The sequence below is a fragment of the Pseudophryne corroboree genome, chromosome 5 (assembly GCF_028390025.1).
Source record: "Pseudophryne corroboree isolate aPseCor3 chromosome 5, aPseCor3.hap2, whole genome shotgun sequence".
In the NCBI taxonomy this organism is placed as follows: domain Eukaryota; kingdom Metazoa; phylum Chordata; class Amphibia; order Anura; family Myobatrachidae; genus Pseudophryne; species Pseudophryne corroboree.
This window is the reverse complement of record NC_086448.1, coordinates 86,277,432-86,513,483: the sequence shown is the minus strand read 5'-3', so window position 1 is coordinate 86,513,483 and position 236,052 is coordinate 86,277,432. Positions and strand designations below refer to the sequence as shown.

General features: G+C 48.1%; 1 protein-coding gene across 1 annotated transcript; it reads right to left on the bottom strand.

Moving 5' to 3' along the window:
* Positions 1-53,526: 53,526 nt before the first annotated feature.
* Positions 53,527-185,270, bottom strand: LOC134927251 (ATP-dependent translocase ABCB1-like). The gene is made up of 29 exons (XM_063921448.1): positions 185,184-185,270; positions 184,781-184,892; positions 177,907-177,973; positions 176,045-176,186; positions 165,642-165,702; positions 160,759-160,950; positions 158,245-158,416; positions 149,204-149,328; positions 147,321-147,492; positions 147,092-147,205; positions 145,546-145,656; positions 143,158-143,283; positions 139,706-139,909; positions 137,937-138,107; positions 117,540-117,701; positions 116,030-116,200; positions 114,639-114,785; positions 108,508-108,609; positions 106,566-106,643; positions 102,188-102,271; positions 98,677-98,880; positions 97,224-97,324; positions 82,564-82,704; positions 81,963-82,119; positions 68,681-68,878; positions 60,550-60,756; positions 59,409-59,555; positions 55,710-58,686; positions 53,527-55,603 (listed from the first exon to the last, which is right to left on the bottom strand). Exons 2-28 carry the CDS (start codon positions 184,846-184,848, stop codon positions 58,486-58,488), a joined length of 3,825 nt encoding a protein of 1,274 aa, XP_063777518.1. The 5' UTR covers positions 184,849-184,892; positions 185,184-185,270; the 3' UTR covers positions 53,527-55,603; positions 55,710-58,485.
* Positions 185,271-236,052: the final 50,782 nt, after the last annotated feature.

Below are 236,052 nucleotides of genomic sequence, written 5' to 3'. Positions count from 1 at the left end.
AAATAGCTTTGACTCTAGGACCCAGTATACTCATGTCTCTTTGGGCATGTTATATAATTATATATCTATCACTTAAGACAGCATCATTAATATATATATATATATATATATATATATATATATATCTATACATATATATATATATAAGCACAATGAAGCGGCACTCCTGGACTTAATTCAAATAAACGGGTCCAGTCTCCCGATTTTGATGTGCAACGTTTCGGTTTTAATCACAAACCTTCGTCAGGCATATACATACAACAGAACATGTCTTACCTATATAACAAATGAAATCACCAGGTGCAGTGCAGTGCAGTCCAGGAAGCCCCAGAGTTAGACTTCCAGCTGATGTCATGCAGCATGGACTAATTACGTAACAAGAGAGTGTTAACCCTTCACCACACTACAGACATGGAAATGAATGAATGACGTTTAATATTCAAACGATACTTAGTAAATACAATGATCATCCACAGGATAAAATGCAACAAGTTATATCAAAGATTACATATGAGTATAGCAATCAGGGCGATTATACATCACCACATCACAATTGACTTAAATGGTTAACCAGGGGGAATCAATTAGACCAATTAATGAAAACAACATGTAGAGATAAAGAAAAACATCACAGAAAACTGCTGTAAGAAAGTGTTTCATTTAACCCCTTAGGTGTTACAGTGTTGAGCCTGTCAATCCACTGTGCTTCCCTTTGTAGCAAGAGCCTAGATCTGTCACCACGTCTCCAGCTTCCCGGGACCATGTCTATCATTTTGTATTTCAATGAAGACAAAGTGTGTCCTCGTAACTTAAAATGTTTAGAAACAGGTTGTGCGGCTGGTTTGCCTTCAAGCGCGGATTTAATAGCGCTCCTGTGTTGGGCCATGCGTACTTTAAACATGCATGTGGTCTTCCCTATGTAGTATAATCCACAGGGGCAAATGATACAATACACCACATAGCGTGAGGTACATGTGAAACAATGTTGTAGTTTGATTCGTTTGCCAGAGTGCGGATGTACTATAGTGTCTCCTGTTTCTAGGTATGTGCAAGTGGTACACCCTAAACATTTATAATTACCCGTTTTTTTGGTAAGAAAATGTTGGGGTGCCCGGGAGTCAAAATCAGAAATGTCACTGTGCACAATCATGTCACGAATGCTACGTCCTCGTTTATAACAAGGCATTATCCGTTTCTTGGACAAAGATGGTAGGTCAGGGTCAGTTTGAACAATAGGCCAAATACCCTTCGCCTTTGACATTAATCTAGTACTGGCAGTTGTATACTGATTCACATAAATCATGGTATTTGTTATGCGGCTCTGACTAGAAATGTCTGGTTCTTTAACCTTCGGTGCTGCGAGCGCCTTTTTTCTAGCACTGGTCAGTGCATTGTTGGAATATCCCCTTTCTAGGAACTTAGTGGTCATAATATCAAGCTGTTTACATTCATCATCAAAATTACTACAGATGCGATGTACTCTCAAGAACTGAGAGTACGGTAGACCCTTTTTAAGTGGAGCAGGATGATGGCTTGAAGCTAATAATAAATTGTTACAGTCAGTAGGCTTAGTGTAAAGAGAGGTACTTAACACCTCACCATCTCGACTCACAAGTACATCAAGAAAATGTATATCTTTCTCCTGAATATCAAAAGTGAATTTGATATTGTTTACCAGGTAGCAAGATACTTAGACCATTACCTGCAACCAGTGATTCAGAATGAGCAGACATATTTGAAGGACACGTCAACTTTTCTGTGTAAACTGCGTAATCTTGACCCTATTACTTCAGAGACATGGTTGTGTACAGCTGACGTTGTAAGTTTATACACTAACATTCCACACAGCCGAGGTATTACAGCTGTTGAGAGCTTGATTAGCAACAATACACTGTACAATGGTCCAGATAAATCTCTGTTTGTGAAATTACTACAATTGGTTCTCACACGTAACTACTTCCTATTCAACAAGGAATATTACTTACAAACTCTTGGCTGTGCCATGGGGTCTCCGGTCGCACCAGCCTATGCCAATGCCTTTATGTTCAAAGTTGAACATGATCTGTTCTTTGGTAAACCTGAATATGCAAGCAAAATCATTTTCTACACCAGGTACATAGATGACGTGTTCCTCCTTTGGCGAGGCACGAGGTGTGAGTTTTTGAGCATGATGGCTGACATTAATACCCAAGATAACAATATCAAATTCACTTTTGATATTCAGGAGAAAGATATATATTTTCTTGATGTACTTGTGAGTCGAGATGGTGAGGTGTTAAGTACCTCTCTTTACACTAAGCCTACTGACTGTAACAATTTATTATTAGCTTCAAGCCATCATCCTGCTCCACTTAAAAAGGGTCTACCGTACTCTCAGTTCTTGAGAGTACATCGCATCTGTAGTAATTTTGATGATGAATGTAAACAGCTTGATATTATGACCACTAAGTTCCTAGAAAGGGGATATTCCAACAATGCACTGACCAGTGCTAGAAAAAAGGCGCTCGCAGCGCCGAAGGTTAAAGAACCAGACATTTCTAGTCAGAGCCGCATAACAAATACTATGATTTATGTGAATCAGTATGCCAAAGTATGCCAACTGCCAGTACTAGATTAATGTCAAAGGCGAAGGGTATTTGGCCTATTGTTCAAACTGACCCTGACCTACCATCTTTGTCCAAGAAACAGATAATGCCTTGTTATAAACGAGGACGTAGCATTCGTGACATGATTGTGCACAGTGACATTTCTGATTTTGACTCCCAGGCACCCCAACATTTTCTTACCAAAAAAACGGGTAATTATAAATGTTTAGGGTGTACCACTTGCACATACCTAGAAACAGGAGACAATATAGTACATCCGCACTCTGGCAAACGAATCAAACTACAACATTGTTTCACATGTACCTCACGCTATGTGGTGTATTGTATCATTTGCCCCTGTGGATTATACTACATAGGGAAGACCACATGCATGTTTAAAGTACGCATGGCCCAACACAGGAGCGATATTAAATCCGCGCTTGAAGGCAAACCAGCCGAACAACCTGTTTCTAAACATTTTAAGTTACGAGGACACACTTTGTCTTCATTGAAATACAAAATGATAGACATGGTCCCGGAAAGCAGGAGACGTGGTGACAGATCTAGGCTCTTGCTACAAAGGGAAGCACAGTGGATTGACAGGCTCAACACTGTAACACCTAAGGGGTTAAATGAAACACTTTCTTACAGCAGTTTTCTGTGATGTTTTTCTTTATCTCTACATGTTGTTTTCATTAATTGGTCTAATTGATTACCCCTGGTTAACCATTTAAGTCAATTGTGATGTGGTGATGTATAATCGCCCTGATTGCTATACTCATATGTAATCTTTGATATAACTTGTTGCATTTTATCCTGTGGATGATCATTGTATTTACTAAGTATCGTTTGAATATTAAACGTCATTCATTCATTTCCATGTCTGTAGTGTGGTGAAGGGTTAACACTCTCTTGTTACGTAATTAGTCCATGCTGCATGACATCAGCTGGAAGTCTCCTCTGGGGCTTCCTGGACTGCACTGCACTGCACCTGGTGATTTCATTTGTTATATAGGTAAGACATGTTCTGTTGTATGTATATGCCTGACGCAGGTTTGTGATTAAAACCGAAACGTTGCACATCAAAATCGGGAGACTGGACCCGTTTATTTGAATTAAGTCCTGGAGTGCCGCTTCATTGTGCTTATATCTTTAACCTGCAAAGTTGATTTAGAGGGCACCGGGCAAGCTGACTGTGATGTTTATTTCATGAGTGCCGAATACAAATACTATTTACATATATATATATATATATATATATCTATATCTATATGCATACTAGGGTCTCAATCTCTGCTGATAAGGTACCTGTCCATGCTGCCACAGCGCTATAAACCCATGCCGACACAATCGCCGGTCTGGGTAGTATACTAGAACGTGCACGCTATCTGCAGGATCCCTGAGAATAGCTAGTGCTACCGTCTGTGCAAACAGGACACCCTAGGGGAAGATTCTCAACACATCCTGGCCCTAGTGGGGAAAGGATACAGCCTGAGAATTTATTTATTTTTATTTTTTGTTGGAAGCTGCAGTCTCTTGTCTGGAGATTCCCGCTCTTTTTCCTCATGAGAGGAGGGGAATTTACCTCAGTTTTCTTCCCCTTAACATGTGTACCCTTGTGTCAGGGACAAATGAGTCATCAGTGATATGCAAATCATCTTTTATTACAGTAATCATATATTGAATACCTTTCAGCCATCTTGGCTGTAACATTGCATTATCGTAGTCGACACTGGAGTTAAACTCCGTGTCGATACCAGTGTTTATTATTTTGGATAGTGAGCATTGAGAGACTCTGAAGGTCTCTGTGACATAGGGGCAGACATGGGTAGATTTCCTGTCTGTTCCCTATCCTTTTGTGCAATAAATTCACCTTAGCACTTACACATATCCAAACAGGTGTCGGCGTTGTCGACTGATAATACCTTTTTGATTACCTTATAATATTCACTATAGATGGGTAAGAGACTAAGTACGCACTTGGCGTATGAGATACCGTAAGGGTACGCACTTAGCGTAACAGACGCTTAGCCGAGGGCGAGACGCACGAGCGGCACGTTCGCTCACGGCCTAATGCGTAGAGTCAAGCACGCTATAGGCTGCCGACTACCGTAATGATACGCTACCAGCGTAGCGGACGCTCGAGACCACGAGGAGATCACGAGCGGCGCAGACGCTCACAAGATGACAATCAGTAAACCTTGAATGTAACACACAGGAAGGATACTCTTATACTGTAAACCTTGTACTGAAACACTGTAGCGATATAACGCTGCTTAACCTTGTTAATACTAAAGCTGTTTGAGCGATCGAGATGCTCCTATTACCCCCTGCAATGTAATGAACACAAGATACCGTGCTAAGGATCCAACACCTTTACTAACAAGCTTTTAGTTATATCGAAAAAGGTAAAACAGTTCACAAGTCATACACTACAAACTAACATATAATTCTAACAGAATATCTAGACAGAAATATACACAATAGAGAACGATCGCAACTACAAATACATAGACTAAGTGTGAATGGCTAACATTATATGGATAACAAAGTGGCAACAGAGAAACATACCATACGGGGAACACTCGCAGGTGCAACCGGAATCCAGTCCTCCAATTATCAGCGATAACTGTTGAAGAGAGAGTACTGGCCGGTCTGGGGACAGTGACCCTTATATACACAACATACAGTGTACTTCAAAGGGCCCTACAACCTTATTGTTCATTGGACACAGGAATGTCTCTCTGCACTATAACAAAAAGTCATAGGTAGATTTGAACAGGTGGGCTGCGACTATTTCAAACAGCTCAGGTGGGAGGGAATCTCCGGATTCCCGCCGCATGGATAATGAACTGCAAATATAGGATATGTCCAGAAATTACTAATGGCCATAACTATACGCAGGAGCGTTTAATCTATACCTAACCAACACCGGATTGTTGCTATTAAAATACTCTTCGGTTAGGTACCAGACACCACTGTTTAACCTTAGACAGACCCTTTGTATCACGAAAAGAGGGATTCCCATGTCCATGAGCAAGTCACTTTAACCAAACTTACAGTTATTACTAAGGGGAACATTACCAATAAAACCTGCTATATGGATTTATTAATGAGCGATTGAGTCGCTCGCTAGACGCACACAAACTCTACCGTAAGTGCACATACCATGCGCTCGAGCGCACGCCCGTTCAGGCGCCGTCACGTATCTGCGAGTATGTGCACGCACGCCAGTGAAAGTGCATGTGCAGCAGGCAAGCGCATGAGGTGCATATATGGCAACGTGCAGTGTGATATTTTTCTGACTTTGACAGTCCACCCTTTGGCAGTCACCAATAACTGCCACTTCCTAAAACAGTTCAAAAAGAGAAAAATATATGTCATATGTAAATACATTTCTATGATTGGGTAAAGGAGAAGAGAAGAAGGTAGGAAAAGGGTATGACCTAGTGAGATAGTAGAAGCATGTGTGTATGAATCCATGTTTGAGGGGTCATGTATCATCGTGCCGTACGTGTTCTAAATCAAGCTTCGAGGTATTGCGAAGTATACATTTGAATTCCTTCTTATCCCGTATTAAGGGTCTGTGGATGGGCTGTCAAACTTTACCGAGCTCTTTTCGGCCTTTGGTTGCAACAAAATGGGGGAGCACATTTTAGTTGATGATACATGAAAGGGGGGATATGTGAGTGCTGATATCTGTGCCTGTATTCCCTATCGACTATGTGTGTCATTACCTGAGGGTTGTAGAAATGAAGATAAAGAGCAATTATGGTAAATGCAGTCATAAACTATGTGAGTTTAATATACATTTGTTGATTGAAGTCTTGTCTGGTGTCTTGTCTTGATGTACATGTTGACTGTAGTCTCTTTGGGCTTTTTACCTTGGAGGAAAACAAAAGAGAAACGGGTGAAAGAAACGGACCGTGGAATCACATTTTCATCACAACATTGGGGGTAATTTCAAGTTGATCGCAGCAGGATTTTTGATAGCAACTGGGCAAAACCATGTGCACTGCAGGGGAGGCAGATATAACATGTGCAGAAAGATTTAGATTTGGGTGGGTTATTTTATTTCTGTGCAGGGTAAATACTGGCTGCTTTATTTTTACACTGCAAATTAGATTGCAGATTGAGCACACCACACCCAAATCTAACTCTCTCTGCACATGTTATATCTGCCTCCCCTGCAGTGCACATGGTTTTGCCCAGTTGCTATCAAAAATCCTGCTGCGATCAACTTGGAATTACCCCCATTGTCTCTATCGTTGGGTCATAAATCAAATTAGTTGTTGTTATTACAGTATCTTCACTTCTTAAACTCATCACTCGGGCGCTACGTTTACACTTCGTTAAAACCCGAACGCATCTAAATATCAGACCGACCAATATGATGACACCCAGAATACACAAAAGAAATTTGCCTACATCCATGATAATACCTTGGGCCCATTCTCCTAAACCAGAGAACCAATTTCGTGGGTTCAACCATGACACCCAACTGGTCAGCTCATTACCCACAGCAGCAAGGGTGAGATTGTGTTTCCTTCGAAACTCCCATTTTAATTGCAAAATGTCATCCATCTTTTGGTCTATGACCTCGGCTGGGTCCTCCGTGCTGTTTGTAATATACGTGCAGCACTTTATTCCATATTGAGTAGCCAAGGTAACACAATACCCGCCGGTCACAGCTGTGAGATAATTGAGAATCATCCTATGCTGAACCAGTTCTGTTTTGTAGGCTTGTAACTCTCTCCCAGTATACCTGAACGTGTCGTCATACATTTCAGTGATATTGTCTAATAAATTTGCAAGCGCAGATATATATCTATAATTTAACACTCCTCTGGCGGTACGAGGGATATCTAACGCAAGTAGGATTTGAATCCCGGTGGATTCATGGATCAGGTCAGAGGCCGGATGCTCTGTTTTCTCTATTAGTTGCCTTTTAACGACGTGCTCGTAATGAGTGTGAGTATAAGGAGCTTGGGCACCACGGTGAATATCTTTCATTTTAGTGTGGGATACAGTCATTACCTCAGGCAGTACTTTTCCAATATAACATAACCCTTCTGAGTTTGGGGCAAGCCACTTATACGCCTTCCTCCCGCATATGAAATATGCATCATCAGGGAGAACATATGGGACGGCGTATGACATAACCATATTACAAATTTTCCATGTGAACTCTCCTATCCCTAATTCTCCCATCTGTTTAGTACACGTATCAGTTTGTACGATCTGTGCACAGTATCCTGGTGATACTTCTCCAACTCGCATGGTCCTACTTCCTAGGGTGTACCTATACCGAAAGAATTTCCTATGGTCGGCTATCTGGCGTATAAGTTCTGTATCTATGGACAATCTGTCGGCTCTATGTGAGAATGTCATGGTTTGATTACTCCATGACACTTCCCAATTTCCCGGATTGGAAATGTTAAAGCATACTAGGGATCTATCCACATGATATTGGTGGAGCTTCAAACTAGGAGGATTGGAGATATTAAACCTCCTGTCCACCGGCCTCCCACCACTTAGCTCAAGTACCTCTCCTACAGTTAAAGGGAATGGTACTAGTCCTGATTTGCTATGGCCTTAAGGCACTTGAGAGCATACCCAACAATCTGTCTGGTTTAACACTTTACCCACTAAGGAGTGATAGTCACTCAATGGATGCCGGTCCATATGGATATTAAAACTGGATTGGCATTTCTTGATGCACCCATCCTCAACTATACTGTCACAGTGTCTACAGATGCTGTTCTCTTCAGCTAACAATCTTTCACAATTCCTTCTATTGTCAATGCTATCAGATCGTTTTCTGATACTCGCCTTTGCTCGTTGATTATGTTGTTCTTGGAAATTTACGCCTTCATCCTGGCCATCAGAACCCATTCCAGATCCTTTCTCGACTTCCATGGTACTCTCACCGAAACAGACTGCTCTGGTCAACATCATGGTCAACAGGAAAATCCGTATCACAGTCTCTTGGGGCAAGTCCATCTTAGCGGAGTAAAAGGAAAAAAAATAAGAAGGAGGAAGGGAAATAGGAGGGAGGTGGGAACTGGAGAAAATAACAAATGGGAAAAAGAAGTCTGGCTCGACAAGCTTCTGGTCTTATTATTCTCAACGCTCAGGTGTCGTCTCACTCTTCCCTGAACAGACACTCTAGTGATACAACCTCTACCGTCTGTTCTTTGTCACGGGACCTCTCTGGATCCGCAACCTTTTTACAATGAGACGTATGGACCCAAGTCTCTCTCTCGGCAACCTTCAAAGCAGTTGTGCTGGTCAATAAGACTTGATATGGTCCTTCCCATCTGTCAATAAGGCAACCTGAGCGTAGAAAATTCCGTATCATTACATAATCCCCAGGTTCAATGTCATGACAATTACTGTCTGGCAAATCAGGAATCACCAACTTTAGATTATCATTCTGATTCCTTAATTGCTTACTCATCTTCACCAAGTACTTTACGGTTACTTCATTGTTACATTTCAAATCATCCTGGGGGTTAATCATAACATGGGGTTGTCGACCAAACAGAATTTCAAAAGGAGACAGATTAAGAGGGGACCTGGGAGTGGTTCTGATGCTGTATAATACAATTGGCAAAGCTTCAGGCCACAACAATCCTGTTTCAGTCATTACCTTGCTCAATTTATTTTTAATAGTGCTGTTCACTCTTTCCACCTTCGAACTCGCCTGGGGGCGATACGGAGTGTGCAGCTTACTATTAATTCCCATCAATTTACACATTGTTGAAAGACTTCACCTGTAAAGTGGGTACCCCTATCACTTTCAATTATTCTAGGGATACCGTACCTACACACAAATTCCTGCACAATTTTCTTTGCAGTAAATACAGCGGTATTTGTGGCCGCGGGAAATGCTTCGACCCAATTTGAGAACACATCAATACAGACCTAAACATACTTTAAATTTCTACAAGGTGGCAATTGTATGAAATCAATTTGGATTACCTGGAAAGGGCCATCTGTTGGAGGGATATGAGATGGCTCTGTCGGTATTGCCTTTCCGATATTCTTCCTCAAGCAGGTAAGACATGTCATTGCTCTCTTACCCGCATGGGAGGAAAATCCTGGGGCGCACCAATAAGCTCTTACTAGCTTGCACATCCCTTCTTTGCCCAGATGAGTCAGCCCGTGTGCTGCTTCCGCTAGACTTGGAAGGTATGCTCTTGGTGCCACTGGTTTACCTTGTCCATCTGTCCAGAGTCCTGAGGACTCCTGGCCATATCCTTTTGACCTCCAAACTGCCTTTTCCTGCGGGGAACACAAGTTTTGCATTTCACACAATTTCTGTGTGTTTACAGTATTAAATACCATCAGTTGTGTGGTGTCAGTCTATCTGGGGGTACCGGCTGCTGATTTAGCAGCTTCGTCTGCTCGGCTGTTACCAAGTGATACCGGGTCTTGGCTATATGTGTGAGCTTTACACTTGATAACAGCCACTCTGTTGGGTTCCTGTATCGCTGTTAGAAGTCTTTTGATGTGGGCTGCATGCGCTACGGGTGTGCCAGCTGCCGTCATGAAATTTCTGAGGCGCCATAGGGCTCCGAAATCATGGACTACTCCGAATGCGTACCTAGAATCTGTGTAGATATTGGCTGACTTGCCCTTAGCCAATTCACATGCTCTGGTTAGGGCAACCAGTTCAGCAACTTGTGCTGAGTGTGGTGGGCCTAGCGGTTCTGCTTCTATGGTGCCTTGGTCATCTACGACTGCGTATCCAGTACACAAGTCTCCCGAGTCCGTCTGTCTGTGACAACTACCGTCAGTGTAGAAGGTAAAATCTACATCTTCCAGTGGGTTGTCACTGATGACAGGCCTTGCCATGAAATTTTGAGTCAAATATTCCATACAATCATGCGTGTCATCCCCTGTATTAAATCCTCCTTCCCCATCACTCTCATCCTCCACCCTTTGTGCCTGTCCAGGCACACCTGGGAGATACGTTGCAGGATTTAATGCACTGCATCTCTTTATGGTAATGTTTACGGGGGCCATTAATGCCAATTCCCATCTTGTAAACCGCGCTGATGAGACGTGCCTGGTTTGGGCAGAATTCAGCAAGGCTGACACTGCATGTGGCGTATGAATTGTGAGGTTGTGTCCTAGCACTACATCTTCGCTTTTTGTAACTAGCAATGCTATCGCTGCAACACTTCGCAAGCATGTGGGGAGGGATCGCGCTACAGTATCTAGATGAGCACTGTAGTAAGCTACCGGCCTGCTGGCATCACCATGCTTCTGGGTCAAGACACCTGCTGCGCAACCAGCACTCTCTGTTCCGTACAGCTCAAAGGGTTTCCCATAGTCAGGCATACCTAATGCCGGTGCCTGCGTTAGGCACTGTTTAAGTCTTTCAAATGCCATCTCAGATTCGTCTGTGTGCAAAATCCGATCAGGTTTACTTGATGAGACCATGTCCTGCAAAGGTATGGCTAGTATGGAAAAACCTGGGATCCAGTTACGGCAATACCCACACATTCCTAAAAACGTTCTAATCTGTTGCTGAGTTTGTGGCAGGGTCATGTCACGAATTGCTTGAATTCTATCAGCGGTAAGGTGTCTCAGTCCTTGTGTCAAACAGTGTCCCAAATATTTCACCCGGTCCTGGAATAATTGTAACTTGTCTTTGGAAACTTTGTGTCCTGTGTCTGAAAGATGAAACAGGAGCTGTTTCGTATCTTTCAGGGACGCTTCCAGTGAATCTGAACACAGTAGTAAATCATCCACATACTGTATCAGTATTGATCCACTCTCTGGTTGGAAAGACTGTAAACAATCATGCAAGGCCTGTGAGAAAATACTTGGACTGTCTATGAAACCTTGTGGTAATCGAGTCCATGTGTATTGGACTCCTCTGTATGTGAATGCGAATAAGTATTGACTGTCAGGATGCAGAGGTACCGAGAAGAAGGCAGAGCAAAGGTCAATCACAGTGAAAAATTTGGCAGTGGGAGGGATTTGCATAAGGATAACAGCTGGATTTGGCACTACGGGGAATTGACTCTCAACTATTTTGTTGACCCCTCTTAGATCCTGCACTAATCTGTAACCCCTCCCCCCACTCTTTTTAACAGGGAAGATGGGGCTATTGGCAGTGCTGGACGTCCTTACCAGAATGCCCTGTTGTAGCAAGCGCTCTATTACAGGGTAAACTCCTAACTCCACCTCTGGCTTCAGAGGGTACTGTGGGATTTTTGGAGCTATCCTACCATCTTTTACTTGCACAACTACTGGGGCTACATTTGCCATCAATCCAGTGTCTTGTCCGTCCTTGGTCCAAAGTGACTCCGGTATCTGGGAAATCATTTCTTCTACCTTGGCCGGACACCTATTTGCAACAACAGTGTGTGACATTAATCTTGTTGGGGAGTCTAACATATCTTGCGCTTCCTGAGCGTGGTTTTCGGGTATGTCCAAGAACACACCTTCAGGAGTACAATATATGACGCATCCCATTTTGCACAGTAAATCTCTCCCTAAGAGATTAGTCGGAGCCGATACAGCCAGCAGAAAAGAATGCTTGGTATGCAAAGGCCCTATCGTAACCTCGGTTGGTTTGCTTAAAGGGTATTGTCGTACTACTCCTGTTACTCCCATGGCTGGAATTGTTTTACCAGTGGTTCTTATGCCCATGGTCGAATTTATCACTGACTTGGCCGCCCCCGTATCTACAAGGAAATTTAGAGATTTACCAGCTACATCAATTGTGACCTCGGGTTCACTCCCAAGACTCGCAATCAATTTCACTGGCTGCAGATTACAGGTGTGACCACACCCCTATGGTGTGTGGTGTCCTCCCTGCATTGCAGTTGCAGCTATCACCTGTGAAGGGGGTAAATGGGTATTATCAGAGACTTGCCAGTCTCTTTTTGGGGGATACCTTCTTGTTTCCCCTGCGTGTGGCTCATAACTCCGTCTCTGCGGTACTTGATCCCAATTCCGTATGTCATGTCGTTGTCTAGGGTTTTTATGTGCATTATGTGAGTTATTTGTACAATTACGTGCAAAATGTCCTTCCCTGTTACAATTGTAACATTTTACCACATGCGGCTTACCACCAGGGGTCTGTGATCGAGACTGAGGTGGCCTTGTTGTAAGGGCTTGGATACTTATTGCCATCAGTCTATCACTTTGTGACTCCCTTTGTGATGTTCCTGTCGTGCCCAACAGCAGTCTCTCTTAAGGCGGCCACCGACATACCTCTCCAGTTAGGTTGAGTGGTTTGTACTCTACTCCTTAATACCTCCTTTAAACCGTCCATCAAGACGGACACCGCTACCTCTCTATGGTGTACATTTGCCTCAATGTCCACGATCCCAGTATATTTAGCCATTTCCTCCAGCGCCCTGTGGAAATAGTCAGGGGCAGTTTCCCCTTCCATTTGTTTAATGGAAAATATTTTGTTCCATTTTACTACAGCTGGGAAGTATACTCCCAACTGCAGATTGATTCTGGTTACATTTTCTTGATTATATTCATCTGTATTGTACCTCCTCATCTAGTTTACAGTCAGCTATAAACTTGACAGGATCAATACTAGAGGGCAGGCATGCCCGCAGTAGTGTCCGCCAATCTTTGTTGTTAGGCTCAGTGGAGTTACCTAGGTCCTTAATGAACCTCTGACATGCGGCTAAATTTTTCCTGGGATCAGGAAATTCAGACAAAATTGTTCTTAATTCTGCTCGGGACCAGGGACAGTGCATGGCAATATTCCTAATGGGTGTGGCTCCATTTGTGTCAGTCTTACCATTGGGGACCGCTATTACTCTAACAGGGTTAAGATTAATTACCTCACTCTGGTTTGATTCTACAGCGTGTGGTGCAATAGTTTCAGCATATTGTACAGTGCCGTACTTACCTGTAGACACAACCTCACCTGTCCCTGAGCTATGGGCTTTTGATGCCACTCTTACTGGTTGGGCGGTGCCCACTGGAGTTTCGCTTATGGTGGCCGCTAGAGAGAGAGCTGAAATCGTAGTGGGCTCATCTTCTTAGTCGTATTCCTGGGGGAAGTTTAAAATAGGATACAACTTGCATGGGTTAGCGTTAGTATCAACATTTGCATTTACTTTTATCTTAATCTTATCACTAATACATTGATTAAGTGCACCCTTATCGTACACCCGCATGTCATTCTCTGCAGCCACTTTGTCCCCTACTATATATGGTGGTGGTGCCGTTGCTATTAGAATTCTACCAGGATTGGAATTTGCTTTCTGAGCTAATTCCTGTTGTATTTCACTTTCCTGTTGCCATATCTGTAAACAATCATAATGTCTAATCCTCTGCTTTGCAGATTTTATTAGACCTATCCTTTTTCTTAGATTCTGCAATACGTCAGGCTTCAGACTGCCTACCCGGGGAAACTGTTCCCCATCATCCTCTGTCATTCGTTCCCATTCTTTGCATAATACCTGTGTGTGTGATCCGTATTTTTCACACATTATATACCATGCGGACCCTTTGGGCCAGCAACCACCAACGTGAACCCTTGTTGGACGTCCCTTCTTTGAACAACTGGCCCCCATCGTTTGCAGATATTGCTGTCTTAGCTAATTCTTACAAACAGACCAAATTGCCCGCGGTAAGGCGACGGTGAAAGTTCAACTAGTGCCTTCACTCACTTTCGTCCTGTAACCTCTATTTACTGGGGCGCGTTGGGAGTATGCTACCCTCCCCAGCAAATATTGGTTGTTAGAGATTTCCTGAGTGAACAGCGAAACTCCCTTAAAATAACAAACACCTACACAAATCACGTTAGAATGTACAAATAGCGTTTATGACCCCACAGTAAATTGTTAATGGGTATCAAGGTAACAAACTAATGCACACAATTACGTGTGGTACAGTCGCACTGCGCATAAGTAGCTTAATATTTATACGCTTTACGACCAACGGAATCGGTTGTTTAGGCTGCGAAACCTTCAACCGGAGCTTTAACTTGACTATATGGGTGCTACGCCAAACCCCACGGGGCTGCGCTTAAATACCTCACAGTCCTTTTGTCTGCGGAAACTACTTGCTCCTTTACCTTATACAATGTTAACGCGAGTGAGCCAGTCCCACGCCACCAAGTGTCCACTCACCTGATGTGGTCTCCGACGGGATCCCGATTTGTGGGTTCACAAAAATAATACCTTAAGTTCCACACTCACTCCTATTCAATCATATACACACTGATCTTTCTGTACAGAAATTCCTTTTTATACAGGCAGGAGTCCAATCCCTGGGTTTTGCAATATAAAAAGGTTTTCTTTTAACTAATACTTTTTGGAAAAACTGAACAAACTTGTGCTATTATCAGGTGGCTATACTATACCGCCCACCCTAAACAAGGTTATTGTGTAATTCGAGTCTCAGTGGGCGTATCCGTACGCTCCGTTGCGTAAAACACGCCGCGTGCGTATGCCTTTGCGTCACGTGCGTGATTTCGCACGTTGTCCGAGACACGTGTGCACAAAGTGCTGATACACCCACAGCGACACAATTAACACGCCTTTATCAATGTAAACGATATTCAGCTATAATCGCTTACCGTACACCACACAGTATTTGCTATGCTGTGTGCGTGTCCTTTACAATTATTCCCTTAAAAATTATCCTTTTTAATCTCAACTAAATAGCACCAGGTTTCTTCAGCACGTGTCTAATAATCAATTCTAATGGCAACAAGAAAGTGAGCTGCAACAATGTGGATGTGTGCGTGCATGCGTGTGTGCGTATGCAAAAGCAGAAATAAACAGTTTTAAAAGATAATAGCGTATTGTTCTTACCTCCGGTTCCGGATTCCACCCCAGCACTCCTTCAGCGTAGCGTAACAGACGCTTATCTAGTCAGCACCACTGTATCCCTCACCACCAATACGGATACGAAAGGATACTGCGTTCCCGCCCTTTGCTGACAGATAAAGTCTGTGTTCGCTAGTGCGGATGGATGTGTGAAGGACGGGCGAGCCCTCAATTGATAATACCTTTTTGATTACCTTATAATATTCACTATAGATGGGTAAGAGACTAAGTACGCACTTGGCGTATGAGATACCGTAAGGGTACGCACTTAGCGTAACAGACGCTTAGCCGAGGGCGAGACGCACGAGCGGCACGCTCGCTCACGGCCCAATGCGTAGAGTCAAGCATGCTATAGGCTGCCGACTACCGTAATGATACGCTACCAGCGTAGCGGACGCTCAAGACCACGAGGAGATCACGAGCGGCGCAGACGCTCACAAGATGACAATCAGTAAACCTTGAATGTAACACACAGAAAGGATACTCTTATAATGTAAACCTTGTACTGAAACACTGTAGCGATATAACGCTGCTTAACCTTGTTAATACTAAAGCTGTTTGAGGGATCAAGACGCTCCTATTACCCACTGCAATGTAATGAACACAAGATACCGTGCTAAGGATCCAACACCTTTCCTAACAAGCTTTTAGTTATATCGAAAAAGGTAAAACAGTTCACAAGTCATACACTACAAACTAACATATAATTCTAACAGAATATCTAGACAGAAATATACACAATAGAGAACGATCGCAACTACAAATACATAGACTAAGTGTGAATGGCTAACATTATACGGGTATCAAAGTGGCAACAGAGAAACATACCATACGGGGAACACTCGCAGGCGCAACCGGAATCCAGTCCTCCAATTATCAGTGATAACTGTTGAAGAGAGAGTACTGGCCGGTCTGGGGACAGTGACCCTTATATACACAACATACAGTGTACTTCAAAGGGCCCTACAACCTTATTGTTCATTAGACACAGGAATGTCTCTCTGCACTATAACAAAAGGTCATAGGTGGATTTGAACAGGTGGGCTGCGACTATTTCAAACAGCTCAGGTGGGAGGGAATCTCTGTATTCCCGCCGCATGGATAATGAACTGCAAATATAGGATATGTCCAGAAATTACTAATGGCCATAACTATACACAGGAGCGTTTAATCTATACCTAACCAACACCGGATTGTTGCTATTAAAATACTCTTCGGTTAGGTACCAGACACCACTGTTTAACCTTAGACAGACCCTTTGTATCACGAAAAGAGGGATTCCCATGTCCATGAGCAAGTCACTTTAACCAAACTTACAGTTATTACTAAGGGGAACATTACCAATAAAACCTGCTATATGGATTTATTAATGAGCGATTGAGTCGCTCGCTAGACGCACACAAACTCTACTGTAAGTGCACATACCATGCGCTCGAGCGCACGCCCGTTCAGGCGCCGTCACGCATCTGCGAGTATGTGCACGCACGCCAGTGAAAGTGCATGTGCAGCGGGCAAGCGCATGAGGTGCATATATGGCAACGTGCAGTGTGATATTTTTCTGACTTTGACACGACGGAGACACCCTCTCACACACATACGCTCTATCACCTCCTTAGGGGAGCCTTTTACCTTAGACATGTCGACACACGCGTACCGACACACCACCCACACAGGGCATGCTCTATTTGAAGACAGTTCCCCCACAAGGCCCTTTGGAGAGACAGAGATAGAGTATGCCAGCACACACCCCAGCGCTATATAACCCAGGGATTACACTACAACTCAGTGTTTACCCAGTAGCTGCTGTATATACAAATTTTGCACCTAAATTTATGTCCCCCCCCCCCCCTCTTTTCACCCTTTGTGTACCAGGATACTGCAGGGGAGAGCCTGGGGAGCTTCCTTCCAGAGGAGCGGTGAAGAGAAAATGGCGCTGGTGTGCTGAGGAAGAAGGCCCCGCGCCCTCAGCGGCGGGCTTCTGTCCCGCTTTCTGTGTAAAAAAATGGCGGGGTTTTTTACAAATATACAGTGCCTTACTGTATATATGTATTTTTATGCCAAAAGGTACTTCAATTGCTGCCCAGGGCGCCCCTCCCCAGCGCCCTGCACCCTACAGTGACCGGAGTGTGTAAGTGTGCTGGGAGCAATGGCGCACAGCTGCGGTGCTGTGCGCTACCTTAAATGAAGACAGGAGTCTTCTGCCGCCGATTTCGCCGTCTTCAAGCTTCTGTTCTTCTGGCTCTGCGAGGGGGACGGCGGTGCGGTTCCGGGAACGGACGATCGAGGACAGGTGCCTGTGTTCGAACCCTCTGGAGCTAATAGTGTCCAGTAGCCTAAGAAGCGCAACTTAGCTGCAGGCAGGTAGGTTTGCTTCTCTCCCCTCAGTCCCACGTAGCAGTGAGTCTGTTGCCAGCAGAAGCTCACTGAAAATAAAAAACCTAACAAATACTTTCTTTTACTAGCAGGCTCAGGAGAGCCCTCTAGGAGCACCCAGCTCTGGCCAGGCACAGATTCTAACTGAGGTCTGGAGGAGGGGCATAGAGGGAGGAGCCAGTGCACACCAGATAGTACCTAATCTTTCTTTAGAGTGCCCAGTCTCCTGCGGAGCCCGCTATTCCCCATGGTCCTTACGGAGTTCCCAGCATCCACTAGGACGTCAGAGAAATGAACATATCTAGAATCCCAAAATGGAAACCTATTGATGTGTTTTGTAGTAACACACAAGATGGCAGACTGAAGTATAAAGCTTGCTGTGGTGTATTAGAGGGGCCGTTCCATAGGCAACACCCGCATACACTATAATTGGCATTAGCATCTGTGCAGTGCAGAATTAGGCAGGATTTCTTCCTATAGAGCAACCCCAGTGTGCAGTTCATTATAGATGTCAGGTTGTCTATATGTAAAACCAAATGAAGCTCATGCCATATATCCTAGTATTTATAGTTGGATATGATGTCAGAACAGAGCTGGATCATCCAACCTAGGCTCCTGTCTAAGGCCCAACCAGCACTGAGGGGCCTGGATTACTCTAATCCATTTGTGTTCCTTTTTTTAACAAATACAGTGGAAACGGGCCCCCTATACGAGTATATTACTCAGGGCCTCAAAGGGTCTTAATCAGGCTCTGCATAAGATTTTGCTTTAATACATTAGGTGTAAGTGCAAGTTAAACCGTTAGTGCAAACAAGGATCATTTTCTATTAGTGTTCACAGCCAGAAGTAGTTATCCCACGTTCCACACGGGAGAGATCAGATTGCAGTAAGACATTCTTGCCAACTTTTTGGCTGCCCCTCTGAGAAGTGGCAGACAGGGCTGTGCAACGAGGGCGGGTCGCTGCATAAAAGGGTAATGCGCAAATCTCGTAAAAGGCCATCCAGATCACCCACTTTACTCGGGAATCTGGTATATGCAGCGCAACTCCAGGAGACTTGAATGCCCTTCTAGGTGGATGGGAGCGCCACTCAACATTCAGGAGCCTCCTGGCCGCTTCAGGAGAGTAGGCTAGTATGCAATATGATGTGGGGGGTCCGAAAAGCTGGAGTTGTGTGGAGACAGGATAGTGTCACCAGTACGGATATGAATAGATGATGATTTACACACTGTTTGTATTTGCAATGGATATGGAAAACCATAATGGCCCCAGGTCAGGACCATTGTGGGACACCACTAGTAACATCTAGGTGGCTGAAGTTGGAGCCAGAGGGCTATATTCAATAACTGTCGGAAGCTGGCGTCTTGTCGCAAAGATGGTAGCTTCCGACAGAAATAGGTCGGAAGGGGTTCCGACCTATTCAATAGGGGCTGATTTTTTCCGACAAGTCAGGAATTCCCGACTTGTCGGAAAACACGTGGATCAGCGGAATAGACTCCGATCCACCTGCTTCTGTCAGAAACGGGCCAAATCCGAAAGGTTTTGGTCCCTTTTCCGACAAACTCAATCCGACTTGAAAACAAGTCGGATTGAGGTTAAGAGAGGAGCGGTGCTGCGGGCAGTGGGGAGCTGAGATCGGTGGCCGGTGGGGGGAGCTGGCTGTGGGGGGACATGTCTGCGGTGGCGGGGGGAGGCGCTGCAGGGAGAGAGGTGCCTGGCCATCCCTGGCCAGCGCACCTCTCTTCCTGCAGCGCCTTTCCCGCCACCGCAGACATGTTACCCCACTGCCAGCACCTCCTGCAGGCCGCAGATCAATGCTCCCCCCACCGCCGCAGCACCTCTCTTCCTGCTGCCAGCGGCCCCACACATGTCCCCCGCAGCCAGCCCCTCCCGCTCATGGCCGCAGCTCTCTGCTCTCCTGGCCGCTGCTTTCAGTGCATCCGCAGCTGCTGACAGCAGCTGCCTGACAGGTCGGATTTGGCCATCCATTGAATAGGGGTTGTCGGATCCATTCCGACAACTGCATGTCGAAATGGATCTGACTCCTATTGAATATACCCCAGAGGCTGACACAGACTCTTCCTCTGACACAGACTCTTCCTCTGACACAGACTCTTCCTCTGACACAGACTCTTCCTGATAAATAGAGTGAGACTAGTTTAGCTCCAGTGTCCCAGCACCTGAGCATCAATATTTCATTTGACACTGTTTATTTATTTATTTATTTATTAGCAGTTTCTTATACAGCGCAGCATATTCCGTTGACCACATTATACTGTAAAAGATTTTCCAAATCAAAGAATAAAGCACCATTCAGCTGATTGTGTTTCCTTCTACACTGAATTCCATTAGGTGTGAATAGGAAGACTGCTTCAGACAGACGACTCCCACAACGGACGTTCCAACCAAAGAAGAGGCTGCAGAACATGAATACCAATAAAACAACACCATCCGTGGTCTCCACAGCATGGATTTAGAAGGAGCATAAGAGTTATTACAGGGAATCTTATTATACTTAGAATAAGATTCCCCTCCCTCTATTTCCTTTCTTAGGGGCAGATATGATTAAGGGCAGATGCTGCCAGGGCCCATTACTGCTGTTTCCACACATAAACTATAGAAGGAGGATTCTGCAGACAGAATGGAGGAGTAAGATGCAGTATTTGAATTGAATCTGGTCCTTGACTCTTGCCTGCCGTAATGTGCAAAATGAGGACTCTTGCCTGCCGTAATGTGTAAAATGGGGACATTTTTGGTAGAGATGAGCGGGTTCGGTTTCTTTGAATCCGAACCCGCACAAACTTCACTTTTTTTTTTCACGGGTCCGAGCGACTCGGATCTTCCCGCCTTGCTCGGTTAACCCGAGCGCGCCCGAACGTCATCATGACGCTGTCGGATTCTCGCGAGACTCGGATTCTATATAAGGAGCCGCGCGTCGCCGCCATTTTCACACGTGCATTGAGATTGATAGGGAGAGGACGTGGCTGGCGTCCTCTCCATTTAGATTAGATTTAGAAGAGAGAGAGAGAGAGAGAGATTGCTGTGATACTGTAGATTAGAAGAGAGTGCAGACAGAGTTTAGTGACTGACGACCACAGTGACCAGTGACCACCAGAGACAGTGCAGTTGTTTGTTTTATTTAATATATCCGTTCTCTGCCTGAAAAAAACGATACACAGTCACACAGTGACTCAGTCTGTGTGCACTGCTCAGCCCAGTGTGCTGCACATCAATGTATTGTATATAAAGCTTATAATTGTGGGGGAGACTGGGGAGCACTGCAGGTTGTTATAGCAGGAGCCAGGAGTACATGATAAATAATATTATATTAAAATTAAACAGTGCACACTTTTGCTGCAGGAGTGCCACTGCCAGTGTGACTAGTGGTGACCAGTGCCTGACCACCAGTATATTAGTAGTATTGTATACTATCTCTTTATCAACCAGTCTATATTAGCAGCAGACACAGTACAGTGCGGTAGTTCACGGCTGTGGCTACCTCTGTGTCGGCACTCGGCAGGCAGTCCGTCCATCAATTGTATTATAATATATACCACCTAACCGTGGTTTTTTTTTCATTCTTTATACCGTCGTCATACTAGTTGTTGTTACGAGTATACTACTATCTCTTTATCAACCAGTGTACAGTGCGGTAGTTCACGGCTGTGGCTACCTCTGTGTCGGCACTCGGCAGGCAGTCCGTCCAACCATAATTGTATTATATACCACCTAACCGTGGTTTTTTTTTCATTCTTTATACCGTCGTCATACTAGTTGTTACGAGTATACTACTATCTCTTTATCAACCAGTGTACAGTGCGGTAGTTCACGGCTGTGGCTACCTCTGTGTCGGCACTCGGCAGGCAGTCCGTCCAACCATAATTGTATTATAATATATACCACCTAACCGTGGTTTTTTTTTCATTCTTTATACCGTCGTCATACTAGTTGTTACGAGTATACTACTATCTCTTTATCAACCAGTGTACAGTGCGGTAGTTCACGGCTGTGGCTACCTCTGTGTCGGCACTCGGCAGGCAGTCCGTCCAACCATAATTGTATTATAATATATACCACCTAACCGTGGTTTTTTTTTCATTCTTTATACCGTCGTCATACTAGTTGTTACGAGTATACTACTATCTCTTTATCAACCAGTGTACAGTGCGGTAGTTCACGGCTGTGGCTACCTCTGTGTCGGCACTCGGCAGGCAGTCCGTCCATCCATAATTGTATTATAATATATACCACCTAACCGTGGTTTTTTTTTCATTCTTTATACCGTCGTCATACTAGTTGTTACGAGTATACTACTATCTCTTTATCAACCAGTGTACAGTGCGGTAGTTCACGGCTGTGGCTACCTCTGTGTCGGCACTCGGCAGGCAGTCCGTCCAACCATAATTGTATTATATACCACCTAACCGTGGTTTTTTTTTCATTCTTTATACCGTCGTCATACTAGTTGTTACGAGTATACTACTATCTCTTTATCAACCAGTGTACAGTGCGGTAGTTCACGGCTGTGGCTACCTCTGTGTCGGCACTCGGCAGGCAGTCCGTCCAACCATAATTGTATTATAATATATACCACCTAACCGTGTTTTTTTTTTCATTCTTTATACCGTCGTCATACTAGTTGTTACGAGTATACTACTATCTCTTTATCAACCAGTGTACAGTGCGGTAGTTCACGGCTGTGGCTACCTCTGTGTCGGCACTCGGCAGGCAGTCCGTCCAACCATAATTGTATTATAATATATACCACCTAACCGTGGTTTTTTTTTCATTCTTTATACCGTCGTCATACTAGTTGTTACGAGTATACTACTATCTCTTTATCAACCAGTGTACAGTGCGGTAGTTCACGGCTGTGGCTACCTCTGTGTCGGCACTCGGCAGGCAGTCCGTCCATCCATAATTGTATTATATACCACCTAACCGTGGTTTTTTTATACCACCTAACCGTGGCAGTCCGTCCATAATTGTATACTAGTATCCAATCCATCCATCTCCATTGTTTACCTGAGGTGCCTTTTAGTTCTGCCTATAAAATATGGAGAACAAAAAAGTTGAGGTTCCAAAATTAGGGAAAGATCAAGATCCACTTCCACCTCGTGCTGAAGCTGCTGCCACTAGTCATGGCCGAGACGATGAAATGCCAGCAACGTCGTCTGCCAAGGCCGATGCCCAATGTCATAGTACAGAGCATGTCAAATCCAAAACACCAAATATCAGAAAAAAAAGGACTCCAAAACCTAAAATAAAATTGTCGGAGGAGAAGCGTAAACTTGCCAATATGCCATTTACCACACGGAGTGGCAAGGAACGGCTGAGGCCCTGGCCTATGTTCATGGCTAGTGGTTCAGCTTCACATGAGGATGGAAGCACTCAGCCTCTCGCTAGAAAACTGAAAAGACTCAAGCTGGCAAAAGCACCGCAAAGAACTGTGCGTTCTTTGAAATCCCAAATCCACAAGGAGAGTCCAATTGTGTCGTTTGCGATGCCTGACCTTCCCAACACTGGACGTGAAGAGCATGCGCCTTCCACTATTTGCATGCCCCCTGCAAGTGCTGGAAGGAGCACCCGCAGTCCAGTTCCTGATAGTCAGATTGAAGATGTCAGTGTTGAAGTACACCAGGATGAGGAGGATATGGGTGTTGCTGGCGCTGGGGAGGAAATTGACCAGGAGGATTCTGATGGTGAGGTGGTTTGTTTAAGTCAGGCACCCGGGGAGACACCTGTTGTCCGTGGGAGGAATATGGCCGTTGACATGCCAGGTGAAAATACCAAAAAAATCAGCTCTTCGGTGTGGAGGTATTTCACCAGAAATGCGGACAACAGGTGTCAAGCCGTGTGTTCCCTTTGTCAAGCTGTAATAAGTAGGGGTAAGGACGTTAACCACCTCGGAACATCCTCCCTTATACGTCACCTGCAGCGCATTCATAATAAGTCAGTGACAAGTTCAAAAACTTTGGGTGACAGCGGAAGCAGTCCACTGACCAGTAAATCCCTTCCTCTTGTAACCAAGCTCACGCAAACCACCCCACCAACTCCCTCAGTGTCAATTTCCTCCTTCCCCAGGAATGCCAATAGTCCTGCAGGCCATGTCACTGGCAAGTCTGACGAGTCCTCTCCTGCCTGGGATTCCTCCGATGCATCCTTGCGTGTAACGCCTACTGCTGCTGGCGCTGCTGTTGTTGCCGCTGGGAGTCGATGGTCATCCCAGAGGGGAAGTCGTAAGCCCACTTGTACTACTTCCAGTAAGCAATTGACTGTTCAACAGTCCTTTGCGAGGAAGATGAAATATCACAGCAGTCATCCTACTGCAAAGCGGATAACTGAGTCCTTGACAACTATGTTGGTGTTAGACGTGCGTCCGGTATCCGCCGTTAGTTCACAGGGAACTAGACAATTTATTGAGGCAGTGTGCCCCCGTTACCAAATACCATCTAGGTTCCACTTCTCTAGGCAGGCGATACCGAGAATGTACACGGACGTCAGAAAAAGACTCACCAGTGTCCTAAAAAATGCAGTTGTACCCAATGTCCACTTAACCACGGACATGTGGACAAGTGGAGCAGGGCAGGGTCAGGACTATATGACTGTGACAGCCCACTGGGTAGATGTATGGACTCCCGCCGCAAGAACAGCAGCGGCGGCACCAGTAGCAGCATCTCGCAAACGCCAACTCTTTCCTAGGCAGGCTACGCTTTGTATCACCGCTTTCCAGAATACGCACACAGCTGAAAACCTCTTACGGCAACTGAGGAAGATCATCGCGGAATGGCTTACCCCAATTGGACTCTCCTGTGGATTTGTGGCATCGGACAACGCCAGCAATATTGTGTGTGCATTAAATATGGGCAAATTCCAGCACGTCCCATGTTTTGCACATACCTTGAATTTGGTGGTGCAGAATTTTTTAAAAAACGACAGGGGCGTGCAAGAGATGCTGTCGGTGGCCAGAAAAATTGCGGGACACTTTCGGCGTACAGGCACCACGTACAGAAGACTGGAGCACCACCAAAAACTACTGAACCTGCCCTGCCATCATCTGAAGCAAGAAGTGGTAACGAGGTGGAATTCAACCCTCTATATGCTTCAGAGGTTGGAGGAGCAGCAAAAGGCCATTCAAGCCTATACAATTGAGCACGATATAGGAGATGGAATGCACCTGTCTCAAGTGCAGTGGAGAATGATTTCAACGTTGTGCAAGGTTCTGATGCCCTTTGAACTTGCCACACGTGAAGTCAGTTCAGACACTGCCAGCCTGAGTCAGGTCATTCCCCTCATCAGGCTTTTGCAGAAGAAGCTGGAGGCATTGAAGAAGGAGCTAACACGGAGCGATTCCGCTAGGCATGTGGGACTTGTGGATGCAGCCCTTAATTCGCTTAACAAGGATTCACGGGTGGTCAATCTGTTGAAATCAGAGCACTACATTTTGGCCACCGTGCTCGATCCTAGATTTAAAGCCTACCTTGGATCTCTCTTTCCGGCAGACACAGGTCTGCTGGGGTTGAAAGACCTGCTGGTGACAAAATTGTCAAGTCAAGCGGAACGCGACCTGTCAACATCTCCTCCTTCACATTCTCCCGCAACTGGGGGTGCGAGGAAAAGGCTCAGAATTCCGAGCCCACCCGCTGGCGGTGATGCAGGGCAGTCTGGAGCGACTGCTGATGCTGACATCTGGTCCGGACTGAAGGACCTGACAACGATTACGGACATGTCGTCTACTGTCACTGCATATGATTCTCTCAACATTGATAGAATGGTGGAGGATTATATGAGTGACCGCATCCAAGTAGGCACGTCACACAGTCCGTACTTATACTGGCAGGAAAAAGAGGCAATTTGGAGGCCCTTGCACAAACTGGCTTTATTCTACCTAAGTTGCCCTCCCACAAGTGTGTACTCCGAAAGAGTGTTTAGTGCCGCCGCTCACCTTGTCAGCAATCGGCGTACGAGGTTACATCCAGAAAATGTGGAGAAGATGATGTTCATTAAAATGAATTATAATCAATTCCTCCGCGGAGACATTGACCAGCAGCAATTGCCTCCACAAAGTACACAGGGAGCTGAGATGGTGGATTCCAGTGGGGACGAATTGATAATCTGTGAGGAGGGGGATGTACACGGTGATATATCGGAGGGTGAAGATGAGGTGGACATCTTGCCTCTGTAGAGCCAGTTTGTGCAAGGAGAGATTAATTGCTTCTTTTTTGGGGGGGGTCCAAACCAACCCGTCATATCAGTCACAGTCGTGTGGCAGACCCTGTCACTGAAATGATGGGTTGGTTAAAGTGTGCATGTCCTGTTTTGTTTATACAACATAAGGGTGGGTGGGAGGGCCCAAGGATAATTCCATCTTGCACCTCTTTTTTCTTTTCTTTTTCTTTGCATCATGTGCTGATTGGGGAGGGTTTTTTGGAAGGGACATCCTGCATGACACTGCAGTGCCACTCCTAGATGGGCCCGGTGTTTGTGTCGGCCACTAGGGTCGCTAATCTTACTCACACAGCTACCTCATTGCGCCTCTTTTTTTCTTTGCGTCATGTGCTGTTTGGGGAGGGTTTTTTGGAAGGGACATCCTGCGTGACACTGCAGTGCCACTCCTAGATGTGCCCGGTGTTTGTGTCGGCCACTAGGGTCGCTAATCTTACTCACACAGCTACCTCATTGCGCCTCTTTTTTTCTTTGCGTCATGTACTGTTTGGGGAGGGTTTTTTGGAAGGGACATCCTGCGTGACACTGCAGTGCCACTCCTAGATGTGCCCGGTGTTTGTGTCGGCCACTAGGGTCGCTAATCTTACTCACACAGTCAGCTACCTCATTGCGCCTCTTTTTTTCTTTGCGTCATGTGCTGTTTGGGGAGGGTTTTTTGGAAGGGCCATCCTGCGTGACACTGCAGTGCCACTCCTAGATGGGCCCGGTGTTTGTGTCGGCCACTAGGGTCGCTAATCTTACTCACACAGCTACCTCATTGCGCCTCTTTTTTTCTTTGCGTCATGTGCTGTTTGGGGAGGGTTTTTTGGAAGGAACATCCTGCGTGACACTGCAGTGCCACTCCTAGATGGGCCCGGTGTTTGTGTCGGCCACTAGGGTCGCTTATCTTACTCACACAGCGACCTCGGTGCAAATTTTAGGACTAAAAATAATATTGTGAGGTGTGAGGTATTCAGAATAGACTGAAAATGAGTGTAAATTATGGTTTTTGAGGTTAATAATACTTTGGGATCAAAATGACCCCCAAATTCTATGATTTAAGCTGTTTTTTAGTGTTTTTGGAAAAAAACACCCGAATCCAAAACACACCCGAATCCGACAAAAATAATTCGGTGAGGTTTTGCCAAAACGCGTTCGAACCCAAAACACGGCCGCGGAACCGAACCCAAAACCAAAACACAAAACCCGAAAAATTTCAGGCGCTCATCTCTAATTTTTGGGAGCGCGCATGATACCGGCTCTTTGGCTTGACTTCAGATATTTTTCGGCTCTTTGCCTCTGACTGGTTGGCCACCCCTGCTGTAGGTCATAATGTATCAAGCGGTGTGTGGCATAATATGGTGCAGGGGGCATTACTGTGTGGGGCTTAATATGGTGGAATTAAAAAATTTTTCCTGTGGTGGTCATAATCTGTTGGTGCAGGGTCAAAAACTGGGGTGTAAAGTATTCATTTCAGGTGAGGCCACACCCATTGCAGTGAGGCTACACCCATTCTAATGAGGCCATGCCCCCTTGCAGCGCGCACATTTGATATTTTTGTATCTATGTGGGGGGGGGGCATTTTTTTTATGTGTGTGTGTGTGGGGGGGGGGCACTGAGAGCCAAATTGGCTAGAAACAGCCCTGCTCAGTTGGCTTGGAGACATTGGGTCCTATTGTAGCATACTGCTTATACATTACTAGGTGCTTCATCGCGCCCTACGGGCGCTCTTCACACCGTCGCAAGGGGCTACGCCCCCTTAACCCTTGCATGCCTTTCTGGGGTTTAATATTTGTATTATATGGAGTATTACCTGCATTCCTTTGTTAGTGGTTAAATATTGCACAATGAAAGGGCGTGCGATGGTGAAGGAGGCGCAGCCCCTTGCGATGGCGTGAACAGCACCTGCAGGGCACGATGTACAGAATGTAGCGGGTGCGGGGGGGACTGCGGATGGTGTCTGTAGATGCTGCGGGTGGAGGGGAGGCAGAAGTGGGGGTGGGGCCCGGATGGGGAAGGTTCGGGAGGTGCTGCGCGTGGGGGAGGGGCAGAGGAGTGGGGGATGCAGATGGGGGAGGGGTCCGGAGGCACCGCAGGTGGGGGAGGGGCAGGGGTGCCACGGGTGGGAGAGGGGCAGGTGTGGGGATGTTGTGGATGGGTGAAGGGTTCCGGAGGTGCTGTGGGATGGGAAGGGACGGGTGTGTTTCGGGGGTTGGGTAGGGGACCGCAGGCACCATGGGTAGGGTAGGGGCAGGTACGGGTGTTGCGGCGGATGGGAAAGGAGGTCCGGAGGTGCTGCAGGTGGTGGAGGGGCAGGTGCAGGGGTGCCATTGGTGGGGGAGGGGTGGGTGAGGGGGGGACCGCTGATGGAGGAGGGTGTCTGCAGATGCTGCGGGTGGAGGGGGGCAGGTGTGGGGGGAGATGTATAAGGGGGGTGAATGGTGGAAGGGGCCTGGAGGTGCTGTGGGTGGTGAAGGGGTGGAGGAGTGGGAGCCACGGGTGGTGTAGGGGGTCTGGAGGCACAGCATGTGGGGGAGGGGTGGAGTGCCGCATGTGGTGGAGGGGAAGGTGTGGAGGTGTGGTGCATTGGGGAGAGGTCTGGAGGCGCTGCGGGTACTGTACATGCCATAAAAGGTAGTTGGAGGGTATGCAGTAACAGGGCCAGGACAGGGGTGACAGGGTCAGTACAGGGTTGACGGGGCCAGGACAGGGGTGACGGTGCCAGGATAGGGGTGACGGGGCCAGGACAGGGGTGACGGGGCCAGGACAGGGGTGACGGGGCCAGGACAGGGGTGACAGGGCCAGGACAGAAATGATAGGGACAGGATAGGGGTGACAGGGCCAGGGTAGGGGCGGCAGGACCAGAACAGGGGTGACGGGGCCAGTATAGGGTTCACAGGGCAAGCACAGGGGTGACAGGGCCAGGATAGGGGTAACAGGGCCAGCATAAGGGTGACAGGGACAGGATAAGGGTGAAAGGGCCAGAATAAGGGTGGCAGGGCAAGGCCAGGGACATGACAGAACACAGGGCACGGGAGAGATTGGTATTAGGGACAAAACAGTGGTGACAGACAGATGTGTCTTACCGGAGTCACTGCTGCTGGCTGCTGCTGTTCCATTCCAACCTGTTGGGATCTGCTGCTGCTGGAGACTTGGCATGGCTGACTCTCTCAGGCTGGAGTCCTGCTTTCTCTGCCAGTCCGCATCCCTCCCCCCCCCCTCCTCAGTCACACACCGCAGACCTCGCGCAGCTGGCGGGCACTGTGGTAAGGTGAGACTGGAAATGACTGGTTAGCCCCCAGGAGATGCTGCGGCTGGAGGGAGGAGGGGGTCATAGCATGCACGTGGCGCGGACCTCACGGCTTCCGGGCACTGTGGTAAGGGGAGACTGGGAGTGACTGGTTAGCTCCCAGGAGACGCTGCGGCTGGAGGGAGGAGTGGGTCAGAGCCTGCAAGCAGCTCGGATTTCTGCAGCGCTACCCGCCAGCTAAAGTGTGTGAATGAGCTGGGCGCACTCCACTGCGGGTGGCAGCGCTACAGCTAGCGGTGGGGTTGCCGGGGCTGGAGATAACAGAGGCAGTATGGAACCTGCACAGCGGCAGGTGCCTCACTAAACTGCAGCTAAGAAGCGTGGAGTGTGTCAGAAAGTGACGCTCCTCCGCACCAGAGAGACCCTGCTGAGTATGCCGATGTGGGGGGTCAAGCACACAGTGAGCCGGTGCCCGTCTGTCTGTATGACATATCCCTCACACACCCCCATACCTCCCAAATGTCCCGATTTTCGCGGGACAGTCCCATTTTTTGGGGTCTGTCCCGCTGTCCCACCCGCGGGTCGCAGTGTCCTGCGGTGGGGGGGGGGCAGTTGGAAAGCTCCTGTACTCGCTGTTCTGCTTAGCAGAGCAGCGGTGAATAGTGGAGACAGAGGGAGAGGGGGCATCAGGGGGTACGGATTAATGGGGGGGTTCCAGCAGCAGAGCCGGATTAAGGGGGGGGGGGGGCGGGGGATACGTACCGTTGGCCCCACAGTTTTAGAGGCCCCCCCGGCTGGAGTAGCTCTGTCCCAGCTCAGAAGCTCCCCCCCCCCCCCCCCGTCCTGCCAGCAACAGTGGCAGCATTGTGCTACAGTCAGCACACGCTGCTGCATATTGGCAGGTCTGTGGTGTTACAGGGAGGCAGCAGTCTCCCTGCTTTCTTCTCCCTGTGCGGGTGTGTAGGGGGAAGCGACCACCTCCTCTGGATTTAGCCCTAGCTGAGGGGCCAAAATCCCATAAAAAAAATAAAAACAAAAATCGGAATTTGCATAAGGGGGCGTGGCCGCGCGGTCCGCGATTAGGCCACGCCCTCAACCCCCAGCAGGCACAGCAATGAGATAGGGCTCCCCTGTATCAAGTGCCCTGGGCCCCCCGGACTCATAATCAGCCCCTGGGTGCATGCCAGCAGCTCACAGAGCGCTGGGCATGCCCCCTCACTGACGAAAACGGGGACCCTCCCGTGAAGCCACGCCCCCTTTTCGCCGAGTGTTTCCCTCCTTCTGCCTGGAGAAAGCTCCTGCAGAAAGCTGGGAGGTATGCAGCCCTGTCTGTGACATGCCCAATGTCCATGCTATCTGCTTCTGCTCCTAGTCTCCTGTAGATTTGGCCAGATCTCTGTGACTCATTTGAATAACTCCGCCCACTGTTGTGACTCCGCCCAGCGTTAGCAAATGAATCACAAGGTCACAGAATAGGGCTATTATATAGGAGATGTGTCTCGTTAACACAGAGCGGCAGCTTTTCCTGGTCTGCATTCCCTGACCCCACTTCTGCTACTTCCCATGTTCTCTTTCCTCACCCACCATGCACTCTGTATGGGCACCACTCAGGAGAGAATCACTGGGCTGGGTGGAGCGAAAGATTTTGAATTGGCCTGGGGCTGGGACATAAAATGCGGATCAGATGAGGCTGCAGCTGCTTATCTCCAGCTGCATCATTCAGGTCAGCGACCTCCCCTGTGGTGGGGGGAGTGATATAGTATGAGGAGGGCAGTGACCTAGTGCGAGGCTATATTGTAGTGATATAGTGTGGGGATTTAATGTGGGAATATAGCATTGTGTTGTAGTGTGGGGAGGTAGCTCAGTGATCTAGTGCAGGGATGTAGTGTGGGTAGGTAGCATATATATATATATAGGGCCTGATCCAGAGGTATACACTGTGGTTGCATTGGATGCAAGTGGTCGTTTTCAGTCTACGAATGCATCTGAGTCACACTGTGCATGCCTCTTGATAATAACCGCAAAAAGACGCAGATTGAAATGGCAAGCAATTGAGGGAGGGGGCCTCAAACTGATATCTTTGCTTAGGGCCCCATGGGGTCTAAATCTGTCTCTGCCTGTAGGTGTCCTGAGGCACCCCAGGGTGCCACAGCACAGTTTGAGAACCACTGGTCTAGTGTGTATTGCACCTGGCCTGTGGATTACAGCTCCCAGCTCAAGTCTGCAACAAATGCAACAATGTAATCTTAATGACAAACTGCAGCGATTAACCCTTTCTGTGACTGCTGCACAGGGATCACACAACCTTAATTCATAGGGCTGAATTCAATTAGGGGAGAGGTTCACATTCCGCGAAGAAGTTCAAGTATATACCACACTTACGGTACCATTAGATTCGCAGATATTTTCTTGCAATACACAATATACATAGAAACATAAAATTTTACTGCAGGCATTAGAGTTAGTTTAGGGGTCTGGTCAGGGTCAGAGCCAGCAACAGAAATCTTGGGGCCCAGCACACTGATATCTCTGGGGCCCCCTCAGCCGCCTTTAACTGGCAGAGGGGATCTTTAATAAAAATGGAGTCTTTGACTGTCAGTGAGTCCGGCAGGTGGTTTTCCTGCTGGGCTACCCGGCTCTTCGGTGGCAGTGTCAGGGACATACAGAGAAGCGCCAGCACAGCGACATGCATAATGATGGCAATACAGCACAGACCACAGGGACTGGACAAAGTGATGGGGTAAAAGGAGGGGGGAGGGTTTAGGGAGGTTGTTAATCGTATTCCTACTTAAATTGAGCAGTTGGAGCATACACATTAAATAGCAATATTGGCTCTGTTCCTTGGGGACCCTTGAACCTCGGGGCCCTGCACAAGTGTCCTCTTTGTCCCCCCATGTCGCCGGGCCTGATCACTATATATATGACAGCAAAGTGCAGCACACAACTTGAGAAGCTCATATACCGCTTATTAAGTCTTTAAATGCACCATGGAAATGTGCCCCAGGTTTATGGCCAGTGCAGATTATTCATATAAATATGGCCACCTGTGTCTGTATACCACTATCAGCGACACGGCTGTGACCCTTCAATAACACAATTATAAGATGAACCATCTCTGTATGGTGGTCATTCCGAGTTGTTCGCTCGGTAAATTTAATCGCATCGCAGCGATTTTCCGCTTAGTGCGCATGCGCAATGTCCGCACTGCGACTGCGCCAAGTAAATTTGCTAAGAAGTTAGGATTTTTACTCACGGCTTTTTCTTCGCTCAGGCGATCGTAGTGTGATTGACAGGAAGTGGGTGTTTCTGGGCGGAAACAGGCCGTTTTATGGGCGTGTGGGAAAAAACGCTACCGTTTCTGGGAAAAACGCGGGAGTGGCTGGAGAAACGGAGGAGTGTCTGGGCGAACGCTGGGTGTGTTTGTGACGTCAAACCAGGAACGACAAGCACTGAACTGATCGCAGATGCCGAGTAAGTGTCGAGCTACTCAGAAACTGCACAGAGATGTCTTATCGCAATATTGCGAATCTTTCGTTCGCAATTTTAAGAAGTTAAGATTCACTCCCAGTAGGCAGCGGCTTAGCGTGTGCAATGCTGCTAAAATTGGCTTGCGAGCGAACAACTCGGAATGACCACCTATGTCTTCTTAGCCACCTCTCTGTCATTGGGGGTAATTCTGAGTTGATCGCTGCAGGAACTTTGGCCCTCATTCCGAGTTGATCGCTCGCAAGGCGAATTTAGCAGAGTTGCTCACGCTAAGCCTCCGCCTACTGGGAGTGTATCTTAGCTTCTTAAAATTGCGAACGATGTATTCGCAATATTGCGATTACTAACTACTTAGCAGTTTCTGAGTAGCTGCAGACTTACTCGGCATCTGCGATCAGTTCAGTGCTTGTCATTCCTGGTTTGACGTCACAAACACACCCAGCGTTCGCTCAGACACTCCCCCGTTTCTCCAACCACTCCTGCGTTTTTTCCGGAAACGGTAGCGTTTTCATCCACACGCCCATAAAACGCCGTGTTTCCGCCCAGAAACACCCATTTCCTGTCAATCACACTACGATCGCCGGAGCGAAGGAAAAGCCGTGAGTAAAAATACTATCTTCATAGCAAATTTACTTGGCGCAGTCGCAGTGCGAACATTGCGCATGCGTACTAAGCAGAAATCCGCTGCGATGCGATGAAATTTACCGAGCGAACAACTCGGAATGAGGGCCTTTGTTAGCAGTTGGGCAAAACTATGTGCACTGCAGGGGAGGCAGATATAACATGTGCAGAGAGAGTTAGATTTGGGTGGGGTGTGTTCAATCTGCAATCTAAATTGCAGTGTAAAAATAAATCAGCCAGTATTTACCCTGCACAGAAACAAAAATAAACCACCCAATTCTAACTCTCTCTGCACATGTTATATCTGCCTCCCATGCAGTGCACATGGTTTTGCCTAACTGCTAACAAGTTCCTGCTGCGATCAACTCAGAATTACCCCCATTGTCCAGAAATGCCCAATACACTCTCCTCAGATTTCTTAGACCATGGGGTTTATTTACTAACTAGGGGCGCTCTTCACACCGTCGTAAGGGGCTACGCCCCTGTAATCTCGACAGAGAAGTGAAGGTGAGGGTTGGACAGGCGGCTGGCTTTGTGTCGTGTGTGTGTGGTAGAGTGGCTTGCAGGTGTGTACTGATGCAGTAGTTGTGTTGTGGTGAAGGGAATGATTGTTTTAGGGGTGGGATGGTGTTTAAGATGTTGCGTGTGGAGTGTGTTTGGTGTTAAAGCTGTGGTGTGCCTAGGCTGGTTGTGTGCAGGTGTGTAGTAAAATGTGGTGTTGAAGATGGTGTGTACTGTAAGTGGGTTGTCAGAGGGTCTTTAGGAAATGGTACAGGGTAAGGGAAGTGGTGTGTGATGATTGGCAAAGGTTTTGTGGAAGGTAGGTTGTCAGAGGGTGCATTGTGTGGCAGAGGTGGTCGATAGGTGAAGGTTGGTGGGGTATGAGTAGGGCCATGGTGTGTATGTATTGGTGCTTGGTTGGTGATGTTATGGAGTGGGTATGGTGTTGACGGTGTTGTGGATGGTGTACAGGTGATTTGCAGGGGTAGCGGGATAGTGGTAGGTGAGGGAAAGATGGTGTGGATGTGTGGGTGAGGGTAGGGGTGTATGTGTTGTGGTGTGTGTAGATGTTGTGTCGTAGAGGTGAGTGGTTATGGGTGTTTGAGGTTTAAATGTGTTGTGTGTGATTTCTTTGAAGGGTATTGTAAGGTGTACAATTATCAGTGAGTGAGCGTTGTGTGGAGATAGTGAAAGTTGTGTTGTTGCAAATGGGTTGGTGGAGGGGTGGTGTAATTGTGAAGGGTGGTAGGGGAATAAGGTGTTAGTGTGTTTTAGGGGTGGGGTTGTAAGGTGGTGTTGGAGAGGCATGGGCATGGTTGTAGGGGGAGTGGTTTAGTGAGGAGGAGTTGTGTTAAAGTGTGGATGTCAGATGGGAATGTAGGTTGTGACACGTAGTGTGGAAAGATGGTGGGGAAGGTTGTGCGTGTGTTGGGTTTAAGAAGGGGATATGTGGATGTGATTGTAGTGTTTAAGTCTAAAAAGCCTTATGTAGATGTGGTAAGCGGTGGTGGGTGTCCTGTGTGGAGGATGAGAATGTTAAAGAGGAAATGGTGGTAGAGTGAGTGAGTTAATGTGAGGGGGCATGTGTAAAGTTTGGTGTATGGTGTCCTTTAGATGGGGGACTTGGGTATGGTAGAGGGTGTGCATAGGTGGGGGTGTTGGCTAAAGGTAGGTGTATTAGGGGTAGGGAGATAGTAGTTATATGATTAGTTTAGTGGTGTGTTGTGCTAGGGAGTGTGGAGGGTGTTAGGGTGGGTGAAGGGGATTGCTTGGAGTGAGGCAGTAATTGTGTGTGTAGTGTGTATAGGGAAGTGTGCAGGATCGTCGATGGTTAATGTATAGTTGGTGTGGGGTATGGGGGAGGGATGGCTGAGCAGGCCAGACGTAGTAAGGTTGGTGGTGTTGTGCATGTTTTGGGCAGGGGGATGGGTGAATGTGTCCAATACGGAACTGGCATCCCCCGTGATCGTAAGGGCGGTAGTCAGTACATGTCCGCAGCACGGCCATCGGCAGTTTGGTGGGTTTGGATGACAGGGGTGTTGGTACTCCTGTCCCCAGTAGGATATATATATTAGGGTTGTGATTATGTGCCTGGCTGTCTAACGCAGTTAGGTGGATTAGGGGTAGGGGCATAGTTGTTATGCGTGTCGGTGGTAGGTGGGTTGTGATAGGGTGTGTGCAGGGTGAAGAAAGTTGTGTTGATGTTGGAGTGGTGGTAGGACGTGTCAAGTAGATGTTGTGGAGGGGGGTTGAAAATGTGTATGTTGTCAATGTGTTAGTTTGTAGGGTAGAGGTGTAGTGTTGTGGGGTTTGTGTGATTGTGATGGGTAGAGATAATCTGTGTTGAGGGTGAGAGAGTGGACGTGGTATGTGTTGTATTTAATGGATGGTGCATGGTGGAGGGGGTGAAGGATAAATGTTTGTTTTGTTTGTGCGTTGCGAAAGAGGTACATAGATTGTGCATCGTGTTCTGAAAAATGTGGGATTGGGGTGGTGAGTAGACTGTGTTTGGAGGGTGGATGTGGTGAGGGAAGTGTATGAGTTGGTGTAGGGGTGAGGGATTATGAGGTGTTGTAGTTGTCTGTGTGTGTTTGTGACAGATGTTGTTGTAAGGTGGCATACGTGTGGGTTTTCTGTATAGTGTATTGTGTTTAATATATAGTGTTGTGTGGTGTGTGGATGGGAGTTTGTGGTGGGGAGCAGGAATTGGCATGTGGGTGGGTGTTTGTGATAGTAGAAATGCTGTGGGCTAATAGGTGGGGTGATGGTGTGTGAGAATCCATGGGGTGTATAGAGAGGGAGATGGGTGTGTATTTGGGGTAGTGTGGTGTTGTGCAGCCTTGTGGCGGGTCTGTAAGGGAATGGGGTTGTTGGAGTCTGATGTTGGAGTGGTAAGTTGGCGTGTGTGTGGGGTTAACAAAAAGAGTAGGGTAGTGATGTATGTTGGGTGTGGAATAGAGTGGGGGTGAGTGTTTGGCTCTGTATGTATTGGTGTAGGGGTGAGGGCTGGGTAAGGGTATAGGAGTTGTATGTGTGTGCTGTAGGTAGGGCAGTGTGTGTGTGTGTGTGTGTGTGTGTGTGTGTGTGTGTGTGTGTGTGTGTGTGTGTGTGTGTGTGAGGGGGTGGAAAATGAATTGGCATGTTATTGCTTGTGTGTGGGACATTGTGGGCAGATTGTTGTGTGAATGGGTTGAGAGAATGCATGGGCTGTATAGAGAGGGAGGTGGGTGTGTAGTAGGGGTAGTGTGGTGGTGTGCAGGATTGTGGAGGGTCTGGAAGGTAATGTGGGTGTTGCAGTGTAATTGTAGAGGGGTAAATGTGTGTGGGTAAGTAAAAAATGTTGCGTAGTGATGTATGGTGTTTGCCTAGTACACCCACCATGGCGGCACAGACAGGGGCAACATAGAGGTCTGCAAACCCCCCACCCCCCACCCCCCCACCATGTGTTGGATTGCAGGTGTGCTACAGACACACAGTGATGGAAATACGGGGTCCACAGTGGAGGTTGTAGGCCTGGCCACTACCCCAGCACAAAGTGTATGATACAGGGGACAGCGTCCCACACTGTACTGGGAGCCACCATCACCACAATGGCGTTAGCCTGTGCACGTGCACAGTAGGGTCACCCGCAGCTGCCTGGGTGGGGGTGACAGGTCTGTTGGCACTCCTGTCCCCAGCGGCAGGTGTTAAAAAAAAGGGTCTCCCATTGCAGCAGTATCCTGCGGCACTCCCACCCTGGTAAGAGGGGAAAAGGCACACAATAATAGATGGCCAACCCTTCGCCCATAATATGGGCCATCCCGCTCCCCCAATATCAGTCATCTCCCCCCCCTGTATAAGGCATCCCCCGCCCCCCCCCTTCCACCACAATATCAGCCATCAAGTTCTCTCCCCCCAATATCAGCCTTCCTCCCAAGGTGGGGAATGGGGGGGGGGGGGAGGGGGGGGGGGCTGCAGGTGGATGGGGAAGGTGTTGGCTGCAGGGGGGGGGGGGGATGATGGAGTGGCAAGAGGACTGGCGACCGCAGGCAGACAGGTTCGGGTGACGGGGCTGGTGAAGGGTAGAGGGAGCTGGCGTGGTAGTGATGGAGGCTGGCGGTCTGGTGCTGGCCACCTCCGTCAGACAGGGTGTGCAGCGAGAGGGGGGGGGAGCTTTCTGTGCGGCCCTGTCGGGGCCCTCAGACAGGGTGTGCAGCGGTAGTGGGGAGGGGGGGGAGTGGTCTGTGCGGCCCTGTCGGGGGCGTCGGACAGGGTGTGCAGCGGTAGAGGGGAGGGGGGAGCGGTCTGTGTGGGCCTGTCGGGGCCCTCAAACAGGGTGTGCAGCGGTAGGGTGGCCTCAGGGTGGTAGTGGGGAGGGGGGAGAGCGGTCTGTGTGGGCCTGTCGGGGGCCCTCAGACAGGTTGTGCTGCAGTAGTGGGGAGGGGGGGAGCGGTCTGTGTGGGCCTGTCGGGGGCCCTCAGACAGGGTGTGCAGCGGTAGTGGGGAGGGGGGAGCGGTCTGCGCGGGCCTGTGGGGTGCCTCAGACAGGGTGTGCAGCGGTAGTGGGAAGGGGGGGAGCGATCTGTGGGGGGCCTTAGACAGGGTGTACAGCGGTAGTGGGGAGGGGGGAGTGGTCTGTGCGGGCCTGTCGGGGGCCCTCAGAAAGGGTGTGCAGCGGTAGTGGGGAGGGGGGGAGCGGTCTGCGTGGGCCTGTGGGGGGCCTCAGACAGGGTGTGCAGCGGTAGTGGGGAGAGGGGAGAGCGGTCTGTGCAGCCCTGTCGGGGGCCCTCAGACAGGGTGTGCAGCGGTAGTGGGGAGGGAGGGGGAGCGGTCTGTGTGGGCCTGTCGGGGGCCTCAGGGTGTGCAGCGGTAGTGAAGAGGGGGGGAGTGGTGTGGGCGGGCCTGTGGGGGGCCTCAGACAGGGTGTACAGCGGTAGTGGGAAGGGGGGGAGCGATCTGCGCAGGCCTGTGGGGGGCCTCAGACAGTGTGTGCAGCGGTAGTGGGGAGGGGGGGGAGTGGTCTGTGCGGCCCTCTCGGGGGCCTTAGGGTGTGCAGCGGTAGTGGGGAGGGGGGGAGCGGTCTGTGCGGCCCTGTCGGGGGCTCTCAGACAGGGTGTGCAGCGGTAGTGGGGAGGGAGGGGGGAGCGGTCTGTGTGGGCCTGTCGGGGGCCTCAGGGTGTGCAGCGGTAATGGGGAGGGGGGAGCGGTCTGCGCGGGCCTGTGAGGGGCCTCAGACAGGGTGTACAGCGGTAGTGGGGAGGGAGGGGGGAGCGGTCTGTGTGGGCCTGTCGGGGGCCTCAGGGTGTGCAGCGGTAGTGGGGAGGGGGGAGCGGTCTGCGCGGGCCTGTGAGGGGCTTCAAACAGGGTGTACAGCAGTAGTGGGGAGGGGGGGTTCGGTGTTTGCGGGCCTGGCGGTGGCTGGAAGACAGGTGCGGCTGACGGGCCTGTAGTGAAGGAGGCTGGCGGTGTGGTGCGGGCCGCCTCGGTCTGACAGGGTGTGCCGCGGTTGTGGGGAGGGGGGAGCGGTGCGTGCGGCCGTGTCGGGCGCCGGAAGACAGGTGCGGGTGACGTTCCTGGTGAAGGGTAGAGGGAGCTGGCGTGTCAGTGAGGGAGGCTGGCGGTCTGGTGTGGTCCGCCTCCGTGAGACAGAGTGGGGAGCGCTGTGTGCCGCCGGGGTGTGAAGGGCGTTTAGCCGTGACTGTGTGTCCGCGGCGTGCCTGCACTCTTACAGATTGTAGAGGGAGTTAGCGGCGGCCTGGGTTGCGCCTGTGTGTCCTGCCGTGGTGGAGAAGGTGGGTGGTGGTGGTGGGTGTTTGCAGGGGAGGGGTGGTGGGGGTGTCCATGCTTACCTGGCTGTGTGCTGGCAGGGAATGGTGTGTGCAATCTGTGGCTGGTGGTGCCTTCTGCTAGTGGTGTGTGCTGTGCTGACACTGGGACAGGGCAGGAGCTGCTAAGTCCGCCCAGGTCTGTGACTCCACCCAGCGTTAGAAATGCAGCCACAGAGTCACAGGGCTAATATATAGGAGATATTCGTGTTTTGTCCGTTTTGAAGGGTGTTTGAACTCGAATGGTATCGGGTGCATTTTACTGCAACTTTTTGAATCCTGATACGATCATTCACTAAGCTGCCGAGTTTTGCACAATCGTTTTTTCCCATGATGATGTGATTCGTAATATCAGGCAGTGTTTTATGGGAGTGATGAGTAAAACACTGCCTGAAAAAACACAAGGAAACCCGGACGGATCTGTGAGATCCATGCAGGGCTTCATTGTGTACCTTAAAAAGTTAATTAAAGTCTTTAAAATTCTGAAAAAAATTGCGTGGGGTCCCCCCTCCTAAGCACAACCAGCCTCGGGCTCTTTGAGCCGGTCCTGGTTGAAAAAATATGGGGGGGAGAAAATGACAGGGGTTCCCCCATATTTATTCAACCAGCACCGGGCTCTGCGCCTGGTTCCAAAAATACGGGGGACAAAAAGCATAGGGGTCCCCCGTATTTATGAAACCAGCACCGGGCTCCACTAGCTGGGGAGATAATGCCAAAGCCGGGGGACACTTTGATATCGGTCCCTGCGGCCGTGCCATTAAAACCCCAACTAGTCACCCCTGGCTGGGGTACCCTGGAGGAGTGGGGACCCCTTTAATCAAGGGGCCCCCCCCCCACCAGCCACTTAAGGGCCAGGGGTGAAGCCCGAGGCTGTCCCCCCCCATCCAAGGGCGGCGCATGGGGGGCTGATAGCCAAGTGTGAAAGTGTGAATATTGTTTTTAGTAGCAGTACTACAAGTCCCAGCAAGCCTCCCCGCAAGCCGGTACTTGGAGAACCATAAGTACCAGCATGCGGTGGAAAACCGGGCCCGCTGGTACCTATAGTACTACTACTAAAAAGTACCCCAATAAAAACAGAACACACACACCGTGACAGTACAACTTTATCACATACATGCACACCAACATACACACATACTTACCTATGTTCCCACGAGGCTCGGTCCTCTTCACCATGTAGAATCCTCGGGGTACCTGTGTAAAAAATTATACTCACATAATCCAGTGAAGAATCCGGCCTTTGAATAATCCACGTACTTGGCAAAAAAATAAAAAGCAAACCCGACCACGCACTGAAAGGGGTCCCATGTTTACACATGGGACCCCTTTCCCCGACTGCCAGGACCCCTCCTGACTCCTGTCAAAGAGGGTCCCTTCAGCCAATCAGGGAGCGCCACGTCGTGGCACCCTCCTGATTGGCTGTGTGCTCCTGTAGTGTCTGTCAGGCAGCACACGGCAGTGCTACAATGTAGCGCCTATGCGCTCCATTGTAGCCAATGGTGGGAACTTTGCGGTCAGCGGTGAGGTTACTTTTGGTCAAAGGGGTCCCCAGTCCTCCAGGGTAACCCGGCCAGGGGTGACTAGTTGGGGTTTTAATGGCACGGCCGCAGGGACCGATATCAAAGTGTCCCCCGGCTGTGGCATTATCTCCCCAGCTTTTGGAGCCCGGTGCTGGTTTCAGAAATACGGGGGACTCCTACGCTTTTTGTCCCCCGTATTTTTGGAACCAGGACCAGGCGCAGAGCCCGGTGCTGGTTGATTAAATATGGGGGAACCCCTGTCATTTTTTCCCACATATTTTTTCAACCAGGACCGGCTCAAAGAGTCCGAGGCTGGTTATGCTTAGGAGGGGGGACCCCACGCAATTTTTTTTCCTGATTTTACACTAAACAGACCCTTTCCCATAGATAACCATGCACAGATCTCACTGATCCGTGCATAGTTATCCAAACTCGACTGGAAAAAGCAGGTCTATTTTTTTGCTGCTTTTTTTAACGAATCGAAAAAAAACAGACCCGCACTTGAGCACTCAGAAACTAACACCCAAATACGAATGAATAGTGAATGCCCGTATTCTATGAAATAACAGCCGCGTTTGACCGATGGTCTATTCATTCGTATTTCGGTACGTTGTCATTCAAACCATTACGAATAGACCAGACACTGCCAAGATTGGTGCTTAGTGAATTCCCGGATTGGGACTTAGAAAAAAAAACACAAATCGACCAAACTCAGATTTTTAGTAAATACTGGCCCATGTGTCTCCAGTGTGCCTCACTCGCAGTTGAGGCCGCGACTCTTTGGGGCCAGTTCAATTGTTGGTTGCCCCAGCAGCCACTAGATGGCGCCCAACAGAGCAATTCATTTGTTGCTTTGCATGCAGCCAGGGGGTACACATTTCAGCTTGTAGCCTTCCGAAGTGCGAGCTGAAATATGTGAAAACTACGTGGTTTGGACGCTCAAATGGGAGTTTGAGTGCCCTAACCCGGACTTTAGATGGGTTTCGCCTCTTTGCGTGGCTAAGCCCGGTACTAATGGGTGTGTGCGCCCAACAGGGAGAAAAGAATGGCAGTTTAATAGCTTTGGTTTGAGCTTATTACGTTTGGGTGCCCAAAAAACAATTGAATCAGCCCCTATGTGTACGGTCTCTGTATGCGTGCGCTGTCTGACTTAGACCCATGCACAGAGCAAAAAAAAAATCCCTCAATTGCGCCTGACATCGGCAGTACATCGTCAGACATCGGCCCACCTATGGTCTCTTCTGAATACTGAGTCAACTTACTCCCATCCTCTTATGTTATTATTCCCTTGTAGAATAATAAGTGACTTCAAGGACCTTTCACCCAACAGTACCAGAGACAATTCTCAACATGGCGAAAGAGGGCTCTCCAGGCTGTATTGCATCATCTCTGACTGTCATTGGTTCATAGCAAAATGTTATTGATTTGTCATTATTGCTTTTTATATTACATGTTGAGTCTCCCTTATCCAAAATGCTTGGGACCAGAGGTATTTTGGATATCGGATTTTTCCGTATTTTGGAATAATTGCATACCATAATGAGATATCATGGCAATGGGACCTAAATCTAAGCACAGAATGCATTTATGTTTCATATACACCTTATACACACAGCCTGAAGGTAATTTTAGCCAATATTTTTTATAACTTTGTGCATTAAACAAAGTGTGTCTACATTGACACAATTCATTAATCTTTCTTATACACCTTATATACACAGTCTGAAGGTCATTTAATACAATATTTTTAATAACTGTGTGTATTAAACAAAGTTTGTGTACATTGAGCCATCAGAAAACAAAAGTTTCACTATCTCACTCTCGCTCAAAAAAGTCCGTATTTCGGAATATTCCGTATTTCGGATATTTGGATATGGGATACTCAACCTGTATTGCACAATATACATGCAGCAACATTATTTACTGGATCCATGTAAACACATAAAGCATCTTTTTAAAACTGTTTGTGCATGTTCTGTTTTTATTGCTTTGTGATTTAACAAAATAACACCTTGAAAATTTGCACCTTGAAATACCTTTTTGGTGTTGAAGGGGGACAAATTACAAAGTGCACAACCTGATTTAATGCTGGCAGGGGAGCGCAGTCTAGGTCAAATCTAAAATGCAATATATAAACAGAGTTGCCCAGTAGAAGTTTATTTGGAACGGGGACTTAAGCCCGGCATAACAGTTTGTTTCTTCTCTTAGGGCCTAATTCAGACTGGATCGCTGCTCGACTAGATCACTGCAGCGGCAGCGATCGCAGTCTAAATCCCTTTGGGGAATGCGCACGTGCACCCCAGGAGGCCCAGTGATATGTTAAAAGCATCTGAGGGCTGTGATCACCTCTGCCTGATTAACAGGCCGAGGCGGTTGCGGGGCGGGAGGAGGCGTGTCAACGGCGTTAGAAATTAGAATGCCTTTGGTGGGGTGCGGACAATGCAGGCGTGTCCGGCCCGTTGTGGGGGCGAGCCGCTCCGGCGGCGTGACTTCATACGCTGCCACTACGACCCAGGACGTGGCAGCGCAGCTAGGCTGTGCAGGCAGGGAGCTACTCAGCGGCTGCAAATGCATCACCGCCATGTCATGCTTTCTTACCCGTGCGAGGGGGGAGGGCCTGACATACGGGGCGGACTAGCCCTGTACTGGGCATCCCCCCACATGTCTGAGTAACTGATCGTAGATGTGTTAAATTTAGCACATCTACAATCAGATCTGAATCACCCCCTTAATACCAAGACTTTACACTTCACATACACTTAGGGGTAAATTTACTAAGGTGGGAGCTTTTTAGAACTGGTGATGTTGCTTATAGCAACCAATCAGATTCTACTTAACATTTATCTAGCTGCTTCTAGAAGATAATAGATAGAATCTGATTGGTTGCTATGGGCAACATCACCCGTTCTAAAAATAAAACTCCCACCTTAGTAAATTTACCCCTTAAGAGTAGGACCACTTGGTAAGTTGTGACTAGCAAACATTGCAAAAAATGTTTATTTACATTCTCCATCTCTCACCACTAGCCATGGAAATGGGTGTCTTTCATTAGGTCGACATGAGCTAGGTCAACATGCATTAGGTCAACATCATCACTAGGCCGACATGGAAAAAAGGTTGACAAGTTTTTTTTACTTTTTTGGGGTTTTCTTCAAAAAGTGACGGGGAACCCCAATTAGTGCACCGTGTCCTCTCGCATTCGAGCAAGGTTACCATTCTCAATTGTAGTCCACGTGGATCGTTAAGTATGAAAAAGGTCAAAAATTAAGACTTGTGAAAAACTCGTGTCGACCTTTTTCCTTGTCGACCTAGAACATGTCGACATAATGACCATGTTGACCTAATGCATGTCGACCAAGCATGGTTGACCCAATGTATGTCGACCTAACTCACCCAATGACTGCCATCCATGGAAATGTAATTTATGGAAAGGCCGCCAACTAATGCAACTAAGATGTAATTGTGAGACTCTTCCATATACAATCTATGTAATTGCTGACCCCAGCTGTCAGATAAAGCAGATTATGCTGATTATTACTGACATGCCTGACATTATACATCTCCCCCATTTCAGGGGTGTTACTAGTGTCATCACAGCTGTAGCTGGCTCCAGTATATTCTATACATGATCTATTTATTTAATAATGGATCACATAGTGATGGATTACACACCTTCTCCATACACTTAATGACCCTGTATATACAGTATGACACTGAGCACCACTCTCTGCTGTAGATTTAGGAGAAGTTTTACCTCAGGGTTACACATTTCTCTGTAAAATTAACTTTAATTGAAGTGAACCTCTGAGCATTATATCATACCTCCCAACTGTCCCGATTTTCGCGGGACAGTCCCGCGAAGCCACGCCTCTTTTCTTAGGTCACGCCCCCTTTTCGGGAGGGCGCGCGGCTCCGCCGCGCCACTGTCCCTCCTTACAGAATGGAAAAGTTGGGAGGTATGATTATATTACTGCTCTGTTACAGCTGGATACTATTCCCCCCCCAGCAGATTATTTGATCAGTCTAACATGTAGGCTATGAACAGTGCAGGTATTTCCCCACTCAGACATAACTTATTTGCAACATGGAGATTTCCAGAACATTCTGCAAGAGAGATCATCCCAGCATAGAGAGACAGCACAGTCACACATTAGCAACAGCGCCACCTGCAGTCCCTCCAGTATAACTTCTCTGCAAAGAAGCTAATTTTACCAAGAAATGCTGCTGTATGCTACCATACCCTCCCACTGTACCTTTTTGGCCGGTACAATACTGTTTTTTTATGGTCTGTACTGGCCAAAAAGGGCTTTGTACCAATTTTTGACTCACTAAATTTCCATTGAAAGTATAGGAAAGGGTGGTCACACCCCCTTTACCCATGGCCATGCCCCCTTTCCTAATTTGTACCAGTTTTGAGTGTCAAATGTTAGAGGGTATGTGCTACATACATCCAGTGCCGAAACGAAAAGTCTTGGTGCCCCTGGCAAAATGTGTTACTTGCCACCCAGAGACGCAAACGCTGAATTTTTATGGTGGGGAGGCTTCCATGTATTTATGTATATATACCCCGAGAGAAGAAAGAAGCTGTAGGAAGCTCTGATATTGTGTGAAGTTCTCTTTTAATAATAATACAAATGATTTTTTATTTTGTGTTGCTTTTAGGCCTAAACTGTAGTTGGGTGTTGGTATATATTATATGGTTTTTGATAAGGAACCCATAGAACATACTTCTGATTAGACACATCTCTTTTTATCTGGGTAATTAATAGAGAATAAAAACATTGATACCCAGCAAGATCCTCTAACCTCTGCCAAACAAACTGTCACAATTAAGCAGACATACATTTAGGAAGATTTTCATTTAACCACAGTCGCCCCAAAAACACCACCGACACGCCCTCGTTTCCCTTGATGATGTCCCGAAAATGCTCAGTCGCTGAATGTGACCTGAATTAGGACCCAAGTTAACCTTTTTTTCGCTGGTCAACTTAACGCAAATATCGCAACATATTTTCATCATGCGCGCTCCTCCAACCCTTGTTAATCAAATAGATAATGCTTAACATGGCACCTGTTTGGTAATTCTACAGTGCATGCCTTGGGGTACCCACATGAGTTGTATGTATTTACACAAACTTTGTTTCATGCACAAAACTCAAATATTGTATAACATTACCTTCAGGCTGTGTGTAGAAACATAAATGTACTAGTTATCAGCCCATCAAAATGACGGAACAACATAACAGTAATGTCAACGACGGTGGCTGTGCACTCCCGAACAGAGCAACACTTGAATTGCTCCATCAGGCGCCATCTAGTGGCCGCCAGCGCATAAATCATTTGAATTCCCCCACAGAGGTGAGGATCAGCATTAGCCTTTTATTATAATGGATTCTGTGTTTAGACTTCGGTCCCATTCCTAAGATATCTCATTGTGGAATGCAGTTATTCAAAAATACAGAAAAATCTGATATTAAAAATACCTCTGGTCCCAAGCATTTCAGATAGGGGAAACACAACCTATATTATGCCTTCAACTCTCATACTGTACTAGCTTGCCATATGCTTCCAATATGGAGTTTTTTTTGCCTGTTTCCCTCTATGTCTTTGTCATACTTGCCTACTCTCCCGGAATGGCCGGGAGGCTCCCGAAAATCGGGTGACCCTCCCGGCCCCACGGAAGAGCAGGCAAGTCTCCCGATTTGCGTGTCCCCCCTGCCTGTCCACCCACTTAGAGTGTAAAGTGGGCGGTCCGGGCAGTCGATGATGCGATTCTTGCAGAATCGCGTCATCATAGCCACGCCCCCTGCAGTGTAATGCCGGTGATCGCGGCATTACAGAGCGGGGGGCGTGGCTTAAAACGGTTGTCATTGTGGCTCCGCCCCCATCCCGTCCTTGCTCCGCCCCCGTCCCGCCTCCGGTCCACCCCCTCCTCTTCATCACAGCCTCCCCTGCCCGCCCTCTGAGCCGACCTGGCTGCTCTCTCCCGCAGAGAGCAGCCAGAATGTCGGTAACTATGGTCTTTGTACGTGCACAACCCCCATTGCTTTGCTGTCTAGGTTCATTTGTTTATTATGTCCTCTCTTTTATTGCTGGTGTTTACTGACTGTATATCTTGATACACTTTATATGTTAATGGACTGTGGAATGGCATACCTCCCAACATGACCCTCTCCAGGAAGGAGACAGAATGTTCTGCTCCTAGACTTCCCTCTTAATGTATGATTGCCATCACCTGTGCTGACACACCTTTCTTATCCATTAACCTGGTCAGCACAGGTGCTCGCAATCATAAATTAAGAGGTAAGTCCTGGAGCAGAGCATTCTGTCCCTCCTGGAGAGGGTTATGTTGGGAGGTATGGAATGGGGTTGTAGTTGGCATCCCAACAATTACACTGCCGGTGGTCAGAAGGCCGGTGCCGGAACCCAGACATCTGTCAGAATTCCGATATTGGAATGCCAACAGTCAAAATGCAGAATGTAAGTATGCGGGGGGGGTTAGGGTTAAGCACTAGGGGGAGGGCTAGGGTTAGGCTGCAGGAGAGAAGGTTAGCGTTAGGCAGTAGCAGAAGGCTTAGGGTTAGTCTGCAGGATGAGAAGGTTAAGGTGCATATGTGGAGATGTGTCCGGTACCCCGGGACACATCCCATCAGCAGCAGGGAGTGTGTGCGTGGCAGCGCTGGGGCAGCTTGTCTGCCCCCAGCGCTTGTCTGTGGGCAGGAGTGGCGGGTGTCCTATGCAGGGATTACTCTTTTCCCTGCACCGGACCGGAGGCTGCGGAGGACTTTAAATGTTGGCGCCCTCCGGGAGCCAATCGCGGCTCCCGGAGCGGCGACCAATCAGAGAGGGGCGCGGCGAGCCAATCGGCGCTCGCCGCGTCATGGGCCCCGCCCCCGGCATCTGACGTCAGACGCCGGGCGGGAGCTGAAGACCCGAAGCGCGCTGAAGAGCGCGGCAAAAGCGGCCGGGACCCGGAGAGAGAAGACCGCGCGGGTGAGCGGAGAAGACGACGTGAGGAGAAGACGGCCGTGGAAAGAGGAGCTCCGGCAGCCGCTGAAGAGGCCAGAAGACGTCGGCCGGCAGGAGGAAGATAACCAGCGGCGGCTGGAAGCTGAGGAGCGGAGGCGGCGCCGCTGGCCAGGACGGGTCAGCGGCAGAAGAGGGCGCTGGAGATCCCTGGGGCAGGTGAGGCCTCAGTGAGGCAACTTTCACCCCCTCCCTTTTCCTCCCTAGACCACCAGGGACGGGCATTAGGCCCGAGGGCACAATTCAGGCACTAGGCCTGTTGCGCAGATAGGAGTTTGGGGGTCACCATCTGAGTCGGTGGTTTGGGCGTTAGGCCCAAGCCACCTAAGCGGCACAGTAGGCGGGCATTAGGCCCGAGGGGCAATCCAGGCAATAGGCCTGTGGGGCATTAGAGGGCATTAGGCCCTAGTGTATTCTGGCCAATTAGGTAAACATAAGGTGACCCTGGGACTAGGCCCAGGTCAACCAACGGGTGACAAGTTAGGCGGTCGCTAGGCCCGTGGGTGAAGTCAGGCCTCCGGCCTGTGTGCAGTCAGGGGGCGCTAGGCCCAGTGAATAAGTGTTCCCCCCGAGGTAAATAAAGGTGGCACTGGGAACTAGGTCCAGGCCACCCTGAGGTAATTAGGTAGACAGGCTCGCTTGGCCTGAGGCCCACATAAGGGAAGGTACAGGAGGTGGGTAGGCTGTGTGGCGCCCACCCCCCAGAGTGCAGGTAGGGATCTAAAGGAATCGCACCGTTTGATGTACTCTGATATGTGTGTTGTTACCGTGCAGGGCAAAGTGTTGTTTAGAGTTTGTGCATAGTTTGTGTTGCACCACCCACACTTGAGCCAGTTTGAGGGCTTTGTTTATGTAGTTAGTGTAGCGGATGCACACTAGGTTAGAGTGAGGCCCTGCACGGCTGTTTCTCTCTTTGCCTCCTTACAGGGACCTATAAGTGGAGAAGATCGGAGTACAAGACGTAGGACGGTGAGTAACATCGGTCTGTGTGTTCCTTCTGTGTGTGTCCCTATCTGTCTCCCTTCCTTCAGGGCGAACGGTGAGCCTTGCACGCCGGTGCAAGGTCGAATTTCCACCTGGTGCGAGAGTGCCAATAGATGAAATTCGGGCTCTGAGGCGGACGCCTGGGATGACCCTCACCTAGCCCGAAAGCACTATTTTTCTCTGGGTCGGAGGGCGTTTCGGTCCACACTGAGGAGGACGGCACTCAGCAATCTCCTTCCTCCTAGGTCGTCGTGTCCGGGTCCGTTGGAAGATTTGCCAGGTCCGTTGAAGGTTCCGGTACTTGAAGGTGAGAGGGAGCGGTGCCTGGTGAGTACCGAAAATACACCTGCACGGCAGCAGACACCACCACACGCACCGCAGCCGCACATCTTACATTTCGGCGTAGTGGGCAGGATAAAGGATCAAGGATACCGGATCACGGACACGATGTGGAACGCCACTAAGAAGACCTCCCTGTGGACGGCTCCGGGACAGACTCGCCCCCGGACGTGTGCGGACCAGAGCGACTGGGTGACGGTGTCTGGGGCAGACCTCCTGAAGATGGTGCAGCGGTCGGTCCGGCGTGAAAAGGAGGAGCGCCGGGAGAAGGGGCGCAAGAAGGCCGCTGTGACGCCCTGCAAGAAATGTCGGCAAACAGGGCACTTTGCCGACGAGTGTACTTGGCGAGAGACGTCCCCAAAGAAGGTGGTCCAGGAAGCGGACCGAAGACGTCAGAAGGGCCAAGCGAAGAAGGAGTCCTGGTGTTTGCTCTGCGGAAACTACGGGCATGAGCATAACAGTTGTTCCTGGGATGAAGAGTTGAGCCAAGACAAGGTTGATTCCTGGTGTGAAAGCTGTGGAGATCCCCGACATCGGCTCCTGTAATGTCCATGGACTGAATACAGGACGGACTACGAGGCCACGGTGAAGCAGCTGACGAAATCTCGTCAGCAGCTTTGGGACCGGGTGGCTGCAGAGCCTGTGTGTGGGCTCTGCGAGGCGAGAGGACATGCGCTTCCCGAATGTCCGTGGAATGAAGACCGGATGATTGCGGATGGTCGTGCCCAGAGATGGGAGGAGGAAACCAGGGAAATGGAGCGGAAGACCCTGCTTGAAGTTAGTTTGCAGGTGCCCATTTCCTCTGAGCCGGAAATAACGGGTGAAGATTCCTCAGCGAAGGAGGTGGACAAGGAACTCGTCTTGGAGAAGGTGGCAGTGGCCCTCCCTTGTTGGAAGTGTCGGCGACCAGGACATGCAGCCAGTGAGTGCCCCTGGGAAGATGCCGCGGACCTACTTTGTCCCAAGAAAGTGACCCCAGTAAGGCAGAATCCTTTCCCGCATAAGGCGGAGGTGGACGACTGGGAGGTGAAGAGACCACGCTGTGAAGAAAAGCGTGAAGACCCAGTGACGGAGACGTCCGGAATCTCCCCGCGATGGAACCGTCCACGACCAGGACGTGCGGAACAGGCGTGTCCTGGGTACCTAGAGATGCCAGCGGAAGCGAAGGAGTACGCTGAGGAAGTAACGATGCCAGCGGAAGCGAAGGAGTACGCTGAGGAAGCAGAGGTACCGGCGGAAGAGACTAAGTACGCTGAGGAGGAAAATTATACCCCAGTCCAGATATCGGAGGAGGACTCGGACTACGGTGAGCTGTCCGCCGACGAATCCCTCCAAGAACAGATGGAGGACGACTCTGGCATCGGAAGCGCCGACGAGAGTGACTGGCAGGATCGGGTGGAGTCGTGCTCCCAGTTGAATGCCCTCCGTGAAGAGGAGGAGATAGTCCTGGAGCAAGAATACCTGTCGGGAGTGCCGAAATGGACGTACGTACGGGGAGAGGATCGTGATGCCGTGGGAGGACCCGTTCCAGAGGAAGACATGGGACCTTTGGAGATGCCCCACGAGGAGATGCGACAGATGGTGGTTGTTGCCCGGGAGGAAACGGATGCCCCGGAGGATTCCACTGTTGGGTGGTGGTCGGTACCACACCCTGAAGACAGGGACGATGCCACAGACGATCTGAAAGGCCAGGAGTGGGTGACTGTTGTCCCCGTGGAGGAAGAGTCCCCTTGGTGGCCAACGTCGAGCGACCGTGAGGAGATGCCACTCCCCCAGAGGATCCGCCGATGGAGGTCAGGAGGTAAGAAGAGGAACCCGGAGCTGGAGGTGGAAGGATGTGGGGTCACAGCCCGTCCGGGCTGGGCCCTCGAACACAACCTCGCCGGAGGGACCTCGGAATTCCCTGACCCGCGGACAAGGGACATCGTGAGGAACTTTGTAGGGACTACAAAGGAAAAAGGGGGGGGAAATGTGGAGATGTGTCCGGTACCCCGGGACACATCCCATCAGCAGCACGCAGGGGATCTGTGTCCCCTGCGGGAGTGTGTGCGTGGCAGCGCTGGGGCAGCTTGTCTACCCCCAGCGCTTGTCTGTGGGCAGTAGCGGCGGGTGTCTGGTGCAGGGATTACCCTTTTCCCTGCACCGGACCGGAGGCTGCGGAGGACTTTAAATGTTGGCGCCCTCTGGGAGCCAATCGCGGCTCCCGGAGCGGCGGCCAATCAGAGAGGCTCGCCGCGTCATAGGCCCCGCCCCCGGCATCTGACGAGCGGGTGAGCGGAGAAGACGACGCGAGGAGGAGAAGACGGCCGTGGAAAGAGGAGCTCCGGCGGCCGCTGAAGAGGCCAGAAGACGTCGGCCAGCAGGAGTAAGATGTCCAGCGGTGGCTGGACGCTGAGGAGCGGAGGCGGCGCCGCTGGCCAGGACGGGTCAGCGGCAGAAGAGGGCGCTGGAGATCCCTGGGGCAGGTGAGGCCTCAGTGAGGCAACTTTAACCCCCTCCCTTTTCCTCCCTAGACCACCAGGGGCGGGCATTAGGCCCGGGGGAACAATTCAGGCACTAGGCCTGTTGCGCAGATAGGAGTTTGGGGGTCACCATCTGAGTCGGTGGTTTGGGCGTTAGGCCCAAGCCACCTAAGCGGCACAGTAGGCGGGCATTAGGCCCGAGGGGCAATCCAGGCAATAGGCCTGTGGGGCATTAGAGGGCATTAGGACCTAGTGTATTCTGGCCAATTAGGTAAACATAAGGTGACCCTGGGCACTAGGCCCAGGTCACCAAACGGGTGACAAGTTAGGCGGGCGCTAGGCCCGTGGGTGAAGTCAGGCCTCCGGCCTGTGTGCAGTCAGGGGGCGCTAAGCCCAGTGAATAAGTGTTCCCCCCGAGGTAAATAAAGGTGGCACTGGGCACTAGGTCCAGGCCACCCTGAGGTGATTAGGTAGACAGGCTCGCTTGGCCTGAGGCCCACATAAGGGAAGGTACAGGAGGTGGGTAGGCTGTGTGGCGCCCACCCCCCAGAGTGCAGGTAGGGATCTAAAGAATTCGCACTGTTTGATGTACTCTGATATGTGTGTTGTTACCGTGCAGGGCAAAGTGTTGTTTAGAGTTTGTGCATAGTTTGTGTTGCACCACCCACACTTGAGCCAGTTTGAGGGCTTTGTTTATGTAGTTAGTGTAGCGGATGCACACTAGGTTAGAGTGAGGCCCTGCACGGCTGTTTCTCTCTTTGCCTCCTTACAGGGACCTGTAAGTGGAGAAGATCGGAGTACAAGACGTAGGACGGTGAGTAACATCGGTCTGTGTGTTCCTTCTGTGTGTGTCCCTATCTGTCTCCCTTCCTTCAGGGCGAACGGTGAGCCTTGCACGCCGGTGCAAGCTAGAATTTCCACCTGGTACGAGAGTGCCAATAGGTGAAATTCGGGCTCTGAGGCGGACGCCTGGGATGACCCTCACCTAGCCCGAAAGCACTATTTTTCTCTAGGTCGGAGGGCGTTTCGGTCCACAGTTAGGAGGACGGCACTCAGCAATCTCCTTCCTCCTAGGCCGTCGTGTCCGGGTCCGACGGAAGATTTGCCAGGTCCGTTGAAGGTTCCGGTACCTGAAGGTGAGAGGGAGCGGCGCCTGGTGAGTACCGAAAATACACCTGCACGGCAGCAGGCACCACCACACGCACCGCAGCCGCACCTCTTACGCAATACGCATACACACGGTGCGATGTAACCTTATGATTTTGACTATATAGTCAAAGTCGTAAGGAAAGTTAGTGCAAATCGCACTGTGTGTACACAGCTCGTGATACCGATGCACACTTCCAGTATTGCAGGGAGAGATAGACTGGGCAGACAAGTCAGTCTTGGCTATATTGTGTACAATCTAGTACATAGTATAGTCAAAATTGGCACTTAGGGGGTAATTCCAAGTTGATCACAGCAGGAATTTTTTTAGCAGTTGGGCAAATCCATGTGCACTGCAGGGAGGCAGATATAACATGTGCAGAGAGAGATAGATTTGGGTGTGGTGTGTTCAATCTGCAATCTAAATTGCAGTGTAAAAATAAAGCAGCCAGTATTTACCCTGCATAGAAACAAAATAACCCACCCAAATCTAACTCTCTCTACACATGTTATATCTGCCCCCCTGCACTGCACTGCACTGCACATGGTTTTGCCCAACTGCTAAAAAATTCCTGCTGCGATCAACTTGGAATTACCCCCTTAGTCAAAATCTCACATAGTCAAAATCTCAAGTAAAGTCAATATCGGTGGTTCAGCGCTCCGGGGAGTTCAGGGGAAATCGCAAAGTTAAAATCGAAGATAGATAAAATCTCACCGTCTGTATGCACATTTAGAGTGTCAGGACTCTGGCTGTCAAGATGCCACTGACGGTATTCTTACCATCAGCATTCAGACTATCTGGATCTCATACCCAATGTATAGTTATAAAAGAAGGTAATAAATTAAATGCTACATACTGTATGAGGACTAGAAATAAAGAGTTGAACTGGAAATCATTCGTACAAATTTGTAAAAAAAAAATTTTATTTTACTTTGAGAATTTTACCAGGAATAAATACATTGAGCGTAACCTGTCAATTATGTTCTGTAAATAAACAGCCGCAACCCTGTTACAGAGAAACTACATTAAGCATGACAATCACAAACACGTTTACAGTGGCAAATGATGGAAGCTTTGAAAGGTGTCAGACAGGCGTCAGATTTAAATGTCCCAGGTAAGTTGCTCCACATATGGGGACCCATTAGGGGAAGACAGAGCATCTCAGCTGCACACTGAATTTAGGAAACATTAGCAGGTATCTGGAAGTAGATCTTATGTGGTAAATGTTTATAGTTACAGGGGTAAGACCAAAATGTATCTGATGGAGAAACAGACAAAGGGAACAAATCTAGAATCCCAAAATGGAAACCTATTGATGTGTTTTGTAGTAACACACAAGATGGCAGACTGAAGTATAAAGCTTGCTGTGGTGTATTAGAGGGGCCGTACCATAAGCAACACCCGCATAGACTATAATTACATTAGCATCTGTGCAGTGCAGAATTAGGCCGGATTTCTTCCTATAGAGCAACCCCAGTGTGCAGTTCATTATAGATGTCAGGTTGTCTATATGTAAACCAAATGAAGCTCATGCCATATATCCTAGTATTTATATTTGGATATGATGTGAGAACAGAGCTGGATCATCCAACCTAGGCTCCTGCCTAAGGCCCAACCAGCACTGAGGGGCCTGGATTACTGTAATCCATTTGTGTTCTTTTCTTTACCAAATACAGTGTAAACGGGCCCCCTATATGAGTATATTACTCAGGGCCTCAAAGGGTCTTAATCAGGCTCTGCATCAGATTTTGCTTTAATACATTAGGTGTAAGTGCAAGTTAAATCGTTTGTGCGAACTAACAAGGATCATTTTCTATTAGTGTTCACAGCCAGAAGTAGTTATCCCACGGGGTTCACTACGGGTGGCCGGCGGTCGGGCTCCCGGCGACCAGCATACCGGCTTCGGGAGCCCGACCGCCGGCTTACCGACAGTGTGGCGAGCGCAAATGAGCCCCTTGCGGGCTCGCTGCGCTCGCCACGCTACGGGCACGGTGGCGCGCTACGCGCACCACACTATTTTATTCTCCCTCTATGGGGGTCGTGGACCCCCACGAGGGAAAATAAGTGTCTGTATGCCGGCGGTCGGGCTCCCGGCGCCGGTATACTGAGCGCCGGGAGCCCGAACGCCGGCATATAGAAGACCACCCATCCCACGTTCCACACGGGAGAGATCAGATTGCAGTAAGACATTCTTGCCAACTTTTTGGCTGCCTCTCTGAGAAGTGGCAGACAGGGCTGCGCAACGAGGGCGGGTCACTGCATAAACGGGTAATGCGCAAATCACGTAAAAGGCCACCCAGACCACCCACTTTACTCGGGAATCTGGTATTGCCAGCAAAACTCCAGGAGACTTGAATGCCCTTCTAGGTAGCTGGGAGCGCCACCCAACATTCAGGGGCCTCCTGGCCGCTTCAGGAGAGTAGGCTAGTATGCAATATGATGTGGGGGTCCGAAAAGCTGGAGTTGTGTGGAGACAGGATAGTGTCACCAGTGCGGATATGAATAGATAATGATTTACACACTGTTGGTATTTGCAATGAATATGGAAAACCATGATGGCCCCAGGTCAGGACCATTGTGGGACACCACTAGTAACATCTAGGTGGCTGAAGTTGGAGCCAGAGGGCTATATTCAATAACTGTTGGAAGCTGCCGTCTTGTCAGAAAGACGGCAGCTTCCGACAGAAATAGGTCGGAAGGGGTTCCGACATATTTAATAGGGGCTGATTTTATCCGACAAGTCGGGAATTCCCGGCTTGTCGGAAAACACGTGGATCGGCGGAATAGACTCCGATCCACGTGCTTCTGTCAGAAACGGGGCCAAATCCGAAAGGTTTTGGTCCCTTTTCCGACAAACTCAATCTGACTTGAAAACAAGTCGGATTGAGGTGAGAAGCGGTGCTGCGGGCGGTGTGTGTGTGGGGGAGGGGGTTTGAGATCGGTGGCCGGTGGGGGGAGCTGGCTGCGGGGGGACATGTCTGCGGTGGTGGGGGGAGGTTCTGCAGGGAGAGAGGTGCTTGGCCATCCCCAGCCAGCGCACCTCTCTTCCTGCAGCGCCTCCCCCCGCCGCCGCAGACATGTTACCTGCGCTGCCAGCACCTCCCACGGGGCCGCAGAACAATGCTCCCCCGCCGCCGCAGCACCTTTCTTCCTGCTGCCAGCGGCTCCACACATGTCCGCCGCAGCCAGCCCCTCCGCATACGGCTGCCGCTCTCTGCTCCATTCAGCTGATTGTGTTTCCTTCTACACTGAATTCCATTAGGTGTGAATAGGAAGACTGCTTCAGACAGACGACTCCCACAACTGACGTTCCAACCAAGGAAAAACCAAAGAAGAGGCTGCAGAACATGAATACCAATAAAACAACACCATCCGTGGTCTCCACAGCATGGATTTAGAAGGAGCATAAGAGTTATTACAGGGAATCTTATTATACTTAGAATAGATTTCCCTCCCTCCATTTCCTTTCTTAGGGGCAGATATGATTAAGCGCAGATGCTGCCAGGGCACATTCCTGCTGTTTCCACACATAAACTATAGAAGGAGGATTCTGCAGACAGAATGGAGGCGCAAGCAGATTCTGAATACAGTAAGATGCAGTATTTGAATTGAATCTGGTCCTTAGACCCATCTTTCCCAAATACTGAATATCCATGAGTGGTAACAAATTAATCCCCAATGTTAGGACTCAGCCATGCTCTGTAAGAATTACAGCTTCTTATGTCTTAGGCAATAAAGGTCTGATTCAGAGATGTACACAAACCTGATGTATTTGCAGATAATCGTCCGACTACGCACACATCTAGGTCGCAGTGCGCATGTGTCGCGGTGGTCGTGCGATGGAGGATGCAGTGAGGATTTATTTGCTAAGTGATTGACAGTCTGGAACTATTTGGGGGCAATTATGGGGATTGGTGGCAAATAATGCAGGCGTGTCGCGTGTCGGGGCATATATCAGCCTGTTTATGTGATCATGTACGCAATAACAGTGGCTCAAGTGTCTCACTTCCAGCGGCCACGCTGTGTGACCATAGGGCTACTCAGAAGCCAGATAATCCACTAATCTGCCACCAATGTCTTAGTACGCTGGTCTTAATATAAATCCAGGTGGCTGTGTCATTTGCATATTATCACACAGCAGCTGTGGCGGTGACACTAGCATACACTGAATCGGGCCCTAAGCACTAAGCTCGGACTTCATCCCGATTAGGCCATAGGCAATGTATGTTTACACTTTAAAGCCAATGTAAAAATTGAAGAGGTCACTGTGACAATTGCTATAGAGACAGTAATACAAATGTAAATGATTGCCACATCTGCACCACTTAATTGGTAATTGAGAGACTTATTTTTGTCATATTGCCATTAATATAGAGCAGGGCTGGCCAAACCAGTCCTCGAGATCTACCAACAGTACACATTTTCCAGACCACCTAGCTGGTGCACAGGTGTAGTCATTACTAATTCAGATGTGCTGCATTCATTCCTAACTGACAATTCTACAGATCTCCAGGAGGCCTGGAAAACATGACCTGTTGGTAGATCTCGAGGACCGGTTTGGCCAGCCCTGATATAGAGTGTAAAACAAATCCTTTGCATCAGGTGTACACAGTTACAGATGTCAGATACAGATAACACAATAAAATGAAACAACAGAGCTGGCAGCATTTCTCTACATCAGATTCTACACGAGTATACTGGCAGTGAAAGAGTGTACAAGACTTTTGCTCAGAGGTCTGACAGAAGGGAGGGTGAGAGACATTGTGGTTGGTGCTGAAATGTGTTCTCTTAAGGTGGGTACACACTTACAGATATATCTGCAGATCAATTGATCTGCAGATATATCTATGGACGCCGGATCGAGCAGTGTGTTCAGCATACACACACTGCTCGATCCGTCGGGGACTGACGTCATGAACTGGGCGGGCGTGTACACACGCCCGCCTAGTTCACCTGTCAATCACCGCCGGACGCCGCAGCATGTGTACGGGCGGTCGGCCGACCGCCCCGTACACACACAGTGGCGCGCCAATATATCGGTAGCTATATTGGCCGTCGGCTATGCTGCGTGTCCGACGCGATACGTCTGTGCAGAGCCGGCCCTCACCAATATGATGCCCTAGGCAAGATTTTGGCTGGTGCCCCCTAGCACCGCCGCTAGTTCTGCAAGAGATGCCTGGCGTGAGTCAGCTGGCAGCTCTGCTAACGTTGGGCGCCTTTTGTTTATGAAAATGCATCTTATTTGCATTACTATGTGGCTAGGATGCACAAGCAGCTTCTGCTGATTAAAATGATATGCAGCATGCATATATTCTGTGTGCCACTGCGGCTGTATCTGCATACGAAATGCTACATTACAGTGATATCCAGGATTACACACAGAATATAGGCATGCCGCATATCATTTTAATCAGCAGAAGCTGCTGGTGCCCCAAAGCATACCAAATGCCCTAGGCATTTGCCTAGTTTGCCTATGCCTAAGGCCGGCTCTGCGTCTGTGAACGACGGAGTTCACAGACGTATAGGCCGTACACACTGGCCGACGGTCCCTCGATATATCGGCCGTTCAAGAGAACGGACAATATATCGACCAGTGTGTACGGGCCTTTACAGCTAGGCCTCAAGGCAGAGATACCACCTCCTACTTGTTGACTATTCCCATAATCACACAAATCCCTTCAGCTCTGCTGTAACCTGCACCAGGACTGACACAGGTGTCTTCCCCCCTCTCCGTATCCCTCTTAACCATGTATGTGGAACACACGCAACATTTCCATAACGCGCTTCCCTTAGGAGTGTTGTATTTCGAGCATTCTCAGGACATCCAAATCCGTAAACAACCTTTTCCTCTGTCTCCACCTCATGTGGATCCGAGCTGTATTGTTACTAGTGAGTGATAGACCCCTTTCTGCTGCAGCAGCTGTTGATGTGTCCCCTGTTCCACGACTCTCCCATTCTGGATCACAGCTATTTTATCTGCATTCTGAATGGTAGAGAGCCGGTGGGCAATCACAATACACGTGCGGCCCTCCCGCGCTTTGTCCAGAGCTTCTTGTACAACCTGTAGGGAAAGGCAAAATCAATTATAAACTGGTCAGGTAAGATAGAGTGACCATACAGCTAACTGGTATCCCAGAAATGGATCTACTATACAGGTTTAAAACTGGTGTTACTGCTGAATGTGAACTGTAGTGTGTAATCAAGTGTCCGACATGTGCTCAGGCCATGGCTGCAATCAACAGGACGACAGTGATCTCACTGCTGTTGGAGTTGGAGAGCACTACTGCGCATAGTCCTTACTTAGGTTCTTACAGGGAGGCTTCAAATCCCTAACCAAGATGGCTGCCAACCCTATTACTGCGCACCACCTTGTCACTATATTAAAGTGCCACAGTGGGAGATGGACATCTTCCACTTATCTCCAGAGAGACTAGCGATTACCACTGTTCCACACCGCAGGAGAGCTGCTATTACTGCTAGAGAACCTGGTACCACTTACATCCTGCACTGTTACCCAGATACAGTCACCGGCTTGTGACCTGTGTGCTACGCTGGGCTATTCGTTGTCTCTGCTGATGTGTACATTCACTCTGCTATAAAACCACCACACATATAATCCAACAACCTCTTGGAATCATGAAGGCCTAAGTAGCAGCAGTGGGTACCTGTTATATCGTCCACTGCTGTTGAAACAACCTCCGTAAAAACAAAATGTGATCTATAATATCAATAGTCATAGACAACTATTGCACAATCCAATAAGCCTATGGAGTTCTATCTCACCTTTTCGCTCTCTGTATCCAGAGCTGATGTGGCCTCATCCAGAAGCAGGATTTTGGGTTGACGCACAAGAGCTCGGGCTATGGCGATCCGCTGCTTCTGACCCCCGGAGAGCTGGGTGCCCTTATCTCCAACGCAGGTATTGTATTTCTGTCACAGCCGAGAAAAGGGGGTGGGTGGGAGAGAACAGTAATTAGGTGCATAAATACATACACTACATTTAATTATTCAATATCGCTATTAATGATGGACAAAGTAGCCCTGAATTATGAAAAGGGATCATGTCTCATGATCTGTTGTTTCTGAATTAGAATAAAAATATTAATTGTGAATAATATACAGACTTGACTATAAATCTGCATTCATCTGTTTGTTGAAGTACGAAGCACCAGTAATTTTATTCACTATGGGCCGACGAGAGTCAAGTTGAATGCAAGCTGTCAGTTACACCCCTGCACTGAATGTAGAGTGTTGTATTCATCTCTGCGGTCACACCACCCCTATTAGTACTCTTCATTTCATAGTTATCATCGTTATCAGCATGTGCACCACCCCTATCAGTACTCTTCATTTCACAGTTATCATCGTTATCAGTATGTGCACCACCCCTATCAGTACTCTTCATTTAATAGTTATCATCGTTATCAGTATGTGCACCACCCCTATCAGTACTCTTCATTTCATAGTTATCATCGTTATCAGTATGTGCACCAGCCCTATACTAGGTGCAACAAAATCTGTCTGGAAAACCGGCATAATGACATGTACACAGAAATCTGCATAGCCCGCAGGTCCACCAGCACACCTTTTATTACACAATACTTGTCTACCATGCACAATACATCCGCAAATCAGACTTACATTCCGCTGTGCTTCAGCCCTTGAGATAGATGCATCAAACCTTGTATCGAGATAAAGCCCCAACTAAACAACTTCTGTCATTGTGTAAATACAGCATGTTAAATGACAATTTGATTGGTTGCTACTTTACCTCTCTCCACTTTACCTCCCCCCCTCCTCCATGTCTTATATACTGTACCGAGATCACCCCTTCCAGGTATCTAGCATGCAATCAATACCGAGGACATACTCATATTCTACCAGCACCATGATGAGACATTACAGGGACACAGCAGAGACTTACATCCGGGAGTGTTTCAATGAAGCTCTGGATATTGGCTGCAATGGCTGCTCTTTCAATCTCTTCTTGTGGCACCGTCCTGCTGTTATCTCCATAGGCAATGTTCTCCGCTATGCTGCAGTCAAACAACATGGGCTCCTGGGACACGATGCCCATCTGGGCTCGGAGCCACTGGATGTTCACGCTCCTCACATCACAGCCATCTACACTCTAGGAGACAGATACACAGGTGACTGTAACGCAGAGCCTGTAACTTATACCGGGTGTAAATATAGACTATATGGATCCTGCATGTTGCTCACCCTACATCCATCAGACCTACTGGCAGTGTGTCTGTCTGTGTGCAAATATGTCCCCTAACAATAAACACTGAATGTTGGCATGCTTACCAGTACAGTAATAATCAATGAAAATGGTTTAAGTAGATCTGTTTTATGACTTATGGAAGGCAGGAGCTGAGAATCCGCCCCCGAGGAACAAACTAAAATAAGATTTTACTCACCGGTAAATCTATTTCTCGTAGTCCGTAGTGGATGCTGGGAACTCCGTAAGGACCATGGGGAATAGCGGCTCCGCAGGAGACTGGGCACAAAAGTAAAGCTTTAGGACTACCTGGTGTGCACTGGCTCCTCCCCCTATGACCCTCCTCCAAGCCTCAGTTAGGATACTGTGCCCGGACGAGCATACACAATAAGGAAGGATTTATGAATCCCGGGTAAGACTCATACCAGCCACACCAATCACACCGTACAACCTGTGATCTGAACCCAGTTAACAGCATGATAACAGAGGAGCCTCTGGATAGATGGCTCACAACAACAATAACCCGATTTAGTTAGGCAATAACTATATACAAGTATTGCAGACAATCCGCACTTGGGATGGGCGCCCAGCATCCACTACGGACTACGAGAAATAGATTTACCGGTGAGTAAAATCTTATTTTCTCTGACGTCCTAGTGGATGCTGGGAACTCCGTAAGGACCATGGGGATTATACCAAAGCTCCCAAACGGGCGGGAGAGTGCGGATGACTCTGCAGCACCGAATGAGAGAACTCCAGGTCCTCCTCAGCCAGGGTATCAAATTTGTAGAATTTTGCAAACGTGTTTTGCCCCTGACCAAGTAGCTGCTCGGCAAAGTTGTAAAGCCGAGACCCCTCGGGCAGCCGCCCAAGATGAGCCCACCTTCCTTGTGGAATGGGCTTTTACAGATTTTGGCTGTGGCAGGCCTGCCACAGAATGCGCCAGCTGAATAGTGCTACACATCCAGCGCGCAATAGACTGCTTAGAAGCAGGAACACCCAGCTTGTTGGGTGCATACAGGATAAACAGCGAGTCAGATTTTCTGACTCCAGCCGTCCTGGAAACATATATTTTCAGGGCCCTGACTATGTCCAACAACTTGGAGTCCTCCAAGTCACTAGTAGCCGCAGGTACCACAATAGGTTGGTTCAGATGAAACACTGAAACCACCTTAGGGAGAAAATGAGGACGAGTTCTCAATTCCGCCCTGTCTGAATGGAAGATCAGATAAGGGCTTTTTCAGGATAAAGCCGCCAATTCTGACACGCGCCTGGCCGAGGCCAGGGCCAACAGCATGTCCACTTTCCATGTGAGATATTTTAACTCCACAGATTCAAGTGGTTCAAACCATTGTGACTTTAGGAACCCCAAAACTACATTGAGATCCCAAGGTGCCACTGGAGGCACAAAAAGGAGGCTGTATATGCAGTACCCCTTTTACAAACGTCTGAACTTCAGGAACTGAAGCTAGTTTTTTCTGGAAGAAAATTGACAGGGCCGTAAATTTGAACCTTAATGGACCCCAATTTTAGGCCCATAGACACTCCTGTTTGCAGGAAATGCAGGAATCGACCTAGTTGAAATTCCTCCATCGGGCCCTTACTGGCCCCGCACCACGCAACATATTTTCGCCAAATGCGGTGATAATGTTTTGCGGTTTCATCCTTCCTGGCTTTGATCAGGGTAGGGATGACTTCATCCGGAATGCCTTTTTCCTTCAGGATCCGGCGTTCAACCGCCCTGCCGTCAAACGCAGCCGCGGTAAGTCTTGGAATAGACAGGGTCCTTGCTGGAGCAGGTCCCTTCTTAGAGGTAGAGTCCTTCTTGGCCAATCCGGAGCCACGAGTATAGTTCTCCCTCCGTCTTATAATTCTCAGTACTTTTGGTAAGAGAGGAAGAGGAGGGAACACATACACTGACTGGTACACCCACGGGGTTACCAGAGCGTCCACAGCTATTGCCTGAGGGTCCCTGACATGGCGCAATACCTGTCCAATTTTTTTTTTTTTTAGGCGGGACGCCATCATGTCCACCTTTGGTTTTTCCCAACGGTTTACAATTATGTGGAAGACTTCTGCTGAGGAAGTCTGTTTCCCAGTTGTTCACTCCCGGAATGAACACTGCTGACAATGCTATCACATGATTTTCCGCCCAGCGAAAAATCCTTGCAGCTTCTGCCATTGCCCTCCTGCTTCTTGTGCCGCCCTGTCTATCTACGTGGGCGACTGCCGTGATGTTGTCCGACTGGATCAGCACCGGCTGACCTTAAAGCAGAGGTCTTGCTTGGCTTAGGGCATTGTAAATGGCCCTTAGTTCCAAGATATTTATGTGAAGTGATGTCTCCAGGCTTGACCACAAGCCCTGGAAATTTCTTCCCTGTGTGACTGCTCCCCAGCCTCGCAGGCTGGCATCCGTGGTCACCAGGACCCAGTCCTGAATGCCGAATCTGCGCCCTCTAGAAGATGAGCACTCTGCAACCACCACAGAAGAGACACCCTTGTCTTTGGTGACAGGGTTATCCGCTGATGCATCTGAAGATGCGATCCGGACCATTTTTCCAGCAGGTCCCACTGGAAAGTTCTTGCGTGGAATCTGCCGAGTGGAATTGCTTCGTAGGAAGCCACCATTTTTCCCAGGACCCTTGTGCACTGATGCACTGACACTTGGCCTGGTTTTAGGAGGTTTCTGACTAGTTCGGATAACTCCCTGGCGTTCTCCTCCTGGAGAAACACCTTTTTCTGGACTGTGTCCAGGATCATCCTTAGGAATAGAAGACGTGTCGTCGGGATCAGCTGCGAATTTGGAATATTAAGAATCCAACCGTACTGCCGCAACACTACTTGAGATAGTGCTACCCCGACTACCAACTGTTCCCTGGATCTTGCCCTTATCCGGAGATCGTCCAAGTAAGGGATAACTAAAACTCCCTTCCTTCGAAGGAGTATCATCATTTCGGCCATTACTTTGGTAAAGACCCGGGGTGCCGTGGACAAACCAAACGGCAGCGTCTGAAACTGATAGTGACAGTCCTGTACCACAAACCTGAGGTACCCTTGGTGAGAAGGGTAAATTGGGACATGGAGATAAGCATCCTTGATGTCCAGAGACACCATATAATCCCCTTCTTCCAGGTTTGCAATCACCGCTCTGAGTGATTCCATCTTGAATTTGAACCTTTGTATGTAAGTGTTCAAGGATTTCAGATTTAAATTAGGTCTCACCGAGCCGTCCGGCTTCGGTACCACAAACAGCGTGGAATAATACCCCTTTCCCTGTTGTAGGAGGGGTACCTTGATTATCACCTGCTGGGAATACAGCTTGTGAATGGCTTCCCATACCGCCTCCCTGTCGGAGGGAGATGTCGGTAAAGCAGACTTTAGGAAACGGCGAAGGGGAGAAGTCTCGAATTCCAATTTGTACCCCTGAGATACCACCTGAAGGATCCAGGGGTCCACCTGTGAGTGAGTCCACTGCACGCTGAAATTTTTGAGACGGGCCCCCCCCGTGCCTGAGTCCGCTTGTAAAGCCCCAGCGTCATGCTGAGGACTTGGCAGAAAACGGGAGAGGGCTTCTGTTCCTGGGAACTGGCTGTTTGCTGCAGCCTTTTTCCTCTCCCTCTGCCACGGGGCAGAAATGAGGAGCCTTTTGCCCGCTTGCCCTTATGGGGCCCAAAGGACTGCGCCTGATAATACGGCGTCTTCTTATGTTGAGAGGCTACCTGGGGTAAAAATGTGGATTTCCCAGCCGTTGCCGTGGCCACCAGGTCTGTTAGACCTACCCCAAATAACTCCTCCCTTTTATAAGGAGATACTTCTATATGCCTTTTCGAATCAACATCACCTGACCACTGTCTTGTCCATAACCCTCTACTGGCAGAAATGGACAGCGCACTTACTCTTGATGCCAGTCGGCAAATATCCCTCTGTGCATCACGCATATATAGAAATGCATCTTTTAAATGCTCTATAGTCAGTAATATACTGTCCCTATCTAGGGTATCAATATTGTCAGTCAGGGAATCCGACCAAGCCACCCCAGCACTGCACATCCAGGCTGAGGCGATTGCTGGTCGCAGTATCACACCCGTGTGAGTGTATATACATTTTTCTGCTTTCTGTCAGCAGGTTCCTTAAGGGCGGCCGTATCCGGGGATGGTAGTGCCACCTGTTTAGACAAGCGTGTGAGCGCTTTATTCACCCTAGGGGGTGTTTCCCAATGTGCCCTATCCTCTGGCGGGAAGGGGTATGATGCTAGTAACTTTTTAGGAATTAACAGTTTTTATCGGGGGAAACCCACGCATCATCACACACTTTAATTCCTCAGATGCAGGAAAAACTACAGGCAGTTTTTTCTCACCCAACATAATACCCTTTTTAGTGGTACTGGTATTATCAGAAATGTGTAAAAACATTTTCCATAGCCTCAATCATGTAACGTGTGGCCCTACTGGAAGTCACATTTGTCTCGTAATCGTCGACACTGGAGTCAGTATCCGTGTCGGCGTCTGTATCTGCCATCTGCGGTAACGGGCGTTTTAAAGCCCCTGATGGCTTTTGAGACCCCTGGACAGGCACAGGCTGAGTCGCCGGCTGTCTCATGTCATCAATCTTTTGTAAAGAGCTGACACTGTCACATAATTCCTTCCATAAGCTCAGCCACTCAGGTGTCGACTCCCTAGGGGGTGACATCTCTGTTACAGGCAATCTCTCCGCCTCCACATCATTTTTCTCCTCATACATGTCGACACAACGTACCGACACACAGCACACACACAGGGAATGCTCTGATAGAGGACAGGACACCACTAGCCCTTTGGGGAGACAGAGGGAGAGTATGCCAGCACACACCAGAGCGCTATATATACAGGGATAACCTTATATAAGTGTTTTTCCCCCTTATAGCTGCTGTATTGTTATACTGCGCCTAATTAGTGCCCCCCTCTCTTTTTTAACCCCTTTCTGTAGTCTAGTAACTGCAGGGGAGAGCCAGGGAGCTTCCCTCCAACGGAGCTGTGAGAGAAAATGGCGCCAGTGTGCTGAGGAGATAGGCTCCGCCCCTTTTTCGCGGACTTTTCTCCTGCTTTTTTATGGATTCTGGCAGGGGTTAAAATTCATCCATATAGCCCTGGGGGCAATATGTGATGTATTTTTCGCCAGCCAAGGTGTTTTTATTGCTGCTCAGGGCGCCCCCCCCTAGCGCCCTGCACCCTCAGTGACCGAAGTGTGAAGTGTGCTGAGGAGCAATGGTGCACAGCTGCAGTGCTGTGCGCTACCTTGGTGAAGACAGGATGTCTTCTGCCGCCGATTTTCCGGACCCCTCGATGCAGTGAGCCTGTTGCCAGCAGGTCTCACTGAAAATAAAAAACCTAAAACTAAACTTTCACTAAGAAGCTCAGGAGAGCCCCTAGTGTGCACCCTTCTCGGTCGGGCACAAAAATCTAACTGAGGCTTGGAGGAGGGTCATAGGGGGAGGAGCCAGTGCACACCAGGTAGTCCTAAAGCTTTACTTTTGTGCCCAATCTCCTGCGGAGCCGCTATTCCCCATGGTCCTTACTGAGTTCCCAGCATCCACTAGGACGTCAGAGAAATAAAAATATACAGGAATTGATGACAAAAGTTGTGAGGCACCATGAGCATGCCAAGACACAATGTCCTATAATATGTAGAGGTACATAACAGGTGGCCCACCAGCTATTGGAGGACAACATGTCTCAGCATACCCTGTCTGCTATATTTTGTCTAGAATTAAAATGAATAAATAAAAACATATAAAGGCTAATTTATCAATGAGTTTTATCATACACAATGAGTTATAAAACTTGTTGCGTAAGATAAATGGTGCTCCAGCCAATCAGCTCCCAATTGTAATTTTTCAAACACATGACAGGTAGGAGCTGATTGGCTGGAGCACCATTTATCATATGCAACAAGCTTTAAAACTCATTGCATTTGATAAAAAAGCTCCTTAATTTTTAAAAGGTATCACTTTACAGAGAGGCCTTGATGCGGCTTTGGGGCTTATTCACGCATTTGCGCAAATATGTGTAACGAAGATCTCTGAATTCTATTATTATGTGGAATTTATATCTGGTTACGGTTATCATTCAGGGTGCTGGGGGAAACCAAATGCCTTTTTTTTCTTGCTTCATAATAACCTCAATATTGGAGTTTTTATTTGGTGTCTGTCTTATAGGACATATTTACCATTTTTCATAAGTCAACTATTGTTTCCGCTACTCACAGCGATGCAAAATGTTATTCTTGCCAGAACTGAGCATCCGATACGATGCTGTCCCAGCGAGGATATAAAGTATAGTGAGTGCTCAACAAACATATAAAGAACTTATTTCCCAGATACTTTGGGGACTATTTACTAAGCCTTGGATGGAGAAAAAGTGAACGGAGATAAAGTACCAGCCAATCAGCTTCAAACTGCCATGTCACAAGCTGGGTTTGAAAAATGACAGTTATGAGCTGATTGTCTGGTACTTTATCTCCATCTAAGGCTTAGTAAATAGACCCCTTAGTGGGTGTAATAGCAGCACTGCAAGTAAATGAAATGTTGGATAAAGATCAAAAAAAGAAAAAAGGAACCACCCTGCACTGAGGCCCTCTCATTCTTTACCGTAATTCTCATGCCTGTCCACTCACTGTCTTCCCAACATGTCCCTGTCATGTCCTATGAATCAGTGTTATAGGCATTTGCTGAAACTGCATCCTTTATCATATTCTGCATGACTGGAGAAGTTTTAGTCCATTTTGTGAATCATGGTAATGGGCCTATATTTATCTGGAGCCGGAGCTCCATCCGCCCCATTGTTAATCTGGCCCTGGAACCAGCACAGGCCCTGGCAGCTCTCCCCTTCATCTCGGTTGGGGTGAGGTGGTGCAGCTTCGTCAGCTCCTAGGATTGGGCGTGTCTCCCCAACATAATAGTGGCAGAGGAGATGCAGCTAACAGTCAGGGCCATGGAGACTGCCACGGAAGGGTGCTGGGCCATGTCCACTCCGGGGAAAAAATGTCTGCTGACGGCACACACTGCAAAGGGGGACATTTGTCTCTCTCAGCCGCTGGCCAGGGCCCAATTAATTAGTACACCCCCCTTCCCCCCGGTAGTCCCGCTGACAGCACAATCTTCTTCGTAACCTCTCTAGTCAGACTGCCAACCCTACACAGTCTACACAAAAATTATGTGGAACTCAAACAATGCTCCCTCTGACCCTAAACCAACATTACTGTGTGACTGGGTCAGCGGGTCGCATAACTCCAGCAAGCACTTTTTTTCCTCGTTGCTTTGTAGCTTCACCTATTGTGGCGGCACCTAACCTCATGCTATCAGACTACTAGTGTCCTATACATTGTAAGCATGTGAGCAGGGCCCTCTGACCTCTTTTATCTGCTTGGTGATACTCAGTCTTGATTTATGACTGAGATTGTCCCCAGTTGTAAAGTACTGTATTGATATGAATAAATCTAAAGATAATGTTACGTCTACCAAAACACAGGGCTGCCCTTATATAAAGTTATTTTTAATATTTAATGAAGATAACCTTGTATATCTGTACTAAAAGGATGACATTTGAACTAAGATGGGAGATTACATTTTGAGCAATGGCTGCAAAGTGCTCCTGGAACGGTTGGGCAAAGGCACGTGTCAGACACCACCGACGCCCACTTCCCTTTGACATCATAGGAGTGCGCAGGATAATTAGCGATTCACTGTACTACATCTAATGTGCGTAGCTGAGCACCGTGACGCAGAATGTATTCTCCACACTAGAGTCCGGTGTGTGAATACAGCTGTAGAAGGAAAGACTGGTACATAAGTTACCACTTGTCCGTCATGTGGGTCGTAGAATCTCTCCAGGAGCTGGACAGTAGTACTTTTCCCACATCCGCTGCTGCCCACTAGTGCCAGGGTTTCACCTTTCCCCACGCTGATGTCCAGTCCCTGCAGCACTGACGCCTCTGGTCTGGTCGGGTAATGAAAGTGAACTCCTCTGAACATGACGTTGCCTTCACATTTTTCCTGAAATAGATAAACGTGATTTATCAAAACAAGGGATGCTTCGATGAAAGCTTATTACTTGGTAAAGATTAGATATTGTTCTTAATCTTATTGCATTGTTATTTGTCCATTAAGTGCACTGTTTCTGTGGATTATAATGGCTCTTGACCTCAGGGTTGTGGGGCAGCAATGCTGACCTCTATACAGGAGCGGTTCTTGGTGAGGGCAAGCAGTGCCTTCGCCCAGGGCGCTGCGGCCTGGAGGCGTGGCCGCAGTCACCCCCGCCTACCCGCACCCCGCTCCCCGGCTGCAGCAGACGCCGTGGGCTGTGTGGGCATCCGCTGCAGCCGGCTCCAGGGACAGACACTAGAGATCAGTATTGACCTCTAGTGTCTGTGCGGCGCTGCTATGGGAGAGACGTCATGACGTCTCTCCCATAGAGAGGAGCTGGCGGCCAGACGGGGCAGCAGCAGCAACAGCGGTCGGGAAGAAGGAGCGGGGATGTGGTAAGTATTGTTTTTTTTATTTTTGTGAGTGTGTGTTTGTAAGCGGCGACAGGGGGCACAGCGACAGGGGGCAAAGAAACGGGGGGGCACAACTACTGGGGGCAAAGAAAGAGGTGGCACAACTATTGGGGGCAAAGAAACTGGGCACAACTACTGGGGGCAAAGCAACAGGGGGCACAACTACTGGGGGCACAGCAACGGGGCACAACTACTGGGGGCATAGCTATAGGGGGCACAACTACTGGGGCAAATCTACAGGGGGCATATCTACTGTGGGCACAGCTACAGGGTGCATATCTACAGGGTGCATAGCTACTGGGGGCACAGCTACAGGGGCATGTATACAGGGTGCATAGCTACAGGGGGCACAGCTACAGGGTGCATATCTACAGGGTGCATAGCTACTGGGGGCACAGCTACAGGGGCATGTATACAGGGTGCATAGCTACAGGGGGCACAGCTACAGGGTGCATATGTATCTACAGGGTGCATAGCTACTGGGGGCATAGCTACTGGGGGCACAGCTACAGGGGGCATATCTACAGGGTGCATAGCTACAGAAGGCATATCTACTGGGGGCACAGCTACAGGGGCATGTATACAGGGTGCATAGCTACAGGGGGCACAGCTACAGGGGTCATATCTACTGGGGGCAAATCAACTGGTGGGCACAACTACTTGGGGCAAATCTGGGGGCACAGCTACTGGGAGCATAACTGTAGCCACGCCCCTCTCCTATGAAGCCAGCCCCCATATTTTTTTTGCATGCACTAACTGTTTTGCCGCGAGGGAGGGGGCAGTGGAAACTTTCACACTGGGCGCCACAAGGTGTAGAACCGGCCATGCCCCTGTACCAACCATGAGTTGCATGGTTGGTATAGTGGTTAGCAGTACTGCCTCACAGCCCCGAGGTCATGAGCTCAGTTTCAGACCAGGAACTATCTGTGTGGAGTGTGTATGTTCTCCCTATGTTTGTGTATATTTGTTGTGGGTACTCAGACTTCCTCTCACACTACAAAAACACAGTAGTAGGTTTTCTCTGATGTCCTAGTGGATGCTGGGGACTCCGTAAGGACCATGGGGAATAGCGGCTCCGCAGGAGACTGGGCACAAAAAGAAAGCTTTAGGACTTTTTATAGGTGCTATCCCTGTGATATATAGCGCTCTGGTGTGTGCTGGCATACTCTCCCTCTGTCTCCCCAAAGGGCTTTGTGGGGTCCTGTCCTCTATCAGAGCATTCCCTGTGTGTGTGCTGTGTGTCGGTACGGCTGTGTCAACATGTATGTGGAGGATAATGATGTGGAGGCGGAGCGAATGCCTGTAAATATGTTGTCACCCCCTGCGGGGTCGACACCGGTGGGGTTGAACTTATGGAAGGATTACGTGAAAGTGTCAACTCCTTACATAAAAGGTCGACGACACAGAACAGCCGGCTACTCAGCTTGTGCCTGTTCCAGCGTCTCAAATGTCATGGGGGGCTCTAAAAACGCCCGCTACCTCAGATAGCAGACACAGATGTCGACACGGATACCGACTCCAGTGTTGACGACGATCAGACTAGTGTACCCTCCAAATAGGTCCACCAGCTACATGATTGAGGCAATGAGAAATGTATTACACATTTATGATTATACCCCAGGTACCACATAAAAGGGTATTGTGTTTGGTGAGAGAAAACTATTAGTAGTTTTTCCTGCATCTGAGAAATTAAATGAGGTGTGTGAGGAAGTGTGGTCTTCCCCCGGTAAGAAATTGATCATTTCTAAACGGTTATTGGCAGCGTACCCTTTCCCGCCAGAGGATAGGTCGCGTGGTGAAACACCCCATAGGGTAGATACAGCGTTTACACGCTTATCAGAAAAGGTGGCACTATCGTCTCCGGATACGGCCGCCCTGAAGAAACCTGCTGATAGAAAGCAGGAGGTTACCCTATAAGATATAGTCACACACTAGGGCATTATATTGCGACCAGCCGTTGCTTCGGCATGGATGTGCAGTGCTCCCGCTGCGTGGTCAGATTCCCTGTCGGAAAATAACTATGGATAGGGACAATATTTTGCTGACAATAGAGCATATAAAAGACGTGGTCTTATACATGCGTGATGCACAGAGGGATATTTGCCGGCTGGCATCAAAAATAAGCGCTAGGTCCATTGCCGCCAGACGTGGGTTATGGACTCGGCAATGGTCAGGCGATGCAGACGCGAATCGGCACATGTAAGTTTGCCCTATAAGGGGGTAAAACTGTTTGGGGATGGTTTTTTCAGACCTCGTTTCCACAGCTACTGCTGGGAAATCGACTTTTTTGCCACAGGTTACCCCACAACAAAAGAAAGCACCGTATCATCAAGTACAGTCCTTTTGGCCCCAGAAAAGCAAGAGGGCTAGAGGCTCATCCTTTTTGCCGAGAGGCAAAGGTAGAGGAAAAAGCTGCAGCACACAGCTAGTTCCCAAGAGCAGAAGTCCTCCCTGCGTCCGGTGAGCCCACAGCATGACGCTGGGGCTGCTCAGGCGGAACCGGGTACGGTGGGGGCCCGTCTCAGAAATTTCAGCGCCCAGTGGGTTCTCTCACATGGATCCCTGGGTCCTTCAAGTGGTATCTCAGGGGTACAGGCTGGAGTTTGAGACGTTCGTCCCCCCGCCGTTTTCCTAAAATCTGCCTTACCGGCACCTCCCTCTGCCAGGGAGGCGGTGTTGATGGCTATTCAACACTATAATCACAACAAGTGATTGTCAAGGTGCCCCTCCTTCAGCAAGGAAGGGGTTACTATTCCACAATGGTTGTGGTACCGAAACGGAACGGTTCGGTGAGACCCATCTTAAAATTAAAATACTTTAATTTTTATATCAGGAGATTCAAGCTCAAGATGGAATCGCTCATTACGAGCCTGGACGAGGGGGATTACAGGGTCTCCCTGGACATCAAGGATGCGTACCTGCATGTCCCCATTTACCCTCCTCACCAGGAGTACCTCAGAGGTGTGGTACAGGTCTGTCACTATCAGTTCCAGATGCTGCCATTGGAGTTGTCCACGGCACCGAAGGTCTTTACCAAGGTAATGACCGAAATGATGATACTCCTTCGCAAGAAGGAAGTTTTTATTATCCCGTACTTGGATGATCTCCTGATAAAGGCGAGGTCCAAAGAACAGTTGGTAGTGGGGGTAGCACTCTCTCGGGAAGTGCTACAACAGCACGGCTGGATTCTCAATATTCCAAAGTCACAGCTGGTCCCGACGACACGTCTTCTGTTCCTGGGAATGATTCTGGACACAGACCAGAAAAGAGTGTTTCTTCCAGTGGAAAAAACCGAGGAGTTGTCATCTCTAGTCAGAGACATCCTAACCAGGACAGGTGTCGGTACATCAATGCACACGAGTCCTGGGAAAAATGGTAGCTTCGTACGAAGCATAATTCCATTCGGAAGGTTCCACGCAAGGACGTTCCAGTGGGACCTGTGGGACAAATGGTCCGGGTCCCATCTATAGATACAACAGCGGATAACCCTGTCAGCAAGAACCAGGGTGTCGCTGCTGTGGTGGCTGCAGAGGGCTCATCTACTAGAGGGCCGCAGATTCGGAATACAGGACTGGGTCCTGGTGACCACGGATGCCAGCCTTCGGGGCTGGGGTGCAGTCACACAGGGAAGAAATTTCCAAGGAAATTTCGCTTCACATAAATATTCTGGAGCTAAGGGCCATTTACAATGCCCTAAGTCAAGCAAGGCCCCTGTTTCAGAACCAGCCGGTACTGATCCAATCAGAATCACGGCGGTCGCCCATGTAAACAGACAGGGCGGCACAAGAAGCAGGATGGCGATGGCAGAAGCCACAAGGATTCTCCGATGACTTCATCCAGAAGTTTTCCAAAGGCGGGTAAACCGTTGGGTATGTCCACGGGTGGACATGATGGTGTCCCGCCTCAACAAAAAGATGAAAAGATTTTGCGCCAGGTCAAGGGACCCTCAGGCGATCGCTGTGGACGCTCTAGTGACACCGTGGGTGTACCAGTCGGTTTATGTGTTTCCTCCTCTGCCTCTCATTCTCAAGGTACTGAGAATCATGTGAAAGCGAGGAGTGGAAACTATACTCGTGGTTCCGGATTGGCCACGAAGAGCTTGGTATCCGGAACGTTAAGAGTTGCTTGCAGAGGACCCTTGGCCTCTGCCGCTCAGACAAGACCTGCTGCAGCAGGGATCCTGTCTGTTCCAAGACTTACCGCGGCTACGTTTGACGGCATGGCGGTTGAACACCGGATCCTAATGGGCATTCCGGAGGAAGTCATCCCTACCCGGCTCAAAGCCAGGAAGGATGTCACCACAAAACGTTATCACCGCATTGGGCGAAAATATGTTGCGTGGTGTGAGGCCAAGAAGGCCCCGATGGAGGAATTTCAGCTGGGTCGATTCCTACAATTCCTGCAAGCAGGAGTGACGTTGGACCTCAATTTGGGGTCCATCAAAGTCCAGATTTCGGCTCTGTCGATTTTCTTCCAGAAAGAACGGGCTTCACTGCCTGTAGTTTAGAATTTTGTCGCAGGAATTCTGTATATTCAGCCTCCTTTTGTGCCCCAGTGGCACTTTGGGATCTCAATGTGATTTTGGAATTCCTAAAATCACATTGGTTTGAGCCACTTAAGACTGTGGATTTAAAATATCTCACGTGGAAAGTAGTCATGCTGTTGGCCCTGGCTTCAGCCAGGCGAGTTTCAGAATTGGCAGCTTTGTTTTGGAAAAAAAGCTCTTATCTGATTTTCCATATGGATAGGGCAGATTTGAGGACTCTTCCTCAGTTTCTCCCGAAGGTGGTATCAGTTTTTCACTTGAACCAACCTGTTGTGGTGCCTGCGGCTACTAGGGACTTGGAGGATTCCAAGTTGCTGGACGTAGTCAGGGCCCTGAAAATTTACGTTTCCAGGACGGCTGGAGTCAGAAAGACTGACTCGCTGTTTATCCTGTATGCACCCAACAAGCTGGGTGCTCCTGCTTCTAAGCAGTCTATTTGCGCACTGGATTTGTAGCACTATTCAGATGGCGCATTCTGCGGTGGGATTACCGCAGCCTAAATCTGTTAAAGCCCATCCCACGAGGAAGGTGGGCTCATCTTGGGCGGCTGCCCGAGGGGTCTCGGCTTTACAACTTTGCTGAGCTGCTACTTGGTCAGGGGCAAACACGTTTGCAAAATTCTACAAAATTGATACCCTGGCTGAGGAGGACCTGGAGGTCTCTCATTCGGTTTTGCAGAGTCATCCGCACTCTCCCGCCCGTTTGGGAGCTTTGGTATAATCCCCATGGTCCTTACGGAGTCCCCAGCATCCACTAGGACGTCAGAGAAAATAAGAATTTACTCACCGGTAATTCTATTTCTCGTAGTCCGTAGTGGATGCTGGGCGCCCATCCCAAGTGCGGATTGTCTGCAATACTTGTACATAGTTATTGTTACAAAAATCGGGTTATTATTGTTGTGAGCCATCTTTTCAGAGGCTCCGCTGTTATCATGCTGTTAACTGGGTTCAGATCACAGGTTGTACAGTGTGATTGGTGTGGCTGGTATGAGTCTTACCCGGGATTCAAAATCCTTCCTTATTGTGTCAGCTCTTCCGGGCACAGTATCCTAACTGAGGCTTGGAGGAGGGTCATAGGGGGAGGAGCCAGTGCACACCAGGTAGTCCTAAAGCTTTCTTTAGATGTGCCCAGTCTCCTGCGGAGCCGCTATTCCCCATGGTCCTTACGGAGTCCCCAGCATCCACTACGGACTACGAGAAATAGAATTACCGGTGAGTAAACTCTTATTATTTGGCTTCTGGAAGTAAATTTACACTAGTGTTATTATTACCATACTTGCCTACTCTCCCTGATCGTCTGGGAGGCTACCGAAAATCATGTGGCGCTCCCATCCCCCCGGAAAAGGTAGGCAAGCCTCCCGGAGTCCACCGCAGCCCCCCCCCCCCCCCCCCCCCCTCACAACGCTTGTGAAAGTGGGTGGTCTATGAAGGCCGGTGACGCGATTTGCAGCAAATCGTGTCATTGTATCCTTACCCCCTGCATTGTAATGCCGGTAATGTGGGCATTGCATAGTCGGGGATGTGGCAGCGATCGCGTCTTCACGCCCGCTGACCGCATCCTTTTCAGAGCCCCACCACTTTTTATAGCCCCACCTTTTTATAGCCTCTACCTGTTCAGCTGACCTGGCTGCTCTGTCCCGGAGGGAGCAGTCTGAAAGCCGGAAAGCCTGGTTATTACATGTCATGTGATTGGGAAAATAGACTGCATTCTCCACTCAGGCAGGGATTTATGTGAATAACAGAAATATTCTCTGGAATGATGGATTTTCGCTGAGTGATAATAGTTTGATTCTGCTTTTTCTACTTCCCAGAATACCCTAAGCTAAATGAAACTGCTGGTAAAGACATTGGGGGTCATTCCGACCTGATCGTAGCTGTGCTAAATTTAGCATAGCTACGATCACTGACACAGACATGCGGGGGGACGCCCAGCTCAGGGCTAGTCCACCCCGCATGTCTGGCCCGGCCCCACCGCACAAGTACAAAAGCATTGCCCTGTGACGATTCTTTTGTACTTGAAGAGTAACTCCCGGCCAGCGCAGCTCCTGCAGCTGGCCGGGAGTTACTTGTCGCTGCCAGGGTCGCAGCTGCTGCCCCCCCCAGACCCCCCCATGGTCCGGCCATGCCTGCATTGGCCGGACCGCGCCCCTAAAACGGCAGCCAAACGCTACTGTGCCGCCCCCTCCTGCCCAATGACCGCCTCTGCCTGTCAATCTAACTTAATTAACTTCTACGAGGAAATGAGCGACAAACTTGACCAGGGAAAAGCAGTGGATGTGGTCTATTTAGATTTTGCAAAAGCCTTCGATACAGTGCCTCACAGGAGACTGATCATCAAATTAAAGGAGCTTGGCCTAGGAAAAACTGTTTGTACATGGATAAGTAACTGGCTGGACAACGGGGTACAGCGAGTAGTGGTCAACGGGAAGTCTTCAAGCTGGACACCAGTAGTCAGCGGAATACCACAGGGGTCCGTACTTGTGCCACTACTGTTCAACATATTTATTAATGACCTAGAAATAGGCCTGGAAAGCACAGTGTCAATCTTTGCAGATGATACTAAATTGTGTAGTGTAATTAATTCAGAAATAGATGTGGAGTCTCTGCAGAATTACTTATCTAAACATGAAATCTGGGCGTCTAAATGGAGAATGAGGTTCAATATAGAAAAATGCAAGGTTATGCATTTCGAGACTAAAAACAAACTTGCATCCTATATATTAAACAGGTAAAGTCTAGGGGTAACAGTTTTGGAAAAAGATTTTATTAATAAGCTTAATATCCATATACAATGTGAAAGCGCAGTAAAGAAGGCAAGTAAGGTGCTAGCGTGCATAAAACGGGGAATTGAGACAAGGGACGAGGATGTAATTCTGCCGCTGTACAAATCATTAGTACGTCTGCACCTGGAATAATGGGGGTCATTCCGTGTTGTACGCTCGCTAGCTGCTTTCAGCAGCATTGCACACGCTAGGCCGCCGCCCTCTGGGAGTGTATCTTAGCTTAGCAGAATAGCGAACGAAAGATTAGCAGAATTGCGAATAAATAATTCTTAGCAGTTTCTCAGTAGCTCGAGACTTACTCCTACACTGCGATCAGCTCAGCCCGTTTCGTTCCTGGTTTGACGTCACAAACACGCCCTGCGTTCGGCCAGCCACTCCCCCGTTTCTCCAGACACTCCCGCGTTTTATCCTGGCACGCCTGCGTTTTTCCGCACACTCCCTGAAAACGGTCAGTTTCCGCCCAGAAACACCCACTTCCTGTCAATCACACTCCGATCCCTTCAACGATGAAAATTCTTCGTTCGGACGTGAGTAAATCTACTAAGTTTTGTGTTAAAATACTTAGCACATGCGCACTGCGTACCATGCGCATGCGCATTTTTGCCTTAATCGCTCCGTTGCAAAAATCGTCAACGAGCGAACAACTCGGAATGACCCCCATTGTGTTCAGTTTTGGGCACCACAGTATAAAAAAGATATCAGTGAACTCGAAAGGGTTCAAAGGCGAGCTACTAAATTGATTAAAGGGCTAGAGGGACTGGATTACGAGGAAAGGCTTACTAGCTTGAATATGTATACACTGGAAAAAAGGCGTCTAAGGGGAGACATTATTAATATCTTCAAATATGTAAAGGGGCATTACAAAGAGTTATCAGAGGAATTATTTATTAAAAGAACTGTGTTTAGGACACGCGGGCACTCGCTGAGGCTGGAAGAAAAAAAATTCCATACGCAATGGAGGAAAGGGTTCTTTACTGTTAGGGCAATAACTAAGGATTTGGAATTCCTTGCCAAGGAAAGTGGTAAATGCATTTAAAAAAGGATTAGATGAATTTCTGATTGAAAAGGATATCCAAGGTTACAACATTTAAAATATTGACGTTGTTAATCCGGGTGTAACATGATTTATAGTTGTTAACTAGTCATAAAATAGGGCCGGCTCTACCATTAGGCAGCTTTAGACGGCTGCGTAGGGGCGCCGTACCCTGGAGGGCACCACTGAATTCATGTAGCAAAACACTGAAGTATGGGGGTCATTCTGACCCGTTCGCTTGCTGCTTTTTATCGCAGCCGAGCGAACGGGTACCCACTGTGCATGCGCCGGCGCTGTAGTGCGCTGGCGCATGCCAGATGGCTGAAGGCCGTAGCAGGCAGAGGCGGTGGCTGGACGGAAGGGGGCGGAATGACAGCGTTTGCCCGCCATTTCGTGGGTGTGGTCCGGCCAACGCAGGCATGGCCACCCCATGCGGAGAGTGGCCCGCAGCGGCTGCCTGACATTATACGCAGCCACTGCGGGCCGGGGAGCGACGAGTAGCTCCCGGCCAGCACGCTAAAGCTGCGCTGATCGGGAGCTACTCTGGAAGTGCAAAGGCATCGCTGCTGTGCGATGCCTTTGCACTTCTGCCGAGCGGGGGTGAGGGGGCGTCACTGACATGCGGGGGTGCTGGGCGTTCCCCCGCATGTCAGTGTGAATGATCGTAGCTACGATCATCTCGGAATGAGGGCCTATGTCGCTGTATGCATCCTCCTCCTATTACACTGCGCTGGCTGCTGCTGCGGGTCTAATCAGGTTCAGTGGCCGCTATCAGGCTGTACCACATAGTGCCTCAGCGCTTCCTCTGTGCTGACACGTGTAACATCAAGCCATGTGAAGGCACATAGGAGGCGGATGTAACTATGGCTCCATAGGGGCGCCCCCACGGCTGCTCCTCATAGCCATGATCAGGGGCGTTGAGTGTCACGCCGGGGCCCCTTGTAAAGCGGGGCCTGTCTTAAAAAAGGGGATGTTCTTCTGACGCCCATTACTATATTTTTTATATAAAAATATGCAGTGCACTCCACAGAGGGGAACGATTATAGCACATGGGGGGGGAGCACCCGTTTCCTTCCATACTTGCCCAGGAAGCAGCTCCCTCCTCTCTGACCAGCACCATCTTCCCAGTTATATTTGGGAACATGACGCTGGCCACTAGAGAGCAAAGACTCCGGCACAGTACCAGAATCCTTGCTTTCTATGTGCAGCACCATCTTCCCAAAGAGATTGCCAGGAAGATGACACCTCCTGTGCCAGCAACATTATAGGTGTATTGGGGGGGGGGGGAGATCGGACCTGGGCCCCTCCAGCAGCCTGGGACTGGGTAATTTGTACCCGCTCAACCCCCTCTCTGCGCCACTGGCCCTGATGCACCTCCTTCAGGCCCATGGATCCCAGCTCTCCAGCAAAAAGCAGCTCCTGACTACATGTCTGCACCCAGCAGTTTCGCTGTAATGCTGCTGCCACCTGTAAGAGGAACCATGCCATTTACAAGGGAAAACAAGGAAACAGCTTTCAGGTAAGTGACCCATGGGGATTTCTACATTTAGATATCTCCATCAGACCCTATATGCAGATGCAGTGTCTACTGAGTGTTGTCCCTTTTCTCTGTATATGTATAATGATGCAATTCACCCCAGACCACCTAGTGGCCACCTGCATATCCCCTCTGAGAGGGTGTGGGGTTTGCAGGTTAGGGGCGCTAGGCTGAAGCTTTGCCTAGGGTGCAGCGAGACCTTGCACTGGTCATAAAACATTCTTCAGTAGGTACAGTAAAATCAACTCAACTTGATACAGATTACAGGTTGAACACGATGGGCATTTTGCCTATTTTCAGCCTAATGACTATGTTACTATGGGGTGGTCTTCAGTTTGCCGGCTGTCGGGATCCCGGCGTACAGTATACCAGCTCCGGAATCCCGACAGCCGGCATACCGACCCCCATTAGCCAGTTCTCCTGCAAGCTATTGAGCCTGCAGTAATGAATTTATCAGCTTGTGCACACAGTGCCTGATGCAGATGCGGGTGGAGGAGCAGCACAGTGCACAACGCACCGATGCGCATGTGCAGGACCCGGACTGCGCATGTCAAAAACTACACGTGATTAGTAGATCGGCTGCAGACTGCCAGTGGTGGGATCCGGTCTCTAGGTCGACACTATCTAGGTCGACCACTATTGGTCGACAGTAACTAGGTCGACAGGGTTTCTAGGTCGACAGGGTCTCCAGGTCGATCTGTTCTAGATCGAAAGGTCAAAAGGTCGACATGAGTTTTTCACTATATTTTTCTTTTTTTTAACCTTTTCATACTTAACGATCCACGTGGACTACGATTGGAACGGTAATCTGTGCCGAGCGAAGCGAGCCATGCGAGTGGACACGGTGCACTAATTGGGGTTCCCGGTCACTCGACGAAGAAAACGACACAAAACCCCCTCATGTCGACCTTTTGACATGTCGACCTAGACCCTGTCGACCTAAAGACCCTGTCGATCTAGAGACCCTGTTGACCTAGTTGTCGACCTAGACACTGTCAACCTACTTACTATCTACCTTCCATACCACACCCGCCAGTGATTGACTGCTGCAGTTTGGGGGTTGGGAGGCAGCAAAGGCTGACGTTTCCCAAAACGGAGCCGCGTCGCCTCCATTTTGATAGGAGTAACGAGGCCAGGTTCTCCATCAGAAGCCGGTGATGTCCTGGCCTCTTTATTGGATCTGTGGCGGCCAGCTTATGCGACCCCTTGGGCCATGTGACAGGTGATCCGATGCTGCATCCTAGGATGCACCCCGGATCACTAATGCTAGCAGGAGGCGTCTCCTGCTGCATTACCATCATTGCCGTTCTTAGTGGCAGGCGAGGCGTGCAACTGCACGGGCACCCGCCGCAGCACTTTCCCCCTGTCCCTACTGCCCCCCCCCCCCCTCCTCCCTGACATGGTACTCCGTTCACAACGCGTCATTTCTCAAAACTCCGTCCCCCAGAGCGAAGTAATATGACAGGGAGGAGAGGAGAGCGGGGGAGCGAGCGGGCGGCTTCAGGAGCTGGCAGGCGGGCAGGTGAGCGGGAGCTGTACACACACGCACCACTGGCAACTAGCATTACACACCCCCTAGCAACTAGCATTACCCCTGGCAACTAGCATTACACACCCTTGGTAACTAGCATTACCCCTAGTAACTAGCAATACCCCTGGTAACTAGCATTACACACACCCTAGCAACTAGCATTACCCCTGGCAACTAGCATTACACACCCCTGGCAACTAGCATTACACACCCCAGGCAACTAGCATTACACCTGGCAACTAGCATTACCCTCGACAACTAGCATTACACACCCCTGGCAACTAGCATAACACACCCCTGGCAACTAGCATTACACACCCCTGGCAACTGGCATAACACACCCCTGGCAACTAGCATTACCACTGGCAACTAGAATTACACACCCCTGGCAACTAGCATTACATACCCCTGGCAACTAGCATTACCCCTAGTAACTAGCAATACCCCTGGTAACTAGCATTACATACCCCTGGCACTGAATATTAGCCCTGGCAACGAGCATTAGCCCTGGCAACGAGCATGACACCGGTCCCAGAGCATGAAACCCCTGACAACGAGCATGGATACTAGAGCATGAAACCCCTGGCAACAAGCAAGACACCCAGCCCATGAAACCCCTGGCAACGAACGAGCATGACACCCAGCGCATGAAACTTCTGGCAACCAGCATGCCACCTAGCGCGTGTTCCTTGGCAACAAGCAGGTAATGTAAAAGTAATTTGAAGCTTTACTGTAGGGTATAATGTATCATGGGCATTGCGGTATGTGGCATAACATGGTGCAGGGGGTATAATATTGTGCAAGGGGCATAACTGTGGGGCTTAATATGGTGGAATTTATTTTTTTCCCTGTGGTGGCAGAGGTCTGTTGGTGCAGGGTCAAAAGCTGGGTTGTAAGGTAGTCTTTTCTTGCACAGATTTTTGTTTTTTATATCTATGGGGGGAGGGCACATTTTTTATGTCAATGGGGGGCGCATTTTTGAAATCTCACACTGGGAGCCAGATTGTCTAGGAACAGCCCTGATTACCATACAGCTTCCATGTAAGCAGCAGGGCTAGCTCCTCCGTTCATATCACATCAGGCCCATAGTAATTAATAGAAATAAGATTCTGTTGTCTGTACTTAGGAAAATGTCCTTTCCGGGTTACTTACAGGTTTATTCCCATCGGTGCTGTAACTGTCTATAAGGGGCTTCTTATCCAGCAGGTGGAATATATGAGCCGCTGACAATTTAGCCTTAGCGTAGTCTGGAGCAAAGGAACTGGTCTGACCCAAAGCCATTGCCCCAAATACAATGGCCGCAAACACCCTGAAATACAACAACTTGTCAAAATCAATGGTGATGTTGATTCAGTAAGTTTATTGGCCACAAAGCAGTCTCATTTCTATACTATTCTATTCTAGTACATTATACTACACAGGTATCGCAGTGCCATTTATACTGAATTCAAAACTATTGTCGCAGCCATTACTGCAAAAATATGCTATCCACCCACCGGCTGCAGCTGTAATCTGCTGTTGTGCGCACAAATCACGCTCCTAAAATGTGTGCTGACTAGTGCCACCCCATTGGGGTGCATCTCAGGTGCCTGATGTTTTACTTGCGTCCACCTTTGAATTAGGCTAATACTGTACGGACATTTTTTTGTTGTGCATTAACCCCACGATGTAATAACTCCCCATACATATAAACGAGCATTGAATGAGGCACTGTTACTCAGTGCCTCATTCAAGAAAAGGCAACAATACTTACAGAAACACGTTATCAAAAGTCATGTGACCCTCTGCCACTAGATACGCCCCAAACCGGAAATTTCCAGCATATGCAAAAAACATGATTGCCTGAGACAGCCCATAGGTGAAGCCCTGCATGTGTGCGTTCCTTATAGAATTCCTGAAACACAAGATAAGGTGATTAGTATACACTCACATACAGTAAATAACAATTATACACACAGATAAGTCTGTGGACATAAGAGGAAGAGCTAAAAGACACACACACACATGAAGCCTGATGTCTGGGAATTGTTTAGAAAATCATACAATGCATACAGTGTTTTCTCTTACGTCCTAGAGGATGCTGGGGACTCCGTAAGGACCATGGGGTATAGACGGGCTCCGCAGGAGACATGGGCACTCTAAGACTTTAGATGGGTGTGCACTGGCTCCTCCCTCTATGCCCCTCCTCCAGACCTCAGTTAGATCCTGTGCCCAGAGGAGACTGGATGCACTGCAGGGGAGCTCTACTGAGTTTCTCTGAAAAGACTTTTGTTAGGTTTTTTATTTTCAGGGAGCACTGCTGGCAACAGGCTCCCTGCTTCGTGGGACTGAGGGGAGAGAAGCAGACCTACTTTCCTGGACTGCTCTGCTCTGCTTCTTAGGCTACTGGACACCATTAGCTCCAGAGGGTCGGAACACAGGTGTCGTCCTTGCTGTTCGTCCCAAAGCCGCGCTGCCGTCCTCCTCACAGAGCCGGAAGATAGAAGCCGGGTAAGTATAGGAAGCAAGAAGACTTCAAAGGCGGCAGAAGACTTCGGTTCTTCATGAGGTACCGCGCAGCGGTCGCGCTGCGCGCCATTGCTCCCACATCACACACAGGCACAGCAAGGGTGCAGGGTGCTAATTTGTGTATAAAAGCGCTATACAGGTTGGGACTTCGTTTCAGTATCTAGTGGCGCTGGGTGTGTGCTGGCATACTCTCTCTCTGTGTCTCCAAAGGGCCTTATTGTGGGTCTGTCCCCATATTCAAATATCCCAGTGTGTGTTGGGGTGTCAGTACGTGTGTGTCGACATGTCTGAAGCGGAAGGCTCGTCTAGGGAGGATGCAGAGCAGATGGTGGTGGTGTCTCCGTCGGCACAGCCGACACCTGATTGGTTGGACATGTGGAATGTGTTAAATGCTAATGTGACTTTATTACATAAGAGATTGGACAAAGCAGAGTCCAAGGACAAAGCAGGGAGTCAATCCATGGCTGTTACTGTGTCACAAGACCCTTCAGGGTCCCATAAACGTCCCTTTTCCCAGGTAGCAGACACTGATACCGACATGGATTCTGACTCCAGTGTCGACTATGATGATGCAAGGTTGCACCCAAGAGTGGCCAAGAGTATTCAATATATGATTATTGCAATAAAAGATGTTTTGCATATCACAGAGGACCCCTCTGTCCCTGACACGAGGGTCTGCATGTTTAAGGAAAAGAAACCTGAGGTAACGTTTCCCCCATCTCATGAGCTGAACGCTTTATTTGAAAAGGCTTGGGAAACTCCAGACAAGAGGCTGCAGGTTCCCAAGAGAATTATTATGGCGTATCCTTTCCCATCAAAGGACAGGTTACGGTGGGAATCCTCGCCCACGGTGGACAAGGCCTTGACGCGCTTGTCCAAAAAGGGGGCACTACCGTCCCCGGACACGGCGGCCTTAAAGGATCCTGCGGATCGCAGGCAGGAAACTACCTTAAAATAAATTTATGCGACTACGGGAGCCCTGCAGTAGTGTCGGCATGGGTGGGTAGCGCAATTGCAGCGTGGGCAGATAACTTGTCATCTGACATTGACACCCTAGATAAAGATAGTATTTTGTTGACCTTAGGTCACATCAAGGATGCAGCCTTGTATATGAGAGAGCTGCGAGAGATATTGGGCTGTTGGGTTCAAGAGCCAATGCCATGGCAGTTTCTGCTAAAAGGACCCTGTGGACCCATCAATGGAGAGGTGATGCTGATTCAAAGAGACATATGGAGGCTTTACCTTACAAAGGTGAAGTTTTATTTGGGGAGGGCCTCGCGGACCTGGTTTCCACAGCTACTGCGGGTAAGTCTTCTTTTTTGCCTTACGTTTCCCCAAAGCAAAAGAAAACACCTCAATACCAGATGCAGTCCTTTCGGTCGCATAAGTTCAGAAAGGGTCGTGGCTCCTCCTTCTTTACCAGAGGTAGAGGTAGAGGGAAAAGAACACCAGCTACGGCTAGTTCCAGGAACAAAAATCCTCCCCGGCCTCTACAAAATCCACCGCATGACGCTGGGGCTCCGCTACGGGTATCCGCACCGGTGGGGGCACATCTTCGACTCTTTAGCCAAGTCTGGGTTCAGTCGGATTTGGATCCTTGGGTGGTCGAAATTGTATCCCAAGGCTACAAACTGGAGTTCGAAGACGTGCCTCCACACCGATTTTTCAAATCGGCCTTGCCAGCTTCTCCCCCAGAGAGGAAAATAGTTTCAGCTGCCATACAAAAGCTGTGTCAACAGCAGGTGATTATCAAGGTTCCCCTAGTGCAACAGGGGAAAGGGTTTTATTCAACCCTGTTTGTGGTCCTGAAGCCAGATGGCTCGGTCAGACCAATTCTGAATCTAAAATCCCTAAACCTATATTTGAAAAGGTTCAAATTCAAGATGAAATCTCTCCGGGAGGTGATCTCCAGCCTGGAAGGGGGGGATTTTATGATGTCACTAGACATAAAGGATGCATACCTTCATATCCCCATATATCTGCCTCATCAGGCTTACCTGAGATTCGCTGTACAGGATTGTCATTACCAGTTTCAGACGTTGCCGTTTGGGCTTTCCACGGCCCCGAGAATTTTCACCAAGGTAATGACGGAAATGATGGTGCTCCTGCGCAAGCAGGGGGTCACAATTATCCCATACTTGGACTATCTCCTGATAAAGGCATGGTCAAGAGATCAATTACTAAAAAGCGTGTCTCTCTCCCTGAGAGGACTACAACATCACGGCTGGATTCTAAATCTACCAAAGTCGCAGTTGGTTCCGACAACTCGGCTGTTATTTTTGGGCATGGTTCTGGACACGGAAAAAAAGAGGGTTTTTCTCCCAATGGAAAAAGCCCAGGTACTCCAGAACATGGTCAAGGACCTGCTGAAACCAAAAAGAGTGTCAGTTCATCAATGCACTCGAGTATTGGGAAAGATGGTGGCGGCCTACGAGGCCATTCCGTTCGGCAGGTTCCATGCAAGAACTTTTCAGTGGGACCTTCTGGACAAGTGGGTCAGGGTCTCATCTACAAATGCATCAGAAGATAAGCCTGTCCCCCAGGGCCAGGGTCTCTCTCCTGTGGTGGCTCCAGAGCGCTCACCTTCTAGAGGGTCGCAGGTTCGGCATTCAAGATTGGTTTCTTGTGACCAAGGACGCGAGCCTCCGAGGATGGGGAGCAGTCACACAAGGAAAAAATTTTCAGGGAATATGGTCAAGCCAGGAGGCTTGTCTACACATCAATGTACTGGAATTAATGGCCATATACAACGGCCTGCAACAGGCGGAGAAGCTTCTTCGCAACCTACCCGTTCTGATCCAGTCAGACAATGTCACAGCCGTGGCGCATGTAAACTGCCAGGGCGGGACAAAGAGCAGAGCAGCAATGGCGGAAGCCTCCAGGATTCTTCGCTGGGCGGAATATCATGTAAGCGCTCTGTCAGCGGTCTTCATTCCGGGAGTAGACAACTGGGAAGCAGACTTCCTCAGCAGACACAATCTCCATCCAGGAGAGTGAGGACTTCATCAAGAGGTCTTTGCAGAGGTAACAAGTCGTTGGGGACTTCCTCAAATAGACATGATGGCGTCATGCCTCAACAGAAAGCTTCGGACGTATTGTTCCAGGTCAAGGGACCCTCAGGCAGTGGCGGTGGACGCCCTGGTGACACCGTGGGTGTTTCAGTCGGTCTATATGTTCCCTCCACTTCCACTTATCTCAAAAATATTGAGAATCATAAGACGAACAAGAGTGCAGACAATACTCATTGTTCCAGATTGGTCTCGAAGGGCCTGGTATTCAGATCTTCAGGAAATGATCACAGAAGATCCGTGGCCTCTTCCTCCCAGGGAGGACCTGTTGCAACAGGGGCCCTGTGTGTTCCAAGACTTACCGCGGTTACGTTTGACGGCATGGCGGTTGAACACCAAATCCTAGCTAGGAAAGGTATTCCGGGGGAAGTCATCCCAACTCTAATCAAAGCTAGGAAGGAGGTAACGGCGAAGCATTATCACCGTATCTGGAGGAAATATGTATCTTGGTGTGAAGCCAAGAATGCTCCTACGGAAGATTTTCAGCTGGGTCGTTTTCTCCATTTTCTACAGACAGGAGTGGATATGGGCCTAAAGTTAGGCTCCATTAAGGTGCAGATTTCGGCCTTATCTATATTCTTTCAGAAGGAATTGGCTTCTCTCCCAGAAGTCCAGACTTTTGTAAAGGGAGTGCTGCACATCCAACCTCCTTTTGTGCCCCCAGTGGCGCCATGGGACCTTAACGTGGTGTAAAAGTTCCTTAAATCACACTGGTTTGAACCTCTTCAAACAGTTGAATTAAAATTTCTCACTTGGAAAGTGGTCATGTTGTTGGCCTTGGTATCTGTGAGGCGGGTGTCCGATTTGGCGGCTTTGTCTCACAAGAGCCCCTATCTGATTTTCCATGTGGATCGAGCAGAGTTGAGGACTCGTCCTCAATTTCTGCCTAAAGTGGTTTCGTCGTTTCATATGAACCAACCTATTGTGGTGCCTGTGGCTAGGGGTGACTTAGAGGATTCTAAGTCCCTTGATGTAGTCAGGGCCTTAAAAATTTATGTAGCCAGGATGGCTCGGGTTAGGAAAACAGAGGCACTGTTTGTCCTGTATGCAGCCAACAAGGTTGGTGCTCCTGCTTCTAAGCAGTCTATTGCTCGCTGGATCTTTAACACGATTCAGCAGGCTCATTCTACTGCTGGATTGCCGTTACCAAATTCGGTAAAGGCCCATTCCACTAGGAAGGTGGGCTCTTCTTGGGCGGCTGCCCGAGGCATCTCAGCATTGCAGCTTTGCCGAGCAGCTACTTGGACGGGTTAAAGCACTTTTGCAAAATTCTACAAGTTTGATACCCTGGCTGATGAGGACCTCATGTTTGCTCAATCGGTGCTGCAGAGTTATCCGCACTTTCCCGCCCATTTGGGAGCTTTGGTATAATCCCCATGGTCCTTACGGAGTCCCCAGCATCCTCTAGGACGTAAGAAAAAAATAAGAATTTACTTACCGATAATTCTATTTCTCGTAGTCCGTAGTGGATGCTGGGAACTCCGAAAGGACCATGGGGAATAGCGGCTCCGCAGGAGACTGGGCACAAAAGTAAAAGCTTTAGGACTACCTGGTGTGCACTGGCTCCTCCCCCTATGACCCTCCTCCAAGCCTCAGTTAGGATACTGTGCCCGGACGAGCGTACACAATAAGGAAGGATTTTGAATCCCGGGTAAGACTCATACCAGCCACACCAATCACACCGTACAACCTGTGATCTGAACCCAGTTAACAGCATGATAACAGAGGAGCCTCTGAAAAGATGGCTCACAACAATAATAACCCGATTTTTGTAACAATAACTATGTACAAGTATTGCAGACAATCCGCACTTGGGATGGGCGCCCAGCATCCACTACGGACTACGAGAAATAGAATTATCGGTAAGTAAATTCTTATTTTCTCTGACGTCCTAGTGGATGCTGGGAACTCCGAAAGGACCATGGGGATTATACCAAAGCTCCCAAACGGGCGGGAGAGTGCGGATGACTCTGCAGCACCGAATGAGAGAACTCCAGGTCCTCCTCAGCCAGGGTATCAAATTTGTAGAATTTAGCAAACGTGTTTGCCCCTGACCAAGTAGCTGCTCGGCAAAGTTGTAAAGCCGAGACCCCTCTGGCAGCCGCCCAAGATGAGCCCACTTTCCTTGTGGAATGGGCTTTTACAGATTTTGGCTGTGGCAGGCCTGCCACAGAATGTGCAAGCTGAATTGTACTACAAATCCAACGAGCAATAGTCTGCTTAGAAGCAGGAGCACCCAGCTTGTTGGGTGCATACAGGATAAACAGCGAGTCAGATTTTCTGACTCCAGCCGTCCTAGAAACATATATTTTCAGGGCCCTGACTACGTCCAGCAACTTGGAGTCCTCCAAGTCCCTAGTAGCCGCAGGTACCACAATAGGCTGGTTTAAGTGAAACGCTGAAACCACCTTAGGGAGAAATTGAGGACGAGTCCTCAATTCTGCCCTGTCCGTATGAAAAATTAGGTAAGGGCTTTTATAGGATAAAGCCGCCAATTCTGAGACACGCCTGGCTGAAGCCAGGGCTAACAGCATTACCACTTTCCATGTGAGATATTTTAAGTCCACAGTGGTGAGTGGTTCAAACCAATGTGATTTTAGGAACCCCAAAACTACATTGAGATCCCAAGGTGCCACTGGAGGCACAAAAGGAGGCTGTATATGCAGTACCCCCTTGACAAACGTCTGAACTTCAGGAACTGAAGCTAGTTCTTTCTGGAAGAAAATCGACAGGGCCGAAATTTGAACCTTAATGGACCCTAATTTTAGGCCCATAGACAGTCCTGTTTGCAGGAAATGCAGGAAACGACCCAGTTAAAATTCCTCTGTAGGGGCCTTCCTGTCCTCACACCACGCAACATATTTACGCCAAATACGGTGATAATGTTGCACGGTTACATCCTTCCTGGCTTTGATCAGGGTAGGGATGACTTCATCCGGAATGCCTTTTTCCTTCAGGATCCGGCGTTCAACCGCCATTCCGTCAAACGCAGCCGCGGTAAGTCTTGGAACAGACAGGGTCCCTGCTGGAGCAGGTCCTTTCTTAGAGGTAGAGGCCACGGGTCCTCCGTGAGCATCTCTTGAAGTTCCGGGTACCAAGTCCTTCTTGGCCAATCCGGAGCCACGAGTATAGTCCTTACTCCTCTCCTTCTTATGATTCTCAGTACCTTGGGTATGAGAGGCAGAGGAGGGAACACATACACTGACTGGTACACCCACGGTGTTACCAGAGCGTCCACAGCTATTGCCTGAGGGTCCCTTGACCTGGCGCAATATCTGTCTAGTTTTTTGTTGAGGCGGGACGCCATTATGTCCACCTTTGGTTTTTCCCAACGGTTCACAATCATGTGGAAGACTTCTGGGTGAAGTCCCCACTCCCCCGGGTGGAGGTCGTGTCCGCTGAGGAAGTCTGCTTCCCAGTTGTCCACTCCCGGAATGAACACTGCTGACAGTGCTATCACATGATTTTCCGCCCAGCGAAGAATCCTTGCAACTTCTGCCATTGCCCTCCTGCTTCTTGTGCCACCCTGTCTGTTTACGTGGGCGACTGCCGTGATGTTGTCCGACTGGATCAACACCGGCTGACCCTGAAGCAGAGGCCTTGCTTGACTTAGGGCATTGTAAATGGCCCTTAGTTCCAGGATATTTATGTGAAATGACGTTTCCATGCTTGACCACAAGCCCTGGAAATTTTTTCCCTGTGTGACTGCTCCCCAGCCTCTCAGGCTGGCATCCGTGGTCACCAGGACCCAGTCCTGAATGCCGAATCTGCGGCCCTCTAGAAGATGAGCACTCTGCAACCACCACAGGAGAGACACCCTTGTCCTTGGAGACAGGGTTATCCGCTGATGCATCTGAAGATGCGATCCGGACCATTAGTCCAGCAGATCCCACTGAAAAGTTCTTGCGTGGAATCTGCCGAATGGAATCGCTTCGTAAGAAGCCACCATTTTTCCCAGGACCCTTGTGCATTGATGCACTGACACTTGGCCTGGTTTTAGGAGGTTCCTGACTAGCTCGGATAACTCCCTGGCTTTCTCCTCCGGGAGAAACACCTTTTTCTGGACTGTGTCCAGAATCATCCCTAGGAACAGCAGACGTGTCGTCGGAATCAGCTGCGATTTTGGAATATTTAGAATCCACCCGTGCTGTCGTAGTACTACTTGAGATAGTGCTACTCCGACCTCTAACTGTTCCCTGGACCTTGCCCTTATCAGGAGATCGTCCAAGTAAGGGATAATTAAGACGCCTTTTCTTCGAAGAAGAATCATCATTTCGGCCATTACCTTGGTAAAGACCCGGGGTGCCGTGGACAATCCAAACGGCAGCGTCTGAAACTGATAGTGACAGTTCTGTACCACAAACCTGAGGTACCCTTGGTGAGAAGGGCAAATTGGGACATGGAGGTAAGCATCCTTGATGTCCAGAGACACCATATAGTCCCCTTCTTCCAGGTTCGCTATCACTGCTCTGAGTGACTCCATCTTGAATTTGAACCTTTGTATGTAAGTGTTCAAGGATTTCAGATTTAAAATAGGTCTCACCGAGCCGTCCGACTTCGGTACCACAAACAGCGTGGAATAATACCCCTTTCCCTGTTGTAGGAGGGGTACCTTGATTATCACCTGCTGGGAATACAGCTTGTGAATGGCTTCCAATACCGCCTCCCTGTCGGAGGGAGACGTTGGTAAAGCAGACTTCAGGAACCAGCGAGGGGGAGACGTCTCGAATTCCAATTTGTACCCCTGAGATACTACCTGCAGGATCCAGGGGTCCACTTGCGAGTGAGCCCACTGCGCGCTGAAATTCTTGAGACGACCCCCCACCGTACCTGAGTCCGCTTGTAAGGCCCCAGCGTCATGCTGAGGACTTGTCAGAAGCGGGGGAGGGCTTCTGTTCCTGGGAAGAGGATGCCTGCTGCAGTCTTTTTCCCCTTCCTCTGCCCCGGGGCAGATATGAGTGGCCTTTTGCCCGCTTGCCCTTATGGGGACGAAAGGACTGAGCCTGAAAAGACGGTGTCTTTTTCTGCTGAGAGGTGACCTGGGGTAAAAAGGTGTATTTCCCAGCCGTTGCCGTGGCCACCAGGTCCGATAGACCGACCCCAAATAACTCCTCCCCTTTATACGGCAATACTTCCATATGCCGTTTGGAATCCGCATCACCTGACCACTGTCGCGTCCATAACCCTCTTCTGGCAGAAATGGACAGCGCACTTACTCTTGATGCCAGAGTGCAAATATCCCTCTGTGCATCTCGCATATATAGAAATGCATCCTTTAAATGCTCTATAGTCAATAATATTTTCAGTCAGGGAATCCGACCAAGCCACCCCAGCACTGCACATCCAGGCTGAGGCGATTGCTGGTCTCAGTATAACACCAGTATGTGTGTATATACTTTTTAGGATATTTTCCAGCTTCCTATCAGCTGGCTCCTTGAGGGCGGCCGTATCCGGAGACGGTAACGCCACTTGTTTTGATAAGCGTGTGAGCGCCTTATCTACCCTAGGGGGTGTTTCCCAACGCGCCCTAACCTCTGGCGGGAAAGGGTATAATGCCAATAATTTTTTAGAAATTAGCAGTTTTTTATCGGGGGAAACCCACGCTTCATCACACACCTCATTTAATTTATCTGATTCAGGAAAAACTACGGGTAGTTTTTTTCACACCCCACATAATACCCTTTTTTGTGGTACTTGTAGTATCAGAAATGTTCAAAACCTCCTTCATTGCCGTGATCATGTAACGTGTGGCCCTACTGGAAAATACATTTGTTTCCTCACCGTCGACACTGGAGTCAGTGTCCGTGTCTGGGTCTGTGTCGACCATCTGAGGTAACAGGCGCTTTAGAGCCCCTGACGGTGTTTGAGACGTCTGGACAAGTATTAACTGTTTTTCCGGCTGTCTCATGTCGTCAACAGTCTTTTGTAAAGTGCTGACGCTATCACGTAATTCCTTCCATAAGACCATCCAGTCAGGTGTCGACTCCCTAGGGGGTGACATCACTATTACAGGCAATTGCTCCGCCTCCATACCATTTTCCTCCTCATACATGTCGACACAACGTACCGACACACAGCACACACACAGGGAATGCTCTGATAGAGGACAGGACCCCACTAGCCCTTTGGGGAGACAGAGGGAGAGTTTGCCAGCACACACCAGAGCGCTATATATATACAGGGATAACCTTATATAAGTGTTTTTCCCTTATATAGCTGCTGTATTTATTAATCTGCCAAATTAGTGCCCCCCCTCTCTTGTTTTACCCTGTTTCTGTAGTGCAGGACTGCAGGGGAGAGTCAGGGAGACGTCCTTCCAGCGGAGCTGTGAGGGAAAATGGCGCTTGTGTGCTGAGGAGATAGGCTCCGCCCCCTTCTCGGCGGCCTTTCTCCCGCTTTTTTAAGGAAAAACTGGCAGGGGTTAAATGCATCCATATAGCCCAGGAGCTATATGTGATGTATTTTTAGCCATCTAAGGTGTTTTTATTGCGTCTCAGGGCGCCCCCCCCCAGCGCCCTGCACCCTCAGTGACCGGAGTGTGAAGTGTGCTGAGAGCAATGGCGCACAGCTGCGGTGCTGTGCGCTACCTTATTGAAGACAGGACGTCTTCTGCCGCCGATTTCCTCGGTGCAGTGAGCCTGTTGCCAGCAGGACTCACTGAAAATAAAAAACCTAATTTAAACTTTTACTCTAAGCAGCTCAGGAGAGCCACCTAGTATGCACCCTTCTCGTTCGGGCACAAAAATCTAACTGAGGCTTGGAGGAGGGTCATAGGGGGAGGAGCCAGTGCACACCAGGTATTCCTAAAGCTTTTACTTTTGTGCCCAGTCTCCTGCGGAGCCGCTATTCCCCATGGTCCTTTCGGAGTTCCCAGCATCCACTAGGACGTCAGAGAAATAAGATTTTAAACCTACCAGTAAATCTTTTTCTCCTAGTCCGTAGAGGATGCTGGGCGCCCGTCCCATTGCGAACAAATTCTGCAAGGCTTGTATATAGTTTTTGCTTACATAAGGGTTATGTTACAGTTGAGATCAGTCTCTGGCTGATGCTGTTTTGTTCATGCTGTTAACTGGTTTGGTATATACCAGGTTGTACAGTGTGTATGGTGTGGGCTGGTGTGTATCTCAGCCTTAGATTAACAGAAATCCTTTCCTCATACTGTCTGTCTCCTCTGGGCACAGTTCTATAACTGAGGTCTGGAGGAGGGGCATATAGGGAGGAGCCAGTTCACACCCATCTAAAGTCTTAGAGTGCCCATGTCTCCTGCGGAGCCCGTCTATACCCCTATGGTCCTTACGGAGTCCCCAGCATCCTCTACGGACTAGGAGAAAAAGATTTACCGGTAGGTTTAAAATCTTATTTTCTGAGTGTAACTGCTCCCATGCTGACACAGAAGTGACTTGGGATAGCTGTGTTCAGCATTAATGGGGAATCCTGCATTCAGCGATAGTAGGGAGTGCTGTGTTCAATGGGACTAATTCAGGGGCTGATTCAGACATGATCACTGCTGTGCGTTTTCGCACAGCGGGCGATCAGGTTTGAACTGCACATGCGTATGCACCGCAATGCCCAGGAGCGCCGGGGAGTGCCAGGGAGCGCTGGCCAGCGACGGGATGGTGTGGGAAAAGCGATCGCATGGCCGATTGCAAGGCGACTGACAGGAAGAGGCCGTTTGTGGGTGGCAACTGACCGTTTTATAGGAGTGCCCGGAAAAAAGCAGGAGGGACCAGGCGTTTGGAGGGACTGTTTCTGACGGCCCCGATCATTGCACTGGAAGAGTAAATCCTGTGAGCTCTCCTGCACATATGATCGCACCACTGCACAGCGATATTCCCCTCCACCTGTAGGCGGCAACTACCTGATCGCAGGGATGCAAAAAACGCACCCTAGCAATCAGGTCTGAATTAGGCCCTGAATTAGGCCCTCAGATCTGATCGCAGCAGCAAATTTGTTAGCTAATGGATAAAACCAAGGGGGTAATTCAGACTGGATTGCTGCTACAGCATCTCACTGGCTGCGATCGGTTCTCTGCCTGATTGACAGGCAGAGGCGGGGTGGGAGGGGGCGTGCCAATGGTGTTAGAATGCCGTTGGCGGGGCGCGGTCCGGACAACGGAGGCAGGGGAGTAGGGCCTGATATGCGGGGCGGGCTAGCCCTGTGCATGTCAGTGTGACTGATCGTAGATGTGCTAAATTTAGCACATCTACGATCAGCTCTAAATAACCCCCTATGTGCACTGCAGGGGGAGCAGATATAACATGTGCAGAGAGAGTTAGATTTGGGTGGGGTATGTTCAAACTGAAATCTAAATTGCAGTGTAACAATAAAAAGCAGCCAGTATTTACCCTGCACAGAAATAATGGGGGTCGTTCCGAGTTGATCACACATAGCAACTTTTTGCTGCCCGTGCGATCAACTAGACGCCGCCTATGGGGGACTGTATTTCTGCATAGCAGGGCTGCGAACGCTTGTGCAGCCCTGATATGCAAAAAAAGTTTCCTGTAAAAGAAGACCAGGGTAAGAGTTACTTACCCTGTGCGATCGATCCAGCGATGCAGGTCCCGGAATTGATGTCAGACATCCGCCCTCCAAACGCCTGGACACGTCTGCGTTAGACTCACCACTCCCCGAAAACGATGAGTTGCTGCCCGGATTCGCATTCCTCCTGTCAATCTTCTTGTGGTCGCCGCTGCGACCGCATTCTTTGCTAGCGGCGTTGCTGCGGTCGCCGGCCGTTGCCGGGTAATGGCGCACCTGCTCAATGTGGCCGCCGCGCATGTGCAGTTCTGACCGTATCGCACGGCTGTGAAGAAGCGCAGTGTGCGATCAGGTCAGCATGACCCCCAATATAACCCACCCAAATCTAACTCTCTGCAAATGTTATATCTGCCCCCCCCTGCAGTGCACATGGTTTTTCCCATCAGCTAACAATTTTGCTGCTGTGATCAGATCTGAATTACCCCCTTGTGAATGGGGAGTGCCGCATTCAACATCAATGGGGAGTGCTGCGTCCAGCATCAATGGGGAGTGCTGCGTTTAGCATCAATGGGGAGTGCCGCGTTCAGCATCAATGGGGAGTGCCGCGTCCAACATCAATGGGGAGTGCCGCGTCCAACATCAATGGGGAGTGCCGCGTTCAGCATCAATGGGGAGTGCCGTGTCCAGCATCAACGGGGAGTGCTACGTTCAGCATCAATGGGGAGTGCTGCGTTCAGCATCAATGGGGAGTGCTGCGTTCAGCATCAATGGGGAGTGCTGCGTTCAGCATCAATGGGGAGTGCTGCGTTCAGCATCAATGGGGAGTGCTGCGTTCAGCATCAATGGGGAGTGCTGCATTCAGCATCAATGGGGAGTGCTGCATTCAGCATCAATGGGGAGTGCAGCATTCAGCATCAATGGGGAGTGCAGCATTCAGCATCAATGGGGAGTGCAGCGTTCAGCATCAATGGGGAGTGCAGCGTTCAGCATCAATGGGGAGTGCAGCGTTCAGCATCAATGGGGAGTGCCGCGTCCAGCATCAATGGGGAGTGCCGCGTCCAGCATCAATGGGGAGTGCCGCGTCCAGCATCAATGGGGAGTGCCGCGTCCAGCATCAATGGGGAGTGCCGCGTCCAGCATCAATGGGGAGTGCCGCGTCCAGCATCAATGGGGAGTGCCGCGTCCAGTATCAATGAGGAGTGCCGCGTTCAGCATCAATGGGGAGTGCCGCGTTCAGCATCAATGGGGAGTGCCGCGTCCAGTATCAATGAGGAGTGCCGCGTTCAGCATCAATGGGGTGTGCTGCGTTCAGCATCAATGGGGAGTGCTGCGTTCAGCATCAATGGGGAGTGCTGCGTTCAGCATCAATGGGGAGTGGTGCATTCAGTAAATGGAGAAAGCTGTGTCGTAGATATTTCCTGCGTTAATAGCAGAATCCTAGCACACTGTCATGTACGGGGGCTTGGAATTTTTCTACTTATCAAACTTAAATCTTTGCCAAGATTGCCAAAACAGCAGTTATTTGCAAGCGCAAAAACAATGATATCATTATTGTGAATCACAGTGAGAAGGAATGTTAATTAAGGGGTGCTTTTTGGGGGTCATTCAGATCTGATCGCTGCTGTGCGTTTTGCACAGCGGGCGATCAGGTACTAACAGCACAGGCGTATGCAGCAATGCGCACTCACATCGGATAACAACAAAGGGCATCGCCAGCCAGCAACAGGATGGTGTGAAAATTTGAATTGCACAGGCATTTGCAAGGTAATTGACAGGAGGAAGCTGTTTGTGGGTGGTAACTGACCGTTTACTGGGAGTGTTCGGAAAAACGCAGGCGTTTTCAGGGAGGGTGTGTGTGTGTGTGTGACTTCACAAAGTGAATTTTAGCAGCTCGGCGTACACATAGGATCGCACACTTGCACGGCGAATTTGGGGGCGGCGACTATCTGATCGCAGGACAGCAAAATTAGCAGCCCAGCCATCAGATCTGAATGACCCCCTTTGTACAGGTTGCTTCCATGTAATAGGGAAAAAGTTCTACACTTGATTTGGGGCAATATTTATTACCCTGTGATGTTCAGGCTGTGTGGGAGGTTTTGCGAGTCTGCGCGTATTTCTGAAGTGACAATGATTTCCACTTTAAATACTTGCAGAACTTTCCTCACAGCCTCTACATCGCAGGCTATTACATATTCCCCTTGGTGCTCAGCTGCAAGTCATCCCTTGGGTTTAGTAAAGCGACATGGAGCTCAGTAACAAACTTTCGTCAAAGGTACCAAGTTTTAAAGGGGGTCTGAGTGTAAGCTGCGTATTCTGTTATTGTATAACCTTATGTTATCCCTACTTTCCCTATTAGTACCTGTAGGGTCCCTCCAGGGTCTTTTCATAAATGGTCTCAAATTTCTTCTCCCGGGTTAAAGAAACAACTGTACGAATATTTTCAACAGCGTCAATGGCAACCTACAAATTAATGCAAATTTGAGAAAATATAAATGAATCAGGATGTACAGGGGTCTGACAGGATGTACAGGGGTCTGACAGGATGTACAGGGGTCTGACAGGATATACAGGAGTGTGACAGGATGTACAGGGGTCTGACAGAATGTACAGGGGTCTGACAGGATATACAGGAGTGTGACAGGATGTACAGGGGTCTGACAGGATGTACAGGGGTCTGACAGGATGTACAGGGGTCTGACAGGATATACAGGAGTGTGACAGGATGTACAGGGGTCTGACAGGATGTACAGGGGTCTAACAGGATATACAGGAGTGTGACAGGATGTACAGGGGTCTGACAGGATGTACAGGGGTCTAACAGGATATACAGGAGTGTGACAGGATGTACAGTGGTCTGACATGATGTACAGGAGTCCGACAGGATGTCACCTGCCAATCCGGGGCATCCCTGTCACCGGATTGGCATGATGGCTGCAGGGGGTGAATATCTAAACTCAGTCACTATAGAAATAACTGGAAGATATGACTAGTAATAGTCATCTGGGAGTTCTGCGTGAACCTATAAAATTATCCCATGGGGGTAGCTTGTGAGAAATGAATGGGAAAGGAGGTATCTTAGCTATAAAGATAAGAGAAGTTTTCGCAGCCTGACTTTAGGACTAGTAGGTAAAATAATATCTGTGATAGGAGTTGGGAAGAGGGTAGAAGTAAAGGATAAAGTGTGGAGTACTTTTATTGTTTGAGAGGGCGGAGAAAATGTCAACTTTTGATCTTCTTATTCTCTCACAATATTGTGTGCTATGAAAGCACCTGCAGCAGCAGCACAATGCATACCTCCCAAATGTCTCGATTTTCGCGGGACAGTCCCGTCTTTTGGGGTCTGTCCTGCTGTCCCTCCCACGGGCCACAGTGTCCCGCTGTGGGGAGCAGTTGGGAGGCTCCCTATCACTCGCTGCTCTGCTCAGTTCAGATCAGCGGTGAATAGACGCTATGTGCATGCGGACAGCGTCTATTCCAGTGAGGCAGAGGGACTGGGGGCATGGCCAGCAACTCACAGAGCGCTGGCGATGTCGCCACTGTGACAGAAATGGGAAGCGTGGCTCGCGATCGCGTCATTCACATGAAGCCACACCCTCTTTTTCTTAGGCCACGTCCCATTTCCGCTCCACGCAGCATCGCCGCGCATGAAGTCCCGGGTCACAGCCTCCAGATGTTGAGAGGCATGACAATGCACGAGAGGACAGAGACAGGGGCACACAACATGAGTGGGAGGCCTGCTTCCCGGCCTTATGGAAGCCAAAGTCATATTCCCGGCACTGGTAATCGGCAATGTGAGAATGCAGTGTACTCACTTTCCCCGCTACTTCCAAATCAGCTTTGTCTTTCTTTGCATGCCCAATGAATACTTTCATTCTGATAATGGTAGAAATGACCAGGACTGGTACGATTACCAGCATCAGAAGGGTCAGCTGCCAGCCATAGATAAGAGATATAATAATGGCAGTGCCCATGTTTGCAGTGTTCTGGGCAAGCAGTGACAGCCTGGCTCCTGTTGCCTACAAAAGATAACAGAGATCAGTTCATTTGGTTTTTAGACTATACATACATACATACATACATACATACATACGAGTACATACATACATACAGAGCTGGATTAAGACCATGGGGGGCCCGAGGCACCTAAGATAGTGAGGCCCCTAATAAAGAGAAGGCAGATGAATATATATATATGTTTATATATATAATGAAAGAAGAAAACATAATTCTCATGGGAACTTAAACCACCTCAGAAGATCAAAAACATTTATATTAAAAATTGTTTATTCATAAAATTAGCAATAAATCTTCATCACTGTTGTAAATATTTGTGTCACAAATGAATACAAATTCCTTACTTAAGATCATATACATCAAATAAACAAGAACATGTTGTTTTGACAATGAGTTGGAGAATTGTATTCTGATGATATCTGCTGTTGTATAAAATGTCAGATCTTCAATTAAATTATTCAGATGTATGATCTAATCCACATGTTTGAAAAAACCCAACGCGTTTCGTCCGCTAGGACTTCATCAGGGGTTATAATCAGATATCAATATTTATGAACTTCAATATCATATCCGGATTATTAAGCCGTTGAATTAAGCAAGATATCGGTTTAGTTTCACCAACTGATATCAATGAATAGTATAAAATGTAGTGCTGTGAATAATTCCTTTTGGGTGTATCATTAATCACTTCACAACAATAAGTGAAAGTGATGGATAGAGTTATTCAAGGACAGGTTTACAACTTCCTTCACAATGCCTCAGGATTCACCTGATAGCTGTGAGGTGAATCCTGAGGCATTGTGAAGGAAGTTGTAAACCTGTCCTTGAATAACTCTATCCATCACTTTCACTTATTGTTGTGAAGTGATTAATGATACACCCAAAAGGAATTGTTCACAGCACTACATTTTATACTATTCATTGATATCAGTTGGTGAAACTAAACCGATATCTTGCTTAATTCATCGGTTTAATAATCCGGATATGATATTGAAATTCATAAATATTGATATCTGATTATAACCCCTGATGAAGTCCTAGTGGACGAATCGCGTTGGGTTTCTTCAAACATGTGGATTAGATCATACATCTGAATAATTTAATTGAAGATCTGACATTTTATACAACAGCAGATATCATCAGAATACAATTCTCCAACTTATTGTCAAAACAACATGTTCTTGTTTATTTGATGTATATGATCTTAAGTAAGGAATTTGTATTCATTTGTGACACAAATATTTACAACAGTGATGAAGATTTATTGCTAATTTTATGAATAAACAATTTTTAATATAAATGTTTTTGATCCTCTGAGGTGGTTTAAGCTCCCATGAGAATTATGTTTTCTTCTTTCATTCTATTTTCATACCTATTCTGACAGGAGGTATTTCTCAGTGGTCCGAGCTCTTCTTAAATTAGCACACTAAAGGGACTTAATTATTTCTATAGTTTATATATATATATATATATATATATATATATATGTGTGTGTGTGTGTGTCTGTGTGTGTGTGTGTATATATATATATATATATATATGTATATATATGTGTGTGTGTGTGTGTGTGTGTATATATATATATATATATGTATATATATGTGTGTGTGTGTGTGTATGTATATATATATATATATATATATATGTATGCAGCAGCTTAATAAGACTTGCCTCCCCAAGCAGCACACGGCAGACCTCTTGCCCTGCACTCCCATCCCCACTGCAGCAGCGGCCACACAGACAGTACAGCTGAGCTGAGCGACGTCTCAGCTGTCCAATAATATATGAATGCAGCAGCCTGCCGCTCAGTCATTGGCTGGGCACGCAGGCTGCTTTATTCATATATTATTGGACAGCTGAGCCGTCCTGTCTGTGCGGCCGCTGCTGCAGTGAGGACGGGAGCCTGGGAGCACAGCACCGCAGATCGGATCGGAAGAGAGATCCGATCTGTGGTGTGGCAGGGGGCCCTTTTGGAAAGGGGGGCCCGGGGTACGTACCCCCCCCCCCTTAATCCGGCTCTGCATACATACATACATACATACATACATACATACATACATACATATATAAACAAACCCTATATGAACACGTATACCATACAGTCCACGCTTCATACGGTAGTTAGTTCCCAACTGTCTCTGTGAAAATGGAGCATGGCCTTGCAATATGGGACAGCAACTAGCTAAGGACTGTGATTAGGGCAGATCGATGTGAACTAGACAGAGTTAAACACTGAAATGTCATAATTTTCCACAATGGTGTTGGTAAATACACCCGTTTTCAGATGTATCTTTTGCAACAAGGATCACGCTGGAGCTAGTGCGTACTGATATCATAAAATGGTGTACAGATACAGTGGCGCACCCAGGGGGGGTTTCCGAGCACCCAGAAACCCCCCTCCACCAAAATATTTTTTTTTTTTTTTTTTAGTTGCATGAGTATTGTTAATGGTTGTCTAGCGTCCTCTGCAGCCTGCTGTCTTCCTGATGGCACTTGTAAGTGCTTAATAAAAGTTTACTTTATTTTAATTATAGTACATATATATCCATGTGCATACATATATACACATGTATGTACATATATATATATATATATATATAAACACACATATGATATATACATGGGTATATATATACGTGTACAATATGTATGTAAATATATATATATATATATATATATATATATGTATGCCTGTTTAATATGCTATGTGTATATGTATGTATATATATATATATATATATATATATATATATATATATATGTATGCCTGTTTAATATGCTATGTGTATATGTATGTATATATATATATATATATATATATATATATATGTGTGTAGATATATATATATATATGCGTAGATATATATATATATATATATATATATATGTGTGTGTAGATATACATATACACACACACACACACACACACACACACACACACAGACACACTAGTTTTGCGGACCCAGCACATACTGGGTCACCTCAGTCCCCACCCCCGTGCTTGGCTCCACCCAATTCTGGAAACCCTCCCATGCAAATCCTGCATTTGCCACTGAGATAGGGGGCTGCAGAACTGTGTACAGCACTGCATAGGAGTGAATATTGAATTTAGTTCTGTGCGGGAGCAAGTGTGGCCGATATATGTCCACTGCCTGTCAAATCATAATGTAGAAGAGACTGGCACAGATATGGCTGTGTGCACTCACCATAAAGTACATATTCCAGTGGCTACTTTGCCTTGAGATAGCATTGGGTTCACTGTACAGCATTTACCATGTTAGATATACCATGCACAAGTACTGTACTTACCCCTTGGACCTGGGAAGCGTCAGTTGCCAGTCTTGTGGTTAAAGCCCCAGTGCTGTTCCTACTGTCATCAAACCAGCCCATTTCCTGCAATGTGACACACCATTACTCAAACAGGGAATCAGCCTCTTACAAGTTATTGGTTTATTCCCTATATATATGCTATTTGCGTTACATGGGTCTGATTCAGATTTGGGAGTAGAGTAACGCTGGATACACACCTGATCGACACGTCGGTGGACCCGCTGTTGCGCAGTCTGAACGGCCGATACAGGTAAGCATACACACTTACCAATCGGTCACTCGACGTGTCAAGTCAGGAAACCCAGCTGGGCGGGTTTGAATTTGCCCGTCCAGCTGTGACGTCGGCTCCTACTGCAAGTAAACGGGAAGTCGGCGGAGCACCCATAAACACAGCCAGATGCAACAATATAACTTCAGAGGTATTGGCCACCAGCTGTGCTACATAGCCATTGTGATGTCTGTGAATTACGTCGATCATAGACATATCGGGGACACACACCCGCCGACAGGCTTGCGATATATCGGCCGTCCGATCGAACAAAGGGGGTAATTCTGAGTTGATCGCAGCAGGAACTTTGTTAGCAGTTGGGCAAAACCATGTGCACTGCAGGGGGGGCAGATGTAACATGTGCAGAGAGAGATAGATTTGGGTGTGGTGAGTTCAATCGGCAATCTAAATTGCAGTGTAAAAATAAAGCAGCCAGTATTTACCCTGCACAGAAACAAAATAACCCACCCAAATCTAACTCTCTCTGCAAATGTTATACCTGCCTCCCCTGCAGTGCACATGGGGGGTCATTCCGAGTTGTTCGCTCGTTGCCGATTTTCGCTATACTGCGATTAGTCGCTTACTGCGCATGCGCTTAGTTATTTTACACAAAAGTTAGGTATTTTACTCACGGCCTAACGAGGATTTTTCATCGTCCTGGTGATCGTAGTGTGATTGACAGGAAGTGGGTGTTTCTGGGTGGAAACTGGCCGTTTTCTGGAAGTGTGCGAAAAAACGCTGGCGTTTCTGGGAAAAACGCGGGAGTGTCTGGGCGAACGCTGGGTGTATTTGTGATGTCAAACCAGGAACGAAACTGACTGAACTGATCGCAGTGGCAGAGTAAGTCCCGAGCTACTCAGAAACTGCTAAGAAATTTCTATTCGCAATTCTGCCAATCTTTCATTCGCAATTCTGCTAAGCTAAGATACACTCCCAGAGGGCGGCGGCTTAGCGTGTGCAATGCTGCTAGAAGCAGCTAGCGAGCGAACAACTCGGAATGAGGGCCATGGTTTTGCCCAAATGCTAAAAAATTTCCTGCTGCGATCAACTTGGAGTTACCCCCATAAGCTGAAATGTAATTTGCATTGTAAACATAAAGCAGTCCAGCATTTATGGACTACATGCAAAATTAGCCAGCAAAAAATAAAATAAAATTATATATATCTTTGCAGTGCACCCCTTGCATTGCAACATGGTTTGTCCAGGTGATCAGTACTTGACCTTTCTTACTTTATTGCCAAATCAGAATCAGGCCCCATATGTCAAAAGCAATTTGCAAACCAGTGAAAACTGAACAAGTAAATAAAGCTTCGGAAGAATTATCAATGAAAAGTTCTAAAATGCTCATTTAATTGTAGAGCCTTATCCGGGTTTGTTAACAAACCAGAAAAGTTATAAATTGGGCAAAACCATGTGCACTGCAGGTGGGGCAGATGTAACATGTGCCGAGAGAGTTAGATTTGGGTGGGGTGTGTTCAAACTGAAATCTAAATTGCAGTGTAAAAATTTAGCAGCTAGTATTTACCCTGCACAGAAACAATATAACCCATCTAAATCTCTCTGCACATGTTACATCTGCCCCACCTGCAGAGCAACATGGGTTTGCACAATTGCTAACTTTTTTGGTTTACTAACAAACCTGAATACCCCCCGTAATCTGGTCTATTTTGCATATAATTTCCAACACATCAGGTGTGAGCTACATTCTGCCAGCCATTTTCATTTGCCAGAGGAGATTATGTAGAATTGTAATGAATGATATTAAGGCAGAAGTTGGTGACGCTGAATCATGCAAAAGGTAAGTGTGACAGCAGAGGGGACACAAGTGAGTGGTATGGAAAATGACTCTGGTTCCATCCCATGGTCAGGGATTGATGGCAAGCGCCTAAGGATGACAATCAATATCTGTGAGTGATAGAGAATGAGTTCACATCTCGGCAATAAGATAAGTTTCGGAGCAATTTAGGAAGAGTCTCTTGCCCGGATAGTGACACTGATAAGATCCCCACCTGTAAAAAGTAAACTGGTATAACTAATGCACAACAGAGAGACTGTGCTACTGCCAGAATAAGCTCCAGCGCTACTGTCAGCTCTCATCCATTACATTTTACAATATTACTGGGTAGTGACAAAGAGGTGGCTAAGTGGACAAAGGCAGAGGGCACGTATTATAAGTGGCGGATTCAGGGGGGATAGGGAAGGAGGCACCCAAGCAAGTGCCTCCTCCCCCCCCCCACCACCACCACCAATCCCCCCATAATTATCTGGCTGTTTTTTCCAGCTGGAGGATGGGGATCAGAGGCAGTGGGCAGGTGGCCAGGCCTAAGCACCAGACTCCGGTGGCAGCAGCCAGTCCCCAGCTGTCGCTACCAGCAGCTGCTGCCACCTGCACCTCCTGCCTGCCCCCGGCCACGGCCTGTACTTGCCGCTTCTGCCATGCACTGAGTACTGGGACCCAGAGGGCGGCAGCCCGAACACCTGTAGCGGAGACATCATCCAGGACAGTGTCCTGGGCACTGCAGGGTGGTTCATGGTGCATGGCTCGATGTCACCCACTGCCTCCCCAGTTAACCACTGCTCCATGTCACCCTCTACCTCTCTCTGTCACCCACTGCCTCCTTGTCACCTACTGCCTTCCCAGTCACCCACTATCTCCTTGTCACCCTCTTCCTCTCTCTGTTAATCCCGCACGCTCTCTGCCACCCACTGCCTCCATGTCACCCATTGTCTCACTGTCACCCACTACCTCTCCAGTCACCACTATTTCCCTGTCAGCATCTATCTGTCACCCAGTCTCTCTCTGTCACTTGCTGCCTGCATGTCTCCCCCTTGCCTTCCCTGTCACCCACTATCCTTGTCACCCCCTACCTTTCCCCATCCCCATTTCCTGTCATTTGCTGCCTCTTCCCCTCTGTGTCACCTCTCATTCTTGTCACCAACTGCCTCTCACCATCATCCTTTACATCACCATCTGCCTCCTCCTGGTGTCACACACTACCTCTCCCAGTCACCCATTCCCTGGCATTATCCACTGCCTCCCCCTGTCACCAATTCCATGGCATTACCCACTGCCTCTCCCTTGTCACCCATTCCTTGGCATCATCCACTGCATTCCCCTGTCACCCATTCCCTGGCATCACCCACTGCCTCTAACTGTCACCCTCTGCCTCTCCCACTATCTCTCCCCATTACCCACTGCCTCATCTTCTGCCTCTCAACAGCATCACTATCTCCTCATCATCCTCTCTCCTGTCATCCGCTACATATCCAAGGCAACCCTTTGAGGCCACGTCCTTGTTGTGAGGCAACACCCACATTCCCAGGGGCACGAGCAAATAACACCTCCCATCCTTCCCATGTCATTGTGCCCCCCGTCATTTAGTTCTGGATGCACCCCTACGCAGTGTCAGACTGGGGCATGAACGACCCACCGGGGGAATGCAATGATAGAGGCCCATACTTAGGGGTGTGGTCAGCCTACAAAAGGGGTGTGGCCAGCCTCCACAGAGGCTTGAAATACACAATAGTTTAGTGCAGTGTAATGCAACATATCTACCATGTATAATACAAGTGCACAGTCTGGAACCTGATCCCTAGAGGAATGAGTGGGCCCTCAGGCAGTGGGGCCTACCAGTGGTTTCCCTGGTACCCCTGTGGGCCAGTCCGACACTGCCCCTACTTACTATGGGTGTGTTATGGGAGTGTCACGCCGCTGAGTGATTGCATACACAGGTATATAATTGTTCATATTGGAGGCCATATTTAGATGGATAATTTGCACCTGCAATTAAGGCTGATGTGAGTTTTGATGGAGCGTCCGATGATGCATCTAAAAACGCACCCATGATTGTTTTAGCTCCTGTATTCACTAAAGTGGGCGTCTCAGTCCTTGCACATTCAGAAGCACGCTTGTACACAGGAAAGGGATGTAGCGACAGTTGCATATTTGTGCAGAAGCAATGTTGGCCCAGTTGGACAGACGCTTGTACACCAGTGAAGGGCAAGTAGCAGCATTTGTATATAGGAGCAGAAGCAATACAGGCAAATGATGTAGACAGTAATTACATTGCAGAAATCTGAGTGACAAACCTGTCTCAAAATTGCTTTGAAAGTCAGAAGTCTTATTCTCTTTGTTAGGATCTCCCCAGCTTTTCCAAAGGTGTATCCCTGGCAGACGGTGAAGACAAATATCAACACATCAGTCATATTCCAATGTTTTCAAGACATATGGTAGTAGTAGTAGTAATACTACTACTACTACTACTACTACTGCTGCAGCTGCTACTACTACCACTACTACTACTACTACCACTACTACTACTACTACTACTACTACTACTACTACCACTACCACTACCACTACTACTACCACTACTACTACTACCACCACCACTACCACTACTACTACTACCACTACTACCACCACTACCACTACTACCACCACCACTACCACTACTACTACCACTACCACTACTACTACCACTACTACTACCACTACTACCACTACTACTACTACCACTACTACTACTACCACCACCACTACCACTACTACCACTACTACCACCACTACCACTACTACTACCACTACCACTACAACTACCACTACTACTACTACTACTACTACTACTACTACTACTACCACCACCACTACCACTACTACACTACCACTACTACCACTACTACTACTACCACTACTACTACTACCACCACTACTACTACTACCACTACTACCACCACTACCACTACTACTACCACCACTACCACCACTACCACTACTACTACCACTACCACTACTACTACTACCACTACTACTACCACTACTACCACTACTACCACTACCACTACTACTACTACCACTACTACTACCACTACTAGTACTACTACCACTACCACTACTACTACTACCACTACCACTACCACTACCACTACTACTACTACCACTACTGCAGCTGCTGCTACTACTACTACTACCACTACCACTACCACTACTACTACCACCACCACTACTACTACTACTACTACTACTACCACCACTACTACTACTACTACTACTACTACTACCACCACTACTACTACCACTACCACTACTACTACTACCACTACTACTGCAGCTGCTACTACCACCACCACCACCACCACCACCACCACCACCACCACCACCACTACTACTACTACTACTGCTGCAGCTGCTACTACTACTACCACTACCACTACCACTACTACTACTACCACTACTACCATACCTCCCAACTTTCTTTATTGCAGAAGAGGGACAGACATGAAAGGGCGTGACCTTGGAAAAGGGGGTGTGGCTTCACAGCAATGCCACCATTTAGGCCACGCCTCTCTTGTCCGTCGCTGAATGGGGCATGCTCAGCGCTCTGTAAGCTACTGGCATGCCCCCTCTCCCTCTGTCACTCGTGAATAGACGCTGTGCGCATGCGAGTGCAGGAGCCTCCCAACTGCCATCCCTCCACTGCGGGACGCTGCGGCCCGCGGGTGGGACAGCGGGACAGTCCCAAAAAAATGTGGAGATTACAGTCTATTGGGTCGATGTATCATGCAGTGAAAACAGTGGAGTAGTTGCACATAGCATCCAATCAGCTTTGAGGAAGCATTTATCAAGTTCACTCTATAACATGGTAGGTAGATGCTGATTGGTTGCCACCTGTATGCACACATATACACACTAGTTCATTTTTTGTCAGAAGTCAGTTAATCAGCAGATATATTTTGGGGTGTCTGAGGAAACTGGAGTATCTAGAGGAAACACTGTCCACCCTGTCTGCCCAACCCATGATAATGATTCGCACAGACAACCCACCAGCTTACCATTATCACACCCCAATCTCATGGACTTTGCCTTTTCTGCCGATTGAAAATTGGGACAGTTTTACCAATAAATGGGACAGTTGAGAACTTTGGTATTCTTATTAAAACTGGGAAAGTAGTATTGAGGACAAGTGTTTTCCTTAAATAACTGAATAAAAGGTAAATACATTAAAATAAACCATTTTTATTAGACACTCACCTGAAGGGAAAAGGTAATAAAAGACAATACTCCAAGTCCCAAAAAGAGCAAAGAAAACATGTTACTTCTGGACCTGATCTCATCGGCCTGCCCTGCAAATACCTGGGGGATAAGAGATAGCACATTGCTGTTACTAAGGGTAGAACTAGAAGGCATTTTTATATGACGCTTAAACTGGGATCAATGCAGCGGTGCTGTCACTGTCTGCAGGTAGTAGCCGTGATTAGCATCGCACGATGGGCGCATTCATTTGTTGTTACATCTGTAACATAGGACAGTGGTTCTCAAACATTCTTGAATCATGAAGTACTAAAATATAAGCAGTTTTATAACGGCAACCCTAGGATAAATGTTTATTATTGATCTATTTGGAAGAAAAATATTACATTAAGTAGATTCTGCCTCCTGTCATTCGAAGGGGCAGTTATGTGGTGGTGCACAGTTGTGCTTCTTTTTGTCCGCATGTTTTATGATTGGCAGTCACCAAACCTGGTTTTGCCTATCACTTTGACCATAAATAATTTGATTTGTTTCTAATCTTGACCACCAACCCAAGGCACCCCTGCAAGAGCCTCGCGGCACCCTGGCACACAGTTTGAGAACCACTGATATAGAGGTCATTTAGGATGAGCATCAAATGCAAAATGCCTGGACTCTCCATAGGTGCACCAGGGAGGCCCACGCAGCTAAATGAAAGGACACCACAGCTGTCTTTATTATATATGACAATTTTGTACATGATCATTTTTGGGGGGATGAGACCCAAAGACTGGCAGCTTTTGTATTATGCAAATTTCAAGTCAAGTCATTCAGCGGAATGAAAGGGTTCGTGGGCTGTGGAGATAAAGGCCATAGACAGCCTTTTCATCATTTTATCTCGTTTCAGTGATCTTGCACTGTAAAATCTCCTATCTGTACTGCTGCGCAACACTAGGTGCACTGATGTGCCAACTGTATTTTCCAAAGAGCGCTCTCACACTGCTCAACCCGCCTCACTGCTGGTTCATGGTCCAGCACCTCCACATGCCGCCATATCGCTCCATAAGCTCATCGGGTGAAATCTAGGCATGCTTGCGTATATCAAAGTGCTTGGTGGGTCCAAGACTTGGTAAATGACTGCATAGAAACAAAAGCAGGGGCTAGTTTAAAGGGAACTAGAATTAAAATATCACTCTTATTTATTTCCCCCCCCCCAACACACAATGACTGAAGTTGCCAGTTGCACGATGTGGAAAAGGCAGTCTCGCCCATAACAGCCAATCACATTATGTCATTTTTCTAGTGCATCTTAGAATGCAAAAGCAAAATTCTGATTGGCTTCCATCAGTTCTGCACACATTTCTATAGGTCGCCACTGTATTTATGTGCTGTTTGTACGAGACATGAACATTGGGGGTCATTCCGAGTTGTTCGCTCTTTATTTTTTTGTTGCAACGGAGCGATTAGTCGCTAATGCGCATGCGCAATGTCCGCAGTGCGACTGCGCCAAGTAAATTTGCTATGCAGTTAGGTGTCACGATCTAAGTAATTCCTTATCAGTATTTACCTTCCAAATGCCTCCTGAGACTGTCCCAGTGTTCCAAGCCTGGATTCCATCTGCACTGTCTGTGTGCAGCACGCTGCATCTCATTGTCTCAAATCTCTTTACTGTGATTCTGGCAGCTTCATGGTTAAAGCTCACATTCAAGTTACAAACAATCTTTCCCTCCAAAAGCTACCATGGGTGCAGCCATGTTTTCCTAATCACATGTTACCTTTCAGCCTATCAGCTGAACTCTGCTCTCAGCCTGATTACACAGCAGCTGCACTCTGGTCTCTGGTTAATCAGCCAGCCAATCCCTGCTTCCCAGCAGGTAAAAATATCCTGTTCCTGGGGTGGAAAGATGTCAGTGCTTCAATTGTCTTCAGTGATTCCAGTGTGCAGTTCTCCCATGGACTTTCTCTGCAGTACAGCCTGACTCCCTGGTGATTACACTCTGCAGTGTAACCCGACACTCCAGTGATTAACCCTCTACAGTCTACCCTGATTCACCTGTGTCTGAACTCCGGCTTTCCAGCAGCCATTCTCCAGCATCACTTCATGCTTCACCTGTGCTTCTAAGTACAATAGTGCAGTTCTATCTGCGAACCCCAGCTTCACTCAAAGCTTACCAACGATCCCAAAGTAACCATCGGTGTTCCGTCATCGATCCCAAGTATTTCTCTGAACTGTGTTTCCTATTACCAGTACCAAGTCATCAGTATTCCTCTGAACTGTGTTTAATAAAACCTTTGAACTTTCCCTTGTTGTCGTGGTCACGCCTTCGGGCATTTGTTCTAAAGGTTCCCTGCATATCCAAGAACCCTGTACTGCCTCCCAGGTACACATATACCTCAGCCCCTACAACTGAGGCTTCCCCCTGGTCAGCACCAGCCCTCAGTTGTGACAGTAAGCACTGACCTAATGGATCCGGCCGGAGACCAGGTCCAAGCGACCAGGCCGATGCAAGAACTTGCAGCCTGCCTTGAACGTCAGGAGACTGCACAGGGCCATGTGATCCGCTGTCTCCAGGACCTCTCCTCTCGGCTGGATGGAATACAAGTAACCCTCTGTGGTTCAGGGGCGTCCAGTGTGCCGACTGCAGTACCTTTGGTGGTATCCCCACCCACCATTCCCGTTTCTGCTCCTTGTCTCCATTTACCGACACCTGCCAAGTTTGATTGTTCCCCAAAAGCCTGTCGGGGTTTCCTAAATCAGTGTGAGATATGTTTTGAGTTACAGCCTGGCAGTTTCCCAAATGACCGCACCAAGGTTGCTTACATCATCTCCCTCCTCAGTGGCTCCGCCCTCGATTGGGTATCACCTCTATGGGAGAAATCTGATGCCCTGCTCTCTTCATATGCAGATTTCGTGGCAACCTTCAGGCGCATCTTTGATGAACCAGGTCGTGTGACCTCTGCCTCCTCTGATATCCTCCGGCTACGTCAGGGGACACGAACAGTCGGTAAATATCTGGTACAGTACCAGATCCTAGCGTCCGAACTTTCTTGGAATGATGATGCTCTTTACTCAGCCCAAGGAAGGGCGTCTGTGTCTACAGCCCAAGGAGGGGCGTCTGTGTCTACAGCCCTAGGAGGGGTATCCAATGTTCAAGCTCTAGTAGGGGCATATGAGTCTTCTCAAAAAGGAGTTTCTGATCTGTCAACCCCAGGAGGGGTGCTGGAGAAAACAACCCTGAGAGAGGTGTCTGATTCATCAACCCCAGGAGGGGTCACCAAAGTATCAGTCCCAAGGGAAGTATCCAGAGCCAAGTTCCCAGATGGAAATTTTTGTGCTACAGATGCAGTTATGAACTCCTGTTTGCCGTCTTCAGAGAGCACCACCCTGTTGGCATCCAGCATGGACCAGGTCCAGGATGGTCTAACTGAACACTCGGATACCACTCATTCCGGTTCTAACCGGATTCTGACTCCTTCAGTTCCAGCTGATTCAACTGTCTTTAGACTCAATCCGGTTCCATCCGTCTGTCTGAAGATTCCTTCGGTTCCAGCCGATTCCGATATCTCTGGACCCAATCCGGTTCCATCCGTAGGTCTAAAGACTCCTTCAGTTCCAGCTGATTCAACCGTCAATCCGAAGACTCCTCCGGTCCCAGCCGGTTCAAGCTTTTCTGGACCCAATCCGGTCCCATCCGTCTGTCCGGATCAGCCTCCTTCAGTTCCAGCCGATTCCAATACCTTCGGATCTAATCCGGTCCTATCAGTCGGTCTAAAGTCTCCGCCGGTCTCAACCGGTTCAAGTTTGTCTGGACTTAATTTGGTCTCGTCCATAGGTCCGGTACAGTCTCCTCTGGTCCCAGCCAGCTCAAGTTCATCAGGATTCAATCTAGAGCCTTCCATTTGTTCAGATAAAGAACTTATAAAGAAGTGTCCTGGGGCCACTCCTAAAGGAGGGGGTGCTGTCACGATCTAAGTAATTCCTTATCAGTATTTACCTTCCAAATGCCTCCTGAGACTGTCCCAGTGTTCCAAGCCTGGATTCCATCTGCACTCTCTGTGTGCAGCACGCTGCATCTCATTGTCTCAAATCTCTTTACTGTGATTCTGGCAGCTTCATGGTTAAAGCTCACATTCAAGTTACAAACAATCTTTCCCTCCAAAAGCTACCATGGGCGCAGCCATGTTTTCCTAATCACATGTTACCTTTCAGCCTATCAGCTGCACTCTGCTCTCAGCCTGATTACACAGCAGCTGCACTCTGGTCTCTGGTTAATCAGCCAGCCAATCCCTGCTTCCCAGCAGGTATAAATATCCTGTTCCTGGGGTGGAAAGATGTCAGTGCTTCAATTGTCTTCAGTGATTCCAGTGTGCAGTTCTCCCATGGACTTTCTCTGCAGTACAGCCTGACTCCCTGGTGATTACACTCTGCAGTGTAACCCGACACTCCAGTGATTAACCCTCTACAGCAGTGATTTTCAAACCTTTTTTTACTCGCGGCACACCGAACAATATTTTAAAATTGCCAAGGCACACCATCTGTTCCCCACAGAAAAAAAACCAAAATACACACACTGGCCCTCACAGTAATAAAAAATCTACACATACATTGGCCTACACAGAAAAAACAATCACATTGTTTCCCACATAAATCATGTTGCTCTTTACATAAATCCTATTGCTCCACACATAAATCAATCACATTGCTCCCCACATAAATTCTATTGCTCCCCACATGAATTATTCACATTTTTGCCCCCATAAATCCTTATTCTCCCCACATAAATCCTATTGTTCCCCACAGGAGAAATAACATAACAAATATTAGCCCCTAACGGTCAGCTGTCCTCCTCCCTTTCCCTCAGTGGCGGGGGTTGTTCATAGTGGATTGCTGCGAATACTGAACAGTGGGCGGGCAGGTGTGGATGTGGGTGGGCAAGGAAAGCTGTGGATGCAGGCGGGAACTGGAAGATGTGTATGCAGGCGTGTGGGCTGGCTGGGTGGTGAGTTGCGGTGGCCGTGACCTATGATATCACACCGCCGCGTCATCAAGGCACAGGTCACAGCCGGAGCATGAATGATCCTCCAAGAAGAGCCCGGGAAAACCGTTCACTCTGAAGGTGCAGGAAGCTGCTCTGGCTCCGCGGCACACCTTGCAACTGGTCGCGGCACACTAGTGTGCCACGGCACACTGGTTGAAAAAGCCTGCTCTACAGTCTACCCTGATTCACCTGTGTCTGAACTCCGGCTTTCCAGCAGCCATTCTCCAGCGATCCCCAGCATCACTTCATGCTTCACCTGTGCTTCTAAGTACAATAGTGCATTTCTATCTGCGAACCCCAGCTTCACTCAAAGCTTACCAACGATCCCAAAGTAACCATCGGTGTTCCGTCATCGTTTCCAAGTCACCATCGGTGTTCCGTCATCGATCCCAAGTATTTCTCTTAACTGTGTTTCCTATTACCAGTACCAAGTCATCAGTATTCCTCTGAACTGTGTTTAATAAAACCTTTGAACTTTCCCTTGTTGTCGTGGTCACGCCTTCGGGCATTTGTTCTAAAGGTTCCCTGCATGTCCAAGAACCCTCCCAGGTACACATATACCTCCGCCCCTACAACTGAGGCTTCCCCCTGGTCAGCACCAGCCCTCAGTTGTGACATTAGGTATTTTACTCACGGCATTACGAGGTTTTTTCTTCGTTCTGGTGATCGTAATGTGATTGACAGGAAGTGGGTGTTTCTGGGCGGAAACTGGCCGTTTTATGGGTGTGTGCGAAAAAACGCTACCGTTTCTGGGGAAAACGCGGGAGTGGCTGGAGAAACGGAGGAGTGTCTGGGCGAACGCTGGGTGTGTTTGTGACGTCAAACCAGGAACGAAACTGACTGAACTGATCGCAGTTGCCGAGTAAGTGTGGAGCTACTCAGAAACTGCTAAGAAGTGTCTATTCGCAATTTTGCTAATCTTTCGTTCGCAATTTTGATAAGCTAAGATTCACTCCCAGTAGGCGGCGGCTTAGCGTCTGCAAAGCTGCTAAAAGCAGCTTGCGAGCGAACAACTCGGAATGAGGGCCATTATCAGTTATTATAACATGGTTATTATAGCAATAAACTATTCTGCAATAAGACATGTCTAGTAATAATAGCTTGAAGCCATACTCCGATAATCCTGGAAAATATAATGGAAAAGGCGGGTCTGGTGCCACCGTTGATTATTGCGCAGATGAGTCCCACCACAAAGTACGGCCACTCGGATTTATTCAGCTTCAGGACCTTGAAAAATGAAACTGGAGGAGGCTCTTCATTCTGTGAAACATGAAAAGTAAGAATTATACTAGAAGTTTCAGTAAAGGGGGACGTAGTCTGGGCTATGCATGGATATTGAAAGTAAGGAATGGTCCTGTATATACAGTGAAGGGCAACAAAAAAAACATAAGACACAGAACCCTGGCAATAAAAAATCTATAACAACAATTTACTAAAGTACCATGGTCCAGGGTCCTACAGCAAAGAAGCAATTACATATTTTAATTGATATACAGAAACTCGTAGAGTATGCAGTATAGTTAGTATCTGAGGCATTAATATTAACTACACTTCTTTGCTGCTGATAAAATAAAAAGTTTCAGTCGGTTCTCTCCTCATAAAGTATGGCGCTGCCCTGCCGGTAGTGATGACACGATTATCTACCCGGATGGGTCCAATGTGTAAAGTTGGAAGGAGAATTGAACACCAGGAAGTCGGTTTGTGGTGTACAGTGTATGAGTTTGTTTTGTTTTCCTGCACATTGTTTAGTCCATTACCATATATATTTCATTTATTACCACTCTAACTAATTGTCATTTATTGTCAAATGCATTTTAATGGCTTTAGTATGAAATACCTACAATCAAAATCCTGACGGTCAAAATCCCAACAACAATTGACCGACGGTCAAAATCCCGACAAGGTCAAATATACAGACAAGGTCAAAATACCAACATGTAAAATACAGACAAGGTCAAAATACCGACATTTAAAATGCCAACTGGACAAAAAGTCGACACAAGTTTTTCCTTGTTTTTTGGTGTGTATGTCAACATAAGTCGACATGAACACTGTGTAAGTGTACCACGTCCCCTCGCATGGCTCGCGCTTCGGGCACGGTGCCTCGCTGCGCTTGCTCACTATTATATTCCCCTCCAGGTCCACTGGGATGGAAAAGTATGAACAAGTCAGTTTCAATTAAAAAAAATCATGAAAAACTCATGTAGAGTTTTTGATCTGTCAACATTTTAAATGATGGTATTTTGACCTTGTCGGTATTTTATATGCCGGGATTTTACCTTGTCGAGATTTTGACTGTCGGGATTTTGATTGTAGGCAAATTGTCTGTCATTATTTATTATACACTGATTTAAAGTCTATCTGATGCACGGGGCTCATTGGATGATCAGCCATTAGGGAATTTATTCGGTTTGGGACAAGCGATCCATGTAACTGTTATGCCTCTAGCTTCACGGTGTCATTGTTATCCAACGCACAATCATATACTTGACCACATTACTCACCACATCTTTATTCTTCTCATCCTCTTCCTTGTCTTGTCTTGCTGATGATTTCTTGAAGCTGTGTCGGCTTGACTGTCTCCGCACTAACTTGGCCCCTGTGTTCTTCATATCTGATAAGGTTTCATTTGCCTGACTTTTTCGGTCTTCGTTGTCACCCTGACCCTCCACAGTCTGCAGAGATAAGTGACAGGTTACTAGGCAAATCATCAAGCAGAGTATCATTATACATGCTAGACTTTCCCATGATGTTTTACTCCACTATTAAACTTCAAGATGACCACCGGAGACCGCACCTACACTACCAATAAGGGATGTAGTTATTAGGTCGGCAATTCCAATGTTGACATTCATTGGGGTAAATTTACTAAGATGGGAGTTCTATTTAAGATGGGATGTTGTCCATAGCAACCAATCAGATTCTACTTCTCATTTACCTAGCATCTTCAAGAATATAAATCCTGGAATCTGATTGGTTGCTATGGGCAACATCTCATCTTAAATAGAACTCCAATCTTAGTAAATTTACCCCACAATGTCAACACCTCAATGTTGACATTTGTTATGTTGACTTTGTTAAAATGTAGGCAGGCAATGTGTCAACGTTCTCATGTGAAATGCCGACATTGTCATAATGTCGACATCAGGGTTAACCTGTGGGATGGGAGGGTAGGGATAGGCAATAGGGGTAGGTTAGGTTTAGGCTACAGAGGGTGAAGCTAGGGTTAGACACTAGAGGGGGGATTAAGGGTAAGGATTAGGGTTTGGGACATTGTACTTACTGAACTGCTGGGGCATCAGAGAACTCTTAAGGAAATGATAGACATATGACCACTGCGACTCGGAAGCCAATGCTGGAGACTCCGCTGCCGCAGGGACCAGGTGTGTGAACAATATGTCGTCATTCTATTATGTTGACATTTCATTAATGTCTACAGTGTCTACATGATGAATGTCGACATAACATACCTAACACTACCAATAATGAATAACCATGATGAGTGCTTTCACCCATAAAGGAAGATGAAACAGGGGTTGAACTGATCCCTTCTGTAAAGCAGAGCAATAATGGCGGGGAGTAAGGAGGTGCCTGATATACGTTTTGGGCTGTAATATGGTGAATACTTGAATTGGACATTATTAGTATAATAGGCTGGATAGCTGGAGTTGTATTGTATGCCGGTTGTTCATACAGTATAGTATACATGGGTTTTATTACAGATAATTATTACTATTATGTTTTATTTATATGGCGCCACACATAGTCTGCAGCGCCTTACAAAGTACATAAATAGGAAGAGTGTAAACAAGACAAGAAAAACACATAAGAGACTTACAGTACAAAATATTGGGGAATATGGGATACAAGCTACATAAACATTATACCCACAAAAGCATCTCAACATACAGTACAAATTAATTATTGTCATAATGAATGTCTTCAAAATTCACTTGAGCATTATAAAAGCAAACGATGCGTTACAAATAAATGGGACATGGAATAAATATTTACCTGCATGGTGACCAGTTTGTAGTAGATCCCTTTCCTTTTCATGAGTTCGCTGTGACTTCCCTGCTCAGCAATTACTCCATTGTCGAATCCAGCAATACTGTCCACATTTCTGATTGTAGACAAACGATGGGCGACGATGATGGTGGTCCGGCCCTCTCTGGCCTAGACATAAAAGAGAAACAATAGTCCATGGTCATCATCATTATCAGTGCTCCTTGCACGAACCATGTCTTTGGTGCAAGGGATCCATATTGGAAACTGGGTTATAATACAGGGAGTTCAGAAAGTCCATCCGCAGTGACTGAGTGTTAACCAAGTCTTCTCGCAGAGTAATGTGACAACATAATTGTTTTTAAATTTTTCATTTACATGATATAAAACAGAAATTGTTAGGTAACTTATCTACATTAAGTGTTGTCCCTCTCTGGCCTCCCACAGATGCAGAGGAGATCTACAGCCAGAGACAGCGCTCACTACAGAGGGATTTTCCAATCTCCCTATGTTAATTGCAAAACCAGGAGTGGCAGAATTGTACTTAGTACTTCCACCAAGACTTTCATTTCATTCATAGGTTTGCTTCCAGAGTCACTGTCCCCATAATAATTTGAATACACAGACATAAGCCACCGTTATAATTTTCTTCCCTGATCCTTTAAAACAGGTGGGATCAAGGAAGTACTTGATGATGATGATGATGATGATGATGACGACGACTGTTGCATCTTTACTGTGGACATATCTGTAGTGTTCACTGAATCTTATGAATTAAGCAATTCCATAATGTGTGGTTAGAGTCCCCCATGTGTTCAGTACTGGTGCTCAAAGCAAAAAGGTTTTAATGATTTTCAGAAGCTGTTATGGTAATGTGAGGTATAATGCATTTCATTTGTGACTTGCCCAGTGTATCTTAGATATTTTCATGGCTCAGGTAGAGTAGTGCTGGAGGCAGTGGCGGATCCAGGGAGGGGGGGGGGGGGGGGCACGCGGGCCTGTGCCCCCCCTGTCATGTCTGGCACTTAAAATAAGAATTTACTCACCGGTAATTCTATTTCTCGTAGTCCGTAGTGGATGCTGGGAACTCCGTAAGGACCATGGGGAATAGCGGGCTCCAAGGAGGCTGGGCACTCTAGAAAGATTTATGACTACCTGGTGTGCACTGGCTCCTCCCACCATGACCCTCCTCCAAGCCTCAGTTAGGACACTGTGCCCGGACGAGCTGACATAATAAGGAAGGATTTAGAATCCCGGGTAAGACTCTTACCAGCCACACCAATCACACCGTACAACTCGTGATACTATATCCAGTTTGACAGTATGAAAGACAACTGAGCCTCTCAACAGATGGCTCAACAATAACCCTTTAGTTAACAATAACTATTTACAAGTATTGCAGACAATCCGCACTTGGGATGGGCGCCCAGCATCCACTACGGACTACGAGAAATAGAATTACCGGTGAGTAAATTCTTATTTTCTCTGACGTCCTAGTGGATGCTGGGAACTCCGTAAGGACCATGGGGATTATACCAAAGCTCCCAAACGGGCGGGAGAGTGCGGATGACTCTGTAGCACCGAATGAGAGAACTCCAGGTCCTCCTCAGCCAGGGTATCAAATTTGTAGAATTTTGCAAACGTGTTTGCCCCTGACCAAGTAGCTGCTCGGCAAAGTTGTAAAGCCGAGACCCCTCGGGCAGCCGCCCAAGAAGAGCCCACCTTCCTTGTGGAATGGGCATTTACAGATTTTGGCTGTGGTATGCCTGCCACAGAATGTGCAAGCTGAATTGTACTACAAATCCAGCGAGCAATAGACTGCTTAGAAGCAGGAGCACCCAGCTTGTTGGGTGCATACAGGATAAACAGCGAGTCAGATTTTCTGACTCCAGCCGTCCTGGAAACATATATTTTCAGGGCCCTGACAACGTCTAGCAACTTGGAGTCCTCCAATTCACTAGTAGCCGCCGGCACCACAATAGGCTGGTTCAGGTGAAACGCTGACACCACCTTAGGGAGAAATTGGGGACGAGTCCTCAACTCTGCCCTATCCATATGGAAAATCAGATAAGGGCTTTTACATGATAAAGCCGCCAATTCTGACACTCGCCTGGCTGAAGCCAAGGCTAATAACATGACCACTTTCCACGTGAGATATTTCAGATCCACGGTTTTTAGTGGCTCAAACCAATGTGATTTTAAGAAACTCAACATCACGTTGAGATCCCAAGGTGCCACAGGAGGCACAAACGGGGGCTGAATATGCAGCACTCCTTTCACAAATGTCTGAACTTCAGGTACTGAAGCTAGTTCTTTTTGAAAGAAAATCGACAGAGCCGAGATCTGTACTTTAATGGAGCCTAGTTTTAGGCCCATATCCACTCCTGCTTGCAGGAAATGCAGAAATCGACCTAGTTGAAATTCCTCTGTTGGGGCCTTATTGGCCTCGCACCATGCAACATATTTCCGCCATATGCGGTGATAATGCGTTGCCGTAACATCTTTCCTGGCCTTAATAAGCGTAGGAATGACTTCTTCCGGAATACCCTTTTCCTTTAGGATCCGGTGTTCAACCGCCATGCCGTCAAACGCAGCCGCGGTAAGTCTTGGAACAGACAGGGCCCCTGCTGTATCAGGTCCTGTCTGAGCGGTAGAGGCCACGGGTCCTCTGAGAGCATCTCTTGAAGTTCCGGGTACCACGCTCGTCTTGGCCAATCCGGAACCACGAGAATTGCGTTTACTCCTTGCTTTCTTATTATTCTCAATACCTTTGGTATGAGAGGCAGAGGAGGGAACACATAAACCGACTGGTACACCCACGGTGTCACTAGAGCGTCCACAGCTATCGCCTGAAGGTCCCTTGACCTGGCGCAATATCTTTTTAACTTTTTGTTGAGACGGGACGCCATCATGTCCACCTGTGGTTTTTCCCAACGGTTTACCAGCATCTGGAAGACTTCTGGGTGAAGACCCCACTCTCCCGGGTGGAGGTCGTGTCTGCTGAGGAAGTCTGCTTCCCAGTTGTCCACTCCCGGAATGAACACTGCTGACAGTGCTAGTACATGATTCTCCGCCCATCGGAGAATTCTTGTGGCTTCTGCCATCGCCATCCTGCTTCTTGTGCCGCCCTGTCGATTTACATGGGCGACTGCCGTGATGTTGTCTGACTGGATCAGCACCGGCTGATGTAGGAGCAGGGATCTTGCTTGACTTAGGGCATTGTAGTGGAGACAGGGTTATTAAGCGATGCATCTGAAGATGCGATCCGGACCACTGGTCCAACAGGTCCCACTGAAAGATTCTGGCATGGAACCTGCCGAAGGGAATTGCTTCGTAAGAAGCCACCATCTTTCCCAGGACCCGTGTGCAGCGATGCACTGATACCTGTTTTAGTTTCAGGAGGTCTCTGACTAGAGATGACAACTCCCTGGCTTTCTCCTCCGGGAGAAACACTTTCTTCTGGACTGTATCCAGAATCATACCCAGGAACAGTAGCCGTGTCGTCGGAACCAGCTGTGACTTTGGGATATTCAGAATCCAGCCGTGCTGGTGCAGCACCTCCTGAGATAGTGCTACTCCCACCAACAACTGTTCCTTGGACCTCGCTTTTATTAGGAGATCGTCCAAGTACGGGATAATTAAAACTCCCTTTTTTCGAAGGAGTATCATCATTTCCGCCATAACCTTGGTAAATACCCTCGGTGCCGTGGACAGGCCAAACGGCAGCGTCTGGAATTGGTAATGGCAATCCTGTACCACAAATCTGAGGTACTCCTGGTGAGGATGGTAAATGGGGACATGCAAGTAAGCATCCTTGATGTCTAGGGATACCATGTAATCCCCCTCGTCCAGGCTTGCAATAACCGCCCTGAGCGATTCCATCTTGAACTTGAATTTTTTTATGTACGTGTTCAAGGATTTTAAATTTAAAATGGGTCTCACCGAACCGTCCGGTTTCGGTACCACAATAGTGTGGAATAATAACCCCGGCCTTGTTGAAGTAGGGGTACCGTGATTATCACCTGCTGGGAATACAGCTTGTGAATTGCCGCTAGCACCGCCTCCCTGTCTGAGGGAGCAATCGGCAAGGCAGATTTTAGGAACCGGTGGGGTGGGGACGCCTCGAATTCCAGTTTGTACCCCTGAGATACTATTTGCAGGATCCAGGGATCCACCTGTGAGCGAGCCCACTGATCGCTGAAATTCTTGAGGCGACCCCCCACCGTACCTGGCTCCGCCTGTGGAGCCCCACCGTCATGCGGCGGACTTGGAAGAAGAAGCGGGGGAGGACTTTTGCTCCTGGGAACCTGCTGTTTGTTGCAGCCTTTTTCCCCTACCTCTGCCTCTACAGAAAGGACCCGCCTTTTCCACGCCTGTTTTTCTGGGTCCGAAAGGACTGAACCTGATAAAACGGCGCCTTCTTAGGCTGTGAGGGGACATGGGGTAAAAATGCTGACTTCCCAGACGTTGCTGTGGAAACGAGGTCCGAGAGACCATCCCCAAATAATTCCTCACCCTTATATGGCAACACTTCCATGTGCTTTTTAGAATCTGCATCTCCTGTCCACTGGCGAGTCCATAAGCCTCTCCTAGCAGAATGGACAATGCACTTACTTTAGATGCCAGTCGGCAGATTTCCCTCTGTGCATCTCTCATATATAAGACTGAGTCTTTTATATGGTCTATGGTTAACAGGATCGTGTCTCTGTCTAATGTGTCAATATTTTCTGACAGTTTATCTGACCACGCAGCGGCAGCACTGCACATCCAAGCTGACGCAATAGCTGGCCTAAGTATAATGCCTGAGTGTGTATATACAGACTTCAGGATCGCCTCCTGCTTTCTATCAGCAGGTTCCTTGAGGGCGGCCGTATCCGGAGACGGTAGTGCCACCTTTTTAGACAAACGTGTGAGCGCTTTATCCACCCTGGGGGGTGTCTCCCAACGTGACCTATCCTCTGGCGGGAAAGGGAACGCCATTAGTACCTTCTTAGGAATTACCAATTTTTTATCAGGGAGAGCCCACGCTTCTTCACACACTTCATTTAATTCATCTGATGGGGGAAAAACTACGGGTAGTTTTTTCTCTCCAAACATAATACCCTTTTTAGTGGTACCTGTAGTTATATCAGAAATGTGTAACACCTCTTTCATTGCCTCAATCATGCAGTGAATGGCCTTAGTGGGCATCAGGTTAGACTCATCGTCGTCGACACTGGTGTCAGTATCAGTGTCGACATCTGGGTCTGCTTGCGGTAGCGGGCGTTTTAGAGCCCCTGACGACCCATGCGACGCCTGGGCAGGCACGAGCTGAGAAGTCGGCTGTCCCACATTTGGCATGTCGTCAATTTTCTTATGTAAGGAGTCTATACGTGCACTCATTACTTTCCATAAGCTCATCCACTCAGGTGTCTGCCCCGCAGGGGGTGACATCCCTTCTAAAGGCATCTGCTCCGCCTCCACATCATTATCCTCATCAAACATGTCGACACAGCCGTACCGACACACCGCACACACACAAGGAATGCTCCGAATGAGGACAGGACCCACAAAAGCCCTTTGGGGGGACAGAGTGAGAGTATGCCAGCACACACCAGAGCGCTATATAATGCAGGGACTAACTGAGTTATGTCCCCTATAGCTGCTTTTTCTATATATTATATACTGCGCCTAAATTTAGTGCCCCCCCTCTCTGTTTTTACCCTGTTCTGTAGTGTAGACTGCAGGGGAGAGCCAGGGAGCTTCCTTCCAGCGGATCTGGGAAGGAGAAATGGCGCCAGTGTGCTGTGAGAGATAGCTCCGCCCCTTTTCCGCGGACTATTCTCCCGCTTTTTTCCATATTCTGGCAGGGGTATTTTCCACATATATAGCCTCTGGGACTATATATTGTGGAATTTTTGCCAGCCAAGGTGTTATTATTGCTTCTCAGGGCGCCCCCCCCCCCCCCAGTGCCCTGCACCCTCAGTGACCGGAGTATGAAGTGTGTATGAGGAGCAATGGCGCACAGCTGCAGTGCTGTGCGCTACCTTGGTGAAGACTGATGTCTTCTGCCGCCGTTTTTCCGGACCTCTTCTTGCTTCTGGCTCTGTAAGGGGGATGGCGGCGCGGCTCCGGGACCGAACACCAAGGACTGGGCCTGCGGTCGATCCCTCTGGAGCTAATGGTGTCCAGTAGCCTAAGAAGCCCAATCCGGCTGCAAGCAGGCGAGTTCGCTTCTTCTCCCCTTAGTCCCTCGCTGCAGTGAGCCTGTTGCTAATGGTGTCCAGTAGCCTAAGAAGCCCAATCCGGCTGCAAGCAGGCGAGTTCGCTTCTTCTCCCCTTAGTCCCTCGCTGCAGTGAGCCTGTTGCCAGCAGGTCTCACTGAAAATAAAAAACCTAAATCTATACTTTCTTTCTAAGGGCTCAGGAGAGCCCCTAGTGTGCATCCAACCTCGGCCGGGCACAAAATCTAACTGAGGCTTGGAGGAGGGTCATGGTGGGAGGAGCCAGTGCACACCAGGTAGTCATAAATCTTTCTAGAGTGCCCAGCCTCCTTCGGAGCCCGCTATTCCCCATGGTCCTTACGGAGTTCCCAGCATCCACTAGGACGTCAGAGAAAAAAAAAAAAAAAGCAGTCCCTTGAAAAAAGAAGCGGCGGCGCAGTTCACTGGCTCCCACCGCGATGAAGGGCCCAGTGGCAGCGGCAGCAGTAATGAGTCAGAGTGACTCATTACAGTACGCTGCAGGCAGCCGGCTGTAGTAAAGCCGGAAGTCTCTGAGGAGAAAGGAGGCTTTCCCCTTCTCTCTCCTCCCCTCCTCCACGGTTCAGCCACAAGCGCCATGCGACTGACCGGCAGCCGCTGGTGTTTGGCGGGCCGCACATGAATCAGGCAGGCGACTCGGCAGCACCCGGACTTGGTGACGCAGCAGCAGCCCTCATGGGCACAAGGTCAGTGAGAGTGCTTCAGGACAGGTAAGTGGGCAGCAGTGCCAGCACTGACTATCTTCTCTGGTGCAGCCACATAAATAGATTCATATATGTATGTGTATATGTATATATATATATATATATATATATATATATATATATATACACACACACACACACACACACACACACACACACACACAGTTTGTGTGTGTGTGTATATATTAGTGATGAGCGGGTTCGGAAACCGGACCCCCCCGAACTTCACCCATTTTACACGGGTCCGAGGCATACTCGGATTCTCCCGTATGGCTCGGTTAACCCGAGCGCGCCCGAACGTCATCATCCCGCTGTCGGATTCTCGCGAGATTCGGATTCTATATAAGCAGCCGCGCGTCGCCGCCATTTTCACTCGTGCATTGGAAATGTTAGGGAGAGGACGTGGCTGGCGTCCTCTCCGTTATTGTTGAACTTGATTGTGCACTATTGCTTAATTGTGGGGAGGACTGGGGAGCAGCTGTATAATATAGGAGGAGTACAGTGCAGAGTTTTGCTGATCAGTGACCACCAGTTACCCGTTCTCTGCCTGAAAAAAACGCTCCATATCTGTGCTCAGTGTGCTGCATATATCTGTGCTCACACTGCTTAATTGTGGGGACTGGGGAGCAGCTGTATTATATAGCAGGAGTACAGTGCAGAGTTTTGCTGACAGTGACCACCAGTATACGTTGTCTGCCTGAAAAACACTCCATATCTGTGCTCAGTGTGCTGCTTTATTGTGGGGACTGATGACCACCAGTATAATATTATATAGGAGGAGTACAGTGCAGAGTTTTGCTGACCAGTGACCACCAGTATATAATATATAGCATTACGGTACAGTAGGCCACTGCTGTACCTACCTCTGTGTCGTCATTAAGTATACTATTCATCTAGATTCTATACCTGTGGTGCATTTCAGTTGTGCAGTTTGCTGACACAGTGACCACCAGTATATATAGCAGTACGGTACGGAAGGCCACTGCTGTACCTACCTTTGTGTCGTCATTAAGTATACTATCCATCTACATTCTATACCTGTGGTGCATTTTAGTTTTGCAGTTTGCTGACACAGTGACCACCAGTATACTATATATAGCAGTACGATACGGAAGGCCACTGCTGTACCTACCTCTGTGTCGTCATTAAGTATACTATCCATCTACATTCTATACCTGTGGTGCATTTTAGTTTTGCAGATTGCCGACAGTGACCACCAGTATATATAGCAGTACGGTACGGAAGGCCACTGCTCTACCTACCTCTGTGTCGTCAAGTATACTATCCATCCATACCTGTGGTGCATTTTAGTTGTGCGCAGTATATATAGTAGTAGGCCATTGCTATTGATAGTTACTGGCATATAATTCCACACATTAAAAAATGGAGAAAAAAAATGTGGAGGTTAAAATAGGGAAAGATCAAGATCCACTTCCACCTCGTGCTGAAGCTGCTGCCACTAGTCATGGCCGAGACGATGAAATGCCATCAACGTCGTCTGCCAAGGCCGATGCCCAATGTCATAGTAGAGAGCATGTAAAATCCAAAAAACAAAAGTTCAGTAAAATGACCCAAAAATCAAAATTAAAAGCGTCTGAGGAGAAGCGTAAACTTGCCAATATGCCATTTACGACACGGAGTGGCAAGGAACGGCTGAGGCCCTGGCCTATGTTCATGGCTAGTGGTTCAGCTTCACATGAGGATGGAAGCACTCATCCTCTCGCTAGAAAAATGAAAAGACTTAAGATGGCAAAAGCACAGCAAAGAACTGTGCGTTCTTCTAAAATCACAAATCCCCAAGGAGAGTCCAATTGTGTCGGTTGCGATGCCTGACCTTCCCAACACTGGACGGGAAGAGCTTGCGCCTTCCACCATTTGCACGCCCCCTGCAAGTGCTGGAAGGAGCACCCGCAGTCCAGTTCCTGATAGTCAAATTGAAGATGTCACTGTTGAAGTACACCAGGATGAGGATATGGGTGTTGCTGGCGCTGGGGAGGAAATTGACAAGGAGGATTCTGATGGTGAGGTGGTTTGTTTAAGTCAGGCACCCGGGGAGACACCTGTTGTCCGTGGGACGAATATGGCCATTAACATGCCTGGTCAAAATACAAAAAAAATCAGCTCTTCGGTGTGGAATTATTTCAACACAAATGCGGACAACAGGTGTCAAGCCGTGTGTTGCCTTTGTCAAGCTGTAATAAGTAGGGGTAAGGACGTTAACCACCTCGGAACATCCTCCCTTATACGTCACCTGCAGCGCATTCATCATAAGTCAGTGACAAGTTCAAAAACTTTGGGTGACAGCGGAAGCAGTCCACTGACCACTAAATCCCTTCCTCTTGTAACCAAGCTCCTACAAACCATACCACCAACTCTCTCAGTGTCAATTTCCTCCTTACCCAGGAAAGCCAATAGTCCTGCAGGCCATGTCACTGGCAAGTCTGACGAGTCCTCTCCTGCCTGGGATTAATCCGATGCATCCTTGAGTGTAACACCTACTGCTGCTGGCGCTGCTGTTGTAGCTGCTGGGAGTCGATCGTCATCCCAGAGGGGAAGTCGGAAGACCACTTGTACTACTTCCAGTAAGCAATTGACTGTCCAACAGTCCTTTGCGAGGAAGATGAAATATCACAGCAGTCATCCTGCTGAAAAGCAGATAACTCAGGCCTTGGCAGCCCGGGCGGTGAGAAACGTGGTTCCGGTATCCACCGTTAATTCAGAGCCAACTAGAGACTTGATTGAGGTACTGTGTCCCCGGTACCAAATACCATCTAGGTTCCATTTCTCTAGGCAGGCGATACCGAAAATGTACACAGACCCCAGAAAAAGACTCACCAGTGTCCTAAAAAATGCAGTTGTACCCAATGTCCACTTAACCACGGACATGTGGACAAGTGGAGCAGGGCAGACTCAGGACTATATGACTGTGACAGCCCACTGGGTAGATGTATTGCCTCCCGCAGCAAGAACAGCAGCGGCGGCACCAGTAGCAGCATCTCGCAAACGCCAACTCGTTCCTAGGCAGGCTACGCTTTGTATCACCGCTTTCCAGAAGAGGCACACAGCTTACAACCTCTTACGGAAACTGAGGAACATCATCGCAGAATGGCTTACCCCAATTGGACTCTCCTGGGGATTTGTGACATCGGACAACGCCAGCAATATTGTGAGTGCATTACATCTGGGCAAATTCCAGCACGTCCCATGTTTTGCACATACATTGAATTTGGTGGTGCAGAATTATTTAAAAAACGACAGGGGCGTGCAAGAGATGCTGTCGGTGGCCCGAAGAATTGCGGGCCACTTTCAGCATTCAGCCACCGCGTACAGAAGACTGGAGCACCACCAAACATTCCTGAACCTGCCCTGCCATCATCTGAAGCAAGAGGTGGTAACGAGGTGGAATTCAACCCTCTATATGCTTCAGAGGATGGAGGAGCAGCAAAAGGCCATTCAAGCCTATACATCTGCCCACGATATAGGCAAAGGAGGGGGAATGCACCTGACTCAAGCGCAGTGGAGAATGATTTCAACGTTGTGCAAGGTTCTGCAACCCTTTGAACTTGCCACACGTGAAGTCAGTTCAGACACTGCCAGCCTGAGTCAGGTCATTCCCCTCATCAGGCTTTTGCAGAAGAAGCTGGAGACATTGAAGGAGGAGCTAAAACAGAGCGATTCCGCTAGGCATGTGGGACTTGTGGATGGAGCCCTTAATTCGCTTAACCAGGATTCATGGGTGGTCAATCTGTTGAAATCAGAGCACTACATTTTGGCCACCGTGCTCGATCCTAGATTTAAAACCTACGTTGTATCTCTCTTTCCGGCAGACACAAGTCTGCAGAGGTTCAAAGACCTGCTGGTGAGAAAATTGTCAAGTCAAGCGGAACGTGACCCGTCAACATCTCCTCCTTCACATTCTCCCGCAACTGGGGGTGCGAGGAAAAGGCTAAGAATTCCGAGCCCACCCGCTGGCGGTGATGCAGGGCAGTCTGGAGCGAGTGCTGACATCTGGTCCGGACTGAAGGACCTGCCAACGATTACTGACATGTCGTCTACTGTCACTTCATATGATTCTCTCACCATTGAAAGATTGGTGGAGGATTATATGAGTGACCGCATCCAAGTAGGCACGTCAGACAGTCCGTACGTATACTGGCAGGAAAAAGAGGCAATTTGGAGGCCCTTGCACAAACTGGCTTTATTCTACCTAAGTTGCCCTCCCTCCAGTGTGTACTCCGAAAGAGTGTTTAGTGCAGCCGCTCACCTTGTCAGCAATCGGCGTACGAGGTTACTTCCAGAAAATGTGGAGAAGATGATGTTCATCAAAATTAATTATAATCAATTCCTCCGTGGAGACAATCACCAGCAGCAATTGCCTCCAGAAAGTACACAGGGACCTGAGATGGTGGATTCCAGTGGGGACGAATTAATAATCTGTGAGGAGGGGGATGTACACAGTGAAAGGGGTGAGGAATCGGAGGATGATGATGAGGTGGACATATTGCCTCTGTAGAGCCAGTTTGTGCAAGGAGAGATTGATTGCTTCTTTTTTTGGTGGGGGCCCAAACCAACCAGTCATTTCAGTCACAGTCGTGTGGCAGACCCTGTCGCTGAAATGATGGGTTCGTTAAAGTGTGCATGTCCTGTTTATACAACATAAGGGTGGGTGGGAGGGCCCAAGGACAATTCCATCTTGCACCTCTTTTTTCTTTAATTTTTCTTTGCATCATGTCACGTGCTGTTTGGGGACTATTTTTTTGAAGTGCCATCCTGCCTGACACTGCAGTGCCACTCCTAGATGGGCCAGGTGTTTGTGTCGGCCACTTGTGTCGCTTAGCTTAGTCACACAGCGACCTTGGTGCGCCTCTTTTTTTTCTTTGCATCATGTGCTGTTTGGGGACAATTTTTTTTGAAGTGCCATCCTGCCTGACACTGCAGTGCCACTCCTAGATGGGCCAGGTGTTTGTGTCGGCCACTTGTGTCGCTTAGCTTAGCCATCCAGCGACCTCGGTGCAAATTTTAGGACTAAAAATAATATTGTGAGGTGTAAGGTGTTCAGAATAGACTGGAAATGAGTGGAAATTATGGTTATTGAGGTTAATAATACTATGGGATCAAAATGACCCCCAAATTCTATGATTTAAGCTGTTTTTTAGGGTTTTTTGAAAAAAACACCCGAATCCAAAACACACCCGAATCCGACCAAAAAATTTTCGGTGAGGTTTTGCCAAAACGCGTCAGAATCCAAAACACGGCCGCGGAACCAAATCCAAATCCAAAACACAAAACCCGAAAAATGTCCGGTGCACATCACTAGTATATATATATATATATATATATATATATATATACATACACATACTGTATATACATACTGTATATACACACATACTGTTTGTGTGTGTGTGTGTGTATATATATATATATGCACTTGTGCTTTATTGATTTTTAGATAGGATATATTAGGCTGTTTGCTGGGTTCAGTAGCCCCTGCCTCCCCCCCCCCCCTCTCTCTCTCTCTCTTCCCCCCCCCCCCCTCTCGCTTTCTCGTTCCCTCTCCTCTCAGTTATTGTGTTAAGCTTCCATGTTTTCTTCTGTCTGTTTCCCCAGCGATACTTTCCCTTCATGTCTCTGTAAACTTCACTACAAATGTCTCACTACTCCCTCCTACTCCTACAGAGACCTTAGGTACCCATTGCCTCTCCCTGTCCCCCTCTCCTTGTTACCCACTACCACCTCCCAGTGGGGGCAGTGGCGCACCCAGGGGGGGTTTCCGAGTACCTAGAAACCCCCCTTCACTAAAAAAAAAAATATATATTTTTTTTTTTTTTAGCTGCATGAGTACTATTAATGGCTGTCTAGCGTCCTCTGCAGCCTGCTGTCTTCCTGGTGGCACTTGTAAGTGAAATAAAAGTTTACTTTATTTTAATTTATAGTACATATATATCCACGTGCATACATATATACACATGTATATACATACATACATACACACACGATATATATACATGTGTATATATATATATATATATATGTGTACTGTATGTGTGTGTACATATATATATGTACATACATATATATATATATATATATATATATATATATGTGTATGCATGTTTAATATGCTATATGTGTATATGTATGTATGTATGTATATATATATGTGTGTAGATATATTATTATTATTATTATTATTATTATTATTATTATTATTATTATCCTTTATTTATATGGCGCCACAAGGGTTCCGCAGTGCCCAATTACAGAGTACATAAACAAATAATCAAACAGGAAAACAGCAACTTACAGTTGACGACAATATAGGACAAGTACAGGGTAAATAACATAGCTACATCAGCAGTTGACACTGGAATAAGCATCAGGTGGCAGAAGACTGCTGGATTTGGTGCAGCTGAAGATTATTAAAGTAAGAAAAGGGTAAGCACATGAGGAAAGAGGGCCCTACTCGTGAGAGCTTACATTCTGTGTGTGTGTGTGTGTGTGTGTGTGTGCGCGTGTGTGTGTGTGTCTGCACACACACACACACACACACACTAGTTTTACGGACCCAGCATATACTGGGTCACCTCAGTCCGCACCCCGTGATTGGCTCCGCCCAGTTCTGGAAACCCCCCCATGCAAATCCTGCGTTTGCCACTGGGAGATGTACTAAGCCTGAAAAGTGATAAATATCACTGTGATAAAGCACCAGCCAATCTGCTCCTAACTGCCATGTCACAGGCTGTGTTTGAAAAATTACAGTTAGGAGCCGATTGGCTGGTGCTTTATCACAGTGATATTTATCACTTTTCAAGCTTAGTACATCTGGCCCCCTGGCATCACCCACTTTTTCCTCGTCACCCTTTCCTCTGTGTTACCCACACTGCCTCTCATTGTCACCCTCTCTCTGTCACCCACTGCCTCTCCGTCTCCCACTATGTCTCCTTCACCCACTGCCTAACCCTCTTCTTCTCCCCTGCGTCACTATAAACCCATCACCCTCTCTCTCCTGAGTCCTGTTACCCTCTGCCTCTCCAAAGTGTCACCCTCTTCCCATCTTATGAATATGACATTCCCTTTGAGGCCATGACCCTTGTTGCTAGGTCATGCCCTTGTTGTGAGGCCACGCGCACCTTCATGGGACCGCACGCCGAAGGCGTGCATAAGGTGCCCCCCCTGTCATTTTTTCCTGGATCCGCCCCTGGCTGGAGGGATGGTGCAACGAGAAGCAATGATGAGGATAACGGGCCTAATTCAGACCTGATCGCAGCAGCAAAATTGTTCCCTAATGGGTAAAACCGTGTTAACTGCAGATGGGGCAGATGTAACATGTGCAGAAAGATTAAGATCTGGGTGGGGTATGTTCAAACTGAAATGTAAATTGCAGTGTAAAAATAAAGCAGCCAGTATTTACCCTGCACAGAAACAATATACCCCACCCAAATCTAACTCTCTCTGCACGTTATATCTGCCCCACTTGCAGTGCACATGGTTTTGCCCAGAGAACAATTTTGCTGCTGCTATCAGGTCTGAATTAGGCCCAACGGTTGGAAACACTGGCAAGCTGCTGCTGATAGGCTGATTCCTTCTGGAGCCCTCCCACTAATAGTACTTCATTAATTAGCTGTTATAAGAAGTATCAGGCCACACATTACTAACATTTCCATTTGGACTGCGGCAGCAAAGAAGATTCTAATTTGATTTCAATGGGAAAACTTTACATTCTTGATTAACATTGGGGCACTAATAACACACACTCCTACATCTATATGTCTGAATACACTTGGTGGAACACCAGGGTATTTACCCTACAATAATGCAGATTTTTAGAAACCATTACTTTTAATATTTTCTGCATTTATCTCAAGCATCTATTGTCTAATCATCTATTGAGTCAGTCAAGCAGCTGCACAGTAAGAGCTAGAAGGAGGCTCTTCACCTTACAGCTCTCATTGGCTGCCCGAGATGCAGCCTTTCTCAGACTGAACAGTGTAGATGCACAGGACTGTTCCCAGAGTCCTCTCCATGTCTGGAGCTGCTGAGCTCCCCCGTCACACAACACTTCATGAAAGGAAAACAGGGTGAAAAGAGCGACAGAGATGAGAGAGACAGGAAGGACTACGGTATCCGAGATGAGATAGAGGGGAGGTGGAGAGGGGAAATGGATGAAAAATAGAGACAGACACAGGCGCAGACGGAAAGGAGGGACAGAGATGAGAGAGACTGAAAAGGTGGACAGAGATGGGAAGACTGGAAAAGACACCTGTCAGCACCTTGAGTCAGCGATCTCCCCCTGCTCAACCCCTTGTGACCACCCCCTTCACAAGTGAATTCTGCCCCAGATAGGGACAGGAGGGACAGAGATCTGAGAGTGGGTGATGAGGTGGAGAGGAACAGAGATGAAAGAGAGAGAAACAGATGGGGTAGGATTACAGAGATGAAAGAGAGAGACAGGCAGATAAGGAAAGGTGAGAAAGGAGCAACAGAGATGAGAGACAGATAGGAGGGGCAAAGATGGAAAGGAGGGGTAAGGCACAATAGCTAGTGGCCCAGTGGATAAAGGGTCCAAAAGGAGGATTTTGGTACTTACTGATAAATCCTTTTTTCGGAAGCCATAGGGGACAAAAGCAAAACTTCAGGACCGTGGGGTGATGATGGTGGGTTACAGGGAGCTGGCACTTTAAATAATCCAAGAAGTGAAACAGGCTCCTCCCCCTCTATCCACCACCATCCCTCAGTTATGAATTAGCCAAGAGGAGACGGGAACAAGAGAACAGAACTATACGAGGGAAGAGAGCACATAACAATCAAACAGAACAGAACAACAATGAAGGCAAGAGAACAGCGACGGGCAGGCGGCCAGTGTCCCTTATGGCTTCTGAATAAGGGAATTATCAGTAAGTACCAAAATCCTCCTTTTTCTGTTAGCCACTAGCACTGTTAGCCACTGGCACAACTTCAAGACCGGGGGGACGTCCCACATTTTTCCCCCTGGGTGGGAGATCACTGAGGAACTTGCAAAACAAGATGGCAAACCGTGAATATGAAGCCGCAAAAGGATCAAACTTGTAGAACTTGGCAAATGTACGAATACTGGACCAAGTGGCTTATCTACAGAGTTGAGACGTGGTAGCCCCCCTACTAGCGGTCCAGGAAGACCTACCTGAACATGTAGAGTGGGCCGCAATGGATAATGGAGGTCACCTAGATGGGTGTAGATAAGCTTGATGAAGTCAACTTAATTCACCGGGCCAAGGTCTGCTTAGTAGCAGACCACCCTCGCCGCGGAAGATCATAAGCACGAATAAAGCATCAGTCTTTCGTAACGGTGCTGTCCGGTTCACATAAATCTTCAATGTTCTCACTACATCCAGAGAAGAAGGTGTCCCTGAGTCCTCCTGTAAGGACGGTACCACAATCGGCTGATTGATATGAATAGCCGACATGACCTTGGGAAGAAAGGAAGCATGTGTTCTCAACTCAGCCCTATCGGGATGAAAAATCAAGTAGGGAGGCATACAAGATAAGGCACTTAATTCAGGTACCCTCTGGGCTGAATCTATGGCTAATAGAAAATCAGTCTTCCAAGTAAGAGCGTTAATAGCTGTGCCTTCCAAGGGTTCAAAACAGGGTGACTGCAGATAATCCAGCACCAGATTCAAGTCCCAAGGTGCTGTAGGGGGAGCAAATGGGGGTTGTACCGAAGGACCCCTTGTAGGAAAGTTAGCACATCTGGTAGGAGGGCCAGGCGTCTCTGAAAGAAAATCGATAAGGCAGATACCTGAACTTTCAGGGATCCTAGACGAAGTCCGGAATCTAAACCTGCCTGAAGAAAGAGCAAGAGCAGAAATAATGTGATCGAAGAGCATCTACAGCTTCCACCTGAGGATCCAGTGTTCTGATTTAGTGGCCCAATGCTCCACTGCCTTGTTCACCCAGGAACTCACCAAGGTTGGTCAAAGTGAGACACCTGTGGCCAAACAGCTGGACTTCAACATGGTGTCCAGCTTCCGGTCAGACGGGTCTTTCAATGAAGTTGCTCCCAGAACAGGTAATGCAGTCTTTTTGGACAACCTAGATAGAGTGGAGTCCACTCTAGGTAACATCTCCCATTTGTCAGTCATAGCTGATGGAAATGGATAAATACTTAGAAAACTTTTAGGCATCTGAAACCCCTTGTTCGGGTGTTTCCAAGCCTCCGTCAGCTGATCATCCAGTTTCTAGGAAAAAGGATAAGTGATCGATGAAAGCTGCTTTCTACCTAACAAAGCAGTATATGGTGAATCCGGTGTCGTAGTCTCGGAAGTGTTCAAAACTTATGTTACAGCTAAAATAAGAGGTTCAACCCCCTGAGAAGGTTCCTGTGGAACTTCTTCGTCTGGGTCAGTAATTTCGCCCAACTCACAATCGTCCTCTTCGGCTTCGTCCTCAGAGTGAAGACCTGCCACCCAGGGTGGTTCTGTAGCAATAAAAAGTACATAATTTTGAGGAATCTCTTTAACCGTCTTTCGTAAAACAGACACCTCATTATGTAATTGTGAGATGGTTCCTGTGAGCGCTACCACCCAGGGGGGAAAATTAGCATCTTGGGACGGATTAACTAACATAACCTCTGAAACACATGCTGCACATAGGGAGGAATGGTCTGTGTGAGCGGAGTGGAGACACAAAATTCACACCAGCACTCTCAATAATACTCAATGATAGAGAGAGAGAGAGAGAGAGAGAGAGAGAGAGAGAGAGAGAGAGAGAGAGAGAGAGAGAGAGAGAGAGAGAGAGAGAGAGAGAGAGAGAGAGAGAGATTGTGGTGGTGGTGGTGGGGTAGATGAAGGTATAATATTTGTACTACTCTCCTATTCTAACTTCCTCTGCCACCAGCCTGTATTTTATGTGCAGGCTTTCAGGTTTCTGGCAGTCTGTAGCAATGTGCGCCTGTCTCTGCTAACAGTGCTGATTCCTGAGGAGAGAAGAAATATTGGGGGTAATTCCAAGTTGATCGCAGCAGGAATTCTGTTAGCAATTGGGCAAAACCATGTGCACTGCAGGGGAGGCAGATATAACATGTGCAGAGAGAGATAGATTTGGGTGTTGTGTGTTCAATCTGCAATTTAATTTGCAGTGTGAAAATAAAGCAGCCAGTATTTACCCTGCACAGAAATAAAATAACCCACCCAAATCTAACTCTCTCTGCAAATGTTATATCTGCCACACCTGCAGTGCACATGGTTTTGCCCAACTGCTAAAAAATTTCCTGCTGCGATTAACTTGGAATTACCCCCATTGTTGCTATTCATGAACTGCCTAGCTGAGGAAGGCGCCTTTTTCTGTGATTGACAGTTTGAAAACCTGCCAACTCAGTCACCTATGCACAAGCACCCATCTCAACCAGGTCCCTAAGCGCCATTTTGAGTGGGTGCCTTACACAATTAAAATCAGCCTTTGGCTGCACCCAACTCACAGGGTGCTCCAGATGCTGTCTGACTTCTAGTTAAATGCCCTGCGCCTTAGCCCTCAGATCCGCTGCTTACTGCGGATCCGCTCCACTAACCTCCGCTGTAAACTCCCTCTGTCCTGCACTGAGTGAGCTATGCTGTCGCGCTGTGTACTGTGGAGACCACGCCGCGGTCATTCGCGCAAAGTGCCCCACACAAGGAGACTCACTCACCCACACTGCCACGCTGTGTACTGTCAGCACAGCAGTGTAGTGGAGGCCGCGCCTTTGCCACGACCAGTCATAGCTAGCGGGGAGAGGAGAGGAGGGAATGTGGGGGACGCTGCTGCGCTGGACGCAGGCGCCGCACAGTGCCTCACACAAGTAGGCTCAGTCACCCAACCGGAGCCTCAGGATGCAGCTGTCTCAGGATGAACAGTGCTTCTCAGGTTAAGCGCTGTTCTCCTTGCTGTCTCAGGAGGAACAGTGCTTCTCAGGTTAAGTGCTGTTCTCCTTGTGCAGCTTGACGCTACTAGTTTGTAACCCGGACCCCACTTCTCTCATATAAGTGGCAAAGGGTTCCTGAGGCTGAGGGAAATAAGGGGGTCATTCCGAGCTGATCGTAGCTGTGCTAAATTTAGCACAGCTACGATCTTCTTCCCTGACATGCGGGGGGACGCCCAGCATAGGGCTATTCCGCCCCGCACGTCAGTGCCGATGAAGTGCAAAGGTATTGCACAGCGGCGATGCCTTTGCACTTCAAAGTAGCTCCCGGCCAGTGCAGCTTTAGCGTGCTGGCCAGGAGCTACTTATCGCTCCCCGACCTGCAGCGGCTGCGCGTGACATAACGCTGCCTCTGCGGATCGCCCCCTCCCCCCCCCCCCCCCCTGTTTCGGTCTGGCCACGCCTGCGTTGGCCTGACCAAACCCACGAAATGGCGGCCAAACGCTGCCGTTCCGCCCCCTCCCGCCCAGCGATCGCCTCGGCCTGTCAATCAGGCAGAGGCGATCGCATCCCTGCTACAGCCTTCAGCCGTCTGGCATGCGCTGGCGCATGCGCAGCAGGGACCCGTTCGCTCTGCTGCGTTAAAATGCAGCGAGCGAACGGGTCAGAATGATTCCCAAAGTCCCATGAATAAAAAAGCTAAATAAATGAAATAAATGAAAGTAAATACAGACTGAGCTAGAGCTCAGTCAGCAATGATCGGCTCCCTCTGCACAAGTTCAAAACTGAGAGATGATGGAGGATAGAGGGGGAAGAGCCTGTTTCACTTCTTGGATTATTTAAAGTGCCAGCTCCCTGTAATGCACCACCCTCACCCCACTGTCTTAAAGTTGTGCCAGTGTCCCCTAGTAGCTGACAGAAATTTTTTATTATATCTATATGTGTCGTACGCTTGTTCTACGCTAAAAAATAGATAAACAATAAAAATTGTAAGGTATAGAGGAGCAAAATGTATATTTTGGTTATTGTGGCAGTAGAATGTCATGTTTTAATTGACCTTTTTTTGCACTTAAAATGTCTTGTAAAGCTACCTGCTGTTTTCCACTAAAAAGACTTTATGAGAAGTTACTTTATATTATGTATTATGCTGCTTTCACATCGCAAATGCCGGATCCTACCCGGTAAGAAAATCGTGTACTTACTGGGTGGGATCCGGCATTTGCGCTCCGTTGCTGGCTTTCCGACCCGGCAATATACCGGGTCGGTTGCCATAGCAGCGGAGGGCGCAGCAGCAGCAGGGGCGGGGGTGGAGGCGGCGCCGGGAGATGAGCTCATCTCCTGCGCCGCCTCTGCCTATACTGTGAATGGGAGCCGTGTCGCATCGGAACGGCTCCCATTCACACTGCGCCTGACCCGGTAATCAACCCGGTAATAACCCTTCTTTTTTACCGGGTTGAATTACCGGGTCAGACGACCCGCTAATTCACCAAAGGACCTTTCACATCCCACACGGACCCGTTTCGACACGGCAATATGCCGTGACGATACCGGGTTTTTAGTGCGATGTGAAAGGGGTATTAGTTACCTTATCCAGGGCTGCCTGGACAACCGCTTCACTCTCAGAGTCCAGCGCAGAAGTGGCCTCATCAAGGAGGAGAATTTTGGGGTCGCGAACCAGTGCCCGTGCGATAGCGATCCTCTGCTTCTGGCCTCCACTCAGCTGCGCTCCTCTCTCTCCCACCAGGGTGTCAAATTTCTGGAATGACATACAGTATATTTAAATACTGTAGCAAATGCTAACATTCTCAAGACATGATTCTCTTTTGTGTATAAGAATTACATTATAATGTGTACTAATAGGGTAATGGGGCTTTTGCATGTACTGTTATGTTAACCCTGCTAAACTACTGTATATCTCTGTGCTATCACTGGAAATATGTGATTTATATGCATTTGTATGTCCATTGTATGCCTGGCATAGAAATACAGCTGTTTTGAGTTGGGCATAGCTTGTGATAAATCTAATTCAACATACACAGGGAAGTATTACATTTTCGAGAAATAATTTTACGTTTGTACATTCAGGCACGCTGCGCACTAAAGGGCCCCATACACTACTGCGACATGTCAGACTCTCATGTCGCAGGCGATCACCCTTAAACCTCCCGGCAGGCTCCCGGGCGGCAGGATCGCATAAGATACATCGTATGCGGTCCTTTTACTTACGATGTATCTTATGCGATCCCAGCCATGCCTGCGGGGTCCGACATATCACGAGTGCAGCACAGTCAGGGGATCCGATCCGATGCTCACAGGACCGCGCATCGGATCGGACACACATCCGATATGCCCGATTTCATCCAATATATCGGCCCGGATGGCTGAAATCGGATGAAATCAGGCATTATCGTTGTAGTGTATGGGACCCTTAAGATAAGTCAGCATCACAAATTGTAGCAATTACAGTTTTGATGGTGATGTAACACAGGAGCAGCACTTGCCATAGCCAAGCAGGCTTTTTGCCTGAGGGCGCTGCCGCCGCTGCTGCTGCCTGACCCTCCCACATGCTGCCGCGCTCACCACAATGCCGCACACCGCATAATTGACCTCTAGTGTCTGTGGGAGAGACGTCCTGACGTCTCTCCCATAGATCCGCGGAGCGGCGGCCGGAGACGGAGAACAGCAGCGGCGGCCGGGAAGCAGGAGCGGGGCTGGTGAGGTTTTTTGTTTTTTTTTTATAAGCGGCGCTACTAGGGGCATAACTACAGAGGCACATCTACAGGGGGCACAGCTACAGGGGGCACCAACTACTGAGGGCACAGCTACAGGGGGCAAAACTACAGGGGTCACAACTCTACTGGGGGCACAACTACAGGGGGCACAGCTACAGGGGGCACAGCTACAGGGGGCACAGCTACTGAGGGCAAAACTACAGGGGTCACAACTCTACTGGGGGCACAACTACAGGGGGCACAACTACAGGGGGCACAGATACTGAGGGCACTGCTACAGTGGACAAAACTACAGGGGGCACAACTACTGAGGCACAGCTACAGGGGGCACAACTCTACGGGGGATACAACACTACTGAGGGCACAGCTACAGGGGGCACAACTACAGGGGGTATAACTGTGGCCATGCCCCTTCCCTATATTTTGCTGCGCACCTACAGCATGCACTGTCCCTGTTTTGCCTGTCGGGAAGGGGACGCCAAAGGAAACTTTCGCCATGTGCGCCACAAGGTCTAGAACCGGTCCTGATCAAACGTTAACATTTGATATGTAATATGTAATGGGAGAAAACTACAATAATTACAGTGATTTATTTAGAAATTATATTCCTGATTTTACTAACGTCTGGAAACTCCATGATGAAGCTGTAGGCATTAGACTTCTTGGTGGCCTGTTCTAGTTCCTGCATTGAGACATCTTCTCGGCCAAAACGGATATTCTCAGCGATCGTGGTATCAAAGAGAACCGGTTCCTGACTTACCACACCGATCACTTCTCTTAGATATCGGACATTGAGGCTACGGATGTCTTGTCCATCAATTGTGATCTATAAAATCAGGATTAATAAACAGTTGTTCAGGGCTGGTGGTAGCTCTGTGTGTGCCCTAGGTGGCATCTCTCCTTCCCTATCACAAAGTAAGCTCCCCTTCTGCTCTCTGAAGTGGGTCCCATCCTACCATGGTCATTGCTGTAACACACCTGATTCATCTTACGGAATTTGCTCCTCAGCCTGAAGGGGGGAGAGGGGGGGGGGCTGTCACATGACAGACCAGTGCTACACTACCAGATTACCACTTTAGTCACGGAGCGTCAGCTGACCACTTCACAGGTAAGGAACTGCTGGCTGCTACTTCTCTAAACTTCTCTAAGTCATTAAGCAATACATGGAAAGTGGGCAATATTCATATCCCTTGATATATATACAGTACTAGTCATTCGCCAGGTTGCTGGCTATTATGACCAGCATTGCCCCATATCCCGCCACCTTGTTGTCTCTCCTCCCTCTTTCTTATGCACTGTGCAATATATATTCGTAAAGGCATAAAAGTCCTGCATTGTAGGCATAGGAAATGAGGGGTCTATTTACTAAGCTTTGGATGGAGATAAAGTGGACGGAGATACAGTACCAGCCAATCAGCTCCTAACTGTCATGTTACAGGCTGTGCTGAAAAAATGATAGGTTCTGATTGGCTGGTACTTTATCTCCGTCCACTTTATCTCCATCCAAGGCTTAGTAAATACACCACTGGGTCTTTATGTCAGACTGCTCTCTGATAGATTCAACTGTATTTTTCTTTTGTTAACAGAGATTTTTGATCATTCAACATTTTAAACATTTTGACTAATTTTCACAGTTATTAGAGGCATTGTACATAAACCAACATCTGGAGCACAGCCAGTGGCGCATGCAGGGGGGGGGGGGGGGGGGGTTCTTTTATAGAGAGACAGCTGTCTCCATCTCATCACCGTCCATGATCAACAGACCTTCCTGCATACAGAATGTCCGGGGGAAGCTGCTGCGCCAATCTACTCTAAGCCCCATAGGTGCAGGGAGTGCAGCTGCTATGGGGCCCAGAGCTGAGAGAGGCCACCTTCCCTGTCACAGTTACATGTGTTATATACAAGCGCGTAGCTACCATTGGTGCAGGGAGTGCAGCTGCTATGGGGCCCAGAGCTGAGAGGGTCCACTTTCCCTGTCACAGTTACATGTGTTATATACAAGGGCGTAGCTACCATAGGTGCAGGGAGTGCAGCTGCTATGGGGCCCAGAGCTGAGAGAGGCCACCTTCCCTGTCACAGTTACATGTGTTATATACAGGGGTGTAGCTACCATTGGTGCAGGGAGTGCAGCTGCTATGGGGCCCAGAGCTGAGAGGGGCCACCTTCCCTGTCACAGTTACATGTGTTATATACAAGGGCGTAGCCAGAGGCAGAACTCTGGGAGGCAACGGAGTCATCTGCCGCCGGGCTCCTGCTCTGAAGGGGGGCACCTCTCCTCCTATTCTGTGACACCATTGAATTAAGTTAATTGATAGCTGTCGCTGTCTTTTCAGTGGCCGACTTCCTCACTGGTCCCCGCACCTTACAAATCACACCCTCTTTATTATACTGTAGATAAACATTGTACAAGTATCACACCCAGGATTAGAAACCACAACCTATTACAATGGAAACAGACACCTTACTGATGAAGCTGTTTGCTCCTGTATAGGAAATATGAGAATTTTAACTATATGAAGATACTTCTCTGACAATTACACGTAACTTCATATAGTTAGAATTCTCATGCTTCCTCTACAGGAGCAAATAACGCCATCAGTAAAGTGTCTGCTGCTAATTTAACAGGTCATGGGTTCTAATCCTGGGTATGACTGCTAAGAAATGTGTCATTTAAAATAAAAGACAATTAAATGTATAAATACAGTATATACATTTTTTTCAGAACACTCCATACACACACACACACACACACACACACACACACACACACACACACACACACACACACACACACATATATATACACACACACACACACACACACACACACACACACACACACATACATAAATATATTTATCTTAATATAGGAAATAGGGGGGCACCAATATTTATCTTGCCTCCGGGCCACTTTGACAAACTTACGCCACTGGGCGTAGCTACCATTGGTGCAGGGAGTGCAGCTGCTATGGGGCCCAGAGCTGAGATTGGCCACCTTCCCTGTCACAGTTACATGTGTTATATACATTTTCACCATGGGGTAGTACATGGGGGCCTAAAAAACTTTTGCCTTGGGGCCTGCAATATATCTAGGTATGCATCTGGATGCAAAGCAATCTTCCAGCAGGTTATGGATCAATGGTTCGACAGTCAGAAGGTTGACAATGTCTAGGTCAACACCAAATGATCACCATGCACATGGTCTACATGGTCAAAAGGTCGACAGGTCAACATGACAATAGTCGACACATGGAAAGTTTGACATGAGTTTTTAATATTTTTTGGGTGTCAAAATGTCCTTTTCAGCACATGGATCCCCAATTATTGCACCGCGTCACCAATAGTAGTGCACGTGAATGGTAAAGTATGAAAAAGTCCTGAAAAGAAAAGAAAATCCCAAAAAACTCAAGTCAACCTTTCATGTGTTCATCATTGACATGAAGACCTTTTGACCAGTTGACTATATGCATGTCGACCATTTGGTGTCAACCTTATCACTGTCAACCTATCATCCATATACCCTTCCAGCAGCAGGCATGCTCAGGAATCTGCAGTGCTGGCTCCGCAGCCCCCTCCAATCCCCAGCAGCCACCTCTGATTCCCCGCAGCCCCCTCCTGTCTCCCTGAGCACAGCATGTGTGCTGTTAGTGTCCACTGCAGCTCAGGAGACTGTGCCGGCCCTGCAGTTCCCTCTGATCCCTGGCAGCCACCTCTCGTCCCCCACAGACTCCTCCTCTTACCCTAGGCACAGCATGGGGATCGCAGCTATGGCTGCGGGAAGACATCTTCCTGCATCACGACCTCACACAGTGTATTCAGACAGCAGACCCCAGCTCCAGAGGCATCAGGGAGTCCGGAGTGTGGTGAACTGCAGGGTGGAGGCATGTACATGGGGGCAGTACATAGTAGAGAGTGGTGGTACCTGTACCCAGCATGCAACTCAACTCAATCCCGAATCCGGGGATTGAAAAAATGATTGATCTCTCTACATGGAAATACAATAGAATATTTGGCAGAACCTATCATCCCTACAGAACAAAGCCACTAGACCTCCCTTCCCAAGTCCCCCCTTACCAAGCCAGCTTCCGGATCATAGAACCTCTGAATGAGCTGGACTGCTGTACTCTTACCACAACCACTGCTCCCTACTAGAGCCACCGATTGACCACTATGAATCTTCAGGTCCAAACCTTTCAAGACCTGTAAAAAATGAACCAATGGTGATTTGTGCTGCAACTAGCAATGAGGATGAGTAAACCTCCACATTTGCTAAAATCAAGGTTATTTACATACAGAGGAAATCTAGAAGTGGCGATATGGAGAATGATTTGGTAGAATTTGATGTGACAGTTTATACCGCCGTACATTGCCTGCATTGGGGATGATACCCTGCACTGACTGCATCTTTACTAATCCCCACTGCTCACTCTCAAACTATGGGGGATACTCAGGCCGCATCACTAAGCCCACAATAACCCTGTCCTCTACGGTACCTGCGCGGCCACTGAATGTGTTCGGGTCACAGCGGGTGTGAACCAGGGACGTGCGGTGGAGTAAATGGCTCAGGAGGCACTGGCTAGCACCAGAGCCAGATTTACACACAATATATGAGCACAAGGGTTCATGTGAGCATTATACACAGGTGCAGCAGTATAAACTCCGGGAAATTTGGTGAGTTTTGATCAGAGATGAGCGGAAAAGACTTTTTACTGCAGAGTTTTGGCTATAAAAATGATTAGAATAACACAAAGCAGATATTTCAAACAAATTCTTTGTATTTTTCATATACTTTATACAGCCAACACTCTAGCGTAAACGTTAGGATGAAAAGAAAGGCTCTGCCTCAGCTGCCTCACCCCACCGCACGTTACTGGCTGGTGTGAACGTGTCACGATCTAGGTAATTCCTTATCAGTATTTACCTTCCAAATGCCTCCTGAGACTGTCCCAGTGTTCCAAGCCTGGATTCCATCTGCACTGTCTGTGTGCAGCACGCTGCATCTCATTGTCTCAAATCTCTTTACTGTGATTCTGGCAGCTTCATGGTTAAAGCTCACATTCAAGTTACAAACAATCTTTCCCTCCAAAAGCTACCATGGGCGCAGCCATGTTTTCCTAATCACGTTACCTTTCAGCCTATCAGCTGCACTCTGCTCTCAGCCTGATTACACAGCAGCTGCACTCTGGTCTCTGGTTAATCAGCCAGCCAATCCCTGCTTCCCAGCAGGTATAAATATCCTGTTCCTGGGGTGGAAAGATGTCAGTGCTTCAATTGTCTTCAGTGATTCCAGTGTGCAGTTCTCCCATGGACTTTCTCTGCAGTACAGCCTGACTCCCTGGTGATTATACTCTGCAGTGTAACCCGACACTCCAGTGATTAACCCTCTACAGTCTACCCTGATTCACCTGTGTCTGAACTCCGGCTTCCCAGCAGCCATTCCCCAGCATCACTTCATGCTTCACCTGTGCTTCTAAGTACAATAGTGCATTTCTATCTGCGAACCCCAGCTTCACTCAAAGCTTACCAACGATCCCAAAGTAACCATCGGTGTTCCGTCATCGATTCCAAGTCACCATCGGTGTTCCGTCATCGATCCCAAGTATTTCTCTGAACTGTGTTTCCTATTACCAGTACCAAGTCATCAGTATTCCTCTGAACTGTGTTTAATAAAACCTTTGAACTTTCCCTTGTTGTTGTGGTCACGCCTTCGGGCATTTGTTCTAAAGGTTCCCTGCATGTCCAAGAACCCTGTACTGCCTCCCAGGTACACATATACCTCAGCCCCTACAACTGAGGCTTCCCACTGGTCAGCACCAGCCCTCAGTTGTGACAGAACGCCTCTGCCTGATGGTTTTTGGGGTGGCTGCGTGATATCACACGCAGCCACTCCAATGGGAAAAATGGCGGCTGACCGCCTGCATACACAGCCTAGCTGCGGCTGCAAGGTGTCGTCCACAATTGCTGCGACCACAATGTAAATTTCAGTCGCAGCTGGTGGCCGCCATTTAGCATACTGGGCAGCTTTGCCCTGCGATGGGCGGCCCCCAGCATGTGAAAGAATGTATTGCAAATTCTGTAGGTAATCCCGATGGTTTATGTACATCTCCAGTGGTGGGGCGCAATTAGAAGCTTTAGTAAATCCTATCTCAGTAGGACCTCCGGTTATTTAGAGGTGAGCGTATGCAGAGATCAATCTGACCTCAGACAGATCTCATGCAGAGCGGATGGAGCCTAGTGCGAACGCACGCTTATGATAATGATGATGACTACGGTACTTCCACCAGCAGATGGATGTAGATGCGTGGTCACGTAGACGCAGCTAAAGTGGCCGTAACTCAGAATCAGGCTCTTTGCAGTTTCAGTACTGTTGAATCACTGACGTTTTTGCTGTTGTATTCTTGTAACAGCCTACAATAATTATTTATTAATGATGTCAGTAGTACGATGTATGCAATGTCTAACCTGGATATCCGGTCTGGATGGGTAAGTAAACTTTACATTTCTGAATTCTATGTCTCCTTTTATCTTCTCAGGTTTAAATCCTGCTGTAGAAAAACTGTCAATTTTGGGCTCCTAAAGGAAATGAAATGCTTGGTTAGTCATCAACTGAAGATGGTTATTTTATGCGACTTAAGGGGGGTACTAACGGGAGCGATATTCTAAGCAATCTGACTAGATTGCTTAGAATTTAAGCATTATCGCTCCGTGTGTACCCCCTACATTGATAGCAATGCGCAGCCCCGCGCATCGCTATCGCTGGTGCTAGATTTGCCTGCCATGCAGGCCAATCTAGCAGGTCGGTCACTTCACCCACTGGGTGAAATGAGCACCCCCCCGTCTCCCCCTGCACGCTCAGCACACATCTCTCCCACATCGGCCCGTCTATATGGGCCCTTACAGTATATAGGGCCTAATTCAAGGTTGATTGCAAAACAACATTTTCCTCTAATGTGCAAAACCATGTGCACTGCAGGGGGGCAGATATAACATTTGCAGAGAGAGAGAGATTTGGGTGTGGCGAGTTCAATCTGCAATCTAAATTGCAGTGTAAAAATAAAGCAGCCAGTATTTACCCTGCACAGAAACACTATAACCCACCCAAATCTAACTCTCTCTGCACATGTGATATCTGCCCCCCCTGCAGTGCACATGGTTTTGCCCATTAGAGGAAATTTTTGTTTCTGCAGCGGGGTACACTGTGTTCCACAGGGAAAACATCGAGTGTAGAGTGGATCTTGATCCAGAGAGGCACCAACAGGGTAAAGCTTTAGGCTGTCCCAGGATGCATTGTGGGGCCTCCTCTATAACCCCGCTTCCAGGCACTGTGAACTCAGTTTCGAGTTGGTGCCTGTAGAAGCAGGTCACTAACAGGAGGGCTGTGCTGGGCAGCCCTGAAGAAAAGCTTTTCAAAGAAGATTTCAAGGGACACAGCACTGATAAGTCAGGGTGACATTCAGCGCTGTGTCTCCGTCACCTCCCAAGCGTCATTGCATACTCCCGCGGCCTGTTCCCGGGGACTTGCGATAGAGACGCTACGGCTCTAGGCACATGGTTGATGATGCTCTCCTGGTTCACATGGTTGATATTGGGAGGAGGTAAGAGGGTCCCCCAGGCGGGACCCGCCATTAAATCACGTTCCGATCGCATGTCTAGGGTGACGGACTGCAACACTGGCATGGACACTGTCACCGAGCAGGGACCCCACTATATCCGCCAGGGCATAGGAGTACAGGTCGGGTGTACTAACGCCCCTGTTAATAAGTCTCTGTAGTATCGGCGGTGAGGCCCAGCATAGGGGAGGCGGCGCTTGATCTGTAGCTCCTCCCCGGCCCATTAGAGGAAAATTTTGTTTGCATTCAACCTTGAATTAGGCCCTTAATGTACTAGTTAAACTGACAAGGTGTTGCCTGGAATATATTCTGTATAATGACTTCCTCCCACCCTGATATAAACAATAGCGCTTCTTCATAACTGGGCAGAACCACCAGGCACCAGGTACATTACTTACAGTATCAATAATGCTGAATATTGTTGCCGCTGCACCTCTCGCAGTGGCGAAGGCTTCTATACTGGGAGCAGCATGGCCGAAGCTGAAGGAAGCAACAGTGACGGCAAAAAATACCTGACGGCAAAGAGACACAAGTCATCAACACAACAGAAACCAAACAGGGAGCCATACCCTTCAAATAGAGAAATGTCCATACAGATATATCGTTACCAAGAAACTCTGCGCTTACTGTTAGAATGTCTCCAACTGAATAGTTTTCATCGATGACAAGGGTGGTCCCATACCAGAAGGCCAGGGCGTACGCAGAGTATATTGTTAGGAAGGAAAACCCAATTGAAACATTTGTTGTGATCACCTTTTTGATTCCTATTTTCTTTGCATCTTCTAAGTTCCTTTCATACCTGTGGAGATGGGTTGGTCTTTAAAAAGATTGAACAAATAAACAGATTCAAACTCCCGATTCCAAAATCTCTGGCACTTGGCTCACTCCAGGCTAGAGAATATTCAGCATTAGGTTTTGGATGGGGGAGTCTCTGGATTTCAGGCTACTTGTAATGAAGGATTACAGAATTGTCCAAATTTATGGGGGGGTACACACAGGAGATGTGCTGAGCGATCTAGCACAGAACACTCAGCACACATCTGTCCTCCCGCTCAGCACACATCTGTCCTCCCGCTCAGCACACATCCCAGCTCAGCACACATCTGTCCTCCCGCTCAGCGCACATCTGTCCTCCAGCTCAGCGCACATCTGTCCTCCCGCTCAGCACACATCTGTCCTCCCGCTCAGCACACATCTGTCCTCCCGCTCAGCACACATCTGTCCTCCCGCTCAGCACACATCTGTCCTCCCGCTCAGCACACATCTGTCCTCCCGCTCAGCACACACCTGTCCTCCCGCTCAGCACACATCTGTCCTCCCGCTCAGCACACACCTGTCCTCCCGCTCAGCACACATCTGTCCTCCCGCTCAGCACACATCCCAGCTCAGCACACATCTGTCCTCCCGCTCAGCGCACATCTGTCCTCCAGCTCAGCACACATCTGTCCTCCCGCTCAGCGCACATCTGTCCTCCCGCTCAGCGCACATCTGTCCTCCCGCTCAGCGCACATCTGTCCTCCCGCTCAGCGCACATCTGTCCTCCCGCTCAGCGCACATCTGTCCTCCCGCTCAGCGCACATCTGTCCTCCCGCTCAGCGCACATCTGTCCTCCCGCTCAGCACACATCTGTCCTCCCGCTCAGCACACATCTGTCCTCCCGCTCAGCACACATCTGTCCTCCCGCTCAGCACACATCTGTCCTCCCGCTCAGCACACAACGCAATGTGTACTGAGAGAGCGGGGAATGGGGGATGCTCACTTCATCTAGCGGTGAAGTGAGTGATCTAACTAGATTTGGCATGCATGCATGCCAAATCTAGAGCCGGCGATAGCGATGCGCGGGACCGCGCATCGCTGTCGCCGGCACCCTACACACGGAGCGATGTGTGCTTAATTTCTAAGCAATCTGTTCAGATTGCTTGGAAATTAAGTAAAAATCGCTAAGTGTGCACCGCCCTTAAGGTTAAGGATTACAGAGATCTGGAATGAAACCTGGAGTAAAACCTGCTCACCAACAGAAATGTTGTTAATTAGGGAACTCAGGCAAAATCCTGATTGAAACTCTGTAATCCTCTAACAACCACTGTATATCCTTCTACAGCCACTGTACAGCCTTCTACTACAGCAACTCGATATCCTTCTATACTATACACATTCTGTAGCCTTCCGAAAAGGGATGCGGTCATGTGACCGCCGCTCAGGATCCCGGCGGTCGCCAGCCTTCTGTTAGATGTTATGCGGGATCAACAGTGACTTAATCCTATGCAGGAAAAGATGTGTGCACGAAATAGCGCCTTTACGTGTTGTGTTCAGTACAGATGTGCCCAGCTACACAACACTAGGATCTGGGACAGTGACTATATCGATCCCGGAATGCAAGTGCCGACATGCTGACAAGGATTGCCATGGTAACTGTAAACATGTTGGTAAAGCAGCATGTTTAAAGCACCTTATGATTTACTTAAAAGGACGTTTTATCATCAGAAAATCATTAATAATTTCATGTTCACCTTTCTATTTCTTTATTTTGCCCCCCAAAGGCTATGACAGTCCGAATCGCTGCGAGGACCTCCTCGGCCACCGATCCAGCTTTGGCATAAGCTTCTAGCTCCTGGCTGGTGAATGCTGCCAATATCTGTGGATATAAATGCGCACAATCTAGAATCTGTATCTCATTTAACCCAATACAAGACCGGATATCACATCACAGTTTAGGGGGGATATGTAATAGGGTCCGAGTTTGCCGGAAGTGTGGGATGGCGGCCGATCTTGGACATTTTTTAAAGCGGCAAACATTTACAAGGCAAAACCATGCCTTGTACCCTGTTACATGCCCCTGTATATCTATTTCTCCAACCAAGATAAAATTGGCGAGCTATGTCAGCTAAATTACACTTATTTTGTTCTATTATGAAACTTTTGGCTCATGTAGAGTTGCACTCAGCCGTATGCAGGAAAAGATGCGTCCGTGAAATAGCGCCTTTACGTGTTGTGTTCAGTAGAGATGTTCCCAGCTATACAACACTAGGATTTGGGCCAGGTGTATGCCAGAAGTAGCAGTGTGCGCATTTTTGCCCCAGGACCAGGGGAGCTGAGAGAAGGTTGGAAGAATGGCATGTCCAGGACTCTCTAGGGGTCTTACTATCAACTGTAAAGTCATTGTGGAATCAGCCAATCCAAAGCTTCTAGCTAGGTGCAATCACTGCATCCCATTGCTGTAGCCCTCCAGCACCTGCCATATACACTGCTTCTATCTTCCCGCTTATAGTACTTCACGGTATGCAGTTCAGTTGTCGGCAGTCGGGATCCCGACGGTCAGGATACCGACGCTAGGATCCCGACCACTGACCATGCTATTCCCACTCGTGGGTGTCCACGACATTCCGTTATTAGCGTTGCCGCTATTTTAAAATTTCATGTTTGCCGTTTCCATTTTGAAAAAAGCAGAAGATGTAGAACGTGGTAACTAAGGATGTTGGCTGTCGGTATTTATTTGCATTTCATATGGACAGTGCAACTAGAGGGTAATTCAGATCTGATCGTAGATGTGCTAAATTTACTCTGACATGTGGGGGGACGCCCAGCACAGGGCTAGTCCTCCCTGCATGTCAGGCCCTACCACCCCCTAAACACAGGTGCAAAACCATCGCACGGCGGCGATGCTTCTGCACCTGGCGAGTAGCCCCCTGCCTGCGCAGCTTCTGCGCGCTGGCAGGCCGTTACTCGCCGCATCCTGGGTCACAGCAGCTGCGTGTGACATCACGCAGATGCTGCAGCCCACCCCCCCAACGGTCCGGACACGTCTGCGTTGATCAGACCGCGCCCCGCCAACAGCGTTCTAACATCGTTGGCACGCCCCCTCCTGCCCCGCAACCGCCTCTGCCTGTCAATCAGGCTGGGGCGATCACAGCCCTGAGATGCTGATAACAGTGCGGCCACTGTGCACACGCACTCCATCAAGGGCTTCAGACTGCGATCACTGCCGCTACAGCGATCCAGTATGAACAGGGCCCTATGTGACCAGGTGACATCATCTGGTGGGTCCCTAACACTAAGGTCCAGGGCACAGAACCCCCCAGGCCAGCACAAGCCAACTACCCCAAGGAATCACAATAGTGAGAGGCCCAAGTGTTATAAAGTGTTACATTGGTCAGGTTTGTAGGCTTGCCTTAATATCCCTTCAATCCAGGACATCTATGATTTACACAGGATCTGTGGCTGGCTACATTCAAGACTGCATTTCACCTGGTTTTAATCAGAACCTAAATCATAGGTGTCCCGGATTAAAGGGATATTCTGTCAAGCCTAGATATATAGGGGTATATGCAATTGCGGTCGAATTCCCGAAATTGTCGAAAAACGGGACTTTTTCGCAAAAAAATAATAATTCGACAATGCAATTCAGTACTTTCCGTCAAAAAAACGGACTTTTAAAATTCGACTTTTTGAAATTCGACATTTGTCAAATTCGACATTTCTGCAATGGTACAAATGCGGCAATTCGACAAAAGTATATTCAATTGAAGTTTGGAAATTCGACAACAGTGCTTTTAGACAGTAAATTCGTCATTTTCAATCCGCCACACTTTGGTGGGTGAATCTAATAAAAAAAATTTAAAACATGTTTTTTTTTTGTGTTTTTTTTATTGGTAATACAGCGATCCAGTATGAACAGGGCCCTATGTGACCAGGTGACATCATCTGGTGGGTCCCTAACACTAAGGTCCAGGGCACAGGACCCCCCAGGCCAGCACAAGCCAACTAGCCCAAGGAATCACAATAGTGAGAGGCCTAAGTGTTATAAAGTGTTACATTGGTAAATCATAGGTGTCCCGGATTAAAGGGATATTCTGTCAAGACTGGTTATATAGATGTCTACAACAAAGAGAGGGAACTTGTAATTTATGTGCAAATCCCAGCATACCTTGTAGTCCAGTGGACTGGAATCTGTAGTTCAGCAACTATTGAATGTTCATACGTATGTTGCCAAACCTGATCTAGAAATTCACTACACATTTTTTGGATTACTGTATACTCCCTGACAATGGGGGAGATGTATCAACCATGGGAGAGAGATACAGGTATCCCAAATCCAAAATGCTTGGGACCAGAAGTGTTTTGGATATCGGATTTATCCGTAATTTGGAAAATAATTGCATACCATAATGAGATATCGTAGCGATGGGACCCAAGTATAAGCACAGAATGCATTTATGTTTCATATATAACTTATACACACAGCATGAAGATAATTTTAGCTAATATTTTTAATAACTTTGGGCATTAAAATAGGATTTTAATTACCTACTGGTAAATCCTTTTCTCGTAGTCCATAGAGGATGCTGGGGTCCACATTAGTACCATGGGGTATAGACGGGTCCACTATGAGCCATGGGCACTGTAAGAATTTGATAGTGTGGGCTGGCTCCTCCCTCTATGCCCCTCCTACCAGACGCAGTCTAGAAACTGTGCCCGAAGAGATGGACATACTTCGAGAGAAGAAAATACACAGATAGTGGTGAGATTCACACCAGCTCACACATAACAAGGCAAACCAAACTAACGAGCTTGAACAATGCAGCAACAGCTGAACAACAATACTTAACCAAGTAACAAGTCAGTACTTAACCAAGCAACAAGGCAGTACTGAACCAAGGAAACACTGCAGGACAACGAAGCGCTGGGCGGGCGCCCAGCATCCTCTACAGACTACGAGAAAAGGATTTACCGGTAGTTAATTAAAAACCTATTTTCTCTTACGTCCTAGAGGATGCTGGGGTACAAATTAGTACCATGGGGATGTACCAAAGCTCCCAGTATGGGAGGGAGAGCGCGGAGGCTCCTGCAGAACTGATTGACCAAACTTTAGGTCCTCAGAGGCCAAAGTATCAAACTTGTAGAACTTAGCAAACGTGTTTGACCCACACCAAGTAGCCGCTCGGCAAAGCTGTAAAGCCGAGACACCCCAGGCAGCCGCCCAGGAAGAGTAGAGTGGGCCTTAACAGATCTAGGACACGGCAATCCTGCCGTAGAATAAGCATGCTTGATAGTGAACCTGATCCAGCGAGAAATCGTCTGTTTAGAAGCGGGACACCCAATCTTGTTGGGATCATAAAGGACAAACAGAGTCCGACTTTCTGTAACGTGAAGTCCTCTTCACATAAATCTTCAAAGCCCTCACAACATCCAAGGACTTTGAGGCAATTGAGGAGTCAGTAGCCACTAGCACCAAAATAGGTTGGTTGATATGAAAAGCCGACACAACCTTTGGAAGAAACTGCTGACGCGTCCTGAGCTCAGCTCTATCTTCATGGAAAATCAAGTAGGGGCTCTTGCAGGACAATGCCCCCAATTCAGACACACGCCTAGCCGAAGCTAATGCCAACAGTGAGACCACCTTCCAAGTGAGAAACTTGACCTCAACCTCCTGAAGAGGATCAAACCAATCCGATTGCAGGAACTGCAACACCACGTTAAGATCCCAAGGTGCCGTAGGAGGCACAAAGGGAGGCTGGATGTGCAACACCCCTTTCAAGAAAAACTGAACCTCAGGGAGGGAAGCCAATTGTTTCTGGAAGAAAATGGACAAGGACGAAATTTGGACTTTAATGGAGCCCAAACGTAGGCCCACATCCACACCTGCCTGCAGGAAGAGGAGAAACCGCCCAAGTTGAAACTCCACCGTAGGAAACTTCTTGGATTCACAACAAGACACATACTTTTTCCAAATGCAAAGGTAATATTTAGATGTTACTCCTTTCCTAGCCTGTAGCAGGGTAGGAATAACCTTGGTCGGAATGCCTTTCCGAGCTAAGATCTGGCGTTCAACCTCCATGCCGTCAAACGTAGCCATGGTAAGTTTTGATAAGCGAACGGCCCCTGTTGCAGAAGGTCCTCTCGAAGAGAAAGAGGCCTCGGATCTTCCAGCAGTAACTCCAGAAGATCCGCATACCAAGCTCGTCTTGGCCAGTCTGGAGCAATGAGGATCGCCTGAACTCTTGTTCTTTTTATAAGTTTTAGAATCCTTGGGATGAGTGGAAGAGGAGGAAACACATACACCGACTGGAAGATCCATGGAGTTACCAGTGCGTCCACCGCCTGTGGGTCTCTCGACCTGGAACAGTACCTGAGAAGCTTCTTGTTGAGGTGGGAGGCCATTATGTCTATTTGAGGTACTCCACAAAGACTTGTCACCTCTGCGAATACCTCAGGGTGGAGTCCCCACTCTCCTGGATGGAGGTCGTGTATGTTGAGGAAGTCCGCTTCCCAGTTGCCCACTCCAGGAATGAAGATTGCAGATAACGCCATCGTGTGCTTTTCTGCCCAGAGGAGAATCTTTGTTACCTCTGCCATTGCAGCTCTGCTCTTCGTTCCACCTTGTCGGTTTATGTAGGCCACCATCGTTACATTGTCCGACTGCAATTGAATGGCCTGATCTTGCAGAAGATGTGCCGCTTGTAGAAGGCCATTGTACATGGCTCTTAGTTCCAGAATGTTTAACGGAAGGATGGATTCCAGACTTGACCACCTGCCTTGGAAGTTTTCCCCTTGGGTGACCGTGCCCCAACCTCTGATACTTGCATCCATGATTAGAAGGATCCAGTTCTGAATCCCGAACCTGCGGCCCTCGAGAAGGTGAGGCATTTGCAGCCACCATAGTAGCGAAATCCTACCTTTCTTGACAGACGTATCCTCTGGTGCATGTGCAGGTGAAATCCCGACCACTTGTCCAGGAGATCCAGTTGGAATGACCGTGCATGAAATCTTCCGTACTGTAGAGCCTTGTAGGAGGCAACCATCTTTCCCAGAAGGCGAATGCACTGATGAACCGATATTCGGGCAGGCTTCAAGACATCTTGGACCATTGATTGTATCACCAACGCTTTCTCCACCGGTAGAAAAACCCTCTGCACTTCCGTGTCGAGGATCATCCCTAGGAAAGACAATCTCCTTGTCGGCTCCAAATGTGACTTCAGAAGATTTAGGATCCATCCATGATCCCTGAGCAGTCGAGTTGTGAGAACAATGGACTGCAACAACTTCTCCCTGTATGATGCTTATATCAGCAGGTCATCCAGATATGGAATTATGTTCACTCTCTTCTTGCGTAGCAGGAGCATCATCTCTGCCATTACCTTGGTGAACACCCTCGGTGCCGTGGGTAGGCCGAATGGCAGCGCCTGGAACTGATAGTGACAGTCCAACAGTGCAAATCTGAGATAAGCCTGTTTCGGCGGCCAAATTGGAATGTGAAGGTGCGCATCCTTGATATCTAAGGATACCAGGAATTCTCCCTCCTCCAGACCTGAGATCACCGCTCTCAGAGATTCCATCTTGAACTTGAATTCCCTCAAATATGGATTTAACGACTTGAGGTTCAATATTGGCCTGACCGAACCGTCCGGTTTCGGCACCACAAATAGGTTTGAGTAGTAACCCTGGTTTACCAGATGAGGTGGAACTGGAAAAATTACATTTGCCTTTTCCAATTTTTTAATGGTTTCCTGCAGGATAGCCCTTTCTGTCAGCAAAGCTGATAAGCCTGATTTGAAGAATTTGTGAGGTGGCAGTTCATGAAACTCCAGTCTGTACCCCTGGGATACAATATTTTGCAACCAGGGGTTCCGGCCTGAGGACACCCATACCTGACTGAAATTCTGTAGACAAGCTCCCTTTGCCCGATCTCCAGGCTGGGAGGTCCACCGTCATGCTGAGGATTTTGAAGATACAGAACCAGGCTTCTGTTCCTGGGAACCTGTTGGTGCAGGTTCTCTGGATTTTCCCCGACCACCTCTGAAGAAGGTGGAAGAGGCTTTGGACTTCTTAACCTTTGCGGTCCGAAAGGACTGCATTGTAGACGTAGGAAAAGATTATCTCGTTGGCGGAGTGGCTGAGGGAAGAAAGGTTGACTTACCCGCGGTTGCCGTGGAAATCCACGCATCCAATGCTTCCCCAAACAGAGACTGACCTGTGAAGGGTAGGTTCTCCACACTCTTCTTGGATTCCGCATCAGCAGACCATTGGCGCAGCCAGAGTCCCCTGCGTGCCGAGACAGCCATGGAAGACGTCCGTGCATTCAGATGACCAAGATCCTTCATGGCCTCCACCATGAAACCTGCAGAATCCTGTATGTGACGTAAAAACATTTCAATGTCACTTCTGTCCATAGTATCTAAATCCTCTAGTAATGTGCCTGACCACTTTACTATGGCTTTAGAAATCCATGCACAAACGGTAGTGGGCCTTAGCGCCACGTCTGAAGCAGTGTATATGGATTTGAGCGTAGTCTCAATCTTGCGGTCTGCCAGCTGTTTCAAAGCGGTAGATGCAGGAACAGGTAAACCCACCTTTTTAGACAATCTAGATACAGAAGCGTCTACTATAGGGGGTTTTCCCACTTTTTCCTATCCTCTTCAGGGAAAGGAAAAGCCACGAGAACCCTCTTTGGGATCTGGCATTTTTTCTCCGGGTTTTTCCAGGATTTCTCAAATAATGCGTTCAATTCCGTAAACGCAGGGAAGGTAAGGGAGGCTTTCTTATTGTCAGTAAAGTAAGCCTCCTTGACCTGTTCAGGTACCTTGTCAGAAATGTGTAAAACATCCCGATTGGCCTCAATCATGAGCTGCACCCCCTTAGCAAGGGATGCCTCCCCTCTCAGTATATCCCCTTCACCATCTCCCATGTCAGAGTCGGTATTCGTGTCCATCTGCATTACCTGGGTAAGAGACGGGTACATTTTTGTGGGCATATACAAGGGGATTTTGATGAGGTAGTGGGAGTAGAATACGACAAAACCTCTACAGAAATTTTGAAAACCTGTGTTTCAGTCTCATAATGAGCTATCCTAGATTAAATCTGGGATATCATTCCCTTAATGGAAGTCATCCACAGGGGTTCGGATTCGGAAGGTTGAGACATTATATTGCATTCCTGAGTACATGGAATGGATTCCTCTGGAGAAGATACATATTCTGCAGCACAAGACACAGAGTCCCTGGACATGGCAATGTGAGCTATAAAACACACACACACACACACACACACACACACACACACACACGAAAATGTCAGTCACAGTTTCCCCCAGCGCCCCCGTAGGCAGCTATATAATAACAGCCTGGCGCTGCCTGAGTAACCTTAATAGACTACACAGGAATTTAGTGAACAAACACCCCACCCCCTTCTGTAACCCGCTTGTACCGCATAGGATAGCTGGAGTTATATGGAGGGTCAGCACTCCCACTCAGCGTCTCTGATCTGTGATCTGCAGGGAGGAAAATTGCGCTTGTGAGTGCTGGGTCCGCTCTGAGGAGAAGCTCCACCCCCTTGTAATGGCGCGTCTTCCCGCACTTCTAAGGATTATACTGGCCTGAGGAATTGGTGACTAGCAGTAGCACAGAGTCCCTGATAGTCTTAGTGACCAGTTTTAGGGTATTGTCGCTGGCCCAGGGCGCCCCTCACAGCGCCGCACTACAGTACCGCTGAGCCCTCATGGAGCGCAGCTTCAGTGCTGCGCTCCCACCCTGATGCCGCCATTTTCACTGGCTCCCCGTTTGTTGGGGCGCCGGATTCCTACTCATCACCGACAGCCTCTGGCTCTGTTAGGGGTTGGCGGCAGTGCTACGGGAGCGAGCGGTCGCCTCGGGTACTTGCAATCGACACCCTCAGGAGCTCAGTGTCCTGTCAGTGGAGATAGTGGCCATTAACCTCAAGGGTTGGATACTACTCCCCCCCTAAGTCCCACGAGGCAGGGAGGCTGTTGCCAGCAGCCTCCCTGTGTCTAACATCTTAAAATAAGATAATAAAACCAGAAAAGCTCTAGGAGCTCCCCTAGCTGTGACCGGCTCCACCGGGCACATTTTCTAAACTGAGTCTGGTAGGAGGGGCATAGAGGGAGGAGCCAGCCCACACTATCAAATTCTTAAAGTGCCCATGGTTCCTAGAGGACCCGTCTATACACCATAGTACTAATGTGGACTCCAGCATCCTCTAGAACATGGGTCTTCAACCTGTGGCCCTCCAGCTGCTGTTAAACTACATGTCCCAGCATGCCCTGCCACAGTTTTGCTATTAAGGTATGCTAAAACTGAGGCAGGGCATGCTGGGATGTGTAGTTCCACAGCAGCTGGAGGGCCGCAGGTTGAAGACCCATGCTCTAGAATGTAAGAGAAACAAAGTTTGTGTACATACACACAATTAATTTATATTCCATATACGGCTTATACACACAGCCTGAAGGTCATTTAATACAATATTTTTAATATTTTTGTGTATTAAACACAGTTTGTGTACATTGAGCCATCAGAAAACAAAGGTTTCACTACCTCAGTCTCACTCAAGAATATCCGTATTTCGGAATATTCCATATTTCGGAAATATTTGGATATGGGATAATCAACCTGTAAAGAGGAGATAAAGTACCAACCAATCAGCTTCTGTCATTTTTCAAACACAACCTGCAAAATGGCAGTTAGACACTGATTGGTTAGCACTTTATCTCCCTATCTTTCTCTAAGGTTTGATAAATCTCCCCCAATATGTGCTCACATACCTTTGACCAGAGAGCAGCAGCGAGCCCCATGATTGGGCTGATTGCCAAAATAACAAGAGTCAGCTTCCAGCCCTTAACAAACGCAACGATAAAACCGGCCAGGAAAGTAGCTGAATACTGAAACAGCATAGCCATCTTGTCACCGATGCCCTCATTAATCTTGGAGATGTCTCTAAATATAAGAATATAGTGTTTACATTTAAAATAAATAAATTAAACAAATTATTCCAAACCAAGTTATCTGTTCATAATCAAATGTATGACCTATGTTTGATGCACAGTGAGATTTGTCTGCATGAAGGTTAAAAACCAGAATGTAGTATTAATATTAACCTACAGCAGAGGTTCTCAAACTCGGTCCTCAGGACCCCACACAGTGCATGTTTTGCAGGTCTCCTCACAGAATCGCACGTGAAATAATTAGCTCCACCTGTGGACCTGTTAAAATGTGGCAGTGAGTAATTAATACACATGTGCACTTGCTGGGTTACCTGCAAAACATGCACTGTGTGGGGTCCTGAGGACCGAGTTTGAGAACCTATGACCTACAGCATCGTTGATCACAAACTGGATAGCTCTTGGTGACTTTGAAATCACTATGATTCTGTGGTGTAAATCATACTTGCCTACCTGACCCTCTCCATGAGGGAGAAAATGCTCTGTTCCTGGACTTTCCTGGTAATGTATGATTGCCATCACCTGTGGTGAGCTAGTTAATTGATAAGAAAGGTGTTTCACCACAGGTGATGGCAATCATACATTACCAGGAAAGTCCAGGAACAGAGCAGTTTAGAACATAGAAACATAGACTTTAACGGCAGATAAGAACCACTTGGTTGGCAACTCTAGTCTCCCCATAGAAGGACACTCAAACACCCCCACTACTCCCAAAATATGTGCCTCCATGAAGAGGGAGCAGCCAGGTAGATGGGTGCTGGGCATGTCTTAAGGCAATGCCTCTGGCATCCCACAAGCTGGAAAAGGGTAACACTGAGGTAGGGGCAGTGACACGCTGCCCACTCTGCCTTGTGCTCTGCTTGGCTGCACACCTTTCCCTATAGCCAAGTTGGATCCTCCAGCATTTGGCACAGAAGGTCTGTGTTTAGTGGCAATCACCTCTTTCATTGCATACACATAGATTATATATGTTCTGTGGCTGCCTGCATTCATTCTGCACCTGGATTTATTTATCCACTGATCTTGTGTAATTCACGTTTTAGTGATGAAGTGATGAAGTGGCCACCCTGGCAGTAGAGGCTGAGAGGCAACTTTGTCATAATATGACTCAATATGAAATAACAGGGCCCTCTGTCACCAAAGATAAATGGAGCTCTTAAGGGCCCTACACATTTAAAGATCCACCGCCGAGCTGCCCGACGGGCGACCCGGCGGCGGGGGGGCAGTGACGGGGGGAGTGAAGTTTCTTCACTCCCCCCGTCACCCGGCTCCATAGAAGTGCAGGCAAATATGGACGAGATCGTCCATATTGGCCTGCATGCACAGCCGACGGGGCACCAACGATGAACGAGCGCGGGGCCGCGCATCGTTCATCGCTGGAGTCTCCACACTGAAAGATATGAACGGTATCTCGTTCATTAATGAACGAAATCGTTCATATCTTTCAGTTACATCGCCAAGTGTGTAAGGCCTATATGTGTATCCAGGCTTGGCAGTGGCGGTAATCTAACACTGTTTAATTAACTGTTTTAATACTCTCTGCACTGATTCTTTCCTATTTTTAAGTAGAGGCTGTGGTGTTAGTGATGGCATGGCAATTACTATACCAAAAGGAAAACCATAAAGTGGAAGATGTAGCAGAGACTGCATATAAGATGTGGCAGAGACTGCATATAAGATGTGGCAGAGACTGCATATAAGATGTGGCAGAGACTGCATATAAGATGTGGCAGAGACTGCATATAAGATGTGGCAGTGACTGTATATAAGATGTGGCAGAGACTGCATATAAGATGTGGCAGAGACTGTATATAAGATGTGGCAGAGACTGCATATAAGATGTGGCAGAGACTGTATATAAGATGTGGCAGAGACTGCATATAAGATGTGGCAGAGACTGCATATAAGATGTGGCAGAGACTGTATATAAGATGTGGCAGAGACTGCATATAAGATGTGGCAGAGACTGTATATAAGATGTGGCAGAGACTGCATATAAGATGTGGCAGAGACTGCATATAAGATGTGGCAGAGACTGCATATAAGATGTGGCAGAGACTGCATATAAGATGTAGCAGAGACTGTATATAAGATGTGGCAGAGACTGCATATAAGATGTGTCAGAGGCTGCATATAAGATGTGGCAGAGACTGCATATAAGATGTGCCAGAGACTGCATATAAGATGTGCCAGAGACTGCATATAAGATGTGGCAGAGACTGCATATAAGATGTGGCAGAGACTGCATATAAGATGTGGCAGAGACTGCATATAACCGGGTGCGAACATTGTTAAGCGGAGAAACCCCAAATGAGTTTGTAAAAGATGTGCACTCACTCCGTCAGCCTCGTATTCAGTTCTCCTGAATCATTGACATCAAACCAACTAATTTCCTGCCTCAGCACCGCATGGAAAAAATTCTGTCTGATCTTCTTAATCTGCCGGCCAGCGGCCAAAGTCCACAGTGATATCTGAACGTAGGCACAAAGCAATGAGACACATCCCAGGCCAGTGTAGTAATAGGAAAACCTGAGGAAAGAGAATAACATTGCATGGCTCGTTTAAATCTGAGTTTTATAGTGGCTCTCAGGAACACATATAAGTTCTCTATGCACTCTCAATACTGTAAGAAATCCTATGTCTCCTTGTGGTTGCGAAGGGCAGCTCTCTTCTGTTCTTAAGAACTACTGTGTCATATTAAATGTAATGACACAATATTATATATGGCACCGCTCATCTCCATAAACAGAACCCTGGACCTCTATGCATGCCCTGAACATTTCCTGCTTAGACTACTGTAACCTCCTCCTCTTTCTTACCTCTCTCCACTTCAGTCTTATGGTGTGTACACACGGTGAGATTTTTTCTTACGATTTTGACTATAAATCAAAATCGTAAGAAAAGTTAGTGCAGATCGCAAGGTGAAAGTCACCTTGCGATCCCAATTCAAAGCTGATGCATGGTCCCGCGCGGTCGGCTTCGCAAGAATAGATAGACTGTGCAGGCAAGTACATTTTTACTATCTCTATAGAAAAGATAGTCAAAATTGACACTTAGCCAAAATCGCACTTAGTGGTCATTCCGAGTTGTTCGCTCGCTGCCGTTTTTAGCAGAATAGCGATCAGGCTAAAAATGGGCGATTCTGCGCATGCGTATGGGCCGCAGGGCGCACGCGCTAAGTATTTTCACACAAAACTATGCAATTTTACACAGGTCCGAGCGATGCTTTTTAGTCGCTCTGCTGATCGGTGAGTGACTGACAGGAAGTGGGTGTTTCTGGGCGGAAACTGAGCGTTTTCCGGGAGTGTGCTAAAAAACGCAGGCGTGTCAGGCTAAAACGCAGGGGTGGCTGGAGAAACGGGGGAGTGGCTGGCCAAATGCAGGGCGTGTTTGTGACGTCAAACCAGGAACTAAACGGACTGAGGTGATCGCAATCTAGGAGTAGGTCTGGAGCTACTCAGAAACTGCAGGGAAACATATAATAGCAGAACCATACCTCCCAACATGACCTTCTCCAGGAGGGACAGAATGCTCTGCTCCTGGACTTCCCTCTTAATTTCTGATTGCCGGCACCTGTGCTGAAACACCTTTCTTATTCATTAACTTGTGCAAAACAGGTGCCGGCAATCAAAATTAAGAAAAAAGTCCAGAAGCAGAGCATTTTGTCCCTCCTGGAGAGGGTCATGTTGGGAGGTATGCAGAACTGCTAGTCTTTCGTTCGCAATTCTGCTAAGCTAAGATACACTCCCAGAGGGCGGCGGCCTAGCGTGTGCAATGCTGCTAAAAGCAGCTAGCGAGCGAACAACTCGGAATGAGGGCCATAGTCAGTATCGCAAGCACAGTCATTATGTGCTTGCGATGCCGACCTAGCCCCTATCGCATAGTGAGAATCGGGCATAACCGAATCTCACCGTGTGTATGGGCCATAAGTTTTAGTGCTGATGCGCCCCATATTTTCCTCTTCTGGCATAGACCGAATCGGGAAGTGGTCACCATACCGCTAATCCGGATCCCGGATGTCAAAATGCTGATGTCGGAATCCCGACTAGCACGGAAATACCGACGCCGGAATCCCGGCGCCACAGGCTTTCCCCCCTTTATGGGTGTCCACGACACCCATAGAGGGAAATTAAATCCTGTGGCAAGGGCAGCGAGCCACCGTGCCCAGAGTGTGGCAAGTGCAGCGAGCCCGCAAGGGGCTTACTAGTGCCCAACCCACTGCCGACATACCCATGGTCGGGATCCCGCTGTCGGTATACTGATGACTGGGATTCCGACTGCCGGGATTACATAGTGATCCCACAGCATCTGCCTACCCAGAGGTGTCACTAGGGTTGGTGTCACCCGGTGTGGTAACTCATAGCGTTGCCCCCCCATGGACCATACCGTGTGTGCTCACAAAGTAAGATGCAATCCATCTTATGTGAATGCCTCTGCCTGATTTGACAAGCAGAGGAGTTCATGGGGCGGCGACGTGGCGTTGTGGGGTTATCGACACAGCATTGCAGGGGAATGCCGCCATAAATGGAGATGGGTTCGGGGCAGCCATGTGACGTCACATGCGGACGCTGCAATAAAACTGCAACTGAAGATTAATAAGGCACCTAGGCCAGTATACAATTACGGGTGTAGTATGGCTGACCGGCGGTCTCCTGACCGCCGGTCAGCTTACCGACGCCGGGATCCCGGCAGCATACCGACGCCGGGATCCCGGCGGGGAGGGGCGAGTGCAGCAAGCCCCTTGCGGGCTCGCTGCGCTCACCACGCTGCGCTCACCACGCTGCGGGCTTGGTGGCGACCTGCGGTCGCCACGGGTTCTATTCCCACTCTATGGGTGTCGTGGACACCCACGAGTGGAAATAGTCCCTGTTGGTCGGCATGCTGACCATCGGGATACTGAGCCTGTGGGATGGTGGAGGAGGTCATGTGACTGTCGGTCAGCAGACCGCTGGTCAATGAATACCACCCTACAATTACACGTGGAGATACATCGGGAGAGAAAAACTCTGATGCTTCTTTGATATTTTTTTGGGGCTATCCAATTAGGTCACCTGAAGTACAAAAAGTTCAGTGAAACCTGTGTGTTTTCAACAGCCCTGTTTTTGGACAAAAACTGGGCTGTTTTCAGGGATTTTGCTTTGCCTGCCTGAGGCAGGTGAAACAAATCCCCTATAAGCTGCGGCTCGTGACGGCTTATTGGGGTTAATTGAGTAGCCCCCAGCGATGCAAATACCCACAGTCAATGATTGCAGGTACTTGAATACCAGCCTTACTTGCATTCCCCCAATTAAGTTTTATATACGCTGCGGACGTGGATGGGATGTGGGTGCGGGGGTGCAGCTCTTTTTGGTGTCACCCCATTGAAGGGTGACACCTGGGTGCAGGCCGCACACCCTGCACCCTCCTCATGATACCACTGTGCCTACCGCCTTTGCAATCTACATCAATGTCCCCCAATCCCACTCAAAACCATAACCCATTCTGGGTATAAAAAATAGATTTTCAAAGGGGAATAAAACAATTGTTTGTATTTCATAGAATTCCGTTTCAGTTTATATTTGTGTCTGGATTTATTTGTATTTTACATAGTAAATGTGAGTTTTGCATTTAGTTATAACACTGGCCAGACACTATCGTATCTTATGTAGATGACACTTCATTACAGTACTTTATTGTGTACAAATTGGGTAATGTGGTTACATTTACTACTAACACTGTCCTCCTCATCTCTACACTTTTCTTACGCTTGGTGTAAACCAAGAGCGTATAATACTGTTTCAGGGCTGGACCCATCTTGGGCAGGGCCGGCGACAGGGGGGGTTAAGGGGCCAACTGTACCGGGCCCCAAGGAACAGAGGTGCCCCAAAGATATGCCTGTTATTGCCCAGCAGGGATGTGAGCCATCTTGTACAAATAGGGCAGCGAGCTGTAGCTGGTGTGTGCGTAGCCTCAGTGTGACAGAAGCCTCTCACACACAGTGACTGTGCGGAATCCGCAGTGTGCACCCGCTCTTCCGGGTCCGGCTCTGTTGGCAGCAGTTAGAGACCAGGATTTCCGTGACCTGCTCCGGCCTCTTCTGGTGGGGTGTGACGGTTGCATGGTTCCTGCTGTGTGATGTTCGGGTCTGGGTACTGGGGACTGCAGTGCAGGTGATTCTCTCCCCGAGGTAAGAGTGGATTGGTGAGAGGGCACAGGCTTTGGAATGGGGTGAGGGAGTTGAGAATGCAGTATGGAGTCACTGGGGAAAGACAGACTGTGGGGTGTGTGAGAGGAAGGAGAGAGGGTGACACACAGACTGTGGTGTAGGAAGGAGAGATATAAATATTGATATATTTGTATGAATAAATATATATATTAACAGTTTCTTATATAGTGCAGAAAATTCTGTTTCGTATATATATATATATATATATATACAGTGTATATATATATATATATATATATATATATATATATATAAAATCTGAGGGGGCCCCAGAGATATCACTGTATGGGGCCCCAACATTTCTGTCGCCGGCCCTGGTCATAGATTCAGAATTACATATTTTTATCAGAAGCATTTTACATAAAATGCGTCCAATGCTACATAAGGACCATTCTATTAACACAAACATTACATCTATTGTGATTTAATGGTGCCTCTTCTGTCAAACCATTCCATGAGATAGGAGAGATCAGTGGCCCTCATTCCCAGTTGATCGCTAGCTGCCGTCGTTCGCAGTACAGCGATCAGGCTAAAAATTGGCCGCAGTACGCACGCGCGAAGTACTTTCACACAAAACTATGCAGTTTTACACAAGGTCGAGCGACGCTTTTCTGTCGCTCTGTTGATCGGTGAGTGACTGACAGGAAGTGGGTGTTTCTGGGTGGTAACTGGCCGTTTTCAGGGAGTGTGCTAAAAAACGCAGGCGTGACAGGTAAAAACGCAGGCATGCCTGGGGAAACGGGGAAGTGGCTGGCCGAACGCAGGGCGTGTTTGTGACGTCAAAACAGGAACTAAACTGTCTGCAGTGATCGCAAGGTAGGAGTTGGTTTGGAGCTGCTCAGAAACTGCTTGAAATTTTTTTCGAGCAGTTCTGCTAACCTTTCAATCGCACTTCTGCTAAGCTAAGATACATCCCCAGAGGGCGGCGGCCTAGCGTTTGCACTGCTGCTAAAAGCAGCTAGTGAGCAATCAACTCGGAATGAGGGCCAGTGTCAGGTATCTAAATGTTACTTACGTTGTCATTTGCTCCTGCAGTGGGTCTGTTGCATTGGCTTTTGCTTCGGTTGATGTTTCGTCTGAGAAGAGATACTGAGTATAAGAGCCCAGAGATAGCTTATGTTCATCTTTATTCTAATGATGCTCACGCATGCTGCAACCTGGTCACTGGGCTTCACTCCAGAATGACCCCAGTTACAGTTGGTCTGGAGTGCAGCACAAAGCATCTGTGACAATATTTCTGGTTTGAAAGATAATTCCATTTACAAGGCAATGGACTGGCATTGTTCAGAGTGGACTGTTTTTCCTTTGTAATGAATCTTATCACATTTGAATTATGTATACGTTTTATTTAGGACCTCACAGCACTATAGTCTCTTAGTCTAGGCTGATAGTGAAAAATAAAGGGGAAAATTGGCGTGGGGTAATCACTATTTTCACTAACCAGCACTAGTGTAGGTTGAACCAGCTAGGACTGGTGGCACTATAGCAGAGAGATACTCAGTATATACTGTAGTCTCTCTATCATAAGGCCTGATTCAGGGGTGGACGCTGCTGTAACCACTTTTGCATCTGTTGCTGTATTCAGGTCTGTGATTTTTTTTTGCGAATGTTAGTATCAGCCCTTCCCCTTGTGTACAAGCATACATTTTCCTGGTGTACAAGCGTGTGTTTCCCTGGTGTACAAGTGTGTGTTTGCCTGGTGTACAACCATGCATTTCCCTGGTGTACAAGCGTGGGTTTCCCTGGTGTGCAAGCGTGCGTTTCCCTGGTGTACAAGTGTTTGTTTACCTGGTGTACAAGACTGTGTTTCCCTGGTGTACAAGCCTGTGTTGCCCTGTTGTACAATTGTGCGTTTCTCTGGTGTACAAGCCTGTGTTTCCCTGGTGTACAAGCGTGCGTTTCCCTTGTGTACAAGCCTGTGTTTCCCTGGTGTACAAGCCTGTGTTTCCCTGATTTACAATTGTGCATTTCCCTGGTGTGCAAGCATGCATTTCTCTGGAGTACAAGCATGCACTTCCCTGGTATACAAGAGTGCACTTACTTGGTGTACAATGATGCACTTCTCTGGTGTACAAGCGTGCATTTCTCTGGAGTACAAGCGTGCACTTCCCTGGTGTACAAGGATGCACTTCTCTAGTGTACAAGCTTGCATTTCCCTGATGTACAAGCTAGCACTTTCCTGGTGTACAAGCGTACGAATCCATGGTGTACAAGTGAGCACTTCCCCGATGTACAAACGTGCGTTTCCCTGGTGTACAAACGTGCACATCCATGGTGTACAAGTGAGCACTTCCCTGATGTACAAACGTGCGTTTCCCTGGTGTACAAACGTGCATTTGACTGTGGAAGGACTGAGGCGCCCACTTTGAGTGTCTATACAGGCTGTAATATCGCTTGACGCTTCTTTAGATACCATAAGTTGCACTGACAAAATTTGCACCAGCCCTATAGGAGGTGCAGATTCTCTATCTGACTATGGCCTCCTATGTCTGTGGCTGTGCATAGCTACTTACCCTGACACACCTGCAACACTCCCATAACACATCCATGATTCTGACCATTTTTGCATGCATTACTAGCCACCTCCCAGCCACTGCGCATGTATACACTATTTTTAATACAGTAACACTATTTTTGATATCCAATGGTGGGAACTTTGTGGTCTGCGGTAGACCGCGAGGTTAAGTGGGGCCAACCACAAGAGTGACCCCACTTAACCTTGCGGTCTACCGCAGACTGCAAAGTTCACACCATTGGATATAATGTAGCGCCGCTGTGCTACATTGTATCCACAGTGCGCCACCTGTCTGACAGTGCAGGAGCGCACAGCCAATCAGGAGAGTGCCATGATGTGGCGCTCCCTGATTGGCTGAAGGGACCCTCTTTGACAGGAGTCACGGGGGGTCCCGACATTCAGGGAAAGAGGTTCAATGTGTAAACATGGGACCCCTTTCAGTGCGTGGTCCGGGTATTTTGTTTTTTTGTTTTACCAAGTACGTGGATTATAACTTTTAAGAAGAGGACCGATCTACCCCGAATTCTTTGTAAGTATAATTTTATTTACAGGTACCCCGGGATTCTACTGGACAAGAGGACCGAGTGCTTCGAGTCAACATAGGTAAGTATGTATGTGTGTAAATGTGCATGTATGTTTATTAACATTTTACTTTCACGGTATCTTTGTTTTGTTTTTATTTGGGTATTTTTTTTTGCAGTAGAACTACAGGTACCAGCGGGCCCGTTTCCCCCCGCATGCTGGTACTTGTGGTTCTCCAAGTACCAGCTTGAGGGGTAGGCTTGCTGGGACTTGTAGTTCTGCTACAAAAAACAATATTATTTTTTTACACAAAAGGCTATCAGCCTCCCATCCACCGCCCATGGATGGGGGGGACAGCCTCGGGCTTCACCCCTGGTCCTTGGGTGGCTGTAGGGGGGGACCCCTTGATTTAAGGGGTCCCCACTCCTCCGGGGTACCCCGGCCAGGGGTGACTAGTTGGGGATTTAGTGCCAGGGCCACAGGGACTGACACAAAAGTGTCCCCCGGCTTTGGCATTATCTCTCTGACTAGTGGAGCCCGGTGCTGGTGTTAAAAATACGGGGGACTCCTACGTTTTTTGTCCCCCGTGTTTTTTACACCAGGACCAGGCGCAGAGCCCGGTGCTGGTTGTTTAAATATGGGGGAACCACAGTCATTTTTCTCTAACGTCCTAGTGGATGCTGGGGACTCCGTCAGGACCATGGGGATTAGCGGCTCCGCAAGAGACAGGGCACAAAAATAAAGCTTTAGGATCAGGTGGTGTGCACTGGCTCCTCCCCCTATGACCCTCCTCCAAGCCTCAGTTAGGTTTTTGTGCCCGTCCGAGCAGGGTGCAATCTAGGTGGCTCTCCTAAAGAGCTGCTTAGAAAAAGTTTTTAGGTTTTTTATTTTCAGTGAGTCCTGCTGGCAACAGGCTCACTGCATCGAGGGACTTAGGGGAGAGAAGTCAACTCACCTGCGTGCAGGATGGATTGGCTTCTTAGGCTACTGGACACCATTAGCTCCAGAGGGATCGAACACAGGCCCAGCCATGGAGTCCGGTCCCGGAGCCGCGCCGCCGACCCCCCTTGCAGATGCCGAAGATGGAAGAGGTCCAGAAGCAGGCGGCAGAAGACTTTTCAGTCTTCCTGAGGTAGCGCACAGCACTGCAGCTGTGCGCCATTGTTGTCAGCACACTTCACACAGCGGTCACGGAGGGTGCAGGGCGCTGGGGGGGCGCCCTGGGCAGCAATGTATAATACCTTTTTATGGCTAAAAAATACATCACATATAGCCCTTGAGGCTATATGGATGTATTTAACCCCTGCCAGATCTCACAAACTCCGGAGAAGAGCCCGCCGAAATAGGGGGCGGGGCTTATTATCCTCAGCACACAGCGCCATTTTCCTGCTCAGCTCCGCTGTGAGGAAGGCTCCCAGGACTCTCCCCTGCACTGCACTACAGAAACAGGGTAAAACAGAGAGGGGGCACTTTTTTTGGCGATATTACTATATTTAAGCTGCTATAAGGATACAACACTTATATAGGGTTGTTCCCATATATATTATAGCGCTTGGGTGTGTGCTGGCAAACTCTCCCTCTGTCTCCCCAAAGGGCTAGTGGGGTCCTGTCTTCAATAGAGCATTCCCTGTGTGTCTGCTGTGTGTCGGTACGTGTGTGTCGACATGTATGAGGACGATGTTGGTGTGGAGGCAGAGCAATTGCCGGTAATGGTGATGTCACCCCCCAGGGAGTCGACACCGGAATGGATGGCTTTGTTTATGGAATTACGTGATAATGTCAGCACATTACAAAAATCAGTTGACGACATGAGACGGCCGGAAAACCAGTTAGTACCTGCCCAGGCGTCTCAGACACCGTCAGGGGCTGTAAAACGCCCTTTACCTCAGTCGGTCGACACAGACCCAGACACGGACACTGAATCTAGTGTCGACGGTGAAGAAACAAACGTATTTTCCAGTAGGGCCACACGTTATATGATCACGGCAATGAAGGAGGCTTTGCATATCTCTGATACTACAAGTACCACAAAAAGGGGTATTATGTGGGGGGTGAAAAAACTACCTGTAGTTTTTTCTGAATCAGAGGAATTGAATGATGTATGTGATGAAGCGTGGGTTAACCCAGATAGAAAAGTGCTAATTTCAAAAAAGTTATTGGCATTATACCCTTTCCCGCCAGAGGTTAGGGCGCGCTGGGAAACACCCCCTAAGGTGGATAAGGCGCTCACACGCTTATCAAAACAAGTGGCGTTACCGTCTCCTGATACGGCCGCCCTCAAGGATCCAGCTGATAGGAGGCTGGAAACTACCCTAAAAAGTATATACACACATACTGGTGTTATACTGCGACCAGCCATCGCCTCAGCCTGGATGTGCAGTGCTGGGGTGGTCTGGTCGGATTCCCTGACTGAAAATATTGATACCCTGGATAGGGACAGTATTTTACAGACTTTAGAGCAATTAAAGGATGCTTTTCTTTATATGCGAGATGCTCAGAGGGATATTTGCACTCTGGCATCGAGAGTAAGTGCGATGTCCATATCTGCCAGAAGAAGTTTATGGACACGACAGTGGTCAGGTGATGCGGATTCCAAACGGCATATGGAAGTATTGCCGTATAAAGGGGAGGAATTATTTGGCGTCGGTCTATCGGATTTGGTGGCCACGGCAACTGCCGGGAAATCCACCTTTTTACCTCAGACCCCCTCCCAACAGAAAAAGACACCGTCTTTTCAGCCGCAGTCCTTTCGGTCCTATAAGAAGCGGGCAAAAGGACAGTCATATCTGCCCCGAGGCAGAGGAAAGGGTAAGAGAGGGCAGCAAGCAGCTCCTTCCCAGGAACAGAAGCCCTCCGCGGGTTCTGCAAAGCCCTCAGCATGACGCTGGGGCTTTACAAGCGGACTCAGGAACGGTGGGGGGTCGACTCAAGAATTTCAGCGCGCAGTGGGCTTGCTCACAGGTGGACCCCTGGATCCTGCAGGTAGTATCTCAGGGTTACAGGTTGGAATTCGAGAAGTCTCCCCCTCGCCGGTTCCTAAAAAGTCTGCTTTGCCAACGTCTCCCTCAGACAGGGCGACGGTATTGGAAGCCATTCACAAGCTGTTTTCTCAGCAGGTGATAGTCAAGGTACCCCTCCTACAACAGGAAAAGGGGTATTACTCCACGCTATTTGTGGTACCGAAGCCGGACGGCTCGGTAAGACCTATTCTAAATCTGAAATCTTTGAACCTGTACATACAAAAATTCAAGTTCAAGATGGAATCACTCAGAGCAGTGATAGCGAATCTGGAAGAAGGGGACTTTATGGTGTCCCTGGACATAAAAGATGCTTACCTGCATGTCCCAATTTGCCCTTCACATCAAGGGTACCTCAGGTTCGTGGTGCAAAACTGTCATTATCAGTTTCAGACGCTGCCGTTTGGATTGTCCACGGCACCTCGGGTCTTTACCAAGGTAATGGCCGAAATGACGATTCTTCTGCGAAGAAGAGGCGTATTAATTATCCCTTACTTGGACGATCTCCTGATAAGGGCAAGGTCCAGAGAACAGCTGGAGGACGGAGTAGCACTAACCCAAGTAGTGCTGCAACAACACGGGTGGATTCTGAATTTTCCAAAATCTCAGTTGACCCCGACAACACGTCTGCTGTTCCTGGGAATGATTCTGGACACGGTTCAGAAAAAGGTGTTTCTTCCGGAGGAAAAAGCCAAGGAGTTATCCGAACTTGTCAGGAACCTCCTAAAACCAGGAAAAGTGTCTGTGCATCAATGCACAAGAGTCCTGGGAAAGATGGTGGCTTCTTACGAAGCAATCCCATTCGGCAGATTCCACGCACGAACTTTTCAGTGGGATCTGCTGGACAAATGGTCCGGATCGCATCTGCAGATGCATCAGCGGATAACCTTATCGCCACGGACAAGGGTGTCTCTTCTGTGGTGGTTGCAGAGTGCTCATCTGTTAGAAGGCCGCAGATTCGGCATACAGGACTGGGTCCTGGTGACCACGGATGCCAGTCTGAGAGGCTGGGGAGCAGTCACACAGGGAAGAAACTTCCAGGGAGTATGGTCAAGCCTGGAGATGTCTCTTCACATAAATATACTGGAGCTAAGAGCGATTTACAATGCTCTAAGCCTGGCAAAACCCCTGCTTCAGGGTCAGCCGGTGTTGATCCAGTCGGACAACATCACGGCAGTCGCCCACGTAAACAGACAGGGCGGCACAAGAAGCAGGAGAGCAATGGCAGAAGCTGCAAGGATTCTTCGCTGGGCGGAAGATCATGTGATAGCACTGTCAGCAGTGTTCATTGCGGGAGTGGACAACTGGGAAGCAGACTTCCTCAGCAGACACGATCTACACCCGGGAGAGTGGGGACTTCATCCAGAAGTCTTCCACATGATTGTGAACCGTTGGGAAAAACCAAAGGTGGATATGATGGCGTCTCGCCTCAACAAAAAACTGGACAGGTATTGCGCCAGGTCAAGAGACCCTCAGGCAATAGCTGTGGACGCTCTGGTAACACCGTGGGTGTTCCAGTCAGTGTATGTGTTTCCTCCTCTGCCTCTCATACCCAAAGTACTGAGAATTATACGGCAAAGGGGAGTAAGAACGATACTCGTGGCTCCGGATTGGCCAAGAAGAACTTGGTACCCGGAACTTCAGGAGATGCTCACGGAAAATCCGTGGCCTCTACCTCTAAAACGGGACCTGATTCAGCAGGGACCGTGTCTATTCCAAGACTTACCGCGGCTGCGTTTGACGGCGTGGCGGTTGAACGCCGAATTCTAAGGGAAAAAGGCATTCCAGAAGAGGTCATTCCTACACTGGTTAAAGCCAGGAAGGAGGTGACTGCACAACATTATCACCGCATTTGGAGAAAATATGTTGCGTGGTGTGAGGCCAGGAAGGCCCCCACGGAGGAATTTCAATTGGGTCGATTCCTACATTTCCTGCAAACAGGATTGTCTATGGGCCTCAAGTTGGGGTCCATTAAGGTTCAAATTTCGGCCCTGTCGATTTTCTTCCAGAAAGAATTGGCTTCAGTTCCTGAAGTCCAGACTTTTGTAAAAGGAGTACTACATATACAGCCCCCGGTTGTGCCCCCAGTGGCTCCGTGGGACCTTAATGTAGTTTTGGATTTTCTCAAATCCCATTGGTTTGAGCCACTCAAATCGGCGGATTTGAAATATCTTACATGGAAAGTAACCATGCTACTGGCCCTGGCTTCAGCCAGGAGAGTGTCAGAATTGGCGGCTTTATCGTATAAAAGCCCATATCTGATTTTCCATTCGGACAGGGCAGAACTGCGGACGCGTCCTCATTTTCTGCCTAAGGTGGTGTCAGCGTTTCACCTGAACCAGCCTATTGTGGTGCCTGCGGCTACTAGCGATTTGGAGGATTCCAAGTTGCTGGACGTTGTCAGGGCATTGAAAATATATATTTCAAGGACGGCTGGAGTCAGAAAATCTGACTCGCTGTTTATACTGTATGCACCCAACAAGCTGGGTGCTCCTGCTTCTAAGCAGACGATTGCTCGTTGGATTTGTAGCACAATTCAACTTGCACATTCTGTGGCAGGCCTGCCACAGCCTAAATCTGTCAAGGCCCATTCCACAAGGAAGGTGGGCTCATCCTGGGCGGCTGCCCGAGGGGTCTCGGCATTAGAACTCTGCCGAGCAGCTACGTGGTCGGGGGAGAACACGTTTGTAAAATTCTACAAATTTGATACCCTGGCTAAAGAGGACCTGGAGTTCTCTCATTCGGTGCTGCAGAGTCATCCGCACTCTCCCGCCCGTTTGGGAGCTTTGGTATAATCCCCATGGTCCTGACGGAGTCCCCAGCATCCACTAGGACGTTAGAGAAAATAAGATTTTACTTACCGATAAATCTATTTCTCGTAGTCCGTAGTGGATGCTGGGCGCCCATCCCAAGTGCGGATTGTCTGCAATACTTGTACATAGTTATTGTTACAAAAAAATCGGGTTGTTCTTGTTGTGAGCCGTCTGTTCAGAGGCTCCTACGTTGTCATACTGTTAACTGGGTTCAGATCACAAGTTGTACGGTGTGATTGGTGTGGCTGGTATGAGTCTTACCCGGGATTCAAAATCCTTCCTTATTGTGTACGCTCGTCCGGGCACAGTATCCTAACTGAGGCTTGGAGGAGGGTCATAGGGGGAGGAGCCAGTGCACACCACCTGATCCTAAAGCTTTATTTTTGTGCCCTGTCTCCTGCGGAGCCGCTAATCCCCATGGTCCTGACGGAGTCCCCAGCATCCACTACGGACTACGAGAAATAGATTTATCGGTAAGTAAAATCTTATTTTTTACCTATATGTTTACAACCAGGACCGGCTCAAAGAGCCCGAAGTCTGTTATGCTTAGGAGGGGGGACCCCACGCAAAAAAAAAATTCCGTTTTTTAACTCTTTCACACCCCTTCCCACTGATAAACATGCACGGATCTCACTGTCCGTGCATGCCTATTAGAATACGGTAAAAAAAAAAAAAGCAGGTCTATTTGAAAACTGCTTTTTTTTACGATTTGTACTTTTTCACGGCAGTGTTTGGCTATTGCCGGCAGTGATTATGAATACAATTTTTTTGTAAATTACCGAGTTGTATAAAATAACAGGCATGTTTGACCGATGGTGTATTCATTCGTATTTTTTTTCTTTGCCTTTAAAAAAAATACGAATGCCCTCATCACTGCTGAGATTTTAGTTTAATAAATTCCCGAGATGACACTTTGAAAAAAAAACAACACAAAATCGGTCAAAATCGGGAGCTTAGTAAATATACCCCCTTGAAATCGATATTTGATTCCTACTTCCACCCAGACAGCCAAAGTGACTGCATCTCCAACAGCAGCGTAGCAGGTAAGCAGTCACATCGTTTCTTGGCCTCTAGGTCTGCTGGCAGACCGTACTGCTCTATCTAGGAATCAATTAATGTGGAAAAGCAATAGTGAGTGTACGATTCAGGAATAGCGAAGGTCCTGCCCCAATTCCCATCCCCGCCCACCATACTGCAAGGGGTTGCACATGCGCAAACAGAACTTTTTTTGCACATGCACTAATCGTATGATTTTTTTTCTTCTATCAAATTCTTTTGATGCGATGGTCAGTTACCATCACATCGAAAGATTTGATGGCGGAAGCTTAGCCATCATTTGATAGTGGGCTTCCGATGTCCATCCCTATCAGGAATGGGGTCAGCCAGTACCTGGAGGACAATCCATAGAATGCGAGAGCCAATTACCTTGTTGAGAATCAATTAGAACAAAGTGACTCTAAGATGTTCTCTCTATTGTATTGTATAATAATAATTATTATTATTATTTTATTTATATAGCGCTCTTTCTCCAAACAGGACTCAAGGTGATATTATTTATATGGTGATAATTTTGGTGTGGTGACATTATTGGTATGGTGATATTTATATGATGATGTTATTGATATGTGATATTATAAACAGTAAATGGTGATATTATTGATATGTGATATTATAAACAGTATATGGTGATATTGATATGTGATATTATAAACAGTATATGGTGATATTGATATGTGATATTATAAACAGTGTATGGTGATATTATTGGTATAGGAATATTATTTACAGTATATGGTGATATTATTGATATGTGATATTATTTACAGTATATGGAAATATTATTGATATGTGATATTCTAAACAGTATATAGTGATATTATTGATATTTGATATTATTTACAGTATATGGTGAAATTATTGATATGTGTTATTATAAACAGTATATGGTGATATTATTGATATGTGATATTATAAACAGTGTATGGTGATATTATTGATATGTGATATTATTTACAGTATATGGTAATATAATTGATATGTGATATTATAAACAGTATATAGTGATATTATTGATATGTGATATTATAAACAGTGTATGGTGATATTATTGATATGTGATATTCTAAACAGTATACGGTGATATTATTGATATGTGATATTATAAACAGCGTATGGTGATATTATTGATATGTGATATTATTTACAGTATATGGTAATATTATTGATATGTGATATTATAAACTGTATATAGTGATATTATTGATATGTGATATTATAAACAGTGTATGGTGATATTATTGATATGTGATATTATTTACAGTATATGGTGATATTATTGATATGTGATATTATAAACAGTATATGGTGATATTATTGATATGTGATATTGTAAACAGTATATGGTGATATTATTGATATGTGATATTATAAACAGTGTATGGTGATATTATTGGTATAGTAATATTATTTACAGTATATGTTGACATTATTGGTATATTGATATTATTAAGTATGGTGATATTACAATAATTTTTTTTTTTTATTTACTTACTTGTTTCTTTGCCCTCAGAAACGAAGCTGTTTGTCATACTCCCAAACACAAGCATCAGAAGGGGGAGGCAGGCGCCATGGATAATCGCTGCTACCGTTCCCACCAGCATCAGCAGCCAATCCGCAGCTTCAGAGTATCGAAACTGCAAAACACAATGCCGGGAGCCCATAGCAATTCAATATTGTGATTGTCGATCTTCGCAATGACTATGTCAGCATGATGTCCCTGTTGACATTGTGAAAGTCGACATCCACTGTCAACATTTCGACAGTGTTGACATTCTGTATGTTCACAGGCTGTCCATATTCAGGTGGATAATTGCACCTGCCATAGGGCTGGGGTAAATTTTGATGATGCATGCGATGATGTGGTCAAAAGCTGCACAAAGTGGTATTTAGGCATCTAAGGTCATTGACAGTGGTGTCTCAGTCTGTGCACATTCGGGTGTACACGAGAGACTTTGCACCGGCATTAGCATACAGTTGCAGAGGTGACTGCGGTAACATACACAGATATGGATGCGACTGCGTCCGATTGAGAATCAGGCCTAATACATTTACATTCTACCAAGTTAAGCAGAATGCTAAAATTATCAGTCTCTCTATGGCATTAAGAGAAGAGGCAGCCATTTACGTTGTGATTTTCCTTCTGCGCATGCGTGAAACGCCAAGACTCTGGAGGGGTAAGTATTCAGGAAGGGGTGCACCAATTATAGATATGCCACTGCTCTATGGATATCTGGAGGCTAACAAACTGCCCACCAACTGTATTTTGATGACTAAAATGTTTATGATTTCGGAAATCAAGCTCATGAAACGCCCCTAAGAAATTCCAATCTATAACCATTTTCAGACGTCTAATGTAAGCTTTTATATTTGTCTCCTACAATACTGCTCAATGCTTATTTATGGCGTGACTGAATCATTTGTGAGCAACATATAGGCTTTATTTTCTGCACTTTTGAGTGTTTAATTATTGTTACACGGGTTGAAATGCACATAGAGATGCTCTTTACAACAAAAAATTATCTCCAAAATGTATCCCATTATAAGAACTTGAATAAGACCTGGAGGGAAATGTAGTGAAATAAGGTTTTTATTTAATGTCCGATTCAGAAGTCTTGAGATTTACTACAGGCAAAATTGCACATTTTTTAAAACAGCTGTCCCAATGGCAGGCATACTGTGCAAGTTGAGGATCTGTGGCCTACAAATCGGGTGGTATTCAGTATGCCGGATGTTGGGGCCCGGCGCTCAGTATACCGGCGCCGGAATCCCGATACCCGGCATACCGACAACTATTCTCTTTCATGGGGGTCCACGAACCCCCTGGAGGGAAAATAAATACTGTGGTGCACGTAGCGCGCCACCGTGCCCGTAGCGTGGCAAGTGCAGCGAGCCCGCAAGGGGCTCATTTGCGCTCGCCCCGCTGTTTGCATGCCGGCGGTCGTGATCCGGCGCCGGTATGCTGGGCGCCGGGAACCCAACCGCCGGCAAACATACTACACCCCTAAAAATCCACCAGTTTAGCCACTAGAAAAATAGAGGCCCAATTATTATAGTCTCTGATTTGTTGCCCTGGAAAGATTTTGGTCATATAGCCGCTTCTGGCAATTAGTTTTAAAGCAAGAACAGGTTTTGTCTTAAAATTAATTGCCACAATAAATCAAACGGCTATATCGCTGGAATCATGCCAGTACCAGCAAATTGGAACCTATGAACTCCACACATCACATGTGGTTTCAGATTTCAGCCTCCAAACCGCAGTACAGTAAATCCTGTGATTTGGAACTGAAAATTGCATCCTACTGTATGTGTAAGAATATCAATCAAGAGAATACGCCACTTCCGGTGTTCTCTTACCATGGTATATGGGCCGATCATTGCTGCTTTTTCTTTTCTCTCTTTTTTGGTGAACAACTTTTTTGCTCTGCAAAGGAGAACATTGTAAATAAGATATTGTTTATCATATGTTATGATTGGAATAATCAAACATTTCTAAACAATTACTAAAAAGTAAATACAACAATCTGATGGTTTGGTTTCAGTTTATTCTGGATTTTGGATTTTACAGACTGTCCACCACTATTTCTGTTCCTTTTAGGCTTTATCATTTCTATAGGGATCTTCAAAATCCTCTTTTGTTTCTGATGTTCCTCCTCCCTGAATCCCCCATCCCTGGTCTATGATCTCTTGTGCAGACTAATAACCAGTAGTTGGCTATCATTACATACTTGGAGATCCTGGAGTGCAGGTTGAGGTCCAAATACGGGGGCATTTTCCATCATCAGGCCCCCATCCACTGCTGTGATATGACACAAGTCGTGTCCATGCTTAGCATCAGCGGCGCTATCAAAACAAAGCTTTTCTCGTGTTCTACAGCCCCAATTCATCCCTGCTTACACAAACCTCCTAACATTTAGGCAAATAACACTGGAACAAAATAAGCCCCACCCCCACTCAATCTCCAGCCTCCATCCACCCAATCCAATCTACTCAAAAATGACCTCTTTTGGACCAAACCCCCACCACCACCTCTCGTTCAAGGTCCATGACTTGGGACAGTTGGGAGGAGTACTACCAGGGGATTATGCAAGAATCCACTATCAATATCAAGGATATGCCACTAGGCACAAAAAGGGGTGTGGCCATGCCTCATGTGTCGTGTCACAATTCACTGGGATGTGGCCTCATATTACTCCACCATCTTTCTGCATGCCAGTTGAGTAGAGCTTCAGGAGGCGGAGCTGCTTTGGCCACACTTTTAGGCAGGACCAACCCAACAGGCCACCCATCTGATGGGTTGGCATGACTCATGCATGGTATGACTTACTAATGAGACCACTCCCCCGTCATACTTCAGCCTATTTTTCAGCACATTGTTGCTTTCCTAAATTTCTTACCCACTCCTCCTTCACCCCAACACCTAACAGCCCTATCTATCCCCTCTTCTGCATTTCCCCCTCCTTTCTCTTTCTTTCCTCCTCCTCTCCTTTTCCCTTGTCTCTTTTTCTTCTCCGCCATCTCTTATTCTTCCTCTGTTCTCTTTTTTAGTACAGCTTCTCTGTTTTCATTCTTGTTTCACAGAGATGCTTTGTGCTGCCTACAGAAAAATTCTACACTATTCCCAGAACTGTATTTAGAGACGAACTGGGGCTAATTCACAGCCCTGGCATGTTAGTGTGCCAGCGTGCATGACAAGGGGGTATGGCCATGGCTCATAGGGACATGCCACGAGTCAGGGGGGCCTGGCCTCGTGCCATGCCCCCATCTATCTGTATGCCAGGTGCAGAGGGGCTGGGGGAAACGGGAGAAGAGAGAGCCACAAGACTGTGCTTCGCGCGGCCGTCCTGGATCTTTGTGTGGTCTGACCGCCCAACAGCCCATCAGACTTTTTGGCATTCAGTTTTTATTGAGGTATATAAAATGTCCAGTCCGTCCCTAATTGTATTAAAAATTTGTAAACTAAACATTTTTTATACCGCAATAAAACCTGACTTTGAAAAACAATATAGGAACAGAAAGAAGATGAATTTACTCTAAACTATTTTTTTAAGCCTCCACGGATCTGCAGAAAACATGAACTAAGAACTTTGATTTCCACTTTTGTAGACACTCTACTGCCGATGTTGCATAAGGGTGAAAGTGGTTACAATACAGGATGTACTCTGCGGTGTAATGATTAAGCACAGAGGGCAAAGGTACCACTGATGCTGTTACTCTTCTCGTAAAATTATTAACAGTTCTCCTGTTTAAGGTGCCTTCTATGAGTTGTTCTCTACAGGGCTGAATTAAGGGCCGCATGGGCCTGATACTAAAAAATGTGACCACTGATGCGTGGGTGTGTTCAGTGCCACGTGGTGGTGGGCAGTGCCATGTGATGTGTCCAGTACCATGTGGAGGTGTATCTCTCCTACATTATCAGCCCCATTGTCTCCTTAATTATATGAGAATCGAAAAATGGCATAAATTTATTAAAAATCAATAAATATAATTTTAATATGATTTATGGATGACTGTGTGGCCTGCTAGGCATGCTGGGCCTATATTTATTTGGAGACCTGGCGCTGTAGCTCCATTCACCCCATTGTTAATCTGGCCTTGGTTCTATGTATGTTATGGTACCAGGCAATAATGGGCAGGAACCAGTGACCTTTCTATGATGCAGTGTCTATGAGTCAAGGGGGTCCCCGCGCTGCACAACCTGCACTCAGGACAGACTTACGGTGCCAGAGGTGCCATCTTTTTGGCCGTGTCCTAGGAAAGTGCAAGTGTTGGGCTAGTACAGTAATATACTCATGTAGTCCACCACAAAAATGCATCTGCACTTGTCAGGAGGAGTATTTATTCTGTGTGCTCAACCGCAAGTGCAAAATACAGACTTATGGTGATGATCGGGTGTCGTCTATGATTATCAGAGTGCGTCCTTATCCCTCCCACTGTTACTATTATTATTGTGATCTACTTACATCCCTTTCTACATATTTGCAATTAGTAATCATCAGGAATGAAGATTTACTTATTTATTTTATCAAAGGGAAGACATGGATATTTGCATTTACAGTAATTGGACTTAATTAGTACCCATTCAAGGACTGGCTATGTCTTGAGATTTTTGGTCATGTTAACAATGATCTTTTAATGAGATCTTTAAACAAGATCCTAACAAGTGCATCACCCTTGATGGAATCACAGAGCACTGCGTCCCAGAGGAGTGTCAGCTGATCGGCCTTGTGATGACATTTGTAGGTTACATTATTTTACCATATACAGGTTGAGTATCCCTTATCCAAAATGCTTGGGACCAGAGGTATTTTGGATATCGGATTTTTACGTATTTTGGAATAATTGCATACCATAAAGAGATATCATGGTGATGGGACCTAAATCTAAGCACAGAATGCATTTATGTTACATATACACCTTATACATACAGCCTGAAGGTCAATTTAGCCAATATTTTTTTATAACTTTGTGCATTAAACAAAGTGTGTGTACATTCACACAATTCATTTATGTTTCATATGCACCTTATACACACAGCCTGAAGGTCATTTAATACATATTTTTAATAACTTTGTGTATTAAACAAAGTTTGTGTACATTGAGCCATCAAAAAACAAAGGTTTCACTATCTCACTCTCACTCAGAAAAGTCCGTATTTCGGAATATTCCGTATTTCGGAATATTTGGATATGGGATACTCAACCTGCATAATAAATAATGAAGAATATGTGTGGTTATGGTGTGAATATTGATGGCTGCTGGACGCGCATCTTCTCAGACCACGCATGGCCGCATACCCTCCAGCCCTAAAGATTGTTGAAGCCTCTGACAGATGTGTGAGTGTTACATTATATTTAGGTAGGGCAATCCCATCAGCCTACAGGAGGACAGGAATGTGGAAATACTGATACGCCATGACCCATTTGAGCTCAGTGCCGACTGGGAGGCTCCTTCAGTTGCTCTCTCTACCAGATTGGCATGCCTTCTACACAAGCCTGATCCTACCAGCCCTCCCTACTGTGGACAGCAGTGGAGGGAAGGCCTAAGGGCAGTGAAAAGTGTGGAGAAGTGAGCCATTGGAGAAGTTGCCCATGGCAACCAATCAGCTGCTACATATAATTTTATAGAATGCACTTTATAAATGTTATCTCAACACTGATTGGTTACCATGGGCAACTTCTCCACTGGCACACTGGCTCACTTCTCCACTCTTTTCACTGCTTCATGATGAAAAAGGATGAGAAGCCAAACTCCTCTGTTACGGACAATACTTGATGGACTGCTCCTTCAGTCGAGGAATATTTGTTTCTTGCATGGTATTTCTCTATATTCCCTACATAGGTTAGATTATTTACCTTCTGTATTCTGAAACAATCAGCAACAGACCCCCTCTACCCCTATACCACATATGTTCCTTCCTAGATGTCACGATCCGGGTGACTGGACGCCATTACTTGCCATTCAGATGTCTCCTGAGGCTGGCTCAGCGGTCAGGGTCGGATCTCACCTGTGTTGTTAATGTCTACACTCTGTGTTTCCCTCCTGTCATTCCGCAGCACTGTCACAGCGGCCTCATGTTAAATATCAAAATGGTGTCTCAGGCTCTCCGTGGCCTCCGCCGCCGTTCCTGGGTTTCCAGTATACAGATTCCTCAGTGTATTGTCTCATGCCTGCCGCGGCCTCCGCTGTCATCCATGTGGTTCTAGTATGCAAGTTGCCAGTGTGGCGCCTCCTGCCCTCCGCGGCCTCCGCCGCCATTACTGCTGAATCTCCATGAGGTTTCCCAAACTAACTTTCCCTCCAAGTGCTAACATGGGCACAGCCATGTTGGTTTCAGTCACATGCTTCAGTTTCCTCCAATCCGCTGCGCTGCTGAATCTGCATGATTGCTCAGCCAATGCCTGCCTTGCTGCAGGTATAAGTATCCTGAGCCTGAACCAGGAAACTGTCAGTGCTTTGGTTGTCAAATCCTGTGTACCAGTCTCTCCTCCTTGTGGTTGTTTCTGCTTCAGGTTTTCCAGCTCCTGCTTCCAAACTCCACTAGAGACCCGCACCAGCCTACTACCTTGCGGTGCAGCCTGACTCCTGGTTAATGCTAACACCGGCTTCCAGCATTCAGCTTCCAGCGGTGTCCAGTCTGCCATTGCATTCTACTCCAGGCTATTACTAACATCGGCTTCCAGCATTCAGCTTCCAGCGGTGTCCAGCTTCCAAGAATCCTCGGTGCTCCGCCATCGACTACCAACAAACCATCGATCTTCATAATCATCGAACTCTAGCTTCATTTGTGCATAGTTATTCACAGTTCATTATCTGATCTGGTTTCACCCGGCATACTCGGCAGTTCACTCTCCTTCACCTATACTACCAGCTTCCAGTGAAACACCTGCTGGCCAGTTCCTATACTTATTTCACTATTCTGCAGACAGGTCTTGGTTAAGGACATTCCATCTCCTGGTCTATGAGAACTGTACCTGATATTACCACACCCAGAGGCATCCTCTATTCTGCAGCACTCTAAGGAACTGTGTATTGTTTTTATTTGCTCATTCCATACTTGAAAGTACTGCCGATGTATTTCTAGAAACCGTGCTTAATAAAAACCCATTGACTTTTATTCCTGTTGTCGTGCTTACGACTTCGGGCATTGGTGCTGCATTTCCACCTGCATGTCTAGGGGTCTGATACAGCCCTATAAGTTTAAGTACATCTCAGCCCCTACAACTGAGGCTTCCTCTTGTCAGCCCCAGCCCTTAGTTGTGACACTAGACATAGACTTCCTCTTCATTTCCATATTCTACGAGTGATTTCTTTGGTGTGGCCAGCTTACAAACCTTGGTTTTCTTTATTCCCCTCACTCTTCTTCTCCCCTTCCCCCACCATTCCTTTTCTCCCCAATACCGGTATACCAGTCCTGTCTGCTACATGCTTTCCTCATAACTTTCAATTTCAACAGGACAGTCGCTATTTCAGTGATCTGTCCTGCTCATATGATGGGGACTGCATTGTTTGGTCTCATGTCTCTCAGCTTTCTTTTGGCAATGCCTCATAGATTCTTGATGGGGTTCAGGTCAGGCGAGTTTGCTGGTCAATCCAGCACAGTAATCCCACGGTCATTGAACCAGGTTTTGGTACTTTTGCCAGTGTGGGCAGGTGCCAAGTCCTGCTGGAAAATGAAGTCAGCATCTCCATAAAGCTTGTCTGCTGAAGGAAGCATGAAGCGCTCTAAAATGTCCTGCTAGACAGCTGTGTTGACTCTGGACTTAATAAAGCGCAGTGGACCAACACCAGCAGATGATATGGCTCCCCAAATCAACACAGACTGTGGAAACTTCACACTGGACTTCAATCATCTTGGACTGTGTGCCTCTCCATTCGTCCTCCATACTCTGGGACCTTGGTTTCCAAATGAGATTCAAAATTTGCTCTCATCAGAAAAGAGGACTTTGGACCACTGAGCAACAGACCAGCTCTTTTTTTCTTTAGCCCAGGTAATACGCTTTTGACGTTTGTTGTTCAGGAGAGGCTTGACAAGAGGAATACGACATTGGCGAAGCTGACTTTATTTTCCAGCAGGACTTGACACCTGCCCACACTGGGAAAAGTACCAAAACCTGGTTCAATGACCATGGGATTACTGTGCTGGATTGGCCAGCAAACTCGCCTGACCTGAACCCCATAGAGAATCTATGGGGCATTGCCAAGAGAAAGATGAGAGACATGAGACCGAACAATGCAGAAGAGCTGAAGGCCGCTATTGAAGCATCCTGGTCTTCCATAACACCTCAGCAGTGCCACAGGCTGATAGAATCCATGCCACGCCGCAGTAGGCAGTAATTCATGCAAAAGGGGCTTAAACCAAGTACTGAGTACATATGCATGATTATACTTTTCAGAGGGCCGACATTTCTGTATTTAAAATCCTTTTTGTATTGATTTTATGTAATATTCTAATTTTCTGAGATTTTGGAATTGGGATTATTTTAAATTGTAAACCACAATCATCAACATTATAACAAATAAAGGCTTGAAATATCTTACTTTGCATGTAATGAGTTTATATAATATATTAGTTTCACCTTTTAAGCTGAATTACTGAAATAAATTACGGTAACTTTGCACAATATTCTAATTTTCTGAGTTTCACCTGTATGTATGTATGTATGTATATGTATATATATATATATATATATATATATATAAATGCAGCATAAATGATTGGTTTAATCACCTTTTTGGGTTGGTGTCTTCTATGACCATTATGGCTTCTTCACCATTAGCCAGTCCTTTTCTATTCATGTTATTCACTTCAATATTCTGGTTAGTCGACTTGCTTTTAATCCCTAGAAAGAATAATGAATTCAGAGAAACCTCCTATTTACAGACTACATCAGGAACTTATCATGTATCCAGTTTCCGTCTGTGTAGATTAGGGCTGCCAAGTTTACAGAAATGAAAAACCAGGATTACAGAACAGTCCTGAACTATGTACAGTCTGCAGGCTGAAAACCGTTATTTATATAATGTCTATTGTGCTTGTGAAAGAGAAACGTAACTGCAAGTAATCTATACAAACCACATACAGGCAGCACGCTGGATACAGGACACACAGAGTTATGCAATCCCTGCCTTACCTTACGTGCCCTCTGATGAGTCAATGCAACTTTCCTTCTGTCACACAGTCACAAGGACAGACCTGGCTGGTGGCTTTTATATCCCTGACGGGGATGTTTGTGAAGTGAGGTCAGTTCCCAGGCCCCTCCCTCAATGATGACGGCTTCATACTATTTGTGAATGGAGATAACTCCAAGTAACTCACATTAACCATCACTATATCCATCCTGACTGGGGCTTTGCTCTCTTCTCCATGTTCCTGTACTACTGCTAGCTGTAAATATGTACATGGGTGATAATACAGTCACACTCCTGAGAATCCGACTCATCATATTATGTGATACAACAATAATCTAAAAACATCTCTTTATACATAAGGATCAATCTAGTTAGGTGCGAGTTTGTATCATGAAACCTCTATTCAATAAAAAATGCCAGTTTACGGTACCCGTGGTGAGGCTGGGTGACTTTTCAACAATAAGTGACCTGGGAGAAGGGAATGAAGAAGTGGGGAACCCATCCTAGAGCCCCCAAAAAAGTGGCAACTGGAGGAATACATATGATATACCGGCAGACGGGATGCCGGCTGTCAATAGCCAGATAGCGGCATCCCACCCGCCAGAATGACGGCAGCGGGGCGAGCGCTAAGAGTCCCCTTGCAGGCTCGCTGCGCTCGCCATGCTGCGGGCTCGGTGGCTTGCTACGCTCGCCACAGGATCTATTCCGGCTGTTGGTATTGTCGGCTGTTGGGATTTCAGCGTCGGTATTGATGATTTAACTACCGTGAGATGGCACCAAGTACATCTAATTATATCTTGTTGTAACGTCAGTTGGCAGTGATGAACGGCAGGTTATGATTTATGATTCCATTTTTGTGAGATTTTCATCTATTATTATTATTATTATTATTATCAAATGAGTATTTTATCACACTGTATAGAAACGAATTCTCCAACTGTTGTGAAACCAATTATTTACAGTCTTTGCTACTAGTAATACAGAGGGCGGTATTCAATTCTTTTCACCGCCTTCCACAACCGTTCTGTGTGAAATAAGATTTAATGGAACTCACATTGTATGTAGTGAATTGAATATTTTCGCCTCATCAAGCTACGCAGTATATAAAATAAACAAATGCATATTGATTACATACAGCCAGGTTACAGTGTGATTGTCAGAATACTAAACCATCCACATATATGTGAATTACTCGAACCAAGGTCTGATACAAACATCATTTTTACTTACACTTTCAAGACAGATAACCTAATCTGTCACTTTTTTTCTCCACATGACTGTTTGTGTGCTATCTGTTGGGTTACACATAATCCTGTAAGAGGAGGTCATTCTGACCTGATCGTAGATGTGCTAAATTTAGCATAGCTACGATCATCTTCCCTGACATGCGGGAGGGGGGGGGACGCCCAGCACAGGGCTAGTCCGCCCCACATGTCAGGCCGGCCCCCCCTGCACAAGTACAAAAACATAGCACAGTGGCGATGCTTTTTTACTTGTAGAGTAACTCCCAGCCAGCATAGCTCCTGCGGCTGGCCAGGAGCTATTCGTCGCTGCCTGGCTCGCAGCCGCTGCGTATGATGTCATGCAGACGCTGCGGCCCGCCCCCCCCGCACGGTCCGGCCACGCCTGCATTGGCCGGACCACACCCACAAAACGTTGGCCAAACGTCGCCGTGCCGCCCCCTCCCGCTCAGTGACCACCTCTGCCTGTCAATCAGGCAGAGGGGATCGCTAGGCAACGACAGCCGTTGGCTGTCAGCCATGCGCCGGCGCACTGCGGTGCCACCGCATGCGCAGTTCTGACCTGTACGCTGCGCTGCGAAGAACTGCAGCGAGCATTCAGGTCAGAATGACACCCTATGTTTCTTCAAAAATTGTTTTAATGCTTATCAATAATATATTATTTTAATAAAAAAGAAGTGCCCCAGCAAAAAGAGTCTTCTTTCCTACTTTTAGACACATTAGGGTAAATTTACTATTATTCGTGTTGCAGCCGATTTCAGCCGAGATCAATCTCGGCTGAAATCAGCCGTCTGAGATTGCAACCCACAGTATTTTACTAAACTACTGTGTTTTTTCAATTAGAGTTCACCGATACCGATGTAATTCGTATTGTCTGGCAGTGTTTTATGGGAGATATTAGTAAATCACTGCCAGACATAACACAATGAAGCCCGGTCGGATCAGTGAGATCCATGCAGGGCTTCATTGTGTACAGTATTTAAATAGTTAAATAGTAAAATAAAAATGTGTGGAGTCCCCCCTCCTAAGCATAACCAGCCCTGGGCTGTTTGAGCGGCCCTGTTTGTTTAAATATCGGGGCAAAATTGCACAGCGGTTCCCCGTATTTTAACAACCAGCACCGGGCTTTTGGACTGGTCCTGGTTCTAAAAATACGGGGGACAAAAGACGTAGGGGTCCCCCTTTTTTTTAAAAATCAGCATCAGACTACATTAGCCAAGGAGATAATGCCACAGCTGGGGGACACATTTATACTGATCCCTGCGGCCGTGGCATTACCCCTCTCCCCAACTAGTCACCCCTGTCCGGAGTTCCCTGGGGGAGTGGGGACCCCCCCAATATAGGAGTCCCCCTTCCAGGCACCAAAGGGCCAGGGATGAAGCGGTATCCGGTTGATAGATAGACAGTGTCTTGTTAGACAGTCAATAGATAGACACCATATGTTAGACAGACATTAGGTCGACAGGGTCAAAAGGTCGACATGAAAAAGGTAAACAGTACAAAAGGTCGACAGGGTCAAAAGGTCGACATGAAAATGGTCGACATAAAAAAGATAGACAAAAAATGTTTTATTTAACATGTCTTTGGACTATTTCATACCTTCTCTATCCATGTCGGCATAGAGTTGGTTATAAACCTTGTGGTGAGCGCAGCGTGGCGAGCGAAGTGAGCACCGCGAGGGGATGCCTTTCTGCAATTGGGGGTCCCAGGTGACAAAATTATCCACACAAACCACATAAATGCAAAAAACATGGTGTCTACCTATTTTATGTCGACCATTTTCATGTCGACCTTTTGACCCTGTCGACCTAATGTCTGTTTAACATATGTATGTATTTCTAGTCCGCCCACCTGCCGCACATCATTTACACCTCTACATACCTGTCCAACATCATTTACACCTATACATACCTGTCCCACATAATTTACACCTCCACATACCTGTCCCACATCATTTACACCTCTACATACCTGTCCCACATCATTTACACCTCTACATACCTGTCCCACATCATTTACACCTCTACATACCTATCCCACATAATTTACACCTCTACATACCTTTCCCACGTCATTTATACCTCTACATGTATATCCCACATCATTTACACCTCTACATACCTGTCACACATCATTTACACCTCTACATACCTATCCCACATCATTTACACCTCTACATACCTATCCCACATCATTTACACCTCCACATACCTGTCAGACATCATTTACACCTCTACATACCTGTCCCACATCATTTGCACCTCTACATAACTGTCATACATCATTTACACCTCTACATACCTATCCCACATCATTTACACCTCTACATACCTTTCCCACGTCATTTATACCTCTACATACCTGTCACACATCATTTACACCTCTACATACCTGTCACACATCATTTACATCTCCACATACCTGTCACACATCATTTACACCTCTACATACCTGTCACACATCATTTACACCTCTACATACCTGTCCCACATCATTTACACCTCTACATACCTGTCCCACATCATTTACGCCTCTACATACCTGTCACACATCATTTACACCTCTACATACCTGTTACACATCATTTACACCTCTACATACCTGTCCCACATCATTTACACCTCCACATACCTGTCCCACATCATTTACACCTCTATATACCTGTCCCATATAATTTATAGAGATGAGCGGGTTCGGTTCCTCTGAATCCGAACCCGCCCGAACTTCAGTTTTTTTTACACGGGGCCGAGAGACTCGGATCTTCCCGCCTTGCTCGGTTAACCCGAGCGCGCCCGAACGTCATCATCACGCTGTCGGATTCTCGCGAGGCTCGGATTCTATCGCGAGACTCGGATTCTATATAAGGAGCCGCGCGTCGCGGCCATTTTCACACGTGCATTGAGATTGATAGGGAGAGGACGTGGCTGGCGTCCTCTCCGTTTAGAAATTAAAATAGATAGGAGAGTGAGAGTGAGACACTTCATTTACTTACTGGAGCTTAGGAGGAGTTATACTAGTGACTGATGACCAGTGACCTGACCACCAGTGCAGTTTTATAATTTATTATTATTTAATAATCCGTTCTGTTCTTGTTCTCTGCCTGAAAAAAACGATACACAGTGACTCAGTCACACTCACATACCATATCTGTGCTCAGCCCAGTGTGCTGCATCATCTATGTATAATATCTGACTGTGCTCACACAGCTTAATTGTGGGGGAGACTGGGGAGCAGTTATAGGTTATAGCAGGAGCCAGGAGTACATATTAAACAGTGCACACTTTTGCTGCCAGAGTGCCACTGCCAGTGTGACTGACCACTGACCACTGTGACCAGTGACCTGACCACACTGGCCACCAGTATAGTATATTGTGATTGAATGTCTGCCTGAAAAAGTACACTCGTCGTGTGACTTGTGTGGTGTTTTTTTATTCTATAAAAATTAAAAAACTCATTCTGCTGACAGACAGTGTCCAGCAGGTCCGTCATTATATAATATATACCTGTCCGGCTGCAGTAGTGATATATATATATATTTTTTATATCATTATTTATCATCCAGTCTATACTAGCAGCAGACACAGTACGGTAGTTCACGGCTGTAGCTACCTCTGTGTCGGCACTCGGCAGTCCATCCATAATTGTATACCACCTACCCGTGGTTTTTTTTTTCTTTCTTCTTTATACATACTACATCTCATTATCATCCAGTCTATATTAGCAGCAGACACAGTACAGTACGGTAGTCCACGGCTGTAGCTACCTCTGTGTCGGCACTCGGCAGTCCATCCATAATTGTATACCACCTACCCGTGGTTTTTTTTTCTTTCTTCTTTATACATACTACATCTCATTATCATCCAGTCTATATTAGCAGCAGACACAGTACAGTACGGTAGTCCACGGCTGTAGCTACCTCTGTGTCGGCACTCGGCAGTCCATCCATAATTGTATACCACCTACCCGTGTTTTTTTTTTCTTTCTTCTTTATACATACTACATCTCATTATCAACCAGTCTATATTAGCAGCAGACACAGTATGGTAGTTCACGGCTGTAGCTACCTCTGTGTCGGCACTCGGCAGTCCATCCATAATTGTATACCACCTACCCGTGGTTTTTTTTTTCTTTCTTCTTTATACATACTACATCTCATTATCATCCAGTCTATATTAGCAGCAGACACAGTACAGTACGGTAGTCCACGGCTGTAGCTACCTCTGTGTCGGCACTCGGCAGTCCATCCATAATTGTATACCACCTACCCGTGGTTTTTTTTTCTTTCTTCTTTATACATACTACATCTCATTATCATCCAGTCTATATTAGCAGCAGACACAGTACAGTACGGTAGTCCACGGCTGTAGCTACCTCTGTGTCGGCACTCGGCAGTCCATCCATAATTGTATACCACCTACCCGTGGTTTTTCTTTCTTTCTTCTTTATACATACTACATCTCATTATCATCCAGTCTATATTAGCAGCAGACACAGTACAGTACGGTAGTCCACGGCTGTAGCTACCTCTGTGTCGGCACTCGGCAGTCCATCCATAATTGTATACCACCTACCCGTGGTTTTTTTTTCTTTCTTCTTTATACATACTACATCTCATTATCAACCAGTCTATATTAGCAGCAGACACAGTACAGTACGGTAGTCCACGGCTGTAGCTACCTCTGTGTCGGCACTCGGCAGTCCATCCATAATTGTATACCACCTACCCGTGGTTTTTTTTTTCTTTCTTCTTTATACATACTACATCTCATTATCATCCAGTCTATATTAGCAGCAGACACAGTACAGTATGGTAGTCCACGGCTGTAGCTACCTCTGTGTTGGCACTCGGCAGTCCATCCATAATTGTATACCACCTACCCGTGGTTTTTTTTTTCTTTCTTCTTTATACATACTACATCTCATTATCAACCAGTCTATATTAGCAGCAGACACAGTACAGTACGGTAGTCCACGGCTGTAGCTACCTCTGTGTCGGCACTCGGCAGTCCATCCATAATTGTATACCACCTACCCGTGGTTTTTTTTTTCTTTCTTCTTTATACATACTACATCTCATTATCATCCAGTCTATATTAGCAGCAGACACAGTACAGTACGGTAGTCCACGGCTGTAGCTACCTCTGTGTCGGCACTCGGCAGTCCATCCATAATTGTATACCACCTACCCGTGGTTTTTTTTTCTTTCTTCTTTATACATACTACATCTCATTATCAACCAGTCTATATTAGCAGCAGACACAGTACAGTACGGTAGTCCACGGCTGTAGCTACCTCTGTGTCGGCACTCGGCAGTCCATCCATAATTGTATACTAGTATCCATCCATCTCCATTGTTTACCTGAGGTGCCTTTTAGTTGTGCCTATTAAAATATGGAGAACAAAAATGTTGAGGTTCCAAAATTAGGGAAAGATCAAGATCCACTTCCACCTCATGCTGAAGCTGCTGCCACTAGTCATGGCCGAGACGATGAAATGCCAGCAACGTCGTCTGCCAAGGCCGATGCCCAATGTCATAGTACAGAGCATGTCAAATCCAAAACACCAAATATCAGTAAAAAAAGGACTCCAAAACCTAAAATAAAATTGTCGGAGGAGAAGCGTAAACTTGCCAATATGCCATTTACCACACGGAGTGGCAAGGAACGGCTGAGGCCCTGGCCTATGTTCATGGCTAGTGGTTCAGCTTCACATGAGGATGGAAGCACTCAGCCTCTCGCTAGAAAACTGAAAAGACTCAAGCTGGCAAAAGCACCGCAAAGAACTGTGCGTTCTTCGAAATCCCAAATCCACAAGGAGAGTCCAATTGTGTCGGTTGCGATGCCTGACCTTCCCAACACTGGACGTGAAGAGCATGCGCCTTCCACCATTTGCACGCCCCCTGCAAGTGCTGGAAGGAGCACCCGCAGTCCAGTTCCTGATAGTCAGATTGAAGATGTCAGTGTTGAAGTACACCAGGATGAGGAGGATATGGGTGTTGCTGGCGCTGGGGAGGAAATTGACCAGGAGGATTCTGATGGTGAGGTGGTTTGTTTAAGTCAGGCACCCGGGGAGACACCTGTTGTCCGTGGGAGGAATATGGCCACTGACATGCCTGGTAAAAATACCAAAAAAAATCAGCTCTTCGGTGTGGAAGTATTTCAACAGAAATGCGGACAACAGGTGTCAAGCCGTGTGTTGCCTTTGTCAAGCTGTAATAAGTAGGGGTAAGGACGTTAACCACCTCGGAACATCCTCCCTTATACGTCACCTGCAGCGCATTCATAATAAGTCAGTGACAAGTTCAAAAACTTTGGGCGACAGCGGAAGCAGTCCACTGACCAGTAAATCCCTTCCTCTTGTAACCAAGCTCACGCAAACCACCCCACCAACTCCCTCAGTGTCAATTTCCTCCTTCCCCAGGAATGCCAATAGTCCTGCAGGCCATGTCACTGGCAATTCTGACGAGTCCTCTCCTGCCTGGGATTCCTCCGATGCATCCTTGCGTGTAACGCCTACTGCTGCTGGAGCTGCTGTTGTTGCTGCTGGGAGTCGATGGTCATCCCAGAGGGGAAGTCGTAAGCCCACTTGTACTACTTCCAGTAAGCAATTGACTGTTCAACAGTCCTTTGCGAGGAAGATGAAATATCACAGCAGTCATCCTGCTGCAAAGCGGATAACTGAGGCCTTGACAACTATGTTGGTGTTAGACGTGCGTCCGGTATCCGCCGTTAGTTCACAGGGAACTAGACAATTTATTGAGGCAGTGTGCCCCCATTACCAAATACCATCTAGGTTCCACTTCTCTAGGCAGGCGATACCGAGAATGTACACGGACGTCAGAAAAAGACTCACCAGTGTCCTAAAAAATGCAGTTGTACCCAATGTCCACTTAACCACGGACATGTGGACAAGTGGAGCAGGGCAGGGTCAGGACTATATGACTGTGACAGCCCACTGGGTAGATGTATGGACTCCCGCCGCAAGAACAGCAGCGGCGGCACCAGTAGCAGCATCTCGCAAACGCCAACTCTTTCCTAGGCAGGCTACGCTTTGTATCACCGGTTTCCAGAATACGCACACAGCTGAAAACCTCTTACGGCAACTGAGGAAGATCATCGCGGAATGGCTTACCCCAATTGGACTCTCCTGTGGATTTGTGGCATCGGACAACGCCAGCAATATTGTGTGTGCATTAAATATGGGCAAATTCCAGCACGTCCCATGTTTTGCACATACCTTGAATTTGGTGGTGCAGAATTTTTAAAAAAACGACAGGGGCGTGCAAGAGATGCTGTCGGTGGCCAGAAGAATTGCGGGACACTTTCGGCGTACAGGCACCACGTACAGAAGACTGGAGCACCACCAAAAACTACTGAACCTGCCCTGCCATCATCTGAAGCAAGAAGTGGTAACGAGGTGGAATTCAACCCTCTATATGCTTCAGAGGTTGGAGGAGCAGCAAAAGGCCATTCAAGCCTATACAATTGAGCACGATATAGGAGGTGGAATGCACCTGTCTCAAGCGCAGTGGAGAATGATTTCAACGTTGTGCAAGGTTCTGATGCCCTTTGAACTTGCCACACGTGAAGTCAGTTCAGACACTGCCAGCCTGAGTCAGGTCATTCCCCTCATCAGGCTTTTGCAGAAGAAGCTGGAGACATTGAAGGAGGAGCTAACACGGAGCGATTCCGCTAGGCATGTGGGACTTGTGGATGGAGCCCTTAATTCGCTTAACAAGGATTCACGGGTGGTCAATCTGTTGAAATCAGAGCACTACATTTTGGCCACCGTGCTCGATCCTAGATTTAAAGCCTACCTTGGATCTCTCTTTCCGGCAGACACAAGTCTGCTGGGGTTGAAAGACCTGCTGGTAAGAAAATTGTCAAGTCAAGCGGAACGCGACCTGTCAACATCTCCTCCTTCACATTCTCCCGCAACTGGGGGTGCGAGGAAAAGGCTCAGAATTCCGAGCCCACCCGCTGGCGGTGATGCAGGGCAGTCTGGAGCGACTGCTGATGCTGACATCTGGTCCGGACTGAAGGACCTGACAACGATTACGGACATGTCGTCTACTGTCACTGCATATGATTCTCTCAACATTGAAAGAATGGTGGAGGATTATATGAGTGACCGCATCCAAGTAGGCACGTCACACAGTCCGTACTTATACTGGCAGGAAAAAGAGGCAATTTGGAGGCCCTTGCACAAACTGGCTTTATTCTACCTAAGTTGCCCTCCCACAAGTGTGTACTCCGAAAGAGTGTTTAGTGCAGCCGCTCACCTTGTCAGCAATCGGCGTACGAGGTTACATCCAGAAAATGCGGAGAAGATGATGTTCATTAAAATGAATTATAATCAATTCCTCCGCGGAGACATTGACCAGCAGCAATTGCCTCCACAAAGTACACAGGGAGCTGAGATGGTGGATTCCAGTGGGGACGAATTGATAATCTGTGAGGAGGGGGATGTACACGGTGATATATCGGAGGATGATGATGAGGTGGACATCTTGCCTCTGTAGAGCCAGTTTGTGCAAGGAGAGATTAATTGCTTCTTTTTTGGTGGGGGTCCAAATCATATCAGTCACAGTCGTGTGGCAGACCCTGTCACTGAAATGATGGGTTGGTTAAAGTGTGCATGTCCTGTTTATACAACATAAGGGTGGGTGGGAGGGCACAAGGACAATTCCATCTTGCACCTCTTTTTTCTTTAATTTTTCTTTGCGTCATGTGCTGTTTGGTGAGGGTTTTTTGGAAGGGACATCCTGCGTGACACTGCAGTGCCACTCCTAGATGGGCCCGGTGTTTGTGTCGGCCACTAGGGTCGCTTATCTTACTCACACAGCTACCTCATTGCGCCTCTTTTTTTCTTTGCGTCATGTGCTGTTTGGGGAGGGTTTTTTGGAAGGGACATCCTGCGTGACACTGCAGTGCCACTCCTAGATGGGCCCGGTGTTTGTGTCGGCCACTAGGGTCGCTTATCTTACTCACACAGTCAGCTACCTCATTGCGCCTCTTTTTTTCTTTGCGTCATGTGCTGTTTGGGAAGGGTTTTTTGGAAGGGACATCCTGCGTGACACTGCAGTGCCACTCCTAGATGGGCCCGGTGTTTGTGTCGGCCACTAGGGTCGCTTATCTTACTCACACAGTCAGCTACCTCATTGCGCCTCTTTTTTTCTTTGCGTCATGTGCTGTTTGGGGAGGGTTTTTTGGAAGGGACATCCTGCGTGACACTGCAGTGCCACTCCTAGATGGGCCCGGTGTTTGTGTCGGCCACTAGGGTCGCTTATCTTACTCACACAGTCAGCTACCTCATTGCGCCTCTTTTTTTCTTTGCGTCATGTGCTGTTTGGGGAGGGTTTTTTGGAAGGGACATCCTGCGTGACACTGCAGTGCCACTCCTAGATGGGCCCGGTGTTTGTGTCGGCCACTAGGGTCGCTTATCTTACTCACACAGTCAGCTACCTCATTGCGCCTCTTTTTTTCTTTGCATCATGTGCTGTTTGGGGAGGGTTTTTTGGAAGGGACATCCTGCGTGACACTGCAGTGCCACTCCTAGATGGGCCCGGTGTTTGTGTCGGCCACTAGGGTCGCTTATCTTACTCACACAGTCAGCTACCTCATTGCGCCTCTTTTTTTCTTTGCGTCATGTGCTGTTTGGGGAGGGTTTTTTGGAAGGGACATCCTGCGTGACACTGCAGTGCCACTCCTAGATGGGCCCGGTGTTTGTGTCGGCCACTAGGGTCGCCCAGCTTAGTCATCCAGCGACCTAGGTGCAAATTTTAGGACTAAAAATAATATTGTGAGGTGTGAGGTATTCAGAATAGACTGAAAATGAGTGTAAATTATGGTTTTTGAGGTTAATAATACTTTGGGATCAAAATGACCCCCAAATTCTATGATTTAAGCTGTTTTTTAGTGTTTTTTAAAAAAAAAACACCCGAATCCAAAACACACCCGAATCCGACAAAAAAAATTCGGTGAGGTTTTGCCAAAACGCGTTCGAACCCAAAACACGGCCGCGGAACCGAACCCAAAACCAAAACACAAAACCCGAAAAATTTCCGGCGCTCATCTCTAATAATTTACACCTCTACATACCTGTCACACATCATTTACACCTCTACATACCTGTCCCACATCATTTACACCTCTACATACCTGTCACACATCATTTACACCTCTACATACTTGTCCCACATCATTTACACCTCTACATACCTGTCACACATCATTTACACCTCTACATACCTGTCACACATCATTTACACCTCCACATACCTGTCACACATCATTTATACCTCTACATACTTGTCCCACATTATTTACACCTCTACATACATGTCCCACATCATTTACACCTCTATATACCTGTCCCACATCATTTACACCTGTACATACCTGTCACACATCATTTACACCTCTACATACCTTTCCCACATCATTTACACCTCCACATACCTTTCCCACGTCATTTATACCTCTACATACATGTCCCACATCATTTATACCTGCACATAAAGAAGTAATGCTGAAATTGATTTGACTCAGAGGGGATCAAGTGAAGCAAAGAAAATCTTTTCTCCATTGAAAACCCAGAGAAAGAGCTTTTCTCAGTTTAATAAATAGACCAGTGGTTCCCATACTTTTTTGAGTCACGGTACCCTTGAATATTACTTTTTTTTTCACGGCACCCCATAGCCAAAGGTTTTTTATTGAGATATTCAGAAAAAAATATTAATAAATTAAGTAAATTGTATTTATATGTGACCATTACATTCAGTTATTTGGTGAGGGACAGGATTCGCCTTTGTTTGTCCACATATTATATGACTGGAAGCCACAAGCACTGGTTTTGTAGACTACATTTTCCATAATTTGGACTAGTCTAGGACCACCAACCCAGGGCTCCCCAGCAAGTACCCCGAGGCACCCTAGGGTGCCTAGGCACACAGTTTCAGAACCACTGAAATAGACCATTAAAAGTCTACAATAGTATAATAAAATATTTAAATATACTGAAATAATTTTTAGAAACCCTCTCATTGGGTATGGGACTAATCTGCGGCACACGAGCCATGCAAGTAATAGACATAACCGATTATGCTGTGACACATGAGGCCAGACTGAAGGGATAAGGAACTCCATAGATTATAAACAAAATACTTTTAGTATGATTATATTTTAGTGTACGGCACCAGTGATTATAACAAGATGTTATTGGAACCAGCTGTCCCTTTCTCAAAGAGAGGGTATGATTTGTGTTAATATTTGAAGTAGATAAGGACATACATTTATTATTGTGTTAATGGAGTAAAATGAAATCTGCATGACTCACAGCACATTACCAGAGCCGGTCGGTTCCCTCTCTGACATACTGTATATAAAAGCTTACACTGAATGATCATTGTGGGTTTGCTCATAACAAACTGCAAGTCAGGGATCTGAAGGTTAATTCAATGGCAGTGTACCAAGTTCCTAGTCATTGCTGTTAGCGGGCTGTGTTTGAACTTGAGACATGTCTGGACGTGTTCAGAGTCAGAGTCGTTTTACGTTAGTTAATGGCTGTATGAGAATATATATATATTTCAATTATGTTTTTTTTTATTCTAGAAACATTTCAAACTGTACTTTTTGAGGGATGGAGCTGGCACCAGATCTAAATACAGTAGATGGGCACTAGCAGAGCATTTGGTGCGCAGGTAGGAAAGAACCCAGGTGACAGGTGACGCTGACGACTTGGATGAACACACTAGCCACTTGGAGAATACTGTAAATTCTTCTGATAATAGCAGATTAGATTACTTTCTAAAGCCCCATAGACATAAAATCTCACATTTGGAATCTAGAATGAGGAGGAACAGCATCTCGGCAACAGTTGTTTAATCTGAAGAGTGAATAAAAGTTCTGCAGAACCTTTAGAATGTCTGAGGACCCCCAAATTTTGAGGGGGAGTCACAGGGACTCCTGGAGGAGAAAGTCGTCATCACACAACCCCCTTCTTAGTAAAATTGATGCAATGGCGATGGGAGACGCGAAGACGCCCAGACTTTTCTTCCAGCTAACTGTGACAGAAAATATGTGCATGACAGAAAACTGAGTTGGTAAAAGTCCGGGACTGATTGTGAGTCATACGCAATGACAACCCCTATGGCTCATGTGTACGCACAAAGATGCTATTGCGATCTGAAGGACAGTATCAAATCTGTGTGTGTAGACAAGTAGCCTAGCAGCACAACTGGACGCTGTATATCTGTGACGGGTGGCTGGGAGACAGGCAGAAGATGCTGCTCAGACGGGTCTGGGACTGAGGGTCGACAGCAAAAAGGTCGACACACCTTAGGTCAATGCCAATTGGTCGACACACCTTAGGTCGACATGGAGAAAAGGTCGACAGGAACAAGGTCGACATGGGAAAAGGTCGACATGAGTTTTTTATGTTTTTTTGGTGTCGTTTTCTTCGTAGAGTGACCGGGAACCCCAATTAGGGGGGTGGCAACGGAGAAACGGGGGCGTGGCAGGGCCATGATCGGGGCGGCTGCGTGACGTCGTATGCAGCTTCTGCAATCACAAAAATAGCGGCGGGCATCCTGCGGGTGCAGCCAGCAGGAGGCTTTCCAATTTTTTACGATCATGCTGAAATTGAGGTGTGACTGCAATTTCAGCATGGTCATGGGGGTGGCGGGTGGCTGGTAGCATGCTAGGTGGCCTTAGATACTTAGCAGGATTTGCAGTCCTTACTGAATTAGACCCATAGTCAGGATCTTGGTGGTCACGATCCCGATTGTCACAATTGCATGGAATCCCTGGGTATTGAATGTAAAAGCCAGAGACGGAGCATTGCGGGGGCGCGGCTTTAAAACGGGGGGTGGCAACAGAGAAACGGGGGCGTGGCAGGGCCATGATCGGGGCGGCTGCGTGACGTCGTATGCAGCTTCTGCAATCACAAAAATAGCGGCGGGCATCCTGCGGGTGCAGCCAGCAGGAGGCTTTCCAATTTTTTTACGATCATGCTGAAATTGAGGTGTGACTGCAATTTCAGCATGGTCATGGGGGTGGCGGGTGGCTGGTAGCATGCTAGGTGGCCTTAGATACTTAGCAGGATTTGCAGTCCTTACTGAATTAGACCCATAGTCAGGATCTTGGTGGTCACGATCCCGATTGTCACAATTGCATGGAATCCTTGGGTATTGAATGTAAAAGCCATTTGCATCGAATCAGAACCACTGATGGTTGTTAACCTTTAGTTTTCAATGTACATCTGATGTCCAGCTATACTCTGACACCAGGGAGAGTGCTCTGCATGCCTTCCATCTACCAGCTGTGTACATACAGAGCTTGCCTATAGCCAAATAGAACCAGGACTATAGCAGAATGGGGAGGGTGAGTTAAGATGGGTCTAATCTAACTCTGGGGGTCACCCATCCCATGCTGGACCTGTTAGTTTTGTTGGAAATGATGTGTGTGTAAGTGTGATCTTGCTGAGTCATATACCAGCGGATGACTCAAACTATGAACAGATCAGTTACCTAAGCAGTGGTGATGGTTTATTGAAAGATAGTAGGTACAGTGGTACTCACTGTTACATACACTGCTAGATGGAGCGGTGTGGGGTGTCATAGAGCACTGGGTAGTCAGTGGGTAGTGGTGCAGGAACACTGGAATCGTTAGGAATTGCAGGTAATCGCAGGTCTCTCTGGAGACATGTCTTCCACTGTGATGTTCTAACAGTGTCAAAATGGCTCCCGCACATGCTCAGTAGTGATCTTGGTGGTAATCTTGGGATAGGTCATGATGCCTCCCTTGACAACAGGAAGACTGGAGTCTGCGCAGTAGCGCAGTCTCTGATTGCAGTATCATATTTTAAGATGTATGTGGCATCCTTCCAATATTCACTCTGCAGGAAAAGGTTGTAGCCCATTTGTAAAGTTTGCTTTCAGAAAGACTGCGTAGGTCATGAATGTGGCTGAGACAGCATAAACTCGCCGGATGGGCATGCGGCACGCTTCTTAATGCATCACTCTGGCACGGAAGGGGTTACATTTTTATGGGAGGAACTGAAGAAAAGCTGCCTGGATTGTGATTGGCTGGATTCGGTATAGGGGTTGGTCTGACTTACATATAGTCTTCAGACCTAAGACACCCTGTCTCTTCCTGGTTTTCCGTAAGACTGATAAGTACAGCTGCTTTATTATTCCTTCATTATTTTATCATCCTTTTATTTCCTAACTATCCTCTCTCTAGTCAAGTACAGCTGCTTTATTATTCCTTCATTACTTTATTATGCTTTTATTTCCTAACTATCCTCTCTCTGGTCTTTCCCTACACCTCCTTCTATTCTCTCCCTGCTTTCTCCTATATCTTCTACCTTTCCTGTCTTGTGCTACAGGGGGCTTTTCCCCTCCCCACTCTCCTTTTTACACGGGCCGAAAAAGTGAACTGCTTTACCTTTAGCAGCACGGCCTTCCTCCGCCCGGCTCACGGACTCTGCTGTGGTCCGCAAGGCCCGGGGTAGACCCGCTGCAGCTGATGTAGGGACTCAGGGTGCACGCGGCCGGGCTCGGACGCCCGCCCGTGCTCCCCTGCATCCGCGCTCTCCATCTCTGTCCTCGCCGCTGGCCGCGGCGGCGGACGGAGCGGCGGGGATCCGGGAGCATCTGAGGCGGCCAAGACAGGGACGGTGTTCTCCCGTCCCTGAACCCGCCGCACGTGGAGCTGGCGGCCGTGCGAGTCGCGCGCGGGGGGCTCCCTCCATGCGGCTCGGCGGCTCCCTCCTGCCGGGGGGGGGGGCAAACTTATTTTATTTGTTGCGTGGGTCAATACTCCCGTCCCTGAACCCGACGCCCGTGGAGCTAGCGGCCGCGCAGGGGGGGACGGGAGAGTACAGCTCTCCCTCCATGCGGCTCCCTCCTGCCAGGGGGGGCAGCCCCTAATTATTTGTGATGTGGCTCAATAATCCCATCCCTGAACCCGCCACACGTGTAGCTGGCGGCCGTGCACAAGGGGGGACGGGACAGCGCTCCCTCCATGTGGCTCGGCGGCTTACGTGAGGGGTCTGGCCAGCACGCGCGTGCCGGCACTCATTCAATCACCAGGGGGGCCCAGATGAGGCCTACTCCCTCTGGTGCTGCTAACTACGTTCCCCTCCCGGTCAGTGCCCTCCCGCGACAGGGCGAGGCGACACGCTCGCTCTGCGGCTGCGTATGGGCTGTTGCCGACGGTCAACATTGCAGGGCCCATCAGGTGGGGGCGTGCCGCGTCCGCCCGCGCGGTACGGGCCACCTGGCATCTCCTGCCGTGGTTTGGGACCCGCGGCGCCAACCCCTTTCCGGTTTGGCTCGTGTGTCTCTTCTGCCGGTCTCAGGCTGGGGTCTAAGCTGCCGGTCATTCGCCCCTTCCGGGGGCGGCGTGCGCAGGCGAGTTGTGAGCGATCTGGCCCCTCCCTGCATTCAGACGTCTCCTTACGACACTGCAGTGGATGGCACTCAGTCCGACATTCCTGCACAACGGATGGTGTAATGGTTAGCATTACTGCCTCACAGCTGTGAGGTCATGAATTCGTTACCACCATGGCTCTAAATGTGTGGAGTTTGTATATTCTCCCTATACTTGTGTGGGTTTCCTCTGGGTACTCCAGTTTCCTCCCACAATCCGGTAATATAATGGGAGATTAATTGGCTCCCTACAAAATTAACCCTAAAAAGAAGCTTACTCTCTCTAGCAGTTACGACTCTCCGGTTTCCCATCCTGAGGCCAATGCTCGGGATAGGAGGAGGTCTCGGCACAGGCGGTTCGGCCGGGGTTTTATCGCAGCAGGACGTAGGTGCCGTGATACCTGCAAGGGCGGGCTCATACGGGTCCTTGCTCCCGACGGGAGGTTTGCTAACCTCTCGTGGGGCGCTCGACTCGCGTGTCGGGTTTGATCTTAGAGCGCCTGCCGCGGCGCCCGCACCCTTGGTGGACGCCAATGTCTTGTCCGCCATTTGTGCCGCTATCGTGTCGGCGGTGGCTCCATTGTTATCCCCCGTAACCGTGGGACGGGGGGTGGCCCACTGCTTCTTGGGTGGATGGCATTGCGCGAACTCTTACCCCGCTCCTGTCCTCTGGTGCGAAGCCATTAGGCAGCAAATGTAATATAAACAAAACAGCTACTCTCTGCCCTAAGCTGAAGATCATCGCTAGTCAGTGTAAGAAGATGAGTCTACGAGACATATGTCAGAATCTGTTTCTGTTTATACAAAATACAAATAACTTCTACAGCACTTCCCAACACCACAGTGCTACCTACTTTAGCAATTATCAGCGAGAGCCGCCACACTCTTACATCACGCTATTTATAGCAGATGCATGTGTGCAAAGAGCTCAGGTCGTGTATCCACGCTCCTATTTAATTTCAGCCCGCTTTTGCTTGGTCTGATATAAATGAGTTATCTACATTTGTATACATATCAGATTCCCAAGGATATAAAAATTAAAATATTTTACGTTTATAAAGAGTTATATGCCTTCAAACTAGTGATGCTTCGACCCTTTTCTCGGGTTTTGTGTTTTGGTTTTGGGTCTGTATCTCCTTGGTGTTTTGGATCTGGATTGGTTTTGCCAAAACTGCCCTTGCGGGTTTTGGTTTTGGATCTGTATTTAAAAAAAAAATCATAAAAACAGCTAAAATCACAGAATTTAGGGGTGATTTTCTTCCTAGAGTATTATTAACCTCAATAACATTTATTTCACCTCATTTCCAGTCAATTTTGACCACCTCACAATATTGTTTTCATCCAGTGTCGTATCTTGCAGGTTTTGAATTCCATATAAGGGAGCCACATCCGGGACACGGCGCGATTGCACTCTCTTTGCCACGTTGTCTGCAATAAAGTGGAAATATGTTGAATTAATACAGAAATTAGTTGTGTATATTGGTAAAAAAATATTTACATGGTACTACATACCTTGCGTAAAGCTGGATGAAGCGGAACCTTCTCCAGGTCGAACATAACTTTCAGTAACTGATCCTACATTGATCCTTTCAGGAAGTGATCCTATACTGGGGCTGAAAATAATCTGTACAGATGATTACAGCATCTAAAAATATATATTGTACAATATATATTTTTAATTGTTTGTACTCTGTTCGATATTGCCTGGAAATGAATGTTATTGACGTTAATAATACTCTAGGAACAAAAAAGGCCAAATCATGAGCTTTTAACTATCTGTACATTTTGGGGGGGGGGGGGGAAATTATAAAACCAAAATCATCAAAAATGGTTTAACACAGATCTTTATCAATAACTAGATCAGGGGCCCAAGGGAGGTAGAGTATGTATGTAGTGGATGGAAGGATTGATTAGTAATTTAACTTAATTTGTGTAAATTAATCATTGGGGGCAACGGTGACGGTCTGCAATGCATGGACAACAATTTTTATTTGTTATATTATTGCACTACTTTGACTTTTACTCTTTCTTTGATTTTACATGCCCATCTATGCCTCTCCTCTCAATTGTTTGTCCTCCATATCCAGGGCCGGCCCGACGCATACGCGGGCTACGCAGCCGTATAGAGCGCCAGGCATTAGAGGACGCTACTGCAGACAGTGATTCACAGTGACTTCACTCTTTACAGCGCCGCGGCCACCTGCCCTAGACACCGCTCCTCTGCTTCACTGCGTCCTCCCGGCTCCTAGCCCTCCCTCGATAGCCGGAAACGGAGATTTAAAGAGCCCTCCTGCCGATTAGCTCTGCCGCAGTATGCAATGTTCAGGTACAGAATCGGGGCACAGCACACAGAAATCTGCATTGCACAACTGGGTAATAAATCGGTTGGTTCTAAATTGGAGTGGGGGAAGGGACCTTCTGACGTCACTAGGGGAGGAGACACGTCACCAGGTGGAGGAGCTACGGCCGAACAGGGTACCCGAAAAGTACCCTCGCGGGCTCACTTCGCTCGCCACGCTTTGGGCTCGGTGGCTCGCTACGCTTCATTCGCCACCTGATTACTATAGGTAATAGTTGGTGGCGTGGATAGTAGAGGAACTATCCTGCTGTCCTAGCTCCTCCCCCTTGTGTCATGGCTCCTCCCCCTGACGTAAAAGGTCCCTTAGGCCACTTGGATCTAGCATCAACCGTAATAAATCCCAGGAGACTCTGCAGAGGGGTCAGAGGAGCATGTGCTGGTCTCTGATTGGAAGAGAGCCATTACATGCTCCGCTGACCCATGGAGATGATCAGCAGCAGGAGCAGCTTCATCGGAGTTAGAGTTCTCACGTCCCAGCAGGCACACAAACAGCCTTCATTGCAGCTTCTACCACACCAGTGACCAGCACCCTGCAGGCAGAGGCGCCCACCTACACTGTGAGCAGCTTGTGTGAGGTGGAGCCAGGGGCGGATTGGGATCAAAAACTATCCCGGGAAATTTATGGAAGCAGCCCTAATAGGAAGGGGGGGGGGGGCTTTTGATGGGGTGGAGTCTGTCAAGTGGGTGGGATTACTGCTCATAAAGCTGAATGACATGAACGTATGGACAGTGCGCGCCGCAGGCGTCCTGCTAAATTTTAAGGGCGTGGCTTAGTGGGGAAGGGACGTGGCAACATAATGGTGCCAATTCACATTACATCACTCAGTAGTGCCGCTTATACACATTGCACCAGGTAGAACCTCCTATACACAATGTGACAGATAGAGCACGTTATACATATTGCGCCAGATAAAGCAAGTTCTACACTTTGCACCAGGTAGAGCACGGTATACACTTTGTGCCAGGCAGAGCACATTATACACATTGCACCAGGTAAAGCACATTGATATGCCCCCCAGCAGTGCCAGATACACATGATATGGCCGCCAGCAGTGGCAGATACACACGACCCCAGTATAGTGCCAGATACATGTATGCCCCCAGTATAGTGCCAGATACACGTATGCCCCCAGTGTAGTGCCAGATGCACGTATGCCCCCAGTATAGTGCCAGATGCACGTATGCCCCCAGTATAGTGCCAGATGCATGTATGCCCCCACAGTGCCAGATATATGTATGCCTCCACAGTACCAGATACACATATGCCCCCAGCAGAGCCGGCCATAGGCATAGGCAAACTAGGCAATTGCCTAGGGCATTTGATATGCCTATGGGCATCAGCAGCTTCTGCTGATTAAAATGATATGCGGCATGCCTATATTCTGTGTGTAGCATTTCATATGCAGATACAGCCACAGTCTCACACAGTATATAGGCATGCTGCATATCATTTTAATCAGCAGAAGCTGCTTGTGTATCCTAGCCACATAGCAATGCAAATAAGATGCATTTTCATTAAAAAATGAGCCCGACGTTGGCATTGAGGCAAGATTTATGAGGACACATCTGTATCCAAGCAGAGGGCAGAGGTCACATTGTTAGTGGCAGTGTGAGTGCTGTGTGCATGTGAGTGGGTTGGTTGTGCAGTAGTGTTCAGAATATGTGTAAGAAGCATTATGTGTGTCATGTAAAAATGCATTAATAATGTGCAACATACTGTATGTGTAAGGGGCACTATGTCTGTCATTATGTGTATAAGGGCATTAATAATGTGCAGCATATGTGTAACAGGGTACTACTGTATGTGTGTCATTATGTGTATAGGGGCACTAATAATGTGCAGCAAATGTGTAGGGGGAGCTATGTGTGTCATTATGTGTATAAGGGAATTAATGTGCAGCATATGTGTAAGGGACATTATGTGTAAAATGGCATTAATAAAGGTTGTCATAATGTGTAAGGCACATTACGTTTATTAGGACATTAATAATGTGTCTCATATGTGTAAGGGGCATTACTGTGTGGCATTATGTGTATAAGGTGCTCTACTATGTGGCATTGTGTATAGAAAGGGCACTACTGTGTCGTCTAATGTGAATAAAGAGCAATAGGGTGTGATGTAATGTGAATAAGGGGCTCTATTGTGAGGAGTAACGTTTATAAGTTATAGTGATGCTACTGTGGTATGCAATATGAATTATGGACACTATCGCATGATCAAATGTGAATAAAGTTGCAGTACTGTGTGGCGTAATTGGAATTGGGGTTACTATTGTGTGGCCATGCCCCTTGCCAGCAAAAACACACCCCTTTTTGGGCTGTGCGCCAAATGTGCGAACTGTTCCTATTTAAAATATAGAGGGTACAAACACCAAAATAAGGACTGCTATGGATGAGGGGTGGTGGTGCTGGAAAAGAGGTGCAAGGTCAGAGGCGGAACCAGCGGTGGTGCTAGGGGGCACCAGCCAAAATCTTGCCTAGGGCATCATAATGGTTAGGGCCGGCTCTGGCCCCCAGTATAGTACCAGATACATATATGCTCCCATAGTGCCAGATACATATATGCCCCTATAATGCCAGATACATATGCATCTATTATCATTATATGGGTGGAGTGGTGGGGGGAACATTCAGAAACACACTGCTTACTTCATAAATCATAGGCGGGGCGGCAGGGACGTCAGAGCCTAAATCAATAATAATACTTACACACTGGGTGGACACTCAGCTCCACAGTAGTCATCGCTGGCATCTGGCATCCACGACCACAAACTGCAGGGACCGCACCACCGTGACGTGTGTGGGAGAGAGCGAGGATGTCAGGGAAGGAGAGAGACAGAGAGGGGGGAGCAAAAGAGAGGGAAAGAGTGGCTGCAGCTGCCGTGGAAGAAACGCCAGGTGTCACGGTCCAGTATGGGGAGGAGGGGCTGCTGCGTATGCGCAAAAGCTCAGACGTCGTCCATCTCTAAAGTGCTCCACTGAGCTTCTGCGCACGCGCAGAAGATTTCAGCGAGCGCTGCCGTGATCGCGGCTGGTGGCTGGCGGCCTGCATAGAGGGTGGCGGGCAGCCAATGAGGGGACGACCGGACCGTCAAACGGAATCCAGTCCGGCGTCCCGGCATGCCAATCCGCCGCTGGGTGGAGCTGAGGAGCAGCTGCCAACCAGAGCCATGAGATCCTCAGTCTAATGCCTGCTCCTCCCTCATCAGTTCCGCTGCCTATGACAGATATGAAGATTCACCTCATACAGGTAGGTGGGAGTAGAAAGGAATGTAGCTTATAAAGAGCAGGGGAGATGCAGGTTAAAAGGAACAAGGAGTGGGCTGCAGTTACAGATAGATGATGTAGCCACTGCCTCAGTGACCCACCATCTCCCTGCCACCCCTGCCTCAGTCACCCACCATCTCCCTGTCACCCTGCCTCACTCACCCACCATCTCTGTCACCCTGCCTCAGTCACCCCCCATCTCCCTGTCACCCTGCCTCAGTCACCAACCATCTCCCTGTCACCCCTGCCTCAGTTACCCACTATCTCCATGTCACCCCTGCCTCAGTTACCCACCATCTCACTGTCACCCTGCCTCAGTCACTCACTATCTCCCTGTCACCCTGCCTCAGACACCCATTGCTCCCTGTTACATCCCTGCCTCAGTCACCCAACTATCCTCCTGTCACCCCTGCCTCAGTTACCCACTATCTCCCTGTCACCCTGCATCAGTTACCCACTACGTGCCTGTCACCCTGCCTCAGTTACCCACTTTCTCCCTGTCACCCGTGCCTCACCAGTCACCCCCTAACTCCCTGTCACCCCTGACTCACCAGTTACCTATTATCCCCCTGTCACCCACTATCGCCCTGTTCCACGGGGAGTACAATTGTGTAGCCACACACCTTTATTGTAATACCACACCCCTTTTGTGCCACGCCTTTATAAAGTTTATACCATCAAGGGGCGCCAAAATAGATTTTTGCTTACTAAAAAAAATTAGCTTGGGCCGGCCCTGTCCATATCTATCAAGTATCAACAAACACAAACCAAAAGTTATATTATGTGTGAAACTGTTGCAAGGTTTTAAGACTTCTGTGATAGAGTAGGACCTGCATGAAGGTGGAGTACCTTGGCAATCGGTTTCCAGGCTTCTGTGCATTGGCCAATTCACTAACTAAACCCCCATCATTTATTTATTGATGTTGTGAGGATAAGTGAGCTTGGTGAGTGCTGAATTTTCTGTTTGTATATATATATATATATATATATAGTCCAAACATAGGCACTCTCCAGACTTTAGCAAGCTTTTAAGGTATTTTTAATCCAATACTCACAAAACAGAAATGCACGGCTTTTTTAAATGCATGGCAGTGAAATAGCAGCGACGTTTCGGTCCCTCCGGACCTTTCTCAAGCTTTCCATCCTTATATGCCCATAAGAGATCCACATCATCAGAGTTAGTTACAGCTTCTCTCCTCCCTAGACCACCAGGGTGTTCAGGCATTAGGCCCGTGGGCACAGTCAGGCCACAGGCCTGTGGCGCTGTAGGAGGGTACTAGGCCCGTGGTCAACATCAGGCATTAGGCCTGCGGGGTTATTAGAGGGCTTTAGGCCCTAGTTCAGTAAAGTACAGCCGTCAGGTATATAAGGTGACCCTGGGCACTAGGCCCAGGTCACCCAACGGGCCCCAAGTTAGGCGGGTGCTAGGCCCGTGGGTGAGGTCAGGCCTCTGGCCTGTGCGCAATTAGGGGCACTAGGCTCAGTAAATAAGTGGTCCCCCAGGTAAAAAAGGTGGTACTGGGCACTAGGCCCTGGCCACCCCGAGGTGTATAGGTAGGCAGGCCCGCTTGGCCTGAGCCCCATATAAGAAAGTGTACAGGAGGTGGGTAGGCTGTACGGTGCTGTAAATGCTGATTTAATTACAGGACTAAAAGCAATACTTTAATACCCTCAATACACTTTAAAATCGAGCCGCTGCGGCCGCTGTATTCAATACTTAACCTACATACTTTTTACTCAGTTAGCGTACAAAGCCCCGTACCGTGTTTGCACTTTGCGTACACATGCCACGACGGACGTACAAAGTACACGCGGTACATACACACACACCGACACACTGTGAGCACTATGCAGCTACACGTGTGTCTGAAATACACTTATAACCTTAGCAGGGAAAGAGACACGACACCAATTGTAATTAAGCTGTTGGGATCTGACCCGCCAACATATAATTGATAAAAGGGGGTTACAACAAATATACAATTACAATAACAGAAAAGAGGCTACAATACAATGGTACATACGTTTGGTCTTCAGAGAGAGAGAGTGACCGGCTAGGCAGCTTTGGCTTTTTTTTTTTTTGCAATATATATTTTATTGAGGTTCTGAAAATACAACATTGAATGTCAGAAGTAAACATGTCATCCAGCCTAATACAAAAATAAACAATACAACAAACATCTTCTAAGTGTACGGCATCGGGGACTAGGGTTAAACCTCACTTTTTCCATTTTCTAGTATATAAGAATAAAACTGTAGACGACACAGTTACCAGGATTGTGAAAAAGTAATTCTACAAAAATACTGTTCGTCAATCACATGCAAAAGCTGAAATATAAACAGTAGAAACAATACAACATACTAATACGTTCTCCCCAATGGAGAACGAAAAAACTAAGACCTACTAAACAAACAAAAAAAAAAAGTAGAAAAAACATAAAACTAATCGTACCTGCTGGGGCATAGGGATCGCCGACCCATCCATTGAGACATCATCAGAGCGAGAAGAGGCATGTAGACAGCGGAGATGTGAAGAGGAAATATGGAAGGGGAGAGGCGAAGGAGAGAAGGGGGAGCTGCAGCCAGTGATGTATCAGTCAGGGAGGGGAAATAGATGAGGGAGAGAGAGGGGGAGGATCGTGTAGTCACGGGAGAGAGATGGGAGGGTCATCAGCCAGGAGTTGACGGCCGTACCACGTGGTATGTTGAAAGCTCTGCTTAATAGCCAATTCCGTCAGAGTGGGCAGTTGGTCGATAAAACGATCCCAACATCGAAATAAGGTTGGGGTCAAAGTCTCCTTATTTAGGGTCGTTTCCAGCCAATCCATCGTGAACAGGTAGAGTAATCTAGAGGTAGCTAGTGACAGCGTAGGAGGGGTGTCAGAAATCTACTGTTGAAGTATGGCCTTCCTGCCTACCGCTGAAAGAATCGCTATCAATTTCGCATCTTGAGAGGGGAGGTCGGGCTGGCCTCGAGTGTGGCCAAAGAGAGCCCAAGAGGCAGTACATTGAAAGGGCATACCTAACTTGGAGGTGCTATATGATTGTAGCTCTGCCCAAAACCTTTGGATAAGGGGACAATGCCAGAAGCAATGCATAAGGTCAGCTACTGGCGCAGAGCATTTTAAGCATTTCGCCAAGTCAGATAAACCCATCAAGTGACTCCTCTTTGGAGAGATATAGGCTCTGTGTAGAATCTTATAGGACATTTCTTGATATAGGCTGGCTGAGATGAGTTTAAGGGAAGTTGTAAAGCAGTCCATCACGGTGTCTGGGGACATAGAGGGAATTTGAGAGGACCATGTCAGCACTTGGGTTAGGTCCGTAGCGGGAATGTGTTCTGTGCGAATGCGGGCATAGAGAGATGAGATGGAGCATATCCCAGAGCGCAGGAGCGTATCAGGGCTATTAACAAAGTTGGATACATGGAGATGAGAAAGGACTGAGTGTACATAATGAGAAGCTTGAAAAAAATAGAATCCATGGCTCGGATCTATGTCATATTTAATCAGTGCTTCCGCGAAAGTGAGTGGCTTTTTGCTAGAGTTAAGAAGGTCACCGACTCGTGTAATTCCTGCAGCGTGCCATGCAGCAAAGGGATAGGAGGCCTGACCCCGCTGAAAACGCGGGTTCTCAACTAGGGGAAGAAATATGGAGTGGGTGTACTGTAACTTCAGGGATTTCCTAGATAGTCTCCATGCCAGCGCAGTGGAGGTAAGGAGTACATTGTCCAAAGAGAGAGATGACAAATCAGATTTGGACGTGTGTAGAACAGAACTGAGAGAGAGGGGGGTACAGAGTTGGGAGTCAATCAGTGAGTCAGTGAAAATCAAAGTATCATTGAGCCAGTCCATGGCGAAGCGCAGGAGGCAGGCCCTATTATATTGCTCTATGTCTGGCAGATTCAGCCCTCCATTCTGTACCGTCTGAGACAGTTTAAAAAAACGAATTCTGGGTCTCTTATTGGACCAAATAAACTTAGATATAGATGAGTTAAGGAGGGAGAGGTCAGATTTAGATAGCATGATAGGCACCATTTGAAGGACATAGAGCAATTTGGGGAAGCTAGCCATCTTTACGAGATTACAGCGACCCATAAGATTGAGAGGTAGATTCTGCCATAGTGCTAATTCTGTCTGGATTTTAGTTAGAATAGGGTGAACGTTATCAGGGTATAAACGAGCGGGGTCAGAGGGAAGAAGGACCCCAAGATACGTGATATGGGTAGTGGCCCATCGAAATGGGAAGGGGGTATCCCACCCTGTAGTAATATGGGGAAAGATGGCCAGAGCCTCCGATTTGTCGAAGTTGATCGAGAATCCCGCAAAAGAGGAATAGCGAGAAATAGCGTGCTGCAGTGCTGTAATGGACTGTTTCTGATTGGAGGTAAAAAGAAGAATGTCATCCGCAAACGCTATTAATTTAATCTCTCTATTGCCAATCCTAACGCCGCTAAAATCAGAGGTTGAGGATGTAACGTATGAAGGGTTCTAAGGCCAGGTTAAAAAGGAGGGGGGAGAGGGGACAACCTTGTCTGGTCCCTCTTTCAAGGATAAAGGAAGATGAGGAGGTGTTGACTATCACCTGCGCAGTGGGGTCAACATAAATGGATTCGACCAGGCCACGGAATTTATCTCCGAACTGTTGATAAGACAAAACCCTAGCAAGATGGGGCCAGGCAATCTTATCAAAGGCCTTTTCCGCATCAAGGTTAATGAGGATATTATTGGTGAGATTATGGGTATGCGAGTAGGTGATAGCCGCTAGGGCGGTCCTGATACCCTGCACAGATTGTCTATGTTTGATGAATCCCAGCTGCGCACGCGATATAAGGCGAGAGAGACAAAGCTGCAATCTATTGGCCATTAATTTCGTAAGAATTTTAAAATCCTGATTGAGAAGAGAGATCGGCCTATAAGAGCTGGGTAGGGAGGGATCCTTTCCAGGCTTCGCAATGACTATAATCGTGGCCTCATTGAATCTAATCGGTGTTTGTTTGGAGGTAAGAATGTGATTATAGAGAGACGTAAGGGTGGGCGCCAGTTCATCTCTGAGCATTTTATAGAACTCTGCGCCAAAGCCATCAGGACCGGGGCTTTTGTTATTCGGTAAGGTCTTAATGACCTCAACAACCTCCTCAGCCATAATCGGGCTTTCCAGAGAGTCTCTCTCATCCTGAGTCAAAACAGGGAGAGCAGCCTCCTCTAGAAAAGAGAGGTTAGCCGCCGGGTCATCAGGGCCCTTGGAGTACAGAGACCGATAAAAGTCTCTAAATTCATTGCAGATAACGGCAGGGTCTGTGCTCAGCGAGTCTGAGCTTTTAATTGCGTTTACCCATGTGCGGGAGTTAGAGCCTTTGATTAGGTTGGCCAATAACTTGCCCGATTTATTGCCCCATCTATGGAATTTGTTGCATTGACAATCATAAGATAGTTGGGCTCTTTCCGTGAGAAATGTATCGTAAATGAGTTTGGCCGAAAGATAAGCCTCTTTGTGGGTGGGGGTATCGTGTTGAGTGTAACTCCTGTATGCTGAGGTGAGGGTTGTGCTCAAGGACTGTAGTTGAGATGAAAACTTCTTCCGTTTAAAATGAGTATATGACATGATGTGACCTCGGAGAACGGCTTTAGCTGCACCCCAGAAAATCAGCGAGTCTGGACTCTGGTCATCGTTGTCCAAAGTATAGTTGTGCCAAGACTGCTTCATATGGAGAAGGAAATCAGCGGAGTGACGCAGGTAGGCTGGAAAACGCCATCGGGGTAGACTACGGGAGGGCACATTTAGTTGGATATGGAGGGAGATAGGGGCATGATCGGATATGATAATATTGTCGATAGAGGTGTGAGTGACTCTGGGGAGAAGGTGAGCGGCAGTAAAGATGTAGTCAATACGGGAGTGAGAAGAGTGGGGGTGAGAGTAAAAAGAATAGTCTTTTTGAGTGGGGTGAAAGATCTGCCAGGGGTCCAAGAGATCCAATTGGGAGCAGAAAGAGGATAAGAGTTGTGCAAGAATCGTAGTGGTGGTAGTACTTACCCTGGATCTGTCCATGGATGGGTCGACTACTAAGTTGAAGTCCCCGCCAACAATTAAGTTCTGGCTGCCCCAGGTAAGGAGGTTTGTTAAAAGTCCTGCAAAAAAGGAGTCGGGTGAGATGTTAGGTGCACAGATGTTGAGAAGGGTATAGACCGTATTATTAATGCATACGTCTAACAATAAAAATCTACCCTCAGGGTCACAGAGCTTTCTAAGTATTGTATATTGGAGATTGGAATGAAACAAAATCGCTACCCCCCGAGATTTAGAGTGGTACGGAGATGAAATGCATTCTCCTATCCAAGGGGCTCGCAGGGTATTTCTAGGATCATCTAGCCAGTGGATCTCTTGCAAGAGTACAATGTGGGGGGACATGCGTTTTAGATGAGAGATCACTTTCTTCCTCTTAACCGGGTGGTTAAGACCCTCCACATTCCATGAAGCAATACGGAGTAACGTGGCCTTCGAATCTCCGTCTACATGAGAGTGTGGGTGGGTGTCAGTAGACATGTCAACCCACCCCTACCGGGAAAAATATCAAGTAAAGAGCGTGGAAGATAAAACAGGGTTCCACCCTGTCCCAGCGAGCAGGGGAGGAATCTCCCAATGGGGGGAAGGGGTCCCAGCCCAGGCAGGTAAGACTAACAAAACAAACATATAATAAACAAAACATCAATAAACAACAAATAAATCAGTTGCGAGAGCAGAGGTGCGAGCCAATCACACTCTACTGTAACATTGAAACATTATGTGAGACCCGAATGCAGATTCGGGCAGTGTAGGGTAGCTGACAGATATATACGCAGTAATCAAGTGTCAGGTACAACAAAATGCAACTTGGCCTCCTCAGGATCCTCAAAGAAATGTGGTCGTCCATCTTCAAAAACCCTGAGGCGGGCAGGATAAAGCAAGGAGAACCTGATCTTCGCCTCAAAGAGGTGTTTGCATATAGGAGCAAACTCTCTGTGCTTCATGGCTACCGATGCGGAAAAGTCCTGAAAGATGAGGAGGCAGTCTCCATTGATGGAGAGGCTGGCAGCTTTGCGGTAGTGATCAAGGAGTCTCGCCTTGTCCGCGTAATTCAGGATACGCATGATGACCGGGCGAGGGCGACCCAAAGAAGTCTTCCTTTCAGGCCCCACGCGATGGGCTCTCTCAATGACTAGAGGGACTCCTTTTAGATCCATGGAAAGTTGCTCCGGGATATCCACCGAGAGCAGGGCCAGGAGTTCGCGACCCCTCACCGACTCTGGGATGCCTATGACCCGCAGATTGTTACGTCTGCCGCGATTTTCAAGGTCATCGAGCTTTTCAGACAGGTCAGCGACCTCCAGCTGTTTGGCCTGCAGAGAACGTTGGGCTTCCTCCAAATTATCCTCTAGGGTTGATATACTTTGTTCCGCCTCATCAAGGCGAGTAGAGTGTTGACTTAGCAGGGTCGAAGAAGACTCGATGGCCTCTTTAATGCCCGCCAATTTCTCATCTAGGAGTGGCCCTAGAACCGCCAGCAGGTCCTTATGTTTCATCTTCGGCTGCTTAAGAAGCGGTCGTGATTTACGGGAGCGCTGGGAGAGTGAGCGTGTGGTCGAGTGGTCAGAGTCGGAGGAGTCAACACATGGGGTGTCCTCTCGTGAATGCTGAGTAGTGCCTGCGGACATCACGGGCAGAGGAATCAGGAACTTTTCCATGCATAGAGGTTTAAGCAGAGATGAGGTAGCCAGGCACAGAGAGTCCAGATAGTAAAAGGTGTAACGGGTCTCACATATTAAATAGTGACTTTCAGTAGTAGATGGGGGGGGAGGGAGGGGCGTGCGGTGTCTGTGGTTGAGAAGACTTTCAGGAGCCGGCAAGAGTAAGTGATGAGAGGGGCCAGACCCCGTGGGTAAGCAGGAAGAGGGCGGCAACCAAGGAGGTGGAGGTCAGCACAGGACCCGTTGTCCAGGTGTCGGTGGACCTTTAGGTGCTCAGCAGCGATGAGGTCAGGGCGTCAGGGACATTTATGGATCCTCAGCCGCCACCATGTCACGGATATCCGCAGGGGTCTGCACGGAGGGAGGAGTGGTGATCCGGGTGGCGGAAGGCAGGGGAGAGTTCCTCACCACACTGTGTAGCAGCTGTCAGGCCAGTGCTGCTCCCGTCTCCCTCTGTCTCGATCATCAGGTCCCCGGTAGCTGGGGCAGTGCCAATATGGCCACCGGCCTTCGTATACTGTAGGGGGAGGTGCAGAGAAAGATGCAGTCTCTTAAGTGCCAAGCAGCTGTGAGAAGGGTGGGTGGGCTGTGCCTCCTTATAAGTGGCAGACAGCTCCGTTATGTCGGTGTCGGCAGAGCAGCCGATTCCCAGCAGAGCCTACCAGCAACTAGTATTGTCTCCCCTCAGAGGGCCCTGACCGCGGCAGCGATCACCAGCAGATCCGGACATGGCTCAAGCGGCAGCAGGGAGAGCCAGGCGAGGTGTGGGGTGCGTGGGGTAGCCGCAGGCATCCCTTTTCCGGGTCCACGGCAGTCTGTGTGCACATGTGCTGCAGCAGGAGCAGGGAGGAAGATGGCCGCCGGGTCCCGGTGCAGGGAGTGAGAAGCTGGCCCCTTCACCGGAGCCCCCCGCGGGTACAGGCAGTCGCGGGACTCACGGGGCCGGCCGGAGGTCACAGACAGGCTAGAGAGCCCCGGGGGAGGTGAGCAGGGCTCGGGCGCCGTCACCGCCGCGTTTCCGGAAGTCCGGCGGGTCGCCCGTGAAATCGAAGCCCCAGCGTGAGAATCAGCAGCGGGCCACAATCCGCGGGAGCTTTTAATGCGCTCCCAGATTCCGCGGCCACTGGTGTTTAGCAGCAGGGGGATTGGGAGGGTGTAGGTAGTAGGGATTTGGAGCAGGAGAGCAAGTTTAGGCAGGCTAGGAGGGTAAAAGGATGTTATTAAAGCAGGAGCTATGCACAGCTGCGACTGCTCTCCTCCAGCGTTAAGCCACGCCCCCAGCTTTGGCATTTATACAGTTGGTAAAAACACAATACAATGGAAACTGTAACCTCTTCATCCATAGGTCAAAGGGCTGGTCATTTACAGTACAGGAGGGGTCATAGGTTGGTTTGAATAGGTGGGCGATGTCTGTTCCAGGTGTACTTGCAGTTGGTCTCCACTGGGTTCCCGCCGAATATCAAAGTACAGTAAACACAGTATAATATTAATATCCTATTCCTGCGCATAACTATGCGCAGGAGCGTGCTATCTTCTGCAAACTGCTACCAGAATGTTGCCCTTAAAATACCATACAGTTGGATACCAAATACCACCTTATAACCTAATGCTGTCCCCTCATATCCTGTAAAGGTGAATCCCTTTGTTGTTGTACCTTTTAAACAAGTATAACTAGCTGGTGTGGTTTGTGTGGGCTATGTGTACATTGTGCACTATGTGGATTAAATATGAGATATGTCTTTGTGGCTTTTCCATGCGAGTACCAATGCTACCGTAATTACTCATACCACGCGCTAATACGCAGGACCGCATGAGCGGTCATACGCAACTTGCGAATATGTGCACGCATGGCAGAACAAGTACACGCACAGAGGCCATCTGTGTGGAGTTTGTCCGTGATGTGTGGACTGTAATATTTTCCAACTTCGACAGTCCACCCTTTGGCAGTCATCAATAACTGTCACTCTTAACTAATAAACTAAAAATATTACCTATACAATATATACACAGCTTGGATAATCAGGGGAGAGTTGTAGGTGGGAAATGTATAGCCTAGTGGGATAGTAAAAGCATGTATATATGAATCAATGTCTGAGGGGCATGTATCATCGTGCCGTATATGTTCTAAGTAAGTTTCGAGGTATTGCGAAGTATACATTAAATCCTTCTCATCCCATATTAAGGGTCTGTAAATGGGCAAACAAACACTACCAAGCTCTTTTCGGCTTCTTATTCCAACAAATGGGGAGCACATTTAGTTGATGATACATGGAGGGGGAACATATGTGAATGCTACTATATGTGTATAACACCTGTCAACTATGTGTGCCAGTAACTGAGGGTTGCAGATATGAAGGTAAGACACATATATATAAAAATACATTCACATAAACATTGGGAAGGGTTGACGTCTTTTCCGGTTGGATGTTTTCTGGGTAAAGGGGGAGACAGAGAAAAATGGTGAAAGAAACAGGCCATGAAATTCATTTGCAATCCTTATCATAACACTGTTTCTATTGATGGGTCATAAACCAAATCTACTGCTGTGACAACACCCTCGCTCCTTAGACTCATCAAATTTGTGCCGTGCTTTCCCCGCGTTAGAATTCGATCACACCTGAATATCAGACCAATAATTATGATGACTCCCAGGATACAAAGGAGAAACTTCCCCACACTCATAATAACATTCTGTGCCCACTCTCCTAACCCTGAGAACCATTTGCGTGGGTTCAACCATGAGACCCAGCCAGTCAGTTCATTACCCCCAGCCGTCAAGGTAAGGTTGTGCTTACTCCTGAACTCCCTCTTCAACTGTAAGATCTCATCCATCTTTTGATCGATGATCTCCGTGGGGTCGTCAGTGCTATTCGTGATATACTTACAACACTTCACGCCATATTGAGTTGCCAGGGTAACACAGTGCGCACCCGTCACAGCTGTAACGTAATTAAGGACCATTCTGTGCTGGATCAGCTCTTTCTTGTAAGCTTGTAACTCCCTTCCTGTATACCTGAAGGTGTCATCATACATCTCAGTGATATTATCTATCAAGTTCGCTAGCGCATGGATGTACCTATAATTTATAGTTCCTCTGGCAGTATGGGTGATATCTAATGCGAGAAGGAACTGAATGCCGGTGGATTCGTGGATCAAATCAGAGGCTGCGTGCTCTGCCCTATCTATGAGGTGTCTCTTGATGATGTGTTCATAGTGGGTATGAGCATAAGGAGTCTGAGCGCTGCGGTGAACGTCTTTCATTTTATCATGGGTTATGGTCATGACCTCTGGTAGTACTCTCCCAATATGACACAATCCCTCAGAGCTCGGAGTAAGCCACTTGTACGCTTTCCTCCCACATATGAAATAGGCATCATCTGGGAGAAAATAGGGGACAAAATGTAACATCACAATATTGCAAATTTTCCAGGCAAAGAAACCAATCCCTAATTCTCTCATTTGCTCAGTACAAGTATCGGGCTGGATGATATGGGCACAATACCCCTGCGATATCTTTCCAACCCACATGGTTTTGCTTCCACGTGTATACCGGTACTGAAAATACTTTCCACTGTTGGCTATCTTGCGTACAAGCTCAGAGTCGATAGGGATCCTATCAGCTCTGTGTGAAAAGGTCATTGTCTGGTTATTCCACGTCACTTCCCAATCTCCTGGTTTTCGGAAATTGGAAATATTAAAACACCAGGGACCTATCTACGTTTTATTGGTGGAGCTTCAAGCTAGGGGGCCTAGATATATTGAATTTCTTGTCCACCGGTCTCCCAACCTGTAATTCGAGTACCTCATCTATTGTTATAGGGTATGGCACTAATCCTGACTTACTCTGTCCTTGAGGTACTTGTGAGCACACCCAACATTCTGTCTGGTTTAAGACCTTACCCACTAATGAGTGGTAATCACTCAACGGATGTCGGTCCATGTCGATATTAATGTTGGACTGACATCTCTGGATGCACCCATCTTCGACTATGTTCTTGCAATTTCTACAAATACAATATTCATCAGACAATAACCCCTCACATTGCCTCCAAGCTCCATGACTACCAGAGCGCTTACTGATACCAGCCTTTACTCGAGTGATGTGCTGCTCCTGAGATCCTACAAATCCGTTCTTGCCATCAGAACACATTCCAGATCCTTGCTCGACTTCTCTGGGACCCTCACCAAAACAAATTGTCCTGAGCAAAAACAGAATTATTAGCAGAACCCGAAACGCAGTCTCTTGGGGTAGATACATTTCGTTAAAGGAAGAAGAAGGGAGATAAGAAGGGGGAGAGAGAGAAAAAGACAGTGGGAGGTGAAAAAAGAAAACTGGTACGACAACTGCCTTTGATCTTGTTGCTCTCCGAGCTCAGGTGCCGTTTCAACAGTCCTGCCTCTCAGCTTTCCCGAAACAAACACTCTAGTGATACGAGGTTCTCTTCGCCTTGCTCTTTGTCACAAGTTTTCTCTGGGTCAGCGACCTTCTTGCAGTGGGACGAGTGGACCCAAGTCTCTCTTTCGGCGACTTTTAGTGTAGTTGTGCTGGTTAACAAGACTTGGTACAGTACTTCCCACCTGTCAATGAGGCAACCTGAGCGTAGAAAATTTTGTACCATCACATAATCCCCAGGCTCAATGTCATGAAAATTACTGTTCGGTAGGTCAGGAATCACCAGCTTTAGATTTCTTTGTTGATTTCTCAGCTGCCGACTCATCCTAACCAAATATTTCACAGTTATTTCGTTATTGCATTTCAAATCATCCTGGGGGTCTATCATTACATAGGGTTGTAGACCAAAAATAATTTCAAAGGGTGATAAGTTAAGCGGTGACCTGGGAGTGGTTCTGATGCTGTACAACACTAGTGGCAAAGCTTCTGGCCACAACAATCCAGTTTCAGCCATCACTTTGCTCAGCTTATTCTTAATAGTGCTGTTCATTCTCTCCACCTTCGCACTGGCCTGTGGTCGGTACGTAGTATGCAGCTTGCTATTAATTCCCAACAGTTTGCACATGACCTGAAAGACTTCACCTGTAAAATGGGAACCCTTATCACTTTCAATCATGCTAGGGATACCATATCTGCACACAAATTCCAGCACGATTTTCTTTGCAGTGAACACAGCAGTATTTGTGGCAGCTGGGAATGCTTCTACCCAGTTGGAAAACACATCAGTACATACTAACACATATTTCAAATTCCTACATGGTGGTAAATGTATAAAGTTGATTTGTATTACCTTAAAAGGTCCATCTGTAGGGGGGATATGGGATGGCTCCGTTGGTATTGCCTTACCAATATTCTTCCTCAAGCAAGTAAGACATGTCAGTGCTTTCTTACCTGCATGAGAAGAGAATCCTGGTGCACTCCAGTAGACTCTTACCAGCTTGCACATACCCTCCTTGCCCAGATGAGTCAGACCATGTGCCGCCTCAGCTAGACTTGGGAGATATGTTCTGGGGGCCACTGGCTTACCGTGTCCATCTGTCCAAAGTCCTGAGGACTCCTGACCATATCCCTTCGCCTTCCAGACTGCCTTTTCCTGTAGGGAACACAAATTTTGCATTTCAATTAACTGTTGCATGTTAACTGTTTCGAATGTCATCAGTGATGTGATGTTCGTTTGTATGGTTGTGCTTGCTGCTGATTTAGCAGCTTCGTCTGCCTGGCTGTTACCAAGTGAGATTGGGTTTTGGTTGTAAGTGTGTGCTTTACACTTGATAACAGCCACTCTGGTTCCTGTATTGCTGTCAGAAGCCTTTTGATGTGGGACGAATGCGCTACAGGTGTGCCAGCTGCCGTCATGAAATTTCTGAGGTGCCACAGGGCCCCGAAATCATGCACCACTCCAAAGGCGTACCTAGAGTCCGTGTATATATTAGCTGACTTACCTTTGGCCAACTCACATGCTCTGGTCAGGGCGACCAGCTCAGTGACTTGTGCTGAGTGTGGTGGGCCAAGGGGTTCAGCTTCTATGATACCTTCGTCATCTACAACTGCATATCCAGTGCACAAGTCTCCCGATTCTGTCTGTCTGTGGCAACTACTGTCAGTGTAGAAGGTAAAGTCTACTCCTTCCAGTGGGTTGTCACTGATGTCAGGTCTCACTGTAAAAGTTTGGTTCAGGAATCCCATACAATCATGCATATCAGTATCTGCACTAAATCCTCCTTCACCTTCATTCTCATCCTCCACCCTTTGTGCCTGTCCAGGCACACTTGGCAAGTAAGTTGCAGGATTTAGTGAGCTGTATCTCTTAATGGTGATGTTTACAGGGGCCATCAGTGATAATTCCCACTTTGTAAACCGAGCAGATGAGACATGCCTGGTTTGGGCGGAGTTCAGCAAGGCTGATACTGCATGAGGTGTATGGATGGTCAAGTCGTGTCCTAACACTATGTCCTCACTTTTACTTACCAGCAAAGCTATCGCTGCAACACTTCGCAAGGAAGTGGGGAGAGACCGCGCTACAGTGTCCAACTGTGCACTGTAGTAAGCTACCGGTCTGCTGGCATCACCATGTCTCTGTGTTAAGACTCCTGCCACGCACCCAGCACTTTCAGTACTGTACAATTCAAAGGGATTTTCATAATATGGCATACCCAACGCAGGTGCTTGTGATAAACACAGTTTTAGTCTCTCAAACGCCAGTTCAGACTCATCTGTGTGTGAGACCCGTTCTGGTTTGTTCAAAGAGACCATCTCCTGTAAGGGTAGGGCTAGTATGGAGAACCTTGGAATCCACTTCCGACAGTACCCACACATTCCGAGGAAAGTGCGGACCTGTTGCTGAGTTTGCGGCAAGGTCATGTCGCGAATCGCCTGTATCCTATCAGCGGTCAGGTGCCTAAGTCCTTGCGTCAAGCAGTGTCCCAAGTATTTAACCCTGGTCTGGCACAACTGCAACTTATCCTTTGAAACCTTGTGTCCTGTCTGGGAAAGATGAAACAGAAGCTGTTTAGTATTTTTCAAGGATGACTCGAGTGAGTCAGAACACAACAACAAGTCATCAACATACTGTATTAGCACTGATCCACTCTCAAGTTGAAAGGATTGTAAACAGTCATGCAAGGCCTGGGAGAAAATACTCGGGCTGTCAATGAAACCTTGGGGAAGACGAGTCCAGGTGTACTGTACTCCCCTGTATGTAAAGGCAAAGAGGTATTGGCTGTCAGGGTGAAGAGGGACAGAAAAGAAAGCAGAACAGAGGTCAATGACAGTGAAGAATTTTGCGGTAGAGGGAATTTGCATGAGGATGACAGCTGGATTGGGCACTACTGGGAATTGGCTCTCAACTATTTTGTTTACCCCCCTTAGATCCTGCACTAGCCTGTAACCCCTCCCCCCCACTCTTTTTCACAGGGAAGATGGGCTATTGGCTGTGCTGGATGTCCTGACTAGGATGCCTCCTGTAGCAGCCGCTCTATGACAGGGTACACTCCTAACTCTACTTCTGGCTTCAGAGGATATTGAGGGATTTTTGGAGCTATCCTGCCATCTTTTACTTGGAGCTACATTCGCCATCAATCCAGTGTCCTGTCCATCTTTGGTCCAAAGGGAACCCGGTATTTGCGAGATAATTTCCTCTACCTTTGATGGACACGTGTCTATAACTGTAGAATGCGACATTAGCCTTTGAGGGGTGTCTAGTATATCTTGCACTTCTTGTGCATGGTTCTCAGGTATATCCAAGAAGACACCCTCAGGAGTACAATATATGACACACCTCATTTTACATAATAAATCTCTGCTCAGTAGGTTATTCGGAGCCGATGCAGCCAGCAGAAAGGAATGTTTTGTCTGCAAGGGCCCTATCGTAATCTCTGCAGGTCTACTCAAAGGGTATTTTTGCCCCATTCCTGTTACTCCCATTGCCTAAATCGTTTTACCCGTGGTTATTACACCTGATGTGGAATTCAACACTGACCTGACCGCCCCTGTTTCTACAAGAAAAGGTAATGGTACACCAGCTACATCAACCATGACCTCAGGTTCACTACCAAGGCTCGCAATCAACTTCACTGGCTGCAGACTACAGGTGTGGCCCAACCCCTATTGTGTAGTGGGACCCTCCCACAGCGCATTGGCAGCTACAATATGTGAGGGGGTTAGCTGTGAGTTTTCGGAGGCCTGCCAGTCTCTTCTGGGTGGGTACCTCCTCGTTTCCCCTCTATGTGGCTCGTATTTTCTTCTATATGGTCCCTGATCCCAATTATGTGAATTGTAGTGTGGCTCGTATTCAGGTCTAGGGGGTCTGTATACGTTATGTGTCCCTTTATTCCTACAGTCCTTGCAAAATGTCCTTCCTTCTTACAATAGAAAAATACTATTGACCGTGACTTACCCTCAGGGGTCTGGGGTTTTGGCTGATAGGACTTTCCTGTAAGTGCCTGTATACTCACCGTCATCAGCTTATCCCCTTGCGACTCCCTGTGTTTGCTGATGTTACGATCATGCTCGATAGCGGACTCTCTCAACGCAGCCACGAGATACCTCTCCAGTTAGGTAGAGGTTTGCACCCTTGTCCTCAGTGCCTCCTTTAAACCGTCCATTAACACAGAGACAGCTACCTCCCTGTGGTGTGCATTATCCTTAATATCCTCGATCCCAGTGTATCTAGCTATTTCCTGCAGTGCTCGATGGAAATATTCAGATGCCATTTCACCTTCCTTTTGTCTTATGGAGAAGATTTTATTCCATTTAACAACAGTAGGGAAATATACTCCTAATTGCAGATTGATTTGCTTTACGTTCTCCTGATTGTACTCATCAGTGAGAGGTACTTCTGCATCTAACTTACAATCCGTTATGAATTTCATGATGTCAATATTTGAGGGTAAACACACCCGTAACACTGTTCGCCAATCTTTATTTGTGGGTTCATGGGCGTTACCTAACTCTTTAACGAATTTCTGGCATCCGACTAGATCTTTTCTGGGATCGGGGAATTCTGACATAATTAACCTTAACTCTGCTCGGGACCAAGGACAATGCATGGCAATGATCCTGATGGGAGTTACTCCCTGACTATCAGTTCTCCCATTGGGAACTGCAATCACTCTGACAGGATTTAGTTCAGCTATATCATTTTTGTTTGATTCTATAATGCGGGGAGCTATCATCTCTGCATAGTGTATGGTACCGTACTTACCAGTGGACAGAACCTCACTCACCCCTCCGCTGGGGGGTATTGCTACTACTCTTGGTGGTTGGGCCGTGCCCACCTGGGTGTCCCTTATGGTGGCTGCTAGAGAGAGTGCCGATATCGTTCTGGGCTCATCTTCCTGCTCACAATCCTGGGGAAAATTTAAGATGGGATACAACTGGCAAGGGTTAGGGTTAACACATTGATCAATCACTTTCCTATCCTTTACCAATGTACCATTGCTTGTAGCCAATTTCTCCCCATCAACATATGGTGGTGGTGGTGCGCTCGCAATCGCTTTCCCGCTAGGTTTGGAACCTGCTGTGCGAGCTAGTTCCTTCTGCACCTCCCCCTCTTGCTGCCATAGGTTTAAACAATCGGTATGTCTGACCCTTTGTTTTCTAGATTTAATCAGACATATTTTAATCCTTGTGTTCTGCAGTACTTCTGATTCAAAGATACCCACCCCAGGGAATGATGCCCTATCTTTAGCGGTCATACGTACCCATTCATTGCAAAAAGCCTCCGTTTGTGAACCATATTTCTCACACATAATAAACCTTGCTGACTCCCTGGGCCGCAATTCTCCAGCCTGAAACCTAGCTACCAAACGTCCACTGCTTGTGCAATTAGATCCCATCGCGGACTTTTTGCCTGTAAACGCAATTCCCAAAATGCACAACACAATAGACGGTGAAAGACACCTAACGCTTTCACTCGCTCCTTCTTCGCTGATGTACCACGACTCACTCCAATAGTGACCACCGCGTCCCCAGTGAGGCCCTAACTGGCTCCTATTCACTGGAAGTTTTAGGAGTAACTTACCTTTTCCAGTGAATATCTACTGTTGAAGATTTTCCTGAGAGAGACCAAGAAAACTTCCCTTTTGACGTACACAAATCACGCTTGCGTGTGCTCTACACAGCGCGAATGATACAGTGATTTTACGCAAAGCTCGTAATGGGGTATCAAGTTGCACTACGTATTGCACCCACAAACATGCGGTCCAATCGCACAGCATATAGGTACTTGTTACCTATCCGCCCTACGATCACTGGAGTTGAATATACAAGCTGCGCTCCTCAGCCGGAGTGTAATACAAAACCTTTAAACTTCAATTCACAATTTCTAAACTTCACAATGCTTAATTCTATATCACGCTCCTCTGCAAATCTCACGATTTGCGTATTATCTCTATCTGTATTAACGTAAGTCAGCCGCCTCACGCCACCAAGCCTCCACTTACTTGGTGTACCACGGGACCCGAATTTCCGGGGTTCAACTCCACTCACTCCGCTTTCACTCACTCAAATACACCTTGTTTTTCTTTTCTGTATAGAAAATTTCCACTCCCTTAGGTTGGTTACTTTACCCCAGAGGCACTTACAGTTTTAAACTAAATTTTTAAGGTAACCTGTTTTTGAAATTGGATAGTTATGTGCTATTGTATTAAATGTATACTATCCAGCCTTTTAATTGAACAAACTATCGTGTGATTTGTACTTAGCATCCATACTCCTACGCAACCTTGCGTACACACGCTACCGTACGTGCCTTTAACGCCGCGTGTGTGACCCTGTACTTTGTCCAGACCACGTGTACAAACGTGCGTCCGCAATAAAACAAACAACACAATCTCTATAAATGTGAGCAATACAAACTATAATCACTCACAAACACAACCCACACTTGTTCTGTGTAAACCTTTACAACCAGGCCAGAACTGCGTTTTGTGTCTTTATAATTACTCCCTTAATACACTTATTTCAAATTTATCTATATAGCAAACAAATGTATCCGATTTCACACAGGTCTAAAATGACTAATAACCTATGGCAACACTATGTGTAGTGGTGTTACATCAGGATAGCCTTAGGCCCTGCACGACTGTTGTTTGGTTGCCTCCTTACAGGGACCTGTAAGCGAGAGGAAGATCGCAGTGCAAGACTGACAACGGTGAGTAACACCTCTGTCCGTGTGTCCCTTTCGATGTGTGTTTGTCCCTATCTGTCTCCCTTCCTTCAGGGTGAACGGTGAACCTTGCACGCAGGTGCAAGGTTGAATTTACCACCTGGTGCGAGAGTACCGATAGGTAAAATTCGTGCTCTGAGGCCCTGCGCCCATGATGACCTTCACCTAGCCCGAAAGCTCTATTTTTCTGTTTCGGAGGGCGTTTCGGTCCACAGTTAGGAGGAACAGCACTCAGCAATCTCCTTCCCCCTAGGTCATCGTGTCTGGGTTCGACTGAAGGTTCCAGGTCCGTTGAAGGTTCCGTGACCTGAAGGTGAGAGAGTGCGGCACCTGGTAAGTAGTGAGTCTACACCTGCACGACAGCAGGCACTACACTGCAACGCCACGCTCTTACATTTTGGCGTAGTTGGCAGGATCACGGACCGCGGACATGATGTGGAATGTCCCCAAGAAGACCCCCCTTTAGACAGCTCCGGAGCACAGCCACCCCCGGATGTGTGCGGCCAGAGCAACTGGGTGACGGTGACTTTGGCAGACCTCCTGAAGATGGTGCAGCGGTCTGTCCAGCGAGAAAAGGAAGAGCGCCGGGAAAAGGGGCGCAAGAAGGCCGCTGTGATGCCCTGCAAGAAATGTCAGCAAATGGGACACTTTGCCGACGAATGTAGTTGGCGAGAGACATCCTTGAAGAAGGTGGTCCAGCAAGCGGACCGAAGACGTTGTCAGAAGGGCCAAGCGAGGAAAGAGCCCTGGTGTTTGCTCTGCGGAAACTACGGGCATGAGCATAACAGTTGTCCCTGGGATGAAGAGTGGTGCCAAGACGAGGTCGATTTCCGGTGTGAAAGCTGTGGAGATCCCCGGCATCGGCTCCCGGAGTGTCCATGGACTGAGGACAGGACGGACTACGAGGCCACTGTGAAGCAGCTGACGGAGTCTCGTCAGGAACTTTGGGACCAGGTGGTTGCAGAGCCCGTGTGTGCGCTCTGCGAGGCTAGGGGACATGAGCTTCCCAATTGTCCGTGGAATGAAGACCGGATGATTGCGGATGGTCGTGCCCAGAGATGGGAGAAAGAAACCAGAGAAATGGAGCAGAAGAGCCTGCTTGAAGTTAGTTCGCAGGTGCCCATTTCATCTGAGCCGGAGCCAACGGGTGAAGATCCCTCGGTGCAGGAGGTGGCCAAGGAACCCGTATTGGAGAAGGTGGCAGTAACACTCCCTTGTTGGAAGTGTCGGCGACCAGGACATGCGGCCAATGAGTGTCCCTGGGAAGATGCCGCGGATCTACTCTGCCCCAAGAAAGTGACCCCAGTAAAGAAGGATCCTTTCCTGCATAAGGCGGAGGTGGTCGACTGGGAGGAGAAGAAACCATGCTGTGAGGTAAAGCGTGAAGACCCAGTGATGGGGACGTCCTGAATCTCCCCGCATTGGAACTGTCCATGACCAGGAAGTGTGGAACAGGTGTGTCTTGGGTACCAAGAGATGCCAGTGGAAGAGAAGAAGTACGCTGAGGAAGTAGAGATGCCAGCAGAAGAGAAGTACGCTGAGGAAGTAGAGATGCCAGCGGAAGAGATGAAGTACACTGAGGGAGAAAATTGTCCCCTAGTCCAGGTATCGGTGGAAGAGGACTCGGACTATTGTGAGATGTCCGCCGTGTCTGACGACAAATCTCTCCAAGAACAGATGGAGGAAGACTCGGGCATCGGGAGCGCCGACGAGTGTGACTGGCAGGACAGGGTGGAGCCATGCTCACAGCTGATTGCCCTCCGTGAAGAGGAGGAGATAGTCCTGGAGCCAGAATACCTGCCGGAAGTACCGAGTTGGACAGACATAGAGAGGATTGTGATGCCGTGGGAGGACCCATTCCAGAGGAAGGCCACCAGAGGAGGAAAGCGAAAGAGCTAACAAAGTTCCCCCCTGGTGCCTCTCCCAATGGACAGGTAGGCCCTCAGTGAGGGCGCCTGTCACCCCCCCGCCCTTCTCTCCTCCCTAGACCACCAGGGTGTTCGGGCATTAGGCCCGTCGGCACTGTCAGGCCACAGGCCCGTGGGCAACATCAGGCATTAGGCCTGTGGGGTTATTAGAGGGCATTAGGCCTAGTGCAGTAAAGTGCAGCTGTCAGGTATATAAGGTGACCCTGGGCACTAGGCCCAGGTCACTCAACGGGCCCCAAGTTAGGTGGGCGCTAGGCCCGTGGGTGAGGTCAGGCCTCTGGCCTGTGCACAATTAGGGGCGCTAGGCCCAGTAAATAAGTGGTCCCCCAGGTAAAAAAAAGATGGTACTGGGCACTAGGCCCAGGCCACCCCGAGGTGTATAGGTAGGCAGGCCCGCTTGGCCTGAGCTCCATATAAGAAAGTGTACAGGAGGCGAGTAGGCTGTACGTCACCTAGTAGAGATGCCAGCAGAAGAGAAGTACGCTGAGGAAGTAGAGATGCCAGCAGAAGAGACGAAGTACGCTGAGGGAGAAAATAGTCCCCTAGTCCAGGTATCGGTGGAAGAGGACTCGGACTACTGTGAGATGTCCGCCGTGTCTGGCGACGAATCTCTCCAAGAACAGATGGAGGAAGACTCGGGCATCGGGAGCGCCGACGAGTGTGACTGGCAGGACAGGGTGGAGCCATGCTCACAGCTGATTGCCCTCCGTGAAGAGGAGGACATAATCCTTGAGCCAGAATACCTGCCGGAAGTACCGAGTTGGACAGACATACGGGGAGTTGATTGTGATGCCGTGGGAGGACCTGTTCCAGGGGAAGACATGGGACCGCTGGAGATGCCACACAAGGAAATACAATAGATGGTGGTTGTTGCCTGGGAGGAAACGGATGCCCTGGAAGATTCCACTGTTGGGTGGTGGTCGGTCCCACCTCCTGAAGACAGTGATGATGCCCCAGACAATATGGGAAGCCAAGAGTGGGTGACTGCTGCCCCTGTGGAAGAAGATTCCCCTTGGTGGCCCACGTCGAGTGACCGCGAGGAGATGCCACTCACCCAGAGGATCCACCGATTGAGGTCAGGAGGTACGAAGAAGAGGAACCCGGAGCCGGCGGAGGAAGTATGTGGGGTCACAGTCTGTCCAGGCTGGGCCACCAAACACACCCTTGCCGGAAGGACCTGGGAATTCCCTGACCCGCGGACAATGGACTTCGTGGAGACCTTTGTAGGGACTACAAAGGAAAAAGGGGGGAAATGTAGAGATGTGCCCTGTGTCACAGGGCACATCAGAAGTGCAGTGGCGGGTGTCCGGTGCAGGGACCAGACGTTTCCCTGCACCAGACTGGCAGCGGCATTGGGCAGCATGGCGCTTTAAACTTGGCGCCAATTTGGCCGCCAATGGGAAGCGCCGCCTGCGGGTTTTCAAATCTGGCACCCTCCGCGAGCCAATCTCGGCTCACGGGGCATCAGCCAATCAGAGGCGGGTGCGGTGAGCCAATCGGCGCTCGCTGCATCATAGGCCCCCCTCGGCGAGTAACGTCAGACACCGCCGGGAGCAGAAGATGCCGGGAGGCCGCGCCGAAGAGCGGCGAAGAGTGGGACGGACAGGAAGAGCTCCGGTGGCCGCTGAAGAGGCCGGAAGACTCCGGCAACAAGAAGGAAGATGTCCAGCGTCGGCAGGACGCGGAGGAGCAACGGCGGCACCACTGGCCAGGATGGGCCAGCGGCAGAAGAGTGATGAGGAACGCCAGAGAGGCCACCAGAGGAGGAAAGCGAAAGAGCTAACAAAGCTCCCCCCTGGTGCCTCTCCCAACGGACAGGTAGGCCCTCGGTGAGGGCGCCTGTCACCCCACCGCCCTTCTCTCCTCCCTAGACCACCAGGGTGTTCGGGCATTAGGCCCGTGGGCACAGTCAGGCCACAGGCCTGTGGCGCTGTAGGCGGGCACTAGGCCCGTGGGCAACATCAGGCATTAGGCCTGTGGGGTTATTAGAGGGCATTAGGCCTAGTGCAGTAAAGTGCAGCTGTCAGGTATATAAGGTGACCCTGGGCACTAGGCCCAGGTCACTCAGCGGGCCCCAAGTTAGGTGGGCGCTAGGCCCGTGGGTGAGGTCAGGCCTCTGGCCTGTGCACAATTAGGGGCGCTAGGCCCAGTAAATAAGTGGTCCCCCAGGTAAAAAAAAGATGGTACTGGGCACTAGGCCCAGGCCACCCGGAGGTGTATAGGTAGGCAGGCCCACTTGGCCTGAGCCCCATATAAGAAAGTGTACAGGAGGTGGGTAGGCTGTACAATGGTGAGTAACACCTCTGTCCGTGTGTCCCTTTCGATGTGTGTTTGTCCCTATCTGTCTCCGTTCCTTCAGGTCGAACGGTGAACCTTGTACGCAGGTGCAAGGTTGAATTTACACCTGGTGCGAGAGTACCGATAGATGAAATTTGGGCTCTGAGGCCGTGCGCCCATGATGACCTTCACCTAGCCCGAAACCTCTATTTTTCTGTTTCGGAGGGCGTTTCGGTCCACAGTTAGGAGGAACAGCTCTCAGCAATCTCCTTCCCCCTAGGTCATCGTGTCTGGGTCCGACTGAAGGTTCCAGGTCCGTTGAAGGTTCCGTGACCTGAAGGTGAGAGAGTGTGGCGCCTGGTAAGTAGTGAGTCTACACCTGCACGGCAGCAGGCACTACACCGCACCGCCACCCTCTTACAGCTATGCAATTACATGATTTCCATCACTGTATGGCGGCAGGGTACTACCATCATGATGTGATTCAGCATGAATCCTGCTGCTGGCAACAGCCTCCCTGCTTCGTGGGACTAAGGGGGGAAGTAGTGTCCGCCCTGCGGGGTCTGAACCACTATCTCCGCTGACAGGACACTGAGTTCCTGAGGGGATAAATCGTTCCCCGCCACAGGGATCGCTCACCCCAGCAGCATGCCGCCACCCCCTTACAGAGCTGAAGATCAATGGCGAGTGAGTCATCGACCCCCTAGCAAGCGGGGGGCCGGTGTTAAGATAGCGGCATCAGGGTAGGAGGCTCAGCGGTACATAGTGCAGCGCTGTGAGGGGCGCCCTGAGCCAGCGCCTACACCCTACACTGGTCCCAAAGCCTGTCGGGGTCCCGGGATCTCAGCCATCATAAATCCTCAGGCCAGTATAATCCTAGGAAGAGCGGGAAGACAGCGCCATTTTGGGGGCAGAGCTTCTCCTCAGAGCGGACCCAGCAGCGTTCAGCACCATTTTCCTGCCTGCACAGAGCTGTCCAGGAAGAGCAAGTCCCTCCAAAGCAACTCCAGCTTTCTCTCACGGTACCAGGGGGCTGTAGAAGGTAGGGGAGGCTGCAAAACGACTGTGTAACCTATTAAGGTGCACAGTCAGTGCTGATAGGGGTCTCCCTTTATATTAAAAGCACTGTGTGTGGGTTGCTCTGTGTGGGTTGGCTCCAATCTCTGTGTCTCTCTTGCCATTCTTGGGGGTGAAACTCTGTCCTCCCCTGTGTGTGTGTGGAGTGTTTGTGGTCTCCATTAAGCAATGTCCAGGGACTCTGTGTCATATACTGCAGAGGATATGTCCTCTCAGGATGATCCCACTCCATGTAATCAGGATTGCACTGATTTAGCACAGATTCCAGCAAGGGAGCCTGAGTGGTTATCCTCTATCAAATCTATGATTTCTCAGATTTCAAATAGGGTTGCACAAAATGAATCTGCAACTCAGGCTTTACAGAACTGTATGGCAGTCTGGCCCAGTTCTGGTACATCAGGGCTACCCGCTGTATATTCACATAAACGTGCTCTTGCACAGATCATGCAGGATGATACTACAGACGGTGATGGGGATGTGTTGCGTGGGGCAGCAACTCTTGTAAAAGGGGTGCAGTTCATGATAGAGGCTATTTGGGATGTGTTGAATACTGCTGATACAACACCCGAGCAGGTTGAGGAGGCTTACTTCACTGAAAATAAGAAAGCCTCGCTAACCTTCCCTGAGTCAAAGGAATTAAATGCTATTTTTGAAAAGACTTGGGAAAACCCGGATAAAAAAATCCAGATACCTAAATGGGTTCTGGTGGCATTTCCTTTCCCGATAGAGGATAGGAAAAAATGGGAAAACCCGCCTATTGTTGACGCGTCAGTATTCAGACTCTCAAAAAAGGTGGTTTTACCTGTTCCAGGATCTACCGCCTTGAAAGAGCCGGCTGATCGTAAAATTGATAATACGCTCAAATCCATGTGCACATCTTCTGGGGCAATACTACATCCCACTATTGCCAGTGCTTGGATTGCCAAAGCTTTAGTAAAGTGGTCAGGCACGTTACTTGAAGACTTGGATACTATGGAGAAATGTGATGTTGAATTGTTTTTACATAATCAGGATTCGGCAGGATTTCTGGTAGAATCCATGAAAGACCTGGGTTCCATGGCTGCGGGAATTTCTTCCATGTCTGTATCAGCTCGTCGAGGACTGTGGTCAGGCTCTCTTTGGGGAAGCGTTAGATGTGTGGATCTCCACGGCTACGGCTGGTATGTCACCTTTTCTTCCCTCAGCTACACCTGCTCCGAAGAAATCCTTTTCTTTAGCTACATCACAGCCCTTTACCAAGCCCAGAAAGACTGCGTAGGGAACATACTGTGACCGCAGCAGCATAAACGCACCGTCAGGGATTCCGCAGCGCCGCTCTGTGCATCACCTTGGCTTGGAAGGGGTTAATGTTTTGTGGTGGGAGGAACGTGGACAGAGTGTCCGAGGGGCTGATTGGCTGGATCATGTATAGGGGCTGGCCTGTCATACATATAGGCTGCTGACAGGGTACTTCCTCCCTCTTTTCAGCTCTTCTCGTGACACTGATAAGTAACCCTCTTTTGTTATCAAGTGAATTACTAAAAGTCTTTCCTTTTCCATTCACTTTATTCCTTTTTCTCCCTATATTATTCCTTCTACCCTCTCTCTGCTTTCCTTTTATCTCACCTTCTCCTACTTCTATCCCTGTCCTTGTATGTTCAGGCTCCCCTACCCCCCCTGCATTTCTCATCATGAATTCCTCTCAAGGCGCAGCGCAGGGCTCCCCGCACGGCTTATGGACGCTGATGGTGTCCGGCCGTCACGGGGTAGACCTGGGCGCCCTGCTGTGCTGGAGCTCCGGCGCGCGCGGCTGTGCACGGCACCCGCCCGCGCTCCCTGAGGCCTCACTCTCCTCTCCGTCACCGCCGCTGGCTGCGGCGCTAGACGGAGCGACGGGGGGTCCGCGGCTGTCTGATGCACGGCACCCGCCCGCGCTCCCTGAGGCCTCACTCTCCTCTCCGTCACCGCTGCTGGCTGCGGCGCTAGACGGAGCGACGGGGGGTCCGCGGCTGTCTGATGCACGGCACCCGCCCGCGCTCCCTGAGGCCTCACTCTCCTCTCCGTCACCGCCGCTGGCTGCGGCGCTAGACGGAGCGACGGGGGTCCGCGGCTGTCTGATGCGGCCTGCCAGGGACGGTGTCCTGCCGTCCCTGGATCCGCTCGAGGCTGCTGCTGGACGGGCTGGCCACGTGGGCGCCGGGAAACAGTCTCCCACCCTGCGCTCCGGCTGCCCGGGGGGGGGGGGGGGGGTGTGTTGTGGTAAGCGAGGGGGGACCCATGCGGCAATATATGGTTTCAGCAGGAGGGAGGGGGGACCGCGCGGCTGCCAGACGCCAGGGGTCTGGCCAGCGCGCGCGTGCCACTACCTCCACGGGGACTACAGGGACCCATATGAGGCCTGTTGCTGCGCCACGGGTGACACGCTCGCTGGCAGGCTCCCTCCTGTGGCAGGGCGGCGCAACACACGCTCTGCGGCTTCGGATGGCCTGCTGCTGGCGACGGCCATTGTAACAATCTGTCGCCCAGGGGCGTGCCGCGTCCGCCCGCGGTGTGACGGGCTGCCTGGCCTCTCCTGGCGCAGGCCGCTTCGTACTACCGCCAGCCGTGACCGTGTGGCCGCTACCGGTCTCATACGGGGACGGCGGGAGGCGTGCGTTCTGTCCCGCCCCGCGTCTGGTTGTCGGCTTCCGTCGCTGCAACGGATAGCCCTCAGTCCGACGTGGACATGCCTCTTTCTAGTGCTGGCGATTCTCCGGTTTCTCCTCCTGGGGCTACTGCTCGGGATGGGAGGAGGTCGCGGCGCGGGCTTTTCGATCGGGGGTTATCACAGCGGAGCGGACGTGCCATTGTACCTGACAGTGAGGGATCATCGGAGTCCTTGCTCCCGATGGGAGGTTTGCAATCATCCCGTGGGGCGCGCGACTCGCGTCCGGGTCTGATCTTCGAGCCATTTGTGCCTTTGTCGTGTCGGCGGTGGCTCCCTTGTTATCCTCCGTACCCGGGGGACCGTGTCTGGCCACCGCTTCTTTGGAGGATAGCATTGCGCAATCTCTTATCCCGCCCCTGTCCCCTGGCTCGTCGGTCGCCCCGCCTACCCCACTCCCGGCGGCTGCTGGTTCGATTAGGGAACAGGGGAACATTGTCTCTCTTTTGCTTCCCCAGCCGCGTACGTTGGGCCAGGAATGTAGTCAGTCGGCGCATCCACAAGTCGTACGTCAGCTGCTGGGAAGGATGATTTCCCCCTCGTACTGGTGAGTCTTCCTCGGACCCTGACTGGTCCAAGGGGAGCGCACTTTCCCCCCATAGTGGGGGGGGGGAAGCTAGTACTCAGTCCCGCTCCTATAGCAGCGCGTAAGGGTAACGGCAGGCGCGATAGGCGCAGGCATCGGGTCACGGACCCTTCCCTTGCCGCCACGTCCTCAGAGGGTGTCCTCCTAAGACGATGGTTGGGACAGGGTCAAGCGCCAAAAAACGGCGGCAGCGACGGCATTCCGCCTCGCACGTGTTGGCAGTGTCGGACTCCGTTACTGCGCCAACATGGCAATGCACAGTGGTCTCCGGCCCCGGGTCCAAGACTGGATCCGTAAGGGCCTATCTGTATATTTTGCCATTACTAGCGATGATCGTATAGCCTTGCTTTCAACTAAGCAAAGGACCGGGGCAGCGAGGACGCTTTGCGCTTCTACCCGACTTGAGTTAGATCATGTCGATCTTTGCGGCGTGTTAATCAGAGACGCGCCCGGACGAACACATGAACATCATGCGCCATCAATTCCATATACATGTGCGGTACCATCCTTGGCGGCGTTACTACAAGGACTTCCGTCGCGAACGGCATGGGCGGCAGATCTATACCTTCGGTTAGAAGTTGGTGGTATTGTGCTCGTAGCTGCCGAAGGGTTTAGGCGGTACAGCAGGAACGACGGGTTCCACGACCTGCCTCTCATTCTGCTGGCTTTGGAGGGGGTTCATGGCGCACGGGGCATGGTTAATGCTTCACTTTCAATCCTGCCCAATGCGGTTCTGGGCGGTGGTGTCACATTCGTCACTCCTGATCAGCTGTGGTGTAGGCCTCGGGATCAAGGACTGCCCCAGTACACGGCGCAGGGGTAATTCCGGCCCCCACCACAATTAGACTTGGGGTGGGGGCCGCGACGGTTTCCCGCGGCCAGTGGACGCCCTATTTTTACACTCGGGTTTGCGCACCACCTCGTTTTCTCTTGCCAATACATGGACTGGCGGGTCCCGGGGCTAGTACGAACTTGCATTCGGCTCGGGAGTTTCCGGACGTCCTCCGGCAGAAGGTTGCTGCCGCATTGTCGTTGGCCGGTATGATAGGCTTTCTCATCCATCTTTCCTGTCCTCTCGGGTCATCGGTTTATAGGCTGTCCCTATTATCAGGTAGGGTCGGTTACCTATCGGTATGTTTTGATTCGGCCATAGATGCCATTCGGTCGTTTGGTCCG

Coding starts and splice junctions, on each gene's coding strand:
- LOC134927251 (XM_063921448.1), bottom strand. CDS start 184,848: ATGAATAGAAAAGGACTGGCTAATGGTGAAGAAGCCATAATGGTCATA. Junction 114,786..116,029: donor ATGAGAAGAATAAAGATGTG/GTGAGTAATGTG, acceptor CATGTTTCACAG/AATGAAGAGCCTCCTCCAGT. Junction 59,556..60,549: donor TCATTGAAACACTCCCGGAT/GTAAGTCTCTGC, acceptor CGGCTGTGACAG/AAATACAATACCTGCGTTGG.